The sequence below is a fragment of the Periophthalmus magnuspinnatus genome, chromosome 15, assembly GCF_009829125.3.
Source record: "Periophthalmus magnuspinnatus isolate fPerMag1 chromosome 15, fPerMag1.2.pri, whole genome shotgun sequence".
Classification (NCBI taxonomy): Eukaryota; Metazoa; Chordata; class Actinopteri; order Gobiiformes; family Gobiidae; genus Periophthalmus; species Periophthalmus magnuspinnatus.
Window position 1 is genome coordinate 11037405 of NC_047140.1, and position 245645 is coordinate 11283049.

General features: G+C 44.4%; 14 protein-coding genes across 19 annotated transcripts in view; 6 read left to right on the forward strand and 8 right to left on the reverse strand.

The window, feature by feature from the left end:
• Positions 1 to 14007: 14007 nt before the first annotated feature.
• dnph1 (2'-deoxynucleoside 5'-phosphate N-hydrolase 1) lies at positions 14008 to 16983 on the reverse strand. Its single transcript, XM_033980241.2, has 4 exons — positions 16721 to 16983; positions 15759 to 15827; positions 15277 to 15387; positions 14008 to 14457 (listed from the first exon to the last, which is right to left on the reverse strand). Exons 1-4 carry the CDS (start codon positions 16866 to 16868, stop codon positions 14342 to 14344), a joined length of 444 nt encoding a protein of 147 aa, XP_033836132.1. The 5' UTR covers positions 16869 to 16983; the 3' UTR covers positions 14008 to 14341.
• Positions 16984 to 18087: 1104 nt separating this feature from the next.
• On the reverse strand, positions 18088 to 26542 carry abhd12 (abhydrolase domain containing 12, lysophospholipase). 3 transcript variants are annotated; one of them, XM_055227135.1, is made up of 14 exons: positions 26438 to 26542; positions 23766 to 23904; positions 22484 to 22605; positions 22167 to 22272; positions 21928 to 22047; positions 21432 to 21462; positions 21316 to 21361; positions 20901 to 21030; positions 19654 to 19691; positions 19459 to 19538; positions 19305 to 19387; positions 18709 to 18787; positions 18454 to 18581; positions 18088 to 18300 (listed from the first exon to the last, which is right to left on the reverse strand). In XM_055227135.1, the coding sequence occupies exons 2-14, from the start codon at positions 23900 to 23902 to the stop codon at positions 18267 to 18269; spliced, it is 1134 nt and encodes a 377-aa protein (XP_055083110.1). In that variant the 5' UTR covers positions 23903 to 23904; positions 26438 to 26542; the 3' UTR covers positions 18088 to 18266. The 3 variants fall into 3 exon arrangements, with proteins under 3 accessions (XP_055083110.1, XP_055083109.1, XP_033835510.1); XM_055227134.1 differs by having other exon boundaries at positions 26258 to 26526; XM_033979619.2 differs by lacking the exon at positions 26438 to 26542 and having other exon boundaries at positions 23766 to 24155.
• A 2366-nt stretch (positions 26543 to 28908) lies between these two features.
• Positions 28909 to 31595, forward strand: gins1 (GINS complex subunit 1 (Psf1 homolog)). Its single transcript, XM_033979707.2, has 7 exons — positions 28909 to 29105; positions 29844 to 29908; positions 30578 to 30676; positions 30841 to 30931; positions 31024 to 31140; positions 31203 to 31277; positions 31464 to 31595. Exons 1-7 carry the CDS (start codon positions 29031 to 29033, stop codon positions 31530 to 31532), a joined length of 591 nt encoding a protein of 196 aa, XP_033835598.1. The 5' UTR covers positions 28909 to 29030; the 3' UTR covers positions 31533 to 31595.
• Positions 31596 to 45687: 14092 nt separating this feature from the next.
• On the reverse strand, positions 45688 to 73867 carry ninl (ninein-like). The gene is made up of 31 exons (XM_055227125.1): positions 73794 to 73867; positions 72200 to 72801; positions 71823 to 71919; positions 71429 to 71622; positions 70098 to 70143; positions 69555 to 69616; positions 69397 to 69471; positions 68639 to 68803; positions 68189 to 68325; positions 67702 to 67842; positions 67437 to 67599; positions 65938 to 66048; positions 65070 to 65153; positions 64516 to 64684; positions 62908 to 62970; positions 62262 to 62416; positions 62021 to 62101; positions 61831 to 61949; positions 60150 to 60287; positions 54917 to 57142; positions 53749 to 53853; positions 52728 to 52797; positions 52354 to 52521; positions 51649 to 51765; positions 51365 to 51478; positions 51083 to 51229; positions 48628 to 48744; positions 48195 to 48308; positions 47583 to 47780; positions 46400 to 46513; positions 45688 to 46035 (listed from the first exon to the last, which is right to left on the reverse strand). The coding sequence occupies exons 2-31, from the start codon at positions 72419 to 72421 to the stop codon at positions 45847 to 45849; spliced, it is 5901 nt and encodes a 1966-aa protein (XP_055083100.1). The 5' UTR covers positions 72422 to 72801; positions 73794 to 73867; the 3' UTR covers positions 45688 to 45846.
• A 264-nt stretch (positions 73868 to 74131) lies between these two features.
• entpd6 (ectonucleoside triphosphate diphosphohydrolase 6) lies at positions 74132 to 85839 on the reverse strand. Of its 2 annotated transcripts, none has more exons than XM_055227133.1 (13): positions 85669 to 85839; positions 84469 to 84740; positions 84305 to 84381; positions 83570 to 83713; positions 83427 to 83502; positions 79129 to 79250; positions 77838 to 77917; positions 77528 to 77589; positions 76692 to 76787; positions 76084 to 76215; positions 75687 to 75743; positions 75271 to 75383; positions 74132 to 75077 (listed from the first exon to the last, which is right to left on the reverse strand). In XM_055227133.1, the coding sequence occupies exons 2-13, from the start codon at positions 84710 to 84712 to the stop codon at positions 75006 to 75008; spliced, it is 1275 nt and encodes a 424-aa protein (XP_055083108.1). In that variant the 5' UTR covers positions 84713 to 84740; positions 85669 to 85839; the 3' UTR covers positions 74132 to 75005. The 2 variants fall into 2 exon arrangements, with proteins under 2 accessions (XP_055083108.1, XP_055083107.1); XM_055227132.1 differs by having other exon boundaries at positions 76656 to 76787.
• Positions 85840 to 99386: 13547 nt separating this feature from the next.
• On the forward strand, positions 99387 to 103053 carry vsx1 (visual system homeobox 1 homolog, chx10-like). Of its 2 annotated transcripts, none has more exons than XM_033980178.2 (5): positions 99387 to 99768; positions 100598 to 100670; positions 101620 to 101743; positions 101897 to 102089; positions 102708 to 103053. In XM_033980178.2, the coding sequence occupies exons 1-5, from the start codon at positions 99399 to 99401 to the stop codon at positions 102953 to 102955; spliced, it is 1008 nt and encodes a 335-aa protein (XP_033836069.1). In that variant the 5' UTR covers positions 99387 to 99398; the 3' UTR covers positions 102956 to 103053. The 2 variants fall into 2 exon arrangements, with proteins under 2 accessions (XP_033836069.1, XP_055083111.1); XM_055227136.1 differs by having other exon boundaries at positions 101897 to 102074.
• A 5743-nt stretch (positions 103054 to 108796) lies between these two features.
• Positions 108797 to 124916, forward strand: apmap (adipocyte plasma membrane associated protein). Its single transcript, XM_033980019.2, has 9 exons — positions 108797 to 109066; positions 109935 to 110051; positions 110528 to 110643; positions 113854 to 113946; positions 115083 to 115199; positions 118764 to 118938; positions 123197 to 123331; positions 123723 to 123915; positions 124188 to 124916. Exons 1-9 carry the CDS (start codon positions 108978 to 108980, stop codon positions 124395 to 124397), a joined length of 1245 nt encoding a protein of 414 aa, XP_033835910.1. The 5' UTR covers positions 108797 to 108977; the 3' UTR covers positions 124398 to 124916.
• A 2468-nt stretch (positions 124917 to 127384) lies between these two features.
• Positions 127385 to 135479, forward strand: dlk2 (delta-like 2 homolog (Drosophila)). Its single transcript, XM_033980180.2, has 5 exons — positions 127385 to 127462; positions 130029 to 130086; positions 133954 to 134084; positions 134246 to 134387; positions 134924 to 135479. Exons 1-5 carry the CDS (start codon positions 127399 to 127401, stop codon positions 135477 to 135479), a joined length of 951 nt encoding a protein of 316 aa, XP_033836071.2. The 5' UTR covers positions 127385 to 127398.
• A 618-nt stretch (positions 135480 to 136097) lies between these two features.
• On the reverse strand, positions 136098 to 140835 carry lrrc73 (leucine rich repeat containing 73). The gene is made up of 6 exons (XM_033980181.2): positions 140570 to 140835; positions 140183 to 140343; positions 137640 to 137762; positions 137363 to 137463; positions 136679 to 136865; positions 136098 to 136190 (listed from the first exon to the last, which is right to left on the reverse strand). The coding sequence occupies exons 1-6, from the start codon at positions 140833 to 140835 to the stop codon at positions 136123 to 136125; spliced, it is 906 nt and encodes a 301-aa protein (XP_033836072.1). The 3' UTR covers positions 136098 to 136122.
• A 1062-nt stretch (positions 140836 to 141897) lies between these two features.
• mea1 (male-enhanced antigen 1) lies at positions 141898 to 144745 on the forward strand. Of its 2 annotated transcripts, none has more exons than XM_033979730.2 (4): positions 141898 to 141990; positions 142483 to 142735; positions 143381 to 143486; positions 144104 to 144745. In XM_033979730.2, the coding sequence occupies exons 2-4, from the start codon at positions 142508 to 142510 to the stop codon at positions 144241 to 144243; spliced, it is 474 nt and encodes a 157-aa protein (XP_033835621.1). In that variant the 5' UTR covers positions 141898 to 141990; positions 142483 to 142507; the 3' UTR covers positions 144244 to 144745. The 2 variants fall into 2 exon arrangements, with proteins under 2 accessions (XP_033835621.1, XP_033835622.1); XM_033979731.2 differs by having other exon boundaries at positions 141928 to 141990; positions 142486 to 142735; positions 144104 to 144719.
• A 3449-nt stretch (positions 144746 to 148194) lies between these two features.
• On the forward strand, positions 148195 to 168139 carry tjap1 (tight junction associated protein 1 (peripheral)). The gene is made up of 12 exons (XM_055227129.1): positions 148195 to 148410; positions 150725 to 150900; positions 154608 to 154636; positions 155231 to 155392; positions 155901 to 155967; positions 160938 to 161045; positions 161358 to 161441; positions 162353 to 162427; positions 162702 to 162910; positions 163666 to 164032; positions 165221 to 165516; positions 166459 to 168139. The coding sequence occupies exons 2-12, from the start codon at positions 150796 to 150798 to the stop codon at positions 166754 to 166756; spliced, it is 1800 nt and encodes a 599-aa protein (XP_055083104.1). The 5' UTR covers positions 148195 to 148410; positions 150725 to 150795; the 3' UTR covers positions 166757 to 168139.
• Positions 168140 to 168600: 461 nt separating this feature from the next.
• LOC117382992 (zinc finger protein 93) lies at positions 168601 to 178340 on the reverse strand. Its single transcript, XM_033980235.2, has 5 exons — positions 178240 to 178340; positions 176217 to 176455; positions 174757 to 175190; positions 170394 to 170706; positions 168601 to 170163 (listed from the first exon to the last, which is right to left on the reverse strand). Exons 2-5 carry the CDS (start codon positions 176442 to 176444, stop codon positions 169702 to 169704), a joined length of 1437 nt encoding a protein of 478 aa, XP_033836126.1. The 5' UTR covers positions 176445 to 176455; positions 178240 to 178340; the 3' UTR covers positions 168601 to 169701.
• Positions 178341 to 178781: 441 nt separating this feature from the next.
• LOC117382937 (cullin-9) lies at positions 178782 to 202617 on the reverse strand. The gene is made up of 45 exons (XM_055227124.1): positions 202423 to 202617; positions 200664 to 200921; positions 200229 to 200496; positions 199589 to 199731; positions 198887 to 199188; positions 198523 to 198682; positions 198086 to 198257; positions 197589 to 197758; positions 197342 to 197516; positions 196901 to 197080; positions 196478 to 196733; positions 196127 to 196328; positions 195094 to 195571; positions 194869 to 195014; positions 194437 to 194525; positions 193962 to 194064; positions 193609 to 193833; positions 192986 to 193076; positions 192391 to 192562; positions 191913 to 192024; positions 191710 to 191805; positions 191218 to 191393; positions 190767 to 190900; positions 190446 to 190616; positions 190147 to 190220; positions 189748 to 189930; positions 189476 to 189636; positions 188663 to 188945; positions 188436 to 188577; positions 188169 to 188314; positions 187619 to 187739; positions 186156 to 186355; positions 185837 to 186087; positions 185662 to 185743; positions 185410 to 185591; positions 184073 to 184151; positions 183833 to 183973; positions 183414 to 183578; positions 182795 to 182958; positions 181899 to 181992; positions 181394 to 181468; positions 180177 to 180507; positions 179881 to 180014; positions 179709 to 179794; positions 178782 to 179343 (listed from the first exon to the last, which is right to left on the reverse strand). Exons 2-45 carry the CDS (start codon positions 200919 to 200921, stop codon positions 179160 to 179162), a joined length of 7557 nt encoding a protein of 2518 aa, XP_055083099.1. The 5' UTR covers positions 202423 to 202617; the 3' UTR covers positions 178782 to 179159.
• A 26691-nt stretch (positions 202618 to 229308) lies between these two features.
• The window catches only part of LOC117382938 (pro-neuregulin-3, membrane-bound isoform), a 598115-nt gene continuing 581778 nt past the window's right edge, over positions 229309 to 245645 (reverse strand). Inside the window, exons 5-10 of the mRNA XM_033980184.2 lie at positions 244444 to 244467; positions 243773 to 243875; positions 241767 to 241887; positions 240485 to 240600; positions 233857 to 234036; positions 229309 to 229924 (exon numbers count right to left, since the gene is read on the reverse strand). Coding sequence (XP_033836075.1) covers positions 229396 to 229924; positions 233857 to 234036; positions 240485 to 240600; positions 241767 to 241887; positions 243773 to 243875; positions 244444 to 244467 — 1073 coding nt within the window. The 3' untranslated portion in view covers positions 229309 to 229395. The remainder of the gene's footprint in view (positions 229925 to 233856; positions 234037 to 240484; positions 240601 to 241766; positions 241888 to 243772; positions 243876 to 244443; positions 244468 to 245645) is intronic.

Genomic DNA, 245645 nt, shown 5'->3' on the forward strand with positions numbered 1-245645 from the left:
AAGGATGTGCCTTGCTCACTGACACAAAGGAGTCGGGATTAAACAACAACCTTCTTCCTCTACCTCCTGGACCATATAAAACCTGGTTTAATCCTGGTTTAGTCCTGGTTCAGTCTTTGTTTAGACCTGGTTTAGTCCTATTTAAAACTGGTTTAGTGCTAATTTGGACCTGGTGTAGTCCTGATTTAATCCTAGATTAGACCTGGTTTAGTCCTGATTTAGTTCTGTTTTAGATCTAGTTTAGTCTCATCTTAGACCTGGTTTTGTCCTGGATCAGTTCTGGTTTAGACCACTGAACAAATCCCAGTTTTGGACCAGTTTCAGGCCGGGTTTGGTTCTGATCCAGGTCTCAGGGAGGACCCGATAACGAGCCTCATATTTTCGTAACCTTTGATCCCCCTGTAAAATGGCGTCGCCGTGGTTACACTTTTACAGTTTGAGCGTTTTCCTGTTGGATCAAAACCAACAATAAAACCACGTATGAGATCTGTAAACTCTAAGGACTACAACAGGCCCGGTTTAGGCCTGGTTTAGACCCAGTTTAGACCAGGTTTAGACCTGGTTCAGATCTGTCTTAGTCCTGGTTTAGTCCTGATTTAGTCCTGGTTTCTACCTGGTTTAGGCCTGGTTAAAACCAGATCTGGTTTAGCCCTGGCATAGTCCCAGTTTAGACTCGGTTGAGATCTGGTTTAGACCTGGCTTAGTTCTGGTTTATTCCCGGTTTAATCCCGGTTTAGACCCAGTTTAGTCCTTGTTTAGCCCTGGTTTAGACCTGTCTTAAACCTGGTTTAGTCCCAGTTCAGTCCTGGTTTAAACCTGGTTTAGACTTGGTTTAGGCCCGGTTTAGACGTGGTGTAGTCCTGGTTTAGACCCGATGCAGACCCAGAATAGACCTGGTTTAATCCTGGTTTAGACCTGGTTTAGACCCGGATTAGACCCGGTTTAGTCCTGGTTTAGTCCTGGTTTAGACCTGACTTTGACCTGTCTTAGTTTAGGTTTAGTCCTGGTTGAGTGTTTCTCTCTTATCTGAAGGTTGGTGGTTTGAATCCCTCAGATGAAGATTGTTGTTCAGTCAAGACACTGTCCAGTGTGTGTGTTTCCTCCTCTCCTCTGCTGGTCCCTTGTGATGTTTTCCGCCTGCTTCTTCTCTCCTTTTACTGCTCCTCTTCTCCTTGTCCTTTTCTTCCTCCCTCTCATTCTCTTCCTCCCTTTCTCTCCTTCCTCTCCCCTTCTCCTTCTCTTGCTCTCCTTTGTTTCTCTTCCTCCTCCTCCCTTTCTCTCCTTCCTCTCCTGTTTCCTGTTCTTCTCCTCTCCTTTCTTTTCTTCCTCTCCTCTCTCTCCCTTCTCCCATTTCTCCTGCTTTCTTTCTCATTCTCCTCCTCTTTTTCTCTCCTTCCTCTCCTGTTTTTTATCCTATCTTTCTCTCCTTCTTCTCCTGTTTTTTCCTCCTCTCGTTTTCTCCTTAATTTTTCTCCTCCTCTTTTTCTCTCCTTTCTCTCCTGTTTCTCATCCTCTCCTCCTCTTTCTCTCCTCCTCCTGTTTCTCCTCCTCCTCTCCTTTTTTCCCTCCTTCTTCTCCTCTGTTTCTCATCCTCTCCTCCACCTTCTCATCTCCTACTCTCTTTCTCCTCTTCTTCTCTGTTTCTTGTTCTCATAGAGAGGTCTTGGACGCACTTAAACTGTCAAAGCAGAAAGATGGAACCAGCCACGAGCCCAGCACCTGAGTAAACAAGAGAGAGAGAGGGACTGGGGGGGCAAGAGAGGGAGGGCTGGGGGCAGAGAGAGAGAGAGAAGGACTGGGGGGGCAGAGGGAATGGGGGGAGACAGAGAGGCAGAGACAGGGAATGAGGGGGAGACAGAGACAGGGGAGGAATGACAGGGGAGAAGAGGGAGAGACAGAGAGGGAATGACAAGGGAGACGAGAGAGAGACAGAGAGAGAGGGAATGAGGGAGGAGAAGAGGGAGAAACAAAGAGAGAGAGAGGGAATGAGTGGAGAGGGAAGAGAGGGAGAAAGGACAGCAGGGAGAGAGAGAGGGGGGAGGAAGGCAGGGAGAGAGGGAAGTGGGAGGGGGATGAAAGGGAAGGGAGAGAGGAAAGGGAGAAGAGAGAGAGTTCTGGAAAAGGAGCAGCTGCAGATGGAGATGTTCTGGGACAGAGCTCCTTTAGTTCCACTGTTTCTGCTCCTCAGTCTCCTGTCCTCACCTCAGACCAGACAACTGTGTCCAGAGTCCAGAGACCAGTATGAAGGTACAATTGTTCCAAAAAGTTTGAATCTGTAAATGTTGATTTATACTTACAAATATGGTTTACACTTAACAAATACTGTTTTACGCTTACAACTTTGTAATTTTACAAGTACAAATCTGAAAATTATGCTTTCACGAGTTTTGAGACATTTGTTGCACTGAGTTTGTCTCGGCTGATTTGAAGCTGAAGACAGCAGGGGGCGGAGCTAGAGGGGACCCGGGGGTTGCTGTGGCAATGGCTAAACTGGTTTATATACAATAAAGGAGAAGCTAACCCGAATTCAGACAGTACAGTGGACCCTCGCTTCACCTTTCACGGTCTCGATGTTTCGCTGATTTTTTTAGTGTAATTTTACATGCTTTCTTTTACAGTGTATGAACGTGCATTGTGTTCTGCGTCCTGATTGGCTGAGGGACTGTAGACCATTGTCCATCAGTCTCCTCCGTGCCGTGTCTCCTCTACAGTACAGAATGTGTTCAGCCAAATTTACATAAATGTTGGATCGACACTACAGCGGGGCAACGCCAGGACAAAGAGGCACAGTCAGAGGAAAAGTGAAATACATGTGAGTCACTATTAATTAATTAAACAAGAGAGAAATGTGAGAAAACGTTAATGCCTGTGTGAGAAAAGTGTATAAAGGTTGTGGTGAGGGGTTTAACAGCCTTGAAACGTATATAATAATTGTAAAAAATAAAGCTGACTACTTCGCGGATTTCACCTATTGCAGGTAACTCCGCGATAAACGAGGGACCACTGTACATCACCTTGATGTGATATTATGATGTGCATTATTGACCTTTTAATAAGCCGTATACCCAGGTAAATTGCGTAGATAAACCCAGTGATGCTACAAAAGTGTTAACAAGTTTTTAAGAAAGCGATATGTTAACATCAGTTATTGCCTTATGCTAGCGGACATCTCCCCCACTACTTCCTGTTAATAAGGCCACTGTGGCATTACGAGTGGCTACAAACATTAGATCTTAAATTTTTACTAATGGCGCCACTCCAGTTAACCTGGAGAAAGAATTCCTAAAGGTGCTTATTACAGATCAGAGCAGGCTCCACATACAGTATATATAGCTTTGGATGTCATTAACAATGTGAAGACATAACATACGTTTAAGTTAAGTTCATACCATCTGGGCAGAATACAACTAGTACATTAATTAATTCCTTCTTTCCATTCATAAAAAAACGCTGGACCTGCCCCCTTGCCCAGGCAGTCCACGATCCACAATTTATATACACACAGTCCTAGGGCTTCTTAGGCCAGCCAGTAGGGCCTAACGAGACGGTGTGCTCTATGCGAACCAGTGAACTGTGAAGGGAAACCCGGATAGGGCACCCAGGGCTCAGCACCCCACCAGCAGTGTAGAGACTCCTGGCTCAGCTTTGTTCAGTTCAGTTAATGGGTGGCTCAGGCAGCGGCACTGAAAGAAGCCACAACTTAGAACAAGTGCATTTTTGTTTGCCCAGATGGTGAAAGATGAAATTAAATGTATGTCATGTCTTCATATTGTTAAACTCACTGCTCAATGTGGAGCCTGCTCTGTTCTGTAATAAGTGCTTTTTGGAATCCTTTTTCCAGGTTAACTGGAGTGGCAGTGTTGCAAAAAAAGTAGGAGGCAATGTTAGTGATCACTCGTAATGTCACACTAGCCTTATTAACAGGAAAAAAGCAGGGAAAAAGCCCGCTAGCATAAGGTGCTAACTAATTGTAACATCTCGTTTTCTGAAAAGCTTTTTTTATATATTCATCAGTATACAAATCAACATTTACACACTCACACTTTTTGGAACAATTGTACCTTAATAGACCAGACCAAAGACCAGAGAGTAGACCAGAGACTAGATCAGACCAGATTCCAGACCAGAGACCAGAAACCAGAGTCCAGACCAGAGTCCAGACCAGAAACCAGAAACCAGAGACCAAAGACCAGACCAGAGACCAGACCAGAGTCCAGACCAGAGTCCAGAGACCAGACCAGAAACCAGAAACTAGAAACCAGAAACCAGAGACCAGAAACTAGAGACCAGAGACATGAGACCAGACCAGAGATCAGAGAAGAGACCAGAGTCCAGAGTCCAGAGTCTAGAGTCCAGAGTCTAGAGTCCAGAGTCTAGAGTCCAGACCAGAGACCAGAGTCCAGAGTCCAGAGTCCAGAGTCCAGAGTCCAGAGTCCAGAGTCCAGAGTCCAGAGTCCAGAGTCCAGAGTCCAGAGTCCAGAGTCCAGAGACCAGACTAGAGACCAGACAGCAGACCAGAGACCCAGAGCGTTCAGCTCCAAACGAAGCTCATTGAGACTAGCAATTATAGCTGATAATCTGTAGCCTAGTTCCATATTTGGGATTTTGAGCGTGAGTATCATAGCAACCAAAGAGCCAATCAGGAGTTTAAGCTGTTGAAGGTAGGTGTTCCTGCCCACACCACTGATTTAGAAGGGGGCGAGCACTTAGCAAAGCTGTCAATCAAACCTTTACACAATATGAATGATAACACAAAAACTTTTCTTTTACTCATGGTTAGTGGTTGGGTGAAGCCAATTATTATCAAGAAACTGTGTTAACTTTTTATTAGATCATAATGACAATAGAATCTACTCAAATGACCCTGATCAAAAGTATATATACCCTGGGGATGTTGGCCTGATAACATGCACAAAAGTTGACACAAACAGGTTTGAATAAAGGTTTGACTAAAGGTAACCATCCTCACCTGTCATCTGTTTGCTTGTAATCAGTCTGTGTGTATAAAAGGTCAGTGAGTTTCTGGGCTCCTGACAGACCCTCTTTCATCCAGTGCCACACTGATGTTTCTGGATTTTGAGTCATGGGGAAAGCAAATGAATTGTCAAAGGGTCTGCAGGAAAAGGTAATTGAACCCCATAAAACAGGAAAGGGATATAAAAATGAGTTGAGAATGCAATCAGTGGTGTTCAAACACTAATTAAAAAGTGGAAAATGTGGGATTCTGATTAAGGTCAGGTAGACCAGCAAAAATGTCAGCCACAACTGCTAGGAAAATTGTTCTGGATGCAAAGAAAACCCACAAATAACTTCAGCGGAAATACAGGACTCTGAAAAAAGTGGTGCGGCTGTTTCAAGATGCACAATAAGGAGTTGAGTTGCCAGAAGAAAGCCATTATTATGGAAATGCCACAAAATATCCCACTTACAATATGCCAAACAGCACAGAGACAAGCCTCAAAACCTCTGGAACAAATTAATTTGGAGTGATGAGACCAAAATTGAACAGAAAATACAGGAGACAATGATCCAAAACACAAAGCCAAGTCGACCTGTCACTGTCTACAGCAGAATAAAGTAAAGGTTCTGGAGTGGTCATCTCAGTCTTCTGACCTCAGTATCACTGAGCCACTGTAGGGAGATCTCAAACATGCAGTTCATGCAAAACAGCCAAAGAATTTACAGGAACTGACGGCTTTTTTGCCATGAAAAATGGACAGCTTTATCATCTGAGAAAATCAAGAACTTCATCCACAACTACCACAAACAACTTCAAACTTTCATCGATGTTGAAGGAGGCAACACACAGTATTAAGAACTGGGGTATGTAAACTTTTGATCAGGGATATCAGGGTAGTTTCTGTTGTCAGTATGATTTAATAAAGTAAACACAGTTGTTGGAAAATGATTTAAAAAAACAAAAACAAAAAAAAAACATCATAAATTCTGCCAGGGTATGTAAACTTATGAGGACAACTGTATTAAATATTCTATTGAATAATTGTGGCCAATGTCCTTTCCTGGATCTGCGTCAGTCATGCTAGTCGTTAGCTTGTCTTTATTTTCATGATTTCACTTCAGATGTTGTGTCAGTTAAACCTGAAATCTCCTTCATTAATAACAGATCTAAATAAAATACACCAAATAGCAAACGTCTAGTTTAGGCCAGCAAATGTTACAACAAAAGTTATATTGTTATGACTTCATATGAGTCAGTTTTATGCTTGGTGAAACTGTACCAACCTGGAATAAACAAAGTGAGACGGAGACATTCATTTCCTGTTGTCACGGCTTTCTGCTACGATTAACAAGAACATGCACACATACACACACGCGCACGCACACTCACACACACACACACACACACACACACACACACACACACGCACCCCCCCCCCCCCCCCACACACACACACACACACAGCTGAGAGCGTTCATCTAAAAACCACAAGCCACAAATACGAGCTGTGTTAAATGGTTTTACAGTGTTGTTTTCTGGACAGTCTCTATATTTAGATAAAGCCACAGCATGTAACTTTTTCATCAACAAATACAATAAAATAAAAGCATATGTCCTTACTGTGAGTGGGCTCGCCTCTCCACAAACCTGATAATTGCTTGTTCTGGAGGAACGCCTCTGCTGCTTGTTTCTAAGGACATGTTGTTCCATTGGCTATAATATTCCACAGTATGGCATTAAACATATGCAGGTGCTTTCAGAAAGTTACACACTGTAGCTTTAAAAGTCACCAGTTTAACTGGTAATGCCTTTGAGGCATTAACATTTAAACAAGTAGTAGGTGGTTCAGTTAGCGCTCATTGCTAAGGTGCTCATAAGCGGCTCAGGTGCATCCACCACTCCGTCTGAAAACACTCCAGTGACGTGCATTGTGGGAGTAAACATACCTAAAGTCCACATCACTTCAAACTCCAGGAGGTGCAGAGAGGAGTCATGGATCTGATGTGACTTATGTAGGTGAAGTCCAGATATAAACACTCTACAGGACCCCTCGTGAATGGGCATCTGGAGTCAAGAGGAACATTTTTTTAAAGAGGGTGTATGTACTTTTTAAAATCTTTCTTCCATATTATAACAATGTGCCCTCATCAAACACATAAAGAGGTTTAAGATGTCATCCATGCATGTTTGAGTAATCTAGTAATATCTCCTTATTCCTATTCAAACCCTTCTTATGGTTAGCAGTACGAGCCTGTGTAAGGCTCCGCCCACAAGCCTACGTTACCCACACTCCCACACAACAATTCTCCATAAATACACAAAAATATGATACAAAACTGTCCGCAGAAACTTGACAAACCTGATGTGATGTGCAGTAGTTTCATTAGTGGGATGCACTCTGATTGTGTTGTCATAGCGCTCTGAAAGGGGAGTGACTTAGTGTGGAGAGCAAAAAACGAAAATGAAACTTATAAAACATGTTAATACGTTGTTTTTGGCAAATATAGCATTTTCAAAACAATAAAAGGTAACAATAAATACCTCATAGAAGTTAAATGTGTCCTCTTTAAAAGCCTTCTCTTCTTGTAGTTGAGACAGGCTAGTGACCGCAACCCTAGTGACCGCAGCGTGACCTCAGAATGACCTCAAAGCAACCTCAGTGAGAGACAGAGGAAACGCGGCGTCAGGCGAGCGAGGGTCAAGTGGCTTTTGTTTGGACGGAAATTAGGGCGAGACGAGGACAGAAATATACCACCAATCTATCTGTCATAAGAGACAAGTGTCCTATGTGTGTCCTACTACAGAGTCAAGTGTCCTACAGAGAAATGTGTCCTACTGCAGACAGAAAGACGAGGACAGAAATAAACTAGGAATCTATCTTTCATGAGTGACAGGTGTACTACAGGTCCTACAGAGACAAGTCCTACAGAGAGAGACACAGACAGGAATGAACCAGAAATCTATCTGTCACAAGAGACGAGAGACATGCTTCCTACAAGTGTCCTACTACAGAGAAAAGAGTCCTATATAGAGACATGTGTCCTACTGCAGACAGAGAGACGCGGACAGAAATAAACCAGGAATCTGTCATAAGAGACAGAAGTGAGAAAAGTTCTACTGTAGAGAGACATTTGTCCTACAGGGAGAGAGGAGACGCATGTCCAGTACAGGGTGAGGGACAAAGGGCGGAGGGAGGGAGGGGGTAGGGTTAGATAGACCCTCTTCCCTTCTCATTGGTCACAGTTCTGACAGAATAATCAACATGATACCGCCACAATAAGACGTCCCTGACCTCAGGCTCTTACTGTGTCACAATAGGAGTCGGGGACAGGGATGTATTTGTGTGTGTTTGGAGAGACACAGTAAATTCTCAATAGGTAAAAAATAGTGATGAACAAAATTAACTCCTCAATAGTTACATAAAGGTCACAGCAGTGACCATGACACTACTCAGTGTTAAAATGACTCAAGAGAGTTTACACAAAATTACGTCTGAACTCTGCAGCTCTGCCATGATTCAAACCAGTTCAAATCAGTTAAAACCAGTTCAAACCAGCTCAGACCAGGTAAAATCTGCTCAAATCAGTTAAAACCAGCTTAACCCAGTTCAGACCAGTTACAACAAGTTCAAAACAGTTCAAACCAGTTCAGACCAATTCAAATCAAATCAAACCAGTTCATACCAGCTCAGACCAGTTCAATTCATTTCAAAGCAATTCAAATCAGTACAGAGCAGTTCAAATCAGTTCAAGTAAGTTCAAACCAGTTCAGACCACTTCAGACCAGTTCAAACCTGTTCACAACAGTTCACATTAGTTCAGACCAGTTCAGACCACTTCAGACCAATTCAAATCAGTTCAAACCTGTTTAGAGTAGTTCAGACCAGTTCAAACCAGACAAAATCTGTTCAAACCCGTTAAAACCAGTTCAGATCACTTCAAATCAGTTCAAGCCAGTTCAGACCTGTTCAAATCAGCTGAAACCAGTTCACATCAGTTCAAACCAGTTCATACCAGTTCAAACCAGTTCAGACCGGTTCAGACCTGTTCAAACCAGTTCAAATCAGTTCAAACCAATTTAAACAAGCTCAGAACAGCTCAAACCAGTTCAAACCCGCTAAAACCAGTCCAGACCAACTCAAATCAATTCAGACCTGTTCAAATTATCTGAAACCAGTTCAAACCAGTTCAGTAAGTTTTTACATAGATACTTTATATTTTCACAAATTTTTGGTTCATTTGGGCGCTTTGTCTTTGGCTCCGCCCAAACCTCAATGCTGCTCTGTGATTGGTCCACCTGCTGAACCTTACAGCAGGAGTCTCTCAGGATTCTAGTGAGTTGGTGACTCACAGATATCATAGAATCCATCTGCCTGTGAGGTTTGAGTTTTGTAGCTCGTTTCAAACTTTTCCTAAAGAGGACAAGGCTTCCCCCTCCTCTCTCTCTCCCTCTCTTCTTTCGCTCTCTCCCTTCCTCTCTCCCTCTTCTTTCTTTCTTTCCCCTCCTCCTCTTTCTCTCCCTCCCCTCCTTTCTCTCCTCTGTATCTGTAGAACTCATTACGGATCAGAGGAAGCTTCCGGAGCTTCTGAGACTCTTCAAAGACTCACAACTGTGTGACCTTTGACCCCACCTGACAGGGACATCCTCTTCTCCTCTGCTCTTCTCCTACTCTGCCCTTCTTTCCACTCTTCTTCCACTTTGTAATTAACTCTTTCTCTCTCTTTTCCTTGAGATTCACCTGTCCATTCTTGTCTTCGAGCGGAGGAGGAAGTGGGGAGATAGATCTCACTCTCTCTCCCTCTTTCTCTTTCTCACCTGTGCATCCTTGTCTTCAGATTAGACTGGACACTGAGAGGACAGAGAGAGGACACAGAGTGGACACAAAGCGGACATTTCTCCCATGCTGAGCTGTGACCATGAATGCGTCACTAATGGATTTTTCTGGTTCCACCGTTTTCACCTGAACGCCTCATAAACCTGTTTAACCAAAGAGAGAGGGAGAGAGAGAGATAAAGCATGGTATGTGACAGAAAAGAGAGAGAGGAAGAGAAAAAAGAGTGAGTTCTGGAGGGGGGGGGGCATCACTAATGGATTGTTCTGGTCGGTCAGTTTTAACCTGAACACCTCACAACGCTCTGAGTGTGACCTAGGTCTCTGCTCTGGTCTGACAGACAGAGAGAAGGACAGAGGACAGAGGAGAGAGAGGAGAGGGTCTGATGAGGATCACAGAAGTGCGGCTCTCGGGGCCACGGCGGAGAGTCTGACTAATCACTTCCTCTTCACACTCAAAAACAAACCACTGGTCCAACATGGGAGGGCATCTGACACACAGGGAGGGCATCTGACACACATAGAAGGATATGGCTGTGAGAGAGACAGCGGAGTGGGAGGGCATCTGTGTTAATATCAGCTGTTCTGTGACCTTTCACCTCTGTTGTCTTTATAAAGTGCTGTGTTGACTTGTGACCCCTGACCCTCCTTGACCTGGGGCATCAGGGTTATTCTGGTCTCTCAGCACAGGAATATTCTGGAAACTGTATGTCAGTTCTCCTCACTATTTGTCAGTTGCCCTCCCTGTGCGTCAGATGCCCTTCCTGTGTGCCAGATGCCCACCCTCTCTCCTCTCTATATGTCAGATGCCCTTCCATCCTTCTACAGTCCCAGTTTGGAGCCATGTGTCTCCTATCTCGTGATTTGTCTCAAGTGCAGGGGCGTCGGACTGGGGGAGTGAAGGGGCTGTTTACCCAGGGCCCAGTGCAGGGAGGGGCCCCTCACAGTGTCTGTGATGGACATTTTTCATTAAACATGGGCCCCTCAAGATGATTCGAACCCAGGCCCCAGAATGTGGTATGTGTTTAGCATCAGTTTAGCATCAGCTTAACTTTAGTATCAGTTTAACTTTAGCATCAATTTAGCATCAGTTTAGCATCAGCTTAACTTTAGCATCAGCTTAACTTTAGCATCAGTTTAACTTTAGCATCAGTTTAGCATCAGCACTAACCAGGCCTAAACAGGCCTGAACTAGGTCTAAACCAGGACTGAATCTGGACCAAACAAGGACTGAACCAGGTCTAGGATTACACCAGAACCAGGACTAAAGCAGGACTACACCAGGTCTAAACCAGGTCTAAACAAGGTCTACACTGGGTCTGGGGTCAGATTCCGGGGACAGTGATCCTAAAAGCAGGTGTGGACATAAATCTCCGCTGTCCCACTGAGAAAACGAAAAGACAAAACCAGGACCAGGGACTTCACAGACACCGGCTCTAGACAAGGTTCGGTCCTGGTTAAGACCTGATTTAGACCTGTTTTGGACCTGTTTTAGTCCAGGTTTAGACCTGGTTTAATCCAGTTTTAGTCCTGGTTTTGCCCTTGTTCTGTTCTAGTTTAGTCCCATTTTGTCCTGGTTCAGTCCTGGTTCAGTCCTGGTTTAGTCCCGGTTCAGTCCTTAAATGGGGGCAGGTCTCTAGTTAACCTGCAGATGTCGTAGTGTCAGATGCCCTCCCAGGGGTTGTGGATTTTGTAGATTTATGTTGAAAAAAACTGAAATAAAACCAGTTTAAACTAAAACAGTAAAACCCAACACAGATCGACGCTGATGTGGGTCAAACGCTGGAACAGAAACACATGGATTTGGGATCAGAACAGAGACTGGACCACCCCAGAGTAGACCGGGTCTAGACCTGGTCCAGGCCTGGAACTGGGCCAGGTGTAAGTCTGCTTTAGAAGACCTGGTTTAGTCCTGCTTCAGTCCTGGTTTGGTCTTTATTTAGTCCTGCTTGAGTCCCAGTTAGTCCCAGAATTAATTGGACTGGTTTTAGACCTGGACTATTAGGGCCTGGACTGAGCTCTTTTCCATCTGAGCAGGACCCGTCACAAAGTCCGGACTAATCTCAACCGGATCCAATTAAGGGCTTTTTGTAATATAACATGACTACAGAGATAAAAACCAGGTCTGAACCAGGTCATGTTGCGTTGGGTTCACAAATACAGATCAGTGTTTTGAGTAGTTACACAGAGCCTTTTGTCACATATTACTCTCACAGCAGTGAACATTATGAACACAGTCTGCCCCCTACTGGCAGTGTGCAGATGCACTCATGTAATGACACAGGATTGCACTACAGGACTACACCAGGTCTAAACCAGGCTGAAGGATTTCTCAGCAGGTTTTTTATGCTAAATATTTCACACAGTTTGACATCAGTTTGTGAAGAAAAGTACAAAAATCCAAAAGTATTTGTGAGTCAGAATCCCCCTACCACGAACAGAACACTCCAGACCACAGAGAGTTTAGGCTTAAGACACAGACACTTTAAACTGCATTTCCCTAAATAAAGCTGTTGTCTTTCATTTGTATTAGTCTAATAATAACTATTGTGTCACTTAGACACCTTTGGCCCTTGTTTAGATTATGGTTGCCATGTAACAGTTATAAAATCACGTCTACATGTGTCACATCTACTGTTTTGTCCAAGTAAAATTATGAAAATGAAAAACATTTGTAGTAAAATCTTAAATCTAACAACGTGAAATGAGTCTGTCACATGCACTTTAAACATGTCCTGTACTATGCACGGGGCAACAGCGCTGTTGCCCCCTGCTGGACTCACACTGCTTCATCTTTGTTCAATTGTGTAATCCGTCAGTCGTCCAGGTCTGATCTAGAGAAAAATAAACACAGGCATAAGGACACTCCTCCTTCACACAGACATACGGCAGTGTCCACAGCTTGGATGTAGCAGTCAAACATCTTCACTTTAAAACTTCAGTCCAGTGACAACATAGATTTTTTTTCACTACTGAAGATTGTAAATTTGTCATTTTGTTTATCTGCAAAATAAAACTAAATGTAAAAAATAAAAATCTAAAAAGGTGCTTCATGGTTTAAATGAGAGGTTAAAGTGGGGGTCATGACCTCTCAGGAGAGAAGTAGGTGAGGTGAGATTTACTTGCAATAAACGAATCAAACAAATTAGAGACAGGCTGATATACACTCCTTATCAAAACTTTAACACCAGTTGAAAATGTTCAAGAATTCACATTTTGCATTTTGAGGTTCAAAATAGTGCTTCAGAATGCAAAAGAAGAAATGGGAGTGAGACAAAAAAAAATTGGAGTAAGCAATTTATTGCAAACGAGCATTAAATTGAAATAGGATGATCATCAGCTGATGAAAAGTTTAAGATCACAGCCTTTAAAAGCCCAAATCTTCGCAAAAATGTGGATTCAGAGTCACTTTCTGTCAGGTATCCAGGTACACTGTCACGACCTCCTGATGGCAAAGGCAAAAAAGCTTTCTCTCTTTGAACATGGTCAGATTGTTAAGCTGCATCAGCAAGGCCTCTCACAGAGTGCCATTGCTGCTGAGGTTGGACACAGTAAGAGTCATTTTAAACGTCTTTAAAGATCCTGAGGGTTGTGAATTCTTGCAATTTTTCAACTGGTCATAAAATTTTGATCAGGAGTATGTATCGGCCTGTCTCTAGTTTGTTTCATTCATCAGGAGTGTATCAGGCCATCAGGAGTGTATCAGGCTTTGGCATCTTGGCCTTAAGTCTCCAGCAGACGACGATATTGTGTTTGGCGACCAGCTCCCTCTAAATGCACAGAAACATAACCACAAAGCTTCATCTGAGCCTTTAGTCCAGAAAATGGTACAGATGTGACCTCAACTCTGATCCAGTCTGCAGTGAAATGAGATCGTGGAAGAGTTTAGGGCATTCAAGGAAAAATGACCAGCCACTGGCCCCTTTGGATTCTACACAGTCGACATTGTCCTGACACCCCAAGAGCAACACCATTTGATTTGATTTAACCTGTTCACCATTTCAAACATTTAGAGACATGTGACAGTGTGGTCCTGAGTCAGTCCTTGGTTGAAATTAGTGTCTTTCTGTGTCTGTGGAGCCATTTTCTGTAGAAGATGATATGAGATGATATAATAGAATAAATAGAATTGATGTGATAGGGTCACAATCAAACTGAAGCAAAGATGTTTATTCATGTGTTTTTATTGGAAATATGGCAAAGTGCTTTAGCCCTGGTCCAGTCAAAATGCCCTTACCCCCTCCAGTCTCTTCACTCTTACTCCTGGTTGCGATCTTGGTACTTGTTGAGATGATCTCTGGTCTCAGTCCTGGTTTAGATATTAGTCTTTTGTGCAGATCTAGTTTTGTGAAAAGTATTGGCTCAGTATGGACTCAGCCTGCTCCTGGTTTGTTTTGGCCCGGTTCTTGGTCTCTGGATGATAATTGGGTCTCTGGTCTGAAGTTATAGATCAGTCCTGATTCAGATCTTGCCCTTTTTTGGATCTCGGTTCTAGTTCAGTCCTGGTTTAATCCTGGTTTAGTCCTGATTCAGTCCTGGTTCAGTCCTGGTTTAGATATTGGTCTGGGAGAAGTACTGGTTCAGGATGGACTCGACCTGGTCTTGGGTGTAGTCCTGAACCACAAACTTCTGTCCATCTGCAGCTCCTCGGATCATGGCCGACAAACCTGAGACACAAGAGGGCACCATTTACACACCTGAGACACCAGAGACAGACATTTACACACCTGAGACACCAGAGACAGACATTTACACACCTGAGACACCAGAGACACCAGAGACAGACATTTACACACCTGAGACACCAGAGACAGACATTTACACACCTGAGACATCAGAGACAGACATTTACACACCTGAGACACCAGAGACAGACATTTACACACCTGAGACACAAAAGGGCACCATTTACACACCTGAGACACCAGAGACAGACATTTACACACCTGAGACACAAGAGGGCACCATTTACACACCTGAGACAGACATTTACACACCTGAGACATCAGAGACAGACATTTACACACCTGAGACACCAGAGACAGACATTTACACACCTGAGACATCAGAGACAGACATTTACACACCTGAGACACCAGAGACAGACATTTACACACCTGAGACACCAGAGACAGACATTTACACACCTGAGACACCAGAGACAGACATTTACACACCTGAGACACCAGAGACAGACATTTACACACCTGAGACATCAGAGACAGACATTTACACACCTGAGACACCAGAGACAGACATTTACACACCTGAGACACCAGAGACAGACATTTACACACCTGAGACACCAGAGACAGACATTTACACACCTGAGACACCAGAGACAGACATTTACACACCTGAGACACAAGAAATAGACACTTACACACCTCAGACACCAGAGGGATGGGGAGAGTCACATGGGGAGTGTCACATGATCACATGGGGGAGGGGGAGGGGAGGGTGGCTGATACAGGGGCTGAACTCACGTCGTCCAGACTCGGGCCTGAAGAGACACAGAACCTGTTTGTCCAGGTCCACAGCCCGACCCAACTCATATCCCACCCCCAGAGAGGGCTGCGTCACCTCGGCAACCACTACTGAAAATACAGAACAGCATTATTATTATTATTATTATTATTATTATTATTATTATTTTAACAGCTGCACACTAAATCCACTCTGATGTCTCGGGAATCAGAAGAATCGTGACTTATCAAATATTAAAATAAACGTTGAATAGCAATTATGAAACATGAGCACAACTATGGCAAGCACCAAGCTAGAAGTACAAACGTGTAGTAGTAGTAGCAACAGTAGTAGTAGTAACAGTAACAGTAGTAATAGTTGCCATAGTAGTCGTAGTAGCAACAGTAATAGTTGCTGTAGTAGTAATAGTAGCAACAGCAGCAGTAGTAGTAGTAATAATAGTAGTAGTAGTAGTAGTAGTAGTAGTATTAGAAGTACTAACCATGACTTTGCCGCAGCCAGTCCAGGTCTCGGTCATGGATGTGTTTGTCTCCAGACTCTGAGGTTTCACCTTTAAATGATTCAAAAGGTTTTTTGTTTTTTTAAGGTATGTAGTTGTCACATACAGAACTTGACATTTGACATTTGTTAATTTAAAATTAACAAATGGCTTAAATTGGACTGGACTTTTCAGATCTTTAACCATGTTTTCGTCGTCTCTTCTCACTGGGCTTGTGAAGTTGTATTTGGAGTGATTCATGTTTGCGTAATCTTTAATTTCTTATTTTCAAGATGCCATTTTTGTTTTGTTTATCAAGTCATTTTAGATGAATATTGTGATTTAAAATGTGCAAATTATATCATAATGATCCACGGGTGTCAGAGATTATAATTAAGATAAAAACAGCTCCACTCACTTCCTGTTCAAACTGCAGCCTTTTCACAAACACACACTTATATTTGTGTTTTATTGTTGTGAAAAGGCCATGTGACATTCTGAACTCTGCATGTTTGACCTGAGTCTGAATGTAAAGCCCACAGTGAGCACAGAGCAGTAGTCGGGGATAGGGGGTAAGTGAAAACTGGGATTTTCAGACCTCTTCAAAAAATAGGACAGTACGGGGTTATTCAAACAAGTGTTAATCATTCTATATACAACTCTGGTCTGAGAAAGATAATGATTAAACCAGATTTAAACCAGGACTGAACCGGGACAAAATTAGGTCTAAACTAGGACTGAATCAAGCCTAAATCAAGACTAAATCAGACCTAAACCAGCACTAAAAGAGGGCTGGACCAGGTCTGAATAAAGACCCAAGCAGAACTAGACCAGGTCTCAACGAGGACTGAATCAGAACTGAACCAGGTTTAAACCAGGTCTAAACCAGGACTGAATCAAGCCTAAATCAGGACTGAAACAGACCTAAACCAGCACCTCAGAAGCTCTCGGTGTTGACGTCATACCGGTGTCCGTGAGCCCTCCGTCGGTCACGTGCTCAGTCAGAACGGTGCCGTAGGTTCGAAGCGTGTGCACGATGCGCTGGTACACGTGCACGTCATCTCTACCGCCGCGGATGCTGCCGCAAAAGTATATCTTTCGTGTCTGCGCCATCCCTGCTGCACCTTTACGCACGTTTGCGCAGTTTTAACACACTTTTACAGAGTTTAGCGAGGTTTTAATGGAACTGACCGGGACCCACGGGTCTGCACGAAACCTCCACCGAAAGAAGCGCGCGCCCTTACTCACGTACAGCAGCGTGATGACGTATGACAGCAGGGGCACGTTTACTCAGCTGAAAGTGCGTCTCGCCACCTTCTGTTCTGGAGCGGCCCGTTATTCTAGTATTTCATTTCTTTCTATCGACCTCTTTTTATGTTTACATTAAAATAAAAATGACCTTTTAAAGAGCGCATCTGATGTGTGTCCTAATGTTTCCTCGTCACAAACATACCTGGAGCTGTTGTTTAATTCACACAAGTTTAACACACAAACCCTGCATATTGAGACTGAGCTCTTCTCTCAAACTGAAAACATATCATGTGATGTCATGCGGCAAAACAGGAAGTGCTCCACTGTGTTTTAAACTCCATACACCTTCACTAGAATCATTTTGATAATTTCAGTCCTGTAATTTCCTATCACTATTGAACAAAAGGTAAAAGGAGCTGTTAACTTGAAAACTATCACTTCATGACATCACAAGGTGGAAGAGCATTTTGTGCTTTGGGTATGTAGACAGACTAATAATAAAGGATTAGTCAAACATGTGTGAATGAAACAAAACACAACTCTAGTTATGTTTTTGAGGAGGGAACAGCATTATAACATGGCCTAAAGCTCACAGTCACATAATCATATAGGGGCTTTAAATAGTTCATCTGGTCTCTCCAGTCTCTCTCTGCCTCCTTCATGCTGTTTGGACCATGTAAAAGTATTTAAAGTAACATTTAAAGATATAATTTATCAAACAGGGGCTTCACTATAGAAAGTATTCACTAATTAAAATCACACTTGTCTATTATTAACTCTTCATAACAAACTCCTGTTTACAGTCAACTGTCACTCTTTAAGAAGTCTATTTGTACCTCCAGAAAAACATGTTATGCTGTGGGAGGGCATCTAAGACACACCACTCCAATGGAGATTTGAAACTATTCTATAATGTTTAGGATTAATACATGTCTCTATAAAACTGAACCAAGACTAAACCAGGACTATACAGTCTAAACCAGGGTCTAAACCAGGTCTAAACCAGGTCTAAACCAGGTCTAAACCAGGACTAAACCAGGACTAAACCAGGACTAAACCAGGACTAAACCAGGACTGCAATGGGTTTAAAAGATGAATATTTAATGTATATTTCAAGTCAAACAGGCGTCACTTCAAACCTCAGGCAGCGCTGCAGAGAAACAGTTAAAAAGTTTGGTTCAGAAAATAAAATAAAAATATTTGAGTAACATAAATATGGAGGAATGTGTCAGCGTCTGGACCAAAGCCTCGAGTCTGAGCTCAATGATGAGGAAGAGACATCTCCAGAAAGTTACTGAAACAAAACACAAGAGTCAACAAGAGGTTAGACCGGGGAGGGCATCTGACGCACAGGGAGGGCATCTGACGCACAGGGAGGGCATCTGACGCACAGGGAGGGCATCTGACGCACAGGGACATTCTGGGGGGGACATTCTGGGACACGTACCTGAGGATGTGTGGGAGCTCCGGGCTTCTGTAGATAAACTTGTGTTTGTAGGACAGAGATGAGTCAAAGGGGACGAACTGGACTTTGTGACCACTAAGACTTTTTGAGCGAGACGCCATGTTGTACAACTGCACAAAGAACCACAAAGTCCTAGTTTAGTCCTGCTTCAGTCCCCGGTCCCCAATCCCTGTTCCACAGTCCCCGTTCCACAGTCCCCAGTCCCATCCCCGGCACAGTCCAGTTCCGGTCCTGTACCTTCTTGCCCAGGTGGAATGGCACCACGGTGTCGTCCTCAGCATGCAGGATCAGGACTGGACATGAGATGTGGTTCACACTGAAAAACAAAAGCCCTTTTTATCTGCAAAAACTGAACCAGTTTCACTTTCAAGAAACATTTAAAGTTTGACTGACAGGTTTTTACAACTATCTCATTTCTTTTAAATCTGGAGGATTAAAGCAGCTTGTAAAGAAAATATTATAAAAAGTGTTGAAAATTACAGGAAGTTATCTGTGACACTAGAGGAGGTTTGGTCCAGTGGACCACATGGTTGATAGGCAACAGTTATGTATTTCCCCACTGTGATGTCATGATTTACAAACAGGAAGTCAAATTTGAAACCTAAAAACTGGGGTAAAATCTTAAATATAATGATCTTAACGGTTGTCGTGAAATGAGTCGAACCTGTCATAGGCACTTGACATTGACATAAAATGAATATCTGCATGGAGAATGTTCTGAAGTATGGTTTTAACTTTGTTTTCATGGAAATATGCAGGAGACATGCCACCTTCAGAAAGTTATACATAAAGCAGTTATACACTGCAGCTTTAAACACAGGGCAGATACACACTTGTCGTCACTGGCGAAATAGATGTGATTTGCAGAAATGGCATCCAAGAAAAACCAGTCAAATCCAGGAAGGAACCGGTAAACCTGAGACACAAAGACTGTTAGAACCAGGGCCTGGACCAGACCAAGACCAGACCAGGGACTAAAGCAGGTACCATGGAGAATGGGTGGCTCTTTGCTTCTTCTCTGATGTTGGTAAAAGGAGACTCCAGAATCAGAGAGTCTGGAGGAGAACCTACAACCACAATATGAATATGAGTACTGTTTAACGTGTGATGACTACTACTACTGAAAGTAGTACTACCATTATTACTACTAAAATACTACTACTGTTGCATAGAGACATGTACCTCTGTCGCACAGACGCCTCACCAGGTTCGTGGCCACCCTGTAAAAACACAAACAGGATTCAGTCACAAAAACCTCAGGATCAAACCATCTCAAACCTTTTGCTCTCGTGTCCTTGAGGAAAACATTTCATCACCCCATTTCTTAAACCACGTATAAACCAGGAAAATACCTGTGTAATCCCCCAGTCGTCCAGGTCTGATCCACAGTAAAAACCAAAAGTAAAATCTGTCAACTGGACAAAAAAGTGAAGATGCTTCGCTGCTCATCCAAGCCACTTCTTCAGTTCGGGTCAGACTGCTGATGGACACTGCCATATATCTATTATTGATAGACAGACATATATAGACTTCGATAGATACATAGAGAGATCGATAGATGGATGAGCAGTGAAACATACTCACTCCTACAAGATTTACCCAGTTGACAGATTTTACTTTTGGTGTTTAAACCACGACTAAAGCAGAAATAAAGCAGGACTAAAGCAGGACTAAAGCAGGACTAAAGCAGGACTAAAGCAGGACTAAAGCAGGACTAAAGCAGGACTAAAGCAGGACTAAAGCAGGACTAAAGCAGGACTAAAGCAGGACTAAATAAGGAGTATACTACAAAGCTGGCTGGACATAAACTTTACTTCAAGGTGGGGTTTAGTGAGGAGTAAGGTGGGGTTTAGTGAGGAGTAAGGTGGGGTTTAGTGAGGAGTAAGGTGGGGTTTAGTGAGGAGTAAGGTGGGGTTTAGTGAGGAGTAAGGTGGGGTTTAGTGAGGAGTAAAGGGGGGGTTTAGTGAGGCTATGGGAGGATGTGTGGTGTGGAATATAAAACAGGAAGAATCTGGAAACTGACTTTTTATCTGAGGACAAAAGAAAGCCCTCTTATTCTTGTAAAGGACTGAAGAGCTGTGGTAAGAGCGCCCCCTCAGGTTAAACCTCTGTCTGTACGCTCGTGTTTCTAAGTGAGTGGCATGTGATGGAGAGGGTTTACCACAGTGTACATCCACTGCCCACACACTCAGACTACAGCCCTTGTCAAGAATATATTCACAAAGAATTGCTCAAAAGAGCCAGATCTGATCTAAGTCTAAACTCAGGCTCTGAACCAGCTCTGGACCAGATTGGATCTGCTGTTCTGTTACTATAGCGATGCAAACACACAGAAAAGTAAGCAGGAAATGCAGGGTTTATGCTTAACTAACCCAGTTAAGCCACTTATCTTGCTTCGAAGTAAACCCGAGTTCTAGACCAGGACTTACCCGGTGCCCAGGGAGTGGCCCCAAATGTACAGTGGGGTTTTGTTGAGTCGGACTTTGATCCAGTCGTAGACAAACAGAGCGTCTGAAGTCATCCCCAACTCTGAAGGAGAGCCATCTGAGTCCCCCCAACCTGAAACAGGCAAAGCCAGGTCTCACATTAGGTTTGTCAAGTTGCTGTGTACAGTTTTGTATTATATTTTTGTATATTTATGGAGAATTGTAGTATGGGAGCATGGGTTACGTAGGCCTATGGGCGGAGCCTTGTACAGGCTCGTACTGCTAACCATAAGGAAGGTTCGAATAGGGCCTGGGAAAGATTACATCTAAAACCTCTTCATGTTTTTGAGGGAACAACATTAGAACACGGTAGAGAACATATCCAGCTCAGGCTAGACTATGGACTCTGGGTACTCACCTCTGTAGTCAAAAGCGATGACATGGAAACCCAGTGAGCTGAGGACCTGAAAGACAACAGGCAGTGAGAACACTGTCTACTGGAGGACAGAGGAACTGTATTTAAGTGTGAATTACCTTATAGAGCTGAACACGGTGGTCACCTCCTCTGCATAAGAACATGAGTCAGATACAGGTCTAAACCAGGTCTAAACCAGCAGCAGTCGTAGTAGAAGGAGTAGCAGTACTAGTAGTAGCAAATCATAGTAGTAGCAGCGGTAAAAGCTATAGTAGTAGTAATAGCAGTACTAGTAGTAGCAGTCGTAGTAGTAGCAGTAGCAATAGTAGCAGTAACAATAGTAGTAGAAGCAAAAGTAGGCGTATTGGCAGCACCAAAAGTAGTAGTAGCAGCAGAAGTAGTAGTAGTAGCGGTAGTACTAAAAATAGTAGTAGCAGCAGCAACTGTAGTAGTAGCAGCAGTACGAGTAGTCATAGAAGTAGTAGCAGCAGGAGTAGCAGTAGCAGGAGGAGTAGTAGTAGCAGCAGAAGAACTAAAAATAGTAGTAGTAGCAGTAACAGTAGTAGTTGTAGGACTAGTACTAGTAGTAGTAGTGGTAGTAGTAGCTGTATTTACCTGGTGCCTGCATTGCCGTGGAGATACAGAATGACAGACTTTGCAGATCTGAGTGAGGACTCAAACCAGAGACCATCTTTGTTCTGAGCCTCCCTCCACATGAGAGAGGGAACAGTGTGCCTGAAAATGAGAGAAAAGAGGAGGGGAAATGAGACGAGGATAGAGACGGAGGATAGAGAGGGAGGATAGAGACAGAGGATAGAGACAGAGGAGACGGAGGAGACGGAGGAGACACTCACCAGACTCCGACTCTGGCTCCTGTCTCTGGCTCCAGGTAAAAGTTGTGCGTGTGATTCAGGCCCTGGTCCAGAGGTCGTCTGAGGTCAATGAAGTACGGGACCCGAACTAAAACAGAGAACCAGGTCTAAACCAGGTCTGAACCAGGTCTGAACCAGGTCTGAACCAGGACCGAACCAGGACCGAACCAGGACCGAACCAGGACCGAACCAGGACCAAACCAGGACCAAACCAGGACCAAACCAGGACCAAACCAGGACCAAACCAGGACCAAACAAGAGTTAAGCAAAGACTAAACCAGGACTAAATGAGGACTGACCGAAGTTTAGGAAGACCAGCTTGGCCTGGATAGAGGGGCAGAGTTTGATGATGACGGGGATTGAGACATAAAACAGCATCAGCCACAAGAACAGTCTGCGCAGTCTCCTCCAGAGAGCGCCCCTAAGAGCACAGAGAGAATAACAACATCTGACACAAGGGGAGGGCATCTGACACACATTGAGGGCACCTGATACACATCTAGTACGGCCAGTATTAGTTAGAGGCAGCTCTATTTGTAGTATTCATAGTATTCATGTTAGAATTCAGAACACAGGCAGGAAGGGTATCTGGCACAGTGGTCTTTGGAGGTCAGGTGTAATCTGAGAATAATCTGTCTGTTACACAATCTGCACTGAATTATTAACACAAGAACTGAGACCCACTGAGACCCGGGTTAGACCTAGTTTAATCCTGGTTTAGACCTGGTTCCGACTTGGTCCAGTCCTGGTAGAGTCCTGGTACAGTCCTGATCCAGACCTGCGTCAGTCCTGGTTCAGTCTGGAATAAACTCACATTTGAGTTTTTTAACAGAAGGAAGTGAAAATGCAGAATCAGCGTCTGAACACTGGAGTGACCAATGACCTACACCAGGTCTAAACCAGGTCTACACCAGGACTGAACCAGGTCTAAACCAGGACTAAACCAGGTCTAAACCAGGACTAAACCAGGACTACACCAGGTCGACACCAGGTCTACACCAGGTCGACACCAGGTCTACACCAGGTCTACACCAGGTCTACACCAGGTCTACACCAGGGTTAAACCAGGGATAAACCAGGGCTATACCACGACTAAATCATGACTAAACCAGGATTAAATCAGATTTGAATTTGCACTGAAACAAGTCTAAAAGTTTGTTTCCAATTAATTTGGGCCATTAGAACAACCAGTCTATCAACCTTTCTCCTATTTCAGGCTGTGACTGAACCAGGACTTAACCAGGACTAAACCAGGACTAAACCAGGACTAAACCAGGACTAAACCAGGACTAAACCAGGACTAAACCAGGACTAAACTAGAACTAAACACATCAGTTCTTAATCTCAGACTGGTCTGAAACTGGACTGGATTAGGATCAGGTTTAACCCAGGTCTAACCCAGACCTGACCTGGGTCTACTCTAACCCAACCCAGTCGAAACAGGTCCCTGGGGATTAAAAGTCACCTGTGCTACACCTGCTCCCGCGAACGCTCATTGGTTCTCTTTGACTTCACCTTTGTCCTGATTGGATCCCACTTAAACCGGTTCTTCTCGGGTTCTGCTCGGGTCTAAGGTCTTACCTCCTGAAAGGCTTCCCCATGGCGCCCCGCTGACCCACGGCCGCCTGCGCTTCCTCTGCCCGGGGATGGCGCTTCAGTCCCGGCTGTGAGTCCCGCTCAGAGCCGCTGTCTTGCTCCTGCGCGTTCCGCTTTCGCATCCCTGAAACAGAGCGGTCACAGCGGAGGTGAAGGGCGGGCAGTGGAGGTCCTAGAGGCGGCTGTGCGTCCCGCAGATCAGGCGCCTGTGCCGGGGCTCAGGTCGGGGCTTACACCGGGAAGAGGTCGAGAACCGCCGGTGCAACAGCCACTGTCCATGAATCCGCACCAAGCAGCTGAGCCATGAACCAAAAGCCAATCAGAGAACAGGACTAGCACCACGTGACCCGGGCCAGCCGCATTCACTGAGCCCGGAGAGAATGGGACAAATAAGCTTCAAAACAAATCTCAAATAAATAAATCAGCGAGAGGACAGAGGACGAGAGACAGAGAGAGAAGAGGAGTGCACAGAAGCAGAGAAGCAGGGGAGAGAAATCCTAGAGAGCCGCGCAGATATGAACTGATTCATCAGGAGGAACCGGACAAACTGGCGCAACGACCGAACCTGCCCCGAGAGGAGGGAGAAGGAGGAGGAGGGGGAGGAGGAGGAGGAGGGGGAGTGAACTCCATATACCTTCACTAGAATCATTTGGATCATTTCAACCTTGGAATTGCCAATCCCTACTGAACTAAAGCTAAAAGGAGCTGTTAACTTGAAAACTGCCACTTCATGACATCACAAGGTGGAACAGAGCATTTTCACCTTTGGAGATGTAGACAGAATAATAAGGTTAAGGGTTACTCAAACATGTGTGAATGAAACAAAAAACAACCCCAGGTATGATTTTGAGGAGTTAACAGTATTATAACATAGTTTAAACCTCACAAGTCGATTTTGTGTAATATAAGGCCTATATGATATTTATTTTTTATGCCTAGACTGTCAGGACATGTGGCTGTTCTTTTCAAAGTCATCTGAATCAGATCTAAACACAAGCTAAAAGTCTTTGGGCAGATAATAGACTGTATATATACACATATATACACAGTCACCTGATGTATACAGATGATATGGTTCTATGCTCAAGTCCAATCGCCTCACTCTGAACTCCCTTTTAAAAGGTCTATTGATACTTTGCAGTGACGTCAAGCAGGCGATGTTCTACATGTATGTCTATGGTGGAATGTTCAATAGTTACCACAGTGACACAATGCACGCATTAGCAAACACTGACCAAACAGTTTTAAGATCATCTGAAAACTCCTAAACAAATCCAAACAGTATTTAAACATCACATGTTCAGGAGTTTGTGATCAGTCCGAGCGTTCATGGTCCTGTTTATGAGTTTGATTTTACACAAAAAAGCTGAGAGTGACTCACTGAAATACCGTTGACTAACGCTAGCTAGCTTGTGACTATAGTGTTATTTGAGAGGGACTTGTTTAAATTCACAAATTAGCTCACCTGTTTTTCTGGTTGTGTTAAAATAAAGCTGAGATTAAAGTCTAACAAAGCCTCAGACAGAGCAGAGCCTACATGCCTCTGTTAGCATCACATCCTCAGGGAATGTTGATGACGTCAGCTGCAAAGGATCAACTTTAAAAACACAGAGGAGCAGCACCTGATGACATCACCAAACAGTGCTCTTCAGAGTCCAGAGCACTGAGGTGGGTAGTACTTTTTAAAGAAATTGTACTTTTCAGAGCACTTTTCTAGCAGCATACTTTTACTCCTCCTTGAGTAATAATTGTATTGAAGTAACAGTACTCCTACTTGAGTGATATATAGTACAGTGTAACAGTATTTTTACTCAAGTAATACATAGTATGGAGTAACAGTACTCTTCCTCGAGTAATATATTGTACAGTGTAACAGCAGGTTTACTCAAGTAAAAAGCAAAAGTTGTGGTTCCTCTTCCCTCTGTGAGTGAGTCTTAAGTAACTTGAGCTTCATGTAACAATATGAAATGATTTGAACATTTGTGTTTCTGGCTCCTTCAGATATATTTAGTTTGACTCATTTTTGTGTCTTTGAATATATCAATTTTTTTTTACTTACTTCATATTTTGTCACATTCTCTAAAATTATAAATCAGATGTTATGTCCCAACAGTTTAGTTTCCAGAGATGTACAGTAGCTACAAATTTTACTCAAGAGTAATGTTACTTAAAAAATATTACTCAAGTAGAAGTACAAAGTAGTGGTACAAGACCTTACTCATGTAAGAGTACTACCACTCCAATGAAAATATTACTCAAGTAGAACAAAAGTAAAAGTATGAAAAGTACCCTGAAAAGTACAATGTCTTTAAAAAGTGACTTAAGTAAATGTAAACAGCTGTGAGCATGTGTAAAGAGACACACACACACACACACCCACACACCCACACACACACACACAGACAATGATTAAACCCGGAGCTAAAAAACGTCTTTTGGTTCAATCTTTTAAAGTTTAAACTAAATGAAATAGTCACCATTCTGTGAGAGCGAGAGGTCGCCTGTCCACTGCCCGATAATCTGTCACATTCACAGCGCCGAAAGTGAAGCAAATGCAAATAAAACTCAAGTGTGAGCCTAAAAAAGTGTTTGACACAGCGTCTGTTCAGCGAAGATGAAGAGCACTGTCCTTTTGTGCGGTCAGTCTGAGCCCTCACCTCTACCTCCCGCCGCGGAGAACAATCGGCCCACTGCTCACCATTAAAACGAGTTTAAAACGAGTTTAAAATGAGATAAAGAGAAAAGATGTGTAAATGTTTAGCACGGGACTTCATACAAACTTGGCATTTGGTCCGGGGGCGGGGCTTAGCGTCTTACGTCATTCAAACTGACGCTGCGGTGTTTCAGTTCAGTTTAGTTCAGTTTATTCATATTGGATGAAATCCTGTATCTTACAGCGACTATGTAAAAGAGAATTACACAGAAACACTGAAGAGATGTTCTGTACCACATTATTTTGATCTGCAGTCCCCGAGACACATAAACTGTCAACCTCTTAGTGTTTTTGTTATAATTTTAGGTCTAAATAATATTTGTCTTGTCAAAGGTCTGTGTTTAGACCTAGTAGCCAGCTCTGAACACTGAAACACTGTTCAAAAGTGGGTTGTCATGTTTACAATGGAATGTTAAGCCTCTTTTTATCATCATCATCATCATCATCATCATCATCATCATCATCATCATCATCATCATCATCATTATTATTATTATTTTTTATTATTATTATTATTATTATTGCACAATTTTTCATTACAATATCTTACAAAGGCATCATGACATGAAATGACACATAATATAACAAATAATATGGGGATTACAGCTTTTGTAAGCCGTAAAATGGAGGACATTATACTTAGAATATAAAACCAATATTAAAAAAAGGGACTTGGGGCATTGAATATAAAATTTTCTTGTGACAGACAGATTTAAGCAATTTTAGGGAGAAGTAGAACAGTTTAAATTCATTCATACAATGTTGAAAGCAGGGGATAGAATTTCTCCATTTACAACAGTCAGTTACATTTCTATCCACATATTCACAAAATATAAAATACGATTAACATTTAAATTTGGGAACTTTGGGATTTTGAGCGATAACCACTCTCTAATGTCACGCCAGAAATTTTTGGATACAGGAGAAGTAAAAAAGAGATGCTCTACATTTTTTCAGGGAAATCCCAAAAGGCACAGCCTGGCTTATTAAATGTAAACCACTAGGAAAATTTGACACTGGATACATTTTAAGACAAATTTTTAATTGTGTTTCTTTTACTTTAGGTGGAATTGGCAATTTAACACAATTTGAAAATGCCTATTCCAGCAGATTAATTTTATTATAATCATGTAAAAGTATGGACTTGAATGTATCTGTAATAAATATGTTGTTAAACAATTCTCTAACAATTTGAGGTGAGCAATTTTTTAGCTCGGTAGAGATGATTTAACATTGGATTGAGCAATGATGTTTTGGATCAGGTGTATTAATACTGTTGGAACAGTTATTCTCCGTACGTACAAGCAACATTTAATCAGTCAGTAGAACACATAGAAGTCAGTAACACCCCTTTACATTCCATTAAATCAGCTTCAAATATAATTCCAATTTTAATCCACTCAGGCTTGAATATTGATTTCCTGCTGATTAATACTGACCTGTTGTTCCATAGGACCGACCCATGTGGAGACACATTATGTGTGAAAATAATTTTCCAATGGCACAATATTTAATTATGATATTCTGACAGACCAAATGGAATCTTGGTTATATTAAAGTCGCACCTAAATAAGAAATCTAGACCACCAAATTTACTGAAAATGGCCCTTGGAATGTGAAACCACACTGAGTGAAGCAAAAACGGACTTTTAACCAACTGACTTCAAAATCTAAAGCTTTTACACCACCATTTTACATTCTTTAACTAATTGGGATCTCTTTAAGTAGTGTGTTTTATTTCTCCATATATGAGAGATCTCTTATGAACCACTGATCGAGAGCCCTCTTCATATCAATACTTATATAAGTTCCTCCATTTTAGCAGGATCTTTAGAAATTGTTAACCCCAAATATTTGACCTCAGATTTGACACTGATGGAGTCAATAGCACTTTCCAGGGAAGAATGGATTGGGAACAGTTCACAGTTGTTAAGGTTAAGAGATAGACCTGAAGCATCAGAGAGGACATGGGTCAGTTTTAATGCAGTGCTGACCATAGATTTGTCTTTTAAAAACACTCCTGTATCATCCACAAACTGATCAATCTTAAATTCTTTTTCAAAAACTCGAATGTTTGCAAATTTTAATTATTCATTAATGACACGCAAGCATCTTGAACAATTTTGGCGAACACCCTTGGCGAATTCTTCTTGAAGGTAGGAGTTATTCCCAGAGAGACAGAACTATTTATATCTGCATAGAACATTTTAATTATATTACAAAAATATAACCAAAACCCATAATTTTTAAGGTTTGAATAATTAAGCCACGCTCCAGCGAGTAAAACGCTTTATGAGCGTTAAATCTCGCTTCCAGATGAAATGCCGAACTTTTGGGAAACTTGAAGTTTGTCCCACTGCGGAAGCCGTACTCACGTTTCCGTCTACGTCATCACAACACATTTTTTCCCGCGAATCTTCAGACCTAGAACGGACGGACCGAATACGGGGGTTTAACTGGGTCTAAGCGGGTTTTACAGGTGTCTGAGCGGGTTTAACCGGGTCTCTAAAGTGTTGTAGGGTTGTATTTGGTTCGCCATGTTCGGGGAGAAAGCGCTGGAGCTGGTTCGGGAGCTGCACCGAATGAGTGACGGACAATTGCCCGCGTTTAACGTGAGTGAGCCCCGAAAACCAGTGACAAACACGGGCGAAACCAGGGACTAAACGAGGGACTAAACCAGGGACAGACACGGGCTAAACCAGGGACTTAACCAGGGACTAAACCAGGGACTAAACCGGGGTCGAAAACAGGGACTAAACCAGATCGAAACCAGGGACAGACACGGACTAAACCGGGGACTAAACCAGTGATAGACCCGGGCTATACCAGGGACTAAACCGTGCACTGAACCGGGATCTGACCCAGGTCTGAACGAGGACTAAATTGGATCCGAACCAGGACTTGACAAGGGACTTGACCAGGGTCTGAACTGGGACTAAATCAGGAACACATTCCACCTTTTATTCGTGCTTTTATTATAATCTAAAATTAACATTCTAATTTGGAATATCTTTAAACTGTTATGTTTAAGTGTTAATAAACTGAAGCTCCAGAATGTCCTGTGTGATAAAAGATGAGCTCGTGGTGAAGTGTCTTTTCACTTTTGTTCAAATAAAATTTATCTGGCTTCAAAATAATGAATCATGTTTGCATCACATACAGACATATGAAGCTCTTCTGTTTCCATTTTGACTCTTGGGTCTGTTCAAAAAGAGCACACACAGAAAGGGACAGTGTTATCAAAGAATCTGTATTAATATTGTCAGATACTGGAACCGATATTTCACCTTCCCTATTGAGAGCTGGACCCGGTGTGGACCTGGGCTGACTGAGGGCTGGTCTGGTTTCAGGAGGACGGAGTGCGGCAGGTGCTGCAGGAGATGGAGGCGCTGTTTGAGCAGAACCAGGCTGACGTGTGAGTGCCACAGTCTGGACCAGGACTGGACCAGGACTGGACAGGATATCATTTTGAGGCATTCAGATTTGCTTGGGGTCATAGACTGTTGTTCCTTGGTTTTTCCTCTTTCTTTTTAAAACAAAATACTAAATGTACTATTGTGTACTTAATGTGTTTAAGAGTGTTCTTCATCATACACGTGTCAGTTGGTCTGGTCTAGTTTTATTTTTACAGAAGTCACAGAAGAGAGGCATGTGCATTCTGTGTGTAAATAAAATATAGAAAGTAGTAAAAATAAAGAAAAAAAGCATTAACTGAGAGGGTGCGTCCAAATCTTTAACTGGTGGTGTATCTATGAGTCTGGGAACATTAGGTTTAGGTCTATGTCATGATGTGTGTAATAGAGTTCATAGTGGTAGAATGATTTACATTTGTGTACAGTGGCACAAATCTGCAGCAAAAAGTTCTGTGTAAGAACATTTGGGGCAATTCAGCATAACGCCTGAGGGCTGCACTTGGCCCCTGGGCCATAGTTTGGACACCCCTGAGCTATATGCCTGAGGCATGTTTTTTATGAGGAAACATAGAACATGGCAGAAAGCTCCAAAAATCTATTTTTACATAATACGCTCTCTTTAAATAAATCACGTTTGAGGAATTTTTTAGGTAAAAATAATAATTTTTCAGGAACGAAGCAAAGGTGGAGGGTCGCTCAGAGCTCATCCCATCAATCAAACTGCGCCACTGCTGCCTGCTCCGGAACCAACGTTGTCTCACTGCCTATCTGTGAGTATGAGGACTGGACCATGGGCCGGACCAAGGGCTGAACTCGGACTGACATGACATATAGCACATTTTAGAGGTTCTTAGTTACTCAGAGTATTTTTTTTAGTTCTTTCTTAAAGTCATTTTGCTGGAGTACTTGAACCGTTGCTGTGGTGATGTTCCAGATACGACCGTCTGCTGAGGATCCGAGCCCTGCGTTGGGAGTACGGCTCAGTGCTGCCCCCAAATATCCGCTTCCACATGTCTGCAGAAGAGGTACTATTCCATAGCACATCCTGTACTGCCAGAGGTGGAGGACGAGCAGAGGAGCAGGAGCTCATACTGACACAGATCTATTGTTGTTTCAGTTGCAGTGGTTCTCTCAGTATAAAAAGTCTTTGGCCACGTTCATGAAGAGTTTGGGAAACGGAGAAGGACTCGACATCACCCAGGACACCAAGCCCCCCAAGAGCCTCTACATACAGGTACTGGATCTGGTACTGGACCAGGGACTGGACCAGTTCTGAACCAGGACTTGTGTTTTCAGGTGCGGTGTGTGAAGGATCACGGTGAACTGGAAATTGACGATGGAACAGTGATTCTGCTGAAGAGGAACAGCCAAGTGAGTCTTAAAACTAAACTACAGCTGCTACTACTACTACTATACTAACACTGCTACTATTGCTACTACTATTAATCCATGTGAGTAAATGCTTTTTGTTTGTTTGGAATTGTGTAATAATTTTTTTCCTATGTATTTATGTATTTTTTACATTGCTAACGTTTGTACTTCCTGTTCTGTCCTCAGCACTTCCTGCCTCGGTGGAAATGTGAGCAGCTGATTCGTCAGGGCGTCCTGGAGCATGTCGTCTCTTAAACTCTGTCTCTTTTGTCTTGTTTATTTTTAAATAATTAATAAATAAAAGTCTGGAGTTTGGCCTCTCACGATAATGATTCAATTGACTTTCAATATATGGAGATGGAACAATAGATTTTGGGACTGAACATTCTCTGGGGGTGTGATGCTAACTGTAGGCACTGCTCTTTTACTCAAGTTAGACTTTAATCTGAGCTTAAACTGAACACAGTCTGACCGTAAAGAACTGATTTATCTGAACTACAACAGGTGAGCTGATTTGTGCTGTTAAATCTCAAATAACATTACAGTCACAAGCTAGCTAGCATTAGCCAATAGTTTTTCAGTTAGTCACTCTCACCTTTTGTACATTGTGTCTGCACAGATGTGATTCTGGTATTTGATGTCGGTGCTGATATTGGAAATATTTGGATTGGATAACTGCTTCCAAATATCCATTCAGTCTATATCCTGTTGGACACAGTGATGTTATAACAATGTTAGATATTTTATCTACACAGAGTTCTGTCGTTACATGAGCAACTGAATAACAGACAATACATTTGGATCAGTTTTGTCTCATTTTTATTTTCCATAAATGCCGATTTCGGTCTCTGCTCTGGTATCGGCCGATATCAGGGATCGGCTGGTACTTTAAGCTCGATCGGTGTGTCCCTGCTCAGGTGATTCTCAGGCGAGCGAGGGGCTCTTGTGCTCTGTCAGTAGCCGAAGCCATGGTTATAGTTTTCTGAAAGGACAGAGACACACTGTGTTACTGGTGCTGTTGTGTGGATCTGAGGAGCTGATTGGCTAAAACACGCTGTGCTTGAGTTAGTCTCATCACAGACGTTTAGCTCAGGAGCAGTCGGTGTTTTTGTTGTTGAAAGTGCATTTTGTCCATTCATCTGATAATGAGATCACGGGCCATCCCAACATTAAAGAGGGAGTATTTGACTTCTCTGGGGTATTAACTAACACATTAGATATTTAGATCACTATGATTCCTTTTATTGCTTTTTGTGCTAAGTCACGCTCCATTCAGTGCACTATCTCAACACAATCAGCTGCATCCCACTAATGAAACCACTGCACATCACATCAAGGTTGTCAAGTTGCTGTGTGCAGTTTTGCATCATGTTTTTGTATCTTTATGGAGAATTGTCGTGTGGGAGCATGGGTGATGTAGGCTTGTGGGCGGAGCCTTGTACAGAGTCTTACACCATAATAGTGGATTGCTAAATTACTGAAATATGCATCTGAAACTTCTTCAGACATGTTATTGATGATGGAACAGCATTGGGAGGAGGATATAAAAAGCTGATTTACAGAATACCCCACTTTAAAAACCCCATTTTACCTTCAACAAAAATGGTGAATTTCCCATTTGTGGCGGATTCTTCAAGTGCAATGTTCAGACCCTCGTCACATCTGAACAGCACCAGGTCTCCATCTTCATCTGAAATCACACAAACTGTAACACCATCGGTCACCACCGTGTTGCACTGTCTAGCCGCTGTCAATCATCTGAGCCAAGAGAGCCATTGAGGAGCGGCCTGCCTCTGGGGTGGGACCTCTGCTCCCAAACGTTTCACATAAAGTAAAGCTCCACCTTAGGAGAGCTTTGTCTTACAGCGTGACATCACCTACGCCACCAAGCGCCCAGAGACTATGGCCAAAGAAGATGTAAAAAAAAAAAGAAACCATCCGAACCTACCAGAGTGTTTTCCCTGAAGGTAAACAAAAGCTCTCCGACATGATTGACACAGTGTACAGCTTAGGGAAACTGAGGGAGAACGAGAGCAAACCAAGAGAGATCATTTTACAGTTCCGGTCCAGAACCTACCGAGATGCTGTGTGGAAAGTAGCAAAAAATAATGCTTTCCTAAAAGAGCACCCCGGAGGATCTCTGCCCAGCGGACTGTGTGAGAAGAGTAGGCGGAAGTGGTCCAGGGAAAGATCACTTACTATGTTGGTCCCCATGCGTACATCAACGGCCAAGAAGTCGACTTTCCTAGGACCTAATTTTGAGAGGGTAATCTACCCTCGGTATAAGTTTATGTTTATTTTTGAACTGCAACATGCACTTCTGAAGAAGACTGACCACTTGTTGTTCCAGAACTTGTTTTGTGGTCCTAGATGCTTTTGTTCAGTGTTGTGACAATGAGTTTACAACAAATGTTACTGGCAGCTAAAAGGTCATTTTATCTTCGTACCTTTCACTACTTGAAATCTAAGGTAGTGTTGATTTAATTCATTTCTTTTTCCCATTTAATTTGTTAATACTAGCGCATGGATTGTGACACAGTGTGCGCACTTCTCTACTCAGATTTTTGCTCTTTGTTTTTATATCTTTGTCTTTACATTCTTGCAATGCCAGGGGGTTAAAAATGCCACAAAACGTAAAGCATTGTTTGCTAAAAAATTAAATACAGACTTTTTCTTCTTCCAAGAATCCCATTCTACATGTGATGACACTGACTTTTGGAGGACTCAATGGGGTGATAATGTATTTGCTTCATATGGAAGTCAGCATTCGGCTGGCACTCACGGTAAAACACAAATCTGAAGGTGATATCCTTTCACACAGATGTGACAGCCAGGGACATTTTGTAGTCATGGTATTGGACTCTCAAAATAATATCTGATATTATTATTTTTTCTATTTATGGTTACAATTCATAATGTGAAAACTTTGAACTCCTATCCACGATGGAAAATTATTTAATTGATGTATTAAACCAGTACCCTAATGCAAAAATAATAATAATAATAATAATAATAATAATAATAATAATAATAATAATAGGAGGAGATTTTAATATGTACTGAATAATGAATTAGATAGATGGCCACCACAGACCAATAGCACAGATCACTGGTCACTGATCACAGAGTTATCCACATTTCCATTAAATTACCTCAAAGTAAATCCCAAAACAAGAAAGCTACTGGATTCTAAATAATTCTTTACTTAGACTGGACTCCAGTCTAAGTAAAGAAAATTTCTGAAACTGTATTACTATTTTAACAAAGCTTACATCGAAATTGTAATAATAAAAACTGGACATTTTTTAAATATGAAATTGCAACATTCTTAAGAAAATGTAGTTATGATTTAAATAAATACAGGAGGACAGAATAATAATAATAATACAGCATAATAATAATAATAATGACATTATCCACAATAAATCCAAAAGATCTCTCAGAAGAAAACAAAATTAGTTTAGCCTCTTTACAAAATAAATTAGATGATCTTTATAAAAAACGAGCCGAAGGTGCATTTGATCTTGACTAAAGTGGTTAGAAGAGGGTGAAAGCAACTCATCTTATTTCTTTCAGTTGGAAAAGCATCGTGCCAGGTCAAACACACTACATCAATTAAACATCAATGGCCAAGGAACCCCCAAAAATTGCCAAATTTGTTAGTTCTTTTTACAGTAAGATGTATGCTCAGGACTTCATCTTAACATAAACAAGTGTGAGCTTCTCCCAGTCAAAAACTGTGCTTTAGGATCCATTTCTGAAATTCCAGTGAAAGACAGTTTAACATACTTGGGTATTATTATTTCTAAAAATGAAATGGATAGAACTTTAACAAACGTCAGCCTATTAATTGATAAGACTAACATACAGTGTAATTTATGGCTCCAAAGACAGTTGGGTTTAAAAGGCAGAGTATTACTATCTAAGGCAGAAGGAATTTCTCGACGCACTTATTCTGCACTATCTCTGTATATGGACAATCAGACAGTCAAATCAACTGACCAAATTCTATATAATTTTATTTGGAAAAATGGTATACATTACTTCAGAAAATCAGTCTCCACCATTGAAACTCCCCTGAAAATGGAGGACTGAATTTTCTTGATTTTACAACCCTAAATAATACATTTAAACTAAACTGGATTAAATCATATTTTAAAAATCCAACCTCCATTTGGAATATATTTTCTCACTACATCTTTTCAAATTTAATGGTCTTAATTTTCTACTCCTTTGCAATTATAATGTGGACAAAATTCTAGTGAAACCCTGAGCATTTCACAGCAGACACTTTTAGCCTGGGCACTTGCATACAAACATCATTTCTCTCCTCATATATATATTTTTATTTATAATAATAATAATAATAATAATAATAATAATAATAATAAATACATACATACTATTAAAAAACAAATCATTATTTTACCCTCACTGGTTTAGCATAAACATCCTACTGCATCAGCTTTTTGACAGCCAGGGACATCTGCTGAGGTGCAATGAATTCAATCTGAAACACAACCTGCTGCAACTCCTCAGGAATATGCTGTTGTGTTTGATGCTGTGACCAAAGAAATATGTGATTTATTTAAAAATACTGTCATTGATTAAAAAAAAAAAAAAAGTGCTCACTGACTAACTAACACTACCGTAAGAATAATTTTAAAAATATATGCTCCGTTACAACAAGATATTGTAACATCTCTGTGCCGTCCGCTAATTTTTACTGGAGAAAATTTGTCCCTGACACTATATGGAAAAAAGGATGGACTTTGGACCAAAACCGTCTGATAACGATAAGATCAGAGATGTCTCCTTTAAACTATTGCATAAAATGTACCCTACTAATCAATTTATGCTAAAATATATCAAAACATTTGACCCTAACTGCACTTTTTGTAAAAAAAAAAAACAAAAAAAACAAAAAAAAACAAAAAATGATATGTCATCTTTTTTGGAAATGGACTATTACAAAAACGTTTTGGAAATTTTTTAAAGACCATATAGACCCTAACTTTCTACTAAAATTTGACCATATAATTTTTGGTGTACATAATAAGAATTTGGATTCAAATAAAATAATGGTAACTAATTTAACTATTATATTTGGCAAATTTTATAGTCACAAAAGTAAACTTTCTTGAACGTATTTGTTTTTCTGTTTTAATTAAACAATTAGATTCCCACCTTTGTACTATTTCCAAAAGCTCAAACAAAAAAGCCATGTTGACATCTAAAGGTTGTGTGAATATCTGTGCAGTATAACAGTGTAACAGAGCATTCTATTTGTTATATGTATTTTACATCGTGTCATTAAAACAATGACCTTTCAATAAATGTCAGTGTAATCAGTCCAGGCCTGAATCATGGAGTTGTCCAGTTGACGGACAGACTATAGACCAGACTTTACAACACTGAGTGACGCTGTTACTTTTCTGACAGTAAGTATGACCTTTGACCTTTGCTCATGAGGTCGTAGTGATTAAATGAGAGTGAATGAAATACCTTTAATAGTTCAAAATAAGTAAATAATCTGACCTTTGTATTTGATGTCGATGCCTTTGCCTTGCTTGAGTTGGACTTGGCAGATCTGTAGGATTTTTGACTCCAGCGCAGTGAACGTGAGGCCGTTTTTGTTCATTCTGAATTTACGGATTTCTGAATTGACGCCCCTGAGCGTCTTGTCAAAGTGCACCTTCACCAGGAGCGTGTCCTCACGCGGAGTTTCCCCGCGTGGCTGTGTGCAGGTCTGCTGCCGAGGCGAGCCTCTGTACATGTCTCTGCTGCAGCACCTGTCAAAGCCTCTGAAGAGTGAGGCGAGCCACACTGAAGCTCCTGTGATTAGTAGTGATGGTGAAACCGAAAGTGCAACTGCACTGAAAATGACACATTGCTTCGAATTATTTGACACAGTCAGAAGAGCGCCATCTGCTGGATTTGTCTGTAATGCATTTGTGTGGATGTGACGTAAATCTTTTGTGAACCTCGCCCCTTCCTCTAACCCCCATTTTATTTTTATTTTCTTATAACTTAATCTTCTGTTTATTATGAAATTGTTTTACATTATTTTGTGCCAACTTGTGTTTAAATTAAGTTGCTTTTCTCACTTTGGTGCACATTTTTAAATGTGCTATACCAATAAAATGGTACTTTCTAATAATATTTTTTTTTTAAATTAAAAAAAAAAACTTTTCAAACTGGTGTCTTTGTGTCCTATACTTATATGTATTAGTTGTACTAATACATATAACAGCAGCTACAGAGGCATTTCCTGAGCATGTGCAAATAGTCTTTTGCAGGCAGGTACAGGAGAGGATAAATGGTTTGTCTTCCTGACCAATAACTGAGGGGGTCTTCTTCTCTGGAGAGGTAGGCCTCTGATAAGTATCTTTGAACTTCAACAGTGGCATCAGCTGTGGCACTGTTAGATCCTTGGGTTGCACCTAAAACAGAGAAAATTAACCAATGAAATTAACCAATGCTAATTATTTAAAATGCTAAAACAAACACAAAAAAAAAGCTAATACAAACCAACACGACTGTCCAGAAGGTCCCAGAGACTGTCACTTTCCTCTGCTTCTGCAAGTTCAGGTGTTTCTCCTGATCCTGACTGTTTAAGTGGATATCAATTCAATAACAATTCTTTGTTTTTTGTTTGACATAACAATGTAAAAAAAATAAAATAAAATAAAAAATAAAAACATACAATGAAAATATAATACATGTGAAGTTGATGGTGTTGCTCTCTCAGTCCTCATAAGTCTGGCACATTCAGATGTTATTTTGGCAACAGCATCTTGTGCGCATGTTTGACTCCCAAAAGCCAAAGTTTTAAATCTTGGGTCCAGCACAGTAGCCATGGCCAAAACACGCACATTTTCAACATTGCATCTTATGCTGACAAAGTGTTGCTGGTGTATGTCAACTCTTGAGCACAAATTAAGCACTTGACTTTATTGCACTTGACCGTGCTCTTTTTGGTGGCAATAGCTGTCCCTCCATATCTCTTCTGTCTCACTCACACTCTCTTTCAACCACTCAAACTCACTCTCAAGAATTACCTACCATTTACTTATATCACTTACCTAAAACTATGACTGTGTATAATATAGGCCTAGGTGTATGTTGATGTGAATCTATGTATGTGAATGGAGTGTATCTTGTGTTATGTAATATGTGTATATAAATGTATCTGTACTAGGTGTAATCTGTTCTTACCTGTTGTATCTTACCTGCTTTAATATAAACTTTCCCTTGAATAACTAGTATAGTGTTAGAAATGCCGTCAACAAAATCTCATCCTCTCAAAACCCACAATTCTTCGGGGGATTCAGACTCTTTTAAAGCTCTGACACAATTACAAGCCACCCCCATCAAAACTCCCGCGAAGCAGCTTGAAACTGTAGTTTGACACGTATCTCTGACACTTCTGATGTAACGAGGCCTCAGTTTGACTGGTCATGTGATTTTTGGCGTGGTGAAGGACGTATCGAAAAAATGCAACACTTCTGCTTCATAGGGTCGGTACAGTGTCGAGCTGAGAGGCTCGAGCTTAACATCTCTAATGATTAGTGATGTGGCGCACTGTTTACCCTCCAGCGCCCTCTCTCTTTCTGCACTGTTTACCCTCCAGCGCCCTCTCTCTTTCTGCACTGTTTACCCTCCAGAGCCCTCTCTCTTTCTGCACTGTTTACCCTCCAGCGCCCTCTCTCTTTCTGCACTGTTTGCCCTCCAGCGCCCTCTCTCTTTCTGCACTGTTTGCCCTCCAGCGCCCTCTCTCTTTCTGCACTATTTACCCTCCAGCGCCCTCTCTCTTTCTGCACTGTTTACCCTCCAGCGCCCTCTCTCTTTCTGCACTGTTTACCCTCCATCGCCCTCTCTCTTTCTGCACTGTTTACCCTCCAGAGCCCTCTCTCTTTCTGCACTGTTTACCCTCCAGAGCCCTCTCTCTTTCTGCACTGTTTACCCTCCAGAGCCCTCTCTCTTTCTGCCTGCGTCCACTTGATTCTTCAACAAGAAATATGTCATCTAAACAAGACTTGAACAGACGATCTGTTGGGGAAATCTATAACATAAATTTAAAGGAGCAATAATTATAAAGAATTAAAACATATTTTTGGCATACATTAAAAAAAAAAAATAAAAAAATTCTTTCAAAGTTCTGCACCATGAATTTGTATTATAAAGTATATATTTGTGCATCGCAACATTAAACGATTATTTTCTAAATTATGTCTAGAAAACACTGAGCAGACGGATCGGATAAACACAGACAAAAAGGACACCATAATAAGGTAATAGCAGTTGTGTTTATCGCTCATACTGAAACATTGTTGATGGTGCCATGTGTGCAATTGTTGATCTTAATTTGTAAAACTATCAGCCTTCACTCTTTGGCCTGACTTCTGCCTTTACCATCTTTTAAAAGGCTTGCAGTTGTACAACTTAATACATTTAATGAAAAATAATGTGGATCTATGTCACCCCCCGTTTGTTCTTCTTGAGAATAACAAGGTTAACTTTTAAAAATGCTAATACGTTTCTCCATATATTACTTAATTATATATTTTGCTATTCTTCATGTCTAGCCTGATGCCAACTTTATTATGGAAAGCTACAAACCCAACTTCAATGAGGAAGGCACAACAAAACAGACTCTTGAGCAAGACATTATTAACCACTTCCAGGATTATCTTCAAGAATTGGAAGATGGCGGTAAGGGACCAGTTCATTTGTGTTTGTCAAAATATGTAAACAATAAAAACATTTTATTTATTATTAGATGAGGTCCCTGGACACAGAGCAAAGTGAAGAAGACACTGAAGAGATAAACTCCAAACCACTCACAGTGCCAGCCTTGCTCCAATGGATGACAGGCCAGGCACACAAGCCAGAACTGCCTAGTGAAAGAAACATGTTTCCATTTCTGCCAACAAGATCATGAAATCTGCTTTCATGTAGTTGTATGTATGCACCAGGACCATAACATTCCCAGTTGCACATATGCTCACATACAGTGAATTCAAACGTGTGCTGTCACTTGCTGTGCATTTGGGACATTTTCATTCTAGATTTTGGTACTGAGGAATAAAATTGGTTCCAATTTCGATGTTAAGTATTTATTTGAGTACTTTCTTTACGAGTTCTTATACAGATTTGATAGAGTTTGACACATTTGACAGCCCTAATACAAGGGTTCAAAACATTAAAGGGGGAGTGTTATGTAAAATCAATGTTTTAGATGTCATCCATGCATGTTTCAGTAATTTTGTGATCTCCTGGGTCATATTTGAACCCTCCTTACAGTTAGCTGTAAGATTCTGTACAAGGCTCTGCCCACAAGCCTACGTCATCCATGCTCCCACCTGACAATTCCCCATAAATATTCAAAAACATGATACAAAACTGTACACAGCAAACCTGATGTGATGTGCAGTATTTTCGTTGGTGGAATAATTGGTGATTGTGTTGTGATAGTGCTCTGAAGGGGGAGTGACGTAACGTGGGGAACAAAGGGAGAGGTAACTCAAAGCAGCAAAACGAGTGAAACTTATAGAATATGTTAAAATGTTCAAATTGTTCAAAACAATAGAAGGTAACAAGGTTACTTTCTAAATATGTTATGTGTTAGCAGTTAATACCACAGAGAATTAAAATACCCCCTCTTTAAATTCTTCTACCACTTTTGATTTAATGTAATTGAATTAATTTTCAAATATTTTCACAATCAGTCTAGTTTTGGAGCTAAAACTTCTTTAGAAATGTAACCAGCATTTACCACCTTTTTCTCCGATCCAAATTTAAACACATGTAAACACAAATTGTGCACAAACTTGGAAAATTTGTTTTACGAGATCCTGTGGCATAAGATCTTGTCCCATTCCTAATTATTATCAGAACATTCAGTTCAATTACTGTAAATACATTTATGGCCATCCAAACTGCTGTGTAGAGTCCAGAAAAAGACCAAGAGCTGTACTCGACTTATTATTGTTTGCTGCATACAGGTACAGATCCAAACAATGGCTCAACATTAATTTACATTAAAAACACAAATGTTTGATTGCGTCACCAAATTCACCTTTATGGAGTAGAAATTTCCAAATACCACAATATTGAATCTAAAAAGTACACAATAAATGTGACTATACATAAAGTATAAAATTGTATACATGTAGAAAATATCAGATAAAAAAATAAAATCTTTCTTATGTATCATATTTTCTGAGGCAGAAAAATACCTGATAAAAGGTTGTAACTGCAGCTTACAGTATTTATGTCACTAAATAAAGGGAAGTTAGGTGGGTATGTGTAGGTGTTTGTGTGTGTAGTTGTTTATGTGTGTGTAGGTGTTTGTATGTGTATGTAAGTAGGTATGTGTGTGTAGGTCATCTTCCTAGACGACAATGACAGTGTTTAAATTCAGGCTTCTGTTTAGCTGTGCATACGACTGAAAGTTTTAATGTTCTTTTTATGATGATTATTTGTGATTATGTTTTGATTTGTTGTATTGTCATTTTAATGTTTTTCTTATTCTGTAAAGCAATTCCTCTTTGTACAAATTGGGCTATGCAAATGACCTTGCCTAGGTGGGTGTGTGTAGGTGGGTGTGTGTCATCAGTACTGGTAAAGTAATGATGGAGAGATGCTGTTTATCCTGTGTGTAAGGAGTCACTCAATAGGCCTATTAGATGCAGACTCCAGTGTTAGGTTGTTATTGTCACTTAACAGTTTTGTTCCTGGTTCTATCTAAATGAATGCCCTTCCGGGCAAACAGATTATTCCTCTTCCAGGAGCCACAAAAATTATCCATCAAAGGAATTCCACAAGCACTACAATAACCCTTCCGCCAGATGTAAAGTTTGCAGAAGCGATTTCATGTCACCGAAACTGGGAGATGGATTTGGACCAAACATTTTCCAACACCTTGGGCTGTTGTAGTTTAATGTCATTGGAGCCGATGTGCACAGTGGATATGTCGCACAATTGGACAGTGTGTCTGTGAGTATGGTGTTTATATGTGATATCTGAGCTCCAGGGTGGCACTCGGCTTCAGCCTGTGGGGCACGTCATATCCAGTGAGGGATGCCACTCCTTTATCAGCCGAGGCCAAGAATGGTAAATCTATTTAATAACTCCAATGGCTGCTTCTGATTTGGATTTGTATAATGATGTGAGCATTTTCTCTTCTGTTTATTATTCGTAACAAGGGACCAATTGTGTGAGGGAGTAGAAGAAGTTTAGCTGCACCATGACAACCCCATATATCATGCTGAATATGGGCAGAGGTTTGCACTGGGAACGGCTACGGTCACATTAAGTTCGTTCATCATGGTGATGGAGATGGACTTGGATTTTCCCACTGTCACCGCTGAGTCAAGGATTTGGTCACGAGACTGACTCTGGATTTGGGTCAATAAGGAGATTCGGTTCTCTAGTGCTGTCATCCTCGCTTCCAAGTGCTGGTGAGTGATGCCATACTGTGTGCACAGCTGTAGACTCACTCAGCCAGACTGATGTGGAGGACCACAGGTGGGTTACAGTGCTGACACGGTCATGTCAGTGCTCCCTCGTGGGCTCATCTTACCATTGGTGCGGCCTTGTCATTTACGCACAAGCAGTAGTCCTACTCCTAGAGGCTCCACTACTACTACTACTATTACTACAAGTCATGCCAACATCAGTAGCATAGCCTATATCTCACCATGATGATTACATGATAATTTTGTATCCCGTTTTAACAGGAAACTATCACATAATTTTGTGAAACAATCATGTGATTTTGAGATAGTCAAAACGTATGTCAAAATGTGATACTGCTGGATGTTTGTTTTGTTCAGATTTGGCAGATGTACACTGAAATTAAATTGTACAGATTGTAAAATAACATAACTTTATCTGTGATAAAGAATAAACTTGGGTTGCTCATGACTATTGAAGTTTACTCAACCTCTCTGACGGCCATGACAAATCTGTGATTGTCTGTTAGTCTTCTTTGGATGACATTTTAGCCGTTGAAGAAACAAACAAAAAAAGAGTGGGCGCAGGCAGAAAGAGAGAGGGCGCTGGAGGGTAAACAGTGCGCACTCTGTCACAGGTTTTGTGCTCACTTTCACATTTTCACATTTTCACTGCTCACGTTTAGTCTGCCTTCAACTTAAAGATAGTTAAATGACGCCATAAGCTCCTTTTGTTTTTGTGTAATATGTAATTTTTCATGTTGCACGCAGGACACCATTTACACTGTCCATTTATACTTTAAATCTATAAAAGGCATAAAGGTGTGAGTTTATAAGATAATGTAAAGTATCTCAGTCTCACTGCACTCACAATTTAATGTTTTTATTCAAATACAGAGAAATGAAACACGACAGTTTAAAACTGATTCGTAGAAAACACATTTGTGCTCTGTTCAGTCAAAGTCATCGTCACATGAAGTCCCGTTATCTGTTCTAATCCCACCTTATATTTTTTACACGACAATATAATGTCACTCCAATACTCCAGTATTCAGAATTTAGTACTCTGATTGGACCATGTAACACAAGTATGTTAGCTGTGAGCCATTATGGCCAAACAGTTCAATTTTAGTTTGGTCAGACCATAGGATATGTATCCAAAATTGAAGGTCTTTGTCCTTGTGTATTTGAAAACTAATCTGGCTTTTTTATGTTTCTTTTGGAGTAATGGCTTCTTCCTGACAGAGTGGCCTTTCAGCCCATGGTACAGTCCCCCTTTACCTGTGGATAATGACACACTATTACCAGCTTAAGCCAGCATGTTCACAAGGCCCTTTGCTTTTGTTCTTGGGTTGATCTGCACATTTCAGACCAAAGCACATTTGTCTCTGGGACACAGAACCCGTCTCCTTCCTGAGCGATATGATGACTGGACAGTCTCATGGTGTTTATACTTGCATATAATTGTTTGAACAGATGAACGTGGCACCTTCAGGCATCTGGAAATTGCACTCAAGGATGAACCAGACTTGTGCAAGTCCACAATTGTCTTCCTGATATCTTGGCTGATTTCTTTTGACTTTCCCATGATGTTACACAAAGAAGCTGTGTATTTCAGGTGTGTCTTCAAATGCATCCACAGGTGTGTCTCTAACGCAAATGTTGTCAATAAACCTTTCAAAGACGTGACATCATCATCTGCATTTTCCCAAATAGTGGAAAGGTATAGGAATCTTACTGTATGGAAACCTATGACTTTGAATTAAGTCATGAAAAATTGTCTAAAATTGCATTTAGCAAATAGAAATAATTTTGGTAATCTTATCTGACCTAAAATAGGTCTAACTTCAGAGAAAAAAAGTGTGACAAAATGAGAAAAAAAAAAAAAAGAAAAGAAAAAGGCTGCTCGCTAGTGTGATGTGCAGCTATCCATAGGGGGCGCTGACAGCATGTGGCACTTTGTTGTGATAGCTTTTGGGCACTGCAGTTTCCTAATGAGGAAGTCAGCAGACTTTTTTTCTTTTATTAAATCGCTTTAGATGACTATTGTGATTTTAACTGTGCAAATTATAACAATGATCCATAGGTGTCATACATTAGAACTATAGAGCACAAAACGGGCACAACAGGGCTGATTTAAAGCCACACTATGTCACTTTCTGGAGGCACCTGCATGATTCCATGGAAAGTTAAACTGCTTTTTTTATTCCAAACTGCAGAACAAAGTATCAGGCTGCGTGAAAGGGTATCCTGTATTTTAGATCTGTAGAAACATGTTCTGAAATGTCCCTGTGTTTCAGATGCCCTCCCTGTGTCTCCATGACCCCATGGAGGCACAGGGAGGGCATCTGACACACGTATACTGAACTGTGGTTGGATAGGACAGTGGACACACCCTCCACATGAACATTTGTCTGTGGAGAAGCACACCATGTCCCTGTCCTTATCTGCAACACTAAGAAGGGAGGGCATCTGACATAAAAAAACAAAAACAAACTAACAACTGGCCCTCTGCGGTCCCTGGTCTTTATTCTATGGTCCCTGGTCTAGCCCCTGGTCCCTGGTCTCTGGCCTAGTCTCTGATCTCTGGTCCTGTCTATGGTCACTGGTCTAATCCCTGTTCTAAGGTCCCTGGTCCCTGGTCTAGACCCCGGTCTCACGTCTGGTCCCTGGTCTCTGGTTAACACTGATGGATTCTTCACACTGTAGATTCTCAGTGAAGCATCAAAACTCTGAGTGACCCATGTGATTTAGTTAACAAAAATATACTCAGAATAACTGCAAATCTGTTTTAGATATTTAAAAACAGTGTTGACCCTTTGCTTTGGTCTCTGCTTCTGACCCTGAGGCTCAGCTGTGAAGTGAAAATCATCTCATGAAGAGAAGGGTTTGAGCTCCACAGAGCAAAGGGAGGACACTCTGAGGAGCTGAAATCTAAAACAGATGTAGCTGAGTTTAACTTTTTTCTTTATTACATAATTCCATATTTCATGAACAAAAACATGAAAGGTTTGGGCAAACAGGTGGATAAAAACATCATGTATTAACTTTATTTTACATGTACTTCATTTACAACAGCTTCAATACTATAGTCCCGGTTCAGTCCCAGTCTAGGAGAGGGCGTGTGGTACCAGTTGGCGCAGGACCCGGTTCAGGGCCTGGACTTTGGACTCCAGGGCCTGGCTCTTTTTCTGGGCCTGTCTGTGGCGCTGCTCCGTGGCCTGTAGCGCCCCCTGCAGCTCAGAGTTCTCCAAGTACAACTGCTGCACTAGAGAACCACTGCGGGCTGCCCGGGTCACCTACAACAGACGGATCACACCAGGTCAGACCATAGACTGTACATGGACATAGCCAACCGGTTTTCCTTGCTGAGAAGGAGGGTCTACGGATGAGCTAATCTGCTTGTCTGTTTCTGACCAGTGTCTGTTTTATTGTTGATTTTCTAACTCTGTTGGTTAAATCCATAATCTTGTTCAGCCCTAAGACTGCTGTTGTGCTTTTGGGCACAACTGGAATACATTGTACTGAATTGAAACAGAAGAGTCTTGAGCTTCACTTGGAGCGGAACCTTGTGGGTGACGTCACACTCCCTCAGGAACACCCCACCCTGGTTTAGTCCTGATTTAGTCCTGGTTTAGTCCCTGGTCCAGTCCCTGGTCTCACCTGGTCCTGTAGCTGTTGGACTTTCTCCTGGAGGAGGCTGCGTGTGGCCTTTAGTTGAATCTCCAGGTCCTGAGTTCTCTCCTGCAGCAGAGACACTGTCCTCTCGTACTCCCCCTAAAACACACCAGGAGCATATTAACCTTGACCATGGATTTATGAAAATATCATTAGCACATTTACACAATAACATGTTTTTTTTTTTTATTTGAGCCTGAGTCGGTGTTGGACTGTGTCATCATGCCAGTGTTAGCCTGACTGTACAGTGTGTTCTCTGCCAGCTCTGGCCTCACACCTGCTCTGGTTTAGAACAGCTCCATGTTTGTCTCAGAATCTAGACTCAAATTTGGTTCTGACTCAAAATGAGGAAACACAGGTACCACAAAGACGAAATATTAAAGAGGGTATTTACTTCTATGGGTTATTAAAGAGGGGGTACGTTACTTCTATGGGGCAATAAAGAGGGGGTATTTGACTTTTATGGGGTATAACTGTAACATAACATATTTATATCACCATGTTTCCTTTTATTGTTTTGAAAATACTATAACAAAACAACGTATTAACATGTCTGATAAGTTTCACTTTTGTTTTTCACACTCTGAATCTCTCCTCCCTTTGCTCTCACTGCAGTCACTTCAAAGCGTACTATCAAGCGTACATCCCACTAATGAAACTACTGCATATCACATCAGATTTGTCAAGTTGTTGTGTGCAGTTTTGCATCATGTTTTTGTATATTGTATTGCATAAGACCCAGGACACGCTGAAGGGACTATGTCTCTTGGCTGGCATGGGAACCCCTTGGGGTCCCTCTGGAGGAGCTGGAGGACATGTCTGGGGTGACAGAAGTCTGGGAGTCCCTGCTTAGACTGTGGGCCCCTGCAACCTGGCCCTGGATAAGTGGAAGAAAATGGATGGATGGATGGGTTTTTGTATATTTATGGAGAATTGTCATGTGGGAGCATTGGTGGCGTAGGCTTGTGGGCGGGGAGAGATCGCTAGATTACTCAAACTTGCATGGATGACATCTAAAACCTCTTCATGTTTTTGATGAGGAAACAACATGCATGATGGCCCATCTTTAATAATAATAATGTATTTTGTGTTGTGTATTTCTCTCCCTCCTCCCAATCGCCTCTCTCTCTCCCCTTTTCTTTCTCACCTGTTAATCGCCCTCCCTCACCTGTTGATCGCCCCTCTCTCTCTCCCTCAGCTCTTGCTCCGCTCTCTCTCGACGCAGTCGTTCGTCCCGGAGTTGATCCAGAGCTGAGTCCAGTTCTTCTTTGGTTCTGGACTCAGACTTGGACTCCGTCTGGATCTGATGGATCTGACGAAGGTGCTGAGCCTGGACCAGACTCAAGGCCGTGTCTGCTCTGAGGGCCTGCAACAGTTAGTCCTGCTTTAGTCCCCGGTTCAGTCCCCAGTTGAGTGCCCCCGTTCAGTGCCCAGTTGAGTGCCCAGTTGAGTGCCCCGTTCAGTGCCCCGTTCAGTGCCCCGTTCAGTCCCCCGTTCAGTCCCCCGTTCAGTCCCCCGTTCAGTCCCCCGTTCAGTCCCCCGTTCAGCCCCCGGTTCAGCCCCCGGTTCAGCCCCCGGTTCAGCCCCCGGTTCAGCCCCCGGTTCAGCCCCCGGTTCAGCCCCCGGTTCAGCCCCCGGTTCAGCCCCCGGTTCAGTCCTGGTCCTGGGCTTGCTTTAGTTCCCAGGTCAGTCCTGGTCTAGTCCTGGTCTAGTCCTGGTCTAGTCCTGGTCTAGTCCTGGTCCAGTCCTGGTCCAGTCCTGGTCCAGTGCTGGTTCAGACCTGGTCCTGGGCCTGAGTCTTGGCGGTCTCTAACTGGCCCAGTTGGGTCCTGAGCTCCATCTCTTGTTGGTGCAGTTTGTGGATCTGTTGGTTCTCTACCTGGACCTCCTGAACCTGGAACCAAAACCGGTTTAATGAGGATCTGGACTAAGGCTGGGCGATATATCGGTTCCAGTATTATTTTTTTCCCCAGGTGCTTCCTCATTCTGTGTGTGCTCTCTGAATTATTACTCATCTTTACAAAACATTTTTATGTCCAAGATAAGAACATTTATTTTTACAAAACAGATACATTAAAGTAATGATCACAATTAATTTAAGTTAGATTTTTTGGTCTAGCTGTGGGTTTTAACAGCTAATTTTTGCTATTGGCCCATCCCTAATCTGACCCGACCCAGAGGAGGAACTAAACTGGTTTAGAGGGGTTTCTGACCTTGGACTCTAGTTCCTGGTTGGCGACACGCAGTTGCTTTAGCTCCGCCTCAAATGATGATGTCACGTCCTCCTTCTCCGCGATGAACTTCCTGAGACTGGACTCCAGCTCCTCCACCTGAACCAGACCAAAATCAGACCAAAACCACATCAGAACCAGGACTAAACCAGGTCAGAATCTGGACTAAAACAGGGCCACGCCAGGACTAAATCAGGACTAAACCAGACCAAACCAAGTCAGTACCAGACCAAAACTAGATCAGAATCATGTCAGAACCAGGACCAAACCAGGACCAAACCAGGACCAAACCAGGACCAAACCAGGACCAAACCAGGACCAAACCAGGACCAACCACCACCTGATCAGTTCTGACCAATCAGAGCAATGTGGTTGGAGCGGAGCTAGCATAGGCTCAGCGTGTGAATTAAGATATGAACATTAATAACAGACATATCAGGCGCCATCTTTCACTGAGGTCACCCCGGGCACGAAGGGGTGTTACCTTCAACAGCCTCGCTCCTGATTGGCTCTTCGGTTGCTATGATAGCCTCGATGAGCTTCATTTGACTGGAGCTGAACACTGGTTGACGTCAAACTTATTGCACTTCTTTATACAGTCAGAGACACTAACCCTCTATGGGAGAGTCATTTATGAAATTTGTGTCAGTCATGCTAGTTGTTAGCTCGACTTTATTTACTTGTATTTGGTAACTGTCTCTGGAGTCATAATAATATCATCAAACAAACTGGTGCAAATTTGGCTCCAACATTTTTCCCATTGACTTTTTGGAAAATTCTAATATTAGATCCCATATAACACAAACTGACTGTGAGCTCTATGTTATGTTGTTTCCTCCTCAAAAAGATACCTGGAGTTGTGTTTTGTTTCATTCACACCTGTTTGAGTAAACCTTTATTAGTCTGTATATAAGTGATGTCATGCAACAGTCATTTTCAAGTTAACAGCTCCTTTTACCTTTAGTTCAGTAGAGATTAGCAATTCTAAAGCTGAACTCATCCAAATGATTCTAGTGAAGGTGTATGGAGTTTAAAAACACAGTGGAGCACTTCCAGTATTATTCTTTAAGAGGCTCCTCTGTCCTCCACTCGTTACCTGTATTAATGGCACCTGTTTGAACTCGTTATCAGTATAAAAGACAACTGTCCACAAAATCAGTCAGACTCAAAACTCCACTATGGCCGAGACCAAAGAGCTGTCAAAGGACACCAGAAACAAAATTGTAGACCTGCACCAGGCTGGGAAGACTGAATCTGCAATAGGTAAGCAGCTGGGTGTGAAGAAATCAACTGTGGGAGCAATTATTAGAAAATGGAAGACCAATGATAATCTGCCTCGATCTGGGGCTCTATGCAAGATCTCACTCCGCGGGGTCACAATGATCACAAGAACAGTGAGCAAAAATCACAGAATCACACGGGGGAACCTAGTGAATGACCTGCAGAGAGCTGGGACCAAAGTAACAAAGGCGACCATCAGTAACACACTACGCCGCCAGAGACTCCTGGCAATCCTGCAGTGCCAGTGTCCCCCTGCTTAAGCCAGGACATGTCCAGGCCCATCTGAAGTTTGCTAGTGAGCATTTGGATGACCCAGAATAGGATTGCGAGAAGCCAAAATAGAACTTTTTAGTAAAAAGTCAACTTGTCGTGTTTGGTGGAGACAGAAGGCTGAGTTGCATCCAAAGAAGACCATACCTACTGTAAAGCATGGGGGTGGAAACATCATGCTTTGGGGCTGTTTTTCTGCAAAGGGACCAGGACGACTGATACATGTAAGGAAAGAATGAATGTATGTGAAAACCTCCTTCCCTTAGCAAGGGCATTGAAGATGAAACATGGCCGGGTCTTTCAGCATGACAACGATCCCAAACACACCGCAAAGAAGGAGTGGCTCCGTAAGAAGCATTTCAAGGTCCTGGAATGACCTAGTCAGTCTCCAGATCTCAACCCCATAGAAAATCTTTGGAGCGAGTTGAAAGTCCATGTTGCCCAGAACAGCCCCAAAACATCACTGCTCTAGAGGAGATCTGCAGGAGGAATGGACCAAACTACCAGCAACAGTGTGTGAAAAACTTGGAGACTTACAGAAAATCTATATAAGTATTGACACAAACCTTTGTTATTGACCAAAATTTGCAAATAAATTCTTTAAAAATCAGACAATGTGATTTTCTGGATTGGAGGCTAAATACTTTTTTGCCCCACTGTAGTCTGTATATTTCTCTGAACATAGCTAATGTGCTAGCCACCACGTTCCAAACAGGACGTGATCAAGGGTGTGATTCAGATCCATTGACTCTGACAGCAGCAGTTACAGAGAGAGGAGCCATGGTTTTTACTTGGAAAGTGAATTAGAGCCAGAGTTGTCATTCTGACCTTAAAATGTTAGTTTGAACTGGCTCTACCTTAGACTGGAGCCATGTTTGGGACTGACCTTGTTATGTGCTTCCTGCAGGCGCCTTTGTGCTTGCGTCACTTCTTGTTTGTGGCTCAGAGCCTCCTGGTTGGTCGACTGTATCTGAGCCCGAAGAGACTCTGCCTCAATCTCCAGAGAGCTCAGAGATGCACTCAACTGCTCCACCTGCAGCACAAATCAGGTAAAACAGGTCTAAACCAGGAGGAAGCCAGGTCTAATCCAGGTACCTAACCAGCGACTGAACCAGGACTAAGCCAGGGACCAAACCAGGGACTAAACCAGGACTAAACCAGGTCTCACCTGTTGCTGTCTCTTCTCTGCATCTCGTCTCAGTCGGCCATTGTCGTCTTCGCTCCATTTCAGCTTCAGTCCCAAACTCTGCAGCTTGGCCTCCAACTCAGAGACCAGACCAACCTAAGACCAGAACCAGAACTGAGACCAGAACCAGGACTGAGGCCAGAACTGAGACCTTGTGTGCCATAATCTATGACACTCATGGATCATCATGTTATAATTTGCACATTTTACACTAGGACTTAACGAGGACTACACCAGGACTACACCAGGACTGAACCCGGTCTAACCTTGCTCTTGGCTGCGCTGAGCTCCGTTTGCAATAGGTGCTTCTCTTGTGTCCAGGAGTTGAGTCTCTGCTGTTTGTCTCTCTCTGATTGGACAAGCTCCTCCTTCAGACGTTGCACCTGAGGAACCACTGGGACTCAGACCAGGACTAAACCAGGACCAGACCAGAACGAAAACAGGACTAAACCTGGACCAGACCAGGACTTTTCGAAAAATTCAACCATTAAAGAGTTCAGAGGCTAACCTGCTAACCAATTTCAGAAGCAGATTTTAAGTAAAAGTACAAGTCTTGTGTCATTAGTTCCACAGAGCTGAACTTTTAATATTAATTTCTTTGCAAAGTCTATGAGAAAATGAATGGGAAATTCACTTTCAGCCAGGGGGGTGCTCACTGTGGAGCTCCATAATTTACAGTATGTATTAGTAATACATATTTTTACTTTTTAAAAATTGGATAATAATCCAATCGAGTCCTGCACTCTGATTGGCTGTGGTGGAGTCAGCTGGTTGTGTGCTATGCTCCGCTGGAATGTTGAGCTTCATTGTACTCAGTGTGGTGCTGTAGTACCCCTGTCGTGCTCATTGTGGTGCTATAGTACTGTTATTGTACTTAGTGTGGTGCTCCAGTTCCCCTGTCGTACTCACGGTGGTGCTGTAATACTGTTATCGTACTCACAGTGGCGCTGCAGTACTGTTGTCATACTCACGGTGGCACTGTGCTCCTCCTGCTCCCGCCCCAGGCTCCTCAGTCGCTCTTGCACTTGGACCAAAGCCTCCTTGTCTCCTCGGGTTTTACAGCTCAGATCTGCATTTGAAGAACTCAGCTCCAGGTTTCTAGTGCTCAGCTCCAACATCTGCTCCCGAAGTCCAGAATTCTTCTCAAAACAAAACCAGACTGAGACCAGGACCAGGACCAGACTCAAGATTCAACCAAGACTAAACCAAAGACTAACCCAATATTTGCTCTCAAAGTCAAGCTCAAAAATGCTGCTCAAAAGAAGACCAGAACCAGACTGAGACCAAGGCCAGGACCGGTCTAAACTTGGTCTAAACCAGGACTACATCAGAACCTGTGACACACCTCTTTGTGCAGCTTCTCCTGTTCTTCTCTCATTCGTTCTTGGTCTCGCTCGATTTCCTCCATTTTCCTCCTGCACCGATCAAAAGTTTAGGCTCAAAATCTCACGAAAAACACACAGAATTCACCACAAACAGAAATCAAACATCTGAAGATGATGAGCGGAGATCAGCCTCACACGTCAATGAAGAAATCCACGGTTTGGCTTTTACAAAGATATTTTTGAACAGGTTTAATTTTTTGAGGAACCTCATTAAATCAGCACTGTTCTTCAAACTGTTATGTTCAGATCTTTAAAAATGTTTTTGTTGTTTCTTCTCATTGAGCCTCTGAAGTTGCATTTGGAGTGATTCATGTTTGAGCAATCTTTAATCTTTTCAAGATGCAATTTTGCCCAATAGGAGCCAACGTCACTGTAAACGACATCAGAAAAAAGCTGCCAAATCCTACGAATATCAATGATTAAGTAAATAAAACTGGAGAAGAAAGTGTGTTCTTCACAGTGGGCATGCACTGGTGAAGGCGAAAATGGGGGGAGATTGGCAAAATGGCATCTTAAAAATAAGAGATTAAAGATTACTCAAACATGAATCACTCCAAATATAACTTCAGAGGCTCAATGAGAAGAAACAACTAGAACATGGTAAAAGAACAGTTTGGAGAACAGGTCTGATTTAATGTCATTGCTTTTTCTGGAATGTTCCACAGTATGGCATTAAACTAATCTATTTGCATGGAGACAAACAGGTGATGTCACAAAGCCAGACTGTGGAGAAGCGAGCCCGCTCACAGTAAGAATGTATGTTTAGGTGATTTTGAACAATCAACTAAATTAAAGATGAATACTTTTAATGGCATACTGTGGAACATTCCACACAAAGCAGTAACATCTCCATGGAGAGGAGGTGGCAGACCCTTTAACAGAAATTTGATATCGTTAAAACTTTTAAACCAGCGTTGCTGCTTCTAAAATGTTTCATATTTATCAAATATCAAATTCTTACAAATTAAACTGGATACTCACCGTTTCCTGTCGACTTCCTCTTCAAGTACAGCCACTTCCTGTTGGAGCAGGGAGACCCGTTCCTCAAGAGCACTATTTTCAGACCTCACCTCCTCCAACTGAGTCCTACAGAAGGTGACAGGAGCAAAGAGGAACAAAGCCAGAGGAGCAGAGCCAGAGGAGCAGAGCCAGAGGAGCAGAGCCAGAGGATGAAGCAGCGATTAACTTCATATTTAAGTGTGACATATTTAATAATCATTTAATTTAATCATAAAATCTTTGTGGATCATGTGACAGAAGATTCATGCTGCACCCTAAAACACAGTCAGATCAGGGCTCACAAAATGGAGGCTGTCATGACACTGCTTCATTCGGTTAGTTTAGACACAAAGGGTTTACGACTTAAATGAGATGTTTGACAAATATGGAGTTATGTAAAATCATGCAGTGGATCTGATCGAGCGTTGATACAAAATGGAGGACAGACACAACATGGCCACCCCTGAGAACAATGAACAAACCTACAGCAGAACTTTAAGTGGGATATTTTACTTCTTTGGGGTATTTACTGTAACATATTTAGATCACCCTGTTACCTTTTGCTTTTGTTTTGACGCTCTGAGTCTCCCATTCCTCAGCGTTCTGTGCTAAGTCACTCCCCCTTCAGAGCATGTGCATTCCACTAATGAAACTACTGCACATCAGGTTTGTCAAGTTTCTGCGTTGTTTTTTAACGTAAAATGTCAAAGTAAAAAAAAGCACATTTTGTAGAATACCCCCTCTTAAAGTGTTGAATTGATTTACGCACACACAAAATCATGCAGTGGAAAATGCAGAAAATGGCTGCCGTTTGATTGTTTGACTTATGGAGGATCAACAGTGAATGTCTCAGGTGAAAATCATGTGATGAGTTTAAGTTTGATCAGATGGATGTTAGACACAAAATGGCACCCGGTTGGTTCAGACTGTGGTAAATCAAGCCACGGATCGGAGTTAGACACAAAATGGCCACCGGTGTGTAGACAGCTGCTTTACAGAATCATGCAGTGGACTCAAAGATAAACAAACTGGCGCCGTGTCAGATCAGACTGTGGTAAAGAGCAATGGAATCATGCCATGGATCAGGAGTTAGACACAAAACGGCATCATGCACATATCTCCAGGGGCGGGGTTAGTCTGAGGGTTAGACCTGAAGGTGGTGTCGTCCTCCTGCTCCAGACGCCTCACTAGCGCCTCCATGTGGCTGAGTTTGAGCTCAGAGTCTTCTCTCAGCCTCTTTAGCTCTGCATTCTCTTTGTTCTCACGTCTCAGCCTCTGCAGCTCTGCGTTTTCATGTCTCAGCTTCCACAGTTCCGTGTTCTGGAAGTTTCTCTCATCTCTCAGCCCTTTTAGCTCTGTGTTTTGGAGGTTCTCGTGGTTCTCGTCCCTCAGCCTCTGCAGTTCCACGTTCTGGAGGTTCCTCTCACGTCGCAGATCCAGGACTAGGTCGGCGGTGTGGTTTAAGCGGGCACTCACTTCCCCAAGGAGCGCCCGCAAAGCCCCGCCCTCCTCCTCCATCTCCACCACCTGTGAGGACAGCTGATCGCACACACGCATGTACCGGTCCCTTTCCTCGGACACACGGAAAAACTCTTCACGAAGCCCCTCCTCCTCCTCACCTAGCACTTCCTCACTTAGCCGCCCCTCCCCACACCAATCTGTCTCCTCATGTTCTGGCTGGCTCCTCTGCTCTGTGATCTCCTGTACGCTGGTCTCTGATTGGCTGCTGTTGTTCTCGGTTTGCTCTGATTGGCTGCAGGAACCCTTGTTTTGATCTACGTATGATTCTGATTGGCCAATGAGCAGCTGCAGCCTTTGAATCTGCTCCTCTGATTGGCTGAGCTGAGTGGTTATGTCCTGTAAGCGCGTCTCTGATTGGTCCTTGAGAATTTTTAGATCTTTAATCTCGTGCTCCAGTTTCACTTTGTGCTGCTGAACTTCCTGTAAGATCCTCTTTGACTGGTTAAACTGCTGTCTGACTTCGAGTAAGCTGCTCTGTGATTGGAGGAGAGCTTGTTGAAGTTTGTTTTCCTCCATTTTGTGTCGCTCTAGGATGGTTTTCATCTCTCCTACTTCTTCCTCCTTTCTCACTCTCCACTTATGCTCCTCCTCTCTCCCCCTTCTCGGTTTCCTGTCCTTAATCATCTCTGATTCTAGCCTCTCTTTCTCCCTCCTCTCAGTCTTCTCCTCCCCCCTCTCCTCCTCCCTCTCACTCTCCTCCTCCCCACTCTCCCTCCTCTCCTCCTCCCCCCTCTCCCTCCTCTCCTCCTCCCTCTCCCTCCTCTCCTCCTCCAATTCTTCCTGTAGTTTGTCTACCCTCATGGCCTGTTCCTTCAGATCTTGGATAAGTTTGTCCCGATCCGTCCTTAGCATCTCCACCTCCTCCTCAGCGTTCCTCTTCCATTGCCCTTTGATCTTCTGTAACTCCGCCTCCAGCTCTGCCTTCTCCTGTGTCAGTCTCGTGTTCAGGATTTCGTGCGATTCCAAAAACGTGATGCTTTCTTTAAGTTGAGCGCACGCTTCCTCCAGTCGCATCTCCAGTTCGGAACAGCGCACACGCCATGCCCTCTCCTCCTCTTCCAGTTGCACGCTGTACTCCTCTGCTCGCTCCAAACTTAGCTCTGATTGGCCAAGGAGCTGCTGCAGCCTCCCCACCTCCTCCTCTGATTGGTTGAAATGTTGCTGTGATTGGTTATTGACATGTTGGAGCTGTTTCATCTCTTCTTCCAATTGGCTGCAGTAGTTTTTAGCCCAATTCAAGCTTTGTTTTGATTGGTTGAGAAGCTGCTGCAGCCTCCTCACCTCCTCCTCCGATTGGCTGAATTGTTTGTTGCACTTTTCTAGACTCAGTTGTGATTGGTTAATGACTTGTTGGAGCCGTTTAACCTCCTCCTCCAATTGGCTACAATAGTTATTAGCCTGCTTCAAGCTTTGTTCTGATTTGCTGAGTGACTGCAGCCTCGATATCTCCTTTTGTGATTGGCTTAATTGTCTGCTCACTTCTTGTAAGCTTGCTTCTGATTGGTTGATGGCCGTTTGAAATTTTGTTTGAATTTCCTGCAGATTTTGAACCTGCTCCGCCAAACTCACTCCTCGCTGACACGCCTCCTCTAAGCTCTGCTCTAATTGGCTGATATACTGTTGCCCCGCCTCCACCTCCTGCTGTGATTGGTGGTGCTGCTCAGTCACTTTCTGTAGACTTTTCTCTGAGTGACTGAGCTGCACAGTCAGTTGTCGAATGCTGCTCTCTGATTGGAGGAGAGCTTTCCGCAGGTGTTGCAGTTCCTCTTCCCGATTTATGAGCTGGTTTTCCCATGATGCGCTCTGCTCCGTCTCCCTGCGCTGTGATTGGCTCAGCTGCTGCTCTGTCTGGGACCTGCTCAGATCAGGACCAGGACCAAAAGAACCGGGTCAGGATTCAAACCAGATCAAATTTAGACACTGGGACTTTAAAGGCTTTCACCGTTCTAACGTTTGTGTGTCTACTAGCATCACTTGACCATATAAAGTACATCTAGAACATTTATTTTACACAAAGTATTTGAAGAAGGGATATTTGACTTCTTTGGGGTATTAAAGACCTGAATGATCCTAGGAGCCATGTTGCCTGGGGCATTAAGCCCCTGGTAGGGTCTTGTCAGCTTCTCCTGGAGGAAGACAGTCTCCCATGGTAAACAGGTCCTAGACTAAGCAGTTCACAATACCTCTATGGATACTAACTTAATGAGGATCTTAACGTTGCTGGATATGGTGCAGCCGGGGCCCCATCCTCGAGCCAGGCCTGGGGTTGGGGCTTAAATGCGAGTGCCTGGTGGCTGAGCCTTTGCCCACGCCCGAAAGAAGGACGTGGGTCTGCTCTTTTGTGGGCTCACCACCCACAGAGAGGTTCATAGGGGTCAGGTGCAAAGAGGACTGGGCGGCAGTCAGGGATAGATATCTTGACGACCCAGACCACGGACACAGCATCCGACTATGGCGACATGGAACATCACCTCGCTGGGTGGGAAGGAGCCTGAGCTTGTGCAGGAGGTTGAGAGGTACCAGCCAGATATAGTTGAGCTCACTTTCGCGTACGGCTTGAGCTCTGGTACCAAATTCTTTGATCCTCCCCTTTTTTGGTGTTGCCCATGGGGAGAGGTAGCGAGCTGGTGTGGGCTTGCTTATTGCTCCACAACTCAGCCGCCATGTGTTGGACTTCACCCCAGTGAACAAAGGGTCGCATCCCTATGCCTTTGAGCCGGGGACGGGTCTCTCACTGTTGTGTCAACCTATGGACCGAACAGCAGTACAGAGTACCTGGTGGTGTTTTGTTATTGGACTTCTGTGCTAGTCACAGTTTGCCCCTAACAAACACCATATTTAAGCACAAGGGTGTCCATTGGTGCATATGGCACCCGGTCGGAGTTTGATGATCAACTGTTGTCACATCATCTGACCTGTACTGCGAGATGTGTTCTCTAGTAAGTCAGACCTGTTTCCGGCGCATGTTGGACTCCGCCAGGGCTGCCCTTTGCGCTTAGAAATTCTGTCCATAAAAACAATGAACAGTCAGGGACAGTCAGGGGCCGGAGAAGGTCTGGTTCGGGGATCACAGGCTCTCATCTCTGCTGTTTGCAGATGATGTTGTCCTGATGGCTTAATCGAGCCAGGACCTGCAACAGGCACTGAGGGGTTTGCAGCCGAGTGTGAAGCGGCTGAGATGAGAATCGGCTCCTCTAAATCCAAGGCCATGGTTCTTGGAAAAAGGTGGTGCCCTCTGCAGGTGGGTGGAGAGTTCCTGCCTCAAGTGGAGGAGTTCAAGTATCTCTTGTTCATGAGTGAGGGATGGATGGAGCATGAAATTGACTGTTGGATCAGTGCAGCATCGGCAGTGATGCGGTCATTGTATCAGACTGCTATAGGGGAGGAGCTGAGTCAAAAGGCAAAGCTCTCAATTTACCAGTCAATCTACATTCCTTCCCTCACCTATGGTCATGAAATCTGAGTAATGACCAAAAGGACAAGATGCAAGGTAAAGGTGCTTAAATGAGTTTCCTCTGCAGGGTGGCTGGGCACTCTCTTAGGGATAGGGTGAGGAGCACATCCACAAGCGAGGAGCTCAGAGTAGAGCCGCTGCTCCGCCATGTCTAGCTGAGGTGGCTTGGATGTCTCCTGGATACCTCCTTATGGAGCTGTTCATGTCCCAGCAGGAGGAGGTCCTGGGGAAGACCCAGGACATGCTGGAAGGACTATGTTTCTTGGCTGGCCTGGGAATGCCTCGGCATCCCCCTGGAAGAGCTAGAGGAAGTATGTGTGGCGAGGGAAGTCTGGGCCTCGCTGCTCAGGCTCCTTCCTCCGCAACCCGGCCCCGGATAAAGCAGAAGAAAACACATGGGGTATTAAAGAGGGGGTATTTGTCTTCTAAGGGGTATAAACTATAGCATAACATTAGATCACCTTGTTAACTTGTATCGTTTTGAAAATGCCCAAAGCATATTAAAATGTTTCACTTTTGTTTTTGCCGCTCTGAATCTAAATCTGAATTTAAAAATAAATCAATCCCCCTTCAGAGCATTATCACGACTCAATCAGCTGCATCCCACTAATGAAACTACTGCACATCATCAGGTTTGTCAAGTTGCCATGTACAGTTTTGTATCATGTTTTTGTATATTTATGGAGAATTGTTGTGTGGAAGCATGGGTGATGTAGGCTTGTGGGAGGAACCTTGTCCAGGCTTGTACTGCTAACCTTAAGGAGGGTTCGAACAGGGCCCAGGAGCGATTGCTAGATTACTCAAACATGCATGGATGACATCTATAACGTTAGAACATGGGAGAAAGTTAAATATCGTTTTAGCAGCATACCCCTCTTTAAATCAACAGCCAGAAACAGCTCAAACTACTGCTGAAACTAGAAACTGTTTTTTTAAACATAAATTGGGCAGAACCGGAACTTTCCTAAACAATTTTTGTATATCATTGTGTTTCAGAGCTCAAATAAGACCACGTCATATTAAAAATTAGTATTTTGTGTTAAAAATGGCCTTGTCTCGTACAGTTACAAAATCTTTGGAACATCACTAGTTTCAACTTTAGTTTGGACTCTGAACACACTGGACCTGTTTTAGTCCTGGTCTGAACCAGATTCAGAACCAGTACAGGTTCTGGTTTAGTCCCAGTCCAAGTCCAAGTCCGGGTCTGGACTTGTTTAAGTCCCGGTCAGGTTTTCGTTTTGAGTTTGGTCCTAGTCCTGGTCCTAGTCCTGGTCCTAGTCCTGGTCTAGCCCTGGTCTAGCCCTGGTCTAGGACTCACATCAGCTCTTGGCCCTGTTCTTGAATTCATCTCATCATCAGTAGCTCTTGGTCCTGATCTTGTCCGGGTCTAGTCGGGGTCCTGGCTCACCTCAGCAGTAGTAGCTCTTGGTCCATCTTCAGTCGGAGCTCTGCTTCCACTTGCTCTTTCTCTGCACTCAGTTTCTGAACCAGGTTTGAGATTTCTCTGGCAAAGTTCTGCTCCATCTCAGCCCTCTCCCTCTGCAGCCTGAGGCACAACATAGAAACTTATGAGAAAAACCAAAGACCAGGCTAGAGACCAAAACCCAGAACACAGACCAGAGCAGAGACCAAAGACCAGAGATCAGAATAGAGGCCTCTCCCTCACACAACACAGAAAGACTTATGGGAAGAACCAGACACCAGACCAGAGAACACACTAAAGACCAGACACCAGACCAGAGAACACACTAAAGACCAGACACCAGAGACCAAAGACCAGACACCAGAGACCAGACCAAAGAGCTGGAACAGAACCAGAGGAGGAACTCATAAATTTGTTATGAAATAGCCTGAGAAGGATTTTTATTGTTAAAGTAATTGAACAGTTTAAGCCAGACATGGTTGAAAGAATGAGGAAGAAAAAGTATGAGAATCAATATTTAATCGTATAAAACCTGTGTGTGAATCAGGACGAAAACAGAAACAAAAAATTATGAATCTAAAACCTTCAGTTCAACTTTAGATCTGAGCCTGGTCCTGGTCAGGAGTACCTCTGTGTGGGGAGTGCCTCTGTGTGAGAGGAGTACCTCTTTGTGGGGAGTACCTCTTTGTGAGGAGTTCCTCTGTGTGTGGGAGGAGTATCTCTGTGTTTGTGAGGAGTACCTCTCTGTCCTGTGTGTGTGAGGAGTACCTCTCTGTGTCCTGTGTGTGTGAGGAGTACCTCTCTGTGTCCTGTGTGTGTGAGGAGTACCTCTCTGTGTCCTGTGTGTGTGAGGAGTACCTCTCTGTGTCCTGTGTGTGTGAGGAGTACCTCTCTGTGTCCTGTGTGTGTGAGGAGTACCTCTCTGTGTGTGACGACTATCTCTCTGTGTGTGCGGAGTACCTCTTATCGTGTCCTCTCTGTGTGACGAGTACCTCTGTGTGAGGAGTAACTGTGTGAGGAGTAGCTCTCTGTGTGAAGTATATCTGAGTACCTCTGTGTGAGGAGTACCTCGTTGAGTACATCTGTGTTAGGAGTACCTCTGTGAGGAGTAGGCAAGGCAAGTTTATTTGTATAGCACAATTCGTACACAAGGTAATTCAAAGTGCTTTACAGAATAAGAAAGACACTAAAATCACACAAATCAAAACATAAATAATCACAAATAATCATCATAAAATTACCATTAAAAGAGAAGAGTGCAGAATAAAAACCTTTCAGTCGTATGCACAGCTAAACAGAACCGTTTTGAGCCTGGATTTAAACATTGTCAAAGTAGAGGCCTGTCTCACATCTTCAGGAAGACTGTTCCAGGTTTTAGCTGCATAAAACTTAAACGCTGATTCCCCATGTTTAGTCCACTTGTCATGTCCTCTCTGTGTGAGGAGTACCTCTGTATGAGGAGTACCTCTCTGTGTGAAGTATATCTGTGAGTACCTCTGTGTGAGGAGTACCTGTGTGAGGAGTACCTGTGTGAGGAGTACCTCTCTGTGTGAAGTATATCTGTGAGTACATCTGTGTTAGGAGTACCTCAGTGAGGGGTACCACTTGTCATGTCCTCTCTGTGTGAGGAGTACCTCTAGCCATGTGCTCTCTATAGGAGGAGTACCTTTTGTCGTGTCCTCTCTGTTGGTCTTGTCTCTGTTGGCTTTTCTCCAGATTTTCTTTCATTTGTTTCAGTTGAATTTCCAGAGACGACTTCTGATCCTCGAGCTCACAGATCTCCATCTGCAGGATACACACGTAGTCACAAGTAGTATTTTTTTTTTATTACACACATTTTTAAATATATGGATAACCTTATAGGCCTGCGCGATGTCCTTTCGCTCCAGCTCCATGTTTTGTCTCATCTGCTCCAGACTGCGCTCGTAAAAATTCACCTGAAACACAAAACCCACTGTACAGTTCAGTCCTGGTTCAGTCCTGGTTCAGTCCTGGTTCAGTCCTGGTTCAGTCCTGGTTCAGTCCTGGTTCAGTCCTGGTTCAGTCCTGGTTCAGTCCTGGTTCAGTCCTGGTTCAGTCCTGGTTCAGTCCAGTTACCTGCGTCTCCATTTTGGCCGTGAGTTGGTGGACCTCCTCTTGGTGCTTCTCTTGGAGCTGCTCCAGAGCCAGTTCAGTCTGGATGGAGACCGAGGGTCCAGAGTTTGGTCCAGAGTTCAGACCAGGGTCTAGACCAGGGTCCAAGGTGCACAGGGCTGAAAAGACCAAGACAAATTAAATGGTGATGATGGCCCTCGTGTGCACGTCCATTGTGCCAGCCTCTGTATGTGACTGGCCGGCATGCCATCCCCCTTTCCTGACCGCTGCTCAGGCCACAATCTGCTCCTCACCCAATGTCCACAATTGCCAATACTTCACATAGAGAGGTGGCCACTGACTTATACAGGTGTGGTCCAGGGCATTGAACCAGCAACCTCATGCATAATAAAGCTGTAGTGCAACTTTTTGGATGGGAGTGACCTCAGTGATGTGTCACTTTGAATAAAGTCATTTCTGTGTCTGTGTTTGTAAAGTCCAGTATGGAACAGCGGCTGTTTAGACTGTATATAAGATTATTCGTGTGTGTGTGTGTGTGTATATATTTATCATAGTTATACTTATATTATATATGAGCCTTTTAAATGCATTTCAAAATCTCAAAACAAAAAAACAATACCCCAGGACTAAACCGGGGTTTTGGTCTGACCTGTTTTGTCGAGAGGTGTGAGTTTCCTCCGGACTCGAGGAGAGCTGCTCACTTCACTGATGTCTGAAACACATAAAAGGTCCATCAGAGGATCAGGACTAAACCAGGACTAAACCAGGACTAAACCAGGACTAAACCAGGACTAAACCAGGACTAAACCAGGACTAAACCAGGGTTAAACCAGGACTAAAGTCTTCATAATAGTTGCATTAGACACTTACTCTGAGACATTTCTGAGAAGCTGCTGTGATTCAGGCAGTGGGCGGGGCTACACTTACTTTACCTGAGCAGGGGGCGGGGCCTGTGCTTTGTGTCAGAGCAGGGGGCGAGGCCTGGACTCACCTGAGCAGCTGAACCTGTCCGTCTACCTGAACCAGAACAGTGACCACACCCCCACAGAACACCAGACTCTTGGCCAATAGGAGAGCAGACGGACACACTCACACTGCACTGGGCCAATAGGAGAGCAGACGGACACACTCACACTGCACTGGGCCAATAGGAGAGCAGACGGACACACTCACACTGCACTGGGCCAATAGGAGAGCAGACGGACACACTCACACTGCACTGGGCCAATAGGAGAGCAGACTGAAACGTTCAATGAGCCCCCTCTTCCAATGGGCTGGTGCTGGTTCTGGTCAAGTGCCCATTTCAGAGCCAGTTCTACCATTTTCCTGCTAAACTACGCTATTTTCTGATATTCTCTGTTATAGTTGTTCCCTCCTCAAAAACATACTTGAAGTTGTGTTTTGTTTCATTCACACATCTTTGAGTAACCCTTTATTATTAATCTACATCACCAAAGCTCAAAATGCTCTGTTCCACCTTGTGATGTCATGAAGTGGTAGTTTTCAAATTAACATGTCCTTTTACCTTCACGTCAGTAGAGATTGGCGATTCCAGAGCTGAAATCATCCAAATGATTGTCGTGAAGGTGTATGGAGTTTAAAAACACAATGGAGCACTTCCTGTTTTACCACATGACATCTGTTTGAGAGACATTTCTGTTTGAGAGGAGAACTCAGCCTAAATATGCAGGGTTTGTGGGTCAAACATGTGTGAATGAAACAAAACACAACTCCAGGTATGTTTGTGATGAGGAAACAATATTAGAACAGAAATCAGAGAATAGTGCATTATGGAAAATTTAAGAGTTACTAAAGTAAACTGTGGAGAAGACAACAAAGTCCATCTGAACACAGCTGAAACTCTGCTAACTGTTAGTAAACAGTGCATTGCTATAGTAACAAACACTCACTCATATTTGACTCTGAAACTCCAACTGGAGCTGAGGGTTAGTGCGGTTTACAGTGTCACAAGAGAGCCACGGGGCGTAACTGCAGGGTGTAACCAAGGGGCGTAACCAAGGGGCATATCCAAGGGGCAGAACCACGGAAACCAAATCATGGACCTGGCCCTTTTCTGGCTTTATTCACACATAAGCCTTTCCTGCATTTTTGCTGCATTTTACAAGGTTCTGACCCTGAAAGTGGCAGGTCTGGGGTTAAAGGTACTGTGTCAGGTTTAGGCTCATTTAAATAAAACACAGATAAGATCGTTATATCTCAGATTTTAAAAAACTATCTACAGATGAAATGGGGTTACCATAGCCTGAAGTCTGCTCCTGGTTTAACCCTTGGTCCCGGTTCAGTCCCTGGTCCTGGGGTCTCCAGCTCAAGTTCTGGTCCTGGTCTGGTTTGGATCTTCTCTCTGGTTTTTTGATCTTCACCAGCTCCAACTCAGAACTCAGCTCGTCACAGCGATCCCTCAATTCCTGAAATATGTGACCAAAGTGATGAGTGCTCCTGCCCGCTCCTGCCCGCTCCTGCCCAAAACTGCACTCACATGGCTATACCTGTAGGGGAGCTCATGCAAAAACTACCATTTAAGTATGTAAAAACAAATTAAACTTGTGAATCATGACTTTAATCTGACTTTTTACAGATAACTACCACCCCCCTCACAACAGCCCCTCCTCCTCACCCACAGCCCCGCCACCTGTGCACACTCACCTGGACTCTCTGCAGCGCTCAGCAGCATAGAGAAGAAATAAATTTAAAACTTCACTACAGCAGTCCTGGTTTAGTTGTGTTTTAGTCATGGTTTTGTTCTAGTTCAGTCCCAGTTCAGACCCACTTTAGTCCTGGTTGAGTTCTCACCCGGCACTGAAGCTCGTATTCTTTGATGATCTCAGAGAAGTGCTCCTCGGGGCTGACAGCGCCACCACTCGGGTCAAGGCTGAACTGCACACAACAATAAAGCGTCTGATTGGTCCAGAGTCACGAGAAGTCAGATCCAACAGCCAATCAGGGACAAGAACAAGGAAAAGGGGAGATGGAAGACGCGAGGAGAGAGGAGGCGAGGAGGTGAGCAGAGAGGAGAAGATGAGAGAGGAGTCGAGGAGGTGAGGAGAAGAGAAGCAAGGAGAGAGGAGATGATTAGAGAGGAGGAGACCAGGAGAGAGGAAATGAAGAGAGAGGAGACGAGGAGAGAGGAGGCAAGGAGAGAGGAGATGAGGAGAGATGAGGTGAGGAGAGAGAAGGCAAGCAGAGAGGAGACCAGGAGACAAGGAGAGAGGAGACAGTAGGAGCATACTTTTTGAGGACAGAGGGACGCTGGTTTTGAGAGACAGAAGACTGGAGAGAGAAAGAGAGAGAGAGAGGGAGAGGAAGGAGATAATAAAAGATGAATGAGAAACACAACACCTGAGACCAGAGGATCTCAACCGGATCTGAGCCGGATCTAAACCGGATATGAGCCAGGTCTAAGGGAAACTGGGTCAGGGGCCATTTCAAACACACCACAACACCTGGGAGGGCATCTGACACACCACAACATCTGCAGATTAACTAGAGACATGCAACCTGCCCCAATCTCAGTCTAAAACTACAGTGATACAAGAGGATGGGAGGGCATCTGACACACAGGGTTTCTGGAGGATGGGAGAGCATCTGACACATAGGGATGCAGGATGATAGGAGGGGCTCTGACACACAGGAAGTACGTCGGAGGGCATCTGGTTCAAACCTTGTCCTGTAGGAGGCGGTGCAGGTCTTGGTGCAGTTTGTGGACATAGGTTTGAGAGTCGTTCAGTGTGAGCCTCAGAGCGCTCAGGTCCTGCTCCAGAGACACATTCTCCTGAAGACACACAGACAATTATTATTTAAACTCAAACCGGTTGACCTTTGACCCCAGGATTCACCTTTGAAGCCTGATTTGTCTTAAAAGGAGGGGATTATGCCTACTCTTTCTTTTCAGAACTTTCTCTCATGTTCTGTCGTTCCCTCACCAAAAACATGGAAAGGTTTTAGATGTCATCCATGCATGTTTGAGTAATCTAGAGATCTCTTCCTGGCCCTATTCAATCTCTCCTTACGATTAGCAGTATAAGCCTGTACAGAGCTCCGCCCACAAGCTTACTTCCCCTATGCTCCAACAATTCTCCACAACTATACAAAAACATGATACAAAACCATACACAGGAACTTGACAAACCTGATGAGATGTGCAGTAGTTTCATTAGTGTGATGTAAGCTGATTGTGTTGTGACAGCGCTCTGAAGGGGCAGTGACTCAGAGCGTCTTTAATACCCCATAGATGTAAAATACCCTCTCTATAAAAACAGAACTAGTTAATTTGCAGTGGTCCAGAGTTACTCCTCAATTATCTTATGCATTCAGAGCATCCTAATTTTTCACAACTCTCAGAGACCAGAGCAGAGTTTTGAGGTGACAGTAATACTAACAACTAGCATGCTAAAACACACTCCCTGACTTATTCTGACCTCCAGAGCTGCTTATATATTATATCTGTACTGGGACAGGATTAGTGATGAGATGATGACCCATGGGACAGGTTGGGGTGGGCAGGAAAAAAAAAAAAAAATCAATTTATTGTAAGTAATTTTTTTTTTTGGACGCCAAAAAAAAGTTGCCACCAAAACAAAGGTCACACACATTCGGTTGTTCCGCCTTTAGCTTTGATTACGGCACACATTCGCATTGTTTCGATAAACTTCTGCAACGTCACAAGATTTATTTCCATCCAGGGTTACATTAATTTTTCACCAAGATGTTGCATTGATGATGGTCGAGTCTGACCGCTGCACAAAGTCTTCTCCAGCACATCCTAAAGATTCTCAATGGGGTTAAGGTCTGGACTCCGTGGTGGACAATCCATGTGTGAAAATGATGTCTCATGCTCCTGAACCACTCTTTCACAATTTGAGCCGGAATTCTGGCATTGTCATCTTGGAATATACCCATGCCATCAGGGAAGAAAAAATTATTGTTACCATAACCTATAAAATATTTTAAAACAAACGTATTCATTTATGTTGGCCTATATGTAAGCACGTACCCAGCGCAATTAACCAATAACCTGACGCCCATCCTGGCCCACACATTATCAGAAATGCGGCCCTCACATCTCTAGGCAGGACACATTTAGCTCAAATACAAAGACAGATCAGGTTCAGGACAAACTGTTTGGAGTGGGAGAGTTATCCACTCTGCCACCTGTGGTACCTGTCGGAGGGTGCACAGCTCCCCCTGCAGGACACTCTCTCGCGCTGTCAGCTCTGCCAGCGTCCTCTGGAGGGCGATCTTCTCACGCTCTGCAGACTCTGCTTCCTGCTCCATCTGAGCGCGAAGACCAGAGACACGCCCCTTACAGGCCAGCTCCACCTGTCTGCAGAGACAGAGGAGACAGGTGAGACAGGTGCAGAGCCAGAAGAGCAGACAGTTAGAGGAGAAGACAGGAGCAGAGCCAGAGGAGCAGAGAGGAGCAGACCTGATGCGATTCTGGGCGCTAGTCTCTGTGAGATTCTGACGTTCTTCTTCTTCTCGCAGGAGTTGGAGGTTTCTCAACTCCGCCTGGTCCAGATCAAACTTGGCTTTGTCCCTCTGTCTGCATGACTCGTCCAACAGCGTCCTACCACAGAGACAAGGTTAGTCCTACACAGAGAGGTTAATCCTACCACAGAGAGGTTAGTCCTATCGCAGAGAAAGGTTAGTTAGACACAGAGAGGTTAGTCCTACCACAGAGAGAGAAGTTTATTGCTACAGAGAGAATGTTAGTCCTACCACAGAGAGGTTAGTCCTATCGCAGAGAAAGGTTAGTTAGACACAGAGAGAAGGTTAGTCCTACCACAGAGAGAGAAGTTTATTCCTATGGAGAGAATGTTAGTCCTACCACAGAGAGGTTAGTCCAACAGAGAGAAGGTTAGTCCTACAGAGAGACATTTTAATCTGATTTGTTTGTTCTGTGTCAGACTCACGTGAGGGTCTGCAGCTCCGTCCTGTAGCTGATGAGCGCCGCCTGGTGGACACTGTTAGAACTGACCATGAGCTCATTGTCCAGAGCCACAGTGAGGTCAGAGAGGGACACAGGGTCATCCAGACAGAAGTCCAACACCTGCAACCACAGACTGTATAAACACCTGTCCAACTGTCACACACACAGTGGAAGTGCCCCTTTCACACACATGTACAGCTGAAGTGTTCCCATATCTCTCTTACACACATACTCACACTCACACATGAAGCGTCCCTATCACACATATGTACAGGTGAAGTGTCCCTGTCACATACAGTGTCCTTGTCATGCACACAGTGATAGGTGTGGTGTCCCTTTCACACACAGAGTGACAGTTGAAGCGTTCCCGTCACACGCATGTACAGGTCAAGTGTCCCTGTCACACACATACAGACACAGTCTTGTGTCTCACTTGGAGGACATGTTGACAGTCCTGTAGTCCCTCATCTCTCCACAAGGACAAAATCCGGTCTGGACTCGTGGTCCCATTCCCATTGTCGAGGACACTGAGGAGTCTCCGCCCCTCTGAGATCAAGGAGCAGGAGGTGAGGTGAAACGAGTGCTCCTCTGAAGGTACCTGGACACACAGATTAAACAAGACTGAACCTGGACTGGACCTGGACTGGACCGGACCTGGACCGGACCTGGACCGGACCTGGACCGGACTGGACCAGGACCGGACCAGGACTAAAACAGGTCACAGGTTAGCCCTCCTCTAAGACACCTGTTTAATCTGCAGTAGAAGTAGTAGTAGTAGTATTAGCAGTAGTAGTAGTAGTAGTAGTACAAACCTGTGTGTAAAAGTGTTCGGGGCTCCTCTCATAAGTATTTGTAGTATGTGTAGTATTTGTAGTAGCATTGATGTTAACCATTGATGTTAAGAGTCCACACCTTGAAATCAGGGAGGCCATTTTCTCACAACCCTCACACCTGTGAGGCCCTACCCACACCTGTGACTGACAACTCTAAGCCCCGCCCACACCTGTGAATGACAACTATAAGCCCCGCCCACACCTGTGAATGACAGCTTTAAACCCTGCCCACACTGTGACTGATAGCAACTCTACCAACAGACACAATTAGACCTTCAGGAATCAGACTAAACCAGGACTGACCCAGGTCTAAACCAGGACTAAACCAGGACTAAACCAGGACTAAACCAGGACTGACCAGGGCTGGGCGTAGTGGGGTGGAGCAGAGGACTCTGCCCTGAAGGTCCTGGTCCTGCAGCCTCCAGAGGACATCCTGAGACACATGAAACAATGACCATATATATTGAGAGAGTGACCAAATAAAGAGAGGACATGTGACGAGTGTGTTTCACTCACCTGAGTGTCTCCTTCATGTACCTGTATGACTCCTCCTGTGTAGAGTGCCCCCTGCTGCTCCTCTGAAAGACACAGACACTCGTCTGTTTGTGTCTTCAGAAAAACACATTAAATGGTAGTACTTTCTTTTACATTTCCATGTGGCCTTATATCTGTATAATCCCTCAGTGGTGCAGGTAGGTTCCATAGTGGAACATGTGTGTATACTAGTCTATGTGTCTTAGACTTGCTCTGATACAGCTCAAGATCATTGTAAAGATATTCAGGAAAGGTTCATTTCTGTCCTGTCAATGGGACTTTTTTAGTATCGATACCTGCCAAAAATGAGGATCTGGTTTTGGTACTAGTTTACAATCGATTACAATCTGATTTGATACTTTTGACGACCCTGTTCTGAAAACTGTCAAATGAAAGTCTAACTAAATGAAAAGTCTAAAGTATTTTTGGTACACATATTCAGTTACTTCCCAACTCTGCCCATCTTCCCTGTCTCCCCTGCCTCCCCTATCACACATGAGTAGTAGATTCAGGAGAGTAGCTCACCTTGGGGGGGTTCCTGCGTGGGAGGCTCCTCGTCAGACTTCAGGCTCTGCGCCAAAAACATCAAGAACAGTTGCTCTCCAAACACAGAAAGAGTACCTCAGAGAGAGTACCTCAAAAAAGTGCACAGGACAGTAGAGGGTGCCCCAGAAAACACCATGAAACACCTCCAACCACAGAACATATAAAAGAGCAAAAAGGACCACACAGTACAGGAGAGTACCCGAGTGTGACTCTAGCCACAGTGGCAGCCTTAAACCTGTATGTGTGTGTATGTGTGTGAGTCCCTCAAACTGTAGTTTCAGGAGCAGATTCTTCAGAGGATTTCAGCCTCAGGAATTCTGTAAATCTGCTGCAGACTCAAACCTGCTCCTGGTCATAACCCGGTCCTGGTCCTGGTCTCTGTTCAGGTATGTGGTCCTGGTCTTGACCTCGGGACTTTTCTCACATGTGAGAAACGTAGTACATAACATGTAGTGCATATATAATTTGTTTACTGCGTTTAACTCATTATTGTCATTGTTATTGTTCTTGTGTGTCTATAGTTATAATCTCTGACACCCCTGGATCATTATGTTATAATTTGCACATTTTAAATAAAAAAATATTAATCTAAAACAACTTAAAAGAAATAAGTCCACTGAATTCCGTGTTAGAAAACTGCGATCCTCAATGGGAGCTGACATCACCATAAACGTCATCACAACAAAGCGCCGCCTGCTGTCGGCGCCCCCTACAGATAGCTGCACATTACCTTTTTTTTTTACATTTGTACCAAAAGGACTATGTGATGCTGCCAAATCCTATGAGTACCGATTAAGAAAATGAAACTGGAGAAGGACGTGTGTAAGTCACAGTGGCTGTGAGGTAAAAACGGGGGTAAATCTGCAAAATGGCGTCTTGAAAATAAGCAAAACAGGGCTAAACATGATCTCAAGCAGGACTGAACCAGGACTATCCAGGTCTAAACCAAGACTGAACCAGGCCTTAACCAGAGCTTAATCAGTACTGAATCAGGTCTAAACCAGTCCTCATTCTAAATGTGTAGAAAATTGGAGCTGGAGCCACATTCCTTCCAAACCACTTCCTGAGTCTCCACCCTCTGAAACCAGACACACAGAGAGCGAGGGCATCTGACATAATCTAAGATACAGGAAGGGTATCTGGCACACGAGGAGGGCATCTGGCACACAGGGAGGGCATCTGGCACACGGGGAGGGCATCTGACACACGGGGAGGGCATCTGACACACGGGGAGGGCATCTGACACACGGGGAGGGCATCTGACACACGGGGAGGGCATCTGACACACGGGGAGGGCAACTGGCACACACCTCGATGCTCTCTAGAGACGTGGCCTTTCGCAGCTTGGCCCCACGGAATCCCTCTGTAGACCGGTTGTGATCTTGATCCTGGTCGTGGTCTGGATTCTGGTCCGAGTCCGGTTCTGAGTCTGGTCTCTCGGGTCGAGAGCGGCGTCCATAACGCTTCAAACCTTTAATGAACTTTGGGCTCACTTCCGGGACCACTGCAATGAGAACTAAACCAGGTCTAAATGAAGAATAAACCAGGCCTAACCCATGACTAAACAAGGACTAAACCAGGTTTAGACCAGGTCTAAACCAGGACTAAACCAGGTCTAGACCAGGAGTAAACCAGGACTAAAGCAGATCTAAACCTGGAATAAACCAGGACTAAACCTGGTCTAGACCAGGTATAGGACTGTACCTGGCTGTAAGTAGCTGCTGTCATCCTCTGAGATGCTGAGGTCCACAGACTTGGCTAGAATCTCCACAAAGCCTTGCTTAAACTCCTCAAAGTTCACCTGGACAAACACACACATTGGGTTTCCAAGCTTATTGGAGACATTCCACTGACTTCCACCAGATCTGACCAGATCAGACCAGATCTGAGCTGAAAGGATTTACATCATTGACCTGATGTTTGTCTTAAGAGGCAGGTCCCCGTCAACTTTGCACTGATCTGAGCAGGAAGTGAACCACTGACCCTCTGGATGGGGGTAACACTCTAAGCCCTGGTTCACTGCCTCCCTCCTGCCCCCAGCAGACGACTAAAGACCCCTGAGATGTATCTGTGTGACTCACCTGTCCCTCCCTGCTTGGCCCCTCCCTGTGAGGTGGGGGTCCCTCAGTGTGAAGGGGAGACGGGGGGCCCAGGAGCCTATCTTGCAGCAATGACAGATGCGACAGGGGCAGGTGCAGGCGCTGGCAAAGGGTCGTCAGGTCGTTTCGGTCCAAAAGCCCACAGCCCCGAGAGTCGCAGACATCAAACTCCGCCTTCAGACGAGCTATATGCTCCTCCTCCATCTGCCCAGCCAATCAGATTGTGGGGAGGTGGGGCATGAGCCAAACAGAGCGCAGGGCAGAGACAAGCTGCTAAGCCCAGTTCGCTCTCGTGTTGGCGCCCTCTACAAGGAGTTACCCGCGGGTGGGCAGGGTCATTGAGAGCGAGTTCAATGAATGGCTGTCCAAAGGTGGTTGGCTGTCGCATCACTCCTCATTTGCATAAAGTTGACTTCATTTCAGCTCAGGTTTCAGGTGCTGGAACCTCCCATCTCCCTCATCTCCTCCTGTTCCTCACACAGAGGAGGTGAATGACAAAGAGGAGGTGAACAGAAGCATGGACCAATCAGACGGCAGGGACAAGGGTTATCAGCCAATCAGAGCTCCAGGTCTGAGGTCTGTTTCTGTAAAGGAAAAAAAAAGACTTGATAAATATATTTTCCAAAATGACTGCCCTCACTTTTCAGGAATTTCACAAAACTCTGAACTAAAAGATTTAAAACCCAGAAGAGAGAGAGAAATACATCACATGGTTTAGTACTGATTCATTCCTGGTTCAGACCTAGATCAGATCTGATTTGGTCCCTGGTCTAGTTCCTGGTCTAGTCCCTGGTCTAGTTCCTGGTCTAGTCCCTGGTCTAGTCCCTGGTATAGTCCCTGGTATAGTCCCTGGTTTAGTCCCTGGTTTAGTCCCTGGTTTAGTCCCTGGTTTAGTCCCTGGTTTGGTCCCCGGTTAAGTCCCCGGTTAAGTCCTGGTTAAGTCCCTGGTTTAGTCCCTGTTTTAGTCCTGTTTTAGTCCCGTTTTAGTCCTTGGTTTAGTCCCTGGTTTAGTCCCTGGTTTAGTCCCTGGTTTAGTCCTTGTTTTAGTCCCTGGTTTAGTCCCTGGTTTGGTCCTGGTTTAGTCCCTGTTTAAGTACCTGGTCTAGTCCTGGTTAAGTCCTGGTTTAGTTCTGGTTTAGTCCTAATCTCCGCGTTATTTCATCTCTAAACGTTTTTCTAAATTAAATAAAAAGTTGCACCGCTTTTTGGCTTAGATATTTAGGAAATGCCAAAGTCTCGCGAGATAAGAGGTCCGCAGTGACAAACCATAGGACAAAGGACAGGTCTCGCGAGATGACACAGCTTCACCATGGGAACGGGAAAACGCCATATGAACAAAAGACTGAAACTGCACCAAAACTACCCGAAAACTGCACCAAAACTGCTTCTAAACTGTTGCTAAACAGCTCCAAAATTGCGCCAAAACTGCCCTAAACTTTCCCAAACTGCGCCAGAACTGGGGTTAGACGTGTCCAGTGTCGGAGCACGAGAAACGGGGACACGGAGACGCGGGGGACGGTCCCAAGTGACGGAAAAGATTTATAAAGGAGTTTTTCTATAAAGTTTAGTTTCTCACCCCTGGTCGCTCCGGTCTCGTCTCTGCGGTAAAAGTTGCACAGTCCGGTCCGTTTGTCCGGGGCTGAGTCACGGGAGGTTCCGGGACTGCTCCGGGACACGGGCTCTACGCACGGAGGAGGATAACGGCGCAGAATGGACCCTCACACCGGCCTCCGAACACTGCCCTCTGCCGTCAGCCCCCAGACACGCTCCGGGGTCAAGAACCTTCACAATAAAACAGATGCCCTCCCATCCTCCTATATTCCTATATCAGATGCCCTTTCATCCTCCTGTATCCTTGAGTCAGATGCCCTGTATTCTGTCACTTCAGAGGTAAAAAAGAGGAGATAAGACTTTACTTTACAAACACATGCCATTTTATTCCAAACTTTTTATGAAACGTTTTAAATTCATATTAATCGCTGGAGCCTCATGTTACATTTACAAACTCAACTGTGAAATGGGACACAAAAATACATTCAGAAAGTACATTCTTCTGCAGATGTTAGAGATCTGTTTGAAACGTTTGGCACATTAGACAGAAGTGTAAACAAATAAAAGTTTAATCCAACAAGAAAAGCTCCATATTGAGGCTTTAAATCAGCCCTATTGTGCTTGTGTCTTTATAGTTATAATCTCTGACTCCCGTGGATCATTATGTTATAATCTACACATTTTAAATCATAATGTTAAGAACTGTGGCGCCCAATGAAAGCCGAATCCTACGAGTATCACCGATTAAGAAAATAAAACTGGAGAAGGAAGTGCGCACATCACAGCAGCGTGTACCAGTGGAGGCAAAATGGCATCTTGAAAATAAGAGATTAAAGATTAATCAAACATGAATCACTCCAAATACAACTTCAGAGGTTCAATGAGAAGAAACAACTAGAACATGGTTAAAAATCTGAACAGGTTGAACAGATCTGAATAAGTTTAGTCTCTCACTTTCTTGTTGCTGTCACGATGAGTCAAACACAAAACACTTCTGCTCATTACATCATCATTTAAATGTGTTTTTACGCTGATTAAAAATATATATATTTGACAACTGCTGTGGATCACATTTACAGGATTTGGAAGTACAAAACAACCAATCAGCCGCCAGCGTAGGTCACAGTGGCTTCCTGATTGGATATGTTTAGAATAATAAATAATACATTTGTCCTTTCACGATCAGTCTGTCCTTTCACAATAAGAGTCTGAGGAGAGTCCTTTCACAATAACAGCTTCAGAGGTTCATGTAGCTGAAGGTCGCTCCTAAAGCCCAACTAGTCTCCACTCCTCTGATCCGCCGAGCCAACTGCAACAGAAACAGGATTGAAACAGGATTGAACCAGGTCTGAACCAGGTCTGAACCAGGTCTGAACCAGGTCTGAACCAGGTCTGAACCAGGTCTGAACCAGGTCTGAACCAGGTCTGAACCAGGTCTGAACCAGGACTAAACCAGGACTAAACCAGGACTAAACCAGGACTAAACCAGGACCCAGACAGACCTTGAGCTGGGAGTCTGGGCTGAATCCTAGTTCCTGGAGCAGGACTGAGATGTAGACCAGGTCCAGGCAGAGGAGAGGACTAAGGTCGGGGCTCAGGGTCTCACCTGCACAAACTGGACCAGCACAGGTGAGTTTACCACGAATAAACAACATGCTAAAAACACAGTACAGACAGTCTGGAGCTGATGTCATCAACATTCTGTGGTGTGATGCTAAATGTAGGCAATGCTCTGTCAGATGTTCTGCTAGACTTTAATCTGAGCTTTGTTTTATCACAATTTGGCCATAAAGAACTGATTATCTGAACTACAACAGGTCCGTGGAATGAAATTAGAAGATTTTAATCCTTCTGGTCACTTTACCCTCGGACTCAGATCCCTGCAGTTCTTTAAGAATCCAGCAGAGGGCAGTCTTACCTCTTTGAGCTGCAGAGGAATAGTCTCTGACCCGCACCTCTCCTCCTCTTCCTTCGTCTGAAACACACAACCATGTTAAGGTCAAGTGACAGGTCAGACTCATTAACTTTAACATTTAAAACGGGAAATAAAATAAATGATCTGAGAAAAGAGGCTGTAAGGTGACAGGGGCAGACGGGAGCAGACGGGAGCAGACGGGAGCAGACGGGAGCAGACGGGAGCAGACGGGAGCAGACGGGAGCAGACGGGAGCAGACGGGAGCAGACGGGAGCAGACGGGAGATTAGATTCTGAGATTTCAGTTTGGACCAAATAAAAGACCTCTGATTCAAAAGATAGCATTTTTCATAATTTCACATTACGCCCTCCACATGCCTCAGATGCCCTCCCTTTCGTACCGATGGCTCCAATGTCCACTGCTCGGTCGTAGTAGTAGGAGAAGGCGTAAAACTGCTGCTGTGGCTCCACTGCTCTCACTGTGTCCTTCAGAATAGAGCGCACACGCCTAGAACACGCCTCGAACACGGAACCTAAGTAACACAGAACATACAATCATACAGAGAGGAGCCACAGCTGCCCTGGGACAGACTGATGGCTATGAGGAGCAGCACGCTGTAGAACCACTCTAGTCTAATCTGAGACAGGTGAGAATCCTCAGGTGGAGTTTGTGTAACTGTAAGATTACAGATGGGTAGGCCCAGACACAGTTTAGTCCCTGTTCAGTCCTAATATGATGAGTTTGTGGAGCCAGCACTAAACCAGAACTAATCCCAAACTAAATCAGAACTAAACCAGGATGACGAGTTTGTGGAGCCGATCCCAAATGAATAGAGAAGGTGGATCATCTGTGAATCATCTGTATGTGTCTCTCCACCTGTGTCTTCACCTGTGCCTTCACCTGTCTCTCCACCTGTGTCTTCACCTGTGCCTTCACCTGTGCCTTCACCTGTGCCTTCACCTGTGCCTTCACCTGTGCCTTCATCTGTGCCTTCATCTGTGCCTTCACCTGTCCTCTGTCCCCTCACACTGTACAAGACGTGATCATGCTGCCACGTCCCAACTTCACCGGGCGACATACAAGGACTGAGCAGGACACCGCCACCTACAGAAAAAAAAACACATTTAGAGACACTTCACCTGTGCGTGTGTGTGTCTGTGTGTGTGCACATCTTTGTGTGCCCCTCTGTGTGTCTGTGCGCGTGTGTGTGTGTGTCTGTGGACAGTGTGGGGACATCGGGGACAGTTCTTGCTTCCCTCTGAACATCTGGCAGTTTAATCTTGGTGCTGCAGTTATTAAAAGATCAGATAATGGCTTATTAATCCGCTGGAGGAGGGGCTCAAGTTATGTTCGGACTCTGACCCAGTTACCGCGGCGACGCAAAAGAACAGCCATAAACCAAACTCGTATTTCTAATATTACTGACAACACAACATTCTAAAGACCAGGAATATTTAATACAGACCGGGACTAGCCCAGGACTGGCTCAGGTCTAAACCAGGTCTAAACCAGGTCTAAACCAGGTCTAAATCAGGTCTAAACCAGGACTAAACCAGGACTAAAGCAGGACTAAAGCAGGACTAAAGCAGGACTAGACCAGGACTAAACCAGGACTAAACCAGGACTAGACCAGGACTAGACCAGGACTGGCTCAGGTCTAAACCAGGTCTAAACCAGGTCTAAACCAGGACTAAACCAGGACTAAACCAGGACTAAACCAGGTCTAAACCAGGTCTAAACCAGGTCTAAACCAGGACTAAAGCAGGACTAAAGCAGGACTAAAGCAGGACTAGACCAGGACTAAACCAGGACTAGACCTGGACTAAACCAGGTCAGGGTGTTACCTGGAGCAGAGGGGGGTCCCAGAACTGCAGCTCGCGCCTCCATCAGTCCCAGGCCCAGGTAACTGCAACAGACACTCTTATTGTGAAGGGTTATGATAGTGGTTCTGTCCTGCTATAGTCCCTGTTCTGTCCTGCTATAGTCCTGCTGCTATAGTCCTGCTATAGTCCTGCTATAGTCCTGCTATAGTCCTGCTATAGTCCTGCTATAGTCCTGCTATAGTCCTGCTATAGTCCTGCTATAGTCCTGCTATAGTCCTGCTATAGTCCTGCTATAGTCCTGCTATAGTCCTGCTATAGTCCCAGTTCAGACCTGTGTGTGTAGAGGCTGTAGGAGGAGGTGAAGAGGCTGAGGTTCTGGAAGTCTGAAGATGAGGACATAGACTCCACAAACTGAAAACACAAAAGACGTGACTGTAAAGAGGAGGAGAGGAGGAGAGTAGAGAGAGCAAGAGGAGTGGAGGAGAGGAAGAGGAGAGAAAGAGGAGAGAGACAGACACGTAAAGAAAAACACTGGTATCTGAGGTGAACTGTCAGAGTTGTGTTTTACTGGAGTCACACTTTTATGAACAGTTTAAACTCAACACAGAGCGAGTCTTTATCAAACACTTTATATTCTGGAGTCAGTTTGATCCATCTGATCTCAGACTTGAGCTGTGTCCAGACTATGGTTATTATAGCCACTTCAGCCAAAGGATCTGGGCATGTTCAGTTTGAACAACACCACAAATCAGGTAATGAGTGTTTCTGTTTTAAATGCTAGTTATTCTCCATTTTGAGTCAGAGCCGAATTTGCAGGAGAATCGGATCTGCACATGCTCCGATTTGTCTGCACAAGCACGTGTCACTACAGCAACTCACACAGGGACAAACTCCATGTAGTGCCCCCTACAGCCCCAAGTAAGAAGTCTATGTGTTTATATGATTCTTTAAATGTGTTTATCTGAAGGTAAATGTGAGCCCAGAGTTGGTGTTAACAGCACATTTAACTGATGAAAGGCTCCAGCAAACAGAACAGACAAACATGGAGGCTCTGATCTGAGGACTAGACCAGGACTAGACCAGGGACTAAACCAGGGACTAAACCAGGGACTAAACCAGGGACTAAACCAGGGACTAAACCAGGGACTAGACCAGGGACTAGACCAGGGACTAGACCAGGGACTAGACCAGAATAAACTACGACTAGACCAGGATTAGACCAGGACTAGTTCAAGACTAAACCAGGACTAAACCAAAACTACAGCAAAACTAAACCAGGACCAGAACAGGACCAAACCAAGTCTACATCAGGACAAAGTGTGAACGCACCCATAGAGCAAACAGATGAGAGCAGACAAACATGGAGGCTCTGATCTGAGGTTAATATTTCATGTGTTTGCGATTACAGACAGACGGGATCTGAACAGAGTTTTTATCAAAATAAACCTTATCAGCCTTTATTTACAAACTCTATTTCACTTAAATGAAGGAGAATTCAGCTTTAACTGTTTACGGAGTCAAATCATGAAAATACAGACAAGTTAACAACTAGCATGACGGATGCAGATCCAGCTGACTCAAACTGGGGAATGACCGTGTTCGGAGGTGAGTTTGGGTCTGACCTTTGAACTTGGGCTGAAGGTCACTTGTGTGGAGCCTCCTCCCAGGTCCAGCGTTCCCACAGATGCAGTAGTGCCCCCTACAGCCCCCAGTAAGAAGTTCACTGTGAGCCAGGCTGAGATCCCTGAAAAGACAAAGACATGAGAGAGTCCAGAGACCAGACAAGAGACCATACCAGGGACCAGGGACCAGGGACCAGGGACCAGGGACCAGGGACCAGGGACCAGAGACCAGAGACCAGAGCTGGAGTATCTGGGTCAAATGCACATTTCTTTTTGGGTCATTAGTACAAAATCCATCATGTTTCATAGTTTGACATTTGACCTCATTTTAAACAGAGGCAGCTGTATTGGAATAGTAGGAGTAGTAATGTATAATAGCAGTACTAGCAGTAGTAGTAGTCATAGCAGTAGTAGTATAGCAGTAGAAGTATTAGTACTAACTGCAGTACTTAGACATATTTTCTGAATCCTGTTTCTCCATAATTCCTTAATGGTGCTGTATCAGATGCCCTCCCTTTAATCCAATCGCTAAAGTGATTCGTCCAAACAATTAGAGCCTCTCTGGCCTTAATGTGCGGATTAGAGTCCGAGTCCTCGGTCCTAAGACCCGCACCAAGACCGGTCCTGATCCGGTCCTGATCCTGATCCGGTTATGATCCCGGTCTAGGCCTCAGCAGATTATGTGTTTGTGAAATGGCTTCTTACGAGCGCTCTCTAAGAGTTTTACCGTAAAAGGACGTAATGGACCAATGATGTACACGACCTCTGACCCCAATCAGTACAGCGCAAGATTACACAAGAAAATAATAAATACCACAGATACTACTACTACTACTACAAATACAAATATACAGATACTACTAAAGAAACAAATACAACGGACACTACCACTAATGCAAATACTATGAATACTACTACAAATCCCTCTCCTACTTCTGCTGCTACAAATCCCACTACTACTAGTACTACTAGTACTACATATACTACAGATACTACTTCTACTACAACTACTAGAAAACCACTACTCCCCCTGGAGGATGGTGCTGCTGTATGGTAAATTAGAAACATTACTGTTGTGTAATGTCTTAGAGCTCCTCCTCTCCTAATCCTATTGTCCCGTGTAGATTGCAGAAGATTGCTGTTGGACTTGTTCTTTCTCTCTCCTACTCTCTTTTCTTCCTTCTCTCCTTTCCTCTCTTGTTATCGAATTGTCTCATGTAGATAAACGCAGATATTCGTAGATTGCTGTTGGTGAAGCTATTATCTCTCCTCCTCTTCCTCTTCCTCCTCCTCGATTTAAATAACCATAGATTTTAGGGATGCACTGATACCATATTTTCCAGACAATAAGTCGCATAGTTTGGCCGGGGGTGTGACTTACACTCAGATGCAACTTATATGTGAAATTATTCAAATATATAATTTCTCATCTTTGCTACTGTCACATTGACAACTGTGCGAGGGCACTTGAGACTTGTGTACCAGTATGACAGCCAGGCGTAAGCGGCACTTCATCTACTTCCGGAGCAGGTGGCGTTCAGAACAACACCAAGGATGAAGAATTCAATGGATTTAGTGATTTGGAGTGAGATCGAGAGTAAACTTGTTTTTTATGCTTTAGTTATCTGATTGACTGTTAATATCTTACGTTAACATACCAGACATGTATTCATGTCGCTGTCCATGCTTCATGTAGCTGAATAAATATGTGTTATTTAATGGTTATACATGTTAGAGTTCACTTGTTTGACCACTAGACAGCGCTGTTGTGTTTGTAATACCTGTAAGAAAATGTACTTGACTCATTTTCTTTTATACATTTCATATTTAATTTCCCCTTCATTTATAAGACCAGAAAGGTGTTAATTTTTCATTTGGAACAATATTGTAAATGTTTACTTTATCATAAGTTTAGTTTAAGGTTGCAAAAACTACCGTACTTCCCGTTTTCCGGTTCAGCCTTTTACGCTAATGTGAAGTCTTACCTGACAGAGCACTATTTAAGAAACTATTGAAAAGTAAAATTAATTTTGGTTCAATGTCAGGTTTGTTTACTTGCAGGTCAAAGTGGTATGTATATTTTCCATGTGTTCATGTGCAGTTTTGTGTGTATATGTAATATGAGCCAGAGCTTATGTTATATTTTATGTGTTTGTTCTACGGTGTGAACTGTGATGAAGTAAGACCACAGTAAAAACATCAGTGAAAGGAACTCTCGTGTCTCTCTCCATCTCATGTTTGTGGACAAGCCACATATGTTACGATAGTGTAGTTATTTAATTAACTGTTAATATCTTACGTAAACATACCAGACATGTATTGAATTTCTTGTCTATGTGTTACGTTGGAGTGCTGTACTAATATTCAGCCTGTTGTTCTCTATTTTATTGTTATTATTATAACTTGCCTTTAAAGATAAAATGTCTGTCCTTGGTCTTGGTAAAATTAATTTCCCCAAAAAATGCAACTTATAGTCCAGTGTGACGTATATATGTTTTTTTCTTCATTATTACACATTTTTTCACTGGTGCGATTTATACTCTGGAGTGATGTATAGTCCGGAAAATACAGTACTTCATTTTGAGTGATTGCCAATACTGATACCAGACATTATTTTTACAGGGATTCTATTATAGCGGTAAATCTAATTAATTTCATAAGATTTTTATAGTATAGCCTATTTTTTCATCTTAGAATACTGATTTGAGCGGCCATTTTAAATTTCTACTGAAATCATTGTAATTAGGTATAATTCAAATATACTTCATTTAGATAAACATCTGGCTTTAATATTTACACTTCCTCTTTGCAGACTGCGCTCCGCTAACTGCTAATAAGCCAACTATTAATAAGCCACTGTTAGCATAACAATGAGTGTCATCTTTTACCAGGGCCACAAACTCTTAAAAGCTCTGAACCTCTATTCATTCTCTAAATATGTTTGTCAATTATAATAAGTTACAATGCACCCACAAGAAAATAACCGTCACTTTAGCAACTTTAGCACGCCATTATCGTAAACACAAGCACTGTGCTGATAGCTGCTATAAAAACCTTTAGAGTTCTAATCATTTTTACAGTTCACATGACAGTCACATGTGATTAAAGTTGAGTTTAATGTGCACAACAGTGAATGTGCTTCTTTATGGTCCTCTCTGCTCAGAGCCGCACGGCTCAGAGATGAGCTGTGAGAATCAAATAAGACACAGAGCAGTTACAGTGGTATCAGCAGCTCATTGACGAGTATGAGTACTGGTACCTGTAGGATGCTACTCTCGCGCTCCCTTCCATGTTTTTCTTCTCTCCTCCCCTCATCTCCTAATCCCATTGTCCCACTTAAATAACCATAAATATCTGTAGGAAGTTATTCTGTCTTCCCATCCTGTTTTTCTTCATTCCTCTCCCTCTCTCCCCCCTTCCTCCTGCTTTCCTCCCTCTCTCTCTCTTGTAATCCCATTGTTCCATTTAAATAACCATAGATATCTGTAGGATGTTGTTCTCTCTATCCTCCTTCCTCTGTTTTTCCTCCTCCCTCTCTTCTTGTAATCCCATTGTCCCCTGTAGATATGTGCGCAGATTGCAGTTGGACTAGTTTGGGTGTAATCTGGTGTTTTGGCGTTTGGGGACTCGTTCTGAGATTTGGACAGAGCCTAATCTCGTTTCATCTAATAACATTCTAATTCAGACTTTAATCAAAAATAATAATCTAATAAAAGAAGAAGAGGGGCCACAGTGTCCCAGTTTGAACCACACGCTCACAACACACCGGAAACAGGGTTAGAAACAGGGAAACAGGGTCAGAAACAGGGTCAGAAATAATAATTTAATAAAAGAAGAGGGGCCACAGCGTCCCAGTTTAAACCACATGCTCACAACACACCGGAAACAGAAATGGTGTCAGATACAGGGTCAGTATTTTGTTTCATTCACACATGTTTAACACACAAATCCTGCATATTTAACCTGGGTTCTTCTCTCTAACAGACAACACACTGTTCCACCTAGTGATGTCATCATGTGGTAATACAGGTAGTGCTCCACTGTGTTTTTAAACTCCATACACCTTCACTAGAATCATCTGGATGAACTATTGGTAAAAGGAGCTGTTAACTTGAAAACTTCATGACATCACAAGGTGGAACAGAGCATTTTGAGCTTTGGAGATGTAGGCATAATAAACGGTTATTCAAACATGTGTGAATGAAACCAAACACAATTGCAGGTATGTTTTTGAGGAGGTCACGGCATTATAACATGATTAAAGCTGACACTGGCACATTTTGTAAAAATTGTCTGACCTTCATCTGATCCATCCAAAATGGACACGCTCTGATCAGAGGAGAGGAAGGGAGATGCCAGGAACTCAGCCCGCACCTGCAACAAGACCTGAGTCAGACCTGGTTTAGTCCTGGTTCAGTCCCAGTCTAGTCCCGGTCTAGACCTGGTTCAGGAGCCTGTTGGCCTGGTCTCCCTGTAGAAGCCTGAGTCCTGCTGTGGCCTTCAGAAAAACCGGAGTGGATCCATGGACCTGGACCGGAACTTTGGTCTGAGCGAAGTCCAGGAGCTGAAGAAGACCAACTCTGCACTGGACCAAAGAGAGAGAGAGAGACCTGAGCTTAGTCCTGGTCCTGCTCCTGGTCGTGGTGATAGTCCTAGTCTTGGTCATGGTCCTGGTCATGGTCCTGGCCCTGGTCGTGGTCCTATTCTTGGTCATGGTCCTGGTCAGGAGGATCTATCTGGAGACTCTTGGTGCAGTGGTCAGATCTAGAAGTGCACTGATTCAATGCTGGTATCAGATATTGGCTTCAGTATCCGTTCATTCGATATCCTGTTGGACATTTAAACTGATGTAATCAGAATATTTACAGGTCGTAGTTGCCCAGAAAGTCTCAGTGTTTGAACTTTTATTCAAACAAAGTTGTTCTCTCGTTTCTTGAGATAAATCACAGCTCCATGACACATTTGGATCAATTTTAATTTATTTTATTTTAAATTAAATAATTGCTGTTTTCAGTCTCTGGTATCAGTTGATATTGGGGATTGATAACTTCAAGATCAATCTAACATTTATCTAATAACTAAAGATTTATATAAAACCTGTATCCAGTGTTTGTGTCTGTGATCACCTGTCTGCCTCTGTCTGCATCTGCTTGCACCTGTCTCTACTTGTCTGTACCTGGGGAGGGTCTTCAGCAAAGGCCGAGAGTCCTGGTGAAAACGCCTTAAAGAACTCCTCCAACAGCTCTGGGACCCCTGAAACAAGAGCAGAACCAGGTCAGAACTACAGCAGGCACTAAAGCAGGGACTAAAGCACTAGGTCAGGGTTAGGCCAGGACTCACGGCTCTTGTTGTGGTCCACTCTGAACTTGAAGATGTGGACTCGGGTCCCGGTGCTCCCAGCATCAAACATGATCCCAAACTGGACCCGCCCCCCTAGCAGCCAATCAGGTGACAGGAAAGCTTTGGGGGCGGGGTGTCTCAGGGGCAATGCATTATGGGAGTCATAGTGTTGCTTGATGACCGTGAGGTAGACCACAAGGACAAAGGCCAGGACCAAGACTAGAACCAGTCTGGACCTCCTCATCCTCCACAATCATCAGCAGCTCGGCCCCCTGGGAAACAGAGTGCATCAGAGAGGACTGAACTGGGACAAGATCGGTACTTAACCAGATTTGGACCAGGCCTGGACGACCAAGGCAAACCGTAGACTGTATACAGTGGTTTCTCATTTATCGCGGGGGTTATGTTCTAAAAATAACCCGCAATGGGCGAAATTCACAAAGTAGTCAACTTCGTTTTTTTACAAATATTATATATGTTTTAAGGCTGTTAAACCCCTCACCACACACTTTATACACTTTTCTCACACAGACATTAACATTTTCTCACATTTCTCTCTTGTTGAAACACTCTCAAAGTTCAAACCTTCGTATATTATATCCCCTGAGACTGCGGAAGATGAATCGCGATATAGCGAGGGACCATTGTATATTAATTGACATAACTAACCTCCTAGCCACTGTGTTCAAAAGAGGAAGTGAGAATGGGCATGATTCAGCTCCATCGACTCCAATTCAGTTTACACTGAAAAACCCCTCTCTCTGCAACTGCTGCTGTCAGGCTCATCATTTTAGTCTTAAAATGTCAACCTGCTCTATATGATCTTCTGTTTTTTTATTTCATTATTGTGTCCGGTTGCACACTCTAGCGTTAGCAACACGTTTGATTGACAGCATTGCTAAGTACTACAGGACTACACCAGGACTACACCAGGACTACACCAGGACTACACCAGGACTGAACCGGAATTAAACCAGTAATGGGACTAAACCAAGACTTAACCTGAACTAAACTAGTCTGATCCATTAAACTTCGTCTTTTGCTACAGGACTAAACCAGGACTAAACCAGGACTAAACCAGGACTAAACCAGGACTGAACCGTGTGGGGGGGGCTTCAGCCCCCTTAGCCTTTTTGGCTTCTTTAGCCTGGAGCTAACAGCACTTTTCAGTCATAAATCGGTTCCTTTTGAAGTCCTTACCGTCAAAAGTGCGGCCCCGGCTCCGCGTGCGCGTCCCCCGTACACGGTTAATCAGGCACGGTTATGCGCACGGACACGCTCCTAAAAACACATGAAAAGTGCACATCTCTGTAGAAGCACGACCCACGCACGGCATAGGCAGCGTGCTGACGTCAGGCAGCACGCACACCCGGAAGCAGTGCGGAGGTCAAAATAAAATAAACATTTAAAATAATTATTATAATAAATATTCAATACAATGGGCATAAAATAACTTAACACTTGAAAGTTCATATATGTATATATATACAAGTCCAAGTCAGATCTGCGCAAATTATAACTTGGCTTCTGTTTTCTTGAGAAAATTTTAGAAGTCATTTTTACACTACTGAAATGGGAGTTTTTAATGGTTAAATATGTATTGATTTAATAATATTTTAATTAAAGGAGAGACAAATCATTTGATTTATTGATTTAAAAAATGCAAAATGATATGAATTTATGATGATATTGTAAAAACAACAGCAAAAACAATTCGTGGGACTAAACACTTCACCAAGAGTGATTCCGTTCCAGAACTTTAGCCTGAACTGAATCAGAATAATGTGCCACTGAAGTTTTTAAAATGTCAGAATGGCCCAAACTGTCCTGAACCTGAGGTGAGGTGTTTCAGATGAGCGGCTGTCTCATGTTTCAGACATCTCATGTTTCAGACAAATTGCTGTCTCATGTTTCAGGCATCTCAATTTTCAGACGTGGTGCTGTCTCATGTTTCAGGCATCTCATGTTTCAGGTGTGCTGCTGTAATATGTTTCAGACGAGCTGCTGTCTCATGTTTCAGATGTCTCATGTTTCAGATGAGCTGCTGTCCTGTGTTTCAGACATCTCATGTTTCAGATGTGCTGCTGTCTCATGTTTCAGATGTGCTGCTGTCTCATTTATTATATGATTATATAATGTTATTCTGTTATTATTTCACATGTTTTTGTGTTTGTTCGTGTTAAACTTAATCCTGATTACAGGTGTGTGTTTGTCGGGGGCTGAAGTTAAAGACTTTAATCCTCATGTGTTTTTGTGGAATTATTGTGTTTTGATTTAGTTTATTGTCATTGTGTATATGTGTGTGTCTCTCTGTGTGTGTCTGTCTGTGAGTTTCGGTGTGTGTGTGTGTGTTTGTGTGTGTGTGTGTGTGTGCGTCGGGGTGTGTTGGGGTGTGTGTGTGTGTGTGTGTGTGTGTGTGCATTGCGTGTGTTTAACCCTATGTGCTGTGATTTTAGAATTATTATTGTTATTTATGTGTTTGATGCATGTGATGAGTTATTATTGTGTTGCTCTGGTGGCTGCCCTCCCACCCCTGCTGAGCTGTTGTTTGTATTCTGAGGTTGGCGTAGCATCATTATGTTGAGTGATTGTGGTGTTATTGTGTTTTTGGGACTGGCTGTGTAAATCTACTGCATAATCCCACAGTGGAACACGCAGAATACACATAACACACACAACAGGCAGAATATGCAGAACACACAGAACATACGCAACACACACAACACGCAGAACACACACAACACACAGAACACGTACAACATGCACAACACATACAATACACAGAACATGCAGAATACACCTCCACATCTCAATAATAATATAAAAAATAATAATCATGTGTGATCTGCTCCTAATCCCTCACATCCTCTCAGATGAAGAATTAGTCCTTAGAGCTCATTGTAACACGGCTCGTCCAATCAGAGTGCAGCAAGAAGCACAGGGGTCGGAGTCAGCACTGAGAGGGGGCGGGTCATAACATGAGGCATGTTTCATCTATGGTTCAAATCCCACTCTTGACATAAACATCATTGGTAGAGCGGTCAGATCCACTGACCCACAGGTTGGCAGTGCGATTCCAGCTCCCACAGATGAATTCTGTCATTGTGTCCTTGGGCAAGACACCTGTCCCACCTCACCCACCAGTACCTGTGTACACTGGTGTGTGAATGTGTGTGAATCGGTGAGTGGTTCTTTGATGTGAAGCACTTTGAGCCTTGAAGATGGAAAAGGTGGCTATTGATAATTTGCAGCTGACGTCATCACATTCTCTTGGGTGTGATGCTAACTATAGGCATTGCTCTGTCTGAAGCTCTGTTAGACTAATCTGTGCTTTGTTTTAACACAGTCTGACCATAAAGAACTGATTTATCTGAATTACAATGGGTGAGCTGATTTGTGCTGTTAAACAAGTCCCTCTCAATTAAGATCACAGTGACAAGCTAGCTAGTATTAGTCAATATTTTTTCAGTGAGTCACTCTCAACTTTTTGTTGAAAATCAAACTCCTAAACATGACCATGAATGCTTGGATCACAGGCTCCTCAAAATGTGCTCTTTAAATACTGTTTGGATTTTTACTGAGTCTTTAGACAATGTTATTTTTTTATGACTGTCTTTCCATAGTAACTGCTGAACATTCTACCATAGAGATACATGTGGAACAGCCCCAGCACGATGTTACCGCAAAGTATCAGTAGTAATGAGTCTTTTTCACAAAGCTGGTGCTGGGTCCTGCTCCTGGAGTCAAGAACTGGGCCAGAAGTGAGACCCAGTGCTGGTGGAATAACGAACCCAAGTGAATAAGATTTACCCAAAGTACTAGACAAAACGTGAGGATTTTAACTCTGTGCTGGTGCTGTGGTTCCCAAAGTGTGGTCTAAGGCCTTGAGGTCAGGAGCCTCTGAGGCCGTGGGCTGAAGTACTCCCTCTCTCCTCATGCACTCACATCCCCCCTCCCTCCTCCATCCCTCTCTCCCTCACACCTTTCCCTGTGGTCACCCCCCTCTCTTCCTTCATCTCTCTGCCTCTCTCCTCATGCACTCATGCCTCCCCCCATCCCCTGGTTATGTATGAATTCCATTAGTGTGATTTTGGTTTAATCTAAATAGAATAAAGTTTAATCCCAGAGTAATAAGAGTAACGAGATGAGATGTTTGGTGCTCCTCGGCTAATCTCTACACCACACACACACACACACACACACACACCGATGCAGGCACAAACACACACACAGACACACACATAAACACACACAAACACCCACATTTTTATATTCAGGACCACAGACTGTAGCTATCCTGCTAGCCGATGCGTTCCAAACAGGAAGTGATCATGGGCGCACTTCCGGCTCCATCGACTCTGGCTCCAATTCACTTTCTGTGTAAAAAACTGTGTCCTCTCTCTCTGTAACTGCTGCTGTCAGACTCCTCATTCTGGCTCTACATGATCCTGTTTTTTTATTTCACCATTTTGTCCCTAAATCAAGATATGAACATTAATAACAGACAAATCAGAGGCCTTCTTTCCCCCGAGGTCGCTCCCACTAGTGTTAGCAACAGGTTTGATTGACAGTTGCTAAGCGCCCATTGTAAAAGTAGAAGCAGTAGCAGCAGTTGTAGCAGTAGTAGTAGCAGTAATAGTAGTAGTACGGTAGTTGTTGTAGTAGTATTAATAGTATTAGTAGCAGAAGTACTAGTAATAGGAATAGTAGTAGCAGTAGTAGTAATAGTAGTAGTAGCAGTAGTAGTAATAGTAGTAGTAGCAGTAGTAGTAATAGTAGTAATAGTAGTAGTAGCAGTAGTAGTAACAGTAGTAATAGTAGCAGTAGTAATAGGCAAGGCAAGTTTTTTTTGTATAGCACAACTCATACATAAAGTTGCATAAAACTGAAATGCTGTAATGTAACCGTAGCAGTAGTAGTAGTAGTAGTAGTACTACTACTAGTAGTAGTAGTAGCAGTAGTAGTAGTAGTAGTAGCAGTAGTAGTAATAGTAACAGTAGTAGTAGTAGCAGTAGTAGTAATAGTAACAGTAGTAATAGTAGTAGTCATAGTAGTAATAGCAGCAGTAGCTGCTTTGATGTTTTTGTTGATAATTCGTTGTTAATCTGAAGTGAAAATCCGTCCAAAAACAAAGTATTTACATTTTTGGAAAAAGCCGCAAAAAAACAATAATCCCCCTCCCCCCAAACCCTCCCTCTCTCCGTGTGTGTGTGTACATGTGTGTGTGACAGGGACAATTCACCTGCGTGTGTGTACGTGTATATAGTTCAGACATGTGTGTGTGTGTGTGTGTGTACAGCAGGACACTTGTATTCTTGTGTATGTGCGTGTCTCTTAATATCTTGTGTGTTTGTGTACAGCAGAACACTTGTATTCTTGTGTGTGTGTCTACATGTATGTGTGTGTACAGCAGAACGTTTGTATTCTTGTGTGTGTGTGTCGCTTATTGTCTTGTATGCGTGTGTGTGTAGGGGTGTGTGTGTGTGTGTAAAGCAGGACACGTGTCTCTTATTGTCTTGTGCATGTGTCTGTGTGTACATGTGTGTGTGCATGTGTGTGTGCGCATGTACAACAGGACACTTGTACATGTGTGCGTGTCTCTTATTGTGTGCTTAATCCTAATCTGAGTGGACAGTGGAATATTTGATAAAGACAAGCATATGTAAATCTTGCTCTCCTAATCCGGGCTTTGGGGCTGGAGTTAAGTGGATTCTGCTTCACTTTTACAAATCAAATACTTCAGATACAATTTGGACCATTTCATCTTAAACAGGAGCAGGGGAGGAGTGGAGGAGGAGCAGAGCAGAAGAAGCAGAGGAGCGAAGAGGGTCAGAGGAGGAGAGGAGCAGTGGTAGCAGTAGTAGTAGTAGTAGTAGTAGTAGTAGTAGTAGTAGTAGTAGCACTAGTAGTAGTAGAAGCAGTAGTGGTCATGGTAATAGCAATAGTAGTAGTCATGGTAATAGCAGTAGTAGCATCATGGCAGTAACAGTAGTAGTGATAGTAACACTAGCAGTACACAGTAAATTCTCAAGAGTTAAAAAAAACAAAAAACAGTGTTAAGCAATATTGACTACTGAATAGTTAAAGTTGTCAGAGCTGTTCCAGAAAGACCAGAGTCACATTTGTCTCAGTGATGGAGTAAAACACAGAGTCAAAAAAAAAGTCAAACTGAACACACATGAGCAATGGCCATTACACTCCTCAGTATTAAAATGACTCAAGAGAGAGTTTACACAAATATGACTATGAACTTTGCAGTTCAGGCCCAGGCTAAACAAGTTCAAACCAGTTCAAAACAATTCAGACCAGTTCAGATGAGTCTAATTCAGTGCTGTTGTGATTTTAAAGCCCAAAATCACAACAGCACTTGCCTCTTAGGGCTGAACATGAGAATTCATTTAACCAACAGAAAGTTAGAAAACCAACTATGAAACAGGAACAGAAGCAAATTAATCAACAGCAGTTCAAATCATTTCAAACCAGTTCAGACCAGTTCAAATCAATTCAGACCAGTTCAAACCAGCTCAGACCAGTTCAGATCAATTCAAACCGGTTTACACCAGTTCAAACCAGTTCCAACCATATCAGACTAGTTCAGACCAGTTCCAACCCTATCAGACTAGTTCAGACCAGTTCAAACCAGTTCAGAGCAGTTTAGATCAATTCAAACCAGTTTACACCAGTTCAAACCAGTTCCAACCATATCAGACTAGTTCAGACCAGTTCAGAGCAGTTCAGATCAATTCAAACCAGTTTACACCAGTTCCAACCATATCAGACCAGTTCAAACCAGTTCAGACCAGTTCAAACCAGCTCAGACCTGTTCAAACCAGTTCAAACCTCTGCTGCTCTTGATGCTTTGATGTAGGTAGAGTCTTAAGACTACGATGTGGTTTATTTGAACTTTCTCATTTCTCTTGTTTAGATCTGCATTTCTATGTGATTTTTTAATATGTTTCTCTACAGTGACACAGCAGAATGTTTCTATTGAAGATAAGAATTTCAACAGGACGTCCGTGTTTCACTTTTACATCATTGCAGATCTCTGGCTGTTTTTTCCTTTTAAACATTTATCAGTTTTACACAGTGATGTGTGTTTGGCTGCAGTAATAATCGTCTCAGTTTTTAAAAGAATCAGCCACAAATGTAAAAAGTCATTATCTGGACCACGGGTTTAATTTAACACTGAAGGAGGTGCAATATGAGTCCATGAGTTTAATGACTTTATTGTAAAAAATATTTCAGTTTCTTTGTGATTTATTTATAGCAAGAAACTGTCCTCCTCCTCAAAGACACAGCTCCTCCTCACTCCACAGAGTCACAGCTCCTCCTCAGAGTCACAGCTCCTCCTCAGAGACACAGCTCCTCCACAGAGTCACAGCTCCTCCTCAGAGACACAGCTCCTCCTCAGAGACACAGCTCCTCCTCACTCCACAGAGTCACAGCTCCTCCACAGAGTCACAGCTCCTCCTCAGAGACACAGCTCCACCTCAGAGTCACACCTCCTCCACAGTCACAACTCCTCCACAGAGTCACAGTTCCTCCTCAGAGACACAGCTCCTCCTCAGAGACACAGCTCCTCCTCAGAGACACAGCTTCTCCTCACTCCAGAGTTACAGCTCCTCCTCAGAGACACAGCTCCTCTTCACTCCACAGAGTCACAGCTCCTCCAGTGTTACAGCTCCTCCAGTCACAGCTCTTCCTCAGAGTCACACCTCCTCCACAGTCACAGCTCCTCCTCACTCCACAGAGTCACAGCTCCTCCACAGAGTCATAGCTCCTCCTCAGAGTCACAGCTCCTCCACGGAGTCACAGCTCCTCCTCAGAGACACAGCTCCTCCTCACTCCACAGTCACAGCTCCTTCACAGAGGACTGCTCCTCCAAACAGTCACAGCTCCTCCACAGTCACACCTCCTCCATAGAGTCACAGCTCCTCCTCAGAGACACAGCTCCTCCTCAGAGTCACACCTCCTCCACAGTCACAGCTCCTCCACAGTCACAGCTCCTCCTCAGAGACACAGCTTCTCCTCACTCCAGAGTCACAGCTCCTCCCCAGAGACACAGTTCCTCCAGAGTCACAGCTCCTTCACAGAGTCACAAGTCCTCCAGTCACAGATCCTCCTCCGAGTCACAAGTCCTCCAGTCACAGCTCCTTCACAGTCACAGCTCCTCCTGAGAGTCACAAGTCCTCCACAGAGTCACAGCTCCTCCTCACTCCACAGAGTCACAGCTCCTCCAGAGACACAGCTCCTCCTCACTGCACAGTCACAGCACCTCCACAGAGCCACAGCTCCTCCACAGAGTCACAGCTCCTCCACAGAGCCACAGCTCCTCCACAGAGTCACAGCTCCTCCACAGAGTCACAGCTCCTCCACAGAGCCACAGCTCCTCCACAGAGTCACAGCTCCTCCACAGAGCCACAGCTCCTTCTCACTCCACAGCGTCACAGTTAAACCGTGACTCTGTCCAATGTTTTGACTAACTGAAAAATTAACTCTATCTCATGAGTAAACTGAACACTCTTAGGAACAGGGCCATATGTTCACTGAAGCAGTGTTAAAATAACTGTTGAAGTTTTAAACCTATACTTATAAATATCTTACTGTGTAGCAGGAGCAGTAGTAGTTGTTGTAGTAGTAGTCATAGTGGTTGTAGTAGTAGCAGTTGTTGTAATTTGAATATTTCAAAACATGAATTTAAATGTATAAGGTCAAAGGTAAAAAGGGACGCTTTTGTTGGAAACTACAGCATTACAGCATCTAATTCTACAGTACCTATAACAGCAGTATTTGTAAGTACACTGGTAGTAGTAGTAATAGTGTTAGCAGTAGTAGTAGTAATAGTAATTGTAGTAGTAGTAGTTGTAGACGTAGCAGTAGTAGTAGTAGTAGTAGTAATGTGGTAGATCATATTACATAGTGCATTGTGCTAGCGTTGCGTCTCATCCCGTTTTCTCTTTAAGTCATTTGTAAATTGCTGATTAATCTGCTCAGCCTCAATAACAATCAAACGCTCTGATGTGGCTCAAGTTAGCGGAGTTAGCGACGTTAGCGGATTAGCGCGCCCTAATCCCTCCATGTTAATGAGTCTTGGAGTGGAGTGCTTAAATTAAAAGGGAAGGTTAGCGCAGCGAGGTTAGCGGCTAACGGGGCTAACGGCGCGTGGCCTCAATCGCAGATGCATTAAGTGATTTGTCCACGTGACGCCGCGACGCTCCTAGCATTTAGCACAACAAAGAGGTTTCACTAATATTAGCACTTAATACCAGCCCATTTTAATACCAGGGATTAAATACACAACAGGATAACCACTGTGCTATAGCATCACAGAGTCTAACCCACAACCTCCTCTGAGACGATAACTACTCTGCTACAGCAACACAGGGAGGGAGGGCATTTGGCACAGTCTGACACAGGTCTAAACCAGGTCTAAACCGGGTCTAAACCAGGACTAAACCAGGTCTAAATCAAGCCTAAACAAAGACAGGTAGTAGTAATAGCACTGTTAGTAGTAATAGTAACGGCAGCAGTAGTAGTAGTACTAGCAGCAGCAGTAGTAATAGTAGTAGTAGTGGTAGAAGTAGCAGCAATAATAGTAGCAGTAGTAGTAGTAGTAGTAGTAGTAGTAGTAGTAGTTGTTGTAGTAGTTGTTGTAGTAGTAGTAGTGTAACCCTCAACCTCCTCACTGAGAGGAGTCAGACTTACCACTCGGCCACAGTGGCACAGGGAGGGCATCAGGAGTGACCTTGGCTGTGTTTGATGTGATTACAGGGAAATCATCTTTGGTCTTTTGTCCAGAGGCAGATTATTAAAACACAAACCGAACTGTTATGAAATATGAAATATGTTTGTGCCCCACATGACACCATCACACAGGATTACAACTGCAAAAGTACACAGTACAAGAGGAGGAGGGGGGAGATTAGTTTATTTAGAGAGAGTTTAAACCAGATGCCCCGGGTGTTCAGGTCTGAGTGTCTGTGTCCCTGGACCTGGGGGTAGAGGCCCTTTGGCCCTGTGGCCCCTGAGGAGCAGCGCAGCTAATTTCCGTTGCCTCATTAGCATAGGCTGAATGCTCTGGTGTTAATGAGGCTAACTGCGCTAACTGCGCTAACGGCAGCACGCGCTGTCTCCACGCGGCATTAGCACGTCTGAGCTTTCTCCAGAGTCTGGCGTCTGAGCGTGCTCACGAGCACTGCCTGGCCCTGTGCGTGGCGTGTGTGTGTGGGTGTGTGCGCGCGCGTGTGTGCGTGTGTGTGGGTCAGGTTCCCGGGGGTCTTAGATTAACCTCATTTAATCCGACTCGCCTCACACTCTCCCAGACTCTCTCAGTCTCTCAGACTCTCAGACTCTCTCAGTCTCTCAGACTCTCACACTCTCTCAGACTCTCAGACTCTCACACTCTCTCAGTCTCTCAGACTCTCACACTCTCTCAGTCTCTCAGACTCTCACACTCTCTCAGACTCTCACACTCTCTCAGACTCTCAGACTCTCACACTCTCTCAGACTCTCTCAGACTCTTCAGACTCTCTCAGTCTCTCAGACTCTCACACTCTCTCAGTCTCTCAGACTCTCACACTCTCTCAGACTCTCTCAGACTCTTCAGACTCTCTCAGTCTCTCAGACTCTCACACTCTCTCAGACTCTCTCAGACTCTTCAGACTCTCTCAGTCTCTCAGACTCTCACACTCTCTCAGACTCTCACACTCTCTTCACACTCTCACACTCTCCCAGACTCTCTCAGACTCTTCAGACTCTCACACTCTCACACTCTCTCAGTCTCTCAGACTCTCACACTCTCTCAGTCTCTCAGACTCTCTCAGACTCTCACACTCTCTCAGACTCTCACACTCTCAGTCTCTCACACTCTCTCAGACTCTTCAGACTCTCACACTCTCTCAGTCTCTCACACTCTCTCAGACTCTTCAGACTCTCACACTCTCTCAGTCTCTCAGACTCTCTCAGATTCTCACACTCTCTGACTCTCACACTCTTAGACTCTCACACTCTCCCAGACTCTCTCAGACTCTTCAGACTCTCACACTCTCTCAGTCTCTCAGACTCTCACACTCTCTCAGTCTCTCAGACTCTCTCAGACTCTCACACTCTCTCAGACTCTCACACTCTCAGTCTCTCACACTCTCTCAGACTCTTCAGACTCTCACACTCTCTCAGTCTCTCACACTCTCTCAGACTCTTCAGACTCTCACACTCTCTCAGTCTCTCAGACTCTCTCAGATTCTCACACTCTCTGACTCTCTCAGTCTCTCAGACTCTCACACTCTCTCAGACTCTCACACTCTCCCAGACTCTCTCAGTCTCTCAGACTCTCACACTCTCTCAGACTCTTCAGACTCTCTCAGACTCTTCAGACTCTCTCAGACTCTTCAGACTCTCTCAGTCTCTCAGACTCTCACACTCTCTCAGACTCTCACACTCTCTTCAGACTCTCACACTCTCACACTCTCCCAGACTCTCTCAGACTCTTCAGACTCTCACACTCTCTCAGTCTCTCAGACTCTCACACTCTCTCAGACTCTCACACTCTCTTCAGACTCTCACACTCTCAGTCTCTCACACTCTCTCAGACTCTTCAGACTCTCACACTCTCTCAGTCTCTCACACTCTCTCAGACTCTTCAGACTCTCACACTCTCACACTCTCTCAGACTCTCACACTCTCTCAGTCTCTCAGACTCTCACACTCTCTCAGACTCTCACACTCTCTCAGTCTCGCAGACTCTCACACTCTCTCAGACTCTCACACTCTCTCAGTCTCAAAGACTCTCACACTCTCTCAGACTGTCTCAGACTGTCTCAGACTCTCACACTCTCTCAAACTCTCACACTCTCAGACTCTCACACGCTCTCAGTCTCTCAGACTCTCACATTCTCTCAGCCTCTCACAGTCTCTCAGACTCCCACACTCTCTCAAACTCTCACACTCTCAGACTCTCACACTCTCAGACTCTCACACGCTCTCAGTCTCTCAGACTCCCACACTCTCTCAAACTCTCACACTCTCAGACTCTCACACTCTCTCAGTCTCTCAGACTCTCACACTTTCTCGGACTGTCTCAGACTCTCACACACTTCAGACTCTCTCAGACTCTCACACTCTCTCAGATTCTCACACTCTCAGACTCTCTCACACTCTCTCAGCCTCTCACACTTTCTCAGACTCTTACACACTCTCAGACTGTCATACACTCTCAGACTCTCACACTCTATCAGAGTCTGTTAGACTCTCTCACACTCTCTCAGAGTCTCTCAGACTCTCTCAGACTCTCACTGTCATGTCCCGCACTGTCTGCTCCTGGTTTTCCTCCCTGTGTGCTCTTCCCCCTCCCTCACCTGTCTGTACCTGGAGCTGGGCGGAGCTCTCGGCTCCTCCCGCGCGCACCTGCTCTGCATCTGGCTAATCACCACACCTGCCATGGATAAGAGGAGATGGGGGAAGACACTCGGTGTGAGATCGTCTGTTTGGATTCACCCTGTCTGTGCTGTGTTTGTCATCCTCACTTGTTCCTGTCGTGCCTGCATTCCTGTCATCCCTGTGTTCCTGTCGTGCTCCGGCCCTGGATGTCTCGTGCCCGCTCTGCCCTACGCCTGTCTGGTCTGCCTGTCGTCCTGTGGTCCCTTCATGTCCCCGGTCCCTGTGTTTCCTGTGTTCCTGCTCACCTGCTCACCTCTGGATCACCCGCTGTTTGTACTTTGTTCAATTGTTACAATAAATATTGTAAATCTGCCCCGAGTCTGCATCCCTTGGTCCGCTACACACACCCGTTACGACACTCACAATCTCTCAGAGTCAGACTCTCTTACACTCTCTCAGATGCTCAGCGTCTCTCAGACTCTCAAACTCTCCTTACATTCTCTCAGACTCTCGCAATCTCTCAGACTCTCTCACACTGTCTGAGAGTCTCTCAAACTCTCCTCAGTCTCTCAAACTTGCATACTCTCTCACACTCTAAAACCCTCTCACACTCTCTCAGACTCTCTCTGACTCTGTCAACTCTCTCACAGTCTCTAACATCCTCTCAAACTCTTTGAGTTTCTCAGACTCTCTCAGATTCTGCCCTCCCACACACGAGGAGTGTTTGATGGGAGCGGGGATCTAACTCTTCAAGCTTGTGGTGACGTCTGTCATGTGCCACAGTGGCTCAGTCTGCAGGGAGCCCTGGGGCCGGTGGGGGGGTTGCTGGTTCAGATCCTGCAGACACACTTTGTTTTGACTGTTGAAGATTCAATTAGAGCTGGACTAATCTGACCATTAATCTGAATAAATGCCGCATTTATGAATAATTAGTGGGACACCAGTGGCCCCTCCCCCTGCCCCCGGGCCCTCCCCTGGCCCCTCCCCCGGATGCTCCACAGGGACAAACAATTACAAGTATCGCTTACATGAGAGCCGGGGGAGCAAAGAACCACACACACATATCCACCCAGCATAGACACTGGGACCGAGGGGGCGAAGAGTCTTGCTCATGGATGAAAAGAAAAAGTATTTATCTGAGAGCTGGGATCAAACCACCAACTTGTGGATCAGAGTAAGAACACTTTGGGAGAGGAGAAGAAAGAGGCAGTGGAGAAGCGGAGGAAAGGAGGAGGAGCAGAGGAGAAGAAGGAGCAGTGGAGGAGGAGCAGAGGAGGAGAAAGGAGTAGAGGAGAAGGAGGGGAGGAGGAGGAGCAGGGCTGTGGGTCAGCTCCATGACAGTTATCTGTCATATAGATTTAGGGTGTGGACTTGCAGGTCTTTATGGGGTTCTTTTGTTGGTCTAGTTTTGGTCCAACCCCAAACTCTGGACTAAACCTGGACTAAACCTGGTCTTCAGAGGGTGTTTTGTGCTTTAAATGTGTCTCATTGTGGACCAGTCCCAAATGTGTCCCCCGGGAGTCCCGCCCCTCCAGTCACGCTGACTCTTACTCGGCCAATCAGAGACTAGAAGCAGTTGTCAATCACTCTCCTCCAGATGCTCCTTGTCACTTAAGACACAAATACTGTATTACTGAAGATGGGACTACCACAGTACGGCTGCTACTACTGCTACTACTACTGATAAGATGACTTTTTCAGTTGAGGCTCTCAGCATTTAGAAATATGGGGGTGGGGGGGGTGCAGAAAGTGTGAGATGGAGGAGGGAGGGAGAGAGGGATGAGGAGGGGAGGAAGGGGAGGGGGGGGGGGGGGTAAAGTGAAATTAGGGCCAAATGACACTAATCCAGGATTGGGCTCATTCACTTTAGACTCATTAAACTTCACTCATAAAGCAGACTCTGGTCTCTGGTCTGGTCTCTGGTCCGGTCGCTTCCATCATTTTGTTGTGAGATTTTTCAGTCTGATTTTTTTCATCTCAAAAACACGAGAAAATCACTAAACAACAGTTTAAACAAATTAAACTGTGAAGATTACTTTACAGGATCACACTGAGTCTCTTCTTCTTTTTATTATTATTATTGCTATTATTATTATTATTATTATTATTATTATTATTATTATTATTATTACATAGAATATAAAATGAAATCTAAAACAAGATTATCTCATCATGAGTGTGCGCGCGCGGGCCCTCTCAGGCCGCGGCCTCGCGCTCCTCTGATTGGTCCGGGCGCATGCGCAATAACCGGCTGTGCGTAAATCCGGATTTTGAGGAAAATTGGTGCAATTATTAATCCCGCGGGATGAGGCGCGTGGGGGCTCTGATTGGTTATTAATCCCGCAGGACAGTGGCGCGTGGGGCCTGTGATTGGCTGCTGCCTCATCCCCGCGCGGGATAAAAGCAGCGGCACGCGTCCAGAGGCAGAAGCTTCACTGGAGGTCAGGGACTTTCACCGAGGGGAGCGCACGGCACGGCACGGCTCTGCGCGAGAATCAAACTTTTTTTTTTTTTTTTTTTTTTTACAAACATTTCATTTAAATCTAGCGCTGAAGATGAGCGGCAGCGCGGAGCTCGCGGAAACGGAGGCGCCCCGCGTCAAGCTGCTGCCCGCGCTGCGTAAAGGCTTTGCGATCACGGATCTGCTCGGACTGGAGACGGACCTGCATACGCGCCAAGGCCCCGGGCAAGCGCCGGGGCTTTCCATGCCCGCGGCCGGAGGAGGGGACGCGCAGGGCCCTCTCGGCGCGTTCGCGTTCCCCGGAGGCTCTCTACCGCTGGGCCTCGGGTTCCTGTGCAGCCTCGCGGCTCAACAGCCCGGAGGCGCGCACTGCTTCCTCCCCGGGCACGTGCCCTTGCTACAAGCACGCGCAGACTCACACTTTCTTCACAACCTGGAGGGCACGCGCGACTCCGCATTCTCAGGTGAGTCCCGCATCAGGACCAGACCCGGAGCTGGGATCAAAGTTTTACTTCTGTTTTAGTCTGGGTTTAGCTTTGGTTTAGTCCGGGTCAAACAGGGCTTTCCAGGAGTTCCTTGTTCAGTCTGGACTTGGTCCGGACTACACTTAAGAGTCTGGATTTGAACCAAACGTTATATTTAATCAGACTTTAAAAACTCCATGGCTCTGGTGCACGCACACTTTACGCACGTCTGCAGTGCAGTGCGTTATGCCGCACGGCTTGGCTGACATGAGCGCGGTCTAAAATGAGAGCTCTACATTTATGAACCTGATCAATGTTCATTATACAATAAAAATGGTATAATTTATTATATATTATATTTAATCCTGAAGCGCGCGCGGCCTCAGGTTTGGTTTTACGCAGCGTCACATCTGCCGTTTGAATCCGCCTCCAAGTATGATCGAGACAAAGTGAACTAAAGAACTAAAGAATAAAATGAATTATTGTAAATAATAATAAATAATAATTAGGCGCAGAAAATACCGTAAATCATTTTAATAATTTGATAAAACAAATGAAATCTAAAAACACGGCTGTGCGTAAATGTAAACCTAAAAACAGCGCACGCAGAGCGGCTCAGAGCGACACTGCGCGGCTCTTTGGCCCACTCGAGACACTTTTATTTTACTGTGGACGATTTTTATTCAGACTTTATTCTGGGTCAGATCTGTGTGTTTGGAATTGGGCCACGGAAGAACAGGCGAACAGTTTGAACTGTGTGTTTGTGTGGAACATGGTAACGTCATATGTTTATGTTTATGTTTATGTTTATGTTTATGTTTCGGTCCAGATGAGGAGTGTCTGTCAGACCGGGACAAAAGCTGCAGCGGCGGAAATCAGAAGCGCAAGAAACGGCGCCACAGGTTTGAAAAATCTATGACATCTGTAATCATGACAACCGAACCCCACAACCCGAACCTATACACACAGGCAGTGTTGGGAAGTAAATGAACACATGTACTGAGAATATGTACTCAGAATACTCAGAGTAACCGTACTCTGGTACTTTTGGCTCAAATTGCACAGAATCAGTGAGAATATAAAAAAAACTCAGCTGGTGTGAGGCAGGTGAGATTTTTCATCTGTAATTAAACATAAATAAATACACAGCAACAAAAATAAATCAGTTTGTTTTTTATACATCATGTTTTAATTACAATTCAAATGTGACTGTGTAAAAATAAAATACTCTGATTGGGCCATGTGTCTGAACACAGTACTCTGACTGGACCATGTGTCTGAATACTTTAACAATATTCTGTAATTAAATACATTTTTAAGTATTATTCTGTCACAGGACACAGGCCTGAATATCTATAAGATCCAGCCTAAGCCCATGATCATCATCTGCTTTTCACCTTGAGTGTTCCACAGTGTGGCTTTAAATGTCTGTCTCCATAGAGGCAAGCACATGGAGAGGGCCCGCCCACGTTTGGAATGTGTAGGATTTTTGAGCAATAGAAACAACTGCAAGATACATGTTTAATGCCACACTATGGGACATTCTAGGAAAAGCAATGTCTCCATCCACTGTACCCCCGCCACACACACAGACACATACACACAGACACACACAGAAACACACACACATATGTTGTGTCACCTCCTCCTCCTCTCCGTCTCTCCTTCTCTCCTCCTCTCTCCTCTCCTCCTCCTCTCCTCCTGCTCTCTCCTCTCCTCCTCTCTTCTTCTCCTGTCTAAACACCTCCCTCCTCCTCTCTCCTCCCCTCATTTCCTCCTCCTCTCCTCTTCTCCTCTCTTCTCTCCTCCTCTTCTCCTCTTCTCCTAAATACCTCCCTCTCTTTGTTTCAGGACGGTCTTCACCTCCGCTCAGTTGGAGGAGTTGGAGAAGGCGTTCCAGGAGGCTCATTATCCTGACGTTTACGCTCGAGAGATGCTGGCCCTGAAGACTGAGCTCCCCGAGGACCGGATCCAGGTCTGAACCAGGACTAAATCAAGTTTAACCAGGACTAAACCAGGACTAAATCAAGTTTAACCAGGACTAAACCAGGACTAAACCAGGACTAAACCAGGACTAAACCAGGACTGAACCAAGTCTAAATCCAATCTGGGGTCTTGGGGTCCTCAGGTGTGGTTCCAGAATCGCCGGGCGAAGTGGAGAAAGCGTGAGAAGTGCTGGGGGCGGAGCTCTGTGATGGCGGAGTACGGTCTTTACGGCGCCATGGTGCGACACTCCATCCCGCTCCCTGAGTCCATCCTCAACTCCGCCAAGAACGGCATGGTCAGCAGCGCCCCCTGGCTGCTGGGTGAGGCCTCGCAACGTCAGTACCACACGCACTGTTTAACCAGTACACGTACACACACACACAAACATACACACATGTATACACACAAACATACATACATGTACACACACAAACATACACACATGTACACGCACACACACACATGTACACCCCAACACACATGTACACACATGTACACACACACATACACACACGCATACACACATGTATGCACACACATACACCCCCACACACACACCCACACGTACCCCCCCCACACACATACACACACAGCTCAAACACCATGAACATGAACTTCATCTCCAAAGTTCAAAATGTTCTGTTCCACCTTGTGATGTCATCAAGTGGTAGTTTTCAAGTCAACAGCTTTTACCTTTTGTTCAGTAGAGATTAGTAATGAGGGTAGATTGACAAAATGGCATCTTGAAAATAAGAGATTAAAGATTACTCAAACTTGAATCACTCCAAATATAACTTCATATATATATATATATATATATATATATATATATATATATATATATATATATATATATATATATATATATATATATATATATATATATATATATATATATATATAAAATCTTTATGTACATTTAAATTTATAATCTTTACTTTTGTGCCTTGTAGGGATGCATAAGAAGTCTCTGGAGATGACCACCAAGAAGTGCCCAAGCCCCACCCCCGACTCCCTCTGTGACCCTGCACGACCTTTGACCCTGAGCGATCGCTGCACTAGCCCTGACCCCTGCATGACCCCCGAGCCCCGAGACGACCAATCAGAGCCCAGAGAGGAGCAAGAAGAGGAAGAGGAGGAAGCCATGGACCTATCCCGCCCCTCCAAACCCCCGCAGGGCAACAGCCAATCAGAGAGCTGAACGCCACCGCACAGCCAATCAGAGAGCAGTGAGGCCCTACCACACAATGACAATCAGAACACAGACCTGGTTTAGTCCTGGTTTAGTCCTGGTTTAGATCTGGTTTAGACCTGGTTTAGTCCTGGTGTAGACCTGGTGTAGTCTTGGTTTAGACCTGGTTCTGGGTCGGGTCTGAGACTCTTGTGCAGACTCAGAGCATTCTTTGGTTTTGTATGTATTTATTTTGTTTATTTCTCTGTCCCAGTGGAAGTGTTTATTTCTGAATCAAAAAAGTTTATTCACTAAATCTGTAAATAAGACACAAATAAATGTTATTTTTGGAAGTTTTTTTTTTTTGTTTTTTTTTACATTTCAAACATTTTTATCATCTCTGTAAGAAACATGTTGTATGCATTTGACCCATCAGTGTCTCTGGGATAAACCTGGTCCAGTCCTGGTTCAGTCCTGGTTCAGTCTTGGTCCACTCTTGGTCCAGTTCTGGTTTAGTCCTGGTTTAGTCCTGGTTCAGTCCTGGTTCAGTCTTGGTCTACTCTTGGTCCAGTCCTGGTTTAGTCCTGGTTTAGTCCTGATTCAGTCATGGTTCAGTTCTGATCTCTGACATAAATCCTGATGATTAAAATATTATTGGATTAGTATTTCAGATTAATTTCTGACAAATAAAAAGTCTTGAGTCCAGAGAATACACCAGGCCGTATACAGAACTGACACTCTGATGATGTCATCAACGTTCTCTGGGGCTGTGATGCTAACTGTAGGCACTGCTCTGTATGAAGCTCTGTTAGACTTTAATCTGAGCTTTGTTTTAACACAATCCTAACCCATAAAGAACTGATTTATCTGACCTACAACAGGTGAGCTGATTTGTGCTGTTATACAAGTCCCTCTCAAATAACATTACGGTCACAAGCTAGCAATAGCCAGCAATTTTTTCAGTTAGTCACAAGTTGGCGTTAATCAACTGCTAAACAGGACCATGAAGGCTCGGATTGATCACAGGCTCCTCGAAATGCGCTGCTTAAATACTGGTTGGATTTTTAAAGAGTTTTTAGACAATCTTAAAACATTTTTGTCGATGTTTGCTAATGTGTGCATTGTGTCTCCATGGTAACCGCTGAACATTCCACCACAGACATACATGAAGAACACCCCCAGCATGATGTCACTGCAATGTATCAATAGTATAAGTACAGTGACAGTACTATAGTAAAGGTATTACGATATTAGCATTACAGTATAAGTAGTAGTATTAATACTAAAGTATTAACTACAGTATTAGCAGCAGTTGAACTTACAGATGATGTTACATGTTCAGACTTGCGGCGCGTTTCTCTCGACAGCTCTTCGTCTTAAGCTCCGCCCTCATGAACATCTGCGGCGCTAAGTCCTGACCTAAATCCCCGAGTCTGAGTCCGAGTCCGAGTCCGGTCCTGGGTCCAGATGCTTTCTCTGAACGCAGAATTAAGATGAATTAAACACGGCAATGATCCTCTTAGAACCACACGGCCACAAACACAGCCACAACCACCCTACAACCGGCTGAGAGACCACCACCACCGCCCGACAACCTCCCCGAGAAACAACCACAACGGCCTGACAACCACCCCACAACCTCAACTGCCCCACAACTGCCCTGAAAGACAACCACAACGGCTGCACAAACACCCCGAGAGACAACCACAACCGGCCCACAACCACAACTGCCCACACAACCGCTCACACAACCACAGCCATCCCACAATCGCCCCAAAAGAAACAACCGCACCGAGAAAACAACAACTGCCCTGAGACACAAACACCCCAAGACACAACCACCCTCACAATGGCCCATAGAGTGAACCGCAACTGACTCACAACCACCCCACAATGACAACCACCCTGAGACACAACCACACCCACAACTGCCCCCACAACCGCTCCACAACCATCCCAAGAGAGGACCACAACTCCCAAACAACGCCCCCCCCAAAACACAACTGCCCTCACAACCACCCCACAACTGCTCCAAGAGACAACCACAACCACCCTACAACCTCCCCAAGACACAACCACCGAGAAGGTCACCCTCACAACTGCCCCACCCCGCAATGACGACCACCCTGAGACACAACCACCGCCACAACTGCCCCACAGCTGCCCCACAACTGCCCCGAGACACAACCACCCTACTATAACAACCACCGTTAGACACAACCACCCTCTCAACCACAATCCCCTTTAGACAACCACCCCCACAACTGCACCCACAACCGCTGCGAGACACAACCACCCCACAACCACCTCGACACACAACTCACATCCTTCCTGAAACACAAACCCACCCACAAGTGACTCACAACCGCCCTACAACTACAACTGCCTCAAGACACAACCACCCCCACAACTGCCCCAAGTTCCCAAGCCCCTGAGTTCTGTCATGTTTACAGAGGGATAAGTCACATCCACACATACACACGCATACACACATACATACACATCCACACACACCCCTACACATCCACACACATACATACACAAACACACACATACGTACACATACATACACGACGATACACATACACACACATATACACTTACAATACACACATACATACACAATCATACGCACACATACACACACACATGCCCCACAACAATACACACACATACACACACAAATAAACACTCATACATCCACATACACAGACATTCATACACAAATACATACACACATCACATACATACACACACACATACATACACACCCCTTCACACTCATATACATTCACACGCACACCCCTACACCCACACACACACACACACACACACACACACACACACACACACACACACACACACACATAGGTTTCTGACTACAGAGAATCAAGATTCAGTGCAGCATACCTATTTATGAGCAAAGAGAAAACCCAATGACACAGGAGAGCCTGAGCTGCACTGAGTCATTTTCCAGTAGTTTACATTTTAGATTTCTTTTAATATGGGTCATGAGGTAGACTGTTAAATATCAATTTTTAACTCATTACATATTTGTGAACCTCTATAACAGACACGTGAGGCTGTGTAATCATGTCATAAGCATGGTACATTTTCTTTTAAAAGACACTTTTCTCTTGTTTTGTGTTGATGAGCGCAGTGGGAGAAGCTCACACAATCCACTGTTTCGTTTGTGGACCACACTGAACATTATACAAGCCATGTGATATGTTACTTTGGGGAAGCTTTAGGAGGTCATATATGTGGAAGAGAGAGTTCGGCAGGGACCAGATGATCGCCCTTATGTTATATGAGTTTTATTTTTACCATCTTGGTAAATTTTGGAACAATGCTTTGTGCTAATGAAAGGTTGATAGTGTAGGCAAGAGGCTTGGCCATTTCATTTACTATGGCTTTGATGATTTGCTGTAGATATAAGAAGATATTAGCATGTTTATGATGTTGATCACAGGTAGGTTTAAAAAAAAAGTGAGTTTGAATAAGTAGCCCTGGAGATAGTGCTTATAATTGGCACACTCTAGTGGACATATATTTTCAGAAACTGTTTATCAACAGAGACAAAGTAATTCTTTAAAATATGAGCGATTGAGTTTATGGTTTCACTCTGCAGCACAGTGTCAGGGACGACTGAACTTTGACCTTTAGTATTTGAGTATCTCATCTAACACGTTCAGTTCTTTTGTCTCCAAAAACATTCTTGAATTTGGCGGCAAAATACATTTCTTGGCTTTCTCTTATTATTTTTGTTAGTTTATTTTTATATTTTGTAGACAGATTTGGTACAGGTGTTTGTTTACAGGCTTTAGAAGTCCTTTTATTATCAGTGGTTGTGCACGTTTCTGTTCCACTATCTGAATAGTTTTGGTATTAGAATCTGTTTTTTCAGAGGTAAATGAAAAGATTAGCTGTTAGGTTTTGTTGTTTAGAACCCTGACTTTTTTCTTTGGACATCCAACAAGTATTTTTTATTCAATTTCATAGAATTGCAGAGGAGAACGGGGTTTATATATATATATATATTTATATATGAACATGTGGAGCTGTTTCAGAACAAGTATCCGACATATAGACTAGAATACACCCATGGACCACTATGGAACCTACTGGACACTGAGGATTACACAAAATAAGGCCACATGGAAATATAAAAGAAAGTACTACAATTTAATGTGGAAAACTGGCAGTAGTGTAAGGGACAGTAGTGTGAGGGACAGTAGTGTAAAGGACAGTAGTGTGAGGGACAGTAGTGTGAGGGACAGTAGTGTAAAGGACAGTAGTGTGAGGGACAGTAGTGTGAGGGACAGTAGTGTGAGGGACAGTAGTGTAAGGGACAGTAGTTTAAGGGACAGTAGTTTAAGGGACTTGTGATTCTAACACGTCTGCAGTGTCTAATCTCTTGGGGACAGATTATCGTCTTAATGAACTGGGACTCATCAGTTTCTCTTTGGGCTGAATGCTCGAGCCACTGATTAAAACAGAACCTTTGACCTTTAACTCTGTTGATTGAAAGAGGTGGTGCTATCGCTAACACGTTTGAAACCTAAAATTGAAAATCATTTGACTTTTGTTTATTTAAACTAACAGAGAAGACACTCTTTTTTGTTTCACGCACTGTACAGGAAGGGCCAGAGCAGGCTCTATCTCCTGAGGAGACTCAGGTCTTTTGGAGTGAGAGGGCCACTCCTGAAGACCTTCTATGACTCTGTGGTGGCATCAGCCATCCTGTACGTTGTGGTCAGCAGCATCACAGAAAGGGAGAGGAAGAAGCTGGACAAGGTCATCAAGAAGTCCAGCTCCGTCCTGGGCTGTCCTCTGGACTCAGTGCAGGAGGTGGGGGACAGGAGGGTCCTGGCTAAGGTCATTTCTATGCTGGGCCATGAGTCTCACCCCCTGCAGGATGCTCTGTCTGCCCTGGAGAGCAGCTTCAGTGACAGATTCACCCTCGCTGTGTGAAGGAGAGTTTCAGGTCTTTCCTTCCTGCTGCTGTCAGACTGTACATGAACACTGTTAACACTGAACATGTGTCATTCAACCATACCTATGTGCAATACTCAAGTCACTTTACGAAGATGTTATATTAGAGTCTATCTTTAGTTTATTTTTAAGTCTATATTTTTAAATTATTTTAAGCTATTTAACTATTATCTTGTTTTTTTCATTTTCCTTCTGTTCTTTAACTGTGCGGTGCAATACTGGAATTTCCCCACTGTGGGACTAATAAAGGCATATCTTATCTTATGACGTTACAAACTCCACCTGAGAATTCTCACCTGGCAGACAGTAAACTACAGGGGCAGATTAGAACAAGAAACCTGGTCCTAGTTCAGACCTGGTTCAGACCTGGTTCAGTTCTAGTTTAGTCCTGGTTCAGCCCTGATTTAGTTCTGGTTTAGTCCTGGTTCAGCCCCGGTTTAGTCCTGGTTTAGCCCTGGTTCAGTCCTGGTTTAGTCCTGGTTCAGTCCTAGTTTAGTCCTGGTTCAATCCTAGTTTAATCCTGGTTTAGCCGGGGTTCACAGTAGTTGAGAACGTGCTGCCCTCTTCTGGATGAACGTGGTAGCACATAATATTCTAATTTATTTTCTGAAAAAAAAATGACAGAGCGGTGAAATATTCGTCTTTCGATCATAAACGTAAAATTAAATTATTTCCTCTGAACTTTGGCTTCGTTCACGTGACCCTGTTTCACTCCACGTGGGCTGCTGCAGGAGCGCGGAGGAGTCTCTGACCTGGGGGACGCTTCACGCGGGCTAGGGCAGGTAGATCCACGGCTCCGATATGTCTTGGCTAATGGGATAGGTCCACGGTCACGGGGGTAGGTTCAAGGAGGTAGGTGCTTGTTCGTTCACTTCTCACCCACTTCCTGGACACTCGCTTTTGATGTGAAAGCGGGCGGATGTGACGTCAGGGTGCAGCACGCTCCTGTCACTGCTCAATTCGGTCTAGTTTGACCCGGGACTCACAGGACGCACGGGACGCACGGGACGCACGGGACGCACGGGGACACGAGAACAGAGCTGTTGGGGTCAGGGACATGACGGAGGCTGAGGGGCTGCGCCTGCGCCGCCAACAGCCGCGGGTCATCACCGAGGAGCCCCGGGACAGGCTCCGCAGCGGGGATAGGTGAGACAGGACTGGGGACAGACCGTGGTCAGGGACAGAACGGGACAGTCCAGCGGTTAGGTGGGGCAGAGAGGACAGAGAGGGGACAGTTCTGGTTCTGTCCTGGTTTAGACCTGGTTTAGACGTGGTTGAGTCCTGGTTCAGTCCTGGTTTAAACCTGGTTCAGACCTGGTTCAGTCCTGGTTTAAACCTGGTTCAGACCTGGTTTAGACCTGGTTTAGACCTGGTTTAGTCCTGGTTTAGACCTCCAGGTTCAAACCTCCTGGTTCAGTCCTGGTTTAGACCCAGTTTAGACCTGGTTCAGACCTGGTTTAGTCCTGGTTCAGGATGTGTGCACACTGAGTGTTGTGAAACAGACATGTGTCACAACAGTTTGCACAAACACAGATTTAAAGTTTAATGAGATTATTTCTAATCACGATACTACTGAGGAAAAGACTTGATACTTGATACCACAATGATAATAATAAAAACACTTTAGGTAATATAGTGTAATTTTGCACATTAAATGGTACTACTTTCTTTTATATTTCCATGTGGCCTTATGTCTGTGTATTTCCTCAGTCGTCCAGGCAGGTTCCATAGTGATCAATGGGTGTATACTAGTCTATTTATACTTGTTCTGATACAGCTCAAGATCATTCTAAAGATATTCAGGAAAGGTTCATTTCTGTCAATGGGACTTTTTTTGTATCGATACCTGAAAACAATGAGGATCTAGTTTCAATACTAGTTTTATTATCGACGAGAATCAGATTTTTGATATTTTAAATGTTAAAGTTTAAATCACATGACAAGAATAATTATCTTAATATGTTTTTGTTTATACAATAATAACAAACCCAGACTAACCAATCAAATGTCTCAGAACCTACAGTGGGCGAGTCTTCCAGGTCACCTTCCTGTCTGTGGGCGGAGTCCTGCTGATCCCGATCCTGATCCTGGTCCTGGTCTTGGAATCCCCCATCCACCCTGAACCCTTCAGGTAAGACTCCCCCAAAACTGGTTGCAATCCACCCAAAACTTTTTATTTTATGTTTTTTTTTTTTTTTTAGAACAGAACAGAGTGTATGAGTCAAGGTGTGAGCAGCTGTTAGCACAAGAGCTACGTTACATCATTAGGGGGTAGACTCTGAAGTGCTGTTGCTTCAAAATAATATTACTCAAGTAGAAATACAAAAGTAGTGGTCCAAGACATTACTCAGGTAGCCTAAGAGTAAAAAAAGTATTTGTGAAATGTTCTACTGAAGTAAGAGTAACTTACAATTTTGGTGAATGTGCCAATACATGAAATAAGTCACAAAATGTGGTATTTTCAAAGACACAAAAATGACCCAAAATAAAGCTCAAGTCACGTGTGTGATTATGAAGTTATTTATATGTATGTGTGTGTATGTGTGTGTATGTGTATGTATGTGTGCGTATGTGTGTGTATGTGTGCGTATGTGCGTATGTGTGCAGTCTACGAGAGCCCCCCCTGCTGGAGGGCTGCTGGGCTCCAAACCTGAAGCTGCGCTTGGCCCAAAGACTCTACGAGAACCAAGTCCAGGGTCCAGAGTCCATCGCCAACATTGGAGGTATTAGACCAGGACTGAACCAGGATTGAACCACGAGCTAAACCACGAGCTAAACCAGGACTGAACCAGGACTAAAACGAAACTAAACCAGAACTGAACCAGAGACAAAACCAGGACTAAACCAGGACTAAACCAGGACTAAACCAGGACTGAACCAGGACTGAACCAGGACTGAACCAGGACTGAACCAGAACTGAACCAGAACTTGAACCAGGCCTACACCAGGCCTACACCAGGCCTACACCAGGCCTACACCAGGCCTACACCAGGACTACACCAGGACTACACCAGGACTACACCAGGACTAATAGAGGACCAAAACAGGACTAAAACAGGACTTCCTATATTTAAAATGGTGATTTATTCAATGATTACAGGCGTATCTCAATACTCTGTCAATTTCCCAAAAAACAAAACAAACGGTTTATCTAGGACTTATTTTAGAGAAAAAGAGTTTTTTTGGCTTTGGCCCTGACAGATGGAGGTTCCGCTTCTCTCGTCTGAAACGTTCAGATGTTTTCTATAGTTTGAGTTAAGGACTCAAAAAAAGCTTTTGCCTCAGTGATTCGCAATTTGTTTAAATAATGGAAGGTTTAAGACAACAGACTCATAAACGACTGGAAAGCGACTTAAATATATAAGAATATTTACAAATGAAGCACAAGACCCACTGTGAAACTGGAAGTTCCGGGGTCGCACAAAGGTCAATACTTGGATCAAACAACATTTATGTAGTTCCAAAAATCTGGACTTTGTGCTGTTTGCTGATGACACAAAACAGGAAGTGATGTAGACGCTCTCATTTCAAATATGGAGAAGGAAATGGTGGACAGAAACCAAGTGTATGATTTTGTAAAACACAGGGAGCTTGAGATTATTACTGATGACCTACTTTTAGAAAATATTTTAAAAGTGACATAGAGATGGTGAAAGCATCAGGAACGAAAGTCTTTGAATGCTGGATAAAGAGAGATGTGATTTAGATGAAGCTGCAATATGTAGAATATGCTGGACTGGTCCTATAGTTTACAGGTGGTGTTGAGGTGTGGGGCAGTGCATGTAAACGTTATCACTCTATACTAGGTATAGTCTGTATGTCACCCACAGCTTTCAGCTCCAAATGCAGCTCATCAAGGCTAACAGTTATAGGGGGCAGTCTGGAGCCCAGTTCCATATTTGGAATTCCGACCACCAGTATTATAGCAATCAAAGAGCCGATCAGGAGTGAGGCTGTTGAAGGTAATGCCCCTTCCCGCCCACACGGCTGGTTTAGCATGGAGTGGGTGCTTAGCAACGCTGTCAATCAAAAGTGTTGCTAATGCTAGTGAAAGCAACCTTGGGGAAAGAAGATGCCTAATTGGTCAATTATTAATGTTCATATCTTGATTTGGGACTAAATAGTGAAATAAAAATCCAGGATCACGTAGAGAGGGTTAATACAAACAGTTTAATACTCTTAATACAAACTCTTTTCACCAAGGGCCATATCTTGAAAAATATTTGGCACGGAGAGCCACAGAGCAGTGGTGGTACAGTGGATAATTCAGATGGGTGCATTTAACATACTGTAAATAAGGCTTAAAATATTATTATTAGTCTGTATGACAATGCAGCCTGATGTTATTTAGGTTGTATTGGTAGGATTACTTAAATTTGCCGTACAAAATACTGATTATTATCAATTGGGCTGGTTCAACTAAAGGCCTGAGGTCCAATAAAAATTGGTCTGAGGGCCACATTTGCCCCCGGTCCGTAGTTTGGACAGCCCTGATATACAGACTATGGACGAGACCCAATAGCTCACTGTATTACAACTATGGCTGTGGAAAAAATATTGAAAGATCGTATTGTTTAATTTAATGATACAGTATCTATATCGTGGGCTTCTTTATCAATATATCACAAAGAGTATTGTTTTTGTATATTTTATCAAATTATTCTGTTACGGCGCTATAATCATGTGGCTTGTTTAGAAGAAAGAAATGCAATACATGTGACATTTGATTTACTGTGTTGGATGGAAATCGGTGAATTTCATATTCACTTTGCACAAGTTGTAGTTCAACAAAAACTTTTAATACACAGTTGGTATTTAGTAGATATGTTGCGATACTTTAGGGCTGTTAAATTGCACATGTCCCTTTGTAAGAGTACTTTTTGAGCTCGTATAAGCTTTTGGTGAGTAGTACTGACACATGTAACAGTCTGATGTGTTCTTCTAGTTGGTAAAATGCATTTAACAGAATGCACTTTACGTCCATTCATTTCAAATAAACGTAAGACCATACAAGACCATACACCATTAATGTTTATTTTCTGTAAAAATGGGGCTGATCATTAAGTCTTTATTTTTCACTGGATCAAATTGAAAGTGCACTGTATTGATGTATGTATCGTACCGACAACTTATTAATGATCCTCAGCCCTAATTACAAGATAAATCTGCCTTTGAACAAGATTCATTTGAACTGCTCCATCTGTGATGATTGGCCAGTAGAATGTGATGATGTTATCTGTAGACACCTGGCGTCCTCATATGTGGACAATTTTAGGTTGTCTAGGCCACAATGCAAATTTTTAGAAGAAGAATAACAGCATACAAGAACAGCAACAATGCAAATATATTATATATATTCATTCATTAGAATATTATTTTATATATATATATATATATATATATATATATTTTTTTTTTTTTTTTTTTTTTCTTCCTCCTTCTGTCAGCAGCTCTTTACATGAGACACATTGTTCCAAGAGGCACAATTGTTGTTTCTCATTTTGTTTTTACATTCAGGACAAATGTTGCTGTGTTCAGGGTCTTAATAAATAGTTTTTGTAAATCATTATTCAAAAGTTTTATCAAAATGATTAAAATGTCCACATATGAGGACATTTGATTTACATATTTTTTTCTCAGAAACTACATCATGTAAAAAGATCATTCTTTGGGAGCTGATGAGTCTAAATACAATCAGCCCAAATAACAAAGAGAAATTAATAAAGCATGTCATGCAAGAGCTTGGGTCTCAGGAGGTTAAATATGACTGGATGCTGGTATTAAACACAGATGTGGGCAGATTTACTTTACTTAATTTTTATCGCATGAAATAAGCCTCAAAATTACACACTATTACAATCTGTAAAGGTTCTAAGACCCTGGCCTGGTCTCTGGCCTGGTCCCTGGTCTAAACCCGGTCTCTGTTTTTACAGATGTCCTTTACAGTGGAACAGCCGATGGAAGAATTGTGAAAATGGTGGGACGCCGAATCCACACTGTGGCACGTCTTGGCAAACAGCCCTGCGGTAATTCCTGGTTCAGTCCTGGTTTAGTCTTGGTTTAGTGTTGGTTTAGACCTGGTTTAGTCTTGGTTTAGTCCTGGTTTAGTCTGGTTCAGTCCTGGTTTAGACCTGGTTTAGTCTCGGTTTAGTCCCTGGTTCAGTCCCGGTTTAGGCCAGGTTTAAGACTAAACTGGGACTAAACCAAGACTAAACTGGGGCTAGTCTTGGTCCTGGTTTAGTCTTGGTTTAGATCTGGTTTAGTCCTGGTTTAGTCTTGGTTTAGTCCTGGTTTAGACCTGGTTTATTTCTGGTTTAGTCCTAGTTCAGTCCTGGTTTGGTCTTAGATCAGTCCTGCTTTGATCCTGCTTTGGTCCTGGTTTAGTCCTGGTTTAGTCTTGATTTAGTCCTGGTTTAGTCTGAATTAGACTTTGGTTCTTTCTGGGGGCTTTCTCCGGTCGAATCCTAGTTTCCCTGGTTCCCTGGTTAGTCTTGGTTCAATCCCGGATTGGTCCTGGTTTGGTTCTGGTTCAGTCTTGGTTTAGACCTGGTTTAGACTTAGTTTAGTCCCGGTTTAGTCCTGGTTCAGTTCTGGTTTAGTCCCGGTTTGGGGTTGGTTCAGTCCTGGTTTTGTCCTGGTTTATTCTTGGTTTATTCCTGGTATAGTTCTGGTTTATTCTTGGTTTAGTTCCGGTTTAGTCCCGGTTCAGTCCCGGTTCAGTCCCGGTTCAGACCTGGTTCTGTCCTGGTTCAGTCCTGGTTCAGTCCTGGTTCAGTCTCATGTTTAGTCTTGCTTTAGACCTGGTTTAATTTTGGTTTAGACCTGGTTTATTCTTGGTTTAGTCCTGGTTGAGTCCAGGTTTAGTCCTGGTTTAAATTTGGTTTAGTCCTGTTTTAGTCCCGGTTTAGTCTTGTTAAGACCTGGTTTAATTCAGGTTTAGTCCTGGTTTAATTCTGGTTTAATCTTGGATCAGTCCCAGTTCAGTCCCGGTTTAGTCCCAGTTTAGTCCTGGTTCAGTCCTGCTTTAGTCTTGATTTAGACCTGGTTTAGTCTTTGTTTAGTCTCGGGTTTAGTCCTGGTTTAGTCCTGGTTTAGTCTCTGGTCTTTCTGGCATTTAATCCCGGTCTTTCTCTGGTCTAATCCCAGTCTTTCTTTGGACTAGGTTCTCGGGAGGATGAGCCGACCTGTGGCCGACCTTTGGGGATCCGAGTGGGACCCAACGGGACGCTGTTTGTGGCCGATGCCTATTTAGGAGTGTTCAAGGTCAATCCCAGCACAGGTACATCCTCAGTCCTGGTCTCAGTCCTGGTCTCTGGTCTCCGGTATTAGTCCTGGTCCCAGTCCTGTTCTCTAGTCTCAGTCCTGTTCTCTAGTCTCAGTCCTGTTCTCTCGTCTCAATCCTGTTCTCTCGTTTCAGTCCTGTTCTCTCGTCTCAGTCCTGTTCTCTCGTCTCAGTCCTGTTCTCTCGTCTCAGTCCTGTTCTCTCGTCTCAGTCCTTTTCTCTCGTCTCAGTCCTGTTCTCTCGTCTCAGTCCTGTTCTCTCGTCTCAGTTCTGTTCTCCCGTCTCAGTCCTGTTCTCTCGTTTCAGTCCTGTTCTCTCGTCTCAGTCCTGTTCTCTCGTCTCAGTCCTGTTCTCTCGTCTCAGTCCTGTTCTCTCGTCTCAGTCCTTTTCTCTCGTCTCAGTCCTGTTCTCTCGTCTCAGTCCTGTTCTCTCGTCTCAGTTCTGTTCTCCCGTCTCAGTCCTGTTCTCTAGTCTCAGTCCTGTTCTCTCGTCTCAGTCCTGTTCTCTCGTCTCAGTCCTGTTCTCTCGTCTCAGTCCTGTTCTCTCGTCTCAGTCCTGTTCTCTCGTCTCAGTCCTGTTCTCTCGTCTCAGTCCTGTTCTCTAGTCTCAGTCCTGTTCTCTGGTCTCAGTCCTGTTCTCTGGTCTCAGTCCTGTTCTCTGGTCTCAGTCCTGTTCTTTGGTCTCAGTCCTGTTCTCTCGTCTCAGTTCTGTTCTCCTGTCTCAGTCCTGTTCTCTGGTCTCAGTCCTGTTCTCTGGTCTCAGTCCTGTTCTCTGGTCTCAGTCCTGTTCTCACGTCTCAGTCCTGTTCTCACGTCTCAGTCCTGTTCTCTAGTCTCAGTCCTGTTCTCAGTCCTGTTCTCTGGTCTCAGTCCTGTTCTCTGGTCTCAGTTCTGTTCTCCCGTCTCAGTCCTGTTCTCTGGTCTCAGTCCTGTTCTCTGGTCTCAGTCCTGTTCTCTGGTCTCAGTCCTGTTCTCTCGTCTCAGTCCTGGTCTCTGGTCTCAGTTCTGTTCTCTCGTCTCAGTCCTGTTCTCTAGTCTCAGTCCTGGTCTCAGTCCTGTTCTTTGGTCTCAGTCCTGTTCTCTCGTCTCAGTTCTGTTCTCCCGTCTCAGTCCTGTTCTCTGGTCTCAGTCCTGTTCTCTGGTCTCAGTCCTGTTCTCTGGTCTCAGTCCTGTTCTCTGGTCTCAGTCCTGTTCTCACGTCTCAGTCCTGTTCTCACGTCTCAGTCCTGTTCTCACGTCTCAGTCCTGTTCTCTAGTCTCAGTCCTGTTCTCAGTCCTGTTCTCTGGTCTCAGTTCTGTTCTCCCGTCTCAGTCCTGTTCTCTGGTCTCAGTCCTGTTCTCTGGTCTCAGTCCTGTTCTCTGGTCTCAGTCCTGTTCTCTGGTCTCAGTCCTGTTCTCTCGTCTCAGTCCTGTTCTCTGGTCTCAGTCCTGTTCTCTCGTCTCAGTCCTGTTCTCTAGTCTCAGTCCTGGTCTCAGTCCTGTTCTTTGGTCTCAGTCCTGTTCTCTCGTCTCAGTTCTGTTCTCCCGTCTCAGTCCTGTTCTCTGGTCTCAGTCCTGTTCTCTAGTCTCAGTCCTGTTCTCTCGTCTCAATCCTGTTCTCTCGTTTCAGTCCTGTTCTCTCGTCTCAGTCCTGTTCTCTCGTCTCAGTCCTGTTCTCTCGTCTCAGTCCTGTTCTCTCGTCTCAGTCCTTTTCTCTCGTCTCAGTCCTGTTCTCTCGTCTCAGTCCTGTTCTCTCGTCTCAGTTCTGTTCTCCCGTCTCAGTCCTGTTCTCTCGTTTCAGTCCTGTTCTCTCGTCTCAGTCCTGTTCTCTCGTCTCAGTCCTGTTCTCTCGTCTCAGTCCTGTTCTCTCGTCTCAGTCCTTTTCTCTCGTCTCAGTCCTGTTCTCTCGTCTCAGTCCTGTTCTCTCGTCTCAGTTCTGTTCTCCCGTCTCAGTCCTGTTCTCTAGTCTCAGTCCTGTTCTCTCGTCTCAGTCCTGTTCTCTCGTCTCAGTCCTGTTCTCTCGTCTCAGTCCTGTTCTCTCGTCTCAGTCCTGTTCTCTCGTCTCAGTCCTGTTCTCTCGTCTCAGTCCTGTTCTCTCGTCTCAGTCCTGTTCTCTAGTCTCAGTCCTGTTCTCTGGTCTCAGTCCTGTTCTCTGGTCTCAGTCCTGTTCTCTGGTCTCAGTCCTGTTCTTTGGTCTCAGTCCTGTTCTCTCGTCTCAGTTCTGTTCTCCTGTCTCAGTCCTGTTCTCTGGTCTCAGTCCTGTTCTCTGGTCTCAGTCCTGTTCTCTGGTCTCAGTCCTGTTCTCACGTCTCAGTCCTGTTCTCACGTCTCAGTCCTGTTCTCTAGTCTCAGTCCTGTTCTCAGTCCTGTTCTCTGGTCTCAGTCCTGTTCTCTGGTCTCAGTTCTGTTCTCCCGTCTCAGTCCTGTTCTCTGGTCTCAGTCCTGTTCTCTGGTCTCAGTCCTGTTCTCTGGTCTCAGTCCTGTTCTCTCGTCTCAGTCCTGGTCTCTGGTCTCAGTTCTGTTCTCTCGTCTCAGTCCTGTTCTCTAGTCTCAGTCCTGGTCTCAGTCCTGTTCTTTGGTCTCAGTCCTGTTCTCTCGTCTCAGTTCTGTTCTCCCGTCTCAGTCCTGTTCTCTGGTCTCAGTCCTGTTCTCTGGTCTCAGTCCTGTTCTCTGGTCTCAGTCCTGTTCTCTGGTCTCAGTCCTGTTCTCACGTCTCAGTCCTGTTCTCACGTCTCAGTCCTGTTCTCACGTCTCAGTCCTGTTCTCTAGTCTCAGTCCTGTTCTCAGTCCTGTTCTCTGGTCTCAGTTCTGTTCTCCCGTCTCAGTCCTGTTCTCTGGTCTCAGTCCTGTTCTCTGGTCTCAGTCCTGTTCTCTGGTCTCAGTCCTGTTCTCTGGTCTCAGTCCTGTTCTCTCGTCTCAGTCCTGTTCTCTGGTCTCAGTCCTGTTCTCTCGTCTCAGTCCTGTTCTCTAGTCTCAGTCCTGGTCTCAGTCCTGTTCTTTGGTCTCAGTCCTGTTCTCTCGTCTCAGTTCTGTTCTCCCGTCTCAGTCCTGTTCTCTGGTCTCAGTCCTGTTCTCTGGTCTCAGTCCTGTTCTCTGGTCTCAGTCCTGTTCTCACGTCTCAGTCCTGTTCTCACGTCTCAGTCCTGTTCTCTAGTCTCAGTCCTGTTCTCAGTCCTGTTCTCTGGTCTCAGTCCTGTTCTCTGGTCTCAGTTCTGTTCTCCCGTCTCAGTCCTGTTCTCTTGTCTCAGTCCTGTTCTCTCGTCTCAGTCCTGTTCTCTCGTCTCAGTCCTGTTCTCTCGTCTCAGTCCTGTTCTCTCATCTCAGTCCTGTTCTCTAGTCTCAGTCCTGGTCTCAGTCCTGTTCTCCGGTCTCAGTCCTGTTCTCTGGTCTCAGTCCTGTTCTCTGGTCTCAGTCCTGTTCTCTGGTTTCAGTCCTGTTCTCTGGTCTCAGTCCTGTTCTCTCGTCTCAGTCCTGCTCTCAGGTCTCAGTCTTTGGTCCCGGTCCTGGTCTCTAGTCCCAATCCTGGTGTTTGGTCCCAGTCCTGGTCTCAGGTCTCAGTCCTGGTCTCATGTTGTCTTTCCAGGGGAGGCGGTGCGTTTAGTGGCAGGCGGGCAGATGGTTGGAGGGCGGAGCCTGGGCTTCATAAATGACCTGGATGTGACGCGAGATGGACGCCGTGTGTACTTCACCTCCAGCTCCTCCAGGTGGCAGCGCCGAGACTTCCTGCACCTCATCATGGAGGCCACCGACGATGGACGGTATGTGCTAGTACTGCAATATACTATTACTACTATTACTACTGCTGCTACTACTACTATTACTACTACTACTACTACTACTATTAGTACTATTACTATTATATGTTTATATTACATTAGAGATTTGGCCTGTAACATGTAGCAAAACATGAATATGCAAGATTCATCGTTTAATTATAAAGTGCCAAAAGATCAACAGCTTGTTGAAAAGGTAAATTGAACAAGGTTCACCCTTAACTATTTTAATATAATTTGGTCACGTTCGGCGGGCTGGATTAATAAACCCAAAGGGCCGTGTGTGGCCCCAGGGCCGTAGTTTGCCCATGTCTGGTATAGGGTCTAACATACAAGTTGATGTTTTTGAGGACATAAAGGCTTAAGTAATCTCTACTTGGTCTACAGCAGTAAACCTGTCTAGTATCACTGGTGGATTTATGTGGGACACTAGTTATACAGCCAGGGCTTGCTCAGTACTAACTGAATGAGTTTTTTTTTATTTATTTATTTATTTTTATCTCTAATGGTTGTGATTTTGTTGTTAAAAAACTTAAGAATATCATTGCATATCATTGAGTAGTAGGGGTTGAGGGTTCAGCTGGGCCATGGCAGTTTATCAGCCTGGCTACAGTGCTGAGCAGAATTCTACTGTTGTTTTTGTTTACTTAAAAAAAATTAATTTGAATAATATCTGGTTTGGACCTTCCACAGAGCCTTCGTATAAGTCAATAGGCAGATTTTCCGTGCCTCTAGGGATTGCTCATAGTGGGAGCGTTGAGTGAGGCACTTCTCAAACGGCGGGAGGTATGGGCCCTACAATCTTCTGTTTTAAGAGAGCTACAATAGTGCACAGATCTGTCAGCAAACTGATCACTTATAGTTGGACTAAAGCTAAAGTTTTCAGCAGGGTCACATGACATGTCCCTAAAAATTGGCTCTATTATTTATTTGAACTTTAAAATACATTTTTCAGATATTGTTCTTTTCATTATAGTTTTATTCTGTGGAGCAGGAATGAAAGGTAATTAGAAAATGGTCTGATAATATCAGATTTTGAGGGAGGACATTTAGATCACTGATCTCTACACCATATGTTAGAACAAGATCCAGGGTGTGCTTGTGACTGTGGGTTGGTTTATTCAACCGATACCATCTAGTAGAGCACTGAAGGCGTTACCAAGGCATTCACTGCTATTGTCAATGTGTATGTTAAAATCTCCAACTATTACAGTGCTTTCCCATGCTAACACTAGACTTGATATAAAGTGAAAGAATCCAATCAAAAACTCAGAATAGGGACCGGGAGGTTGGTAGATTATTATGAATAAAATAGCCTTTTGGTTTCTCCAGTTTGGATAAGTGATTGACCACAAAAGGCTTTCAAATAAATGAAATGCATTGTTAGTTTTAGGACTAAGTGAGTGTGAAATGACTACCACACAACCACCTCGGCCTGTGGTCCTGAAGCTCTGACAATTCAAATAAGGAGGTGGAGTAGACTCATTTAGTCTAACATAGTCATCTTGCAGGAGCCACATTTCAGTTAGAGCTAGAAGATCTTGGTTGTAGTCACTAATTAACTCATTTACTAAAAGAGACTTGGAGAAAAGGGACATAATGTTTAGCAGTCCACATATCACATTCTAATCCATTTGTTTGTTAATGGCACAAGTCAGTATTTTAAGTTTTGTGGTCTGACACCTGGAATAGTGTTCTTGGCTTATTGTTGTTTTTAGAATGAGGAACACACACAGTCTCTATCTGCTCTGGGTCTGAACACTTGATTTGTGACAGTGCAGGCAAGACCGTCTCACTTTGCTGCTCTGTGCCTGGGGCTCATCTTTGGCTTGTCACGCCAGACTGTTGGTCAGGTTCTAAATTAGAACTAGTACTACTACTGCTACTAGTACTATTAGTACTACTATTATTACTATTACTACAACTGCTACTACTACTATTGCTACTATTGCTACTATTATTATTATTACTCCTACTACTGCTACTACTGGTACTACTACTACTACTACTACTACTACTACTACTACTATCATTATTACTATTATTACTACTACTACTACTACTACTACTACTACTACTACTACTACTACTACTACTACTGTGACTACTACTATTATTACTACTTGTACAACTACTACTACTACTAGTAGTACTACTACTACTACACTGCCTGGCCAAAAAAAAAGATCACACACTCTTAATATTTCATTAGACCACCTTTAGCTTTGATTACGGCACACATTCGCTGTGGCATTGTTTCGATTTCTCTTCTGCAATGTCACAAGATGTCCATCCAGTGTTGCATACATTTTTCACCAAGATGTTGCATTGATGATGGTCGAGTCTGACGCTGCACAAAGCCTTCTGCACAAGATTCTCAATGGGGTTAAGGTCTGGACTCTGTGGTGGACAAGTGAAAATTATGTCTCATGCTCCTGAACCACTCTGTCGCAATTTGAGCCCATTGAATTCTGGCATTGTCATCTTGGAATATGCCCGTGCCATCAGGGAAGAAAAAATCCACTGATGGAATAACCTGGTCATTCAGTATATTCAGGTGTCAGCTGACCTCATTGAGCACAGACTGTTGCTGAACCCAGACCTGACCAACTGCAGCAGCCCCAACATATTTGCTTCTTTTTTGGCCAGGCAGTGTATTATTACTACTATTTTCCAGATAAGTCGCAAAAGCGAAAAAATGCGTAATAATGAAAAAATAAACATATATTAGTTGCTGGAGGACGTGTCCGGGGTGAGGGAAGTCTGGGAGTCCCTGCTTAGACTGCTGCCCCCGCGACCCGGCCCCGGATAAGCGGAAGAAAATGGATGGATGGATATATTAGTTGCATTTTTGGGGAAAATTTATTTTACAAAATCCAAGACCAAGACATTTTATGCTTAAAGGCAAGTTCTAATAATGACAATAAAATAGAGAACAATAGGCTGAATAGCAGTACTGTGCCGCACTCTAATGTAACACATAGACAACAAATTGAATACATGTCCGGTATGTTTACGTAAGATATTAACAGTTAATCACATACGCTACGCCAACGTAACAAATGCCAACTTGTCCACAAACACGAGAGACATGAGAGTTCTTTTCAGTGATGTTTACTGTGGTCTTACTTCATCACAGTTCACACCGTAGAACAAGCAAACACATAAAATATAACATAAGCTCCGGCTCATATTACATATACACACAAAACTGCACATGAACATATGTAAAATATACTTTGACCTGCAAGTAAACAAACCGTTGAACCGAAAACTTTATATTTTACTTTTGAATAGTTTCTTAAATAGTGCTCTGTCAAGTAAGACTTCACATTAGCGTAAAAGGCTGAACCGGAAAACAGGAAGTAGTTTTTGCAACCTTAAACTAAACTTATGTTAAAGTAAACATTTACAATATTGTTCCAAATGAAAAATTAACACCTTTCTGGTCAAACACAACAGCGCCGTCTAGTGGTCAAACAAGTGAACTGTAACAAGTATAACCAACCGTTACATAACACATATTTATTCAGCTACATGAAGCATAGACAGCGACATGAATACACGTCTGGTATGTTAACATAAGATATTAACAGTCAATCAGATAACTAAAGCATAAAATACAAGTTTACTTTCGATCTCACTCCAAATCACTAAATCCATTGAATTCTTCATCCTCAGTGTCACCTCTGAACAACTACGCCTGCTCTGGAAGTAGATGAAGCAGTGCTTCGCTGTAGGCTTGCGCAGTTGTCAGTGTGAAAATAACCAAGATGTGAAATTATCTACTTTAATAATTTCGCATCTGAGTATAAGTCACACCCCTGCACAAACTATGAAAAAAGTGCGATTTATAGTCTGGAAAATATGGTACTACTGCTACTATTACTATTATTACTACTACTACTACTATTATTGCTATTACTACTACTACTACTATTATTGCTATTACTACTACTACTAGTATTAGTTCTACTACTACTATTATTGCTATTACTACTAGTACTACTGCTACTACTACTGCTACCATCATCATGGAGGCCAACGACGATGGTCAGAGCTTATACTATACTACTATTACTACTACTACTATGTTATACTGTTACTACTACTAACAGACGATTGGCGGTGAGAACTGTATACTGTTACTACTATATTACTACTATACTATTACACTGTAACTATTACCCTGGTCTCTGGTCTGGTCTCTGGTCTCTGATCCAGTCTCTGGTCTGGTCTTTAGGGTCCTGGAGTTGGACGTGGACTCGGGGGAGGTCTCTGTTCTTATGGATCGTCTCCGGTTTCCAAACGGTCTCCAGCTTCTGCCCGATGAAGAGTCAGTGTTGGTGTCTGAGACCACCATGGCCCGCATCCGCAGGTAAGACCGGGTTTAGACCAGGGTCTAAAACCAGGGTTTAGACTTGGGTTTCTTTTATATTTTTGGGGGGAAAATATCATGGAATATCGCATAACACTGGCTCCTCTCTCCTCCTCTCTTCTCCTCTTCCTCTCCTCATTTTCTCTTCTCCTTCTCTCTTCCTTTCTCTCCCCTTCCCCCCTTTTCTTTTCCTTTCTCTCCTCTCTCCCTCCTCTCCCCCTCTTCTCCTCTCTCTCCTCTCCTCTTCCTCTCCTCATTTTCTCTTCTCCTTCTCTCCTCCTCTCTCTCCTCTCCTCTTTTCCTCTTGATCCCTCCTCCTCTCCTCCTCCCCTCTCTCCTCTTCTCTCTCTCTTATTCTCTCCTCTTCCTTGTCATCCTCTCCTCCTCTCAGGATCCATGTTGCTGGTCTAAATAAAGGAGGGATGGAGACATTCGTGGAGAATCTTCCAGGTTTTCCTGATAACGTGCGGCGCAGTTCCAGCGGTGGCCTTTGGGTGGCGATGTCCTCAGTCAGACCCAGTCCCGGCTTTTCCATGTTGGACTTCCTGTCTCAGAGGCCCTGGATCAAGAAGCTTATCTTCAAGGTAGTTCTGATTTAGTCCTGGTTCTGTCCTGGTTTAGTCCTAGTTTAATCTTGGTTTAGTCTTGGTTTAGACCTCTTTTAGACTTGCTTTATATCTGATTTAGACCTGGTTCAGTCCTGGGTTAATCTTGGTTTAGACCTGGTGCTGTAGTCCTGGTTTAGTCAGGTCTTAGTCTAGTCTCTGCTCCTGTTCAGGTCTCTTCTCAATTCTTGTTCTGGGTCTTGGTCTTGGCCCAGGTCTTGTCTCTAATGCTGGTTCTGGTCTCTCCTCAGGTCTTGTCTCAGGAGATGCTGTTGAAGATGGTTCCTCGTTACAGTCTCATCGCAGAGATCCAAGATGGCGGTGTGTGCGTGCGCAGTTTCCACGACCCTAACGGAGAGGTGGCGGCCTACGTGAGCGAGGCTCATGAGCACGATGGCAGCCTCTACATTGGCTCCTTCCGCTCGCCATATGTTGCTAAGCTAGACCTGAGGCAGGTCTAGACCTGGTCTAAACCTGGGACCTGGGCCGTTTGGATTAAAGACCGTTGTAACTTGTGTTTTTAATTGGTCAGATTTATTTTTTATTTTGAATGAAATTATTTTTTTATGTTGAGTTTAGTCGAAACCACTGGTGTTTGGTCATTTACTTTAACACGGAGCTGGCTCTGGGGGAGGTCTCTAACCCAGATGCCCTCCTGCTGCAGAACTAAGGCCAACTCAAAGCTTTGGCTTGTCCTCGGCCTCTGGGAATCAAACTACTGATCACAGGAACAAACCACTGTACGAGGCCTGGACTGAACCAGGACTGAACCAGGACTGAACCAGGACTTAACCAGGACTTAACCAGGACTGAACCTGGACTTAACCAGCAGTGAAACCGGACTGGACCCAGACTGAACTGAAACCCAATCCGCACCAAACTGGGACTAAACCAGTACTTGAGGGGCCGATCATTTCTCTGTAACAAAGGTTGATGGTTTGATTCCTGCTGTTTGTGAATAAACTGAACTGTCCCTGTGTCTGTGTTTTATTCTCTTGTGAATCTGCAGTGTGGGTGTATGTGTGTGTGTGTGTGTGCCTGGGAGCTTGAGGGTTCTGTGCAGTATCTTTGCTGTTCTTAGTACCGCACTTTTCTGGACTGAGATGTCTGATGTTTTCCCTGGGATCTGCTGTAGGCACTCCTCCAGTTTGGGGTCATTGATGCCGTCACCTTCCAGGCCTTCTCCAGCTCTTCTTTGAGCCCCTGGTTTTTCTCTAGTTTCTCATGTTCCTTTTTCCTGATGTTCCTATCACTTGGTACTGTGATGTCCACCAGAACGGCTTTGCTCTGTTGTCCAGTGGGTTCACCATCACCATTCTGTCAGTCTGTATCTGGAAATCCCACAGGATCTTTGCTTGATCATTTTCCACTACTTTGGAGGTGTGTCCGCCCTTGACCTCGGGGTTTCCATTCATACTCTGCGCAAATGTTTCAGTACACTATGCCCGCCACTTGGTTATGCCGCTCCATGTATGCTTTCCCTGCAGCATATTATACCCTACAGTTATGTGCTGGATTGTCTCAGGGGCCTCTTTGCACAGCTTACACCTTGGGTGTTGTCTGGTGTGGTAGATCTGGGCCTCTATCGCTCTAGTACTCAAGGTCTGGTCAGGCCAGGATGAGTACCTCTGACCTTTTTGTGTAAAATTAAACTCCTAAACAGGACCATGAACACTCAGATTGATCACAGGCTCCTCAAAATGTGCTCTTTAAATAACTTTTTTTGATTTTTTCAAGAATTTTCAGACGTAAAACTTTTTTGCCAGTGTTTGCAAATGTATGCATTGTGTCACCATGGCCACTGCTTAATATCCCACCATAGACAGGCATGTAAAACACCTCCAGCGTGATGTCACTGCAAACTACAGTGGTACGTATTACAGTGGTTCAGAATTTTCTATTAGTAAATCGTGTTACAGATGTGGACATGTGATGTTTTAAATGAACACGTACTGAGAGCACATACTCAGAATACTCATGTAGAGTACCTGTACTCTGGTACTGTTATGCTTTCACGCTGAGTGTCTGTACTCTGGTAGTGTTACTGTTTCATTTGGTGGTATTCAGAATACAGTGTTAAAAATCTTAAGAATATATGACGGTGCTTCATGACACAAACTGAGTTATGTTTGTCACTCACAAACAGCTGTAAAGTTTGGATTTACTATAAAAAAGTACAAATACATATCTAAGACTTGCCTTGGCTCTGATAAAAAAATATCAAAAATATAATTTTTAACAAATCAATAGAACTTTAACCCTTTAAGCGCTGGTTTGACTTTAAAAAAAAAAAAAAAATTCTAAAATGGAGATATTGTCCAGGAAATTGAAGCCAGGGTCAAAGTGAAGTGTCAAAGAACCACACACACACACACACACACACCCCCACACCCACCCACACACACACACACACACCCCTGTACACAGGCAGTGGCAGAGAGGGGGGTTAAGTGTTTTACCCAAGGACACAACAACAGCATTCATCTGTGTGAACTGGAAACGCACCGCCAACCAATGGGTCAGTGGATCTGATGTTTTCATAAAGTGTGTGTGTATGTGTGTGTCGGGGTGTGTATGTGTTTATGCTCTGTCCATAGTGGCGTGTGGCAGCAGCAGCTGGACACTGTCTCGTCCAGATCAAGTTTCAGCTCCAACTTTATCTACACAAAACGCTAAGGTCTCAGCGTAGAATTAGACCTGCTTTAGACCAGGTTTAGGTCTGCTTTAAACCAGGATGAGACCTGGTTTAGTCCTTGTTTAGACCTGCTTTAGACCTAATTTAATCCTGGTTTAGACCTGCTGTAAACTAGGTTGAGACCACATTTTGTCCTGGTTTAGATCTGCTTTAAACCAGGTTTAGACCTGGTTTAATCCTGGTTTAGACCTGCATTAGACCAGGTTTAATCCTGGTTTAGACCTGCTTGAGACCTGGTTTAATCCTGGTTTAGTCTTGGTTTAGTCCTGGTTTAGACCAGGTTTAGACCTGCTTTAGACTAGATTTAGTTCTGGTTTAGACCTGTTTTAGACCTGATTTAGTCCTGTTTTAAATATGTTTTAGACCTGTTTTAAACCCGTTTTAGACCAGGATTAGTCCTGGTTTAGACCTGCTTTAAACCTGTTGATGGAGCCTTGTTGATTTTGTCACTTCATTTTCACAGTTTCCTCCAGAGGAGTAAGAATCCCCCCCCCCCCCCCCCCCCCCCACCCCTTCACCCCCCCTCTCTCTCCTTCTGTCTGTCTCTCTTTATCGCTCTCTCTCTCTCTGTCTCTCCCTCTCTCTGTCTCTCTTTCTGTAAGTCAGTGGAATGCACTGAGGGGTTGAGCAAGTCGGCTCCTGTCTGCTCCTCCTCCTCTCAGTTCATCTGTTCATCTATTGTCACAGCGAGACATGCTTTAGTCCTAGTTCAGACCTGGTTCAGACCTGCTTCAGACCTGTTTTAGCCCTGGTTCGGTCCTGGTTTGATGATGACTTTTGGAACTGCTCTTCTGATCTTCTTGGTCCAGATACCAAACAGCATCTCGCAAGGTACGACCCACACAAGAGGAGCAGAGGAAAGGAGCAAAGGGTCAGAGGAGGGGAAGAGCAAAGAGTCAGAGGAGCAGAGGAGAGGAGCAAAGAGTCAGAGGAGCAGAGGAGAGGAGCATAGGAGGAGAAGAGGAGAAGAGAGGGTCAGAGGGATGGGTCAGAGGAGCAGAGGAGAGGAGCAGAGGGTCAAAGGAGCAGTGGGTCAGAGAAGCAGAGGAGCAGAGAATCAGAAGAGCAGAGGAGGAGAAAAGAGGGTCACAGGAGCTGAGGATGGTCAAAGGAGGAGAGTCTGCTCCTGGGATTCTGGGATGAGTTTAAAGTCCAGATCTGAGTCTCAGATGTGAATGATGGAGGACAGGTGTAGGCTCAGGTAAGACTCTGAGTATTGACACTGCAGATGATGTCATCAACAATCTCTGAGGCTGTGATGCTAACTGTAGGCACTGCTCTGTCAGAAGCTCTGTTAGACTTTAATCTGAGTCTTAACACAATCTGACCTTAAAGAACTGAATTACCTGAACTACAACAGGTGAGCTGATTTGTGCTGTTAAACAAGTCCCTCTCAAATAAGATCACAGTCACAAGCTAGCATTAGCCAGCAGTTTTTTCAGTGAGTCACTCCTTTTTGTGCAAAAATTAAACTCCTCAACAGGACCATGAACGCTCAGACTGATCACAGGCTCCTGAAAATGTACTATTTCAATCACTTTTCATTTTTTTCAAGAATTTTCAGGCCATCTTAAAACTTTTTTTTGTCAGTGTTTATTAAGGTGTGCATTGTGCCACCATTTTAACTGCTGAATATTCCACCATAGACATACATGTAGGGTCATAGGTCATCATGAGGGAGCAGAGGAGGGGCTGTAGGACTTTGGGAGGGAGGGAGGGGGAGGAGTAGTAGGAGGAGAAGGTGGAGTTGTATTTGATTTCATTCACACATGTTTAACACGCATTCCCTGCATATTTAGGCTGAGTTCTTCATGCAAACTGAAAACGCTTGTGTTCCACCTTGTGATGTCATGCAGTAAAACAGGAAGTGCTCCACTGTGTTTTTAAACCACATACACCTTCACTAGAATAATTTTGATAATTTCAGACCTGGAATTGCCAACCAATTGAAAACTGCCACTTCATGAGATCACAAGGTGGAACACTCCAGGTATGAGGAGAAAACAGCATTAGAACATGGTTTAAACCTCACAAGAGTCCATTTCATCATACAGGAACTTCACCATTAACAGTTTGTTCTTTGGGTGCAGAGGAGGAGGTCATGGTGGTGTTTGGACAGAGGAGGTGCAGAGGAGGTGGAGAGGAGGTGCAGAGAAGGTGAGGATGAGGTGCAGGGGAGGTCATGGTGGTGTTTGGACAGAGGAGGTGCAGAGGAGGTGGAGAGGAGGTGCAGAGAAGGTGAGGATGAGGTGCAGAGGAGGTCCTGGTGGTGTTTGGACAGAGGAGGTGCAGAGGAGGAGGTACAGAGGAGGTGCAGAGGAGGACTTTATATGTACTTTAAATATTGTGGTACTATTGTAGAAGTATTGCAGTACTGCAGTACTTCTGTAATACTATTGCAGGCAGAGTTATTGGTGGAATGTGAGAGCAGCTGCTGCCGTCAGTGACAGCTGAACAATAGGAGCCACTGAGCGCGCTCAAAACAGCCCTGGTCATGGAGCGCGCTCAGTGCAGACAATGAGGACGTATATTTAGATTTACAACAAGGCCACATGCACGCTCGCATACACGTGCACACACACACACGTGTACAGAGGAGGACATGGTACAGAGGAGGAGAAGGGTACAGAGGAGCAGGGTGGTACAGAAGAGGGCATGGTACAGAGGAGGAGGGTGGTACAGAGAAGGACAGTGGTACAGAGAAGGACATGGTACAGAGGAGCAGGGTGGTACAGAGGAAGAGAGTGGTATAGAGGAGGGTGGTGCAGAGGAGCAGGGTGGTGCAGAGGAAGAGAGTGGTATAGAGGAGGACATGGTACAGAGGAGGACATGATACAGAGGAAGAGAGTGGTACAGAAGAGGACATGGTACAGAGGAGGAGAGTGGTACAGAGGAGGAGATTGGTTCAGAGGAGGGCATGGTACAGAGGAGGAGAGTGGTACAGAGGAGGAGAGTGGTTCAGAGGAGGGCATGGTACAGAGGAGGAGAGTGGATAATGGAATGTAGAATATCCAGTAGAGACCAAATAAGCCCTGGTTGAGTCCTGGTTGAGTCTGGGTTCAGAGCCTCTGCTGTCAGGGTCAGAGGTCAGAGGTCAGAGTGATAATGTTCCTCAGGAGACAAACAGCTGAGCCACGCGACCGCCACACGCCTTACATCCCCCTCCCCAAGGCCCCCCGCCACGTGCAACAGCTAAACTTGGACCTCAGGACTCAGGACTCTAACTCAGGACTGTAACCACATGGCCACAGCTGCCCTGACGTAGACTGACCGACAAGGGGCTGCCAATCTGTGCCATCAACCTCCCTCCCACCAACACTCACAGCACATTCATATGGGTGAGGAAGGGGTGTCTTGCCCAAAGGCATAACAACAGTTTGTACCTGTTTCTGTCCAGGTCCTGAGTGTCTGTGTAATTCCACCAACAGTCGCTGTGATCATACCGGAGTCTGCAGGTCAGAGCCTCCCATGTCCTATCTCCTGCCTCCCATATCCTACTTCTTCTGTCCTACCTCCTATATCCTCCCTCTTACATACCTATCTCCTATGTCCTTCCTCCTGTGTCCCTCTCTACTGTACCTCTACTGAAACGCCAAGAAGCTGTATAAGTTTATGTAATGGGGTCCATCACCTTTTGATGATGTGTGTATATATATATATACACACACACAAAATTGTTGGTACCTCATAAACTCATGAAACAAGCAACTTAATATTTTGTTGCACAACCTTTTGAGGCAATCACTGCAATCAAACAATTCCTATAACTGTCAATGAGACTTCTGCACCTCTCAGCAGGTATTGTTGCCCACTCCTCATGTGCAAACTGCTCCAGTTGTCTCAGGTTTGAAGGGTACCTTTTCCAGACGTCATGTTTCAGCTCCTTCCAAAGATGCTCAATAGGATTTAGGTCAGGGCTCATAGAAGCCCACTTCAGAATAGTCCAATGTTTTCCTCTTATCCATTCTTGGGTGTTTTTAGCTGTGTGTTTTGGGTCATTGTCCTGTTGCAAGACCCATGACCTGCGACTGAGACCAAGCTTTCTGACACTGGCCAGCACATTTCTCTCTAGAATCCCTTGATAGTCTTGAGATTTCATTGTTCCCTGCACAGATTCAAAACACTCTGTACCAGATGCAGCAAAGCAGCCCCAGAACATAACAGAGCCTCCTCCATGTTTCAGAGTATTGACAGTGTTCTTTTCTTAATATGCTTCATTTTTCCATCTGTGAACATAGAGCTGATGTGCCTTGGCAAAAGGTTCCATTTTTGTCTCATCTGTCCATAGGACATTCTCCAGAAGCTTTGTGGCTTCTAAACATGTAGTTTGGCAAATTCCAATCAGTTTTTTTATGATTTGTTTTCAACAATGGGGTCCTCCTTGGTTGTCTTCCATTAAGTCCACTTTGCCTCAAACAACAACAGATGATGCGATCTCACACTGATGTTCCTTGAGCTTGAAGTTCACCTTTAATCTCTTTAGAAGTTTTTTTGAGCTCTTTTGTTCCCATTCATATTATCCGTCTCTTTGTTTTATCATCAATTTTCCTCCTGCGGCCACGTCCAGGGAGGATGGCTCCAGGCCCATGGATCTTAAATATCTGAATAATATGTGCAACTGTAGTCACAGGAACATCAAGCTGCTTGGAGATGGTCTTATAGCCTTTACCTTTAACATGCTTGTCTATAATTTTCTTTCTAATCTCCTGAAACAACTCTTTCCTTCCTCCGTCCTCTGGTCCATGTTGAGTGTGGTACATGTCACAAACAGCACAGTGATGACCTGTAGCCCTGTATATAGACCCACTGACTGATTACAAGATTGTAGACACCTGTGATGCTAATTAGTGGACACACCTTGGATTAACATGTCCCTTTGGTCACATTATTTTCAGTCTTTTCTAGGGGTACTATCATTTTTGTCCAGGCCTGTTTTATGGGTTTATTTTTTTAAGTAATTCTGTTGAAGCATGGTTGAAAAGAAATCTCTGACTTTCATTGGTTAAATTTCATAGCATTTTATTTATTATTACTTTTGTCAGATTCAAGTTATTTCTGTGACCATTGTGAGTTTTTCTTTCATTAGCCGAAGGGTACCAACAATTTTGTCCACGTGTGTATACATATACAAATGCATACATACACACATATTTATGAGCAAAGAGAAAACCCATTTCAAGCAGAACGTGAGCCGCACTAAGTCAGTCAGGCAGCATAATTTTCCAGTAGTATGCATTTTACATTTCTTCTGTTTAATATCAGTGTTTAATTCATTCCATATTTGTGAACCTCTATGGCAGACACTAAAGCTGGTACATTTTAACTTTTAAAAAATCCCTTTTAATAGGCATTTTTTCCTTGTATAGTGCTGGTGAGAGGATGAGTGCAGCGGGATAAGGTCATACAATCAGGTGTTTAGTTTGTGGATCACACTATACATTATACAAGCATTGTAATATATATTACTTTCAGAAAGCTTTAGAAGGCCATATCTGTGGAAGAGTGGATTTGTTGGAGAGTTTGGCAAGGACCAGGTGATTGCCCTTATGGCTTTCTTTTGTAATACCTGAAGTTTTGCAGTGTAAGTAGGACAGGTGTTACACCATATCACATTGCAATAATTTAGGTGAGTCTCGAACAAGGATCTACATAGTGTCAGCAGTTCTAACAATGGAAGTACATGTCTTATTTTAAAGAGTAAGCCAACAATTTTGGATACATTTTTTAACCAGCTCATCAATGTGTTTTTTTTATTTTTTTTATTTAAAGATTGATCAATATACACTCACCATTTGAATGTCTCAACAGAAATCGAGACTCATCAGACCAGGCAGCATTTTTCCAGTCTTCATTTGTCCAATTTTGGTGAGCTTGTGCAAATTGTAGCCTCTTTTTCCTATTTGTAGTGGAGATGAGTGGTACCCTGTGGGGTCTTCTGCTGTTGTAGCCCATCCGCCTCAAGGTTGTGCATGTTGTGGCTTCACAAATGCTTTGCTGCATTCCTCGGTTGTAACGAGTGGTTATTTCAGCCAATGTTTCTCTTCTATCAGCTTGAATCACTCTGCCCATTCTCCTCTGACCTCTAGCATCAACAAAGCATTTTCGCCCACAGGACTGCCGCATACTGGATGTTTTTCCCTTTTCACACCATTCTTTGTAAACCCTAGAAATGGTTGTGCGTGAAAATCCCAGTAAGTGAGCAGATTGTGAAATACTCAGACCGGCCCGTCTGGCACCAACAACCATGCCACGCTCAAAATTGCTTAAATCACCTTTCTTTCCGATTCTGACATTCAGTTTGGAGTTCAGGAGATTGTCTTGACCAGGACCACCAGAGGTCTCTCTCTCTCTCTCAGGTGCGACCCTGGGTGTGAGGGGTGGGTCTCTCTCTCTCTCTCTCTCTCTTTCTCTCTCTCTCTCAGGTGCGACCCTGGGTGTGAGGGGTGGGTCTCTCTCTCTTTCTCTCTCTCTCAGGTGCGAGCCTGGGTGTGAGGGGTGGGTCTCTCTCTCTTTCTCTCAGGTGTGTTCTGATGTCTCTCTCTCAGGTGCGACCCGGGGAGTGAAGGGTCTCTCTCTCTTTCTCTCTCTCTCTCTTTCTCTCTCAGGTGCAAGCCTAGGTGTGAGGGGTGGGTCTCTCTCTCTCTCTTTCTCTCTCTCTTTCTCTCTCTCAGGTGCGACCCTGGGTGTGAGAGGTGGGTCTCTCTCTCTCTCTCAGGTGCGACCCTGGGTGTGAGGGGTGGGTCTCTCTCTCTCTTTCTCTCTCTCTCTCTCTCAGGTGCGACCCTGGGTGTGAGGGGTGGGTCTCTCTCTCTTTCTCTCTCTCTCAGGTGCGAGCCTGGGTGTGAGGGGTGGGTCTCTCTCTCTTTCTCTCTCTCAGGTGCGAGCCTGGGTGTGAGGGGTGGGTCTCTCTCTCTTTCTCTCAGGTGTGTTCTGATGTCTCTCTCTCAGGTGCGACCCTGGGTGTGAGGGGTGGGTCTCTCTCTTTTTCTCTCTTTCTCAGGTGCGAGCCTGGGTGTGAGGGGTGGGTCTCTCTCTCTCTCTCTCTCTTTCTCTCTCTCTCTCAGGTGCGAGCCTGGGTGTGAGGGGTGGGTCTCTCTCTCTTTCTCTCAGGTGTGTTCTGATGTCTCTCTCTCAGGTGCGACCCTGGGTGTGAGGGGTGGGTCTCTCTCTTTTTCTCTCTTTCTCAGGTGCGAGCCTGGGTGTGAGGGGTGGGTCTCTCTCTCTCTCTCTCTCTTTCTCTCTCTCTCTCAGGTGCGAGCCTGGGTGTGAGGGGTGGGTCTCTCTGTCTTTTTCTCAGGTGTGTTCTGATGTCTCTCTCTCAGGTGTGACCCCGGGTGGGAGGGGCCTCTGTGTGCTCACTGTGCCCTGATGCCCGGGTGTGTTCATGGGTCGTGTGAGTTGCCGTGGCAGTGTGTGTGTGCGGAGGGCTGGGGAGGACGCTTCTGTGACAAAGGTCAGAGGTCAAATCACACATCAGTAACAGCATTAGAGCCTTAAGCCCTAACCCCCAACCCCCTAACTGACCCCAGTGACTCAGTGTGGGATACGTGTGGGGTCAGAGTAGGGTCAGAGTGGGGTCAGAGTAGGGTAATTGAATCTGTTTGTGTGTTCCAGACCTGCGTGCATGCCAAAGCGCCCCCTGTCTGCATGGGGGTAGCTGTGTGATGGAGGACAGCGGTGACGTTACCTGTCTCTGTGCAGACAGTTACCATGGTGACCGCTGCCAACTGAGGGCGGGGCCATGTCACCTGCTCAGGTACCACCCCCTTGGATCTGTGCTCAAATGCTAAACATGATGATGTCATGGTTTAGTGCAGGATATTAATAATAGTGTCATATTAATAATCATCTTAATAATCATATTATTAATAGTATTAGTATTAATCGTTGTTTGGTCCTTGTGTGGTCATTTTGGACCTTGCGTGGTCACTGGCAGTATAAAGTCAGTCTGTGCAGGATTATATTATGATGTGTCCATTGGGGGGCGCACTACTGCATACTTGTGGTATTGCCGTCTAATCACACGAGAAAAAAGTGTGGTTCCTCAAATTAAATAAAAATAAATGGAAAAAAATAAATAAAGGAAAGAGACTAGAGCCACATGGTGATTTTAGCTAGAACTGCAACAAGTTATAAACGAGTTATGAACGAGTAAAATGGGCTCGTTACTTTTATTTTACTCTTACTCACAGGTCACTTTAAACAGTCACAGTTTGTGATATTGTTACATGTTATATAATAATAATAATAATAATAATAATAATAATAATAATAATAATAATAATTTTACAGATCTCCGTGCTTAAACGGCGGACAGTGTGAGGATCAGAGCGGCTTCGCAGACTCGTTCTCGTGCCGGTGTCTCTCCGGGTTCTCGGGCGCTCGCTGTGAGGTCGACGTGGACGACTGTGCGCTGTCGCCGTGCGCTAACGGGGCCACGTGCACGGACGGCGTGAACCGCTTCACGTGCACATGTGCGTCGGGTTTCAGTGGGAGGTTTTGCTCTGTGAACGTGGACGAGTGCGCCAGTCGGCCCTGCGCCAATGGGGGGCGCTGTCTGGACCAGGCCAACGGGTACCGCTGCCTCTGTCGCCACGGTTATGCCGGCCCCACCTGCCTCAGCCGGGCCGCCCCGGCCAATCACAGCGAGCGCACGCTGAGGGTGACACTGAGCGAGCGCGGCCCCGCCCCCTCTCTGTCGCAGACGCAGGTTGTCACCGTGGTAACGCTCGGCGCCGCCACCGGTGCCTTGGTGACGCTCACGGCGACGCTCGTGCTGCATAGACACTGTGGCCATGCCTCCTGCTGGCGGCGCTGGGGGCGGAGCTCCAGGACTGAGAAGGTCTGACACTTCTCTAACCCACAACCTACTTATACCGAACCTCCTGTCCTACTCCTCCTACTCCTCCTACTCCTCCTACTCCTCCTACTTCTCCTACTCCTCAGGGAATCAGACCTGTGACCTCCAGCCCACACACACTACAGTGAATCTCCTCAAACCAGAGCACCTCAGGGATTCTAACCCTCAACCTCCGTCCACTCACTCATTCTGTTTACTCCGTATGTGACTGCTCCTGCCTGGACTCAGCTCCTGTCGGCAGGTGTAAATATGTAAATGTGTGTAGATGTGTGTACATTTGTGTATTTTTGTGTACTGTACTTTGTGTATTTTTGTGTCCTTTGTGTACTTATACAGTGCAGTCTGTCAAATGTGAATATATTTATTATTTATGTAAATTTGCTCTTTAATAAACATGTGAAAATTAGTCTCTGATTTGTTTCTGTCAGTGACAGTGGCACATTTAGATATGCACTTACCCCTGAACCAGAAGGTCACAGGTTTGAGTCTGTGCCCAAACACAAACCAGCAAATATTTCTTTGTTTATTTACACAAAGATCAAAGACACAAACAAGTTTCTACAAAAATCAAAATTCATAATCATGATTTTAGAAAACACAAGAATGGACCAATCATAACTCAGGGGCAGAGTCACATCTCCGTCTCGTCCAACAGGCTGTCCCCAAGCCCCGATGTTAGCAGAACAGTGTGAGCGCCACCTACAGGAGCACAGAGGAGGTCCTAGCTTAGTACTAGTTCAGTCTTGGTTTAGTCCTGGTTCAGTAACAGTTTAGTTCTGGTTTAGTCTTGGCTAATGTCTGGTTTAGACCTGGTTTGGACCTGGTTTAAACCATGTTTAGCTCTGTTTTAGACCTGGTTTAGACCTGGTTTAGACCTGGTTCAGTCCTGGTTCAGACATAGTTCAGTCCTGGTTTAGACCTTGTTCAGTCTTGGTTTAGTTCTAATTTAGTCTAGGTTCAGACCTGGTTCAGACCTGGTTTAGACCTGGTTCAGTCCTGGTTTAGACCTAGTTCAGTCCTGGTTTAGACCTAGTTGTGTCCTGGTTGAGACCTAGTTCAGGCTTGGTTTAGTTCTAATTTAGTCTAGGCTCAGACCTGGTTTAGATCTGGTTTAGACCTGGTTTAGTCCTGGCCTAGTCCGGGTCTAGTCCTGGTTTAGACCTAGTTTATATCTGGCTCAGACTTACTGTGGGGCAGCCACTCCCTCTCCTTTGTGATTGGTTGCTGCTGGAGACGCTGATCTCCGATTGGCTTGTCCTTGGTCTCTGACAGCAGGTCCTGGATCTGGGTCTGGACTTCTGGACTGATCTGGTTTTCAGCCAAAACCAGGACTCTGAGACTCACCGGGTAATAGAGGAGCAGATCCAAGAAGACCTGAGGAGGGCAAGAACTTGTTTAGTCCTGCTTCAGTCCTGGTTTAGACTTGTTTTCGTTCTGCTTTAGTCCCTGTTTAATGCTATTTCAGTCCTGGTTTCAGACCAGGTTTAGACCTAGTTTAGACCTAGTTTAGACCTGGTTTACTCCTGGTTTAGACCTGGTTTAGTCCTGGTTTAGACCTGGTTTAGTCCTGGTTTAGATCTGGTTTAGACCTGGTTTCACACCTGGTTTAGACCTGGTTTAGACTTGGTTTAGTTCTGGTTCAGATCTGGTTTCAGATCTGGTTTCAGATCTGGTTTAGACCTGGTTTCAGACCTGGTTTAGATCTGGTTTCAAACCTGGTTTAGACCTTGTTTAGACCTGGTTTATACCTGGTGTAGACTTGGTTTAGACCCAGTTTATACCTGGTTTATACCTGGTTTCAGTCTTGCTTTAGTCCTGATTTAATGCTATTTCAGTCCTGGTTTAGACCTGGTTTAGTCCTGGTTTCAGACCTGGCCTGTGTGGTTGGAGAGTCCAGTTCCTTCCAGGTCCAGCATCTCCAGTGTTCTGCTCGACGCCACAGCAACAGCCAACATCTCAGTGATACGGTCTCCTAGCAACAGGCACAGCATCAGTACCATGTGACCAACAGAACAGGACTGGTCTCTGGTCTGGTCTCTGGTCTGGTCTCTGGTCTGGTCTCTGGTCTGGTCTCTGGTCTGGTCTCTGGTCTGGTCTCTGGTCTCCTGGTCTAGATATGGTCTTAACCTGGTCTTGGGAAGGTCTTACCGAGCGGGTTATAGTCCAGGCGGAGGACTCGGAGTTGGGAGCTGTGGGCCAGGGCAACACAGAGACGAGTCCAACCGCGAACACTGATCCCGGGGTTTGAACTCAATGTCAGCTCCTGGAGACCTGCAACCAGAACCAGAACCGGCATCATAAGATCATGAACCAGAACCAGGATTATGGACCAAAACCAGACCAACAGGACCAGTACCAATACTATAGACTCTGCTATACTACTGCGTTCCGCACGGACCCACTTCTGGCTCCACTGACTCTGGCTCCAATTCACTTTCTCTGTAAAAACTATGGCGCTTCTCTCTGTGACTACTACTTTCAGACTGGTCCTTTTGGTCTTAAAATGTTCAGATTAACCCACTCTACATGATCCTGGGGGTTTAATTTCACTATTGTGTCCATAAATCAAAATATGAACATTAATAATCGACCAATCAGGCACTTGCTTTCCCCAAGGTCGCTAGGTTTGATTGACAGCATTTGACAGGGTTGCTAAGTGCTTGCATCCCACCAAACCAGTCTCTCTCCTGATTGGCTCTTTGGTTGCAATGATACTCATGGTCAGAATTCCAAATGTGGAACTGGGCTCCAGATTAGCCGCTGTAGCTGCTAGCCTCAATGAGCTTCATTTGAACACTGTGATGATGCCACACTCAGGTTTTTTCTTCATACAATCTGTGGTCTGGACCCAGGAACAGACCTAGAACTGAACCAGGACTTAAGGACATGCGTTCACGTGTGTCACTTTAATCCTGGTTTAAATCCATTTCAATACTCCCAGTACATACTTAGTTTGGTACTTGCTGGGTCCTGGTTGGATCCGAATTGCATCCTGGCTTGGTTCTGGTTGGGTCCTGGTTTAGTGCTGGTTTAGTCCTAATCTAGTCCAAGTTTAGGCCTTGCTTAGTTCTGGTTGAGTTCTGGTTTAGACTTGTTCTGGCACCTGAGGTCACACGACTAGTGTCATCTGACTCCTGCAGAGTCTAAACAAAGCCCTGAAACTGGATCTGGTCCCGGTCCGGTTTCAGTCTAGTTTTTGATCTGTGGAAGTTGTTCTGAGCATTGTCACAGACACTTAAAGAAATTTTGAAATCAATTTTAAAACCCCCCCGCCCCACATGTGTTGTGTTTTAAAATATGATTCAGTTATTAGCATGAGTTTACATTCAATGTTTAGACCAGTGGTTCTTAACCTTGTTGGAGGTACTGAACCCCACCAGTTTCATATGCATATTCACCGAACCCTTCTTTATTGAAAAAAAAAATGTCTTGAATTTTTCAAATTCAAGACATATGTATGTTTTACTGATGCACAAAATGAACCCTGCATTAACATCACTGTGTTCAAAGAATAAAACCAATACAATGCATAAACTCACAACAAATTACATACATACCTTTTACAAAGACTTGACCTTTTTTAATCCCACCACACTGAAATAATTTAAATTTTTAACCTTATGTATTCCAATAATGAACTTATTGTATTTATGATATTTATTATTTTTAACATTTTAACACACACCCATCACCTAATTTCCATCAGGCTAGAATAATAATGAATATTTACTGCAAATCAGTGTGACTTCTGTTGTTGCCTTTGAGAGACCAGTTCAGAAATGCATGGCTTCACCTTGGCCACTCTCATGTCATTTTCACAGCAAAGTCTGTTCCTTTTCTTCGTTTTTATGTCATTTTATTTTTTTATGCCGTTCAAACGGCTCATTTAAGTCGGGCAGGTACTTTGATAGGCACATCAAAGGGTGCATTTGTTGAATTGGGACACGGCCAGCGTCTGGAGATGCTCGCAGTCGGGTGCGTGTCTTGACCTTCGCTGAACCCCTGACACTGACTCACAGAACCCCTAGGGTTCGATCGAACCCAGGTTAAGAACCACTGGTTTAGACCCTGGTTCGGTCCTGGTTCGGCTCTGGTTCGGCCCTGGTTCGGCCCTGGTTCGGCTCTGGTTTGGCCCTGGATTTAGTCCTTGGGACAAAATGGGCCTTTGTCCCATTAAACCCCCATTAGTTTTATTTAATTTCACACATTTGTTAATTTCATTTCCTATGATTTTTCAATATTTAACTAAATATATCAAGATTGTTGGGTATTTTGTTTATAGTATTATTTTAAACAGTTTTTGCCAAAGGGACTCAAAATTACAGTTTAGATTAGAATTTTGCTAAAATGTTGTTAAAATCTAACGGCACCTGTAGAGTCAGTAGTAGTTACCTGGGGGAGGTCCTTCCTGATGGGAGAGTATGAAAGCTGCAAGATTTAGGGGGGCTTCAGTGCAGTCATGTTTTGCAGATTTAATTTAAGTTGCTCATTTTCTTTTTATTTTGTGTGAAGGGTTCATGTTGCTTTCATCTTTTAAATACATTTCCGTCCAGTAAAAGACAATTTATTATGTAAGTCTGCCTCCTACTCTGACCACGTTGGGCCGGCTTCCCCACCGTCCTGGTTCAGTCCTGGTTTAGTCCTGGTTTAGTCCTGATTTAGTCCTGGTTCAGTCCTGGTTTAGTCCTCACCGGGCTTGGCTCCGTCGGGAGGCAGGAGTCCACAGACCTGGTCCAGGACTTGATCTGACAGGGAACAGTCTCCCAGGTCCAGACTGAGCAGAGCCGGGTGCAGGGCCAGAGACTGGGTCAAGACCAGGGACTCAGGGACAAAGAGGGGGGTCCCATGGAGACTGAGGAAAGAGAGAGAGATGTGTCAGATACCCTCCCATCCTCCTGTGTGTCACATACTCTCCCCGTATGTCAGATGCTCTCCCATCCTCCTGTGTGTCAGATGCCCTCCCATCCTCCTGTGTGTCAGTTACCCTCCCTGTGTGTCAGATGCCCTTGTTCTCTCCCAATGTGCCAGGTGCCTTCTGTCTCTCTCATTGTGTCAGATACCCTCCCTGTGCGACTCACAACAATGTCTGTAGACTGCGGTTCTGGAGCAGAGCCCGGGCCAGGTATTTGGTCCGGTCTGGACTTGAGACCACACCCAGACTCAGGTTCAGTTGGACCAGAGTCTTTGATTGGCCTACAGACTCACAAATCCTCCCAAAGTCCGGATCTGAAACCAGGCACCCACGAAGAGAGACCAGCTGCGCCCGGTCCAGACCTGCACAGACCAACTGGACCACCTCTGGACTCACATGCTCTCCACAGAACTGGAAACAGACCGGCACCATCCTGAGGAGAGAGCAGGGACTGAATCAGGATTGGACCAGGACTGACCCAGGAATAAACCAGGACTAAACCAGGACTAAACCAGGACTAAACCAGGACTAAACCAGGACTAAAGTAGGACTAAACAAGACTGGACCAAGATTGAACCAGGACTAATGTAGGTCTAAACCAGAACTAATGGAGGTTAAAAAGTACCTGTTAATGATCGTTTAGCTCAGTGAGTTCATTTCTGTCCTGTTCAGGGGTTCTGGGTCCCACGGAAAACCAGGTTCGGAGCTCAGGAGCAGGGCGCAGGTGTAGAGAGACACCGGGAGATGGATTAGAGTCAGAGCGAGGAAAGAAAGGGACAGAGCTCTAATGGCAGGCTGAGATGCAGAGGGAGACCGGGAGAGAGCTCTGATGCCGAGGTCAGGTGCAGAGAGAGCGCGGGGAAGAGAGCTCTGATGCCGGGGAGCCTCTGTCCGCCTGTGTTCAGTCCATAACAACCGTCTCCAGGGCTGCAGAGATAGATCTGACTCTTACTGAGCTCTCACTCCTCACTCTAATTCTAATCTGATTTTAGAGAGCTTTGTAGAAGTTTTCCATTTGCTGAGAGTGTGGATGTGTTAATTCTAGTTCAGTCCTTGAGTTTAAAATGGGACAACCAGACTAAAGAACCAAATCCCATTGTACATCAGAGTGGGACTCCTATTCCAAACACGATCTTTGTATCAGTACAGTCTCCTCACGTGGTTAAGAGGATTATTATTATGGGGTCAAGTGTATGGACAGGTATCAGGAGTAAACTAGGTCAGATCTAGGACTATACCAGATCAGAATCAGAACTACACCAGGACTAAACCAAGACTGAACCTGGACGAAACCAGGTCTAAATCTAGACCAAAATGATACATTGCGTTAAACACTAACACTGAATTAACATTAATAAAACCTTTTATAGTGACATCTTTAATATTACATTACTATTTCTGTTTAACTTTGTTTACAAATCCACATATGATGGTTTATGCACATATAAGAGATAAAAGTAATAATTACAACTATTTTTTACGCAATGTTGTTGCAGGTGGACGTGGTGACGTAAGCGGAAGTATAGCATCCACGGCTGTAGCTTGCGACGGCTAACTCTGCCGATTTAAGCTGAAAAACGACCTGAGGTGAGACTAAAGCCGAAAGGAAACACGGACACTGGGCCGAGGATATGGGACCAGGCCGAAACACGCAGAGCTCGCGGGTTTAAAGTTAGAATAATCCGGATAAATGGAAATATCGTTATGGAACAGATGTTTGCTGTTAGCAATTAGCTCCTCCAGCTGTTTCACTGAAGACAGCTCACAGGAAAACTGGTCTTATACCAAGCCCTGGTTCAGTCAGTAGTTCTGCTTTAGTCCTATTTTAGTCCTGATTTAGTCTTGGTTTAGTCCTGGGTTAGACCTGGTTCAGATCTGGTCTAGACCTGGTTAAACATCATGATCAGACCTTGAAGTGCCCAGGATTAAACCATCATTTAACCAAGACTAAGCCAAAACTAACTCGGGCCTGTACCAGGGCTGAACCAGGTCTAATACTGGACCAAACCAGGACTAACTCGGGCCTGTACCAGGACTAACCCATTACTAAAGTTGTATTTGTTGTTCTATCTGTTCCAGCAGGGGGCGCTGGCTGGATTGCAGGATGGGGCCGGAGCGTGTGTTCCCAAGCTCTGATGACGAGGTTCGTGACGAGGAGCGGCTTCCCACAGCTACGGCGTGGAGCGAGGAGGAGGAGGAGCCTAATGCGGCAGGGGGTGGGGCCTACCACTATCAGCCCCTGAACCAGGAACCAATCACTAACGACCCAATCAACGACGAAGAAGATGAGCAGGAAACGGAGCCAGAGCCGACGCTGCAGCAGAGGATGGAGGTCTGGCTCTGGGGGTGTGGCATTGGCATGGATTAGGGCAGGGGCATAGCATTGCAGGACCGACACCTTACTGCTGTAGTCTGTCAGTTAGTCGATTAATCTTTTTATTTAGATTCTAAGGATTTCTGTGGGCCAACAGAAAACAGTAGAAGTGAGAGTGCTGAAGATTTGGTAGTTTTTGTTCTTTAGCTGTAAAAAGTCAGATTAAACTCATGATTCACAAGTTTACTTGTCTTTATATAAATAGATTGCTTCCTAGTATTTTTGCATAAATAGTAGTTTTTGCATGAGCTCCCCCTGCAGGTGTAGTCTTGTGAGTGCAGTTTGAGTCAGATACACAGAGGCCGTGTCTCAATTCGACGGTTGCACACTTCGTTGGGTGTATTTGAAGGGCACTTACGTTAAGAATGCAGCCGACAAATATGCCCTGCGTTTCCAGCATTTCCATGGAGAACAAAACGTGCATCCGAGCACACTTCAACCATCGAATTGAGACACAGCCAGAGATACAGAAGAGTTGTGAGAGCTTTTGCTTTGCCCCCTTTTAAGTTGATCAATCAGTCAGCAGCACATGGCGTTTGGGTAGAATAGACTCCTTTAGTTTGAATCCTCCTGTAAGAGTCTTCATGATCTTTTTATTTCCAGGTGATGGGTCTACACCTGCCTGAAGCCCCACCTCCTGAGGCAGAGGAGGAGGACCGCGACCGGGCTGAGGCTCAGAGAAGCAGTGCCTCTATTCCTATGGATGCAGGTAACTCCATGCGCCCTCTGCTGGATTTATTTATTAAGATGTCAAGATTATACGAGCTGCCAGTGTCCAACCAAGTAACTCTTTGTTCTGGTTTGAGTCCTGGTCTAGAGCCAGTCTATCTCTGGTCTTGTTTGGGTCTGATTTGAGTAATTGTTAGGATGCTAAAACATTAAAGTCAATTTCAATACTAAGGAACAGACTCGATACTTGATACTGATCTTTCTTTAGACAATATACTGTGGTTTTCCACACTGAATGGCAGTACTTCCTTTTATATTACCATGTGGCCTTATATCGGTGTAATCCCTCAAGGGTCCAGGTAGGCTCCATAGTGGTCCATGGGTGTATACTAGTCTATGTGTCTTATACTTGTTCTGATACAGCTCAAGATCATTCTAAAGCTATTCAGGAAAGGTTCATTTCTGGCCTGTCAATGGGACGTTTTTGGTATTGCCACCTGTGAAAAATGAGTTTCCATGCTAGTTTTAGTATCAGTTAGTATCTGATTTTCAATATTTTTGAGTACTGGTCTAGAGCTGGTCTCACTCTGATTGTGTTTGGGTCTGCTTTGAGTCCTGATTTAGAGCCGGTCTAACCCTAGTTTTGTTTGTGTCTAGACCATGTGGAGTTGGTGAAGAGGACCATGGCGTCTCTGTCCTTCTCATCCCTTGGAGTCCCGCCTTGGGCCCAGCACATCTCTGATGACCAGTGGAAAGACCTGGTCCAGACCACCCTGCAGAGGCACAAGAAGAACTGAACAATGTCTGGACCAGGACTCTGGACCAGGACTCTGGACCAGGACTCTGGACCAGGACTCTGGACCAGGACTCTGGACCAGGACTCTGGACCAGGACTCTGGACCAGGACTCTGGACCAGGACTCTGGACCAGGACTTAAATAAAGTTTGTGGTTGTAAAAAAACAGCTCCCTGTAGAAACTCCTGCAGCAGAAACATGAGAGCTTATGTAAAAACTTATTGAAACACGAGAAATTAGACTCAAATATTAATGAGTTTGAAATGTAAAAGTCTTTAAACCTGTGGAGTGTTGGTCCAGTCCTGGTCAGACTCCAGTCCTGGTCCTGGGAACCTTTGGACCAAAGTTAGTCCCATGATGGATCCTGCTGCAGAGAGCGGACGAGAGAGGGAGAGGACGGGCGAGAGAGGCTGAGAGAGGGCTGGTGATTGGTAGGTTGTGCGCTTGTACATATGACTGTGTGATTTATGTAAATATGAATAAAACATTTAAACAATAAAACATCCATCCATCCATTTTCTTCCGCTTATCCGGGGCCGGGTCGCAGGGGCAGCAGTCTAAGCAGGGAGTCCCAAACTTCCCTCACCCCAGACACGTCCTCTAGCTCCTCTGGTGGGACCCCAAGGCGTTCCCAGGCCAGCCGAGAGACATAGTCCCTCCAGCGGGTCCTGGGTCTTCCCCGGTGGGACATGCCCAGAACACCTCCCTAGGGAGGCGCCCAGGAGGCATCCTGAGCAGATGCCCGAGCCATCTCAGCTGGCTCCTCTCAATGTGTAGGAGCAGCGGCTCTACTCCAAGCTCCTCCAGTGTGAGCTCCTCACCCTATCCCTAAGGGTGCGCCCAGCCACTCTGCGGAGGAAACCCATTTCGGCCGGTTGTATCCGCGACCTTGTCCTTTCGGTCATTACCCAGAGCTCATGACCATAGATGAGGGTAGGAACGTAGATTGACCGGTAAATCGAGAGCTTCGCCTTCCAGCTCAGCTCCTTCTTCACCACAACGGACTGATACAGCGACCGCATCACTGCAGACGCTGCATCGATCCGCCTGTCAATCTCACACTCCATCCTTCCCTCACACAACAAGACCCCGAGATACTTGAACTCCTCCACTTGGGGCAGAGACTCACCACCCACCCGGAGAGGGCAAACCACCTCTTTCCGGTCGAGAACCATGGCCTCGGATTTGGAGGAGCTGATTCTCATCCCAGCCACTTCACACTCGGCTGCAAACCGCCCCAGTGCCTGCTGCAGGTCCTGGCTCGATGAAGCCATCAGGACAACATCATCCGCAAACAGCAGAGATGAAATCCTGTGGTTCCCAAACCAGACCCCCTCCGGCCCCTGGCTGCGCCTAGAAATTCTGTCCATAAATGTAATGAACAGAACTGGTGACAAAGGGCAGCCCTGGCGGAGTCCAACATGCACCGGGAACAGGTCTGACTTACTGCCGGCAATGCGAACACAGCTCCTGCTCCGGTCATACAGGGACCGGACAGCCCTTAGCAAAGGGCCCCGGACCCCATACTCCCGGAGCACCCCCCAAAGGACACCACGAGGGACACGGTCGAATGCCTTCTCCAGATCCACAAAACACATTTGGACTGGTTGGGCAAACTCCCATGAACCCTCGAGGACCCGATGGAGAGTATAGAGCTGGTCCAGTGTTCCATGACCAGGACAAAAACTACACTGCTCCTCCTGAATCCGAGGTTCGACTATCGGTCGGATTCTCCTCTCCAGTACCCTGGAATAGACCTTGCCGGGAAGGCTGAGGAGTGTGATTCCCCTGTAATTGGAACACACCCTCCGGTCCCCCTTCTTATACAGAGGGACCACCACCCCGGTCTGCCATTCCACAGGTACTGTCCCCGACTGCCACGTGATGTTGCAGAGACGTGTCAGCCAAGACAGCCCAACAACATCCAGAGGCTTGAGGTACTCGGGACGGATCTCGTCCATCCCCGGAGCCTTACCACCAAGGAGCTTGCCAACCACGTCGGTGACTTCAGCCAGGGTGATGGACGATTCCGCCTCCGGGTCCCCAGTCTCTGCTTCCTCCTCGGAAGTCGTGACAGTGGGATTGAGGAGATCCTCAAAGTATTCCTTTCACTGCCCGACAACATTCCCAGTCGAGGTCAGCAGCTCTCCAACCGCACTGTAAACAGTGTTGGTGAAGCACTGCTTCCCCTTCCTGAGGCGTCTGACGGTTTGCCAGAATTTCTTTGAGGCCGTCCAATAGTCCTCCTCCATGGCTTCCCCGAACTCCTCCCAACCCCGAGTTTTTGCCTCTGCAACCGCATGAGCCGCAGCACGCTTGGCCCGCCTGTACTCATCGGCTGCCTCAGGAGTCCCACGAGCCAACAAGGCTCGATAGGACTCCTTCTTCAGCTTGACGGCATCCCTTACTTCCGGTGTCCACCACCGGGTTCGGGGATTGCCGCCGCGACAAGCACCGCAGACCTTAGGACCACAGCTACGAGCGGCCGCATCGACAATAGAGGTGGAGAACATGGCCCACTCGGAGTCCATGTCTCCAACCTCCCCCGGGATCAGGGAGAAGTTCTCCCGGAGGTGTGAGTTGAAGACCCCCTCTGACAGAAGGCTCTGCCAGGCGTTCCCAACAGACCCTTACGATACGCTTGGGTCTGCCAGGTCTGTCCGGCTTCCTCCTCCGCCAGCGGATCCAACTCACCACCAGGTGGTGATCGGTTGACAGCTCAGCCCCTCTCTTCACCCGAGTGTCCAAGACACGCGGTCAGAGATCAGATGACACGACAACAAAGTCGATCATCGACCTCCGACCTAGAGTGTCCTGGTGCCACGTGCACCGATGGACACCCTTGTGCTCGAACATGGTGTTCGTTATGGACAAACTGTGACTAGCACAGAAGTCCAATAGCAAAACACCACTCGGGTTCAGATCAGGGAGGCCGTTCTTCCCAATCACGGCCCTCCAGGTGTCACTGTCGTTACCCACATGGGCGTTGAAGTCCCCCAGGAGAACAACGGAGTCCCCAGTCGGTGCACTGTCTAGTACTCCTCCCAGGGACTCCAAGAAGGCCGGGTACTCTGCACTGCTGTTTGGCCCGTAGGCCGACACAACAGTGAGAGACCTGTCCCTGAACCGAAGGCCCCTCCCTGAACCGCCACCTTAACGTGGTGGAGGGGTTTGAGTGCCCGATTGACCCTGGGAGCTATGTTGTCGGGGGCTTAATGCCCCTCTTAGGGTCACCCATGGCAAATAGGTCTAGGGGGATGGGTCAGACGAAGAGCAGTTCAGAAGCCCCTTATGAAGAGAATTAAATCAAGGCAAGCTACGTCGCCCGGACCGGCGTTACGGGGCCCTACCCTGGAGCCAGGCCTGGGGTGGGTGCTCGACAGCGAGCGCCTGGTGGCCGGGCCTTTCCCCACGGGGCCCGGCCGGGCTCAGCCCGAAGGAGTGACGTGGGGCCGTCCTCATGTGGACCCAACACCCGCAAGAGGATCCGTAAGGGGCCGGTGCATGAAGATCTGGGAAGATCTGGACAATAAAACATTTAACACAAAAGCAGTTTGTTTTTCTTCAGAAGAAGTACCTGGGCCTCTCTCCAAACCTGGCCTGGTCCTGGTCCAGAGCACCCCAGGAGGATCTGGTTGGAACCATTTCTATTTTATGCATTTTTACACTGATTAAAGTTGAACTGACACAGCAATCAGCTCACAAGCAGAGCAGGCGGCGCGAATGAGAGATTAGTGCTCAAAAACCCATTTGACATAACAGACTAACAGTCTTTAAATTATTATTTGTTTACAATGAGCCTTGGTCCTTTCTCTCTGATTAGTTTGCAGATAAAATGAGTTCTATATCTATCTCTCTGTCTGTATCTATTAAAATAATGAGCTAGAAACGCTGAAGACGTGACTTGTGTGTGCGCGTTTATGCGTCATCACGTCGTGCGTCAGAAGGAGGGGGGCGGCTGTGGGGGATTACCCATGATGCCCCGTGGTAAAGATGGCGACCGCTGAGAAGATCCGTAACTTTCTGTGAGAGCGGCTCCGAGTCCAACTCTAGCCGCTGTTAGGTGCCCGGAGCCCGGCCGCAGCCTCCGCCAAGGACCGCTGCCAGCGCTCATCCCCGGCCTGGAGTATCCGCGCTTCCCGCTGACGGTCCACCTACTCCGGGCCTCGGTGAGTGAGCGACCGCGGAGCAGGGCTAAGCACGGCTCCAACCGGGAGAAACCAGGACTAAACCAGGACTAAACCAGGACTAAACCAGGATTAAACCGGGACTAAACCGGGACTAAACTATGGCTAAGGTAGACCCAAAGTTCCACTTGCACTTTTGATTTGTTGTAAATTTATTTCAGAGTGTTTTATTCCTGTGTAAATCCAGGATTAGCACTAGTTAAAGTCCTCGTTTAGTCCTGGTTAAGACCTTAGAATTTATTTGAACTGGTCTGTTATGGTCCGGCGTGGATCGGTCTGGTCTTCAAAGCTGGTCCACTAGGGTTTAGTTCTGATTTTGTCTTGGTTTAGTCCTGGTTTAGTCCTGGTTTTTAGTCCTGGTTTAGTCCTGGTTTTGTCATGGTTTAGACCTGATTTAGTTCTAATTTGGCTCTTTATTAATTTTGGCTTAGTCCTGGTTTGGTCCTGCTTTAGTCATTTCTTTGTTCTGGTGTAGTTCTGATTTAGTTCTGGTTTAGTCCTGATTTAGTACTAGTTTGCTTCTTGATTAGTTCTGTTTTGGTCCTGGACTAGTCCTGGTCTAGTCCTGGTCTAGTCCTGGTCTAGGCCTGGTCTAGGCCTGATTTAGTTCTAATTTAGTTCTAATTTAGTTCTAATTTAGTTCTAATTTAGCTCTTGATTACTTTTGGTCTAGTCTTGGTTTAGTCTTGGTTTGGTCCTGGTTTAGTCCTGCTTTAGTCCTGCTTGGTTCTGGTCTAGTTCTGATTTAGTTCTGGTTTAATCCTGATTTAGTTCTAGTTTGGTTCTTGATTAGTTCTGGTCTAGTCCTGGTCTAGTCCTGGTCTAGTCCTGGTCTAGTCCTTGTCTAGTCCTGGTTCAGTCCTGGTTCAGTCCTGGTTCAGTCCTGGCTCAGTCCTGGCTCAGTCCTGGCTCAGTCCTGGTTCAGTCCTGGTTCAGTCCTGGTTCAGTCCTGGTTCAGTCCTGGTGTGTGTGTTGTAGTGTTTTGTTTCACAGTGACTCAGGTTTTCTTCTGGTCTCAGATGTCTCAGACCAGAGACTGGATCCAGTTTGGTCCAGAGTCTCTGAAGTAATGTCCCTGACTGCTCCTCTGACCCTCTCCTCCTCTGCATCATCTTCTTCTCCTCTGACCCTGCCTTCTGACCCTGTCCTCTTGTCTTTCAGAGGTGCAGTGTGGAGATCATAGTCTTGTTAATGTTGAAGACTTCACCTCTAACTCTGTGTGTTTATTAAACTGTGGAGCACAAGCTCCTCTACAGGTCCAAAATTTCCTCAGTGTAAAGTCACTTTTATATTTTTGTTAGGCTCATTAAAAATACTGTGGTAATGGTGTAGTCAATTAGGCTTTAGACCTGGTTTAGTCCTGGTTCAGTCCTGGTTCAGTCCTGATTTATTTCTGGTTCAGACCTAGTTTAGACCTGGTGGTACTATTATTTTTTAAAACTAAACAGGTTCAGGTTAACAACACTAACCAGGACTAAACCAGGACTAAACCAGGACTAAACCAGGACTAAACCAGGACTAAACCAGGACTAACACTGTCAATGCTCCACTTCCTGAAACCCAATCAATGCACTTAGCCCCAGGACTAAACAGAGACCAACTCAGGACTGAAAATGAAGTAGGCTAAGGCCAAGGTCTGGACGGGGGTCTGGATTCTTCTGCTTTTCATTATAAGTTAGTTTTTCCTTTAACATTATTCCAGATTGCTCACAGATAATGAAACATGAGGTAAAGGGTTTAGTCCTGGTTTAATCCCAGTTTAGACCCTGACCTTTAGTCCAGGTTTAGTTCTGGTCTAGTCTTGGTGTAGACCCTGACCTGGTTCAGTCCTGCTTCAGTGCTGGTTCAGATCTGGTTTACACCTGATTTACACCTGATTTACACCTGGTTTAGTCCTGATTTAGAACCTGACCTGGCTTAGTCCTGGTTTAGTCCTGGTTTAGTTCTGGTTTAGTTCTGTTTCAGTTCTGTTTCAGTTCTGTTTCAGTTCTGTTTCAGTTCTGGTTCAGTCCTGGTTCAGTCCTGGTTCAGTCCTGGTTCAGTCCTGGTTCAGTCCTGGTTCAGTCCTGGTTTAGACCCTGACCTGGTTTAGTCCATGTGGAGCACTACATGAAGTATTGACCCAGTGTTCCCTCAGTCCCTCCCCCAGATCAGAGCCCCGAGGTGGACATCAAGCTGGCTGTGGTCCCACCGCACTCTGGTCCTGGTTCAGACCTGGTTCAGACCTGGTTTAGATCCTGCCTCAGCTCTTTTGGACTGTATTATTTGAATTAAATGCTTTTTTCTGCTCTCTCAGGATTAAAGACCCGAGGACAGAGGAGACAAGAAGGTAGGAGACGAGGAGGGTAGGAGTCGAGGAGGTAGGAGATGAGTGCGACCGCGAGGAAGCCCTACCGCAAAGCCCCGCCCCAACACCGAGAAACACGCCCCGTCCACCACCAGCCCGCTGCCCCGCCCTCAGATGTCCCACAGGTAACAAGCTTTGCTCCTGGCTCTAGTCCCTGGTTTGGTCCTGGTTTGGCCCTGTTTTTTTTTAGTTGTTCTGTCCAATCCAGAAGTCCAATTTTGGTTCTGGGTCTTGGTGTTTGGTCTTTAGTCCAATCCTGGTTTAGTACATTTTTAGTTCTAGTCTTGGCCTTGATCTTAGTTCTGGCGTTGGTCTTGGTCCGGTCCTGGTTCATAAATCCTGGTATTTCTCTTCTCTGGTTTGAGGAGGTACTCTCGCTCTCCTCTGACACTTCCGTCCTCGTCTCTGTTTGGTTGCTTCCTTGTCTCCTTGTTTCCTTGTTTCCTCACTTCCTCAGCTCTCCGACAGTGATGACATCATCAGTGATGTCAGCAGCGACATGTTCACATTTGAGCGTAGTCCCGCCCCTCGATACAGACGAGCCAACCAGACGCTGTCACCAAGAGGGATACTGAAGCGTCCAATAGAAGTGCAGCGAGATTGTGAGGTCATCAGGAGGGCGCGGTCCGCCGAGCCTCTGGACCAATCACGACACAGCTCAGTTTTCCGCTCTTTGGAGCCGAAGGTGACGCATGCACCCCCTGGTCTCCCCCTCCCTTCTTCTTACCGGTTTTGAGTCTTTTGAACGCGTTTTAAAGGTTCTAAGAGAATGTTCCACTGTCTCCAAGCGTCGCATGACCCTGGCCCTGCTCCCTCTGGGCCCGCTCCCTCTGGGCCCTCCCCCTCTGGGCCCTCCCCCTCTGGCCTCACCCCCTTGTTCCCATAAGATTTATTGAATATAACCTCTATAACCCTAATATCTGTAACCTGACCCTGACCCTGACACATGACCTCAGTTTCTCTAGTTCAGTTTGAGTTCTGTCTGTTCTATCTATAGCCAATAAAATCATGTAGCTCACTCATTAACAGAGTTTAACAGAGCTAATATGGTCTGTTGTTGTTAACCTTTTAAAAGTGTAAAGTGTTACTTCTTCTGATCTGGATGACTGGCAATAAACTCTAAATCTCATGCTTAGAGCTCAGGGACACAGACGTCAGGTGAATTTGGCTGCTCGTTTTTTATCAGACTTGTTCATGTGTAAAGTTTGGCCATTACACATGCTAAGGAATTGTATAACTGTTACCTAGCAACCACACACTGGGACAAAAGTCCTCTACTGAAATTATTTGACAAATATAAATGTAAGGCACACATTAAGAAGCACATTTAGTTTGTTATAATGTGTAAAGTATGAAAAAAATGTTTCTTGTGTAAATTGTGCTGAACTTTTGGACAGAATGCATGTATGTCTATGGCTGAATGTTCCACAGTTTCCATGGTGACAAAATGCTGACATTTAACACTGCCAAAAAAGTTTTAAGTCTGAAATGTCAAGAAAAAATCTAAACAGTATTTAAAGAGCACATTTCCAGGAGCCTGTGATCAATCCGGGCCTTCATGGTCCTGTTTAGGAGTTTCTTTTTACACAAAAAGGTGAGAGTGACTCACTGAGAGTGACTGAAAAACTGTTGGCTAATGCCAGCGAACTTGAGACTGTAGTGTTATTTGAGAGAGACTTGTTAAATGGCACAAATCAGCTCACCTGTTGTAGTTCAGATAAGTCAGTTCTTTATGGTCAGATTTTGTTCAAATGAAACTAAGATTAAAGTCTAAAAGAGCTTCAGACAGAGCAGTGCCAACAGTTGTCATGAACATTCTCTGGGTGTTTTGATGCTATCAGCTGTAAATGATTATTTCTTTAATGTCCTTTAGCCTGTTGTTTGGCGCTGATGTTGCTATAATAACTGTACTCTGGACACATCTCTAGTCTGAGATTGGTTAGATCAAACTCTCTGATTCTTGAATATAAAGTGTTTAATAAAGACTCGCTCTGTGTGAAAACGGAGTTTAAACCAGGGGTGGGCAAACATTTTATGCACGGGCCACAAAGGATTCTAAAATTTGACTGTGGGACCGGGCCAGGATATATTACATTAGAGATTTGGCCTGTAACAGGTAGCAAAACATGAATATGCAAGGCTCATTGTACAAATTGTTTTCCAAATGCATTGATTAAATTAATAAGGAATTTATTACATTTCAGTTAAATAAACACAGCAGAAAAATTTTGAACAAGGTTTATCCTTACCTATTTTAATATAATTTGGTCACGTTTGGCGGGCCGAATTAATAAGCCCAAAGGGCCATGTGTGGCCCCTGGGCCATAGTTTGCCCATGTCTGGTTTAAACTGTTCATAAAAGTTTTAATCCAGAACACAACTCTGAGGATTCTGCTCAGATGCCAAGAAACTTTGTTCTGAACATATTTAATCTGACACCCACGTGTGACTACAGACACAGAAGGTGGGACAAATGCTCTTAAATGACCCTATTGTGTCTCTATAGTTATAATCTCTGGTACCCGTGGATCATTATGTTATAATTTGCAAATTTTAAATCACAATATTCATCTAAAACTACTTAATAAAAGAAACAAGTCCGCTAACCTCATTAGAAAACTGCGGTACCCAATGGGAGCTGACGGCACCGTAAATGCCATCGACTACAACATGGTTAAAGCTCTGAAAAGTCCAGTTTGAACAAGTCTGATTTAAAAGAGTCACACACGTTCGATTAAAAAGGGACACGTCAGGCAGTGACATCCTGTTGTTGTGGTCATTGTAGCGCCCCCTGGAGCAGCTGTTTTATGATAAACTTCGCTTCTCTCACTTCCTGGATGATGTTACTTGTCGCGTGCTAAGCCCCGCACACCTTCAGTCGCTTGGCCGAACACGTGCCCCGCCCCCAAAACGTGAAAGAAGCCAACGTCACGAAACATCACAAGATCACGAGCGGCGCCGGAGGTGGGATGAACGCATCGCATCACTGAGGAGGCGAGGAGAGGAAACGAAGGAGACAAGGAAGGAGATGAGGAAGGAGACAAGGAAGGAGCTAGGATGCACGGTGAGGAAAAGAGATGAGGAGAGGAAATGAGGCACTACAAGACAGGGTGAGGAGAGGAGATGAGGAGAGATGAAACAAGGGACTATGACATAGAGTGAGGAGAGGAGACGAGGAAGAAGACGAGGGGATGATGAGGCGACAAGGGACTAGGAAACACACTGAGGAAATAGACAAGGAGGTAGGTAGGATGCACATTGAGAAGAGGAGACGAAGAAGGGATTTAGGAGGAAGGCTCTAGGACACACATGAAGAGAGGAGACTAGGAAGGAGGAGAGAAGGAGGAAGGGAGCAAGGAAAAGGGAGGAGACAAGTAAGGAGCTAGGAAGCATGATGAGGAAAGGAGATGAGAGAGGAAGGAGGGGACTAGGGCACAGGGTGAGGATATGAGGAGAGGAGGTTAGAGACACGGGAGTCCTAAAATGGCATCCAGTCAACAGTGTCTGACGCACTGACCCAGCTTCATCTCCTGAAACTCCCCAAGGCCTTTGTCTTGGACCCGGTCTGGACTTGGACTCGGTCTGGTCCTGGTTTTGGGGGGGGGGGGGGGTCTGTCTTTTCACAGACCTCCCTCTCCCCATGTGTCCTGTGTTCTTCACTCTGATTGGCTGTTTGAACCTGGGATGGACCCTGTGGCAGAGTGGTTATCTAGTCTGTCCCTCTTACCAGGAGGTTGTGGATTACACTCCCGATCTCAGTGGTGGCAGTGGCAGAGTGGTTGTCCTGTGGGTTAGATTAGAAGACCATTTCTGATCTCTTCTTCTGTTTCAGGAGCCGGTCTCGGAGTCTGAGCGGATCAGGTCAGTTTTTTCTTTATTTTTTTATTTTAGTAAATAATTGCTGAAAAATATGTATAAAACATTTGAAAATATTGTACAAAATTTGAAAAAAGAACTGGAAAAAAATTGGGAAAATAAACTAACTTAACTTGACCTGTTTATTGAGATATTAGCTTTTAGGCCTGTAATTTAAAGACGTGAGCTGCCTATTGATTTGTCGACTCAAAAGGTGGGCGTGGCAAAATCCCTGTATCAGACCCAAACTGTACTCGCAGACAACACCTGCAGGGGGAGCTCATGCAAAAACTGATATTTATGCAGAAAACATGTCTAGAGCTGATATCTCCTTCCGAATATGTGTTGAACCAATCCTGGTTGGACATAAACTGATGTAATAAGTCTCAAGACTCAGAATGTCTCATAATGTTTGAACTTTCATTTACACAAAGGTGTAGTTAGGTTAGAGAAATAACAGCTCACATCTGGATTTGGATTGGCTTGTTTTTGAGGAGGGAACAACATTGTAACATGGTTTAAAGCTCACAAGAATCAGTTTGTGTAAGACAGGACCTTTACACATTTTCTTTACATGTTTGTTTGTCTGTTTGTTTACAGGATGCTGGAGGCGCAGAATGAGGAGCTGCGGCGCCGTCTCTCTTTGTCCAATCAGAGGACAGAAGCTCTGGGGGCGGAGCTGGACTCGTGCAGACACTACATGGAGGCGGAGCTTAACCGTACCCGCGATGACCTTGACAAGATGAGGGACAAGTTCAGGAGGTGAGACCTGATCCAGACCTGGTCTAGACCTGGTTTAGGCCAGGTTTAGTGCACTAGACCAAAATAACTACTATGATATTTGTCCCCTCTCTCCTTGCCTCCTCTCTACTCGTCTCCTCTCTCTTCCTCTCTTTCTCCTTGTCTCCTCTTCTTGTCTCCTCCTCTTGTCTTCTCCTCTCCTCGTCTCCTCTTTTTGTCGTCTCCTCTCACTTTGACTCCTCCTCTCTCCTTGTCTTCTCGTCTCCTCTCTCCTCGTCTCCTCGTTTCCTCTCTCCTCCTCTCTTCCTCGCCTCCTCTTTCCTCGTCTCCTCTCTCTTCCTCTCCTCATCTCCTTGTCTACTCTCCACCTCATTTCCTCTCTCCGCTTCTCCTCCTCTCCTCGTCTCCTTGTCTCCTCGTCTCCTCGTCTCCTCATCTCCTGCCCTCCTTGCCTCCTGTTTCCTTGTCTCTTCTCTCCTTGTCTCCTCGTATCCTTGTCCCCTCTCCTTCTCTCTCCTTGTCTCTTCAGGCTACAGAACAGTTACACAGCGTCTCAGAGAACCAACCAGGATCTGGAGGAGAAGCTTCACGCACTGGTAAGAACCAATCACAGCAGGTGTTTGGAGAGACGACAACTAAGAAACATTAAGTCCTGTTTTAGTCTTGTTTTAGTCCCGGTTTAGTCCTGGTTTAGTCCTGTCTAGTCCTGGTCTAGCTCTGATTTAGACCTGGTTTACAACTGGTTTACACCTGGTTTATACCTGGTTTAGTCCTGCTTTAGTTCTGGACTAGGTCTAGTTTAGTCCTGGTTTAGCACTGGTTTAACTCTGGTTTAGACCTGCTGTAGTCCTGGTTTAGTCCTGGTTTAGTCCTGGTTTAGCCCTGGTTTAGCCCTGCTGTAGTTCTGGCTTAGTCCTGGTTTAGATCTGGTTTAGCCCTGCTTTAGTTCTGGTTTAGTCCTGGTTTAGTCCCTGTTGAGTTCTTGTGTTCTTCTGTTTTGCTGCTGGACGTTCTCAGGCGGCCGTCAGTCAGACCTGGGTCCACGCTGTCGGTGTCACTCACTCATGATACCTTACAGATAACCTCGGCCCCTTACCACATAACCCCGCCCCCCTTACTCTCAACCCTGCCCCTTTACTCATAACTCATCCCATCATCCTACATGCTCACTCCCACTGCCACCCTAAGCTGCTCATTTTAGAGAACCATTACTACATCTCCACCTTAATCTGAACACCAGGTCCTGGTTTAGACTTGCTTTATACTTGCTTTAGTCCTGGATTAGTCCTGTTTTATTACTGGTTTAGATCTAGTTTAGACCCAGTTTAGTCTCGGTTTAGACCTTTAGAAAATACATTTATATTGAGCCAGATTGCGATTTCAATATTATCACGATTCATAGTTGTTGTTTTTTTTTTTGTTTTTTTTAATGTATTTATTTATTTTTTTACCTTTTAAGAGATAAAGTTATGTGTTTTTTCTGAAAACTCCCTGTGATTGGCTGAATCCAGCTGTCACTCAGAGTCTCACAGAGGCTGATGTCACACGTCATAGGCTCTTCAACCCAGTGTTAAACAGGGGACAGTTAGAATTAGCACTCATTCAGTAGAGTGATATATTTACAGCAGTGACTCAGCAGTTGATCAGGTTGTTTAACCCATAGATTGAATATATAAATGGACATGGCTAACCTGCTAGTTCTAAATAGGAAGTGATCATGGGTGCAATTCAGCTCCATTGACTTTGGCTCCAATTCACTTTCTATGTAATAACTGTGGCCCCTCTCTTTGTAACTGCTGACTCGTCATTCTGACCCTAAAATGTTCGTATTAACCCGCTCTACATGATGGTGGTAGTAGTGTTTTTATTTCACTATTTTGTCCCTAAATCACGATATGAACATTTATAACAGACAAATCAGGCGACTTATTTCCGCAAAGTCACTCCCACTAGCGTTAGCAACAGGTTTGATTGACAGCGTTGCTCACCGCCTGCTCCCTGCTAAACCAGCGGTGCGGGTAGTAGGGATGGGACGATCTTAAAATTTAGACTCACGATTATTTTGACAAAAATAATCGCGATTAACGATATCACGATAATTATTAAACCAAGGTTTATCGTTTTTAATAGTCTCTAAAACACAACAATTACCATACAATATGCAGGTGTCTGAGCCTTTATGCTGCAAGTTAAATCAACAATGAATGAATAATACATGTGTCAGTTATGTAACTCTTGACTATAAAAAACACATGAACCAACCTGAGAACGCACCCAGAAAAAGGATATGATAAAGGATATGATAAAGGATATGATAAAGGATATGATAAAGGATATGATAAAGGATATGATAAAGGATATGATAAAGGATATGATAAAGGATATGATAAAGGATATGATAAAGGATATGATAAAGGATATGCTGGCATTGCAGCCATCAGTTACACAAAATGCTATTCAGCTAGCAATAACCTAGTGATAGCAAAGTTGAAACAAACACGTACCATTATTCACACAAATCCAAACTAACACAAACTTCATTCAATAGTTTATTTCACATGGTATGTTACAATGAATATTTTTGGCTCAAGTTTGTCAAACAATGCAGGATGGTTGTCAAATGTGCATGCAAGTTGCTTGTGTTTACCGCTACTTTTTTCTGCAGTCTCTGCAGATTTGTGGCTCATTATTACCTTGTTAGTCTTGTTTTTCAAAACCATAATAATTCCACACATCAGACTTCACCTTCTTGAGTGGTGGATATAAATGAGATCCACTGCCTGCCCACTAACCATGAGCCATAGGCACAGAAGCTAACAAGTTTCATTGTTATGATAGAGGGGCCTCTTGTGGGCAAACACCAGAACTAACATCTTAATGTATTTAAATTGGAAACATGAGGCAGTCTGGTGCTGCAAAGGCTATTTTAAAAAATGGCTCAAACGATTAACTGCGGATGTTTTTGATCGCGATTAGCGATATTATCTTATATCGTCCCATCCCTGGTAGGCGGGAAGGGGACCTTCAACAGCTTTGCTCCGGATTGGCTCTTTAGACGATATGATACCCGCGATCAGAATTACAAATGTGGAACTGTGCTCCACATTAGCCACTGTAACTGCTAGCCTCGATGAGCTTTGTTTGGAGCCGAACGCAGTCTATGGTTCCACTGCTGTGTCGTTTAGATTTTAACAGTGTTTTGCGCCACTGCCACAAACATGGCGGATTTCCATGGTAACGGCTGTATTTTGGCCTTCCATCCAGAGGGAGGAGTGTGTGGGTCAGATCATCATATTGTGATGCACTATGGCCGTGTCTCAATTCGCCAAATGCACCTTTTGAAGGGACCCTTCGAAGTACTCTTCAAAGTGTAGTTTGAAGGTTCTGGTCGAGAATCTGCCCTCCTCAGTGTAGCCGTCATCTTGCTGAAGTGGGACAGGCCTACACCACAGACCGCACTTCCACCGCTGTCTTTGAGCGTACGATACGTACATTACGTACGTTATTTTAAATTATTTACTATTTAATAGAAGAAAAGTCAAGATGTCGTCGTCACAGCCGTTTCTTTTTTTTTTTTTAGATTGAATATCAATAGGCAAATATAACGTTAAAGGTGATTTTTTTTTTTTCAATTGTAGCTGCTTCATAACTTTAACAAAATATACCTTGTGAAAATGTAATAACAGAGACAGAGGTAACAATGTAATTTTTACATTCATAGTCTATAAACCAGAGAACACTGATTAGTGGTACATATAGTGGGATATTGCAGTTTAATGGTTCGGTATTTTGGCCAGTGGCTACACCACTTTAATAACAGTAGAGGGCACTGTTTCCCTTCTATGCCATGCCAGTTCTTTTCATATTATTGTAAAGTGTTTTCTAGCAGTGCAGTGCTACATCAAGCTAGTGTCCTGATTTACTAACACGAAGGTAAATGACACGTGCCACCAGATGGGTGCAGAACTATGGAATGTACCGGAACACATGAAGATTTTTTGCACGTCTCAGGACTCTCTCCTGTCCTTTCCTCAGAGTCCGTTGCATTATTGTTCACATTACCTGTGTGGATCATTAAACTCTTCTGACTTTATGTTTCTCTTGGTCTTTGACGCTTACAATAGAAACGAACATTCTTACATTATTCTTATTGCAGTAATAATTTCTAATGATAATAATGTCTTATTGTCTAGCAATAATTGCACATTCCTTTATTCCATGTAACTCCCCTCCTTTTTAATCATCAAACACACTGTACAGATCTTTATTCAGATTTAACAGTTTCATGTCGCACAGTTGTAGATGAGGTAAACCAGTACGAACATTTGAACGTATATTGCGAAGCAGACTCCATTTTCTTCTGTTTCTTGCGTAGTCGCGGTGCATGATGGGATATAGAAGTGCGTGAAATGTGCACGGATGCACGCTTCGGTTACGTCCCATCTCCATGGAAACGGTGGAGAGGCAGGTTTGTCGGGCGCATTCAGTAGGGTGCATTGAAATGGGACAGCCCTTGTCGCGCCAGAAATTACGTAACTGCCCTTCAATGCACACTTCGAATGGTGATTCTAAGGCCAGTTTGGCGAATTGGGACACGGCCTATGTTTCACAGTTTGACCATATGACCAAAACAGCAGATGGTCAGGACTGAGATCACCATAGCGACCAGGTTCTATCCCTCCTCACGTGTCAGAGTCAGACTGGTGTTCAGATGGGTCAATAAGTGCCTTTACCGCTTTAGTTGCTACCTTAAACTCTTGTTAGCCCTGCTCTTAGCTTTAGCTCCTGTTTGGTAGTGCTGCTGTTAGCTTTATCTCTTGTTAATGCTGCTATTAGCTTTAGCTCCTGTTAGCGCTGCTGTTAGCTTTAGCTCCTGTTAGTGGCTGTGTTGGCGTCATGTGACTGAGCGGTCACATGGTTTAGACTGTCCAATGGCAGATTGGCTGTAGATGGTGCTGTTTGTAGACACTGAAATATTTAAAGATCCACATACATGTTTGAAATGTTTTAAAAATGTGTTTAAAGGTCCTATATTACGTCAAAAGGATCGCTGTGAGGTTATGTTATGTCATAATGTTGTTACCTCCTCAAAAACATACCTGGAGTTGTCTTTTGTTTTATTCACACATGTTTGAGTAACACTTTATTATTAGTCTGTCTCGATCTCCAAAGCACAGAATGCTCTGTTCCACCTTGTGATGTCATGAAGTAGTAGTTTTCAAGTTAGTAGGTACTAAAAGTACCTGTACTTTTAGTTCAATAGAGACTGGCGATTCCAGGGCTGAAATAATCCAAATGATTCTAATGAAGGTGTTTAAAAACACGATGGAGCAATTCCTGTATTACCACATTATATCACAAGGTGGAACAGATTGTTTTCTGTTTGAGAGAAGAACTCAGCCTAAATATGCAGGGTTTGTGTGTTAAACATGTGTGAATGAAACAAAACACAACTCCAGGTAAGTTTGTGATGAGGAAGCAACATTAGAGAGCAGAGTAATATGGGCCCTTTAAAAATGTCTTGTTGTGTCCTAACTGATGTTACTGACCTGTGATGATGTCACAGCTGAGGAAGGTGGAGCGGGACAAGAAGACGATGGACCAGGAGCTGGTGGAACTTACCAACAAATTGTTAGACGCCAAAGGAACGATCGACCGCCTGGAGGAGCTCAATGTGAGTCTGACCTAAACACAAATAATACTATAACATGCTAAGAACACACAGAGAACACACCCATAACATGATTATAGCTGTAACACATGTACGATCGACCATCTGGAGGAGCTCAGTTTGAGTCTGTAAACAAAAACATGTTTATAACATATATAAGCGTTGCAGGCATTTTGTATACACGTTATACAACTGTTAGACAGGACTGTAATTGTTAAAATGCAAATATTGACGTGTTATAATCTAACCTGTGTTACGTGTGTGTAGGAGTTTTACCCTTAAAACTATGATATATATGTATCTTTGTTTCTGCAGGAGCGTTACCGTCAGGACTGTAATCTGGCCGTGCAGCTGCTCAAGTGCAACAAGAGCCACTTTAGGAACCACAAGTTTGCAGATGTAAATACAGCTACACTCGGTCAACACTCAGTCAACACTCAGTCAACACTCGGTCAACACTCGGTCAACACTCACTAAACACTCACTAAACACTCACTAAACACTCACTAAACACACATCTACATATACACTGACACTAAATACACTAAACAAACATCTACATATACACACAGCTACATATACACACACACTAAAGTGGGTCTGTTGGCGGTCTGGTCGGAGCGGGTCTGGTCGGAGCGATCTGTACCGTGCTGACACCCTCTGGGAACTAGTACCCTCCAGTGTTAGACCTTCTGGTGCTAGTACCCTCCATAGTCAGACTCTCTGGGAGCTAGTACCCTCCATGATCAGATCCTCTGGTGCTAGTACCCTCCAGGGTCAGACCCTTTGGAACTAGTACTCTCCAGGCTCCGCTTCAGACCCTTCAGATGGGTGGTTCACTTTAGACAGTGGAAATCTGTACCGATTCGCTCCAAAGTGATATTGATTTAACTAAAGCTTTTGATTCAGTGGACCATGGAGTCCTCTTTAAGCGTCTGAAGCTTATTGGATTTGACAGTGCTACATGTAGTAGTTTCAAAATTATCTTTCAAACAGAACCTAGGCAGTAGTAGCCGATGGTTTTAAATCAGATTTGATAACTTAAAGTAACGTGAGCCCCAAAGCTCAATTTTGTGCCCCCTACTTTTTACAATTTTTATTAATTCTATTGGTTACAATTTAAAAGAAAGCCACATTCATTTATATGCAGATGATGCTGTTTTTTAAAAGCCCTTGCCCGTGAGGGAGCTCAGGCCCCCATCAGATGGAACGCTTTATTAGAGTATAGAATATCGGCCTGATATATATCAGACTATCTCTGCTCTTAAATAATCTGTTAACACAGAAATCTGATTTTGACTTTGTTGCAGCTGCCCACGGAGCTCCAGGACATGCTCAACAAACACATGAAGAACACTCTACCCGACCAGAGCTCCACAGACAAGGTTTGGACCGGGACTGGACCGGGACTGGACCGGGACTGGACCGAGACTGGACCGGGACTGGACCGGGACATGCTCAACAAACACGTGAAGAACATTCTACCAGTCCAGAGCTCCACAGACAAGGTCTGGACTGGCACTAAACTGGGACTGAACCAAGGCTGGACTAGGACTGCACAAGGGACTGGACTGGACCGGGACTGGACCGGGACTGGACCGGGACTGGACCGGGACTGGACCGGGACTGGACCGGGACTTAATGTGGTCTCTGGTCTAGGACCCGGACTCCCTAAGCCTGACCCCGGCTGATGTGGTGCCGACCTCTGTCATCGCGAGAGTCCTGGAGAAACCGGAGCCGCTGTTACTTAACTCCGCCCACTCACGCAGCAGCCGGCCAATCGCAGAGGACGTCTTTGTGCATGTTGACATGACATCATTGGATGCACAGCCCAACGGAGCCAGTCCCGCGGCGGCCGGCTCTCCCCCGTGAGTTCATTCTGTCCCGCCCCTCCAGGAACATCCAGGAAGGGCATCTGGAATAGGGTGACCAGATTTTTAAAATTCAAAACTGGGACACACTGGGTTGGGATGGCATAAATATAACTGAAAAGTGCGAGTAACATTCAGTGTGTTTACACGCGCGGAAGTATCCCGCATATGAGCCGCATCCCCAATGTGAGCCACATCCTTATGACAATTATGAGACGGATATGGCAGGGAGATAAACATGTAGCAACTTCAGTTGATACTTTGCAGTGACATTACGCTGGAGTGTTCTACATGTATGTCTATGATGGATCGTGCATCAGTTACCATGGTGACACAATGCACACATTAGTAAACACTGTCAAAGTTTTTAGATTATTTGAAAACAGCATTTGAATAGCACATTTTGAGGAGCCTGTGATCAATCCGAGTGTTCATGGTTCTATGTGAGTTTGATTTTCAACAAAAAAGTGAGAGTGACTAACTGAAATACTGCTGGCTAATGCTGGCTTACTTGTGACTGTAATGTTATTTGAGAGAGACTTTAACAGCACAAAGTTCAGATAAGTCAGTTCTTTATGGTCAGATTGTGTTAAAACAAAGCTCAGATTAAAGTCTAACAGAGCTTCAGACAGAACAGTGCCTACTGTTAGTATCTCACCCCCAGCTCAACATTCGCTGGGGGTGTGATACTAGCTTTTGTATCAATATATATTTCTGATCACCCTAATTTATAGTAAACTCTCTGTCCACAGGTCCAGCCGACAGCAGAATGGCTCTTCCCGCCCCCTGGCCTCGCCTCGCCCACTGGCTGCATCCCTTGAAGATGTCTCCGTGTCCAAACTGAACCCGTACCCGGCCCCGCCCCCTCCGCTGCAGGCCCCGCCCCCTCACGCCCTGTATCCAGGTCGAAAGGTCATCGAGTTCTCGTCGGACGACCGCGTGAAGATTCCCAAGAACAGTCCCCTCCCCAACTGCACATACGCCACACGCCAGGCCATATCACTCAGCCTGGTGGAGAGCCCCACCCCCTCTGCCTCACACCGCGCCTCGGCCAATCAAAGAGAGATGCTGAGCGAGCCGCTGTCCAGCCAGTCCAGCCCCTTCAGCAGCCCCCCACAGGTACCACTGTACTATACCATACAAGCATATACATATACATACATTGCATACACATAAACACAGATATAAACCATAGCACTGACTATAGTACTGTAACACAGCCCATAGCGACCCCCACAGGTAATGTAGGAAAACTATTTATACTACTGTAGAATACTCTACCATAGACTCAAATATATAAACACAAACCATAGTACCACCAAGAGGAGCCAGTCCAGCCTCTTTAGTGGCCCCCTACAGGCACCACTATATTTGTATAATTGTTCTGGCTGAGCTCCTGAGATGACCTGCAAATGTGTAACAGTACATTCAGAACTCCGCTGCCCGGCTCCTCACCCACACCCGCTCACGTGAACACATCACCCCTGTTCTCCACAAGCTCCATTGGCTTCCCGTCCCTCAGCACATCCACTTCAAAATCCTCCTCATCACATTCAAAGCACTCCACAACCTGGCCCCTCCTTACCTCACAGACCTGCTCCACCTCCACACTCCATCTCGCTCCCTCCATTCCAGCTCCGAACCTGGAGGGACAGAGCTTTTTCCATCGCTGCCCCCACCCTCTGGAACTCACTGCCCAAACCCCTCCGTGACTGCTCGGACCTCCCCACCTTCAAAAAAGAACTCAAAACTCACCTGTTCAAAATTGCTTTTAATGTTTGATTTTATGTTGTAAAGTTTGTGATATTTTACTGTTGTATGTATTGTGAAGCGACTTTGAGTGTCTTGAAAAGCGCTATATAAATAAAATGTATTATTATTATTGTAAATATAAGATTATGAATTATGTTATTATTAAATGTTATTATGTTCTAACACTGTTCTCTCATCAAAAACATGAAGAGGTTTTAAATGTCATCCATGCATGTTTGTGTAATCTAGAGATCTTTCCTGGGCCCTATTCGAAACCTCCTTACAGTTAGCAGTACGAGCCTGTACAAGGCTCCGCCCACAAGCCTACATCACCCAGGCTCCCATGCGACAATTCTCCATAAATATCATACAAAACTGTTCACAGCAACTTGACAAACCTGATCTGATGTGCAGTAGTTTCATTGACGGGATGCACACTGATTGATGTTCTGATAGCGCTGAGTGACTTACTGCAGAGATCAATGAAGTAAAATACCCCCTCACCTTTAATACTCCATATAAGTAAATACCTTCTCTTCAATTGTATTTGCGCAGGCTCTGAGTGCAGGTCCGAGCTCTGGCAGCTCTGAAGAGGACCTGTTGAACTCGTGGCAGAGACTCTTCGTGGACAAAATGGCGCCCTCCGACACGCTGCACCGTACGGCCTTCAGCAGCCAATCGGCACGCGAGCTCCAGCATCGAGGTGGGGCTTACTCTGATGGAGAGGAGGTTTCGTCTAATCAGAGCTGGACCCCAAGCAGAGGCTCGAGTCTGGACACAGACACAGACCCTGAGACCAGACCAAGACCTAGCCAAGACCTACTGGACCTCAAAGACCCCAACCCCCTTAGGTGAGTATCAGCCTGATCGCCACCGGAGTACAAGCTCTTAGGTCTAGAGGAGGATCTCAACCAGACTACAGGATCTGAGTAGGTCTAGAGGAGGATCCTAACCAGACTACAGGGTCTGATCTTGACATGTAGAGCTTGATCCATGTGGGTTTTTTTCATGGCTGACCACGATTCTTTAAAATCCGAAGAAGCCAATGGCCAATCATCTCTGGCGATATTTTTGAACAGATTTTGGTAATTTTCCCTAAACTGTGTGACTCCAACTCCCCCACAGCCCCTTGTACCCCTCACCTGTCAGAGCTGGAGCAGTCTTTATATAAAAATTGACATGGCTAACCTGCTAGTTGCCATGTTCCAAACAGGAATTGATCATGGGCACACTCCTAGCTCTATCGACTCCAATTCACTTTCTCTGTAAAAACTGGCCCCTCTCTCTGTAACTGCTGCTGTCAGACTTGTCATTTTGGTCTTAAAATGTTCGTATTAACCCGCTCTACCTGATCCTGGGGTTTTTATTTCACTATTGTGTCCTTAAATCAAGATATGAACATTAATTGCAGACAAATCAGGCACTTTCTTTGAGAGCTTTGCGCCTAATTGGCTCTTTGGTTGCTATGATAAGGTCAGAATTCCAAATGTGGAACTTGGCTCCAAATTGGCCCCCATAACTGCTAGCCTCAATGAGCCTCATTTAGGTGATGTCACTAAATCGTTCAAATAAGACTTAGCATTTTATGCACAAGGTCAAAACTAAATGTGCTCATTTGACTAAAACACACTTCAGATCTTTAATGTGAAATTTTTGGCTACATTTTAAATATAGTTTAGGATCCGAACCAGTGCAGATGAGTCTTTATGTGGTCCTGGTTCTGATGTGGTTTCTGGTCTTGCTTTGGTCTTGATTCTGATCTGGTCTCTGGTCTTGTTTTGGTCCTGGTTTAGTCCTGGTCTGCTGTTGGACTCGTCGCTGATGTTGGGTGACTCTGAAATGGCTGACAGGAAGTGTCTCCATGACGACGACGACAACGACGATGAGGAGGAGGAGGAGAGGGACGTCCTTCCTGGCGACCTGCCAATCATCTCTTCCCGCCTCCTGGACCCCACTCAGCCAATCAGCTCGCAACACCCTGCCCCCGCTCCACAGCGCCCCCCGAAGAGCCCCAAACGCATGGGTGTCCACCACCTGCACCGCAAAGACAGCCTGACGCGTGCCCAGGAGCAAGGCACTCTGCTGGACTAGAACCACCACCAACCCCAGGCCCATGAGCAAGGCACGGTCTTTACCAAAACCACCGACCTCAGGAGCAAGGCACGCTCTGGACTAGAACCACCAACCCCAGGAGCAAGGCACTCTGCTGCACGATGAACCTGAATGTTTAAATCTCACTTTTGACCATTGGCCTCTGAGGAGTTGAGGGCCTTGGCACAGAGGAATGTGACCCCTGACCTCCCCACGACCTGGGACTCAAATCAGAGACCCTCTGGTGTGAGCGAGAGAGGGCTAACCACTTTGCCACTGTGCTCCTGAATAATCCAGTCATCTAATGTGTTAGGCCCCACCTCTTGCCTGTCACTCAAGAGACCCCGCCCTGCGCTCCCCTAAGCCCTACCCCTCGCCCGTCACTCACACAGAACCCGCCCTTCGTCTGTCACTCACACAGACCCACCCCTCGCCCGTCACTCACACAGTCCCCGCCCCTGAGTCTCAAACAGGAAATGATCTCACCGGACTCAAACCTTCTGATTTAAAGTTTTTATTTAGTTTTTTTTTGAAGATTTTAAGTTTTTATTTTAAGTTTAACCTGAGTTTAGTTTCATTTTAGATTTATTTTAATGATACGTTTATAAATTTACTTTGGCTCGTTTTCATTTTAATGCTTCTGCAGAAACCTGATGGGGCCATGAGTCACAGGACTGGACCAGGACCTGGACTGAAGCCTGTATTTAAACCAGAGACTGAATCTGCTGGTGAAGGTCCAAACCACATAGACTAGTATACGCCCATGTTCCACTATGGAACCTACCTGCACCACTGAGTCATTACACAGACAGAAGGCCACGTGGGACTAAAAAAGAAAGTAGACAATATACTGTGATTTTCCACACTAAATTGTAGTAAAGAGTGTTTTTATTATCAGCGTGGTATTGGTATTGAGTCCTTAGTATTGCAGACTCAGCATTAACCCTTCCCTGAGTTATGGCTCCATCAGGCCTTCGTATTTATGTTTGTGATGTTTTTAAACCAACACACTGCACTTTTCGCCACCGAGTCGCCTGGTTGGCTGCTCTCTCCGGGCAAGCTGCCTGATTGGTGGATTATTCGTGGATGTATTTAGCACCATTCACAGCCTGAATCACAAATGTAACGACACACGATTGGACAGAGCCAGTGCATTCTGGGAAATGCGATCTCATGGCATGTTCATGTTTCACCGTCAGAAAAGCCCCACTCCCTAAAACCATGTTTCCCAGCATGCACTGGGCACTGAACCCACAGGTCACAGATTGTACCCTCTGACCTCTGACCCCTGCTGTAATGTGTCACTTCCTGTTCGGACTGTTAGAGACGAATGCGTTTATTTTGTAAACGAGTATTTTAAAACAAATTAAATATTTTAAACTTAAGCCCTGCCTATTGTTTCTGTCTCTGGCTTTTCTGTTTAGAAACACAATACAGTAGTATAAAATATAACTAGAAGACCTGCACCCAGAGGACTCTAGTTGTAAACACTAAATACTTACATATACATTTCTGAATTATGTTTGGGTTCACGTGTGTATTCTAATTTGAATGGTTCTGTGGACCGAGGATTGCACTTGCCCTGTGACATGGCAAGTGAGAAGGTGAAGGGGGACACTTTTTACAAATCTAGCTTAAATTGCTGTTTTTTCTATAAAACGTCATTCAAAAACTTTTTACTGTGATGGAAGCCACAGTCTCCAGGCTCATCTCCAATAATATAATGAAGGGGCGGGGACATTCTCAAGGAGAGATTTTCAAGGACAATTGGGCTTTTTTTACCCTCATTTTCCATGTCAGGTTTTCCAGGATGTGTGGGAATCCTGCAAATGATACTCGAGATGTTTCTTTCAAATGTTTATTACAAAAGGGTTTGAACACGATACAACACAACGCTACCAACAAGGACCAGCCTGCTCCAGACCAGGTCTAGACCCTGAGTTAGAGCCAGAGCCTGAGCCTGGTTCAGAGCCAGGCCCAGACCCAGGGTGGAGCAGGCCAGTGGGTCTGTACAAACTGTGATTCGAGTCCTCTCTGAGGGGGAGGAGTCTCAGGTTTTGATCACATTAAATAGAATTATATTCATATGTTACAACATCGTCCAATTTCATAAATACAAGGAGGTGGGAACAGGAAACGCACAACAATTTAAAATAACCAGAACACCAATCAGAACGCAGCCAACAGCCAATCAATTCGCTCGCTCTAACTCTAGGGGCAGAGCCGGCTCAGGGTTCAGAGCCTTCACCAAATTCGCCAAAAAACAAACATACATTTTATATTTATTATTGGTAAGATTTAAAGTTGACTTTGAGCCAACTGCAGAGTCTGGGCTCATTAATATGCAGATTTATGTAAATTAGGTTTTATTTGAACAAAAGAGTTTTTAAAATCATTTAATCATTTTTATTTTTGCAGAATTTTAGACCCGGCAAAATGTTGACTTCTCAGACTTAAAACATCTGATTTGAGTTTTGTCCTGTTTTTAGGAGAATGGGTCAAATGCAGAACCCAGAGCCGCTCGCAGGAACTGGAGTCAAAAACAAAAAGTGCTGCAAAAACTGATGTGACCTGAACAGGGCGCTGTCTCAAAAATCAAAAGGAAAGAGGGCAGGGCCAAAACTGGGTGTGTCCAGAGACTACGTTTTCCCAGAATTCCTCAGTTGGAGTGAAGGAGGAGTGTGGCCAGAGGCCTTATAAGGGCTGTGAGGTCATGTTACAGCCGATGGGGTGGGGCTCTGGGGGCAGGGCTTTTGTTGGGCCGTGTATGCTGTCTGCCTGAGCCCGGGGGGGTGGAGCTGCGGCTGTATTTGGGCTTTGTGGGCGGGGCTCAGTGAGACTTACAATGGGATGGGGTACTGGGGGGGATCTCTGTGGGGGGGGGGGGGGTCTCTCTCTCTGTGTGTGTGTGTGTGGGGGGCTTTCTGGGGGGGGGGGGGGGGGGCTCAGTCGGACTCTGACTCTATGGGCGCAGTCTCCTGAAGCCGCTCCTGCTGCTCGCGGTGTGCCCTCTTGTGGCGGGAGAACGAGGACGAGTGGAGGAAGGACTTTCCGCACACACCGCAGGTGTAGGTTTTGCCAGAGCGGCGGTGGGCGGAGCTTAGGCGGCTCTTCATGTGTGTCTGCAGATGTCGCGTGAGGCTGGAGGCATGGCCGAAGCGTTTGCCACATTGAGAGCAGCGATGATGGCGTCCACGCGCCGGGGGCTCATCCTCCTCCGACCCAGAAGACGCGGAGGAAGGGTCAGAGGGCAGCAGGCCCCGCCTCCTCTTCTCGCACAGCGTGTACACGTTGGGTTTGTCCCGAGAGCAAAGCTTCAGACGAATCTTTAAGTCGGACTGAGACTCAGACACGTTCTCCTTGTCTTTGGGTGGGAAACCGCCAAGAAGCGCCCTCACGTGGGTCACCTGAGAACAACAAGAACATGCGAGAACACAAATAATAACACCTAAAGAAAATACATAACCCTCATGAGAGCACTCTATACAACAAGAACACAGAAAAAGAAACATGTATAACGCATATAATATTCGCGTTCACATGCTATTATACAAGTTAATGAATATACATAAGGAGCGTCTGAGAATCGGAATACTTGGTGATTTAGTCCTGGCTCAGCACCTGGCTCAGCTCTCACCTGGTGCTTGTTGAGCTGGGCAGAGCTCTTGAAGCTCATGTCACATTGGGGGCAGGCGTAGAGTTTGGAGGGGTGAAGGGGCGTGGCTGCAGGGGGTCGTTTGCCCCGCCTCCCCTTCACAGGGTGCAGGGTGGTCATGTTGGAGTGAGCGGGTGCGTGGGGGTGGGTGGCCATCTTGGGGTGGTCCTTCTTTCCTTTCTTATGGATGAGCCGGTGCCGTGACAGACTGGAGCTGTGGTTAAACTCTTTACCGCAAATGTTACACGGATGAATGCGACGTTTCCCGTGGAGACGCAGGTGACTCCCCAGCATCCTGGAATACAACAAATATACTGTGTTTATTAATTAATAACAGCATCCTGTATTCTCAAACATCACGCATGATTGTTATAACCCAAAGGTGGACCAAAACACATTTAAGATGGACACAGGAAACAAGAAAAAGGGTTCAACGCTGTTTCTTTTTAACTAAAGTAAAAGTAACAAAAAGGGAAAAGACCATGGTGAGCTGGCCAACATAAAATAAGACCGGTGCGCTGGTCAGGCCAACCCTATACAGGGCCGTCAGGGCTGCCAATGCCACTGTCTCTACACTAACTAACCAACTCTGGCGCATGGGAGCCTGACGGAGACCAGTGAAGAGGGCGAGCACGCCAGGATCATGCTATTTAAAGGTTCCTGGGTGTGAAACAAAAACAACCAGGAGCAAACTATTAAAAATATACCTTACTAAATATATACAAAAACAGGCAAAAATTATCAACTAACACTGGTCAACACTAAATTTATTGTCTAAGAATTTTTAGCTGATTTAGGATAATTTTGATGTGCTGAATCCAAAAATCACATTGGTTTTGCTCAATCAGGTCAACGTTCTGAACTAAGCTACATATTTGTTTTTGGACGATTTTGTTTACATGTATGAGTATTTTCACGTCATGATGCAAAATTCTGTTATATTTCTCGCTATAAACAAATTCTGAAGATTTTGCATGTGCCAACTTATGACTAATTGTTTTTTTTTATATTACAAGTGAATGAAATGGCTTCGACTAGAAGATCTTGCAAAAATAAGCCTGATATATATATATATATATATATATAAATATTCTGCTACATCTGTGGTGAATACACCAATGTTCCTAACAGGAATCAAGTCACAAGTTTCATAAAGCGTGCTTACCATGCTTATTTTGGTATTAAACTTGGTGACCAAGATGAAGCTTGGGCGCCACACATGGTATGCAAGTCATGCACCGAGTATCTGCGTCAGTGGACTAAAGGCAAGAAGAGTTGTCCGAAGTCTGGAATTCTCATGGTTTGGAGGGAGCCGACATCAATAGCTACTTCTGGGCTATTGATGTGACTGGGATCAACAGAAAGAACCAAAGCAGCCTCAAGTATCCTGACCGTGAATCAGCACGTCGTCCTGTAGCTCACTGTGATGAAATTCCAGGACCTGTCTTTGTAGAAGTTCCTGACATCAGTGACAAAGATTCCTCCAGTGTGGTTTTAATGATGATGCTCCACATCCTTTTTCCCAAAAGGAGCTAAATGTTCAGGTTTCCTGAGAATTTGGGATCACTGAGTGATGAGCAGGTGGAGAGATTCCATCAGGACATAAAAGAGATGGAGACCAGGTATCAGGGACGCTGGGATGCAGTCATGATGGCTGATTACTGTTGGACTCTGAAGAGAGACATCCCTGCTGCTGAGCATTCAAGGGGTTCATAAAAACAGAAGTTCATGTCCTGAATTTTGCACAATGATAACGTAACGTTCCAATTTACATGTACTTACCTTTATCAATTAACATAACGTAACATTTAATTAATACATTCTGTTAGAAAACTATTTTTTATCTCCTAAAACGTTTTTTGAATGAGAAATATTAAAGAAAATCAACTGATAATGTCACAAAATTGTAATCAATTTAGTCAGAAGATCGGATATTTCAAAATCAAATTAGCATAAAAACCTGACCTGACTGAGAAAATGGATATCATTTTTGGATTCAGCGGTGCTAAATGGTCCTAATTCAGTTGAAACAACAGACAACTTTCAAAAATGTTTTTTTTGTAACCCAGTGTAATGACTAACTTGAAATAACAAAAATATACAGGAAAAAACAGCAGTAACTTCTATCAACTAAAACTAGGGAAAAAATAACACAAAAACTTAAGCAATAAAAAAAAAAAAAAAAAAAAAAACACCCAGGGGGGAAAAAGTGCCCGGACCAATGACAAACATTTGACTCCACAGGCTGTAAAGACATTTACTCGAGATGCCACACAGATGGAGGTAGTTATCATGGAGACGTCGGTGACTGAGGAACATCCTAATGAGTCATAATATTATATTTAAAATATTAGATTAAAAATTTTAATGAAAAATTGAGACATTATGGGCTGGACACAAATCCTAGAAACACATGGAACGCGCACACGCACGCACACACACACGTCTGAGCAGAAGAAGAGTAGGACGACGAGCAGAAGCAGACAAAGGAGGAGTTAAGAGGAGGAGGACCTGTGTAAAAATCTGTATTATTTGTGACCAATGCACAGTCATTCTGGTACCCGAAACCCTTTGAACAACATTTCATCAAATGAACTGAAAAGTGGGCCAGAGTTCTACTGTGACAATTTTATGATCCCCCCCCCCCCCCCCCAAGAATGAAACTCTGAAAAATGTCATGTATAATGAGGACTGTATGAAACAGTCCCACTCAAGTTCTTTAGGGCCATTTCCCCATCCATTTTCAGTGAGTCCTGTTTTTCTGCGTTTGAATGAAATTAGCCTAAAAGGCTAACTTTCCAAAAATAAATGTGTATTCCGTATTTTCCGGACTATACATCACTCTGGAGTTTAAGCGAAAAAATTGATAATAATGAAGAAAAAAAACATAAGTCGCACTCGACTACAAGTCAGAATTTATTTTAGAAAATCCGAGACCAAGAACAGACATTATGTCTTTAAAGGCAAGTTATAATAATAACAATAAATTAGAGAACAACAGGCTGAATAGGAGTACAGCACGCTAACCTAACATTTATATGCATTCAGCAACATGAAGTATAGACAGTGAACTGAATACATGTCTGGTATGTTAACGTAAGACAGTTAACAGTTAGCTTATTTTTTATGCTTTAATTATCTGACTAACAAGTTTACTCTCGATCTCACTCCAAATCACTAAATCCATTGAATTCTTCATCCCCGGTGTCACTTCTGAACAACGCCGCCTCCTCCAGAAGTAGATGAAGCGCCGCTTTTGCATGGCTGCCATACTGATACACAAGTCTAGAGTGCGCTTGCGCAGTTGTAAGTGTGACAGTAACGAAGATTTGAAATCTTATATTTTAATAATTTCACATACAAGTCGCATCTGAATATAAGTCACCCCCCCGGCCAAACTATGAAAAAAAGTGTGACTTATAGTCCGGAAAATACGGTATACGTTTTTTAAAAGTTGTGAGTCTGGAGTTTAAATGAAGTTGGTCTGAAAGGCCAAACACAGAAACATAAGCAGGATTCACTGAATCCCATTGAAATGAATGAGAAATGGCTGGGCACATTGGAACTTGCCATCTGTGTAATCCCTCAGTCGTCCAGATCTGACCCATAGCAAAAGAAAAATATTAAATCTGTTAACTGGACAAAACATTGTTGGAGTGAAGACAAAGAAAACAATAGGGCTACCCAGGATAACAATAGGTGTGAAATCACTCATTAGGGGCTTGAATGACTGTGCTAAGTAAGACTCAGGCACAGTGCACATTTAGGGTAGCACAATAGACCTAGCCTACAAACAAACTATAAACAACAGGTGTTTTGAGTTTCAGTGTAGTTAGCTCCTCCCTTCAGGTAGATATAAGGTAGTGTCCACCAGCAATTTGACCAGAACTGAAGAAGCAGCTTGGATGAGCAGCAAAACGTCTTCACTCCTACAACGTTTTTTGTCCAGTTGACAGATTTTATAGTTTTCTTTTGCTGTCACTTTTTGCTCCAATTTAAAAACAGAACCTACGCTAAATTTAGACCCCTTCCACCTTCTAATTCACCAAATATTTGTATTTCACTACAGTCTTGTCATTTCAGTGTTCTAGACCTTATGATGTCAATGTGGCATCACAACAGAACACACATAAAACATGAAGTTATGTCTGATGTATAAGGAACTTCAACACCAGTCTACTGTGAGGAACATGCAGGGTTAAACCCGGTCTAAACCCAGTCCAAACCCGGTCCAAGCCCGGCCTAAACCCAGTCTCACCTGTTTCATTTGAAGCTGAGCCTGCAGTGTGGTCTGGTCTAAACCTGATCCAAACCTGGCCTAAACCCATCCTAAACCCAGTCTCACCTGCTTCCTTTGAAGCTGAGCCCGCAGTGTGGGCAGGTGTGTGGTCTGGACTCGTGGCTTGGTCTCTTGGTGCTAGTTTTGCCCGTGTGGCTCTGCTGGTGGCGGTAGAGGCTGGAGGCGTGGCTGTAGGCTTTCCCGCAGTACGAGCAGCGGTACTGACGCTCTTCCGACTCAGACTGATCCAGGTCCGGATCCGAGTCTGGCTGAGAACTCTCCAGCACTACCTCGCTCAGATGGCCCACTTCACTCATGTGGCCCACCTCTGTGAGCTGAGCCGAGCCCAGGTTCAGCTCCAGATCCTGTTCCGATCCCGAGTCCCAGTCAGTTCGGACCTCCACGCTGTGGGTGACCTCACAGGGGTCGCAAGGGTCGCAGGGGTCGCAGTACACCTCCTCGTATGGCGCCAGGAACGAGTCCGCCACATCCATCTGCAACTGGCCCACAACAACACAAACAGTTAAGAGTCTGAGCCGGCCTCAGGGCCTCAGGGCCTCTTTATTTGTACCAGCTTGTTTAGTTTGACAGTGTTGGCTCATTCACAGTGCAGGCTACAGAACTAAACCTCATTAGAAACAAGAGTCCAAACACAGAGCAGGTGACGGAGGCATAAATGAGGTAAACAGAGTCACAGGTTTTTTTTTTTAAACCTACTCCTAATAGAAGCAGCTCAAACTCATGAGTGTCTGAGCCAGGACGGGACCGAAACAAGAGAGGGACAAGACAGGGGCTGGGACAAGGACAAGACCAGGGCCGAGGCCAGGACCAGAACCGGGAGTGGGACTCCGCTCAACCTGAACGGGATTCTTGTGTTGTCTTGCTGTGTTTTGTATGTTCAGGTGTAAAAGATCACTCTTTATATTTCATTTGTGCAGCACTTTGAACTGTGGCCATTTTTAAACGTGTTGAATGAACAAACTTGACTTTGCTGCAGCTTCAGGCTGGACGTTGCCATGAGCATAACTGACCGAGTTCTATAGTTCTACAGCTCGCCTCCATCAGACAGGACTCATTTGACGTTATAAACATCAAGACCGGACTGCATAAAGAGGATCGTGGGAATGTGACGTCACCGCAGCGTTCAAATGAAGCTCATCGAGGCTAGCAGCGGCTAATCTAGAGAACAGATTCAGTTTTGGATTTCCACATGTGAGTAACATAGCACCTAAAGAGCCAATCAGGAGCAAGGCTGTTGATGGTAATGCCCCTTCCCGCCCACACCACTGGTTAAGCAGGGAGCAGGCGCTTAGCAACGCTGTTTTTAACACAATTGGGAGTGACCTTGTGGAAAGAAGACGCCTGATGATGAGGCTCACTGCAGCAGTTAGAGAGAGGGGCCACCGTTTTTAGAGAGAAAGTGAAACAGAGAAAATGAAAAATCCTTCGCCTGGTCCCAGTCAGCGCTGGTCCTGGCTCTGTCCCAGGTCTCAGTCTGTGATAGCATAGTCCCCTCCTTCGCTCACCTCTGATTGGTCGACCCGCAGCTCCTCGGCGAGCTCTGATTCACTGTCGTCCCTCTTGAGTGCGTCGCCGAGCTCCGATTGGTCGGCTTTGAGGCAGGAGATAGTGAACTTTGACCCGACCTCGGCCCATTTGACGACGTATTCGATTGGCTGCGTGTCTAGCTCCACCGTGATGAAGTCAGCGCCAAGCTCCGCCTCCGACACCGAGAGCTCCGCCTCTGAATCCATCACAGCTGCGCCTGAGCGGGAAACAGAAAAGGTAACTATGACAACATGTTTTTCTTTGCATTACAGGGACAATTGGGTTATTTTTGGTCTATATGATCAGATTTAAGCTGTAAGAGTTTGAATGAATAACTTGTATGATTCATTACAGATGCAAACTAACAACTAAAGTGTTTCATTCTGCTGTTTATTTATTGCAACTCATGATTTTTAGCAATATTGTAGATTTAGAATAGTTTTTGTGCTTAAAATCTGTTCTTGGGTTTTTGTGTCAGTGGCATAAATGAGTTTCAATATTATACAGTATCACCGATTAAGAAAATAAAACTGGAGAAGGAAGTGCATAGGTCACAGTGGGCGTGCACCGGTGGAGCTGAAAACGAGGGTAGCTCAACAAAATGGCATCTTGAAAATAAACGAGGCTATGATGGGTCAGGTTCATTTGACTAAAACAGAGAAGATCATTAGATTTGACTAAACATTTTCCCAGTTTGGTCTTTTTTTCGTTACAAATTTTACTTCCTGGTTGTAAATGGTGACATCACACTAGAACTCCTGTTACCTAGCAACCTTGTAGTACACTGAACCATCCCCTTCTAGTGCCACAGAATCATTATGTGACAAATAAAAATATAAACATTTCAACAAAATAAAAGTTTTCATAAAATGGGACTCTCTAAACAAAACTACAGTTCCTCATTTTAAACACTTTTTTCATCTGATTCTTGGTTCGTGTAAAACATATTGACAACATAAATACGAATAATCAGAACCCGTCACCCTTTAAACTCTACTAAAACTCAAATCTGTCTCATCAGGTTCTGCCAGATGCCCTCCCATCCCAAAAAGCCCCACAGCTGTGACTGAGGAGGAAGTGTCATTCCCAGGATCACAACAACAGTATGTCCTTAGGAAGGATTTCAACCAAAAACCCTCTGGTCTGAAGACACAAGATGAACAGTAACAGCAGCACAAACCAAGATTAAACCCAGCCTAAAACAGACCTAATCCAGGTCTAAATCAGGACTACACCAGGGACAAAACCATGTCTAAACCAGGACTAAACTAGGGACTAAACCTGATTTAGACCCGGTATGGTCCTTTTTTAGTCCCTGGTCTACACCAGGGCTAAACCAGAGACTAAACCAGGACTAAACAGAGACTAAACCTGATTTAGACCTGGTATGGTCCTTTTTTAGTCCCTGGTCTAAACCAGAACTAAACTAAAACAGAACCAGGACTAAAACAGGACGCAACCCGAACCACAGCTGGACGAGAGCTGGACCTCTGACGTCACAAGGAACAAAAGGGAGGAGACATTAAATATGGATGCGCCCAGAACGAGACCAACCCAGAACTGAATCAGGACTGAACCCGGGATACACCAGGGTCTAAATCCGAACTAAACCAGGTCTAGCCATGCTCCAGGACTCTCCCCGCCCGGAGCAGAGGCGGCCCGCGGTGTCAGAGTCTGCCCCGGGTCTGTGCCCCCGATCTGTGGCCCGGTTTGGCGTGGGTTGCGCACGGATCTCGCGGGTTTCGGGCTCTGTTCTTTCGGACTGAAGCCTTTCACAGGTCTGATGCGGTAAAGTGCAGCTGGGCCTCGGTTTGGCTCAGGTTTTTCTCGGTAAAGTCTCGGGTCTGAGGCTCCTGCCCGCGGAGAGACACCGAGAGCCCGCGGAGGCGCGACGGAGACGCGGCGGAGGCGGCGCGTCCCGGGGCTGGTCCCGGTCCTGTCCCGGGGTGCGCGGGGGGAGGCCTGTGGAGGCTCGGGTAAAGCTCCGGTAAAGGCTCTTACCTGAACGGTAACCGGCGGAGACAATAAACAGGAAGCAGCGGCGGCGCGCGGAGCATCACGGGAAACGTTAAATGGAGCCGAGGCGGAAGTGGTTCTTTCACAATAAAACCTCTGAGCGTCAAACCCCATGACCATAACAGACCTCCCGCACCTCTGCAGTAGCTGCCGTAAAGCAGCGCACACTGTCGTGACGTCTAACCCATATATTTTACGTTTAAATGAGCAATAGTGACGTAAGACGGGTGAAAACGGCTTGTTTTCATTCATTTCCCTTATATTATGAAGAAAAATAAGAAAAATAATATACATTTTATTTATTCCAGCTCACTTTATGTGGGTGCAGTGTGTACACTGTCCAGTAGGGGGAGGTGTCCATTTAAACATTTACTTCAAGAACTCGAATCTGCTCAAAGCTCAGTTTGAACCCGGCCCGGTGACCCCTGACCCCCCAACCCAAATCTCTCTCCCTCAGTGTCCCTCGGGTCTACGGCGTGTGGTCTCTGGTGCAGATTTTCACTTTGGTTCAGACTCATTAAGACTCATTATGTTTTAAATGACTTTTATTTTCATTTTTTCTTCAAACTTTTTTTTACAGAAAATATTCAAAACTGAAGTGCTTCAAACACAAGAATTTTATAACAAGAACAGTCCAGTCCTGGTCTAGACGTAGGGGCTGTAGTCCTGGTCTAGACGTAGGGGCTGTAGTCCTGGTCTAGACGTAGGGGCTGTAGTCCTGGTCTAGACGTAGGGGCTGTAGTCCTGGTCTAGACGTAGGGGCTGTAGTCCTGGTCTAGACGTAGGGGCTGTAGTCCTGGTCTAGACGTAGGGGCTGTAGTCCTGGTCTAGACGTAGGGGCTGTAGTCCTGGTCTAGACGTAGGGGCTGTAGTCCTGGTCTAGACGTAGGGGCTGTAGTCCTGGTCTAGTCGTAGGGACTGTAATCCTGGTCATAGTCTGAGTAATATTCTTCGTCTAAATCGTCTTCGTCATAATCGTAGTCCGGGACGTACTCTTCATCTTCATCGTACTCTTCATAATCGTCGTACTCTTCCTCCAGGTTCCGGTTCTGATCTGGGTCCTGGTCCGAATCAGAGTCCGACTTAGACCTGTAATGAGAAACGTGACTCCTCTGCATCATCTTCTCCTCTGAGCCTGTGCTCCTCTGAGCCTGTGCTCCTCTGAGCCTGTGCTCCTCTGAGCCTGTGCTCCTCTGAGCCTGTGCTCCTCTGAGCCTGTGCTCCTCTGAGCCTGTGCTCCTCTGAGCCTGTGCTCCTCTGAGCCTGTGCTCCTCTGAGCCTGTGCTCCTCTGAGCCTGTGCTCCTCTGAGCCTGTGCTCCTCTGAGCCTGTTCTTATGACCCCATGTTCCCTTGTTCCTCTGACCCTTTGTTCTTCTGACCCTCTCCTTCTCTGACCCCCTCTTCTAACCCTCTCTTCCTCTGACCCTCTGGGGATGAGATGAATAAGTCTTACTCTTTGTTAGCTTCGCTCTGATTGGTTGCTTCTGATGCATTGGGGCCCTCTGATTGGCTCTTGGAATCACAGCCCAGTCTGAAATCCTATTGGACGACAACAGAGATCACATGATCAGGACATGTTTAAGAGCTGAAAGAACTCCCCTGTAGACAAGTTGAGATTCTAAGACCTGGGTGGAGTGGTGCAGAATGGCCCTCAGTCGCTCCTGGATTCTCTGGACCAGTTCTAGTCCGGAGCATATCTGGTTTGGTTTGATCAGACGCAGACTTGAGACTAAGTCCGAACTCTGCAACAGCGCCTCCTCTGGAACACAAGGGTTAGACAGGGACTAGACTAAGTCTAAACCAGGATTTAACTAGATCTCAACCAGGATTAAAGCAGAACTAGACCAGGACTAAACTAGGTCTAAACCGGGTCCAAACCGGTTCCAAACCGGGTCCAAACCAGGACTAAACCAGGACTTACCGAGGAGCACTTGGAGGGCGGTGGTGTGGGTCTCCAAAGCTTCAGTCTGTTGCTCCAGGAGGTCGAGTTGTTCCTGGCTCGAATCCTGGACTTGGGTACGCATCTGGACTTGATTCTGGGTCTGGACTTGGGTGCGGGTCTGGACTTGACTCTGGGTCTGGACTTGGACCGGACTCTGACTCTGGGTGTAGTAGCTGTAGACACTGCTGTAGGCCAAGACTTTACGGGACTGGACCAGGACCCGGCAGGAATCCAGGACAAATGACAAGGACGTCATGGGAACTGAGTCTGAGAGACACAGGACTCTGTGGGCCAAGCTCTGAGCAAAGTCCTGAAGGAGGAGAGGAGAGAGGAGGAGGAGGAGAGAGAGGAGCGGGAGAGAGGAGCGGGAGAGGGGGCGGGGGGAATAGAGAAAAGAGGAGAGGAGAGAAGGGGACAAGAGGCAGAGGAGGGAAGAGTTTAAATAAGCAATAGTGAGAGGGGGGGAGGAGGAGAGAAGAGAGGAGGGGAGGAGAGGAGAAAGGATGAGAAACAAGAGGAGGACAGAGGATTAGAGACGAACAGACAGGAGAAAAACATATAATCTTAGGGGTTTTTTTCTGCATGTATTTCACCTCTATGCCACGTTTGAAACTCTGTACTGTGTGTGTTTGGTTCATGTTAGAAGTATTAGGAAAATACTGAACGTTGATAAACAGGAAACAGCAGATACGGCAGCCATTTTGTGAGTGGAACAAGACAACAACAAAATTCTGATGTAAAATATACAAGGCCCAGAAAAGTCCCTGGTTTAAGAGTTTAAAGTGACATAATGGTGCGTTGGGTTGTGTGTCCTCATAAAGCAGGGGGAGAGAGAAGGAGAGAGGATGAGGGGATGTGGAGGGAAAAGGAAGAAAGGAGGAGAGAGGTGGGAGGAGGAGAGAATGGTGTGTTTGTGTCCTCATGAAGCAGGACTCTAAACTAAAATCGTGAGTTTGCGTTCTACACTCACATGTCTGCTGCAACGGCACATTCTTTCATCCAAGTTACCATGGCAACCATCTCTACTTCCTTGTTTGTATCTCACTGGTCACATCACTGTCACATTCGGTCTGTTTCCTGGTTTACTTAGTGTGTTTAGCTTATTTATTTACTTGTTTAGCTCCTGTTTGTTAATTTGTTTACGTGTGTACCTCGTATTACTTGTTTACCTTGTGTTTGTTTATTAGTTTGTTTACCTTGGCCTGGTGCTGGAAGGTGCACTTCTCGTTAAAGTCCTGGAACTTCTTCCCCTGACGAGCTGCTTTACTGACCTGCCCAGTAACACAACGCATCAGTCAGGAGCACAGCTGACTGGACCGTTTACACACAGCATTTAAACATGAACCAGACCACTGAACTGGTCAGGTTCCTCCTCTAAACTGGTCAGGATTCCCTTCTACACCAGTTAGGATCTCCTCTCTAGACTGCTTAGGATCTCCCCTCTAGAGAGCTTAGGGTCCCCCTCTAGGCTTGTTAGGATCCCTCTCTAGACCAGTTAAAATCCCCCTCTAGATCGGTTAGGATCCTCCTCTAAACCTGTTCAGATCCCTTGTACTTGAGATCCTCCTTTAAACCTGTAGGACCCCTCTTAAAGTGGTTGAGATCCTCCTCTAGAAATTTTCAGACTCCTATTAAACCGGCTTAGATCCTCCTCTAGACCAGTCAAACCACTGTTAAACCGGTTGAGATCCAGGTACAGACCGAGGCGGAGCAGTTGTAGTAGTCTTTGTGAGTTGGTTTCCAGGGTTTGAGGCACCTCCAGCAGAATCCATGACTGCATTTGGCACAAGTCATACTGCAACAGACAATAGAGGTTTAGACCTGGTTTAGACCTGGTTTAGACCTGGTTTAGACCTGGTTTAGACCTGGTTTAGACCTGGTTTAGACCTGGTTTAGACCTGGTTTAGACCTGGTTTAGACCTGGTTTAGACCTGGTTTAGACCTGGTTTAGACCTGGTTTAGACCTGGTTTAGACCTGGTTTAGACCTGGTTTAGACCTGGTTTAGACCTGGTTTAGACCTGGTTTAGACCTGGTTTAGACCTGGTTTAGACCTGGTTTAGACCTGGTTTAGACTCAGTCCCGGGTCTCAGTCCCGGGTCTCAGTCCCGGGTCTCAGTCCCGGGTCTCAGTCCCGGGTCTCAGTCCCGGGTCTCAGTCCCGGGTCTCAGTCCCGGGTCTCAGTCCCGGGTCTCAGTCCCGGGTCTCAGTCCCGGGTCTCAGTCCCGGGTCTCAGTCCCGGGTCTCAGTCCCGGGTCTCAGTCCCGGGTCTCAGTCCCGGGTCTCAGTCCCGGGTCTCAGTCCCGGGTCTCAGTCCCGGGTCTCAGTCCCGGGTCTCAGTCCCGGGTCTCAGTCCCGGGTCTCAGTCCCGGGTCTCAGTCCCGGGTCTCAGTCCCGGGTCTCAGTCCCGGGTCTCAGTCCCGGGTCTCAGTCCCGGGTCTCAGTCCCGGGTCTCAGTCCCGGGTCTCAGTCCCGGGTCTCAGTCCCGGGTCTCAGTCCCGGGTCTCAGTCCCGGGTCTCAGTCCCGGGTCTCAGTCCCGGGTCTCAGTCCCGGGTCTCAGTCCCGGGTCTCAGTCCCGGGTCTCAGTCGAGTTCTTACTGTAGACACCCTTCGTTCTTCTCGATGGCTGTAGAACACTGAGGACAGCGTTTGGAGATGAGTTTGGCCAGATGTTTGCTCTGGGCCTCCACACTCATACCCTCGTAGAACCCTCCATCATCCACCCAACGACTGATCTGAGAGCAGGAGGCCGGGAAGTGTGCCTACAAGCAAGACATCACAGAGAGAGTGAAACCCACAACCTCAAACAGAGGCCGGGAAGTGTGCCTATGAGCTAGATACCAGAGAGACCGTCAAACCCACAACCCAGCAACTGATCTGAGAACATGGGGAGCACGAAGCTGGGAAGTGTGCCTAGGAGCAAAACACCACAGAGAGAATCAAACCTACAACCCAACGACTGATCTCTGTGGTGTCTTGCTCGTAGGCCACTTCCCAGCCTCTGTGTAAAGTTGTGTGTTTCGCTGTCTCTGTGGTGTCTTGCTCGTAGGCACATTTCTCGGCTTCATGGTCTCAGATCAGTTGTTGTCTATGAGCAAGACACCACAGAGTGAGTCAAACTCACAACCTCACACAACCACCCACAACCACAACAACACAGAGACACAACCAAGCGACTGATCTGAGAGCACAAGGCCGGGAAGATGCCCTCCCATACCTCGGTGAAGGAGCAGCTAAAGCAGCTCGTCCAGCCACACTCTCCGCAGCGTCCCGAGTCTCCCAGACTCTGCCTCATGAGGACGCGGTCGCAGCCGCCACCGTTTGTGCACCAGGTCAGATTAGAGCATGAGTCCACGTAGGAGCGCAGGAGAGCGCCCTCGTACTGCGGGGGTGAGAAGAGCACGGTGTTATACAGCGAGCACCTAAAGATAGCAGAGTGCCCTCATACTGTGGTGGGGAGAACAGCGTGGTGTTAGAGAGCATCTAAAAGGGAGTACCCGAGACAGAGACAGGAGCAGGACAAATATCGGTATTGGCTCATCCCTAGTTGATTTCAGTGGGTCATGGGGTCTCACCTGTCCGAGAGTATTGTATCAAGGGGCTCATCTGTCTGCGAGTATCGTGTCAGGGGCTCACCTGTCGGAGAGTATCAGCGTCGTGGAGCACCCGTCTGTAGAAGGCAGGGGTGGGCTGGGCGGTGCAATCTGTGATGGGGCAGTTACAGGATAGGCCCAGATTCTGCTCAATCCTCGACGTCAGATACTCCTCCCAACACGACTGAACCAGACCAAGACCAGACCAGGACCAAACCAAGAGCAGTCAGGTTTTGATGCTCGTTTACAATATGGTTGCTACGGTAATGGAGAAAGAGCTTACCTGGCAGCAGAAGTGACCACAGCTCAGAGTGGGCGTGGCCTCTGACCCTGAGTTCAGACAGACAGGACACGATGACAAACTGCAGGACCATCAAAATAAAAGCTTTTATTAAAACGAAATCATGCTTGTCGCAATACTAAAATATCACACTCGAGTTATAGTTGAAACCAGAAGTGTACATACACTTTGAGAAAAAAATAAATAAAAATTTGTTATCCTTATGTCACTTTGTAATCAGTTTTGCAGTATGCTTCGGGTCATTGTCCATTTAGGAGACTCCTAGATAACCTTCTGGCTGATGTCTTGAGATGTTGCTTCAGTATATTCCACATAATGTTCTTTCCTCATCTTTCCCCATTTATTTTATGAAGAGCAACAGTCAGACCACCACCTCCTGCAACAAAACAACTCCACAACATGATGATGCCATGAACCTGTCTCCTTCATGAGCAGTATGATGGCTGGACATTCTCATAGTGTTTATACTTGGATATAATTGTTTGAACAGATGAACATTGCACCTTCAGGCATCTGGAAATTGCACCCAAAGATGAACCAGACTTCACAATTCTCTTCCTGATATCTTGGGTGATTTCTTCCGACTTTCCCATGATATAACATAAATAAGCAGTGTGTATCAGGTGTGTATTCATGCCACACAGTGGAAAAAAAGCATGTGTCTTTTTATATAGTGTATGTAAACCTCTGGTTTCAACTACGGAACAGACTTGATACTGATCCTGATACCACAATGATAATAAAAACCCTTTAGACAATATACTGTAATTTTAAACATTAAATGGTAATACTTTATTTTATATTCCCATATATTTTATATATGGTCTTATATCTGTGTAATCCCTCAGTGGTCCAGGGAGGTTCCATAGTGGTCCATGTTTGTATACTAATCTATGTGGTTTTGATACAGCTCAAGATCATTCTAAAGATAGGTTTATTTCACTCAATGGGACTTTTTTCTATTATCGATACCTGTGAAAAATGAGTATATACTACTTTTAGTATCAATCTGATTTCTGATATTTTTGACAAAGCTGCTGAAGACTCATATCCCCACATGTTTTAGTGACTAAGTTTAGTAAGGCTTACGACTAGACCGGGACTGAATCAGGACTATAGCCCCTACAACTGAACCAGAACAGACCAGGACTCCAATAACATTCTATTGTCTAAAGAAAGAGTGTTTTTATTATCACCATGGTATCAGGATTGGTATTGAGTCTATTCTTTAGTGTCGAAATTAAGTTTGAATGTTTGTATCGTGACAACACTATACTTAAATAACCCAAACCTCCTCCTCTCCTGCACCTGTCACTCACTTGCCATTCAGGCTGAGGGTGGGGTCAGAGGAAGTGGCGGGTTCTGGCGTCTGTAGCCCCGCCTCCAGCAGCAGGGTTATGGGGTCATCTGTGAAACGCTGTGTCACACGGTCCACGTCCCACATGTTTAGAACCAAGAGATGCTCCGCCCACTCCGCCTCCATCGAGAGCGCCTCCGCCACCTAACATGAGATACAGCGTCTCAACTGGGTCTGAACTGGGTCTGATCCGGGTCTAAACCAAGACTCATACCTGCTGGACGGTCTTCTGCATGAGTTCTCGGACTTCGTCTTGGGTCATGGTCCGACCAGAGTCCAGACTGAGGTCCTCCATACTGAAACAACAGGGTCAGAGACTAAACCAGGACTATACCAGGACTAAATCAGGGACTAAACCAGGACTAAACCAGGACTAAATCAGGTCTAACCCAGGACTGGAGCAGCTATGGCTGTAGTCTAGGGCTTGGCCTCTTGGGGGCGTCTGAACTTCAGGGAGGTACTCGAGGATCTGTGGCCGGTCCGGTTTCCTCTGGACAATGTTTTTACTGAAAAGATGCATCAGACAGGAGAGCACGTCTGCAGAGGAGCAGGAGAACCGGACTGGACCCGGGTCTGGATCGGAGCTGAGACTACGGTCTGAGGGCTGACCAGCAGGACTCTTCTGACACAAGTCTAAAACCTGAAAAATAAAGTTTAAAGATGTGGGGTTAGGGTCAGAGGGTCAAAGGTCAGGGATCAGGGCATGACCTTGTAGACGAGGTGGTCGATATGTAGCTCTCGTTCCTGCTTTAGAACCCGGACGATGGTGCACAACAGGAAGTTCCTCTTGCGTTCCAAGATGGCGGCCGTGTCCTCATGCACGCTCCTGTAGTTCTCGTCTGGGGCGAGTCTCACATACACGGAGCTGTGCTGAGAACGCAGCGCCACCTGGGGGTCCACACGAACCACTGCAACAGAGGCAGGAGGTAAAGAGTGAACGGAACATGCTCAGAAACAAGGTGAGATTAAAGACATACTGCATCATGTAACCACCCCTGTGGTCTCCATGGAAATGCTGTTTTAGCTGGAATGTTCCACAGTATTACACTTCTCTATCTCAATGGAGACAAGCAAGTGACGCTACAAGACCAAGTTACATGTCTGATCTGTGGAGAGGCGAGCCACTCACAGTAAGACTGTACTGTTGTTTTTGAAGATACACTTGAATAAATGGGATGTAATACATGTTTAATGTCCAACTGTGGGACATTCCAGGCAAAGCATGGAGATAAACAGGTGGTGGATAGTAAAAAAAGGTCAGTCACATGTCATATCTCACATTCTGAAGGGCGAGATACTGTCGAAGTAAATATAGATGATACACTAAACAAAACAGAATTATCCCAAAAACATTCTAAAAGTTCTACACTGTAAAATATAAGAAATAAATGACAGGATCCAACAATCAAGTCATTTAGTTTGTGATTTTAGTTCATAATTCATACTTCTACAGCTCAAATCTGATCATATAGAAATAACAACCAACAATTTCCCACTAAACTCCTCATGATAAAAAATGACCCCAAAAATGACATCTGACATGTACTGAAAGATAAGTCCAGTGATAGTGATATAGTGATAGTTATGGTCATGGTTCTGATCTTGGTCCCGAATCTCACCATAGACTGTATAAAAAAGTTTTCCTGAGGGAGTGTGACGCCCCCCACAGTTCGGCTCCAAATGAAGCACACTGAGGCTAGCAGTAATAGTAGCTAATCTGGAGTGCAGTTCCCTAGTTGGAATTCCAACCACGAGTATCATGGCAACCAAAGAGCCAATCAGAAGCAAGGCAAAAAGAAGGTAATGCCCCTTCTCACTAGTTTAGCAGGGAGTAGGCGCCTAGCAGCACTATCAATCAAACCTGTTGTTAACTCTACCAGGAGTGACCTCAGGAAAGAAGGTGCCTGATTGGTCTGCAATTAATGTTCATATCTTGATTTCAGGACACAATAGTTCAATAAAAAGTATCATGTAGAGTGGGTTAATATGAACATTTTAAGGTCAAAATGATGAGCCTGACAGCAGCAGTTACAGAAAGAATGATCAGTTTTTACAGAGAAAGTGAATTGGAGCCAGAGTAGATAAAGCTGAAACGCGCCCATGCACACTTCGTGTTTGGAACGCAGCAGGGAGAAGGTTAGCTAGTCTATAACTCTGACCTTGCTTCTCACCTTGGTTCTGTCCTGGTTGGTACATGAGCGGCCCGTCGGCGTGGGTCAGAGGCTGGAGTGCGTGCAGTAGCAGAGGTTCAGACAGTCCAGTTCGGGTCAGGAGGCTGTCCACACTCTGCTCCTGTGAAAACATTTTTTTTCGCCCATATTAAGCCGTTTTCTAATCTCATACTCTGTTCCACCTTGTGGTGTCATGTGGTAATACAGGAAGTGGTCCATTGTGTTATTAAACGACACCTTCACTAGAATCATTTGGATCATTTCAGCCCTGAAATTGCCAATCTTTACTGAACTAAAGGTTAAAGGGTCTGTTAACTTGAAAACTACCATTTCATGACATCACAAGGTGGCACAGAGCATTGAGCTGTGGAGATGTTAAAGTTACTCAGACATGTGAAACATGAAACAAAACACAACTCCAGGTATGTTTTTGAGGAGAGAACAACATTATAACATGGCTCAAAGCTCACAAGAGTCAGTTTTGCATAATATTGGACCTTTAAACACACAGGTGCCAAAATGGCTGCCAGAGTGTGCGGTTTCCTCGTACCTCTCTGTGGTTAAACTGCAGCAGAATCAGCATCTGCACCGTGGACACGCTCAGAGTCCAGGATCCAAACCGAATTTCAGCACGACCCAGAGAGGTCCACTGGAGCCGACGAGGACTACACCCAGTCTGAGAGAGGCCAGTCTGATCTGAGGAAGGAGCAGAGAGTCAGAGGGGCAGAGACTCCCCTCCAGAGGAGCAGAGAGTCAGAGGAGCAAGGAGCCAGAGGAACAGACAGGAAGAAACAGGGGCAGACAGGGGCATACTCACAGTGGTGGTAGAAGTCCTCATACAGGTGCAGAGTCTTGAGGAATGATTTGGGGAGAAGGTCGAGCCGAGTCTGATCCAAATGAAACTGGGATGAAACGCTCCAACAACGAGGAGACAAGACCAGGATCTGGACTTGAGGAGTCTGCAGGGGAACCGGTCAGGACTGGGTCAGAACCAGGTCAGAACCAGGACTTAACATACTTTCCTCACAGAGGTAGAGATCTCACCTGGTCAGAGTCGGTCTTAAACTGGTCCAAATCCAGTTCCACATCTCGTTCCTGGTCTAAGTCCAGGTCCTGATCCTGGTCCAAATCCTGGTCTTGGTCTAATTCTTGGTCTAGTCTGTGGAGCTGGTGCAGACTGAACTCTCGCTGCATCTCGTCAGACTCCCTTAGGTTTAGAATCATCTGCTGAGGCAAACGGGCAGGGAAGCACGCCCCGATCTGACCAATCACTGCGCTCTCCAACCACAGCCCACCTATCAGCAGCAGCCGGTCACCTAGGAAACGCCTACAGCACACAGACAGACCAATTAAAGAAAGAGATCAGAGAGACGGGCCAATCAGAGAAGAGTACCAGTATCTTACGTGCTGCTGTTTACCTGTCGAAGTGCTCAAAGCCCAGTGTGAGTGCATGCGTGCATACATGTGTAACATGCTGTTACCTGTAGAAGTGATCAAAGCTTAGTGTGTGTGGGGGTGTGTGTGGGGGGGTGTGTGTGTGGGTGGGTGTGTGTGTGTGTGTGTGTGTGTGTGGGGGGGTGTGTGTGTGTGTGTGTGTGTGTGTGCGCGGTTATACATGTGTAACGGTGATCATTATGATGTTGTTTATCTGTAGAAGTGCTCAATGCTCAGTGTGTGTGTGAGTGCATGTGTGTGTTTATACATGTGCAACTTTGTCTTAGGTGTTCATTGTGATGTCTGCAGAAGTGTTCAAAGCCCTGTGTGTGGGTGTGGGGGTGTGTGTGTGTGTGTGTGTGTGTGTGTGTGTGGGGGTGGTCATACATGTGTAATGGTCTTATGTGTTCATTGTGATGTTACCTGTAGAAGTGCTCAAAGCTGGTTGCGAGTTCAAGTCCGCTCAGGAACAGTGTCGGCTCGAGGAACTTCTGCAGCCTCTGCTCTGACTCCTCCCCCTTCGCTCCAGGTGCGCTCACTTGAGAGATCATGTGACCGATGTGCCGTGCAAAGCACTCACTCACCTGAAAGAGAGGAAAAGGGATGAAGAGTGGGAGAGTAACATCGTCAAACAATTATCTCTGATGGCTGACAGGTGCAGACAGGTGCAGACAGGTACAGAGTGTGGTACTCACGGCAACTCCCTGGCTGACTGACAGGTGCAGTAGGGCAGAGGAGAAGCCCTGCCTCAGAGCCACAGTGAAGGCCTGGTGTTTATGGAACAGTTCTGTGGTGGATCTGAGCAGACTCTGGTACAGCTCACTGTAACGCTCCGACAAGTCCTGCTCCCCGAGGTGGGTACTCAGGAACACCCGCACCTGAGGAGAGATGGAGGGAAGTGTGAGATACAGGGAGGGGAGTCTGAAGTAAGGGGACAGCACCAGAGGTAGAGAAAGAGGGGACTGTGAGGTACAGGACGGGGACTGTGAGGTACAGGACGGGGACTGTGAGGTACAGGACGGGCATCTGAAGCATAGGAAGAGAGCATCTGGCACATAGATGTGCATCTGACACACGGGGAAGATGGGAGGTACCTGTTGCTGGACCACGCTCTGCCAGCACTGGGCCATGTCACAGATGCTGCTGCGCTCTCGGGGTTTTGTTGGGTCTGAAAAGAATAACCAATTTTTTAGTTTTATTAGTTTAAACTCTAAATGATCTGTTCTAACGTTGTTTCCTTGTCACAGACACTTGGACACTTGTAATAAAGGGCTAAATATGTGGGAATGAAAAACAACTGCAGGCAGGTTTTTGAGGAGGGAACAACATTGCAACAAGAGTCAGTTTATGTAATACAGAACCTTTAAGAAAGCACAAAGGGGTGGGGCTGTACCTGCAGAGGGACGGGGTTCTGGTTCAGGGACGGGGCCTGTGTCCACATGCACGAGCAAATGCACAAGGCGCCGCACGCGAGAGTTAAAGATGGCCGCCCGAGACTTCCAGCGCCGTGGAGAGTCGGAATTCTGCAGGTATTGAGAGAGAAGCCAGGCCAGAGCCGGAGAGTCTGTGAATATACAAGTACTACTGTAAATACTGAAAATGCTACTATTACTTGCTGCTGCTCCTATTCTAGTACTGAGTGAGCAGCCAAGTGTGGGAAAGGTCCCGTTTCACCTGATGATGTCACAACACGCACTAGAGCCACCTGTCTCACCTGATGATGTCACGGCATGCACCAGCGGGGAGACCAGGGCATCCCACACAGTCTGCCCCAGGGCGGATGAGGCTTCGGGGTCGGGCAGGAAACGGTCTGCAAACGCTTGCTCCAACTTTAGCACCGCATTCAACCTGAGAAGACAACAGTACACATATAAGTACAAGTACACATGAGACAAAGTACAGAAGTACACGTCCACATGTACAAGTATACAGTAGTCAGTATCAGTAGTAGCATGAGCAGTATCTGTGGTAGACGACCAGCAGTGATAGTAGCAGTAGTAGTAGCAATAGTAGTTGCAGCAGTAGTACTTTACTTACTTTACTTTATTTTATTTAAAGGGCAATGTGCAGTTACATTAAAAGATGGCTGCACCAGATTTACCATAATGCTACTTTCCATCTGTAGTCCTAAAACAACAACTAATATAACAGTTAAACAGCAGTACCTGTGGTAGATGGACAGTAGCTGGCTCCGGTCTGCTCTGACCTGTTGGCTCCAGGACTGGGCTTTACTTGAGTAGAACAGGTGAGTCCTGAGACACATCTGTTCCCGGAATACAGGCCACAGGGTGGGCTTAGGCCCAAGCACCTCCAGCCCCCGCACACGTGTGTCTATGCCCCCCTAAAACACAAAGAACACAGGACATGTGTATCTATAACCCCCAAAATGCAGAACACGTGTCTATATCCACTGAAACAGAGAACACAGAACATGCGTGTCTATAACCCCTTAACAAGATGTGTCTATATTTTAAAACACAGAACATGTGTCTGTACCCCCCTGAAACAGAACATGCGTGTCTAGACCCCCATGAAACAGAGAGAATACAACTCAATACCCCCCTAATATAATACATATTCTCTTGCTTCCGCTAGTCTTAACTGGTTTGATCGACAGTGTTACTAAACGCCAGCACAGGTGTATTTGTGAACAGTACCTGCTGACACCTCTTGATCCGAATCTGAACCACAGGCCAAAACCGAGTCTGATTCTGCAGCAGCACCACACGAGAGGCAGAGGGTGCCACAGTCACCTGAGGAGCAGAGAAGAGGGTCAGAAGAGCATAGAAGATGGTCAGAGGAGCAAAAGAGAGTGTCAAAGGAGAAGAGGAGGGAGAGATGATACAGAGGAGTATTGTACCGTGCTGAGCTCTGTGGACAGAGCGGAGGTCGTGCTGTCCTCTCCCCCATACACCATGATCTTTGCAGGCATGTAACTGGAGTCATCTGAGGACAGCAACACGGCCAGCTCCCTGAGGTCAGAGGCCACAGGTAAGACGTAGTGAGTAACAATGTGTTAACGCTGTGTTTCAGACAAGATCCCAACATACTACAGTCCAATTATATTTAATACACAACGTTTGTCCTCCTGGAGGTTCTGTGTGGCCATGCCCCTCCTCCCTGTATGGACAGGCTCACCTGATGGCCACGCCCCTCCTCCCTGTATGGACAGGCTCACCTGATGGCCACGCCCCTCCTCCCGGTGTAGACGGGCTCACCTGATGGCCACGCCCCTCCTCCCGGTGTAGACGGGCTCACCTGATGGCCACACCCCTCCTCCCGGTGTAGACGGGCTCACCTGATGGCCACACCCCTCCTCCCTGTGTAGACGGGCTCACCTGATGGCCACACCCCTCCTCATCACCACGGTGATGGTGTGTGACCCCGAGCAGCCGTTGGACTCCCAGTACGTCTTCGGATTCTGGTCAGTCAGGTTTTTCGCTCGATGCTGATTGGACGAGACCTCCACTTTCTCCCAGCATTGGTCCTCACGTAGCTCTGCCCCCGAGCCTGACGGGAGAGGGGAGTACATGAGAGACACTACAGAGTGACTAACGAGTACCTGGAGTACCGCAGAGAAACTAGTGACTAACCAGTACCTAAAGAGTAACACAGAGAACCCACTGTCCTACTGTACTGAAATAGTATTGGTAGTCGTAATAGCGGCAGTATATGTAGTATATATATATATAGTATAATTATTGTAGAATTTGTAGTATTTGTAGTACTGATCTCTGTACAGGTGTAGTATATGAAGTACTTGTAGCAGTATTCATAGTACTGGCCTCTGCAGAGGTGTAGTATATGTAGTATTCATAGCATTTGCAGTATGTGTAGTGCTTATAGTAGTATTCGTAGTACTGACCTATGCACAGGTGTAGTATATGTAGTATTTGCATTATTTGTAGTACTTTTAGTATTTGTAGTACTGACCTCTGCACAGGTGTCGGAGGAACACATTGAACAGGGGGATATTGATTGGACGGTGAGAACGACGGTGCTCCTCGATCTGACCCAGAACCAGCTGAAGACAAAAGTACTACTGAGTACAAGTATTACAGTTATACCGTACAAGTACTGCTGAGTACTACACACTACTGGAGTAGAGTGAACAGAGACACTGTACATTGTCCTTAAAATAAATAAGAGAACCTCAGAGGGAGTACCTCAGAAACAGAGTACCACAGAGGATCTCATAGGGAGAGTACCTCAGAAGGGGAAGGAGTACCTCAGAGAGAGAGAGGACCTCAGAGAGACGACCACAGAGAGAGAATACCTCAAAGGGGGAGGACATTACAAGGAGTACCTCAGAGGACCTGATAGGGACAGTACCTCAAAGAGGACCACTAAGGGAGGACCTCGGAGAGGACCTTAGAGGGGGAGAACCTCAGAGAGAAGACCTCATAGGGAGAGTACTTCAGAGCGAGGACCACAGAGGGAGTACCTCAGATGGAGAGGACTACAGAGGGCGAGAACCTCATAGGGAGTACCACTGAGGGAGAGTACCTCAGAGCGGGAGGACCTCAAAGGGGGAGTGCCTCAGAAGGAGTACCTACCTGGAGGCAGCCCGACAGCACACTGGAGCCCAGGCTCTTGTACAGGGCAGAGATGGGGCAGAGGTCTTGGATCAGGTCCTTGAGGTCATAGGTTGTCTTCAGAGACTCGTGTTTCTCCAGAACCCGGTCCAGGACCGGACCGGCCCCAAACCGTACCATCAGGACACCGAAGTCCTTATCCAGAGACGCCAAACGGAACAGGAGTCCCACTGCCGCCTGGCACACCTGTACCAGATGAGACCAGAGACCAGGATCAAGACCAGAGACCAGAGCCACCAAGGACTAGAGCCGGACTAGAGCCGGACTAGAGCCGGACTAGAGCCGGACTAGAGCCGGACTAGAGCCGGACTCACCTTGAGGTCGGTCAAGTGTAGGTTGATGGCACTCAGACATGGTTCGATGGCACTGTGCCATGGAAACTCCTCATCAAAACCGTCCAAGAGTTTACCCAGAATCCTGCGGGGAACACAGCCAATCAGAGAGGAGCAGAGGAACACAGGAATCAGAGAGGAGCAGAGGGACATACAGCCAATCAGAGAGGAGCACAGGGACACAGCACCAATCAGAGAGGAGATCAGGGCCACAGTACCAATCAGAGAGGAGCACAGGGACACAGCGCCAATCAGAGAGGAGCACAGGGACACAGCACCAATCAGAGAGGAGATTAGGGACACAGGACCAATCAGAGAGGAGCAAAGGGGCACACAGCCAATCAGAGAGGAGCAGAGAGACACACAGCCAATAAAATAGGAGCAGAAAGATATACAGCTAATCAGAGAGGAGCACAGGGACACAGGACCAATAAAAGAGCTTGGGGGGCGGGCTGACCTGAGCAAGGAGAGGGTCGCCGTTTTGTCCATTTTCTGCGTCTCCATCAAACTCACCACATCCAATAAGACATCGGCATCTTGCGTCACCTGACCACAATAGAGGAGGGGTTAGACGTTATGAGAACTCGCATAACGCTCTCCAAAGCCCAAGAGCCTTTTAATAGAACCATTCAGGCACATCAAATTCAAACATTTGTGTCTCATGTAGGACTGTTAAAAGTATTTGTGATTTTTGAGAAGCATTGTGATTACAATGTGATATACAATGTATGGTTTAATAATATTTAAACGTGTCCAGGATCATTCACATCTGAGAGACTCAAATCTGAACTTAAAACTCATCTGACATACGGGGAGGGCATCTGACACACACACGGGGGGAGGGCATCTGACACACATGGAGGGAAGGCATCTGGAGCATCAAACTGACCTGCTTGAGCAGCAGAGAGCCCTCCTGTGGCTCCACGTCACACAGCACCTTCTCCAGAGTCTGGATCACTTCTTTAGATGCTCCAGGCTCCTTTAGACCTGAGAGCAGAGTCTTGACCTGAGCCTCAGGCAGGGCCAAGTCCTGATCTGAGACAGGGACCAGGGTTAGATCTGAACCAGACAACAGCAGGATCTAAGGAGGTCCTAACCGGATCAGAGGTCTCACCTGAGGACAGTGTTCTGAGCACGCTCAGTGCGAGTGCTGGGTGCACTCCATCAGACACACACTGCTTCAGCACCAGGCTCAGCTCGCTGGACTCTAGCGCCTCTTTGAGCTCAGAGTGAGACAGCAGCCAGGACAAGACCAGGAGCCCGGCCTGGATCTGCTCCAGTCCAGATCCCTTCTCCATGGCCTGGCCTGGTCTCTGGGCCTCCTCTGGACTTTGAGGCTCCGCCTGGTCCTCGGTGTGGTCCTGGGTTTGGTCCTGGGTTTGGTCCTGGGTTTGTTCCTGGGTTTGTTCCTGCCCCGGTCTTTCTCTGTGTCTTTGTCTCTGCAGAAGGAGGCGGAGCGCAGCGGGGACAGCCACCAGGAGCCCGCTGGAGCCGGGGGGTGTGGCCGAGCTAATGCTGGTGAATACCTCCCGCACCACCTGCCCCTCAGCCACAGGGGGCGCACTGCCTACACCAGTAAGCACTTGCAGCACCTGAGGAGAGAACAAAACCTGTGAGGACCACACCTTGACCCCTGACCCTTAACTCTCCCTCTCATTCCCCAGTTTGAGACAGCCGTGTCAGTCATGCTAATTGTTACCTTGTCTTTATTTTCATGATTTGACTCCAAAAAAAGTTGTATGTTGTGTCTGTTTAACCTTAGTTCTCTTCATTTAAGTGAAATATAGTTTGTAAATAAAGTTTGATAAGGTTTATTTTGATAAAGACTCACACATAGTCCTGATGTAGACTTGGTTTGGTCCTGTTCTAGTCCTGGTCTAGTCCTGGTTTAAACTTAGATCAGAGCCTCCATGTTTGTCTGCTCTGTTTGCTGGAGCTTTTCCCCTGTTAAATGTGCTCAACTCTGGGCTCACATTCACCTTCAGGTAAACACATTCAAAGAATCGTCCAGATCTGAGCATGTGCAGATACAAGTCTGACGCAAATTCAGCTCTGACTCAAAATGGGGAATGATAGGGGTGCTCTAGCTCTAGCTCTCCCTGTGTGTGTGTGCGCTCACCTCTTGCTCCCCGTGTGTGTGTGCTCACCTCTAGTGCCCCCTGCTGCACCCTGGTGCTGTTGCAGCACTGACTCATGGCACAGAGGAGGGCACAGACTCCGCCCTCTGTGCAGAACGCCACTCTCCATTCGAACTTCACAAACAGACGACGCAGCAGCCGCAAACAAGACCAAACCAAAACCTCAGACTCTGACCCCAGCAAGTCCACTAGGAGTTGCAAGACCCGGGTCCTAGACCAGAGACAGACCGGGGTCAGACCAGAGACCAGACCAGAGACCAGACACACACACACACACGTTATAGAAGCCCCAAAGGAGAGTGCGCTCTATAGAAGCCTCAGAGGAGAGTGCGTGTGGAGCTCGTGTAGCTTTAGTCATACCTGGTGGTGGATTCTGTAAAAGCTTTGTCCCGGTCTGGAGTGTCCTGGTCCAGAGTCCGGATCATGAGAACCACGGCTGCGAGCTCAAGACTGAGTGTAGACTCAGACGCTCCTCCTGAGCCTCCTCCAGAGGTTCCTCCTGAGCCTGCTCCAGAACCTCCAGAGCCTCCCGTCTCCTGCTCTGTCTGAAGAACTGTCACCGTCTCAGACAAACGCTCCAGGACTGACCTCTTCTCCTGCACTCGCTCAGAGAACACTGAGGACAGGAGAGAGTTACACATCATTACTGTTTGTGTACTGCTAAAATCATTGTGAGTTTCATGGTCACAGAGCTGCAGACACAGCCCTCTGACCCAGCCCTCTTCCTCTCCTCTTTGCAGAGATGCATTTCAGGCTCAGGTTCCTCTGATCTGTGGGACTCACTTGAGATGGTCTGCTCCAGGTCTGGAGGGAAGTCCTCAGAAGACGTCTCGATCTGGACTTTCACCTCGGCTTGGCCCTCGATCTTTGATTGGATCTGGCTCTTAGAGGGGGTCTCGGTCTTGGGTTTCTTTGAGGCCGACTCCACAGAGACATCAGGAGACTGAGGTTCTGAGCAGGAGCCTAAAACACAACAAGAAGACTTTAGGAGTTTAGACACAGTTTAAATATATATTATATATATATATATATATATATATATATATATATATATATATATATATATATATATATATATATATATATATATATATATATATATATATATATATATATATATATATATATATGATATATATATATAGATATAGATATATAGATAGATATACACACACACACATATACATATACATATACATACACATTATACAGTAAAGTAGATACCTCTGAGTCTGCGCCCTGACTCCGGCCCCACCCGCAGTTTGCTGGCACAGCTTGCTTGCTGTAGCTCTTTCAGACTCGACAGAGACAGATTCTGTTCCAAGAAGTGCAGCACCTGCGTCGCCAAGGAAACAGGCACGCTCAGCCCAATCAGAGCACTGTCGTCCAGCTCCCCCTCCTGAGGAGAGCCAATAAGAGCAGCGGTTGAGTGGAAGCAGATCTAGAGGTCAGACGTCACTTGTGTGCTCACCTGTAGTGCCCTCTGAAGGAGGCTGCGCACCTGCTCCTGATGCCCCACCTCCAGCTTCCTCACGAAGAACAGCAGCTCCCACCACTCACCTGTGCTGAGCTCCGCCCCCTTCGGCTCACCTGTGCTCAAATACGGACAGGTGTAGAGGGAGGGTCTGAGCAGCAGTGGCTCTGATACGGCATAGAGACAAGAGGAACGATTAAATAAATAAATAAATATCCATAGCAAAGGACGAAGTTTAGACACATCTCATTCCCAGTTTGTTTTCTTTATGTTTACTACTATTTACTTTTCAGATACAGAAGACATCAAATATATGAAGCTATTAAAAAAAAAAAAAATCTACTTTTTTAAATTTCATATTCAAATCCTCAAAGCCTCCTCCCTCTTGTCCTTCTCTCAGTGAGCTCCATCATGAAGTCCCTGAAATGGTTTTCACATCACAGCTGACACAGCATCAGAGTCTCACCTGTGTGTGTATGACCTCAGAGCCTTACCTGTGGGCAGCACCTGGTCCAGCCGGGACTCCCTCAGCTCCGGTCTGGACTCGGCTCTGGTCTGGTCTTTGGTCTGGTCCTTGGTCTGGTCTGGGGTCTTTGGAGCCGAGCTGACAATGTCCAGCATGTGCCAGTAAACCCAGTACGTCCTGCCCAGGGAGTCCCAGAAAATCTGCACGTACACACACACAGAGAGACACACGCACACAAAGGTAAATACACACAAAGAGGTATACACACACACAGACACAAACATACAGGTAAACACAGACACACACACACAGAGTTAGAACCCTCAAACCAGTGTTTCTCAAACTGTGGTCCAAATGTATTAGACCTGCATTAGACCTGCATTAGACCTGCATTAGACCTGCATTAGACCTGCATTAGACCTGCATTAGACCTGAAAATGGGGTGGGGCTGGGGATGTGACCCACCTGCACAGGGGGGGAGCCATTGTTGCTGGTCCTGAACTCGCCCTGGTCTCCGGAGTGGACCTCTTCATAGTCCTGGTTCATCCGGACTCTGGTCCCGGGTCTGAGGGTCTGCTGCAGGTATGACTCATACTCCGACCGAGACCCAAAGTCCTGAACAGTCCTGAACCAGAGATAGACCGGGTTAGGACAACAGCAGCATCTCAACCGGTTTAACAAGGCTCAAGGACTACAGCAGGAACTCATCTGGTATAACAAGGATCAGTGTGTACAGCAGGATCTGAACAGGTTTACCAAGGATCTGGGCCAGTTTACAGGAGGTTTAGAATGGGGTCTACATGGATCTGAACCGGTTTTGGGATCTCACCTGAACTCTTTCTTGGGGGGGGCAGTGCTGCGTTGTAATTGGCTGACATTATGGCTTCGTTCAGATTGGCTGTTGGGCTTGAAAATGGACTTCCTGGTTCTAGGAGGTTCTGTCTGGACCAAAGTCCGGTCCCACCCCAGGACACGGACCAGTTCAGAGACCAGAGCCGCCGTCGCCATGGCAACCTCAAACTCTCGCCGCAACCAGGAGGAGGGGTCAGCGTCTGTCGGGGGAGCGGAGTCAACGAGTGACGTCACACGAAGATATCGCTTCACCAACGAGAACAAGGCTTTGCCTGGAATCTGCGAAGAGAAAATGTACATGTGTTTAACTGAGATATAAATAAGGAACTAAAGAGATGTTCGCCATGGTCACCTACAGTACAGAATGTCCCATTACAGCAGACATGTTGAGAGAGTAGAACTCTGATCAAACTCATGTTCATGTACTTTCCGCCAAACTCACGGTTCACGTTGCGCCAAACTCACGGTTCACGTTGCGCCAAACTCACGGTTCACGTTGCGCCAAACTCACGGTTCACGTTGCGCCAAACTCACGGTTCACGTTGCGCCAAACTCACGGTTCACGTTGCGCCAAACTCACGGTTCACGTTGCGCCAAACTCACGTTCCGTGTGGCTGTGTCATTCTCAACTGGGGCAGTGGCGTATGGTCATGTTGTCATGTGTGCGTATCCTTCTCACCTGTGGCAGTGGTGTGTGGTCACAGCCGCCCTGCTCCTCAGACGACGTGGTTTCGGCGAACAGCTCCAGGAGGGTCAGACGGTTTTCAAAGTCGAGCTCCAGATCTCTGTGAGTCAGGGCCAAAAGAACAGACGCCCTACTGCCTGTGAGACAGAAGAGAACCGGGTCAGAACCAGGGACAGAACTGGGATCAGAACTGGCGCCAGACCCAGGGTCAGAACCAGGGACAGAACAAGGGCTAGCACCAGAGCCAAAACCAGAGTCAGAATCAGGACCAGAACTACAGCCAGAAGGACACCCAGAACCAGGGACAGAAAGTTACAGAACTGACTAAATCAGTTCTGTGGTTCAGTTCACAATTTCTGATTAACCTCAATACTATTATTAACATACTTTGCCACAGCGTCTCATGCAAACAAACTCACAGAATTTTTTGTCCAGTACAAATGTTTAAACATTTTGTCCATTACCAGCCATGTTTGTATAGGTCAGGACAGGACAGGTGGTGTTGCCTGTGTCATGAGAGGCCATAGCCCTCAGTATCTGCCTGTTGATCCTCCTCGTGTGTGTGTGCACACGCGTGCGCTGTGTGTACAGTGACAGAAGGGATAGGTGACTTACAGGTGTGATTTGGTGTTACCTGCGTCGTGAGAAGCCATAGCCCTCAGTATCTGCCCCGCACTCCTCCTCGTACCCCTGTCGCCGTCACACAGCAGCTCCAGGATCAGGTCCAGGGCTCCCGTTTCTCTGAAAACAGGGGCGAGCGCGGCGATGGCAGCATACGAGCTCAGCACTGACACTGTGTGGCCCAGTGTGGCACTGCGGGGCGCTCTCATCTGTCTGTGAGCACGACAAACCAGAGAGCGAACGTCTGCCTGAAGCTCTAACAGCTCCCGCTGGTCCTGAGCCTGAGGAGGAGGAGGAGGGGGAGGGGGAGGCAGGGAGGAGGGGGGAGAGGAGAGCGGGAGAAGGAGGGAAAAGGAGGAGGAAGGGGAGAGATGGAGAAGCAGGGTTATAGACAGAATAACACACAGCGAGAAAGAGAGATGACAGCCCCTCTCTGATTGGCTCTCACCTCTCCATTGCCTGTCCCCTCCTCCTCGGTCACAGGTCGTGGTCCGAGGTCAGGGCAGCTGTAGCGGGCATCTTCTTCACACATCCACATTAAAACACTGTTCTCAGAAGCCCCGCTCCCCGAGTCACTGTCATCTGTGGACACCAGCCGCCAGCGAATCATGAGCTCTGACTGCCCGCCCACCGTGCGCCGACAGCGAATCAGCTCCGAGGGACACGCCCTACGGCCGGCAAACTGAACCACCAGAGCGCCGGACATCTACAGAGAAACAGATGAGTTTATATGTGACATGAGAACTTTAAATCAACCCTACTGTGCTTGTGTCTCTCTATAGTTAAAATCTGACACCTGTGAATCATTATTTTAAGAGAGATTTTAAAAAAAAAAGGAGAACGAAGATGTGATAAAATGATGTCATGACGGTTTATTTACACGCACAAGGTCAGTGTTCAACTAACAGGGCTGGTATATTTATATATATATATTTAAACACCTGACCTGTGTCTTCACAGATGAGGTACAAATGATCACCAGCACCTGCAGCAAATCATGACTCAGTGCTAGTGCAGCCTCTACAGCTCAGTGAGGGAATCCTGAAGGTTCTTTCACATAAGGCCTGTCCATATACTGAGAATGAGACACACCTGTATGTGTCTCTTTCTGCAGGTCAAGGCTCTGGATACAGGCTCACATGGGATTGTAGTAACTTTTCAAACTGTAGAAGGCAGGACACACAGCTCCTTGAACCCGGGGTATCCCGGGATGACCCCGCCGTAGAGATACGTGAGAGATGCACATTCAGTTTTGGTTCAGCTTTAGCACAGTCACTTTCCGATAACAGAAACCGAGCGAAACTAGACGGGTCTCGCTGCAGACCTGCACCGGGAGGACTTCACGTGACGTGCCTCCATCCACACGTGGCTTAAGTAAACTAAAAGCGGCCCAAAGCGCGCCAAAGTCCACTGTCCTCTGCTGTTTTCAACGTAACCATACAAAAGTCTATATCGTTTTACACTAAAGACCCAAACCCTTTTCCAAACCCGAACCATTGCCGATCTGAGCCTAATCTTCACCAGGCACAGGCTTACGGCAACACACACTGACAAACTACATCATATGCGTTTGTATTTACGCCACTGCTCCGAGTTCACTTACGTGTGTTATGTTTGACATGTTTAAATCCCCCTGTGCGAGCAGAGCACACACAAGCTCAGCTCTTACACTTTTACAAATGTTTTAGGAATTAAGTGTACAATACCTGAAGTGCCCATATCAATTAGAAAATGAAATGTACTTTAACAACTTTAAACATTTAGCACATTTAAATGCGAACTAAGCCTCGACTCGTTACAAAGTGTTATTAAACTGCATATAAACTGTAAACTAAAAATAGGGACATGTGGGTGGAGGTGCACCCTGGGGGAGGTCTACAGCCAGACTCTCTTCAGCGGAACCTGGGCTGGACCAGGACTGTACCAGGACCGGACCAGGACTAAACCATAAAGAATAAACAGAATCAGGACTGAGCCTGAGCTAGCCTAAGTGAAACTAAACCAGACTGGACCAGGACGAGCCTTAAGGGGGGTTAAAACAGGACTGGACTGTTTCAATTCTGTCTAAGCTAGGCTTGGTTTGGTACGAAGCCCATGAGCAGACCGGGGCTCAGGGGTTAGCGGGACTATGGTGTCACACACGGGACACCATTGTGCTGTGGTGTCCCGGGTATGAGTGCCTGTGCTGGTGTGACAGCGCGGCTCACCTCGGAGTTCGGCCTCAGTCCCGGTCCTGTTGCGGTCCTGTCCCGGTTCTGTCCCGGTCCTGACCCGGCCCTGGTACCGTTGGACTCTGCGCTGTGGGTGTCTTGTTCGTGGTGTAGTTTTTTTTGTAGTTTTCGGAGGTTTTTGTAGTTTGTTGTAGTTTTCTTTCGGCGCAATTTCCTGGTGCCTCGCGCTGTAGGCTGTGCAGCGGAAGTGATGTCAGCATACTTCCGGTCTATGTTTAGTGCCGCAGCGCCTTCTGCCGCCGGACACACGACTGACACACACGTTTTATTTAAAGCTACAGTCAGGACCGGCCCAGCCTAAGCGAACTAAGCGGTTGCTTAGGGCCCCGAGGCCTTAAAAGGGCCCCCAATCTGGCAACACCCCGCAATATACATTGCATTTAATGCGCGCGCAGTACGCGCTACTGACGCATCTCCGCTGTAGCGCAGTAAGCGCACTGTGTAGTGCACACATGATGTATTTGTTTTAACAATCTGGCAACCAACTGATTGATACTACACCTAATCTTGCAATGATTGGCCAACTTTATTGTAAGCGAGCATGAGTGTGAAGTAAGCAAACATAATGTGACGGTACTGTGCACGACTGTTCCGAGTTTTCATTGTCTTCATCATGTGGAAACGAAGCTACCCGTCGGGTGCGGAGAAGCATAAAAAGAAGAAAAAACAAGAAGAGAAGAAGCATTAATTTTGAGGTAATGCTGAGTGAATCTTACAAATAGGTTAATGCAATTGTTAATGTAACAAGTTACGTTATCGTGATTTTAATTCACAACGTCGCCACCCACCGCTATCTCGAGTATGTCAACATGCTATTAGCACTTTGCATAGCATCGCAGCGGCAGGTGTAGTAGCAGGGGGCGGGGTCCGGCCCAGGCCCGGCCCAGGCCCAGCCCAGGCCCAGCCCAGGCCCAGCCCAGGCCCAGCCCAGGCCCAGCTCAAGGTGGTGTGACTGTGTTTGTGACCGACCACACAGCCTTCTTCTCAGTAGTGAAAGTGTCATTATGAAACATAACATTTTCATGATCGTGTTTCCTGCCTGTAAATTATGTGTGTGTGTAGGATATTGTTGTTAGACATTTAGCGGGAAATCTGCTGTTGTGCATCTCTTAACATTAAATCCAGGCTAAGGTGTTGCTGTCAGTGTGTCTCACTGTCGCTGCAGTGTTTGCTACATTTTCGGCTAAATTATCAAGAGAGCCTGGGCATGGAGCTAGCGGGACACCGGTCTTTCACATTTGTAGAAGACCTGAGCAGCATAATAAAGCCACGGTTAGTAACAGTCTTATTCAATGCAATTTATAAACTATATATAATTATTATCCATAAACATTTCACATTTTATTTAAAATTAATGCAGATTCATAGATACAATACTCATGGCCTATGATCCAGAGGCTGTAAAGTGTAGAGCCATGTGGCCGTGACAACAGAAACGTTATTTAAAAAGAGTTTAAGGTAATGTCTGATATTTCAGGGTAATGTTTAATAATCTTTCAATTGTTGGATGTTTTATTGAATATTAATCCATGTTTGAATTCACTTTTTAAGTTGCATAAATGTCTTTTTTTTTTTCCAATGCACCACCACAGTGTTCAATTTTATGTATTCATAAGGTTAATATTTGGGCTTTTTGCCTCTTCGTGCACCTGATTTAAAAAAATAATAATAAATATAAATAATAATAAATAAATAACGGCAACTTCCTGTGATAAAGCCTATAATTATTTCATTTCATCATTATTGTCATTATTCAGGAATTTGGATTTACATTTAGTCTGACTGTGTTTTATGTTTTTTCTGTAAAGGCTCTTTAGACAAGTTCTTTGCTATTAGAGATGAAGTGACATCCACACCTTAAGATGCTGCTGAAGATGCTGAAGCTGGTAATGCCTGGTGATAATAACTTATTACTTAATAAATTACTAATGTTAACATTCTGATGAATTACTTAATATAAATAAATACAATATGGCACCCAACACATAGCCTAATGTTTTTTTGTGATATCAGCACAGTTTGACTCAATGTTATAGCCAATTTTGTATTAAATTATCTATACTAATCTATCAACAACTGACTGACTTCAGTCCCTTACTGTTGGCAGTGTTTATCATATCAAACATAAATATGTAAAGGAAAAAGTATGTTTAGTGCAGGGGTGCTCAGACTTTTTCAGTATGTGAGCTACTTTTAAAATGATCGCGTCTGAATGATCTACCACCTAATAAATGTTAAAAATATATTTATTAGTAAATGTATTATGAATTCTTACATGTACAGTGCATTTTGATGTACCTTGCACAACACAATTGAACTTCCTACATGTTCATAATTACTTGAATGATGATTACTGCTCTGACTTGCACTGAATGGGATCAGTGAGGGACGCATAGTTCGGGCAGAAGCTTCTGACAGCCAGGAGTAAAATTGCATTTTTCATTTGAAAGTGATAACAGAGCTAATCATGTGGATTACGGTTTTGTCTTTTTTTTGTAGCCATAAAAATCATGTTAAACGAAGTATCAGAATTTACTGCATTTTTTCACACTACTACTATTTTACACATCCATCCATATTTTTTCTTTTACGATGATTTATGATGATTATTTGTGATTATTTATGTTTTTATTTGTATGATTTTAATGTCCTTCTTATTCTGTAAAGCACTTTGAATTACTTTGTGTACGAATTGTGCTATACAAATAAACTTGCCTTGCCTTTACGCATCGAATAAATGACTGGGAAAATCCCCGCAGCCCCGCGCTCTCATTCTTCACCTTCGAGGGACAACAGAGGCAGATTACCGTAATGACAGTAAAATATTTAAATAGCCCCATGTCTCCGCTTTGAGACGACGTTTGAATTTACATGAGAGCACAACTGGGCGCGGAGTTACGCTGCTGGAAAGTCCGCAACCGCGCTCTATCGGCGACGATAGGATCCGACGCTATAGGGTTAAACTAACTCGCGCTTGTTTATGCGTGTGCAGCGCCCATGATATGACCTAGCATCAGGTGTAATCTGACTGGTTGTCCTGTATATTAGTCATGTGACTGGACTGGATGTGATCTACCCAAAATGCCTTCGCGATCGACTGGTAGATCGTGATTGACGTAATGAACACCCCTGGTTTAGTGGGTCTTAAAACTGATTTAGTCTAAACAGCTGTTTTTTGTAAAAATATATATCATATAGCTTTTACAACTCGTACGTACATTCTCATTCTCACATTCTCACTAGCCAATAGGGCCACATTATGCACCACCTATTTTGATACCGGTACTGTGTCTGACGTAAGATTCTTGATGTCTATGGTGTGTTATTTGTACAGCCTGTAATATGTAGAGATCTGTGCAGTATCAAGATGCAATGAGGGATTTGTGTTGCTGATGTGGTGAGGGCCCCCAAGGCAAACTTTGCTTAGGGCCCCCTAAAGGCTAGGGCCAGCCCTGGCTACAGTGTGTAACGTTCTGGAGGCGTCACCTGCATAATTCCATGGAAATAGAAAGTTGGAGGTAGCTCAGTTTAATGCCACACTGTGGAGCATTAAAGCCAAAGTAACTAAATTTCGCTGAAAACAAGCAGGAGAACAACCTTAAAGGGGGACCACCCTCAAATGGTTTAAATCCTATCTATCAGATAGGTACCAGTTTGTTAGTATAAACCAGAGCACCTCTCCCTGTTCTAAAGTAGCCTGTGGTGTTCCACAAGGATCTGTGCTTGGTCCAATCCTATTTACTCTGTTTATGCTGCCATTAGGTAACATTATCAGAAAACATGGCATTAATTTTCACTGCTATGCTGATGACACTCAGCTGTACTTATCAATGAAACCAAATCAGACTGAGCAAATAGATAAACTCAGTGCCTGTGTGAAGGACATCAAAACCTGGATGACCTTGAATTACCTGCTCTTAAATCCTGAAAAAACAGAGGTCATTGTCGTTGGTCCCAAAGGTCAAAGAGATTCTCTGTCGGACTAGATAATCTCACTCGACAATGTGAGTATAGCTTCTAGCCCTACTGTAAAAAATCTTGGAGTCCTATTTGATCAAAATCTCTCATTCACAGCCCATATAAACCTAGCTTGTAAAACTTTCACCTGCGAAATATAACTAAAATTAGAAATATTTTACCTAAAAACTATGCTGAAAAACTCATCCATGCATCTGTTACCTCCAGACTTGATTACTGTAATCAATGTATATCCATCCATCCATCCATCCATTTTCCTCCGCTTATCCGGGGCCGGGTCGCGGGGGCAGCAGTCTAAGCAGGGACTCCCAGACTTCCCTCACCCCGGACACGTCCTCCAGCTCCTCCGGTGGGACCCCAAGGCGTTCCCAGGCCAGCCGAGAGACATAGTCCCTCCAGCGTGTCCTGGGTCTTCCCCGGGGCCTCCTCCCGGTGGGACATGCCCAGAACACCTCCCTAGGGAGGCGTCCAGGAGGCATCCTGAGCAGATGCCCGAGCCACCTCAGCTGGTTCCTCTCAACGTGTAGGAGCAGCGGCTCTACTCCGAGCTCCTCCCGTGTGACCGAGCTCCTCACCCTATCCCTAAGGGTGCGCCCGGCCACTCTGCGGAGGAAGCCCATTTCAGCCGCTTGTATCCGCGATCTTGTTCTTTCGGTCATTACCCAAAGCTCATGACCATAGGTGAGGGTAGGAACGTAGATTGACCGGTAAATCGAGAGCTTCGCCTTCCGGCTCAGCTCCTTCTTTACCACAACGGACCGATACAGCGACCGCATCACTGCAGACGCTGCACCGATCCGCCTGTCAATCTCACGCTCCATCCTTCCCTCACTCGTGAACAAGACCCCGAGATACTTGAACTCCTCCACTTGGGGCAGAGACTCACCACCCACTTGGAGAGGGCAAACCACCTTTTTCCGGTCGAGAACCATGGCCTCGGATTTGGAGGAGCTGATTCTCATCCCAGCCGCTTCACACTCGGCTGCAAACCGCCCCAGTGCCTGCTGCAGGTCCTGACTTGAAGAAGCCATCAGGACAACATCATCTGCAAACAGCAGAGATGAAATCCTGTGGTTCCCAAACCAGGCCCCCTCCGGCCCCTGGCTGCGCCTAGAAATTCTGTCCATAAATATAATGAACAGAACCGGTGACAAAGGGCAGCCCTGGCGGAGTCCAACATGCACTGGGAACAGGTCTGACTTACTGCCGGCAATGCGAACACAGCTCCTGCTCCGGTCATACAGGGACCGGACAGCCCTTAGCAAAGAGCCCCGGACCCCATACTCCCAGAGCACCCCCCAAAGGACACCACGAGGGACACGGTCGAATGCCTTCTCCAGATCCACAAAACACATGTGGACTGGTTGGGCATACTCCCATGAGCCCTCGAGGACCCGATGGAGAGTATAGAGCTGGTCCAGTGTTCCACGACCAGGACGAAAACCACACTGCTCCTCCTGAATCCGAGGTTCGACTATCGGTCGGATTCTCCTCTCCAGTACCCTGGAATAGACCTTACCGGGAAGGCTGAGGAGTGTGATTCCCCTGTAATTGGAACACACCCTCCGGTCCCCCTTCTTATACAGAGGGACCACCACCCCGGTCTGCCATTCCACAGGTACTGTCCCCGACCGCCACGCGATGTTGCAGAGACGTGTCAGCCAAGACAGTCCCACAACATCCAGAGACTTGAGGTACTCAGGACGGATCTCATCCACCCCCGGGGCCTTGCCACCGAGGAGCTTGCCAACCACCTCAGTGACTTCAGCCAGGGTAATGGACGAGTCCGCCTCTGGGTCCCCAGTTTCTGCTTCCTCCTCGGAAGACGTGACAGTGGGATTGAGGAGATCCTCAAAGTATTCCTTCCACCGCCCGACAACATCCCCAGTCGAGGTCAGCAGCTCTCCACCCGCACTGTAAACAGTGTTGGTGAAGCACTGCTTTCCCCTCCTGAGGCGTCGGACGGTTTGCCAGAATCTCTTTGAGGCCGTCCGATAGTCCTCCTCCATGGCCTCCCCGAACTCCTCCCAACCCCGAGTTTTTGCCTCTGTGACCGCCCGAGCCGCGGCACGCTTGGCCTGCCGGTACTCATCAGCTGCCTCAGGAGTCCCACGAGCCAACAAGGCTCGATAGGACTCCTTCTTCAGCTTGACGGCATCCCTTACTTCCGGTGTCCACCACCGGGTTCGGGGATTGCCGCCGCGACAAGCACCACAGACCTTACGACCACAGCTACGAGCAGCCGCATCAACAATAGAGGTGGAGAAAATGGCCCACTCGGAGTCCATGTCTCCAACCTCCCCCGGGATCAGGGAGAAGCTCTCCCGGAGGTGGGAGTTGAAGACCCCCCTGACGGAGGGCTCCGCCAGACGTTCCCAGCAGACCCTCACAATACGCTTGGGCCTGCCAGGTCTGTCCGGCTTCCTCCTCCGCCAGCGGATCCAACTCACCACCAGGTGGTGATCAGTTGACAGCTCAGCCCCTCTCTTCACCCGAGTGTCCAAGACACGCGGTCGGAGGTCAGATGACACGACAACAAAGTCGATCATCGACCTCCGACCTAGAGTGTCCTGGTGCCACGTGCACCGATGGACACCCTTGTGCTCGAACATGGTGTTTGTTATGGACAAGCTGTGGCTAGCACAGAAGTCCAATAACAAAACACCGCTCGGGTTCAGATCGGGGAGGCCGTTCCTCCCAATCACGCCCCTCCAAGTGTCACTGTCGTTACCCACATGGGCGTTGAAGTCCCCCAGGAGAACAACGGAGTCCCCGGTTGGTGCACTGTCTAGTACCCCTCCCAGGGACTCCAAGAAGGCCGGGTACTCTGCACTGCTGTTTGGCCCGTAGGCCGACACAACAGTGAGAGACCTGTCCCCGACCCGAAGGCGCAGGGACGCGACCCTCTCGTTCACCGGAGTGATCATACATATCATCATACATCTCAGCCCAGAAATATATATATATATATATATATATATATATATATATATATATATATATATATATATATATATATATATACACACACATTTCTGGGCTGAGATGTATGATATTTTTCCAGGATATTTTTCCAATCACTAAATCCATCAAATTCTTGAGCCTAAGTGTCGTTTCTGACACCTGCTCCAGAAGTAGGTGAAACTCCGCTCAGAAAAAAAAAAAAAAAAAATTATTTATATATATATATATATATATATATATATATATTTCTGGGCTGAGATGTATGATATTTTTCCAGGGATCTGATGTAGCCACTCCTCCAGTTTGGGTATCACTGCCTCTCTAGTTAGGCATTTCTCATGTTCCTTTTTCCTGATGTTCCCATCTCTTGGTACTGCGATGTTGTTTATCCACCACCACAATGTCCGGTTGGTTCACCATCACCATTCTGTCAGTCTGTATCTGGAAGTCCCACAGGATCTTGGCTCGATCATTCTCCACTACCTTTGGAAGTGTTTCCCACCTTGATCTCGGGGTTTCCAGTCTGTATTCTGCACAAATGATCCTGTACACTATGCCTGCGACTTGATTATCCATGTATGCTTTCCCTGTCAGCATCTTACAGCCTGCAGTTATGTGCTGGATTGTCTCAGGGGCCTCTTTGCACAGCCTATACCTTGGGTATTGTCTGGTGTGGTAGATCTGGGTCTCTATCGCTCTGGTGCTCAAGGCCTGCTCCTGTGCAGCCAGGATGAGTGCCTCTGTGCTGTCCTTCAGTCAGCTCTCTCCAGCCATTGGTAGGATTTCTTGATATTAGCCACTTCATTTATGTTCTGGTGGTACATCCCATGCAGGGGCTTGTCCTTCCATGATGGTTCCTCCAGCACCTCTTCCTCTGCGCTCCACTGTCTGAGACATTTGCTGAGCACGTCATATGTTGGGGCCTTGTCCTTGATGTACTTATGGATCTTGGATGTTTCATCCTGGACTGTGGCTCTCACACTCACTAGTCCTCGGCCTCCTTCCTACGTCTCACGTACAATCTCAGGGTGCTGGATTGGGGGTGGAACCTGCCAGCATGGTCAGGAGCTTTGGGGTCTTAACATCTGTGGTATGTATCTCTTATTGCCTGGGTCTTATTCTTGCCATTGAGCTGACTCCTTAGGATTTGCCTTACTCGTCTGAGGTATTTGGCTTGTGGGATATCAAGGTACTTGTAACTGTCCTCAGTGTCTGCTATTGTTCCTTCTGGGAGTGAGACCCCTTCTGTGTGGACTACCTTCCCTCTCTTTGTCACCATCCGGCTACACTTCTCAAGCCCAAATGACATTCCAATATCTGTGCTGTAGATCCTGGTGGTGTGGATCATTGAGTCGATGTCTTGCTCATTCTTAGCGTACAGCTTGATGTCATTCATGTAGAAGAGGTGACTAATGGTAGCTCCATTCCTGAGTGGGTATCCATAGCCAGTGTTCCTGATAATTTGGCTGAGGGGGTTCAGACCTATGCAGAACAGCAGTGGGGACAATGCATGTCCTTGGTATATTTGACCACATTTGACAGTCACTTGTGCAAATGGCTGGCAATTGGCCTCAAGTGTGGTTTTACATAAATTCATCGAGTTTGCAATGAAGGCTCTTAGAGTCCTGTTGATGTTGCACAGCTCCAGGCATTCAGTGATCCATGTGTGTGGCACTGAGTCGTAGGCTTTCTTGTAATCAGTCCAGGCAGTGCACAGGTTGGTCTTATGGGTTCTGCAGACTCGTGCGACTGTTCAGTCTACCAGGAGCTGGTGTTTGGCTCCCCTGGTATCTTTGCCGATGCCCTTCTGCGCTGTGCTCATGTATTGATCCATGTGCCCACTTATCTTAACCGCGATGATGCCTGACATTAGTTTCCATGTTGTGGAGAGAAAGGTTATTGTTGTTGGATGTACCCTTTGAGGGATCCTTCTGGATTAGGATCGTACGCCCTTCGTTTAGACATTCAGGGTGAGTCCCATCCATTAGCAGCTGGTTCATTTGTGCTGCCAGAAGAAGACTTTTTTGTGCATTTGTTTAATATAAAAATAAAGTATATTTAGGGTTTAAGGTTTATATTAAGCCCAGTGTCTAAACGAGGCCATGACAAACAGGCGACACATAAAAACTCCAAATAGACAAAAGTGTTTGTCTTACCTGTTTTCACACAGACTCTGCTCCAAACTCAGCACCACGAGCTCGATCATGAAACTTGTCAGAAAGTCTAAAAGTCTCCATTTTTCAAAATTATGTAAACGTGAAAGATCTGATGTGGTTCAAACAAACTCATCATGAGGAGAACGCTCCGTCCATGTGTTTCTTCCTGTTCAAGGCAACAGTTCAACAGCTCCAACATTTCAACATTATTATGTTTGGATTGAAATGTTTCTATGTCCAAGAGTTTTAGAGCTGTGGAAAATTTGCAGTTGCCAAACAAAGAAATGACTTGTTTAATTTCTTAAAAAATTATCAAGTTTAGGACGAGAAAACTGGAACAATGTTTTAAAATAGGGCATCAAACGACTACTGTTAACAACTTAAGTACAGTTAAAGTACAATTAAAGTACACATAAAGTACTCATAAAGTGCACCTGAAGTAATAAAGTAATGCCCAATATCAGTGAATACCAGAGCAGAGGCTGAAAATAGCAGTTATGATGATTATAATGACCAAATTGTGTTTTGTAACAGAAGAGTTTTGTACAAATAATATTTTTACATTATGAGACGTTTTGAGAGAACATCGGCAGTGAATCGTCTTATTCCACCAGTTTACTGACCAAAATGGGAATCGGCTGAACTGATATCATGGAAATCAATATCTGAGCCACCAGGATTTTTTCAATATCATTGCTGATATCTGATACCAGTATTGTATCTCAAACACAAATGCAAGTTTACTTTGACACATGTGTATTTCTTCAGTGTGATTTGGTCAGAGCGACCTCCCACTTTTAAATCACGATGTAAATTTACTCGGGCTGAAAAAACCAAAGAACCTTCGAGTTTGGCAGCGCTGTCACAAATCCAAAGAAAATTTTACGACTTATTAACATCACGGACAAGACTGAACACCTCACTCTGCAAAAGACAATAAACAGAATATTTATTACATGAGGGAGATGTGAGACCAATCCATCTGGTTCACACTGAGTACAAACATCAACACAACCTGCAACTGTGTTTGTGTAGAGAGAGTATGCAATAAAACATTTAAAATACACATTTAGAAGAGACGTGTTTCACTGAGCTGTGAGTAAAAGTGAGAAAATGTGTTTAAGTTTAAGAGTTTAGTTCAAATGTGGGACATGAGCAGCTGCTGTGAACAAGAAGAGCTCAAAGTCTGACACAACTGGACTCAAATCAATGAGGAGAAACTAGACCAGGACTAAACCAGGACTAAACCAAGTCTAAACTTGGACTACTCTCTACAGGTGTTGTGGGGGGTTGATTGCAGAGGAATGTACTAGACCAGTCAAAAGTTTGGCCTCACTTTCTCATGTTTCTTGTTTATTTCCAGGATTATTCACACCGTAGATTCTCTCTGAAGCATCAGAACAATCATGATACATGTGGGATGTGGCAAACAAAAAATAAACTCACTTTTATCATTTCTTAATCCCGAGGCTCAGCTGTGAAGTGAAAATTATTTCAGGAGACTTCATCATGAAGCTTATTGAAGGACAAGGTTTGAGCTCCACAAAGCAAAGGGTGGAGGGTGGAGACTTTGATTTCAGTATAAAATATAAGATTCCATTGAATGAACGGATGTATACACACTTTAGACTGGCACTGTGTATTACTTAAATAATTTCTTGCCATTTTTGAACTTTCAAATGTTGATTTCAATTACAATTTCTCTTATTTTTAACCACGTGCTGCTATATTGGTTCTATCTGCCAACATAAATAACAAACTCCAAATGAAACCTGCAACGGCAGAAATATCAGTATTAAATCAGTTTATAGGTCATTTTGAGCTTTCAAATCTTCCATTAATAACCATCTCTTCTAGAGATAGACATATCAGTTGGCTGATATTTGCACTTTTTAGTGAACGAGCTATCGGCCTTAAATCTTAATATTAAGTTTTGGTCAAGCTTCTGCCTAAAGAGTACACACAAACCTTCATATGAACTCCTCAGTGCAAAGAGATAACTGAACAAAACATAACTACGCAGCTCTCTTACTGGTCTGTGGAAAAACAAGGACTATGGGGGAGTTTGGAGTAAATTTGAATGACGTAATTTGGGCAAAATAATAAACATTGGCCCATAAATAGTCTAAAGAAGTCTAAAGAATCGATATCAGCATCAACCATGGAAAAACTCATATCGGTCGATCTCTAATCTCTTCTTGTTAAAGTCTGTATAAAGCCATAGAAAAAACATTTGATGGAACCAATATGGCGCCAACTGCCCCGATGTCCGTGCAGTATCTGCTCTGACCCTGCAAGATGTGAAGGAATGAACACGTTTTTTAAAAATACTGTACAATATACCATCATAGTCTCCATTAACCTGGACTTTAAAACCTTATATTACAAGCTAGTGTTGTCACGACATTTCAAAAACCTAAATTTCTATACAAAGGAATGGACTTGATACTTGATACTGATTCTCACTATGATAATAAAAACACTTTTTTTTAGACAATAAACTGTGATTTTCCACATTAAATGGTAGTACTTTATGTTCTCTTCCCATGTGTGTTATATGTGTGTAATCCCTCAGACGTCCAGTAGGTTCATAGTGGTCCATGGGTGTATACTAGTCTATGTGTCTTATAATTGTTCTGATACAACTCAAGATCATTCTAAAGCTTCAGGAAAGGTTTATTTCTGTCCTGTTGATGTGACTTTATACTATCAATACCTGCTCACTGTCTAGTATCCCTCCCAGGGACTCCAAGAAGGCCGGGTACTCCGCACTGCTGTTTGGCCCGTAGGCCGACAGAACAGTGAGAGACCTGTCCCCGACCCGAAGGCGCAGGGATGCGACCCTCTCGTTCACCGGGGTGACCTCCAACATGTGGCGGCTGAGCTGTGGGGCAATGAGCAAGTCCACACCAGCTCGCGGCCGCTCCCCGTGGGCAACGCCAGAGAAATGGAGAGTCCAACCCCTCTCAAGGATTGGGTTCCAGAGTCCAAGCTGTGTGTGGAGGTGAGGCCGACTATATCTAGCCGGTAGCCGTTGTTCTCCTGGAGGACTTCAATGCCCATGTGGGTAATGACAGTGACACTTGGAGGGGCGTGACTGGGAGGAATGGCCTTCCCGATCTGAACCCGAGTGGTGTTTTGCTATTGGACTTCTGTGCTAGTCACAGTTTGTCCATAACAAACACCATGTTCGAGCACAAGGGTGTCCATCGGTGCACGTGGCACCAGGACACTCTAGGTCAGAGGGCGATGATCGACTTTGTTGTCGTGTCATCTGATCTCCAGCCGCGTGTCTTGGACACTTGGGTGAAGAGAGGGGCTGAGCTGTCAACTGATCACCACCTGGTGGTGAGTTGGATCCGCTGGTGGAAGCCAGACAGACCTGGCAGGCCCAAGCGCATCGTGAGGGTCTGCTGGGAACGCCTGGTGGAGCCCTCTGTCAGAGGGGTCTTCAACTCACCTCCGGGAGAGCTTCTCCCTGATCCCGGGGGAGGCTGGGGACATGGACTCTGAGTGGGCCATGTTCTCCACATCTATTATCGATGCGGCTGCTCGCAGTTGTGGTTGTAAGCACTGCAGTGCTTGTCTCGGCGGCAATCCCTGAACCCGTCAGGCTGAAGAAGGAGTCCTATTGAGCCTTGTTGGCTCGTGGGACTCCTGAGGCAGCTGATGAGTACCGGTGGGCCAAGTGGGCCGCGGTTTGGGCAGTCGCAGAAGCAAAAACTCAGGGTTGGGAGGAGTTCGGGGAGGCCATGGAGGAGGACTATTGGATGGCCTCAAAGAGATTCTGGCAAGCCGTCCGACGCCTCAGGAGGGGGAAGCAGTGCTTCACCAACACTGTTTACGGTGCGGGTGGAGAGCTGCTGACCTCGACTGGGGATGTTGTTGGGCGGTGGAAGGAATACTTTGAGGATCTCCTCAATCCCATTGTCACGTCTTCCGAGGAGGGAGCAGAGGCTGGGGACCCTGAGGCGGACTCGTCCATCACCCTGGCTGAAGTCGCCGAGGTGGTTGACAAGCTCCTCGATGGCAAGGCTCCGGGGGTGAGTGCCTCAAGTCTCTGGATGTTATTGGGCTGTCTTGGCTGACACGTCTCTGCAACATCACGTGGTGGTCGGGGACAGTACCTGTGGAATGGCAGACCGGGGTGGTGGTCCCTCTGTATAAGAAGGGGGACCGGAGGGTGTGTTCCAACTACAGGGGAATCACACTCCTCAGCCTTCCCCGTAAGGTCTATTCCAGGGTACTGGAGAGGAGAATCCGACTGATAGTTGAACCTCAGATTCAAGAGGAGCAGTGTGGTTTTCGTCCTGGTCGCGGAACACTGGACCAGCTTTATACTCTCCATCGGGTCCTTAAGGGTTCATGGGAGTGTGCCTAACCAGTCCACATGTGTTTTGTGGATCTGGAGAAGGCATTCGACCGTGTCCCTCGTGGTGTCCTTTGGGGGGTGCTCTGGGAGTATGGGGTCCGGGGCTCTTTGCTAAGGGCTGTCTGGTCCCTGTATGACCAGAGCAGGAGCTGTGTTCGCATTGCAGGCAGTAAGTCAGACCTGTTCCCGGTGCATGTTGGACTCCGCCAGGGCTGCCCTTTGTCACCGGTTCTGTTCATTATATTTATGGACAGAATTTCTAGGTGCAGCCAGGGGCCGGAGGGGGTCTGGTTTGGGAACCACAGGATTTCATCTCTGCTGTTTGCAGATGATGTTGTCCTGATGGCTTCTTCGAGCCAGGACCTGCAGCAAGCACTGGGGTGGTTTGCAGCCGAGTGTGAAGCGGCTGGGATGAGAATCAGCTCCTCCAAATCCGAGGTCATGGTTCTCCACTGGAAAAAGGTGGTTTGCCCTCTCCGGGTGGGTGGTAAGTCTCTGCCTCAAGTGAAGGAGTTCAAGTATCTCGGGGTCTTGTTCACGAGTGAGGGAAGGATGGAGCGTGAGATTGACAGGCGGATCGGTGCAGCGTATGCAGTGATGCGGTCGCTGTATCGGTCTGTTGTGGTAAAGAAGGAGCTGAGCTGGAAGGCAAAGCTCTCAATTTACCGGTCAATCTACGTTCCTACCCTCACCTATGGTCATGAGCTCTGGGTAATGACCAAAAGGACAAGGTCGTGGATACAAGCGGCTGAAATGGGTTTACTCCGTAGGGTGGCCGGGCACACCCTTAAGGATAAGAGTAGAGATAGTAGAGCCGCTGCTCCTACACGTCGAGAGGAACCAGTTGAGGTGGCTCGGGCATCTGCTCAGGATGCCTCCTGGATGCCTCCCTAGGGAGGTGTTCTGGGCATGTCCCACCGGGAGGAGGCCCCGGAGAAGACCCAGGACACGCTGGAGGGACTATGGCTGGCCTGGGAAAGCCTTGGGGTCCCACCGGAGGAGCTGGAGGACATGTCTGGAGTGAGGGAAGTTTGGGACTCCCTGCTTAGACTGCTGCCCCCGCGACCTGGCCCTGGATAAGCGGAAGAAAATGGATGGATGGATGGATACCTGCTCAAAACGAGTATCTGATTTAGATACTAGTCTAAACCAAGTCTAAACCAGGTCTTAACCAGGTCTAAACCAGGTCTAAACCAGGCCTTAACCAGGTCTAAGCCAGTTCTAAACCGGGTCTAAACCAGGTCTTATCCAGGTCTTAACTAGGTCTTATCCAGGTCTTAACCAGGTCTTAACCAGGTCTTAACCAGGTCTAAGCCAGGCCTAAACCAGGCCTAAACCAGGTCTCAAGATCATACACTCAGATGCACTTTTTTGGACCCGTTTGAAATCACACAGTCACAGGATATAGCGCAGCTTTTAGGAGAGTTTGGGACTAAAGCAGCCTGATCATCCAGGAGCGAGGACCCTACCTGACACAGCTTTTACGTGCTCTGGATGACTCCGTTCAGGTGAGGAGTTTTGCCCCATAGGCCTCTATGATGATTGACGCACCTCGTTCACACTGGCGCATCGTTTGTATAGTTCAGATGTGAAGATACAAACTGTTGTTGATAGCGTGTCTGCTGGGCACACACAGAACACCATGCGCTTTTTCTCTTCTCTCACTGTTTTCATTTGGTGTCCATTACATAAGGAATAAAGTTGTCTTCTTTGTGCGGGTATGTGAATACTTAAGTCCCGTGCCCTCGTTTGTTAATCAGAGCTCAAGAACAGGCTTCAGGTGAGCCTTATTGTGCGGACTGTTACGCCACATTACGTTAACATGGAGGAGTGTTTGGACCCACCCACACACGCTTTACTTCTCCTCAATGAGTTATCCGACCGCCTTGCACCTGGCCTGTGACCCGCAGGTTACGGGTCACAGGCCAAAGGCCGACCCGCACATCTCTAATACATAGGCTTTTCTATCTTACTCGTTTATGCCTGTAACAACGCGAATATGAGGTGGATTTTCAACAGTACAGATTAACCCCTGCCCAGACTAACCACGGCTTTAGTTTGACCTAGGCCAGAGTATCCTGTGAAGATTGAGCTCCTGAATTAAAAGAAGTACACACTTAAAATTAGTCTGTCATGATGTATGTCTGCATAAATGCTGAAATAATACAAAATATTATATACCCGGAGTATGAAATGGCCTAGGACAAAATATACTTGGATTTACCCCAGGTATAGTCCAGGCAGGGGTTATACTTTTGGAGAGATTACTAAATAACTCAAACATGCATGTATGACATTTGAAACCTCTTAAAGCATGTTTTTTGAGGGAACAATACTCTAATATGGTAGAAAGATCTGATTTTACATTATACCCCTCTTTAATAAAATAGGATGTTGTTATTCTCACCCTCATTCCATTGAATTTTTTTAGATGCCTGCGAAACTATAGACTATTATACATTCTGAATCTCTGGCTTGAATGTCATACAAAAATGTAAGTTGCTCTTTCTAATAATGTGTAACAGTTGCACACATGCAAAAAATCAGAAAAAACAACAAATAAAGACAGTTCAAGGACAACAGGAAAATAGGAAGAATGCAGTCCAAATCAAGATAAATAAATATCAAAAATAGACTTAAATCTTAATAATGTGCAAGTAAAGTATAAGACAATAACACTAATATGTACAATAATGTTTATATAGTACAACATAGAGAAAGAAAAAGTGTGTGAGTGTACCAATGCATATTCTGTGCATATTCTGTTCCAGTATTGCAGTTTGCTACAGGTGGATGACACGTGTACAGATGAAGCATATATGTACAGGGAGTGCAGCGTTCACTGTGCAGTCTGACAACAGCAGGAAAGAAAGGCAAGGCAAGTTTATTTGTATAGCACAATTCGTACACAAGGTAATTCAAAGTGCTTTACAGAATAAGAAAGACATTAAAATCACACAAATCAAAACATAAATAATCACCCAATCTGCAACTCTCTCACCCACTCCTTTGCACCCTTTAAAAACTCTCTCTCGCACTCTTTAAACACTGTCTTGCTCAGTTTAAGAACTTTCCCATTACTTTAAAAAAAGAAAAAAGAAAAGAAAGACCTTTGGGACCCGTCCTTCACACAGAGAGTGGATCAGGCTGTCATTGAAGCTGCTCTCCACAGCAGACAGGGCATCCTGCAGAGGACCACACTCATGGTCCTGCATAGATGTCAGTTCAGCCAGGACCCTCCTGTCCCCTACCTCCTGAGTCCAGAGGACAACCCAGGACAGAGCTGGACTTCTTGATGACCTTGTACAGTTTCTTCCTCTCCCTCACCGTGATGCTGCAGTGTGCTGCACCTGTGTGGTACAGGTTGGCTGATGCCAGCACAGAGTCATAGAAGGTTGTTATGAGTGAACTCCCCTGAAAATGGAACTTTGTGTGACCTGTGGTACTTTTATATAAATGCAGGTGGAAAATGCAGGCATTCAAAGGTGTATTTTGAGAAATGAGTTTTATGTTCTTAACTGTTAAAATAATAATAATACTGCAAGCAGTGATAAAGGCCCTTGCCATCCCTTGCAACCGCGGGGTATATGCCACCATGGAGTTCTTGCCTCTTGTTCCTGCTTACATTGCCCCTCCCCCCAAAATCAGCGACTGAGTAATACTACTGCATTCATTCCAATGAGACCATTTCTGAAATTTTTCATGTGTAGCAAATTTCAATAGTCTATGACAATGGAATTTCTTTTCATCCCAGTTAACAAAAAAAAAAACATATTTCAATGAGAAATGTCAGACGTTGCCATGGCAACACACTTTTAAATGGAGCTATGTTCTCATTGGATTTTTTGTATGGGAATGTCAAAATGTATATTAATGCCGGTTTACAGGGCACAGCATGTTTGAGTTAAGTGCAAGTAAATACGAAACGCCATTTTTGTTTGCATGTTGGCCACACCCACATTTTATGACGTAGCAAAATCCAAAGAGTTGGCAATAATCCCACATGGGTCTAGTTCATTTTGACCAATTTGCAAGTTTCGTGAATGAACATCCATGGCGTAAAAAATTCAAACGTGAGAGTTAAAATTTTGAAAAAAATTTGTTCCACCCACAGTGGCCAACTTCCTGTAGGGTTTAGGGTGGGGTCATAATATAATTTTTTACTTGCCTTGACATGTTCTATGTTTGTATTAAATTTCATTTGTCTATGATGAAAAAGGTCTCTCATTACCGTAATGTATTTTAATTTTCGAGGTGGCGCTAGTGAGTCATTTTGCAACATTAATTTTGTTTCACATGAAAATACAAAATTTGTCACCAATCTTGAAATTTAGGCCATAGTTGAGTTAGTGTTGAGCACATATTTAGCCTACAACAAAGTCCAGTACTCTGAACCGCATGTATTTCAATGACACATATTACATTATTATGTTACCACGGAAACATGGTTGCAGATAGAGGTATGTTCTCCTTGGCTTTTGTGTTCAGTTTGTCAAGCTAGATGTCCATGCCGAATTTCAAATGATTTTGACAAAGTAATTTTTTTGGTCCTATTCAAAAGTTCAAGACGTATATTAATGCCGGGAAATAGGACACTGCATGTTTGAGTTACGGGCCATTTAAAACTTCAAAAAACATCTTTTTTCTTTGTTGACTGGCCACACCCACATTTTATGACTTAGAAAAATTCAAAGAAGTAGCCTATATTCCCACATGGATCTAGTTTTGACCAATTTGCAAGTCACGGCGTAAAAAATTAAATTCAATGTGAGAGTGAAAATTGTGAAAAAATGGGGTTCCGCCCACAATAGCTGGCTTCCTGTAGGGTTTAGGGTGGGGTCATAATATACATTTTTGCTTGTCTTGACTTGTTCTATGTTTGTACCAAATTCTATTTGTCTACAGTGAAAAAGGTCTCTCATTGCCGTAATGTATCTTTATTTTTGAGGTGGCGCTATTGAGTCATTTTGAAAGAATAATTTTTGTGAACATCAAAATAATTAATTTTTCCCCAAATTTGAATTTTGGGTCCAGTAAAATTGACTTTTTGTTAACATTTAGGGGGTCAAAAATGGCCTCAAACGGTAATAATGGAATTTTTTTTCTCCTAAGCAATAAAAGCTACAGTCATGTAACTTTCTCAGGTTGTGCTCCATCACAAATAAGATATGATTTGCATATCATTATGTTGAGTTTTCAAATGTGCATAAACGCTGTATTAGCTTTTTCCAAACAAAAATATGTGAAAGTAAAATATTTTTTTGAAATTTTCCAGAAATTGCAACTTTGTTGAAAATTCACCATGACCACACCCAAAGTCATATTTAAAAGACAATTGATAATCTTTCATTACACATTAGTTTAGTGGGTTTTAGCCCAATTTGAATTGTTTTTGATGAAAACTGTGTGAGGAGATGTCCTAAATGCAAGGGTGTGTGCTTTAGTCAATTCCGAGTTTGATCCAATATGGCTGACTTCCTGTACATTTTAGGGTGGGGCCATTATATAATTTTTGTCATGTCCTGACATGTTCTATTTTTTGATACAAGTTTCAGATTTTTACGTTGACTTTTTCCGAGTCGGGCTCCCATTGGCCTCATGAAAATCAAAGTTTGAGGTGGTGCTACCGAGTCGTACCGTGTCTTCGGTGACAATTAGACACCACTCTGGCATGTTGGGGAGTGTTAACAACTTTTTTTTTGTGCCATTTTCCGGGTTTTGGACGCGGTTTTAATGAGTCCCTCGTTGGGACAATGTCCCAGGCTCGGGCTTAACAAGCTAACTGCTGTCATGGTAACAAATTGTACTAACAAATCTCTTGGGTTATTGGTAATCTTATTAAGTAGTAAAGAGTATTCATACTATTAAGTATTTGGGGAAACTACTACTGAAGAGTGGTGCAAGAAACACAAATGTTCAAATCATTTCATTTTGTCACCATAAAGCTTTTGTCACTTGTTGACTGTCACTTCAAACTAAATATTAAGTTGGAGTAAAGATAGTAAAATGTAACTGAGTACTACTTATCTCTGCTTATAGACTTCCTCACAGTGGGAAAAGTCATAGGTGCAGGGCTGGTGAGGCTTCCATTTATTCAACATAAGTGAATTGACAGTGTTTACCTCTCTTTTCACCATGTAAAACCATAACAACAAACCTAAAATTAAATCAAAACAAGCTAACCGCTGTCATGGTAACCAGATACATTCCATGGTTGCTAATAGTTGCATATATAAGCCCTTACATTCCGATTTTCTGCCATTTTCTCTCTGCACTCGGAGAGAGAAGCTAAGCTAAGCTAACTAGCTAATAGCATCAGGCTAATCGGCTAATTCTTTTGTTGTTCAGCAGAACTTGAACTCAACCGGGCTCAAATTCAACCACTTCAGCTCTCAGCATGTCCCAGGTCAGATGACTTTACTTTTTTACTATACTTTACCTACTTTTAGACATTTACGGTAATTTATGTACAAAATATTAAATATATTTTGTTTAACGTTAGTAGTTATTAGCTAACTGTGAGAGTCAAATGTTGCTCCCTTGATGTCCGTGCAAATTGGTTAGAGTTGGTAACAAATTGTACTAACAAATCTCTTGGGTTATTGGTAATCTTATTAAGTAGTAAAGAGTATTTATACTAATAAGTATTTGGGGAAACTACTACTGAAGAATGGTGCAAGAAACACAAATGTTCAAATCATTTCATTTTGTCACCATAAAGCTTTTGTCACTTGTTGACTGTTACTTCAAACTAAATATTAAGTTGGAGTAAAGATAGTAAAATGTAACTGAGTACTACTTATCTCTGCTTATAGACTTCCTCACAGTGGGAAAAGTCATAGGTGCAGGGCTGGTGAGGCTTCCATTTATTCAACATAAGTGAATTGACAATGTTTACCTCTCTTTTCACCATGTAAAACCATAACAACAAACCTAAAATTAAATCAAAACAAGCTAACCGCTGTCATGGTAACCAGATACATTCCATGGTTGCTAATAGTTGCATATATAAGCCCTTACATTCCGATTTTCTGCCATTTTCTCTCTGCACTCGGAGAGAGAAGCTAAGCTAAGATAACTAGCTAATAGCATCAAGCTAATCGGCTAATTCTTCGTTTGTTTTTCAGCGGATCTTGAACTCAACGCGCTTCAAGTTCAACCACTTCAGCTCTCAGCATGTCCCAGGTCAGATGACTTTACTTTTCTACGATACTTTACCTACATTTAAGCATTTAATTTATAAAGAAAAATATTCAATATATTCTGTTTAATGCTAGTAGTTATTAGCTAACTGTGAGTCAAATTTTGCTGTCACTTGATGTCCGTGCAAATTGGGTAGAGTTAGCCACAAATTGTACTAATAAGATTAAGAATAACCCAAGAAATTTGTCAAGTACCAAAGAGTATTCATACTATTAAGTGTTTGGGGAAACTACTACTGAAGTAGCGGTGCAAGAAACACAAATGCTCAGATCATTTCATTTTGTCAACATGAAGGTTTTGTCACTTGTTGACTGTTACTTCAAACTAAATATTAAGTTGGAGTAAAGATAGTAAAATGTAACTGAGTACTACACATCTCTGCTTATAGACTTCCTCACAGTGGGAAACATCATAGGTGCAGGGCTGGTGAGGCTTCCATTTATTCAACATAAGTGAATTGACAGTGTTTCCCTCTCTTTTCACCATGTAAAACCATAACAACAAACCTAAAATTAAATCAAAACAAGCTAACGGCTGTCACGGTAACCAGATACATTCCATGGTTGCTAATAGTTGCATATATAAGCCCTTACATTCCGATTTTTCTGCCATTTTCTCTCTGCACTCGGAGAGAGAAGCTAAACTAAGCTAACCAGCTAATAGCATCAAGCTAATCGGCTAATTCTTCTTTTTTCCCAGCGGATCCTGAACTCTACGGACTTCAAATTCAACCACTTTAGCTCGCAGCATGTCCCAGGTCAGACTTTACTTTTTTACTATACTTTACCTACATTTAGACATTTAATTTATGTACAAAATATTAAATATATTCTGTTTAACACTAGTAGTTATTAGCTAACTGAAATGTGAAATGTTGCTCCCTTGATGTATGTGCAAATTGGGTAGAGTTAGCCACAAATTGTACTAATAAGATTAATAAGAAATTTGTCAAGTAGCAAAGAGTATTTATATGACATATTTGGGGAAACTACTACTGAAGAGCGCAAGAAACAGAAATGTTCAGATCATTTCATATTGTCAACATAAAGCTTTTGTCACTTGTTGACTGTTACTTCAAACTGAATATTACTTAAGTAGGAGTAAAAATACGGTTGTTCAAAACGTAAAATGTAACTGAGTACTACACATCTCTGCTTATAGACTTCCTCACAGTGGGAAGGGTAACCAAAACTACTCCAGTACTGTTACTTCAAACTTTAGATGTGCTCATAGAAGTTTGTTTTTCAGGAGTTGTGGTCGTTGATGGATATTTGGTCACAGGACAGACTGTTTACATCCCAGAGGAGTTGTCGGAGGAGCCTCTAATCGCACATGGGCATAGTTCATTTTGTCCAATTTGCAAGTTTCTTTAATTAAAATTCACAGTGTAAAAAATTCAAACGTGAGAGTTATTTTGAAAAAATTGGGTTCTGCCCACAATGGCCGACTTCCTGTAGGATTTAGGGTGAAGTCATAATATCATTTTTTACTTGTCTTGACATGTACTATGTTTGTACCAAATTTCATAATGTATATCATAATATATTTTAATTTTTGAGGTGGTGCTATTGAGTCATTTTGAAACACATTTTTTGCTCATGAAAATATAAATTTTTTTGCCAATCTTGAATTTTAGGCCATAGTTGAATTAGTGTAGCGCATCTATTTAGTCTACAACGACGTCCAGTACTCTGAACCCCATGTATTTCAATGACACATTTATTATATTACCATGGTAACATGGTTGCAGATAGAGGTATGCTCTCATTGGCTTTTTTGTTCAGTTTGTCAAGCCAGATGTCCATGCCGAATTTCAAAGGATTTTGACAAAGTAATTTTTTTGGTCCTATTCAAAAGTTCAAGGGGGCGCTGTGGAGCAATATAATGTCTGACCTATGAAAATTTATATCATTACATTAAGAACAAGATTTTGAACGAAACGTATATTAATGCCGGGAAATAGGACACTGCATGTTTGAGTTACGGGCCATTTACCATTCCCAAATGGATCTAGTTCATTTTGACCAATTTGCAAGCTTCTTGAAAGAAAATCTGAGGTGCAAAAAAATTCAAATGTGAGAGGTAAAATCTTTTTTAAATGGGGTTCCTCCCACAATGGCCAACTTCCTGTAGTTTTTTTTTTAACTTGTCTTGACATGTTCTATGTTTGTACCAAATTTCATTTGTCTACGATGAAAAGGTCTCTCAATGCCGCAATGTATTTCAAATTTTGAGGTGGCGCTATTGAGTCATTTTGAAACATAAATTTTTTTGAACATCAAAATAATAAATTTTTCAACAACCTTGAATGTTGGGTCCAATAAAATTGACTTTTCGTTAACGTTCAGGGGGTCAAAAATGGCTTCAAAGCGCCTACCAAAATAATAAATAATAATAATTATAATGGAAACGCATTTTCTCCTAAACCATAACAGCTACAGTCATGTGACTTTCTCACATTGTGCCCCATCACAAATCAGGCTTCTGTGAATTTTTTCTGAAGTCTACGACAAATCGATTGTCTTCTACGAATTTTTGAAAATAAAATTTGAAGAGGGCGCTAGAGAGCCATTTTGTGAGAGAGTGCCTTGATTTGCATATCATTACGTTCAGCTCACAAATGTGCATAAACGCTGTATTAGTGTTTTCCCAACAAAAAAATGTGTGAGAGAGAAATATTTTATTGAAATTTTCCAGAAATTGCAATTTTGTTGAAAATTCACCCTGACCACACCCAAAGTCATATTCAAAATATAATTGATAATCTTTAATCACACATGGGTTTAGTGGGATTTGGACAAATTTGAAGTGTTTGTGATGAAAACTGTGTGAGAAGATGTCCTGAATGCGAGGGTGTGCACTTTTGTCTTTCCCGGGTTTGATCCAATATGGCCGGCGTCCTGTACATTTTAGGGCGGGGCCATAATATCATTTTTGTCATGTTTCGACATGTTCTATTTTTTTTATGTGAATTTCAGATTTTTACGTTGGCTTTTTTCCGAGTCGGGCTCCCATTGGCCCCATGAAAATTAAAGTTTGAGGTGGCGCTACCGAGTCGTCTTTTGTTATATTTTCTCGGGGTCTTTTGTGACAATTAGAGCTCGTCGAGTTCTAATTTTTTACATCACTGATTGTCATGTCGAGGCGTGTTTACTACTTGATTTTTGCCATTTTCTATGCTCCGGACGTGGTTTTAATGAGTCCCTCGTTGGGACGTAGTCCCAGGCTCGGGCCTAATAATGGCTTACACTTGTAATGCGCTTTTTCAAAGCCTCTCAAAGCACTACACTATAGTCATTATTCATTCATTTCCACACTTGGTGATGGTAAGCTACTATTGTAGCCACAGCTGCCCTGGGGCAGACTGACAGAAGCGAGGCTGCCAATAATCCTGTCTGTTTTGGGTTTTTTTTACTGCAGAACCAAATTTAAACTGCAATTGTTATCTCATCATCCAGTAACTACAGAAAAAAATTATAATAATAAAAATAAATAAATAAAATAAAAAAGTAATAAATACATATCTTCTTCAGTTGCACTCTTGTCAGATGTAATATACTTTATCTTGATGGGAGTGGCATGCATCGATAAACAGAAAACAGCTGGCGACGTCTGTTTTGTGAAACACATCGGCTCAACATATACGTTGCCATACAGGGGCATATCACAAGATCAAGTCAACGGCTGGTGAGAAATGATTATTTTATGTTTATATCTGTTTGTTTGTTCGTTTATCTGAGAACAACGTATCAACGTATCCAGCCCCAATGCCCACAAGTTCATTGTTGTGCTGCTGTTGATCTGTGTTGATGCAGGCTTACTTCATAACGCCTTTGGGTGTGTCTTGCTAAACCTGTATCAGTGGTGTTTGAATAAAGGCAGTCATATCATTCCAGCTCCAAAGGGTGAATTTTTAAAGTGAAACTCCCCTGGCCTTTATTAGCTAAGATCACAATAGTTCATTTTGCCCCTATTGTAAATGATACAGTACCATCAAACTGAAAATGGCTTCTGGATGGGAGCTGAAATGCCTTGATTGAAAAAACAGTGTCCAGATGACCACCCTTGAGACCTTCTGTACATTGAACCACTCCTGGCAAATGAGGGATTACACCATCTGTAACTTTGTTTTGCTTTAAACACATCTTCAGAACTGGAAAAGTTGTTTTTCACCAATTTCACATTCTGATGTGATAAGTGAGCAGAACATTGTTTTCAAACATTTGGAGAGCTTCCCAAGTTTAAATGAGTAGATTCACTGATAAGTAACAATATGTCAGATGTAAGTAGATATAAGCATTTTTACCTTTTTATTAACAGAAATGCACCTGCAAAAAGCTGTTTTAATGTAACTTTGCTAAAAATGGTGGTAACGCATTTTGTTCCTCTGAAAAACATTCTGAATGCTTACCAACTTACACACAGTTCAGTTTTTTTTCCCTTTTTTTCTGTGACAGAAAAATTCAAAGTCACAAACTCTCCCAATTGAAAACCATTGAAAAATCCACACATAATACTTTTATTACTATTGTAATAATAGTATACTATACTATAAATCAAAATTATGATTTTATAGTATGTGTACACCTACCTGCTCTCCCCTCGGTCCCTCTCACGGCCCTACCTTCCTTTGGGCTCCACCTGTCTCTTGAGCTCCACCCAGAGGCTATAATTACAACTCACCTGTTCTCCCGTTGAGACTGGTTTAGCGGAGCTCTCCTTATTTCTGCAGTGTAGTGTGTAAATGATAGTGATGATGCCTCAAAGTGTGTGTAACACATTTCCAATATTGTGTAGACACAACTTTGACACCGCACTGAGGCATTCTATACTCCCATCTGGCAGTTTTAAAATGAACTACTTCCAACGCAGAAGTGTTGACACAGTGCAGGTCTCATTAATTCAGACACGTGAACATTAATATGTGGTAGATGCACTCTGATATCCAACAAATGGAAGAAGTGACCAAAAAGGTAATGCCTCGCACACTTTGCTCTAGATGAGTTGCTTTAGCACTCCTGACATGAGCCACACCAAATGACTCAATTCTCACCAAAACCTACTTTACAGTCCTCAAAATAAATGTTTAAACTGGACTGTGGGTGCTGCTGTTTCATTTGTTCATTTCATTGAAGCCAATTCGTAGAAGCAGTCATCATTAAGGATAATAACACCGTCACATAATATTTTTCAGTATAGTTAACATGAATCCAACAGAGGCTGGCTGAACTACTGGGTAAGTTTATCTTTTTGGGATTGAGTAACCCAGCCATAAGTGTTTCTGGATAATATGAAGCTGGTTCACAACTTGCTCTTTTAACCCTTGATTTCCAGAATGAAAGCATTTGTCAAAATTATCTATGCAATGCAGGATTGAGTCTATAAAAGCAGCTAACAAATAGATTTTTTAAAGGAACAGAACTACTCCATCAGTACCCAACTGTACTAGATATTGATTGATTGATTGAGTTGATCGGTTGCAGACAGAACTGACAAACTGTAGCCTCTAAATGTACCAATAAAATCTTCTTTGTGAAATTATAAATGAAATATCTTAAGACAGCCTTTGACATGTGGATGTAAGAAAAAAAGCAATTAAATGGTACAACATAGACATTTATTTCCCATACCCAAATCATATAGTTATCCCACCAGCCCCAGAAGCTGTTTTAGCAACAAAAAATGACAAAGTTATTTGGACAGCCTTCTGTCCATTGTAGTTAGTCTTTATGTCCTGTAATTATCCTTTCCAAGCTCAGTTTGTAGTTGTAAATTAATGCACGGTGAAGATGGTGCAAATTGAAAATATAATCTGTAACAAAAGCAGATTATTTATAGTTGATCTGTCCAAAGGGGCGGTTGTATATTTAGTTTAAAAGCTGAGCTCTGTACACATCAACAGGATGTTTTCAAAATAAATCCTTAAAGTGCTTTTAAGGGCTGGCTGTACTACTTGGCTGGGTTGAGAAGTTTTCAAAAGGCAAGACAAAGTGGGGGTTCTTGTTTTGCTTGAATGCCACTTGAAAAGGAGCATAAATTGTCCCATGTGATTGTACAAAATAGGAAACAACATTTATATATATATATATATATATATATATATATATATATATATATATATATATATTTATATATATAAATGCTGTTTGATTCCTTTACAAAGTTTGTGTAAAGGCTACATCCCTTTTCTTTCTTATACAGAATGTCTTAATGAAAGTCCATATATTTGTACCGGCCTTCGACAATATATCATCTACAATATCTTGTCTTTGCATTTCATTGGTTGCTGGGATCCAGATCTCTCTTTGAATGACTAAGGATTTGGATATTTGTGAGTGGGTCATTCTCCATGTTGCTGGACTCCATGTTTGCATTAAGGACGCACATAGTCTCACTAGCTTCCAAAATGGTAGTGGGTTTCCTGTGTTTACAATGAGCCAGTGCCTTTAATTGCTCCTGGGCCTCTTCCAATAGCAAGGTTACTTGTTGTTGACCAAGCGCAGCTGAGCAGGACATGTATTTTGCCCTCTTTGTGGTGGTGTTGGTTTTAATGGACATTGTTTGCAAACTGGAAACCTCAATGTCATAATGACAATGAAGAGAGGGGATGATGGGAATTGAGGCGGAGGAAAATAGGGGATCCATGTATTGATGCTGAATTGGTTGACGAAAGTTGCAGATGTTTGTGCTGCCCCGAGGAAATAATACAGGTGTTGTCTCCTTGTTGTCCTGAACCGAAGTTTGTATATGGAGGAAAGTGTCCTGGCAAAGATTGCTGTAATGGAGATGCCTCTTGGTCCGGGACCTATAAAACAAGAAAACAGACATCATTAGTATATTGATGTGATACAGCAAGACATGCTTAGGATTAGCTGTCATGGAAACACAGACATCAGACAAAATAGGCAGACATTAAAAAAAACAACAACTGACTATTTATCTAAAAATTAATTTACAATCAGATGCCCCTTTGGCCCAAGCAGTGTCTGCATCTTTACTCTCTTGAGTGAGGTTTGAGCCCTATTTGTCTGATCTGCTCTGGAGAGATCTCTTTTGGAAATACAGAGAAGTGTTTGTGAGAAACCTGACGTGCATGTTGTAGTATGCTCTGAAACATAGAGCAGAGTGTATGTGAGTGCGTCTGAGCTCGTGTGAGCTTGTGATCCAGAGCAGCAGGTTAGTGGAGGAGGAGAGCCCTGACCAGCTTCAGGGGACTGTCACAAAACAGCACGTTGAATGTAATCTAATATCAGATCAGAATTACTTTTATTCATCTCAAGGGGAAATTATTTTCATTACCGACATGAAGCCAACCAGCAGAAGAATAGAGTTAAGCAATGTTAAATATCAGTAACGTAAAGAAAATAAGTACAATAAGCCTTTATCAACTACTTGAGTAGTAATGTATATTATATTAGTTCATTTTGGACAATATAGCTTAAGAAGAATAAACATCACAAGACAGATATCTTGGATAAGGGAGGTGTTTTTTGTTTTTTGGGCCTAGTCTGTGCTTATGAACTCCTCAAGTCTATTCTCTAAGTCTGCACGCACGGGTCTGTACCCTGGTGTACACCAATATGGAGTCTGCTGACTGGGAATTGAGTCTGTGTCTGTTTAACTTTGGATACTGACCCACAATGTCCTCCACAACTCCAGTCAGCAAGAACTACTCCAGTCTCTCGAGCACATCTAGATCAGCTTTTGAAAACCTCGCCTGAAACTGAACATCAACAGTATCCAGCATGTGATCAAATTCAGATCAACAGTACTCAGAAGGCTTGGGAGTGTTAGCTTGCTCCACCGCTTTAACACTTTGGTGCATGGAAGGTTATTTGTTTAATCATTTCAGTTTCATTTCAGTTACTGAATTTATGAAAGTCTAAATTTTTCATGTGTTTATTTTTTTTAGACACATGGAAACACGCATGGAATTAATTATTTATTTATTTTTTAAATTTTCAGTACATATTTTCTCAAGCCCTCAAAATTTGAGGCAATGGTCAAAGATGCTAAGGCAAAGGCTGTTTCCTATTGACCTTTCTCTTCTGTGGGCAGGGCTTATAGTTAAGGAATAAAAGAGATGAGGTCTAGATTTGGCCAGTTCTGACCAAGTTAACTGGATCCTTACAGCATTTCTTGTGAGTTAGATCGACTCACTTAGGAGCGATTGCTTATACCTTGGCATCATGGATCTGTGCTGCGAAAGTTTTCACTAGGAATTTCAATTTCATTTTAAAAATGTTTGTGCTGCATATTTAAAAGTTGCAATTTTTATAATGAACGAACACATGGAAAATGTATACTTAAAATTGCATCAACTGAAATTCAGAATAACAACTATTCAAAGATTATTTTTTTTTAAGTTAGAGTTAAAAAATTTAAAATGATAAATTCAACAGCATTTCAAATTCAAAATTAACAAATTGTCCTCCATATTGGTTCCTTTTTTTGATGAAGGATCTGAATATCTTCTATGCCAAGAACTGTAGCATATAATTGTATTGTTGTGTGCATAGTCTGCACTGCTGCTGCAAACCACCTTCAACCTTGCAGAACCTTGACATCGTTAGCAGCCTTGTCAAATATTCCTTGAAACGTTCTGTCTCTCTTTCCAGCAAGACTGAATCTTACACACCCTAATGCTGCTCTCATCCCTACTATAGTTTCAGTGCATTTTTGGAGAGACTTGTTGAGACATTCCAAGTCATCAACTACTTGAAACCCCAGGAAAGTTTTCCCTCTAATCACTCTAAAAGGCCATTTGCCTTCACATTATTTGATGACATCTGTTCTAAACTTGAGAGGAAAGATTCTTTCTGGGTAAAAATGGTAATGCTTTTGCTTCGGACTCTCCAGAGGGTAGAACATTGTAGTGTAAGAGAGACACTTGGCTCTAATACAGTTGCAGCAGTTGTAGAAAATAATGATTTAAATTTCCCTGATTGCTTGCTTAGAGTACGTAATTCATGAGCCCACTGCAGAGCATCATGTATTTATGTTTTTCTCAGTTGTTTTGGCACATTTTTTTTCTACCCAGAACTGGGAATTTCTGGGAAGTACTTGTTCAACCGTCAAATCCTTCACAGTTTCTTCTTTTGTCAGACGGTTCAAGATACATTATAATGACTCTCATCTATTTGCACAGACCATTCAAAACAAGTACAAGTATTACCTCATTGTTTAGAACCACAGCCACCAAAATGATTAAATCAATTATCATTCGCATTTTCCAAACTTATAGGTACATTAGCAAATATATTCATACGTGTATAAAATATTAAGAATGATGCAGTGCTCCTGACCAGTGTCTGGGAAAACACTGTGAAGCGTTCTGATGGACAGTCCATAAACACTGCACAGAGGTCTGTGCATTCTGAGGACTCACATGTTCACTGAGAGAAATTCTGATAATGTGTGCCTGTTTATGTGTTTAACTCTTCAGTTTTTTGGGTTAGATCGAGCAGGTCTCCGCCCTGTAAATAGTAATATCTTTTTTCATGCCTAAATAAAAATGCTTCAGAATGTATAGAGAATACCATTGAAATGCCATTTCCATCATGTGTTTTTTTCCTTTTTTAAAGGGGGGTATTTCTCACACTCCAAAGTTAGTTATTACTCACAAGGTAATAAGTTTAGTTCAACCCGGGTTTAAAAGTCAGGTATACCTTACTAACTCTACCTACATACTTATATCTGTTCTAAAAAGCTAGTGTCGAGCAGTTGCAGTGGAGGGGGCAATCTACCACAAGATTGATCTTATATTAACAACATGACAATGAGTGAACAAACTGAGCTTTATTTCAACCTCAGACTTTATTACAAGGACATTAAGCGCTTGCTTGCAATATGGCACATAAATGCAGAGGTCACTTCCACAGCTCCAGACCCACAGTGTAATGTGCATCTTCACTGGGGCAGTCAGCTGATAACGTGAGCAACCAATCAGAAGCACTGCACTTTTTTGTCACCTGTTCAAGATCGCAAAACACATTTAGTCTATTGACTCACCTACAGATGTGCAACACCACTGCCCGAAAACTTAACTGAACATGATAAGAGGTTTAAAGACTTCCTGGATCTATAGCGTTCACGTCAATCTGAGGCAGACAGTGCTAAGAATGTATGCGGAGTTCCCACCGGAGAGTAAAGGGATCATAGGGTCCTGCTCGGCTGACACAGCTGCAGCCAGCAGTGTGAGTCTATGATCCCTTTATGCATTTGAGTGGATTCACCTCAGATTAATGTGAATGTTACACACTCAGGAAGCCTTTTGACCTCTTTGGAGTTTATCCAAACACTTGGGGAGTGTGTGGCGTTACACATCTGAAGGCAAGTGTAGTGTTTCTGATCGAGTGTAGACCCAGCGATGGTTGAGATGACTGCTCAGTCTATCAGTTGACTGGCCCAATGCTGAACCACTGGGCACTGTGAGTCCAGAGCTGTGGAGGTGACCTCCGCTTTTGCGTGCCATATAACAAGCAAACATTTAATATCCTTGTAATAAAGTCCAAAGTTCTATCATCATGTTGTTGTGAATATAAACTCAATCTTAATGTAGTTTATTCCCGCCACTGTAGACTGTTGTCTTGTACCATAGTAATCTTACTAACTTGCATGCACACGTGTCTTTATAACTTACTAACCCGTGGGTGCGCATTACTAACTCTGGAGCTTAAGAAAAAAAATTGTTGAACAACATGTGTGTGTATTTTACAAATGGTAATTTGAGTTTACCCTTTTTCTGAGTCCTTTTTTGATGAGTCCACTTCCTGGAGGTGCTTGTAGGCAGAACCTGAACACTTGGATCCTCCGATCTGATTAAGTCTCCCTCTTGGTATGGAAGGTGGCCTGCCTAATGCTGACAAGTGAGCGGGTTGAACCTTTTGACTAGGACTGTAGAACAAGATGCTCTTCCTGAAACATAAAAAGAACAAAAGTGTACACATAATAATAATAGGAATTATTATTATATATAATGTTATATTATAATTAATAATAATAATTATTATTATTATTACCATCGTTATTGTTATTGTTGCTGAAGTTGTGATAGTTTTTAAGTGTCCAATTAGCCATTAAGTAATTGAGGTTTGAATATGATCCTGATCCTAAGTTGTTTTGGTTATAACTAATAATTAAATGTTAATTTACTGTTAATATTTTGACCAGTAAAATTATATTTGAATCCTGTAATACATTTTAAAACTAATGATCAAATACATCATTAGTTTTAGAGATATGTTGAGATACTGTTTCCTTGCCAGTTCGTCTGCAGCAGATTTTTTGTTAATGATTGAACACATTCCCCTGCTTCGAGCATGGCCCTGGGTTCAAGGGCATGCTATATTAAGGCTAAATAAGGAGCACGTATAGTTTTTCTCAGTTGCTTTGGCACTCTGTCGTAGAGGTAAGATCTTAAGCCCAAGCTCGAGTCCGAGCCCGACCCAACCCGAATTTCGGGCCGGGTCGGGCCTAAAATGTCAATCATTACGTTCGGTTCGGGTCGGGCCGGGCTTCTCTCTAGCTGACTTTTTAAAAATAAATATATGTTTATAAAAATGTATACTAAAACGATGTGTGGATACTAAACTTAGGAATACTTGTTATAAAAAAAATAATTTGGAGAAAACAGAGAAGGCGCTGTAAGGTAACTGCTATTTAACTACTAAACAGGAGCCGCAGAGCCAGAGCATACTCTGTGCACGTGAACGCCGCCCTCTTAATAATCTTCCCCTCCGCAAGTCCGCATCTATATTGACCTGGTATCCCTGATATGGAGCAGCAAGAAGTAAAGGATAAACTAAAGACAGGGGAACTGAAAAGGCAAACACGCACCGGCAAGAGTGAGGTGTGGAAATGCTTCAAATTGATTGTTGAAAATGCTACAGAAACTTGCGTTGGCTTCGCTGAATGTAGTAAATGTGGTGCTTGGCTTTCATACGAGAGCAAAAAGACTGGCACCTCGACGCTGAGCAGGCATTTAAACAGCTGTACTGGCAAAAGTGATGATCGTCAAACATCTATATTATCATTTGTCCCAAAGACCGCACCTCTTCGCGCTAAGCAGGCCATCACAGACAAGTGCGTGGACTTTTGCTGTCAGGACCTTAGACCATTTTCAGTAGTTAGTGGCGAAGGTTTTTTATTAGTAGGCTTATTTTTACGCATGTTTAACTTTGTTTGGTTCTTTATTTTTTTTATTTATCCTCACAAATAAAATATGAAATTTCGGGTTTGCTTCGGGCTCGGGCCTGCAAATCAAGTTAATTGTTCGGGCTCGGGCTGGGTCGGGCTTTAATACCTGCGGGCCTGGGTCGGGCTGGATTTTTTAGGCCCGATCTTACCTCTACTCTGTCGTAACGGCAGGTGCAGGAGCGGACCAAGGAATGCAGACTCGGGGCAATTTTACAGTGTTTATTTACAGTTTGTGAAATAATATTACAGAAACGAGGGTTGATCTGATGGTGAGCAGGAGGCCAGGTGTGGGCCAGGATCCAGGAGCGTGGAGTGCAGCGGAGACAACGATGCGGGCAGCACCAGGGCAGGGAGCAGAGTGCAAGCCAGGGTCCAGTGACGTGGAGTGCAGAGATAAGACAAGACAGTACCAGGGCTGGGAAGCAGGGTAGAAGCAGGGTCGGAGCAGGAACGGTCCAGCAAGCAGGATGAAGACATGCGTATGATCCGGCACCGAACAGGATGTTGATACGCAGACGATCTCGCACCGAGTGTCTGGTCCTGGCTCCACTTATGCTCCGCAGCAGGTGGAGGTAATTGCGCTGATGCGCTCCAGGTGCGCACAGGAGGAGCCAGGAACTCTGCCGAGCTCCAGGCTCAGACAGGTGAGGGGAGGGGGAGATCACACAGACTAAACCTTTAAATGCTTCAGTTATGCTTGCAAGTTTGGCCATTCTTGTTGGTTTTTCCAAAAAGCAAATGCTTTGGTGCATTGCTTTAATTGTTTATGTAGAATTGTTGGCTATTTGTTACATTGACATTTGTCATTTCAAAATGCATTATAATGGCTTTCATATATAGACAAATTATTCAAAACATTTAAATATTACCTCAGTGTTTGGCACCATAGCAACCAAAATGATTAGACCAGTTATCATTTCCACACTTATATTGAGATATATGTTTGCAAATAAAGTGCATGAAATGTGTATTGTCCATAAGTTGTAAGTTTAATGAAATGTGTATTGTAATCCATCCATCCATTTTCTTCTGCTTATCTGGGGCCGGGTTGCAGGGGCAGCAGTCTAAGCAGGGACTCCCAGACTTCCCTCACACCAGACACTTCCTTGAGCTCCTCTGGTGGGACCCCAAGGCGTTCCCAGGCCAGCCGAGAGACATAGTCCCTCCAGTGTGTCCTGGGTCTTCACCGGGGCCTCCTTCCGGTGGGACATGCCCTGAGGAACTCCCCAAGGAGGTGTCCAGGTGTGTATTGTAACGAAATATGTATTTTTAATGTTTGTTCACCTGTCCAGGGACTGCTGACGGAAAGTAGCAACAGCTACATCTGGTAAAACTCATCTTTTCTTTTGTAAGATGAATTAATTTGTACATGGTCCCTGACAAATGAAGAATAAAGAAAGAAATAATTATTCAGATTGATGCAGATACAGTTGTTTACATACACTATATAAAAGGCACATATGTGTTTTTGTTGTGTTTTTTCTTTTTTAACATGAAATCAGACTAAACTTTTCCTGTTATAGGTCAATTGTGATTACCAAAATTATTTCTATTTGCTACCAGAATAATGAGAGAAGATTTTTTTAAACTTCTGCTTTTGAAGAAAGCAGAAGTTTATACACAGTAACATTACTATGCCTTTAAGCACTTTAGGAAAACCCAGTCATGTCTTTGGAAACTTCAGACATTTAAGTTAATGACACATCAGTGGATGTATTTGAAGACACACCTGAAACACACTACTTCTCTATGTAACATCATGGGAAAGTCAAAAGAAATCAGCCAAGGTATCAGGAAGACAATTGTGGACTTGGACAAGTCTGGTTCCTCCTTGGGTACAATTTCCAGATGCCGGAAGTTGCCATGTTCATCTGCTCAAACAATTATATGCAAGTATAAACACCATGGGAGTGTCCAGTCATCATACTGCTCATGAAGGAGATGGGTTCTGTGTCCAAGAGATGAACATGCTTTGGTCCAAAATGTGCAGATCAACCCAAGAACAAAAGCAAAAGATGCTGGCTGAAGCTGGTAAGAATGTGTCATTATCCACTCCAAAACAAACATAAAAAGCCAGATCACAGTTTACAAATGCATACTGGGACAAAGACCTTAATTTTTGGAGACCTGTCCTGTGGTCTGGCGAAACTACAATTGAACTTTTTGGCCATAATGAGCATTGTTATGTTTGGAGGAAAAAGAGGGAAGACTGAAAACACCATCCCAAGTGTTGAAATACAGAGGTGGCATCATCATGTTGTGGAGTTGTTTTGCTGCAAGAGGGACTGGTGCACTTCACAAAGTAGATGTCATCATGAGGAAAGAACATTATGTGGAAATACTGAATCACCTCAGCCAGGAAGTTAAACTTGGGCACAAATGAATCTTCCAAATGGACAATAACCCGACGCATACTGCAAAACTGGTTACAATGTGATGTAAAGATAACAAAGTCAATGTTTTTGAGGGGCCATCACAAAGCCCTGATCTCAGTCCTATTGAAAATGTATGGGCAGACCTGAAAAGGCATGTCAGGCAAAGGCAAAGTGGCCTACAAACTTGGCTCAGTTACACTAGTTCTGTCAGGAGGAAAGGCCAAAATATGCCAACAAATTGTGAGAAACTTGCGGTATCCAAAATGTTTGACCCAAGTCATGCAGTTTAAAGGCAATGGTACTAAATACTAGTGAAATATATGTAAACGTCTGACTTTGAAGAAAGTAATGAGAAATTGTCTAAAAATTAGCAAATAGTAAAATTTTGGTAATCCTAACTGACCTAAAACAGGAAAAGTTTAGTCTGTTTTCATGTCAGACAGTGAGAAAAAAAAGCATCTGTGTCTTTTTATATAGTGTATGTAAACTTCTAGTTTCAACTGTAGATATGTGCAGTGGACTTATCCTACAGCAAGGTACTCCTGAACAGAGTTTAGATTAGTTTATCATTTCATGTTACATAAAAAAAAAAAAAAACTGTGTTTCACATAGCCACTCCAATTCAGTGCAACAGTAGGTGTATTAAAAGTAATATCCAATGAGTAATATCTGATTTAAGTAGCAGGTTCTGTAAACCAACTTTGACTGACTCTTCTTGATTGTTTCAGTTAGTATCTCCCCTGGAAAGTCTTTCACCACATTTGGTGTAAAAAGTCTGTAACATGCATAGTTAGCTTCTTTCATGGTCTCCATGGGTCTGGAGATGTCTTATCCTACAGCGAGGTACTCCTGACCAGTGTGTGTAGAGTGTTTGATAGAGAAGTGTATAGAATACAATAGAGGATGCATTGCAGACGAGTCATTTGCATTAATCAATTGAAAGTGAAAAGAGTAAAATGGTGTCAGTAAATTATATTTTATGCAATTAAAAACCCTGTTTTGTCTTTGATACATATTTCCAACATGAGCCTCATATATTTCATCTGTGCATAATCTGAAAACATGGTGATGCATTTTGTTGGACATTCCATAAACTCTGCACAGAGGTCCATGTATTCTGAGGCCCTGACATGATCACTGGGAGAAATGCCTCATTTTGTGAACTAAGGATTTTGAACATTTCACGTGATTTCCACAGTACAGATACAGTAGTTTAGTTTGTATAGATTGTCCTGAGGAATGCAATTTAAAGCTTTGAAAAAAATCAGTTCTGATCAGAAAATTGTACCAAAGCAACTGAGAAAAATTGCAATAAATGTATACCCAGAGTTTTCTTAATAAATACAATTTAAATCATACCTGACCCGGAGCTGTGAGATGTTGGCAAAGCAAGAATAAACAGGCAAGTCTGTATGGTTTATCATTTTAACAACAATTCAGTGTGCAATGGAGTAGACCACATTGCTTTGCAATGTGGAATGAAGTACTCCATTCAGTTTAGTGAAGACCGCAGTGAGCATTATATTGAAGAAACTAAACAGTCACTCCATAAGAGAATGCACCAACACCAAGAGCTCCTCGAGACCCCAGTCCGCCGTACATCTCCATCTCAAAGTTACAAACCACTCCTTTGAAGATAGCGAGGTACAGATCTTACTCAAAGAAAAGAAATAGTTTGAATTTTTCAGTGTTTTTTTAGAAGTCTTTGCACCCCTGCTGGCCGACTGTGAGAAATGGCCGATGTCTGTAATGTATTTTTTTGTTTCTTGTCATGCATGAAATGTATCCTCTAAAATGCGTAGGAAGCCGATAATGTTGACGTTTCATGTATATGTTAGTGGATGCTCTGGTGTGCATTTTGATCAGGCTTCATAGTTCATTACATTCAGGCCCGAATCTGGCATCTGTGATTTGAATTTGAGCTGTGTAGGGCATGTGTGTAAGACATTTTTAAATGTCTTCTTTAGGTGTCTTTGCGCCCCCACTGGCCAACTGTAAGACACGACCCATGTCCATAATATTTTTTTTGCTTCTTTTCATGCATAGAATTTATTCACCAAATTTCGTAGGAATCTGATAATGTTAAATAATAATGTTGGAAATAATGTTATTTCCTGTCTATGTTAAGGAACGCTATAGTGTCTAGTTTTATTACTACTTTATAGTGCATTACATTCAGGCCAGAATAACATGGGAGAAACATGGATGTTTTGTGAAAATCAATGTGTCTAGATGTGACATGTGAAATCTGAACTCATTTGGACAAAAATCTGGGACTAGATAAGATTTGAAAATATGCAGACCAAAAAGTGGCAAATTTTCGATCCAATATGGCCGACTTCTTGTTTGCCATAGGGCAGTGCTCCAATTTTTTGAGCCTGTGTCATGGTGCTTTATCAATGTTCTGAATTTTGTAAGTGCATGCCAAAGTTTGCCCGGCTCCTGTTCCATAGGGGTGCACTTCTATGTGCTGCTGTTGAGTCAGTGGGCATCTGACATTATTGTGAAGCCCATTTTATCAAATTTTTTGCTGGGTCCTTTGATCCTATAGCCCCTGAATTTTGACCCCCCAAATTGTATTGCATTCTATACAATTCAGGGGGTCAAAAATGTGATAATATTGTTGGAAAAAGAATAGTAAGAAACCAACAAAGAACAATGCCTTTCGCTGTTCACTTTGTGACTGACGAGGGCCAATAAGAAGAAGAAACCAATCAGGAACAATACCCCTTGCCAGTTACTTCGTTACTGGCTCTGGCTAATAAAGTGCAGATTTTGTTAAACAGTCTTACTTAGGTTGCTTGGCAGTCCCACTGCATCTGAACAATGTGTTACAGGACGTTTTGCTGATGCTGCAGTGATTGAAACAGGATTCAGTGACAGGGCACTGGAACAGCCTCTTGCAATACTATAAAAAACACACACAAAAACAAACAAAACAAATGTAAACACATTTTGTTCAAACCATAAACTGAAACGGGATATATACAGAGTAGTTCCTCACTCTTACGAACCATTTGGAACATGGCTAGTATTTACATGCATGCTATTTTAAGGTGTAGAACAGCTTTTTCAGATATAAAGCAGGGGTGGACATTGCACACCCAACATGTTCCTAACTCAATATGCATTTAAAGGTGTTTTCACTCTGCCACTAGTTAGGTCGACATAAACTGTTTATATTTGCATAAATGCTGCAGATCTGGCCATTTGAAATGTTCGTTTGATGAAGCAATTTGAAACAAGTGTCACTCGGTTAAATACGAACAGGAAACTTTCCTCCTTTCATAAGATACATCCCGTGCATTTGTCCTGGCAGCACCGCTTGGACTATATGCCCTGCAGTATTAAGCACACACAGATTGACAGACTGCGTGCATCGTATGTATCTTATGAACAAAGGACATTTCATGCTCCTATTTGACCACATGACATTTACAGAACTCCTCAACAGTGATGTACGCAATCTGGAACATAATTTGGAACATAATTTCAACCAATTTTGTAAACAAACGCAGACTGGCTCCTCCGTGATCACACAAGGATTGGCCATTCAAATAGCCCCATGAAATACCACTTGTTACTGCAATGTCCTAAATTGTAACCTAGATACCGTATTAAATACTTCAAAATAAGCTTATTTTTTATTTGAAAGTTGTTAATAAACCATGCATAAATGTTTCAGATGCGTTCATGTGTAAACATCCTTGGAGATGATAAAGCTCTATATTGAGTATTAGCAATGAATAAAATATTGAATAATTAGATGGAGACAAAGTGCTGCTTTTACAATACAGTCCATCTATTGTTTACAGGAATACCCCACCCCTGCTTTGTCTCTACCCTGTTTTTGCTATTCCTTCTTTATTGCTAACAAATTTGTCACATATATCATACTTCAAACAAAACAATTTTTACACAAATGCAATAATACTCACTACATTTTAAAGCAGTGATGAAAATGGGAGTGGTTATTTATTTATTATTTTCTAAACACAAAATTTTCCCAAACGTTTGATTCTCAGACCTTGATAGCTCAATATACAGGTTAGTGAGTGGTAAAGAACTTCTTACTTCATGTGTTTGCACATTGTTGCTGGAAATTTCTCTCTCCTCTCCTGGGGCATTATTGGAATTGTAGTTCTTCAAAGAACGGTTTTCTTTGAGATGAGCCTGGAGCTTCTCCCTGTGTCGCCTGCACAAACCCATTATATGGTTAGACATATGAGTGATTATTGAGACTTCAGACAAAACATGTTCTCTCTAAAACAGCAATTTGTAAAAAATATTTCAAAAATACCATGTTTGGCGTACTTAGGTTAAATCAAAGGGAGCTCTGTATACCGGAGGTATGTATTTCTATAATATATACATATGTTTTGGAACAATTTTGATGCAAATGTAAAGGAAAACGAAATGAAGTCAACACACCTAAGGTAAACAAAAATATTTCTCTTAAAAATTCAGCTTGTCAAAGTAGTGTCTCATCAGACATTTTCAAAAACCTCATTAAATCAGTAAGGAGGTGGGCCCAGGCTGTTACTCTTACTCTACTGAACGCAGCACTACCCCACACTGGTAACTTTTAAACTTTTTCATATTTAAGCACTGTCATGTGGTGTGCACGTTTGCAATGTTCTGATATCAATGCATTTGGTAATTATGCTGTTTGACCACAGTTTGCTGCGTAAAGATGGCCGTTTGCCCTGTATGGTGTGACTGCACAGGTGAGTATGTTTTGGTGCTTTTTAGCACTGTGGGGAAGAATAGCCTAGAACGATGGCTCTTGGTGCTTTTGGTGATTTGATAGTTACTTTATCAGATAATTTATTTCTTTCATCACAAAATAACGGCCATTGATTCAATAATTTTGGTGGAAAAGTAATGATAACTAATAACTTCTTGGAAAGATGTTGGCCAAGACTGCTTGTGCACTCGAAAGACTGACTTAGCACAGAGAGCAAAGGGAGGGATGGCTCAGAGCATCAAAAAAGTATTAAACGTGTGAATAGGTTGTTTTTGGCAAATATAGCAATTTCAAAACTATAAAAGGTAACATGGTGATCTAAATATATTATGTGTTAGCAGTTAGTACCACATAGATGTGTCCTACCCCTCTTTAAGGCAGCTCAAAAACTCAACTAAAAGCAACTGGCTGCACTGTTTTTTTTTCAGTTGCTTTAACACACTTCTCTATTGAAAATTTACATTTGCAAAGCAGCTCACACAAAATCTTAAACAGAATGTTAGTTTTCCTAAGAAATAAAATAAAATAAAATCTCAGCAGTTTTTCTTTCAACATTGACCAATTTTCAATTATTTCCCAAAAGCAAATGTTACTATCAAAACTCTCAGATGTTGGTGATGTGTTTTTCTGTGCTCTGTCATTTGACAGTGCAGCTCAGAAGTCTTAGAGCTGTTCTCAGGGACCACAGAGAATCAATGGTTTAGTGCAGTCTGCAAATAGGGTTCACTGTTTATACAAAGCCTCTCATGATAATTACTATATCGACTTATCGTTCAATATATAAAAGCTGGAGCAATATGTTTTGGGGCTCAGTATTCATCCTTGGTACAATATCTTTGCAAACGTGGGGAGATATTTGCCATTGTTTTTTAATAACGTAAGATTTGAGCTTTAGAGAGTTGAATAAATAACTTTAATGGCAAATTATTGGTTCATTCTGTTATTGATTTGTTGCAGCTCATGTCTTTTAATTATACTGTCTATTTAAAAGAAATGGTTTAATAGGATTATCCAGCTTTATTGTTTTTGTGTCAGTGGCACAAAGTATTTTATTTTCAGGATTATTGTTTATCGCTGTATTTCTCTATAGCAATATATCGTGCTTCAAAATTTGTTTGGAAATAAATAAATACATTACCAACTTCAGACTTCCAGTATTGAAAAAATGCTTTTATATATATATATATATATATATATATATATATATATATATATATATATATATATATATATATATATATATATATATATATATATATATATATATATATATTATATATTTATTTATTATTATTATTTTTTTTTTTCAGTGTGTACATGTTGCAATACTCACTTGTTGCGGTAATACAGGGCCATGCAGATTATGCCAAGGAGGCTGATGGACATGGTGATAGAGGTGATGGACAGCATATGTCTCTTGTAAACTTCTTTACTCTCTGCAAGGAAAAAAGAATCAACAAAAAATAATAGACTGTACTCTGTCTTTATTAAATTTGTTGTAAAAAAAAAAACCCAACAAAAACAAAATTCTACAGCAAGCAGCAGCTAGTTTTCCAAATAAGACACAAACAAGCAACCCAAAATCAAATCTTTTTTTTTCCTCTCTTTTGTGTCAATTTATTTTTCAAGAATGACCTGGTCTAGCTCAGTCAGGATAGAGTCAGGATAGTGTTGTGTGCACTAGTGCACTCTTGTGTACACAGTAATCTTAAAATCCAAGTGGCCATGAAACCTTTATGTTTTGTTTTTGCAGTGGACCATAGGTTACAGCATATTCCCCTGAACTCATCTCATAACTTAACTAGACCTAACCAGGTTCTCAGAAGAGCTAAAAGTAGCCTCATTTACTCTCATGCAAAGCTCAAATAGTCAATTTGTTCACTTAAACTTTTATATTGTAAACACAAGTTTTCAAGGAAATTTTGACTTCATTAGTATTGAATTATTATTCTACACATCTGCACAATCCTGTGGCAATTTTATGTTGTGAAAATTGTGGCTTACCCATGAACTCGATTCCCAGGTGATCTGCAGGTCCAGCGGCACAGAGGGAGAAAGAAAGTTATTAGCATAATGGCTTTTAGTATTAGAAAAGCACTGTTTCCATTCATTCATAAATGTCATCTTGTGTTAACAACTTCCAAATTAAAGGGTCTACTGTATATTGTAGTATGTTTTCCTTTTCACAGTCCACCCTAGAAACATTTATAATAATATTTATTTTTGTCCAAAAGCGGCTTGCTCTCACTGTAAGCCCGCCTCCCCCCTTCTGTCCCCCCCTCCAATTAGACACATATTATATAATCTGGCAATCTAGAAGTAACCTGTTCAAAGTATGTGTTGAAATTCCCTGCAGTTAGTGTACACTCTGTGTGGCTGAGGTCCTCAGAGTACATGCATTTCATGTCAGATATGTACTCGAGGCCATAGTGATACTTGTACACAAACAGAGCTGCTTTAAAGCACCCAGATTACACTATTTCCTGATCTATGTTATGTTGTTTCCTCACCACACATGTTGTTTCATTTAACACACAATTCCTGTATATTTAGACTGAATTCTTCTCTCAGGACTCATGCAGCACCATATATACTGCAGCTGTCTCACAAATGCCAGTGAGCAGAGTGTTACGGTAGTCCACTGGAGACAAAATGCATGGATAAATCTTTGCAAATCTGGGTTAGGTCGTTTTCATACTGCCACTAGTTAGGTCAATGTAAAAGAGCATTCGCTCAGAGTGGGGTGCACCTGGTCCAGTGCGAAGGAAATAGTCACATTCTGATTTACATTACGGCTGACAGCGCTTGAAACAGATGGTCTTGGAGCTCCTCCACACGCCTCTGGAGCAGGATGAGTGTGGTGTGAACAAGAACCTCAGGCTGACTTACGGAGATTGCAGTGCAAGTAAAAATGGTTGGAATTGGATAAAAAAGTGCTTGGATCACGTGTAGCCTATTTGTATGAATTGGTGCTGCAGAGCTGCTGTTTGACACATTTGTCTGACAAGGAAATTTGGGTCAACTTAATATCAGCAACAGGTCTCCTCCTGCTTCTGGACGTGCCTGTAAGCACCAGGAAAGTGTGTGAGTGCATGTCCACGGGGCTCTGTCTGCTTCATGTGTTGTTCGAATGTTGTTGTCATGGAAATAATTTCAACATACTTCTAGTTTAGGACAGTCCTCTAGTCTCTGTAAGAGGGTCTTAT

Coding starts and splice junctions, on each gene's coding strand:
- vsx1 (XM_033980178.2), top strand. CDS start 99,399: ATGAGCGGCAGCGCGGAGCTCGCGGAAACGGAGGCGCCCCGCGTCAAG. Junction 99,769..100,597: donor GCGCGACTCCGCATTCTCAG/GTGAGTCCCGCA, acceptor GTTTCGGTCCAG/ATGAGGAGTGTCTGTCAGAC. Junction 101,744..101,896: donor TCCCCGAGGACCGGATCCAG/GTCTGAACCAGG, acceptor TGGGGTCCTCAG/GTGTGGTTCCAGAATCGCCG.
- entpd6 (XM_055227132.1), bottom strand. CDS start 84,712: ATGAGGAGGTCCAGACTGGTTCTAGTCTTGGTCCTGGCCTTTGTCCTT. Junction 83,714..84,304: donor TTGCTGAAGACCCTCCCCAG/GTACAGACAAGT, acceptor TCTTTGGTCCAG/TGCAGAGTTGGTCTTCTTCA. Junction 83,503..83,569: donor CCAACAGGCTCCTGAACCAG/GTCTAGACCGGG, acceptor GTCTTGTTGCAG/GTGCGGGCTGAGTTCCTGGC.
- lrrc73 (XM_033980181.2), bottom strand. CDS start 140,835: ATGGTGCCGGTCTGTTTCCAGTTCTGTGGAGAGCATGTGAGTCCAGAG. Junction 140,344..140,569: donor CGCAGTCTACAGACATTGTT/GTGAGTCGCACA, acceptor CTCTTTCCTCAG/TCTCCATGGGACCCCCCTCT. Junction 137,763..140,182: donor TCCCGACGGAGCCAAGCCCG/GTGAGGACTAAA, acceptor TTCTGGTTGCAG/GTCTCCAGGAGCTGACATTG.
- LOC117382937 (XM_055227124.1), bottom strand. CDS start 200,921: ATGTCCGGCGCTCTGGTGGTTCAGTTTGCCGGCCGTAGGGCGTGTCCC. Junction 198,258..198,522: donor ATGGCTCCCCCCCTGTGCAG/GTGGGTCACATC, acceptor GTGTACGTGCAG/ATTTTCTGGGACTCCCTGGG. Junction 195,572..196,126: donor TGCAGCAGGGGGCACTAGAG/GTGAGCACACAC, acceptor TTCTCTCCTCAG/GTGCTGCAAGTGCTTACTGG.
- mea1 (XM_033979730.2), top strand. CDS start 142,508: ATGGGGCCGGAGCGTGTGTTCCCAAGCTCTGATGACGAGGTTCGTGAC. Junction 142,736..143,380: donor CGCTGCAGCAGAGGATGGAG/GTCTGGCTCTGG, acceptor TTTTATTTCCAG/GTGATGGGTCTACACCTGCC. Junction 143,487..144,103: donor CTCTATTCCTATGGATGCAG/GTAACTCCATGC, acceptor GTTTGTGTCTAG/ACCATGTGGAGTTGGTGAAG.
- apmap (XM_033980019.2), top strand. CDS start 108,978: ATGACGGAGGCTGAGGGGCTGCGCCTGCGCCGCCAACAGCCGCGGGTC. Junction 113,947..115,082: donor TCTTGGCAAACAGCCCTGCG/GTAATTCCTGGT, acceptor TCTTTGGACTAG/GTTCTCGGGAGGATGAGCCG. Junction 118,939..123,196: donor GAGGCCACCGACGATGGACG/GTATGTGCTAGT, acceptor TCTGGTCTTTAG/GGTCCTGGAGTTGGACGTGG.
- tjap1 (XM_055227129.1), top strand. CDS start 150,796: ATGAGTGCGACCGCGAGGAAGCCCTACCGCAAAGCCCCGCCCCAACAC. Junction 162,428..162,701: donor ACCAGAGCTCCACAGACAAG/GTTTGGACCGGG, acceptor TCTCTGGTCTAG/GACCCGGACTCCCTAAGCCT. Junction 164,033..165,220: donor CCTTCAGCAGCCCCCCACAG/GTACCACTGTAC, acceptor GTATTTGCGCAG/GCTCTGAGTGCAGGTCCGAG.
- gins1 (XM_033979707.2), top strand. CDS start 29,031: ATGTTCGGGGAGAAAGCGCTGGAGCTGGTTCGGGAGCTGCACCGAATG. Junction 29,106..29,843: donor GACAATTGCCCGCGTTTAAC/GTGAGTGAGCCC, acceptor GTCTGGTTTCAG/GAGGACGGAGTGCGGCAGGT. Junction 29,909..30,577: donor GAGCAGAACCAGGCTGACGT/GTGAGTGCCACA, acceptor ATAATTTTTCAG/GAACGAAGCAAAGGTGGAGG.
- dlk2 (XM_033980180.2), top strand. CDS start 127,399: ATGATGACTTTTGGAACTGCTCTTCTGATCTTCTTGGTCCAGATACCA. Junction 130,087..133,953: donor GATCATACCGGAGTCTGCAG/GTCAGAGCCTCC, acceptor TCTCTCTCTCAG/GTGTGACCCCGGGTGGGAGG. Junction 134,388..134,923: donor GGGCCATGTCACCTGCTCAG/GTACCACCCCCT, acceptor ATAATTTTACAG/ATCTCCGTGCTTAAACGGCG.
- ninl (XM_055227125.1), bottom strand. CDS start 72,421: ATGGAGGAGGAGCATATAGCTCGTCTGAAGGCGGAGTTTGATGTCTGC. Junction 69,617..70,097: donor CACGCAGGAACCCCCCCAAG/GTGAGCTACTCT, acceptor TGTGTCTTTCAG/AGGAGCAGCAGGGGGCACTC. Junction 53,854..54,916: donor GAGGACGACACCACCTTCAG/GTCTAACCCTCA, acceptor CACCTTCTGTAG/GACTCAGTTGGAGGAGGTGA.
- abhd12 (XM_055227135.1), bottom strand. CDS start 23,902: ATGCGAAAGCGGAACGCGCAGGAGCAAGACAGCGGCTCTGAGCGGGAC. Junction 19,692..20,900: donor GGCCACTCCCTGGGCACCGG/GTAAGTCCTGGT, acceptor GTGTTTTTACAG/GGTGGCCACGAACCTGGTGA. Junction 18,582..18,708: donor CATTCCACCTGGGCAAGAAG/GTACAGGACCGG, acceptor TTCTTTGTGCAG/TTGTACAACATGGCGTCTCG.
- LOC117382992 (XM_033980235.2), bottom strand. CDS start 176,444: ATGGATTCAGAGGCGGAGCTCTCGGTGTCGGAGGCGGAGCTTGGCGCT. Junction 175,191..176,216: donor TGCGGGTCGACCAATCAGAG/GTGAGCGAAGGA, acceptor GTTGTGGGCCAG/TTGCAGATGGATGTGGCGGA. Junction 170,164..170,393: donor CCCAGCTCAACAAGCACCAG/GTGAGAGCTGAG, acceptor TGTTGTTCTCAG/GTGACCCACGTGAGGGCGCT.
- dnph1 (XM_033980241.2), bottom strand. CDS start 16,868: ATGGCGCAGACACGAAAGATATACTTTTGCGGCAGCATCCGCGGCGGT. Junction 15,388..15,758: donor CTGGCTGCGGCAAAGTCATG/GTTAGTACTTCT, acceptor CTGTATTTTCAG/TAGTGGTTGCCGAGGTGACG. Junction 14,458..15,276: donor CAGGCCCGAGTCTGGACGAC/GTGAGTTCAGCC, acceptor CTTGTGTCTCAG/GTTTGTCGGCCATGATCCGA.